At 35.1% G+C, this 285,451-nt stretch overlaps 3 protein-coding genes across 4 annotated transcripts in view; all 3 read left to right on the forward strand.

Moving 5' to 3' along the window:
- Nucleotides 1-17,512, forward strand: part of LOC138712077 (sodium-coupled monocarboxylate transporter 2-like) — a 42,007-nt gene extending 24,495 nt beyond the window's left edge. Inside the window, exons 8-14 of one of the 2 annotated variants that reach the window (XM_069843469.1) lie at nucleotides 1,677-1,785; nucleotides 7,214-7,323; nucleotides 8,356-8,539; nucleotides 9,953-10,039; nucleotides 14,850-15,004; nucleotides 16,117-16,383; nucleotides 16,858-17,512. In XM_069843469.1, the coding sequence (XP_069699570.1) occupies nucleotides 1,677-1,785; nucleotides 7,214-7,323; nucleotides 8,356-8,539; nucleotides 9,953-10,039; nucleotides 14,850-15,004; nucleotides 16,117-16,366 (895 nt within the window). In that variant the 3' untranslated portion in view covers nucleotides 16,367-16,383; nucleotides 16,858-17,512. Of the gene's footprint in view, nucleotides 1-1,676; nucleotides 1,786-7,213; nucleotides 7,324-8,355; nucleotides 8,540-9,952; nucleotides 10,040-14,849; nucleotides 15,005-16,116; nucleotides 16,396-16,857 lie in introns of those variants that run through there. The other variant, XM_069843468.1, reaches the window with a different exon arrangement.
- Nucleotides 17,513-35,344: 17,832 nt separating this feature from the next.
- Nucleotides 35,345-181,962, forward strand: LOC138711640 (uncharacterized). The gene is made up of 38 exons (XM_069842771.1): nucleotides 35,345-35,493; nucleotides 37,269-37,484; nucleotides 52,896-53,055; nucleotides 54,770-54,887; nucleotides 57,967-58,034; nucleotides 68,169-68,323; nucleotides 71,277-71,417; nucleotides 76,124-76,232; nucleotides 81,399-81,508; nucleotides 84,043-84,226; nucleotides 85,770-85,856; nucleotides 89,677-89,831; nucleotides 90,309-90,552; nucleotides 100,597-100,805; nucleotides 102,293-102,452; nucleotides 105,258-105,375; nucleotides 105,453-105,520; nucleotides 121,005-121,159; nucleotides 124,734-124,874; nucleotides 127,673-127,781; nucleotides 130,749-130,858; nucleotides 132,272-132,455; nucleotides 137,743-137,829; nucleotides 141,917-142,071; nucleotides 144,075-144,324; nucleotides 151,073-151,287; nucleotides 162,276-162,491; nucleotides 164,919-165,078; nucleotides 166,757-166,874; nucleotides 168,475-168,542; nucleotides 170,557-170,711; nucleotides 171,696-171,836; nucleotides 172,907-173,015; nucleotides 175,023-175,132; nucleotides 175,287-175,470; nucleotides 177,667-177,753; nucleotides 177,847-178,001; nucleotides 181,621-181,962. Exons 2-38 carry the CDS (start codon nucleotides 37,276-37,278, stop codon nucleotides 181,892-181,894), a joined length of 5,478 nt encoding a protein of 1,825 aa, XP_069698872.1. The 5' UTR covers nucleotides 35,345-35,493; nucleotides 37,269-37,275; the 3' UTR covers nucleotides 181,895-181,962.
- Nucleotides 181,963-188,940: 6,978 nt separating this feature from the next.
- LOC138712078 (sodium-coupled monocarboxylate transporter 2-like) lies at nucleotides 188,941-236,436 on the forward strand. The gene is made up of 13 exons (XM_069843470.1): nucleotides 188,941-189,068; nucleotides 196,800-197,015; nucleotides 200,825-200,984; nucleotides 203,422-203,539; nucleotides 203,810-203,877; nucleotides 208,891-209,045; nucleotides 210,961-211,101; nucleotides 214,602-214,710; nucleotides 217,955-218,064; nucleotides 223,851-224,034; nucleotides 227,027-227,113; nucleotides 230,342-230,496; nucleotides 233,477-236,436. Exons 2-13 carry the CDS (start codon nucleotides 196,801-196,803, stop codon nucleotides 233,736-233,738), a joined length of 1,764 nt encoding a protein of 587 aa, XP_069699571.1. The 5' UTR covers nucleotides 188,941-189,068; nucleotide 196,800; the 3' UTR covers nucleotides 233,739-236,436.
- The last annotated feature ends 49,015 nt before the right edge of the window (nucleotides 236,437-285,451 follow it).

Raw genomic sequence — 285,451 nt, forward strand, 5'->3', positions numbered from 1 at the left:
ACTATGAATGAATGTTGATGTCATAAGGTCACACACGTGGGTACACGCATCTCCATTGGCTAAATCTAAAAGCACAAAAGATAACACTGATACACACATATTTATACTACCCCAGTTACAAAATTAGATTACGGTAAATTTCCTGGTCTTTTAATCCCTCCATACAGGAAATAACATATCCAGGAGACCGCATGTTTTTTAAACCGACGTTGTAACTTAATGTTATCTATCTACTTCGCTCCAATAGATGACGCAATAGTAAACACATTCCTTTCACGGTTAATCCCCTGGTTGTAGAACAGTAGTATTGTGTTAAGTTTTGATAGTATAATATTATTATTAATGTTGAATGTTTGCAATAATTTTGTGGAAATCCAATAATTTTTTAAGAAGGCCTACAATTCCATAATTTTGTGCCTCAAGGTTGGCAACGCAGCTTCGTATTCACATCTGAGTCAGTAATTCATATCCATAGCAAGTGCGAAGTTCAACGTTGTATTGAATGTGGTCTATGATACAGAAAATGCTCTACGTAGTTAATGTCCAGATAACATTTACTTTTAAACACTGACCCGTTTTCATTCAAGCGTGTACAGCTTCCGTGTAAGTGTGTAATACAATAAATGTGCTGTGTAAATAGTAGTTATTTGAGCAGCAATTACTTTATCTTCCAATAAAGATAGGAGGTGAGTAATACTTATATTAGTAATTTACAACTTTTAGAATTTAATGTAATCAATGTAGGCTACTAAAAATCAACTTGCTTAATAAAGAGAAATTTGTCAGCAAAATGTATAATTCATGTCCGTACAATTATAAAACTTACAAAATCAATAGGTCTATGCTAAAAAAATACTTAATGGGGAGAGGTGGAATTTTTCCGATTAATTTTTTTTTTTTCAAAAATAATTCCAGGGGATAGGGTCATATCATGTGTACGTTTTGCGTTTAGTTCAAGTACTACCAATGAGCTTACTACTGGGTGTTCAGTTCAAAGTGTGTCATAGCTCGCTATATGCTGTCATGTGGCTAGTCGATGAGCCTAGAGAATTCAATCTTCCTACACTTCCGCAGAGGTGTATTACCCATGTGCCAGAGAAGTTGCCTAGAAAGTACGGCGTTCATTCTGAAGAGTACTTACCGATACGTACGGTAACGCCGGTAGTGGCAGGAATGTGAACTGTTTCGAAACATGTACTAAGGTGAGTTTTTTTCTTACTGTCGAGATATGGGGAGAGGGTTAAGACGATTACTTACGTATTTGTTGACATTAATTTCGACTGTCAACATGGACATGGAGCATTTGATTTGTGTTGTGGAATGTTGCCGTACGTAAACGATGATAATAAATACACTGCGTACGACTTGGTCGCGCAAAACACAGTTCGAAAGAGGTTATGGTAGCACACAGACCGTACAGAACGTCATCTGTTGCTACGACGTTCAAGTTATACCGTACACGTTCTCAAGTTCAGATTCAACGCCTTGATTAATAGGCAACTTCTCTGACATAAAAGTTGAAACTCGCTTCAAATCGCTGACTCGTCAACAGTGACGTCATGACACACTTTGAAATGAACACCCAGTATTTGCACTTTGCCACGACAAAACACTTGATATAATAGCTTATGTATATGGAATTAATTAGTTATAAGTCTCTCGCTTTATTGTTACAGATCACTCATATTCCTCGCAGTGGGCACCATCTTCATAAAATGTATCACTTGTTTCATGGGACTAGTCATTTTCGCCACTTACTTTGGCTGTGATCCGCTGAAAACTAAGGTAATAATGTTAAGGTCAGGCTGCGATATTTTTGACATCCCGCTGTTTTCGATACCCTCGATACTTTCGATATCTCGACATCCTCGACACTTTCGATATTTCGACACCCTCGATATTTTCGATGTCTCGATAACCTCGATACTTTCCATGTCTCGATAATCTCGATACTTTTGTGAAATGGACTCGATACACTTTAGAAATTGAGGACCGTTTTAACAAACTCAACAAACGCCATTTTTTTCGAAATGCGGGTTTCGACGGATTCTGGTCAATTGCAATGAGAGGAAAATGATGCAGTGCTCATAATATCACAAAACTCAATATTTTCCGTTGAAAAGAGTGCCTCACTGTAGAGAGTTTTCACAAAACTCAACATCTCCAGTTCTTGAATTTTCACAAAACTCATCATATCCTCTAACTAAACATTTCACACTTTTATCCTCTTTCACAAGCTACAATATTTTACAACAATGTAATACATTTGCATTTTGACAACAGTGACACATTTCGGATCTCAAATATTATATAATATTTTGTTGTTTCCTGTGTTAATTCAATATAAATCTGGCCGCTGTTGTACGTGCACGTATTCTGAGTAGTGTTGAAAATTGGATAAGAACCCTGAGTATTCAAAATCCGTTCAAGCTACTGAAAGGGGCAGAAAGGGTAGAAACAGTCTACGTTAATCTAAGAGTAAGAAATATACAGTTGCGCCTAAAAATAATGACATTCATCCAAACTAGAATGTAATCATTGAGAACAGGGAAAGAAGAAAACGTGCTGCAGGTTCGTTCTGCTTAAATGATCTAGTTAATTTTAGAGACAATTTATACAAAAATAGCACAAAAGTTGAACAGGATAATTTTTTGCTAAGACATATGAAAGTTGATCTACCTAAACGGCGTAGAAGGATTTCAAGAAGCTAGAAAAATTTGTGTCTATTTCATATTTCGTAAGAGGTGAAAATAGAGAAGATTTCCCAGTAGGCCTATGTGTTGCTACGTTTAGAAAAGTGGCAGGTATGTTATTACGACATTTAAGGATTACATAAGTAATTTAGAAAAATCCTGAAATTTAACTCTTAGATTGTTTTAGATTGTTGTGCGTCTCAGAATAAAAACTGCATAATGATTGCTATGCTTGTTGGTTATCTGGAAAGCTCTGAAGTTTTTAAAGAAATTAAACATTTCTTTCCTATCCTTGGAAAGGTATATGCCTCCGGACCATGTGTTTCGATTGATAGAGAAAGAGCTGAGAATACATGAATACATCAAATTGTCATGAGAGTATTTGGAATTATGGCAATGTTTGGGGACGTAAAAGTTTTGGTTAATGATTTCAAATCGATGACAAAAATATTGTAAAAGCCAAATTGCCATTTAAAATGTCAGAAATGAAGGTACCTACGTATCAAAAAACTTGTAAGAATCATGTAAAGTGTTATTTACAAAATATATTTTTCTACACCAACAGAAGTTCAAGTGTTTAAACCAAAAATGACAAGTGCTTCTGTAATGTCTAAAGCACCTGACCTTCCACTGGTGAACGATCACAGCAAAAGCAAAGTTAATGATGTGTGGAAGTTAGTGAGTTACTTCCATAATGATAATTCGGAAGGGAGCAAGGTATTTTATGACAAAGTTTTAAAGGGATGTGCCAAATATTCTGACAATAGAATGGATTATAATGAACGATTGTACTGAGATTATTCTGCACGATTTTGATTTTCAGTCATTTGTGTACTGGATTGCACAATTAAAAATATTCAACTCATGAAAATAAAGAGTTCCTGTAAATCAAAAACAAATTTTGAAAAAAGAAAAAAAAATGGCTTGAAATTAGGTTTCAGTGTGTTCAATTAACTGTTTTTTTTTTAATTTAGCAGTACTCAAGCATTATTTTAAAATACGTATTAATGATTTTGATGAGGATTTTACCACCAGGGAATGAAAAATAATTAAACATTTTAAGGTACGTGCATTTAAAAAAGTGGATATGCTGAGTTTTGTGAAATTATTAACTTTTGTCATATTTTTTTTATAAATAAATAAGATAAAAATAATAGTTGCATTTTATATCAATTAATGCATCTCTGAAAGAGGAACAATGTCGATTTTTTTTCAGAATTACAATACCACAAGTCTGAGAATAAACTAAAAAAAAAAACGTTTCCTGTAAAATTTTTGAAGTGGCGTGTGTTCAGTTTTGTGAAAACGGTCCTTAATTTTTAGTACTTGTAGCGTTATCTTCTTTTCTTTTAGTTTCTTCTCTTTCTTTTCGTTTATACGATGGATTAAACTTCCACTAAGTTACATAAACATTTTTTGGCTATGTGGTATATTAATATGCCTCGCGTTATATAGATGTATACTGTCTTTTTCAGTGTTAAAATATTTTATAACAGTAAATTGTAAAAAAAAAAAAAAAAAAAAAAAAAACTCGTTCCTGGTAGACTAAAAAATTCATTTGCCTAAGTGATACAGTCGGAAAATCCCCCAGTAGCGCTGCGTAAGAGGAATTCGTAAGGAAACAGACATTGCTACCATCCTCCCAAAATGGTTCCGGACATATATATATACCTAGGTAAGACGCGTGATTTAACTCCAGAAGTAGTCTAACTAAAATTGACATATGAGATAGCGCCTAGAAAAATGATTTATTTAACGAACGATTTTGTCATTCAAAATATTATTTTAGTATTCCTGAGCCACCGAGCCCCCGAAACTACATGGAATATGGTTCCTCTATAATAGGAATATTATGCAGCATTACAATAAAATCAGAATTTGGGAATGAAATTGGATCAGCAGAGCAAGAGTTAAATTTATATCCACAGGAGGGCTTGCTGCCTTCTGATAATGAAAGTAACTTTGTCCAATTTGCTAAAAACCACTTTTCAATATTTGAATCTAACACAAATTACGGATACATATTCCTCATGTAGAAAAAAATTCCGTGCTGTATTAGAATTCACCGGCAAGTAGAATATGTCGTCTAGTCTCGAGAATGAAACTTAACAGACCATTTTGTCCGTGGAACGGCAGTTGCTTGTACTAATACACAGCGCGCCGCTCTTACGTTATCTATGCTGTTCGATCTCTCTCTCTCTCTCTCTCTGTTTTTCTCTTTCCCACAGAGTAATAACATATGATCGCAGCGCCAATGTTTATGTTCTACATACAAAATTGTCATCTAGTACAGTTAAATTGATTTGAATGTTTTTTTTTTTTGTTTCCGTTTAAAAATGGATACTATAGCTTTATGATAAGTAGTAATTAATGAAGGGAATGCAACATAATAACTTATTTTTCTCTTCATAATATGAAGAGCCAGATTCCTAAATTAGTCCCAACTTGTAAAGAATGTTTCATTGTGGTTGACTCAAAGTATATCGTAGGCCTACGTGTCTAAGATTACTTTAATATTGCATAACTCGCAATTACAAATTAAACGAGTGGTAGCACATGTCTTTAGTTACTCTCGATGCCGAGATATTACTCGAAAACATAGCGAGGCAAGGATAATCAAGGAAATCCTTGAGGATAACATTACTGTACTCAATTTCGGCGCCCTCCTGCCCATAGCGAGGGGAGGTTGCGTTATTGGACATGGTCAGACAAGTGACATTGGAAATTGCGTGTTTAGAGTGGTCATATATGTTACATTGGTTCATAGCCTATTATTAATATTAGCATTCAGTTCTCAATCACATTGTTGTTTACAGTAAGCATTTAAAAACCTGTCACTTCCTTTGTTTCACCATGGATCACGAACCGGATGCCCACACTGATAGCCGGGAAAGAACGTGCTCTAGTTAAAAATAAACAGAAATTGTGATAATGCTTGTTTGCCTGTTCCCCAAAACTAGTGTAGGCGTAATAAAACAGTTAATTGTGTTAAATATTTACGAATATAATGTTTAGAATATTGAATTAGAATGACTGAATTCCCTTCGCAATGCAACTAATAACATGAACAATTATTCAAATGTTGTTTGAGTTACTCGTATTTCAATTTCCTGTTGTGTTTTATCTTCAGGTTTAACTTACAGCAGAGATGGGCATCGTGCCTCACTTGAGAATTTGTGCCCTTCACAGAGCTTATCGCTCTGAGTGACATCATCTTCACAGTCCCCGTTCCTCCCTCACGTAGCTTCTAGGCGTGGGCTGGTTCTATATCAGTTTCATAAGCAATATCAGTGGTGGCATAATGGCATTATCAAAGCAGTGTGTACGCGTTGGAAAACGATTATTTCATGAGAAATGGGAGGAAGAGTTTGTTTGCTATTTAGAAGGGGAGAACATACGATATATGTTATGGTCGAAAATCCTATTAGGCATTTATAAATTTAATATACAACGACATTACTCCTTATGTCATAAAGAACATGCTGAATTAGAAGGCAAGACAAATTAAATGTTATTTTTCTTACTATTACGAAGAAAATTTATAATCTTAACATTTGCATAGTATACAAAATATGACATTATACCTTAAACACGCTGCATTAAAAGGTACGAGGAATTAAATGTTGTTTGTACGTATTATTTCCAAAAGAAATTTATAAAAAATTATATCAAATGTGCGTAGTATGATTTTCTGAAATTATTTCAGGTCGAGAACGTGCAAATCTATTAAGTAATCTTGATAAACGCCAGAATATTCAAGAAATTAAACGTAGACAACGTGATGGAATGTTATTGGCTAGTTACGCAATTTCTCGCTTGTGCTTTAAATCAATTCAGCTACGGAGAAACAGTAATGAGGTTTATGATTAAAGCTGCCGAATTAATTTGCCAAATTGAATAAAAGTTTTCCAGAGTCTCACGTTAACCAAGCTCTTTCCTAATAATTCGCCACTTACCGCCTTAGCGATTACGATAAGGTGACGCAGGTCACAGCAGTTTATATTTTTTATTTTTTATTGGGTTATTTTACGACGCTGTATCAACATCTAGGTTATTTAGCGTCTGAATGATATGAAGGTGATAATGCCGGTGAAATGAGTCCGGGGTCCAACACCGAAAGTTATCCAGCATTCAGTTTATATTTCCCATCCTACGCTGCAGTCTCCTCTCCTAGTAAACAAACTATTTTAAATCGAGTGCCTCACGTAACCGAAAATTGTGCCCATGTATGACTTACAGTATAGGCTATAGTTGCATCGAATGTCGAAGCTGTTAAATTGGTATCAGTATTGAGTGTCAAGGAATTATTATGTCGATTCATATATAATAATAATAATATTAGTATTATTATTATTATTATTATTATTATTATTATTATTATTATTATTCCCTCTGACAGCAATCCGCTGCACGATCCAAGTTATAAGTGGTGGAGGAATGACATAAATGTTATCGTAAAACGAAATCACTAACCAATTACTTATAGAGAGGTCTTTCAATCAACGGAATGTTTCTTCCAGGCGATCACTCGCTCAGATCAGCTGATTGCCTATTATGTGGTGGACATCGCGTCTTCAATTCCAGGTCTTCCTGGACTCTTCTTGGCCGGCATCTTCAGCGCTGCTCTCAGGTAATCAGACCACAAGTCAAAACCATTTCTTATGCTATACTTTCCACTTGCAAATACTTTCAACGTATGAATCGAAAATTATTTACATTTCTTAAGCATGCTAATAGCTCTGCTATATTCATCCCTCCTCAATATATCTCCCCTCCTGAACTTCACACGTGACAAGCGCATGAAGATAGGCTATCGCCATTTAAGGAGAGAGGATGGTATTTTTTTAACTTTTTTCCTATTTGGTGTAAAATATTAATTTTTTGTATGTAGAGAGCTCATAGCTGTGTTAACTCAACCAAATAAAAATGTTTTGAAAAATAAATTATTTGGGGGCTCAAATTTGAAAAAATATATACCCAATGCAAGATTGTACTAAAACCGATATATCTAAACCGTTTTTAAAGATAGATTCAAACAGTTTTTTGAAATGTATTTGCAAAAGAATGTTCTACAAACTGTCTGTAACAGAATTTTGATATTAATCCCTACGTTTGTAAAATAAACAATTAAAATATAATAACAATTTTCTGATTTCCTTTCTTGCAAAAAAACAGACGTATTTTTTAAATTAAATCAATTAATAAAATTCTGTTACAGAGCACGTTTTCTAATAGTCTAAAGAATGTGTGTTCTAAATTTCATGCATGTATCTTTAATAGTTCAGAAATTATATCCATTTTTGTCTGGCAATGTAGAAATAAATATGAAGTTACTGGAAACCGATAAAAGCGGGCGTGTGATTTAAAAATCAATAGCGCAGGAAGTTTAAAAATGGCGACTCAACATCCGATAAGGGCACAAATACCCACAAAATGTTATGCTATGCATTCCACACATATCACAGAGTATTTTAAAGATTTTTTTTTAATTCACTCATTTTTCACCAAAAAATATCATCCTCTCCCCTTAAATCCTACACAAGATTCCATAATCCACTTTTCCGAGGGATCCAAAGGGAATTACAGTAGACTCGAAAAATATTAATCTACTCTTCAATATTAATCTAATAGTTAACCGCCATTTATTTCACTTCTTATACAGCACCATGTCTACGGCTCTGAATTCTTTGGGAGCGACTCTGTTTGAGGACTTCGTTCGGCCATGTTTGAAAGTTAAAATATCCGACAAGACTTCCAACAATATAATAAAATTTCTAGTGGTAATAATAGGCGCCATTTGCGTCGTAATGGTCTTCCTTGTGGACCAGGTCGGAGGAGTCGTACAGGTAAGAAAATGACTACAGCCTATTTTTCGTTACAACTACGTATTATAGGAGCTCATGATAAATATTTTGTTTTCATATTTAAAGCTTCTTTACACAATGAAAATTTAACAAAAGTGAATAATTTATTATGGTATATTATAATTAAATTGAAGTCACGAGACGAACAGAAACTTTGTTTCTCACAGTGCGGTTGTCGAAAGCGTCGAAGATCAAGGGATTTTGTCGGATGTTGCATGCGTGCAGTTTTCCTTAACCTGTTGTGAGCTACTGAAGAGATTACTCATTCGTGCTTAATGCAGTGTAAGCTACTGTGCTTTTTTTCTAATTATTTGAGAATGGTGTAGTGTATCGCTATATGATATTGCAGCGAGATTTCGCAGATTTAAGTTATGCAAAAAGTGAAAGAAGCGACATTCCTACATAAACACAAACTTTCAACAAATTTTACATTATAGTTCATTCAAAATATATTATAAGTGTCTATCATCGCTTAAATATTGCAGAAATCATGATTACAAACCAAACGAGTGATAACACAGATATTTAGATGCTCTTGATTCCGATTTATTACTGAGAGAGGTCATGTGGCACGGCTAATTTTATACCCAACTTCGACACCTTGATGTCCTTATCGAAGAGAAGTGGCGTCATTGGACGTGGTTAAACAAATTACATTAGTTCATGACGTAACTAATAACATTAATTCGGCTATGAGTCATACTTGTACCCCATAGTTTTTTTTTATTGGGTTATTTTACGACGCTGCATCTAGGTTATTTAGCGTCTGAATGATATGAAGGTGATGATGCCGGTGAAATGAGTCCGGGGCCTAGCACCGAAAGTTACCCAGCATTTGCTCGTATTGGGTTGAGGGAAAACCCCGGAAAAAACCTCAACCAGGTAACTTGCCCCGACCGGGATTCGAACCCGGGCCACCTGGTTTCGCAGCCAGACGCGCTGACCGTTACTCCACAGGTGTGGACTGTACCCCATAGTAAGGAATTTAAATTCTGACTTTTTTTATTCCACCACGGATTACTAAACGATGTTAAAACTCGGTGCGAAGAAATATTTATTCGACATGAAAATTTGTTGAACAGAAATGAAGAGACTTCGGACATCTCTTGTGATACAGTTAAGATGCACTTGAATTCATTTTTAATTGTTTAAAAACATTTTTTCTGCTAAAGGGGTTTTAGCAATTAAAGTTAGCCTACTACTGTAGAAACGGAGGCCTATTTCGTAGGTAACTACTGTATGTGAGTTGTGTAACAGAAAATGCTGCTCAGCGAGCGGATTGAGAAAGGCTTTATAATATGGATGACTGTACATGAATGCAATCACTTTAACGATTGAATTCAATTAAGATAAATTTAAGGGAAGAATATAATATTTTGTGTCACTATTTTTCAGTTATCCATGAGCATGCATGGAGTGGCCAATGGTGGTACATTTGGTTTATTCACATTCGGAATGTTTTATCCAAGAGGAAATTCAAAAGTAAGTTCTAATTTCGAAAATTACAATTTCCACGGTTTATAAAAGAGAAGCACAATCTGCATGACTATCTCCATTTCATAACAGTAGCAATACATAATTTATACTTCGATATGTTTTATGAGCAGGGCCTATATTAATCGAAATGTGAGACGGAAAGGGAAAAGGGACGTCTTTTCGGAAATTTAAGATTTAAAGTTTACGTTATTTTCAAATTCAGTATTAAATTATGAAAAATTTGATACCAAATTTAGATTTATAACTAATAAATTGAGTGAGTTATGGCAGTTTGAATATTTGTTACGGAAATGAGGTGTTTTGAGGAAACAAGCTTTTAAATTTTACATCGTCACCATCAATATAATTTTACATATTTAATAAACTTTTAAATCGATATGAGCTTGAGAAGCACAAACTAAGCTATAATAATCGACAAAATACCGAATTCGATATTTTCGACCCTAACCATCCATTTTGCGTGTACTAAAAATGTTACTTCTCCGACCAAAAGGTCTCTTTTCTCTTTCCGTCTCACAAATGTAAAATTTTTAATATTTTTGGAATTAAAACGAACGACGTTAATTTAAATGGAACAGTAAAACCTGCTCTTTATTTCAACATTCATTCTCTGCATTTTTAATTAAGCAGTCTTAAGTTCTTACTAAAAAATCCATTCCAACTGTTTATATTCTTTCGATTAGATTGCTTAATTGTCAAATTTTAAAACTATACAGGATAATACAGCCTATCTCAATAATAAAGAAAATTTGACAAAACAATGATCGTGTGTAGATTTCTGTATGGTACTGAGAGGTGTCACACAAACACTGAAGCTAGAATTCAGAGACCAGAAACAAAATCATTGAGAAGAACAAAAGGATGCATCAAACAAGATCAAATTACTAGTAAGAATTAAATTATGAGACAAGAGTTAAATGCGGAACGAATAGAAGGCCTAAATAAGAATATAAAATTATTGTAACTGCTTTCAACATATAAACTTAAAGACCCAATGAGTAACACAAGACCCCACAAGACACATATATCAGTAATATATGGAAGGAATGACAGATGTAAGAACAGTAACGAAATGGAAAGGTAAACTGTGAACACGGAACAGACACATGCCTAGACCGATGTGTAGACGAAGAAAAATAAGAAAAAAAAAAACAGCGTAGTCAGTTTCCAGATATCACCGCAGGAGTAAGGCGTTTAATATTTATACAATAATTAACTCATACAAAGATCAGTTACCGGATATCACCACAGAAAACAGATGGTTAATGTTTATACACGAATTAACTCATCCAAAGATCAGTTACCAAATATCACCGCAGAAAACAGGCGGTTAATGTAAATACAATAATAAACTCATTCAAATGACAGTTAGCAGATATCACACCGAAAGTAAAGCGGTTATTGTTTATACAATAATTAACACATCAAAATATCAGTTACCAGATATCACCGCAGAAAACAAGCGGTTAATGTAAATACAATAATAAACTCATTCAAATGCCAGTTACCGGATATCACCGCAGAAGTAAGGCGGTTAATGTTTATACAAGAATTAATTCATCCAAATATCAATTACCAGATATCACCGCAGAAAACAGGCGGTTAATGTAAATACAATAATAAACTCATTCAAAGGCCAGTTACCGGATATAATCGCAAAAGTAAGGCGGTTAATGTTTATACAAGAATTAACTCATTCACAGATCAGTTATCAGATATCACCGCAGAAACCAGGCGGTTAATGTAAGTACAATACTAGACTCATCCAAATGTCAGTTACCGGAAATCACCGCAGAAGTAAAGCGGTTAATATTTATACAAGAATTAACTCATCCAGAGATCAGTTATCAGATATCACCGCAGAAAACAGGCGGTCAATGTAAATACAATAATAAACTCATTCAAATGCCAGTTACCGGATACCACCGCAGAAGTAAAGCGGTTAATGTTTATAAAAGAATTAACTCATCCAGAGATCAGTTACCATATTTCACCACAGAAACCTGGCGGTTAATGTAAATACAAAAGAAACTCATTCAAATGCCAGTTGCCAGATATCACCGCAGAAGTAAAGCGGTTAATGTTTATACAAGAATTAACTCATCCAGAGATCAGTTATCAGATATCACCGCAGAAAACAGGCGGTTAATGTAAATACAATAATAAACTCATCCAAATGCCACTTACCGGATATCACCGCAGAAGTAAGGCGGTTAATGTTTATACAAGAATTAACTCATCCAAATATCAGTTACCAGATATCACTGCAAAAACCAGGCGGTTAATGTTTATACAAGAATTAACCCATCCTAAGATCTGTTACCAGATATCACCGCAGAAAACAGACGATTAATGTAAATACAATAATAAACTCATTCAAATGCCAGTTGCCGGATATCACCGCAGAAGTAAAGCGCTTAATGTTTATACAAGAATTAACTCATCCAGAGATCAGTTATCAGATATCACCGCAGAAAACAGGCGATTAATGTAAATACATTAATAAACTCATTCACATGCCAGTTACCGGATATCACCGCAGAAGTAAGGCGGTTAATGTTTATACAAGAATTAACTCATTCAAATATCAGTTACCAGATATCACCACAGAAAACAGGCGGTTAATGTAAATACAATAATAAACTCATTGAAATGTCATTTACCGGATATCACCGCAGAAGTAAGCCGGTTAATGTTTATACAAGAATTAATTCATCCAAAGAACAGTTACCAGATATCACCGCAGAAAACAGGAGGTTAATGTAAATACAATAATAAACTCAGCCAAATGCCAGTTACCGAATATCACCGCAGAAGTAAGGCGGTTAGGGTGCTATTCATAGACATTTCGCAGCACGCGCTACGAGCATATTAAACTAGTCCCGGCTATCCACTGGTTACTAGTACAGAATTCAAATCATATCCTATCGCTAACACTGGTATATGAATACGAAAAACGCTGATCATCCACCGGAAGCCCGCGCTAAATATATCTATGAATACGGCCCTTAATGTTTATATAAGAATTAACTCATCCAAAGAACGGTTACCAGATATAACCGCAGAAAACAGGCGGTTAATGTAAATACAATAATAAACTCATCCAAATGTCAGTTACCGGATATCAATGCAGAAGTAAGCCGGTTAATGTTTATACAAGAATTAACTCATCCAAAGAACAGTTACCAAATATCACCGCAGAAAACAGGAGGTTAATGTAAATACAATAACAAACTCATCCAAATGCCAGTTACCGGATATCACCGCAGAAGTAAGACGGTTAATGTTTATACAAGAATTAAGTCATCCAAAGAACGGTTACCAGATATCACCGCAGAAAACAGGCGGTTAATGTAAATACAATAATAAACTCATCCAAATGTCAGTTACCGGACATCACCGCAGAAGCAAGGCGGTTAATGTTGATGCAAGAATTAACTCATCGAAAGAACAGATACCGGATATCACCGCAGAAAACAGATCACTAATGCTTATACCAAACTAACATATCCAAAGATGTTTCAAGCCAAAGCGGAAGATTAAAGAAGAATGTGATACAAAAGAATCTAACTGATTGGCAGATAAAAATGTAATATGTGCTCAGCATTAATTTGCAAGTGTAAATTTGAAAATAACGAGTTTACACCATTTGTATCAAGTCGGTCATAAATCTCGAAATATTGATATTGTATCCAGCACTAATATCCATTCAAATTATCAACCATCATTCTTTTTATAATGTAATGATTTAATAATTCACGTCTTTAAACTTTATTTATTCAAAATAATAGGGCTCTTATTCTTTCGTCTCTTTACCCAATCTAATAAAATTAAATACATTTTAAGCAACATCCATTTTAAGTCCTATGACCATGGCCGATTATCACTGTCTCTTGGAAGAGAGAAGTTTTGTCACTGGAGTAATGTTTCGCAACTCTTCTAGAACAGATACTCACATGGAACTATGTAGGCATGTGAATTTAATGCATGGAAACTTGCTTACATAAGCGCAATAAAATGGTTTCCATTTATTCCTTTTGTTGAAGAGGACTCTATTTTAGAATGTTCATTGCATTTTATAAATGCAATACCTATTCATGAATTGAAACGCTCAGATTTTTATCTTTTTTGTAACATTATACCAGTTGTTTGTGATATTTCTTGAGAAAGATGTCCATGTTTTATTTGTATATTCATATCTAAATACTATCTAGGTTTCCGTATGAGGATCTGGTTATGTTTCAAACATTTTCCGATATTAAGTATATTGAAAGATTATTTATCGATATCATTCCAAATATTGAAACAAAATATCGAATTAAAACATCGAACGTTGAAATAAAATTATGAGTAACACTAGGTGTACAGTATAGAGCAAAAAAGTTTTCACGGCCTCGCGCGGCCTTGAGTCTCCCACCGCCGCGCGCATAGTCGGCCGACCGTGAAACCTGTTCTGCTTTATACTGTTCGCCCAGTAAAACAGCGTTCCTAACAAGTGAGAACGATTATTGCATAAATGAGCACAATGTTGTGTAATTTATAATGGAATGAGTATTATATTTTTAAAAACGTCACACCTTTTAAATAGGATACAAATCTTTACGACTCTCCTGCATTATTATTGGTAATTTTTGGCTAATATCAGGCCATCAAAAATGTTGGTGTGGTGACAATAAGTATAATGATTTTTTTTAACCCAACCCAATATTTATTTTGCTATAAATAACCACAGTTAAACTAAACTACGATAACGAATTAAATTATCTAACTATTGAATTATATAATTTCCTTACAGGGAGCTCTGATAGGAAGCATTGTCTCTCTCCTCACCATGGGTTGGCTTGTTTTCGGAACGCAAAAGGCACTTGCCGAACGAACTATGATCTACCAGAAGTTGCCTACGTCAATAGAAGCCTGTGGATTTAACACCACACTGACTGAAGTTCTGACGTAAGTACAGAAACACGTTCTCATCCTTTTTATATACAATCAACTCTCAATAACCAGGACCAAAACAGGCAGGATTCTGTCAGAATTAATAAATATCAGTAGTACTGAGAGGGAATGAAGATGTATCTAAGCAAAGAAAACTGATACGGAGTATTTTATCTACAGTATTATTATGCCCATCAATATGGCGTATAGAATAGGATGTCTTAAACATAAACGGGCAAAATTTTCTTGATTGTTCTTGAAAAGAAAAGTCACAAAACAATTTTTTTTAATCTTCCAAATCAAATAGTTTTGAAATAATAAACAAATATTATTTATGATTATGTATGTTCGTTTACATCATACGTATTGAACATTTGTTTACTATCTGGCATCGAACTGATCAACTTTTACTACATCATATCTTACCACGTAATCAGACAGTAGCACTTCACGCACCACCTAATCGCTGTGAGGTGGTTAAGTTTGCGTAATTTTAACTATTAAAAAATGATAAACATTTCAGCGTAAAGAAACAAGACTTTGGGAATTGCTTTCATACACAATAATAGAAACTTTGTCATTTATTTGGCATTTCAGACATTGTCTAACGTTCTTTAGTGAAATTGCATTTCAAAAAATTCACAGAATAATCACTAAAAACATATTTAAGATAGGGCTGTGAGATTTACACTGGTATAATATTACAATTGCACCTAATACTACAATTAAATAGTAGGTTAATGTTTCAAACTCCCTGTATAGTACATCAGTTAAGACACATACACATACAGGATGTAAGAAATATATGTTACAAGGCTCGATGGTAGGTATATGGGTACCATGTGATCATATTTTGTTAATAAATTCATATCCAGGAACACTGTTTACGTAATAGCGATATATACATTTTATTCTCCTCTGCTGCAAGCTTCCCTTTCGAAGGGAGGATCTCTCCTATTATGCCGCCTATTTGGAGGCTAGTTCATAATTTAAAAATGACACTGTATTGTATATTGTACGCGATGTTCATCTTTGGATACTTAATAATCACCTTGTCATGATTTTTATTTCTTGTTCTCTATTTCGTTTGTTATTTCAATTTACATTTACTGGTCTATTTATTTCAGAACTGAAGCCCCCAAAGGAGAGGCGTTTATATTATATCGCACTTCCTTCCTGTACTACACGGCTATCGGCTTTATTGTCATGTTCGTCGTTGGCATGATCGTCAGTCACTTCACAGAACCGCCCAATATCGAAGAAATGAATCCAAAAGTTTTCTCTCCAGTTATAAGAAAAAGAATCTTAGCGAAAAGAAGACAATTGGAAATGAGAATCATTGAAGAAAAGAGTGCATTGTTTACGCCACCAGCATGATAAAGCAGCAATAAAGTGTATGAAACATTTCAAGCCTAAATCAATCAATTTATGTTACTATTAAGTTATTATTATTATTATTATTAGGTCTATTATTATTATTATTATTATTATTATTATTATTATTATTATTATTATTATTATTATTATTATGTTTATCGCAAATGTCTAGCGATCCAGGAGACATGCTGTTATTAGATTGTGTGTCTCTGGGGCTGAGACGAAACCTATCGGAAGTATGTCACTGCTGCTGCAGATTTCTAGTCATGAGTTTGTGTTTAAATTACAGAGCTACTAACTTTCATTCATGATGAGCGAGCCACCCGCAATTAACTTACGACTCCCTCTCTCCCGCATTGACATGATCGTCTCTGGCATTTAGAAACGGTCGCATAATCTTCCTGTTTAATGTTATGTTTCTGTCCCATTGCTGTCATTATTTTCTCTACTAAGCTCCTATATCTCACATTTCATCTCTCATATGTTGGCAGGCCTGATGTTACATGCGCTGTTGGATTGTCAAGAATGACGTTAACAGTTTAGTTCCGTATTTCGACGAACGGTTGAGAGCTTGATCGTACTGTAAGTTTTGCTTCGTGTTAATTGAATGTTTTGCGAAAAGTTTAACGCACTACTAGAAGTTCTACCATTCATAAATAAAATGAGTAATAACGTTTATGTTGTTTATCCAAATGTGTGCCTCAATTTGAATGGCATGATCATTTTGATCCTATCGCACAATAATGTCTTATGACAAATCGGTCTTGATTGGAGGAATGTCATCCAAAAGTGTTGAATGAGCGATTCCGACTATTATTTATTGAAACACGAACGTGTTGACAAAGAAATCAGTGATTCTCCTTCTAGTACGACAAAAATTATGTGTTCATTTATAAAATTGGTAAAGAAATCTGCTCTTGACTTGATCCTATGAAAAACCATACCTTTAAAGCCGAATGTGTTATTTCTAACAAAAAGTCAACTTTTTTTTTTTCGAAACTTAAATTATTTCTCTCATTTTATTACGATGCTAGAAAGGAATTTACTACATTAAGTAGAAGAGCATAATTCACATATAAATAAATTGAGATATGGTGGATTTTATATAAATACCTTTGAATTTTATATTCTATTACATAAACCAAACAAAAAAAAATTAAGTTTACTTCGACTCCAATCACTTCATCATGACCTGTAAATGTGTACTAACTATTTCTTCTTTTTTCATTAAGGGGAGTCTGCACACCGAATTTTGGCAAAAAAATGAAATTTTGGATTTATTGTTTTTCGATAGTTTAATAGGCCTATGTGTAAAATGATAATCTGATTTTATTTCTTATAATTCTCAGCTTTTAGCCCTATCTTCAGCAAAAATATTGTAGTAAGCCTTAAGACAAAAAATGTTATTAATGAAAATTTTTTTCTTGTCAACCGCTTAGTGGAATTTTAAATTTATTTAGCTGGTTGTATACATAAAAGTACGTTACATATGCCGATTTGTTTCTACATTAAATTTGCATCTTTTGTCACTTCTCAGAAAAGTGCATTCAAAATTCAGGAATTTAACATTGCATGATATGGAAACTGAGACACTATTTTTCTGCACTTTCTTATTTTTGTGACATTGGTGCACTTTTCTCAGAAGGTATTGCACCCAGAAAGCTGAGATTTATGTACAATATCAATATGTTGCCATTTTACACAGGAGGTTAAAAAAATTAAGTTCATTTCTATCTTCAGCAAAAAAAATACTAATAATAAAAAATAATTTGTAGTAATTTTAATGAAAATATTGTTATCAATGATTTTTTTGCCAACCGTTCAGTGGAATTTTAAATTTATTTAACCGGTTTATACATAAAGTTATGATACGTCATATTTTTTTCTATCTTTTATAACTTCCCCTTAAGATTCCAGAGAAGACAAGGACATTAGTGGGTTTATTTCGTACCCTGTATATTTCATTATATTTCTATCAAATAGTCCTGAACACTGAACTATGCACAAGGGAAATGACTGACAAATAGGTCTCTCCAGTTCACGTGTGCGTTTTCAGAATGAAACATATAGGCCTACTGACATATAGTATGCATTGGTAGAGGTTATTTATATACGTTTGAGCTGCTAATTCGAAGTGTGAACTTCAAAGACGTCGGTATAAATCAATATATTTGCTGATTTTTCAGTCTCAATGGACAAAAATGTCATTTTTGTTCATTAAGACTGATAAATCAGTAAATACGTTCATATATATATATATATATATATATATATATATATATATACATATATATATATATATATACATATATATATATATATATATATATATATATATATATTGTCTTTGAAGTTCACACTTCGAATTTGTACCTCCATTTCCCATGGCCATTAGCAGCTAAAAGGTATATCAATAAACTCTACTAATGCATACTACGTGTCACTATATGTTTCATTCTGAAAACGCACAGGCGAACTGGAGAGGTCTACTTGTGAGGCAAAACAGATGACATCATGCGGGAATGCTAAATGAAAACACATTGTAGCAGACGAAACGGACTATACCGTGTACTATGTCTGTGACTCACGAGTAGAAGGGTGCGGGATGAAGCAGTAGAGGTAAGTATGTTTTTAGTAGGTTATGTAGCGACGCTGTTTCAGCCACTGGTTTACTTAACGTCGATGAAACTGGTGATAGCGAGATGGTATTTGGTGAGATGGGGCCGAGGACTCTCCATAGAATACCTAACATTCGCCTTACGATTTGGGAAAACCTCGGAAAAATCCAACCAGGAAATCAACCCAAGTAGGAATCGAACCCATGCCTTAGCGGATCAGAAAGCCGCCTCTACTGAGCTAAGTCGTTGGCTATGGTAAGTATGTTAGTGACTGAATGGTTGCATTATGTGACGCAGTAGTGAGAGTATTCATTAAAAAATATATAGACCTAGTTCATAATCAGTTGCTGGTGATTGCCCTTGTCCTTAGAAAGTGGGAAGTTAAGAAATTAATTACAGTTCGTACTAGATTAAGCAATTTTATTATTAGTATCATTCAATTTCTACGCGCTTAGAGTAACTAATGTTTTCAGCATGATTAATATCCTAGCTAGTGTAATACATCTGAGTCATGTTCATCACAATCAGCACCCACAGTCAAGAAAGTCACATTCTTTCGTTTCTCCTATGTTATAGCAGATATAATCAGTCTGAAATATTTTTGACATTCCCATCAATACAACTGCTAATTTTGTTCACAATTCTCTTGTCTAAATGGATAAACTATAATATATTTTAAATTTTACCTTTTAATTGTTACATTTTAATGCATTACTAGCCGTGCGCTTGGCTATACTTGATATAAATAAATATCATTGACTTAAATCTATTATATTTTCAAATATAGAAATATAGTGACCAGTTTGTGAGCATGTTACTAGTGCAGCTGAGAATGGTACCATTTCCTATACACATCACATCAGCCATTTGCCAAACACAGTTGTCAGATTGGCTATGGCAAATGTAAAACACTCGCACTTAACGTTCCCATTACTTATTTCACACGCCAAAAACGGTGACTCGTAAAGTACTTAGTGAACAATTATCTTATTACGAGTAGCCTTTAAGTTGTCAGTCGTTTTCACCTGAATTAATTTCACAGTTGTGTTTAGTAGGGTCTAACTTATTTTGCATACCAATTTTCATACACATCTGTTCAGCCACTATCGAGTGAAAAAGTAACAAACATACAGATACAGACAGACATATGGACAGACAGGCAGACAGACTGAGACAAACATACAAAGATTTAAACAATTTGATTTTCACCCTCAACACCATATATTTTTGCAAAAGCAAAAATTATCACAAACATTTAGGTTGCAGTTTGGACCTAAGTGCTTGCGTGAGATGAGTAGGTGAGTAAAAGCATACTTACACCAGTTTTATGTTTTAGATAAAATTTGTAGCTAAATGAATATTTATGTCCAAATTTGAGATTAAAAAGTGCATTTTGATTACATTTGAAACTTTAGGACTAAAAATGGCTAGCATAGCTACAAAGAATGAATCAAAATCGAATCACGCAGATTGACATTGAATATCAATCACTATAGAAGAGAAACCTAGGCTCACTACAGCAAATCACAGCTTCAAGAGACACAAGGAAACACCTTTCCTTCGGGGATGCTCAATCAAGGTATTGGATTCGGAATTTTGAACGGAAAATTAGATTTTTTTGACTGGCAATGTTTGAATTAGTCTACGTTACGAACAAGCCTTCTGTCGGAGGAAAACAATTTTGTCGGTGTTTTTACGTAACATAATAATAATAATAATATAATAATAATAATAATAATAATAATAATAATAATAATAATAATAATAATAATAATAATACGAAAGATGAATTTGGCAAAAAAAGTATCAAAATTACTAATGATGTACGGCACCATTCATGGAACAATGAAAAATAAAACACGGAAAGCTACTAGAATGAAATTCTAGAAAACGATGGCTACACCTGTCCTCTTAAATCAGCGGTCATCAAAATACAAGCTCGGGCTAGCGTCACTTACCCGCGGACAAGACACAGCCCTAGCGTGCAATCGTCGCTGCTGGCGGATATGCTGTCTCTCTATCCCTTGTGCACGACGGAACAGAGCTCCTTACCCTCCATGCACTCTACCAATTTCAGCGACTGCTGACGACCACTTGTCTTCTATGGTTCAGAAATTTTCTTCTCAACAGTCTTATTGTATCGTTTCTCTCTGTACGCAAGTTCACTGACAACACACTTCTAGGCATGTTTAACTCTTGGAATGGGTAAGAGCGCTGGATCTGATTTGATGTACTAAATTATAGAGCGGTCTGAGAGCCGTGGGAGCACTCAGTGGGCACAGATGCGCTGCCCTGCAGTCCTGTGTCACAGAGCAGAAGTTGAAGTGCGCAGTGCTTATCAAGTGTTCGGTTTCTCATTACACACCCGGTAGATACAGGCACGCCAGATAACATCAGTGTTTATGAAGCAAGAATAAACTCAACTGCGAGGGGTCAAAGGAACAACCTCACGGGTTAGTGACACCGTTGTGAGAGCAGCCTCATGGGTGTACAACGTCTTACTGATCAGATTTAAGTGTTTCTGGGGGCCGTTTCTTTCCACAGTCCCTGCAAAGGTATTTACTGAACTTAAAATATTATATCAATTATAATAGGTTACTGTTCAGTCAATACTTATCAATTACAACAATGAATTATATGATTATCAGGCATCATCTAGTCTCATCTGAACATGACAGAAACACATTGTAGAATATCAGGTTGACAACTTACAACATGCATGAATTGTGCCATTACGACGAAAATTAGAAACTAAGATGAGTTTTTTTTAGGAGCATGTTAGAGTAGATATGTGATTTTTAAAGTATTTGTACATCATTTTCTAATATGGAAAAACCAAAATTACAAAATATTATGTACAATGGATGTCTTAATTATAAAACAGTTAAAATGCAATTAAAACAGTTGAATGAATTAGTTGTACATATTTGTTAAACTTACGAGTACATCTGTAGTATGATGATAAATATCACTTATTAGATAAACATTTAGAAATATGTAATTAGATGTCCAGCAGTGATAATTACAGATGAGTAGTAATTTGGTCGTAATGTTTGTTGGTGGACGTTAGGATGACGTTATCATTATTGATCAAAATTTAAAATGGCCTCATCACATTACTTATCTTTGTAAGAGGTTTCGTAAAACAATTTATAAATTCGTTAATCTTCGATGATACTTACACATTAGTGTTCTACGAAATGTTTATTTGGCCATTTTTCAGTCTATCATTCAATATGGTATTATTGTTTGGGGTGGAAGCACAAAAATTAATCTTAGTCCGTTAAATTTACTACAATAGCAAATAATTAATTTTTTTTAAGAAACGTTTTGATTATTCAACTAAATTAATTTATTCTGAATTTAATGTAAATGTATTTAACATTGAACAAATTTATAAATATACTGTGTTAAAATGTTATCATAAAATTCGTAGTAAGTTTATATTACAGGCACATAATCATGACACAAGACGAAATAATAATTCAACATTAGTAGAACCTAAATATTTCACATCTGCTGATCTAAAGCATAGCATTAATTTTGGTCCTCGGTTGTATGTAATTCTTTAGCTAAATTACACTCAGAACTTCTAACATGTAACCAATTAACATATAAAAAGAAAATTAGAAATGTGTTATTGTCTTCAATTTGATTAAATAAATTTATAGCCTATGTGCATGAATTAATCAGCCTATATTATATTTTTTTGTATTCTGTAATTTTGGAATATATATATATATATATATATATATATATATCACAAATTGTCCTACTTTATTCACGTACGGTATTATTGCCCTCTATATTAATATTATATGATATAATTTCATTGCAGCTGTAATCTTAATTTTAGCTCCTATTTTATTTTATTTTCTATATCCCTCTTACATTAATATATTATATTATATAATTTCACTGTAGCTGTAATTTTAATTTATTTCCTATTTTATTTTCTATATTCTCTTATAGGCCTATTAATAATGTATATGAACTGCGACCGAACACGAGCGCTGCTCATTCGGTCCTCAAATTTTGTTAATATTATTGTACCTTCTTTTTTATATTGATTGTATTAGGTTATTTATATTTCTATTTGTTGTAATTATGTTCTGTATTCTATACATTTAAATTTAAGCAATAAATAAATAAATAAATAAATAATTGATGTAGAAATACTTTAAAAATCACAAATCTAATTACATATTTCTAAATCTTTGGTCTGGTAACGTATAGTATTAATTGTCAACATACCACAGATTTAATTTTAACAAATATGTACAACTAATTCATTCAACATAGGCCTATGTTGTTCAACTGTTTTTTTTATTTTATTTTAACTGTTTCATAATTAAGACATATTCATTGTACATAATATTTTGTAATTTCTTGTTTTTCCATATTAGACAATGATGTACAAATACTTTAAAAATCACGTACGCACTCTGACATGTTCCTTAAAAAACTCACTTGAGTTCATGCATGTTAATGCATATTCTAAGTTGTCAACTAGATATTCTATAATGTGTTTCTGTCATGTTCAGATTAGACCTGATAATACCGTAGTGCGAAAGCGCTCGTCGTAAAATAAAATAAATATATTTTTATACTCAAATATATAATTTATTGTTTTAGTGATCGGTATTGTCTGAACAGTAAACTAATATAATTGATTCATTGGTAACTTATCTGAAAACAACAATGTCTGTCAAATTAAAATATTGTACCTAATTGTAGAGCCTTGAGATGGCGCTAAAACTTCGTTACGCAACTTAAGGTAATCAGTTTCCAGTCTTATCAACCAGAGTCTAGAAATTTAGATTGTTGCTCTGTGTTTGCGTCAATCAGTTATTTCATATTTGAAGTCGGTTTGGAAAAAACTGGAACGTAGTTTTAATAGTTGATATGAAATATTGCAGAACATTGCATAGTAGTGGCAAAAAAAAACCGGACCGACCCTTGTAGCTGACTTCAGAGTCTTGTTCATTCCAGAGCACGATAGACTGGAAACTAAGACTTTCGTGGTTCGAATCCTGCCTGGGAAGAAAACTGTTTTTTGTTCCTTATTCAAATTTATTCCCAATACTTTCCGATTGCTGATAAAATTCATGTTCTGGGAATAATAAGTTAATTAAGTTGTAAAATATCGAGGATTCGAACCACGAAAGTGTTAGTTACCAGTCTATCGTGCTCTGAGTGAACAAAGCTCTGTAATCAGCTACAAGGATCGGTCCGGTTTTTTTTTTTGCCATTACTGTACAGTGGAAGCTCTTATGTTCGACAGAAAACAAGTTCGACATCCTATAGTCGAGGAGAATTAGACAGCCCTTATACGGACACTAAGAAATAGGTTTGCCATATGAATGGGAATTGGTTCTGTGTCTTGTAGTGATACTGTTGTTAAAGAAAAACAGAATATTTTATTGATTAAGACATCCATATTTAATCATTGGTTTTAAATTAATGAATTCTTCTTTTTCTATTTGAGACAGAGACTCTCCGCCTTCAACATGTTTTAGGATATTTAAGTTTTCCTTTAACGTACAATATTTATTCCTCCCACTACAGGAGGCAGACTGCATTGTGCCGTTTGTGAGACGGAACTGTCGAAATCCGCTGTGGTACGAGAAGCGCATACACAAGTCTCGGGGCGGGACGAAATGCAAGTACAGTACTCTATTCGTTGATGGATAACCAATAAGAATTTTTATTTATTTCACCTGCCACACCCACTATCCTTATTGGACAGAACTTTAAATTCTATTTAGTCGAACTTAAGAGAGAATGTCAAATCTTTGTATAAGGTTATTGAAATGTCAGGAAAAATTAGTTCGATTTCACGGAAACTTCGGTTCCAGTTGTTTCATTATAGATGCAATGGTTTCTAAAATAAATAACACCAATTGAAGCTATTCTAGAATAAGTTGTTTATTTTTATTCAATAAATAAATAAAGTTATTCATTCATTCATTCATTAATCCATTTATCCATCCATCCATAACAGTAAAAATGGTTTTGCCTCTACAAAACACGAAGTAGCCTTATCGAATACAGCTAATGTATTAGAGATTGCTCCAGCGCTGTAACATTGAGAACTTTAAATGAATTGAGGTATGGACTCTGGAATTTGGCAACATTGTGGGAGCTTGTAAAAATTTAAAATTATTGAGCAAGATTTTTTGAGCGCTGTTTATTGTCTGGAAAAGAAGCTATTAATCGTGGAGGAGAAAATGGCGGTCTTATCTGAATGCTTTGAAATTTGTTTTACTCTAATAAACCATCCTCACACTTTTTAATACAATATTGTGATATTGTTTTCGTACGAATTTCCATCGTAACAAAGTTACAGACAACTTACAAATATTTCAGGAAGAATTAGATATATTAGCGAGACGATCTATCTGATGAATGAAAAAATTAAAGTTTAAGTACAAGGTTATTTAATCTCAATTATCGAATTTTTGGCACCAGTGCTCGGTTTTGGAAATATTGTGATTTTTTCGACAAATTTAAAACCACACTTTAATTATTAAAGTTTCATTACTTTGTTGACAAACGAAGTTGACCTTTTAGAAGTGATCTGAACAACAAAGGAAATTTTGTAAGTTTATTAATATCCAATTTATACTCATACCTATTACAATTTTCTAATATTCAACTGATGGTTGATGAAGAGTATTTTATGTAAATCACTGGTAAGTACGAGTATTACAATGTCTACAAGAAAACTTAAAAAGCTAATCGGTTTGCTTTTTCAGATAATATCTGGGTATCCATTATCTTCCTTGTAACCCAATATTGTTCGTTTTTTCTCACTCTTTCTGGTTGCCGAAATTGCCATGAATTAATTGAGGATCTGAGGTAAGAGCAGTATATTATTTATTGATACTTGCTCTCTTAACAATCAGATAAGAATATCGCAAAATCATGCTTATCAGCAATATTCTGCACATAGACTAAAAGTCTGCAACACGATCATGTGCGAGTACATAATATTGTGAACTATTAGGTTAAATCAGAACTGAAGCCATTTTTATAACCGTTTAACAGCATGCATAACAATGTATCATTGAGACTATTATAACGAATCGTGATATTCAGACAGTGGTGAAAGAAGTTTGTGATGTGTATTACAGATATAATTTAAGTATGATTTTGTGGATACTTTTTTTATCTCTTCCTTATCATATGAGAATCGGCAGACCCCAACTCGTGCATCAGGCTCTTTCCATCTTAGGCTTATTCTGCCTCTGATCCTCATTGTAGGTCTCTGGTCGTTCAAAAAATATTGACAGATATACAAATGTTTGTTGATATTGAAAAAACGTTTTAATGAGTATTTGAAACGTTAGGATGTGCATCATAACTCAACAAGATTCAATTATTTTATATGTTGAAATAAAGACAGATTTGTTAAAACTAAAAAGTGGTATGACTCCATAACTGTGGGTATGTTGAACAAACTTCCTGTTGGGGCCCTAACCGTAGATATATCTACATTTAGAAATGCTTTACATAATTCGTTAGTCAATAACCTTTTTTTATAATTTAAATGAATTTCTTGATGCTCATATTGTAATATCTCTTTAATTTCATCAGTTTTTAAGTGTATCAGTTACCATCCACATTCAATTGTATTATATACCTGAAGAAAGCTTTAAATTAGAAAAAGTAGCACCTTCTGCGGACCTTTGGAAAAAGATCTAAGGAAGAGCTTAGTGAAGTGCTTTGTGTGGAGTGTGACATTGTATGAAACAAACCTGAACATTACGACAAAGTTACCTGGTTGAGGTACGAGCAAATGCTGGGTAACTTTCGGTGCTGGACCCCGGACTCATTTCACCGGCATCATCACCTTCATTTCATTCAGACGCTAAATAACATAGATGTTGATACAGCGTCGTAAAATAACCCAATAAAATAAAATGCTTATTTCTCACTCGGCAAGCAGCATTTACCAAGTGAAGTTGTGAATATTTCTATTTGTAATAAAGAAAATTTTACCATTATGTCGGTGGATATACAGTTAGTTCTTGAGGTAGAGAAATATCCATGTCTTTACAATTTCAAATTGGCGAAATATTCACGAAAAGAGATAACAGAAAAGGCGTGGGAAGAAGTTACTGAAAAACAGGAATCTTGGGTATCATTTCTATTAATACAATAATATTAATGAATCAGTCTTCAATAGTTTAACAGTGCATGATAAATAAAATAAACACACATAGCCAGTTCTAAAGACCAGTGCATAGTATAGCTAATGCATTTTTAAATCTCCATTGTTAAAAAGTGACGGGTTAAATCAGCTTCTTGTCTATGCGGGTGACGTGAATATGTTAGGAGAAAATCCACAAACGATTAGGGAAAACACGGAAATTTTACTTGAAGCAAGTAAAGCGATCGGTTTGGTACTAAATCCCGAAAAGACAAAGTATACGATTATGTCTCGTGACCCTATATTGTAGGAAAGGGAAATATAAAAATTGGAGATTTATTCTTCGAAGAGGTGGAAAAATTCTAATATCTTGGACCAACAGTAACAAATATAAATGACACTCGGGAGGAAATTAAACGCAGAATAAATATGGGAAATGTCAATTATTATTCGGTTGAGAAGCTTTTGTCATCTAGTCTGCTGTCAAAACATCTGAAAGTTAGAGTTTATAAAACAGTTATATTACCGGTTGTTCTGTATGGTTTGAAACTTGGACTCTCACTTTGAGAGAGGAAGAGCGATTGAGGGTTTTTGAGAATAAGGTTCTCAGGAAAATATTTGGGGCTAAAAGGGATGAAGTTACAGGAGAATGGAGAAAGTTACACAACGCAGAACTGCACGCATTGTATTCTTCACCTGACATAATTAGGAACATTAAATCCAGATGTTTGAGATGGGCAGGGCATGTAGCACACACTCACACTGAGAGAGGAACAGAGATTAAGGATGTTAGAGATTAAGGTTCTTAGGAAAATATTTGGGGCTAAGAGGGATGAAGTTTCAGGGGAATGGAGAAAATTACACAACGCAGAACTGCACGCATTGTATTCTTCACCTGACATAATTAGGAACATTAACTCCAGACGTTTGAGATGGGCAGGGCATGTAGCACGTATGGGCGAATCCAGAAATTCATATAGTGTTAGTTGGGAGGCCGGAGGGAAAGAGACCTTTGGGGAGGCCGAGACGTAGATGTGAGGATAATATTAAAATGAATTTGAGGGAGGTGGGATATGATTATGGAGACTGCATTAATCTTGCACAGGATAGGAACCGATGGCGGGCTTATGTGAGGGCGGCAATGAACCTTCAGGTTCCTTAGAAGCCATATGTAATAAGTAAGTACGTATTGTTAAAAGTGACTGTTCAAAAAGAATTATTCATTGTTCATAATTAAAACAACAGTGATTCTATACATATTTTTGCAGTATCTTGGGGAGTATCTATATGTTATTTTATACACAATGATATTGCCATGAAAGTGATGCACGGGGGTTTATGAAGTAATTAGCCAAATAATTACATATGGTGGCTGCAGATGATGATGGACGTAGAATAATATCTTCTTGTAAATCAAAGTTCTGTAAAGTGGTTACGTAAAATTTCGCCAAGAACCTGGAGATGTATTCAACAAGCACAGACAATGATGTAGCTCACAGATTAGTAGGTAGGTAAGGAACTTATGGCCCACCCTATACATGCAATTGTTATGCTGAATTTAGTGAACATTTTCGGATTTAAATAAATATTAAACATACTGAATATTGGTAGCATGTTTTTTATTCACATACCTTAATGTTATTTGTAACCTTTCTTCAGCACTGACACATTCCCTCATGTTCGTGTTCTGTCTACTAATGGCTGGACTGATAATTTGCCCAAAATCTTGAAATGTCCTCTTTATCATTCTGTACACTGACAGGAATTTTTCATCATCTAGTGTCAATTCTCGTGATGCTACAAACAACCTAGAGTTGATATTCCTTTCAATGTACGGATGTACCCAGTATCGTTTCCTTTTCCTTCGTAACCTTAAATACTCATAGAACGCAATCAATATCTTCTTCATCGCTAGACGACATGTTCTTTAGAAGTTTCAATAACTACTGAGAATTTAGAAAATGTTCAGTATAGTGATGCAGAGAAAAACACATGTATTCCGCAGAAATGCCGTACCGTGAGGGAGTCCAGTGCGGTACAAAACACCACAAGAATCAATTTTCTTCTAGAGCTTGTAATATTCTACATCAGGCATGTCAATTGATGCCCACAGGAGCAAGCGCGCGCTTTAGAGCCCAGGAGAGCCTGAGCGCTTTACAGCGGAAAGGAAAGAGACAGACGAAAGAGGTAGTATATGCCGCTTGGTCGACCTATATTCAGGGATGGCCAACACTGATTCAATAGATAAAAGGAAAAGAACTTATTAAAACTGTATCCATGTTAATTTTTAGATTTTCCTGAGAAGTATAAGTGCATTATAAGAATGTAAGTTTTAATTTTAATGCTCATTTTTCACAAGTTTGATTTTTTTATTCAAAAGAAATATTTTCTCAATTTTTCGTATAGAAAAGTGAAATTTTCAGGTATAGGCCTATTTATTTAGTAGCCGTAAAAAATGTTTTCGTAAATCTAATATACCGTATATACGTATTACTGAAGATAGTGTATTCAAAATTTTGAAAATATTCACATGGAAATTGGATGTAAGGAAATTAATTAACAAAGCAACTACTGTTACATCATAAGCAAAAGATACGTGCCCATGTGTTGTAAAAATGTCAGCTCTATAGCTTCAGCAGATTTCAAGAAAATCATTTAATATTCTGATGATAGGAAATTGCTCACAAATATCATCTTAAAAGCATAATGCGATAAGAGTTTTGTTATGTAATATTAGTTACACTCAAAACAGATACAGTACCTAGGTAATTTTGCTTTGTACTGTAATATTGTTTTGATTGGTTTATTGATTACTTTTGTAAGGCTAAAAATACCATCAATATAAATTCCAACTTATCATGTCATGCTCAATATCTTTCTTTGGAATATCACTTTCTTTATGAATGATGTATTTCATCCACTTAATACAGTATAATATTATACTACTATGGAATTTAAGTGAATATTCCTTCTTAACTTTCTATTATGTTATTAAGATTTAAAACACAAGTGCAATATTAAGAAATCAGTGTTAGTATTTTTTTTTAATGTTTAATATTGGTGGACCAGCAAACTTGCTATACAGACCACTGTTAAATGATGGAATATAACATGCAGAATATCATGTTGAGGTTGGCTCTAAAGGCTCCTCTAATTAATTTAAATTAATTAATGAAACATTTTTGTGAATTATGTGAATAAATATATGATGATTTTCTGTGTTAAATTTATGAAGAGTCGTCAGTATCGCTAAGAAGGATGTCTTGAGGGAGTTTCCTTTTAAGTCGAGATGGCTGACAAGATCTTGCTCCAATGTTATATGTCACAACTCCAGGAACACCAGGAAGTTTGTTGAAGAAAGATTTTGACATTGAATAGATGTACTGTTCTAGTGGAAGAATTCCCAATTCTTGATGTAGTTGTTGATTTCTTACAAACCAGGGGGCATTTGTTGCAGTACGCAGGCACTTGTTCTGGAGAACTTGTAGTCGATGCATGTGTGTCTTATTTGCTGTCCCGCACACTGGCGCTGCATAAGTTAAAAGAGGTCGTACAAGCGAGGTGTAGAGTAGCATTGAACAGTCAAATCCAATTTGTGAACGTCTATTAACCAAAGGGTATAATTTTCGAATTCTAGAAGAGGTTAGTGTGACAATGCGAGTTATATGGGCATTCTATGTGAGTTTCGTGTCTAATAATATTCCCAAATATTTGACAGCTTCTTGACTGGAGAGCCATGTAACTTGTTCATTTAGAAGAACCAAAGGAGGTGGATTATGAATAGGCCTTAAAGAGAAGATTTTAGCTTCTGTATTGGTAATGTTGAGTAGTAATCTCCAGTCAGAGAACCATTTAGACAACTCCTGAAGGATGTCTGAAGAGTGCTGATTGCAGTATTTAGGTTACTATGAGAATAAAAGAGAACTGTATCGTCAGCATACATAGCTATTTGTGACGGTTGTAAACATGGAATGTCATATGTGAAGATATTGAAGAGAAGTGGTGACAGTATAGATCCTTGTGGTACTCCGGCTAAAACTGGACGAAGCGTTGATTTAATGCCATCTATACGTACTGAGAACTGACGCTCAGATAAAAAACTTTTCACGATGTGTGTGAGATAGTCAGGAAAACCAATTCTATATAATTTTAGCATTAGACCATCATGCAAAAGAGTATCAAATGCTTGGGCAATATCCAGAAACACAGTGGCAGTATACTGTTTTTCTTCAAAGCCTTTTATAATGGATTCAGTGACTCTTTGCAGTTGGTGTGTTGTAGAATGTTTTGGACGAAAGCCAAACTGAAAATCTGGTATTATCTTGTTTTGGAATGTAAATTTACAAATGCGATGATGAATAACCTTCTCAAACAATTTCGATAGCGTGGGCAGTAAGCTAATAGGTCGATAACTTGATGGCAAGTGCTTAGGTTTGTTAGGCTTATGAAAAACAATGATTTCAGCAAGCTTCCAGCCTCGAGGAAAGTACTCAATTAAAAGGGCAGCATTGAAAATTATCGTCAAGTAAGTGAGAGCTTTGTTGGTGAGCTTCTTTAGTACAATGTTGGGTATAAGATCATGGCCTGGAGATTTTTTATTTGGAAGCCTTTGAATGAAGTGAGACAATTCTTGTGGAGTAGTGTAGGAACTTTTCTCTGGCACAGTCGGTTTATTAATATTTTCTATAAGTTATTTTTCTAATTCAGAGGTAGTCTGCTCATTTTTATTCTCGTTTGGGTGAATACATGTTGATAATGAGAAGCAAGCAAGTTACATTTCGACTCTGTCTGTGGCTATTTGAGAGTCTAACTGAAGTGTCGGGATGATTGTTGGCTCGCGTAGAATACGCTTTGTAGCGTACCAAAGAGTATTATCAGCTTCAGATAGAGATGATAAGTAAGACTGATATGACTGCAGGCGATATTGTTCAAGATTTGTCTCGACTAATCGTATGAGATAATTCAGCTTCTTCCGCTGCCATGGTTGCCTCTCTCGTGCCATTGTCTACGAATACGATGTTTTTCCTTAATTAATTGGAGTATGCAAGATGGTAAGTAGTAGCGCGTTAATGGCCACTTGGAGCACATTGTAGAATAATTTACACATGAGCATATTGTGTCCGTAAAATGTTGAACATCATTGTCAATATCTGTTGCTGTTAGTGGATGATATTCTGTGACTAACATTGAGTCTGCCGTTTGAAGTTTGTGCACCACTGTTTTCTTAATCCAACAGGTTGCTTATTCATACACACAACCCTTCCTCTTTCCATACTTAGCGCTTGCTGCCCGCGCACGACGTCAAGGTTAGAAAAATGCGCTTGCTTTGACAACACTGTTCTAGATTATAGCGATAGACTTAGATCGCATTTCTAGATCCTTGAATAACTTTATTTACATCCGTGCGTTGAGTGACGAAGGAATTGTCATATTTTGTACAACCCTTGACTTCGAGCTGTTAGAAGTTTGATCATAGGTCACACGGCCTCTCTGTGAGCCGCTGGCTTGTGTTCGGTTCACACGTGACTACGAGATAAAGCATAAAGCACCCACACACGGCACACTTCCCCAGCGGCGGGGGTGGCGACATTCAAACCAAGCCTCTCTTGGCGACGCGACGTGCTCCATATAGAACAAGGACACTGCATTCTACGAGCCATGTGCAAAAAACATTAATGACTTACAAGCACATAGCAACATTTTCAGTCTTGTTATCTTCCACAAAATGGGCGTCATCGTGTAACACTTGCCAGAACTTTATTATTATACTACATATGTTACCATGTTTCCGACTAAAAGTTTGTCAAATTATTGATCATCAAATTCTTTAAGACACTTTTCAGATTTTAAGTAACTACCTTTTCACTACACAGCAGAACCTGGGTTTCACGTAACCCAGCTTTAGTCTACGCAATTCTGGTTTGTACGTAATTATGCACTCGTCCTGGCAAAGATGCATTTAATTACATAGGTCTATAAGTTAATTCTGAATTATACGTAATTACCTTGTATATAATTTGCGTTTGTAAGTAATATATATTTTTTTTAATTCGAGTTTGAATTGCAGATATTTTTGTTCGCTTTGATACGTAATGAAATTTAATTTTAACATAATATGATTTGTCTTATGACTTTAAATATATTTTGTTAATTTCCTAGAATCCTCAAGATCAGCTGCGGAATACAGGGAACATTATAAACCATGTCACAGTGAAGACGCTGCTTCATTACATCTGTGATCTCAAGGTTACGGGACTAGCAGCTATAAGACAATACAGCCCAGGCGAACATAGAGTCAGCATGTTGCATATTAAATGCTACCTTATTTTCTTTCTCACGGGACTTTTTCGAAACATTTCGAAACAGTGTAGGTCGCTTAGTATACTTGTCTAGCAGTTATGGGTGACAGTAAAACCTAATTTCTACAAGAAAAAGTTAGATTTATATAGAAGTTGAAGTAAATCTTAAGAAAACCAAATATAATTGCAAGAGGTTTGTAATAAACATGTACAGAATAATAAAAAAATTAATAAGTAAGATATTTTAAAATCTGAGTTCGTGGTTGAAGAAACAAATTTTATAGTAAATGTAGTGAACTTACATAAACTAAATATTAAAATTTTGGTTACAATACATGTATTTTATTTTGTAGGTTTAATGACGTGACTAGAGTTTGTGGTTTCCGTCTCTGTAAATTATATGATGAAATGATAATTTCCGAAGACTTGTATCCGAAATTTTTATATTAATATAGTGATGAGTATATAAATATTACTATTCCAATGTTAATTATATATATTTACATAGCATATAATATATCATAGTAATTCTCGGCGTCATCTCTCTTGCAATTAATTAAGCTCTGGATTTCCACCTATCTTTGTAAAGAAATATCTTTCTTACATAACCTTAGTATGAAGAATAGGTAGGCTCCTACACATACTTCTTCAGAAGCTGTTGTGTGATTTTAACCCTGTTTAAGATGAAAAGTAGAAATACACAGAGTGCCAAAAAGTTCTTTTAGAACGTTTCAGGGAGGATAGATGTAGTAAAAGCAAATATCTTTTTTTATGTGACAACTTCTCAGACTTGTCATTGCGACGCTACGAGTTAATAAGTGGTGTGAAGCGATTATGTCCAGTCTCTGTTTCCTGAATACATTGATGTGAAAAAATGTTGTTCAGAGATGTGGTTCAAACTGCCTTCCGTTTGATCGAATGCACAATTGATACTAAGCGCTTCGGATTGTCTGATAGGCTACGCTAAATAATGTCAGGAGTTTGTCGAATAATCGCTGCAGCTTTAACAAAGTGAACAACTAGCACTTCTGCCGTATTTATCGGGGTCTCTTGAACCAGATATTTCATATCCCCACACAAAGAAATCCGTAAGGGATTACGTCGGATGAACGAGGTGACCATAATACTACTAGAAGAATGCAAATTTGCCTGTCTTAGCGATCCACTCATTGCGTTTGTAACACGATTTTCATTACAACGTGTTGCAGGCAAAAAAGGTCAAAACAGAATTGACTGGTAAGTGACCTGAGGGACGCCAAGCGATCTAATCGTTTAGAACATCTACACTGGGAAAATGGTGCATCTGAGATATTTTTGTCACATAAAAAAGGCGTTTGTTTTTGCTTTTACCTCCTCTATCATCCCTGAAACGTTGCACACAAACTTTTTTGACACCATATATAGAACCGGATCTGAAAATGATTCTCTGGGACAAAAACATGCATGATTTCTCAAGTCTCCTGCATGGCCGTTCAGAACGTTTTGGTAATAAAGAAGTCCTGCCATCAACGGGGGCTAGACCCGGGACCTCCCAGTACGTAGATATCCGGTCATTATTTAATAACAGAAAAGTGAATTCTGCAAAATTTCAATCAAGTATTACCTACAAAACATATAATTTTTCTAAGCAAAACATAATTTTTTATAACAATAACATATAGGCTAATGGTACAGAACTGGAAGTGAAATAGATTGCATTTCTAACTAGATCCTATAACTTTTATAACTGTAATGAAGAAACTGAAATTATAGAAACAAAATCTGACAAAATTTACAATCACTGCTTATCGGTATGTATTAAGGGGATTGTATATGTGTACTTTACACGCTGAGGTATTAACTATAGGTGATAGTAACACATATAGAAACAAATATGGTACTACATATCAACACACATAATGACACAGCATGACGAAGTAAGTAATAGAAAGAACTTATCTTCGAAAGCTATACCTATTTTAAAAACGCAGTGTCGCCGAAACATATAACAAGTGCATTTCTTCTCTTTGTCCATCCGTTTTCTTGATTTCAGTGCAACCTCTCGGATTCTGTCAGGTATAGTACAACTTTTTATTAATTATTATATACTTATCAATAGAGTTTCAGACGTTTATGCGGAAGGGTGAATCGATAAAAACTTCGTAAGGTTTAAATGAGAGAAAGATCTAGAGATATTAAGCGAATGAATGAATGAATGAATGAATGAATGAATGAATGAATGAATGAATGAATGAATGAATGAATGAATGAATGAATGAATGGAATCCGGAAGAACATTTCAAAAGTACAGAAAAATACGTCTTTGTAAGGAAAATTGTGGCTGAGAGGATGTATTTATGCGAGATCCAAATATGCTAGCCACTTCTCTCAATCCGATTTTCGCCATTCCAAATGAAGAAACAGAGAATGTTGAAGGCGATATCCAAAAATGGACATAACCTAGCCTAATAACTGCCACGTGAAAAGAGGATGAAACAAGACAGAATACCAAAAGGGCAGAAACGCCAAACATGTTAAATGCCTGAACATCGACTCGGATGAAGGGACATCACTGTCCTCGCAAGAGAAGGGATCCGAATCCTTGCGCTATGCATGTGAGTCTCGTGCGTCAAAATCAACTGCGAACTATCCAGTAGCTGAAACGTTTTAATGTAACGGATCTTACATAACACTATTTACTAAACTGTTGAATAATGTTAAATTAAAGAAAGGGTAATAAATAGGATGACCAGATTCACATCGACAAAAAGAGGACACAAAGCTTCAAAAAGAAGGACACTGTCCGAAAAAAGAGGACAGAAAATATTACGTACTTAGATTTACTTATTTATTATTTTTACTTGGTTATTTTACGACGCTGTATTAACTACTAGGTTATTTAACGTCGATTTGATTGGTGACAGGGAGATGAAGCCGAGGATTCGCAATAAAATACCTGACGTTTGCCTTACGGTTGGAGAAAACCTCGGAAAAGACTCAACCAGGCAATCAACCCTGAGCGCAGCTCCGAATCGGAGCCTTAACCGACGGTGGCTCCTTAGATTTATTTACTAAGGATTATTATTTTTTGGTTCTGCAGAATATATCTGTTTTGGTAACAATTAATATTATTAGAGGAGAAAAACTTTCTCCGCGCCGGGGATCGAACCCGGGTCCTTGGTTCTACGTACCAAGCGCTCTCGCCATTGAGCTACGCCGAAGTCTAATCCACAGCACCGAATCGAACTCCCCTCCTCCAATGTATTTCCCTTTGTGGCCTGACTCCAAGTTGGGCATGTATGTTGACATTTTATTAAGTTAACTGTTATCATAACATATATTCCGTAGAACCAAAAAATAATAATCTTTAGTAAATTCTTCTAGCAACAGTGTATATATAATACTTTTCGATTGCAGCGATATTTTACTACTTAATTAACTTATTATTCCCAGAACATGAATTTTACCAGGAATCAAAAAGTATTGGGAATAAATTTTAATAAGGAACAAAAAAAGTTTCATTCCCAGGCACGATTCGAACCACGAAAGTCTTAGTTACCAGTCTATCGTGCTCTTGAGTGAACAAGGCTCTGAAATCAGCTACAAGGGTCGGTCCGCTTTTCTGCCATTACTGTACAATAATGAAAATTGCTGTATGAAAAAAGTGTTGAATATTTCCAAAATTTTACTGCTGTAAGCTGTACCCAACCCCTTAAATATGATGAAAAAAATCAAGAAATGAAGGAAGAAGGGCAGAAAGAATAGGATGAATAAATAAATTAAAGAAAAGTGGTTATAAAGTGAAGAAAGAATTATATTAATTGAAAACGTCTCTCTTCGCTATGTTTCAGGACCGCGATGAACTCCACGGGCCATCCGTTCGAAGGAGCCACCGAGCTCTTTTTCGGCTGGTTTGACTACAGCTTGTTCGTGCTGATGTTGGTGCTGTCCACCTTGATCGGCATCTACTTCGGCTTCTGGGGGAAAAAGGAAGACACCCCAGAGGAGTACCTGCTGGGAGGAAAGTCCATGGCAACACTGCCCGTTGCTGTATCACTCGTCGCCAGGTAAGGGGTTTCTTCTCAATGATTCACGTGTTTAAACCCCAGAGGACATTGAATTTTTAATGTTGATAAAAATCTTTTGTCATGGCTTGCTTCACAAGACAAGTAAACGCGGTGACATATGTCGTAGAGAAAGTTCTGCGATGTATGAATGTCTGAGACATTCGCTAACGTTCATAATCATTAATACTGAGCATTATACAGGATATTTCCGGACTAAAGTTACAAACTTTCAGGGATGATGGGGAAGGGCACATGTATCAATTTGAGATAAGGAACCATGGTCCGGAAATGACCGAGTCGAAAGTTACAAGCAAAAATAGTTGTGTGGAAATGAAATAATTTTATTCCTCTGTACACCTTATTTATGTGTATTTATCTGTACATCTTACACATACTTTATTCATCTGACGTTGTTTTCGTTGTCTACTTACTATATTCCATTCAGTGCGCTGTCTGGGGGTTGGGGACAGGAAACTACACTAAAGCAATGCAGATAGCGTAATGTGTAAAGGACACATCTGGTTTTACAACCGCTAGCATGGTTTTAGGGAAGGCTTCTCATGTGATAGTCAAATTACGTCGCTGGTTCAGGATCTAGCTGAAGAGGTAGATAGAGGCGGAAGAATCGATGCAGTTGTGATTGATTTTTCGAAAGCATTTGATTTGGTGCCACATGACATATTAATAGATAAGTTAAGTAGGCTAGGAATAGATAAAAGAGTGGTGCTATGGATCCAAGAATTCTTAAAAGGTAGAACCCAGAGAGTTAGAGTAGGTCATGAAATATCGGAAATTGGAAATATAAGTTCAGGGGTGCCACAGGGCAGCGTTCTGGGTCCATTACTCTTTATAATATACGTAAATGACCTATGCCAGAATATTACATCAAATGTGAGGCTATTTGCAGACGACTGCATTATCTATAGAAAGATTAGAAATAATTCAGATGTAGATGCTATTCAAACAGACTTGAATAAAATTTATAAGTGGGCGTTAAAGCATAGGATGAAAATAAATGGTTCTAAAAGTAAATCTATAACATTTTGTAAAACCCGAGAGGAAACTAGTCTTAATTACGAATTCAGTGGTGTTGTAATTCCGCAAGAACAATGTTGTAAATACCTAGGAGTGTATTTAAACTCCAAACTTTCTTGGGGAGAGCATGTTGATAATGTTACGGGTAAAGCATGGAGGGCACTTCACTTTATTATGAGAATCTTGAGAAAGGCTAGCCCCAAATCGAGGGAAATAGCATATCTAACGTTAGTGCGACCGTTAATGGAATACGGAACTACATGTTGGGATCCCTATAGAATATATCAGATAAATTCCTTAGAAAGAATCCAGTATAGGGCAGCGAAATTTGTTAAAGGTAAAAGAGAAGATGGAAACGATACGATAAAAGAACTTAAATGGGAAACTTTGGAAAACAGACGTAGGAAAACTAGAATAACACCATTGTATAGAGCACATATAGGTCAGAAAGCATGGGTAGCCATAACGGCTCGGTTAGAAAAGCCAACGTACTATGGTAGGAACGATCATGATTTTAAAATCAAATGTAGGAAACAGAAAACGGATGTAGGTAAATTCTCATTTTTAAATAGAACTATAAATGATTGGAATGACCTACCTGCAGCCGTCTTTGAGGGCTGTCCTTCCTTAAGGAGATTCAAGAATAATTTAAAAAGTTGTGTATAAAGTGCAAATTAAAATTAAGTTGACATTCAACATTTAATTTTTTAAGGTGACATGTATTTATCTAGCCTGACGAGTTTACTTCCTTGGTTTGAATTGTAAATTATTTAAAAATAGCGTGTAAGAGGGCCTTAGACTAGAAATGTTTAGTTTAAATGTAGTTCTGTTTATAAATATGTATAAGGATGTAATTATTTGACTTATTTGAACTGTTGTATCAGTGAAGCGAGGTGAGTCAGTGAAGTTATGGTTTTACAGTGCAGTGAACAGTTCCGATCAGAGATAATTTATAGCGTCAATGAAATGTGTTCTATAGTGTCAGTGAAATGTGTTACAGAGTGTCAGTGAAATGTGTGCTAAAGTGTCTGTGAAATGCGTCATAGTGCCACTACAGGGAATGAGATAAGAGTAAAGTGAAAGACTATTGAAACTTATCTAGGACCTATACATAATTATGTAGGTTGTATTGTATAATTAGGTATTTTATTTATGTTTTATTATTATTGTGTTAAATTGTATTGTGTATTCTTATTGTATTGTGTATAAAATTGTATATGTGTTGTAAAATTGTATTGTGTATTGTAAATTTTATTGTGTATTGGTTATCATTTTATTGTGTATTGTTAATATTGCATATACCACTGCCACCGGGTGCTTGCCCACTTGCAGTGTAAATAAATACATACATACATGGTCGGTCCTGATATACACGTCTGTGGACAGCAGTGTATGTGTACAAGTTGCAGTGTCCATTCGATTAGGCCTAGTGAAATGGAGAAGTAGACGAGAGCGGAATATGCAGACATGATTTTCGAATACGGATGATCCAATGGGAACAGTAGACAAGCTCACAGATTGTATTGGGACAAGTACCCACGTAGGAGACATCCGGCCCATACCATCTTTCCACGACTGTTGCAAAGGATAAGGGAAGGAAGGCACGTGATGCTTATAACTTTCGATTCAGTCATTTCCGGACCAGGGTTCCTTATTTCAAATTCATACACGTGCCCTTCCCCATCATCCCTGAAAGTTTGTAACACTAGCCCGGAAACACCCTGTATATGTTATACTAGTCTCTAATCGCGATTACCGAAAATGTGTGGACACACTAGGTCACGCCTGGTCCCGTATAGTCAACAGCTGAATCATCATAGAGAAAACAATTTTCTCTATGTTCATAATTTTATGTTTGTTTTCCCTCTCGGTAACAACTGCTTGCTATCTCTCTTCCCCCTCGCCGTGAACTATGACTTTGCATAGAAGCAGAGTTAAATTCGAGATCTGTAATAGAATATAATTCTTCTAAAGCGCTACGACAATTTTATAGTCGGGATGAGCCCTACATTAAATGGATCGTAGACCTAATCTCCTTCCCAACAAAAGTTTCCGAATTTTACTAAATTAAAGTCTTCCAAATAGTAACCTTCGCTTTCGCATATAGCTTTGGTGCTTGGGGTTGGTTTACTCGATTTCATACTGTTCTGTCATGCTTCTCCCCCCTCATGTGATAGCCATGTTATGTCCATTTTCCGCTTTCGCCTTCAAAATCCTCTTAAAGTTTTTTCTTTGCAACGGGAAACTTTGAGTGAGATAAGTGGCCAACAGGTTTGGAGCTCACATATTCAGTTTTTCTTGGCCCCACATTCCCTCGCAAGGACGATTTTTCGCGTACTTTTTCATTGTTTCTCCTCTAATTTTCCCAATGACTATGCTGTTCTCTCATGGTTTGTCTTCCCCTACTGTAGCAGCTACCAGATTACGTCCATTTTCGGCTTTCTTCTTCAAAATCTTCTTAAATTCCTTCGGTAGAACGGTGAAACTCTGAATGAGACAAGTAGCCAGAGGGCTTGGAGCTCGCATATTTAGTTTTTCTCAGCCCCACATTTCCTTGCAAGGACGTGTTTTTGCGTACCTTTTCATTGTTTCTCCTCCAATTTCCTCAACTGCAATGACATGACGATACTGTTCTTTCGTGCCTCTCCCTACGTCATGTGGTAGATATTAGGTTACGTCTATTTCCTGCTTTCCCTTTGAAAATTCTTTAACGTTCCTCGGAGTGAGACAAGTAGCCAACACGCTTGGAGCTCACATATTTACTTTTACTAGGCTCCAAATTCCCTTAAAATGAAGCGTTTCCGCGTAATTGTTTTTCTTTCTGTTTCCCCAATGACTATTTAAAAGAAAATGAGATATAGTGGCATAGAAACTGGCGTTTTGCTTAGTAGAACTCAATTTCAGAATGTTATATATCAATATGTTAAGTCTTTCAATCTTATGGTTTAACGCAAAATATGAAAAAAATTAACTCAATGTTTTATATATTTACATTTCTTGTATTATTCCACAAACGGTTTCACCCTCCTAGGGGCATCATCAAGTACAATGGTATTTACAAGATCAAATATTTAAAATCAATTATAAAGGAATATGACCACATGTTCAAAGCAATGCATCATAGTAGAATAATAATATATGTAGATTATCAAGCATAGTGTGCAATCGAACAAAATGTTAGAATGAACATACAAATTATACATTAAGGCATAACCAGGTTAAAATATTAAAATCACAGGCCTAAATGTCTCTTACAGTAATGGTGTGTTATGTTCATAGTACAAAGAATGCAATATGACTAATTCGCATCTCCTTGACGTTACTTCGTTTAACATCATGTGTTTCAATATAATTCAAATTCTTTCTTTTTCACTCTAACAACAATTTATCGCTAAGCCTCAAGGCGTTTACTCTATTGTATCATGGTACTATTTGTCGACGGCAACCTGTAGTGGTTACAGGAAGAAATTAAAAATAAAAAATTATAATTTAGTGCTAAAACATGATCTATAAAAGTTGAGTCATAATATAACAGTTCACTACGATACTACATTAATGTTATATTATGACTCAACTTTTATAGATCATGTTTTAGCACTAAATTATAATTCAACATATTGCACTCTTTGTACTATGAATATAACACATAATTAAGAGCCATTTAGGCCTGTGATTTTAATATTTTGACATGGTTATGCCTTAATCTATAATTTGTATGTTCATTCTAACATTTTGTTCAATTGCACACTATGCCCGATAATCTACACCAGGCCTGCAGAACTCGCAAGTAGGGGAAATGTGACGTCAGCCTCACTCCACTTCTATTGGGGATGACCGACTTCCGCCGCGAGAATCAATGTTGATGCAGCTGAGCGTAACTAGAACGCCATGACCGCACAGGTAGAAAAGGTGGGTGGGGTAAGAAAGGGGAGGAAAGCAGTCCCTCTCAGGAGCTACAGCTTGCAGGTCTGATCTACACATATTATTACTGTACCATGATGCATTACCTTGAACATGTGGTCATATTCTTTTGTAATTGATTTCAGATATATGATGTTGTAAACACCATTATACCTGATGATGCACCTAGCAGGGTTAAAACGTTTGTGGAATAATATAACAAATGTAAATATATAAAACACTAAGTTAATTTGTTTTATACATTACGTTAAGCCATAAGACTGAAAGATTTAACATATTTATATGAAACATTAGTATTGGGCTTAGCTGACGATATCAAAAATGAATTATAAATCAATTTCCGAAGATTAGCTAATGTCTAAAAATACAGCCAATAGAATTAAACATCGATTACTCTTCTATCTCAGGACTGACGGCAGTAAGTTCAAAGCGGAGAAAGAGTGTAGCTACTTCGCAACATTCGTTTGCAGCAAGGTTCACATATCCGCAAGGCATACAGTTACTACGAAATAAAATTACCACTAGCCTCAAAGGCTGAATATGCTCGTATTAGCAATACAGGAGGTTACTTTTAATACGCATGAACGGAAGAAAAACAGCGACCAGCAATTCAACCATTTGCATGGCTGAAACTCAAGTCAAGCATATACCCCTTTCCCGCGGGCAATGTACAGGATAGTTCCCGGTATTGCATACACTCTATCTTTTGCACGGCTTCAATGTAGCATACCAAACAGATATTTCTTGGTTCGCAAGTTTACAGAGTTATTCGTTACTGAATCGAGTATTATGCTTAAAAGTTTCCAATATGTACAAATAAATCCAGGTGATATAATATTGAAAATATTTAAATTCAAACACCAAGGAAATAAATCTAAAAATTACTGTGAACTGATATAAAACAGGGATGGAAAATATGTATATAATTCAGAATATTATCAAACTTTAAAATGTAAAAAAGACTTCAAATCTTTATAGTGTTGAAATACAGCCTAAATAGTTAAAATATATTCTATATCCTAAATACGTCGTTATACCAAGGTTATATTCTAACACTACGAAGTTTTAAAGGTTCTTTATATTTTAAATTGTTAAAGGCTATTAATTGTTTAATATTGAAAGTCCTGTTTGTTTAGTCAACTGTCCGAAGAAAGGTCTGAACCTCAGAAGTGATACCAACAAGGCACCAGTTTTGAAACAACTAGGCCAGGAGATAATAGGGTAGGGTGGCCAGTTTCTTTCCCCCTCCATCGCCGATTAGCTACATATTACACTAATCAAACTTCAGATATATACAAATAATTATTCTTCCTCTGACACAATATATCGTCAAGTGAGATGTACTGCCTGATAACAGATGTACAGCTGTCAAAAGAAAAAGTGGCCGCTCTCCTGAAACAAAGTTCCCTTCGGGTATCTTCGCTACAATTCGGAGACAGGCGATGTTACATGTTGTTGCACCACGTTGCCTGATATCTACAGTTATAATTGAAGTATACTGTGTGTTATTCGATAGCATAATGGTAGCGTTCAGGCCTCTTATTCATGAGGTCCTGCGTTCGACTACAACCTCGTGCTTTTTATGTCCTCTTTTGTTCAGTTTTTGAGAGAGACAAACTAGACATAATGGCTCCATTCTCTTTTATGATTATTTTAGTAATTAACATCAGGTTCATTAATATATTATGCCATGACTTTATCATTATCTTTATGATATTGTGGCTGCAAATGGAAAGAAAAAATATTTTATTCTCAATAAAATATCTTTCGTGGCATAAACATAACAAATTTACTGGCGTCGGCCTTAAAACATTCAAACAATTAAGCTTTCAAAAAACAAAACAAAAAGCCACAATTGAATATTTAGTCTATCTTCCTCTTATCTCGATCATCTTGCAGTCGAGTGGGCATGGAATTGACTAGTCTTTGCAAATAGCGACGGTTCTTAGACACGATATTCCAGGCATTCTGAACATACATACATAAATGTTCTGTCCATGGGCAGGTCTTTCATTGCAAACCCAGCAATCTCCAATCTTTCCTATTTTCTGCCTTCCTCTTAGTTTCCGCATATGATCCACATATCCTAATGTCGTCTATTATTCTTTTCAACCAGAGACCCAACCAATTCCTTTTTCTCTTTCTAATCAGTTTCAGCATCATTCTTTCTTCACTCACTTTTTCAAACACAATTTTATTTCTTATTCTGTCTGTTCACTTCACACGCACCGTTCTTCTCCACATCCACATTTCAAATGCTTCAATTCGTTTCTCTTCATTTCGTCGTAATGTCCATGTTCTTTCCCCATACAATGCCACACTCCACACAAAGCACTTCACTAGTCTCTTCCTTAGTTCTTTTTCCAGAGGTCCGCAGAAGATCCTTCTTCTTCTATTAAAAGCTTCCTTTGTTCATGTTTGCAGTTTTCTTGGGAAGAATAGGCCTAAATGCGGTAATATCCCGTTGCTTTCCGCACACCACTATCTCTTTCGCATCTTATTAAATTCCAGGGGGCCCAAGCGTGGAGATGAGGAGAGTGGATTTGACTAATTGGGCCCTCCGGACTTCACCGAAAGTCACGGCAAGGGTTAAATATTAATTGTATCAGGATGTTTGACCCTATCAGAGATCGGGAAATCTCAATTAGCCTTTGCCCCCCGCATCCTGGACTAGCTTCTACGAATCATCAGAAAATCTTAGAGTGTGATTGGGCCAATTTTTCCGAAAATGTTTCCACACTTTTGCTCTCGTAGCTCAGCGTACGAACGTCGGAATTTAGATGTCAACGTCTCAGGTTCAATTCCTCGTTACTCCTTTTCATTTATTGTGGTTCAAGATAGTATAATGTAATAATACAAAAAGAAAAACTAATATCAGTATTATGCAACTGGATTTTTCCAAACCTAATATTAAATTTATGTTATTTATATCGCTAAAGAACGATTACAATATAAATAACTTGAATATTATTTATACAGTATCACTAAAGAACGATAACAGAATATAAATGATAAATATCGGTTTGTTTAATTAATATATTGCGAAAGAACAATAACAATTTAAATAACTTGAATATTGTTTTATAATGCTAATGAAGGAAAACAGAATATAAATGACAACTTGAATATTATTTAAATAGCTAAAGAACGATAACAATATAAAAAACGTCAATATTATTCATATCGGAATTTCACAGATTTATTACAGATGTATTTAAGAAATTGTAGAAGAATAGTAATTAGTAACAGTGTCCTATTTATTCTTCTTGGAGCCAAATTTGTAATTTTTAAAAGTGTGGTTACTATGTTGAAGTGTATGTGTTGTAACGGATGCTTGATTTGTTATGTATGTGAGTCAGTTATGGGATGCTTGATATCGTCGCAATGTCGTAATTATAGTTTGATTGTGTTTGTGTGACTATTGTGTATTAATTTATGATGTATGGTACGGAAAGCTGCATATTTGTGTTATAGAAGTGTTACGTATGTGTGTTGTTAATGTTTTTGTATGTTTCAAATTGATACCTGATATTTGTTTTGCAATCGCAATGCCTAATTTACGGATTGTTTATGTTTTGTTTACATCGCGTAAGCTAATTTAATTTTCTTTTCCATTTCTCTTTATGCTCATCTTTTTTTGTGTATAAAACTATAGCCCTAACATACATATGTAAAATAGGGCTAACCCCCATTGGAGATACAATAATAATTATTATTCATATCGTTATAATACGATAACAGAATACAAATGATGACCTGAATTTTATTCATATCTCTAAAGAACCATAACAAAATATAAATAACGTGATATCCATAAAGAACGATAACTGGATATAAATGATAATTTGAATATCATTTACATTGCTAAAGAACGATTAAAAATAAAATGAAAACTTGAAGAAGGCCCGAACCCACGACCTTTGAATCATTAAACAAGCACTCTACCGCTGGTCTACGAGGCGCAGATATGGAACACTTTCATAGTTCCGGAACTCCTTGTACAAGCACATGCATCGTGTAACATCGCCGCGACCCGAAGTGGACTTTGAAAATATTCGCTGTTCACGAGTGCGGCCATTTTTTTTGACAGCTGTACATATCAGTCAGAACCTCAATCAGAGGCATGAAAGTATTGTAGATTTAATTAGAATCAAAAAAATAATAGGCCTAGGCTATACAGATGAACAGTAACTAATGATATTATTTGAAACAAATAAGTTTAATAGAACTTTCCTCGTTTTTGCTTCCTTTTCGAGATAAAAATTGTTTTATATGAAACATTTCATGGACTGTTTTGGGAAATTCATTGATTTAATTCCCAATATACTGAATCAATTTAAGTGAGCATTATTAAAATAAATGATTGGAAAAATTTTAGTTTTGTTTTTTAAATGTGCAGAAATTTGATCCGAACAAACGTAACACTGTAAAATTCCTTCGCAGAACGAAAAGTTACATTATTCGGTCCAATTTCTGCATATCTAAATGACAAAAACTAAAATTATTTCAATCATTCATTGTCATAACAGGCTACACTGCTCTCTTAAGGGCAGAGAGTTACGAACGCACACAAAAATTATAGCAAAACATGCAGTAACATTTTTGACAGTATCTATCACAAGATTTATGGTAGTCACATATAAATTTTACCACTGAATGCTTAAAGAATGCTCAATTGAATGACTTATAGTTCACTTCATTTAGATTGTTAATTTGTCCTTTACAATTCGTTTAATTGTTGCAACAAATCGAAAATATACTTAAACTAAGCTTGCATAGGTACATTTTATTGGTAAACTAATGATGCCATTGATCCTAAATTTTTACCTCATCTTACATATTGCCTTGTGGTAGTGACACTCAGTTTTTATTTTTATAACTTGAAAATTAAGTTAGTTTAATAATTTTATACATGCTGTGAAATTTATATTTTTCAAACTCTGTTTTAAAATATCACAAAACCGGCAGATTTTTTCTCAAATTAAGTGAAAAGTGAGTTTCCTATAGCATTATAAGATAAAAATTTAGGATCAATGATATAATTAGTTTATCAGAAATTTGTACCTATGTGATTTCATGTTGCAGTGTATTTCCGATTTGTTGCAACAATCAAACAAATTATTTAGGACAGATGAATAATCTAAATTAAGTCACCTGTACGTCATACAATTCAGCTTTTGTTTCGAGATTCAGTGATAAAATTTATGTACGAGCATGGCTATCATAAATACTGTGGTAGATATTGTCAAAAGAGTCAGTGCATGTTTTGCCATAGGTCTAAGTTTTGTATGCGTTCATAGCTCGCTGCCCTTAACTGACTAATCATATTGAGAATTCTATCAATGGCTTTTCCAAAGCACACTATGAAATGTTTCGTATAAAACAATTTTCATCTCTAAATGGAAACAAAAACGAGAAAAATTGCATTAAAAGTTTCTGTTCGAAATATATAAACCAGGGATGTCGAACAGCGCTCTCGAGCTGTGAAATGAAGAGCCTTCACTTCTCCCTTACTGTGCAACGGTTGAACACAGAGAGCAGGCAGACCGGGCGAATGATCGTAAACAAAAGCGAAACTACTAAAGCGGCGGCTGGTACTTCGATAACTTTTATACATCTTACTAATTGATTAGGAGCTCATTTTAGATTTGCACTTGATGAACACTGATGAACAAAGAATGTAGGCCTACATGAGGATGAATGATGATCATGACGATGATGATAATGATAATAATAATAATAATAATAATAATAATAATAATAATAATAATAATAATAACAATAATAATAATAGTAATAATAATAATAATAATGTTTTATGTACTGGGTCATTCCATGAATGTTGTTTGTTGGTGACGGAAATAAATCATAATAATAATGTTGTTAATATCATGTTTAAAATATCAACTTAGTGTGTATGTGTTGTAGCAGTGCAACTTCAAGTTCAGAAACGCAAACTGTTTTGATGTACAAAATTAATTACTTTTAGCGTGACTTGAAATTTGTTCATAGCTTTTGTTATAGATTCAAAAATATCTCCTCCTCGAGATCGATCCTTTAGTGAAATGACATCTACAAGATCTCCATGAACATTGAAATCTGAATCGACACCCGTTAGCTGCATCGTATCTTTACGCTAGTGAGCTAGTCAGTAACAAGATTTTTTTTTTTTTCATTCGTGCAATCAGTTGTTCCTCCAAGATATCTCCCATTTCTGATATGCTCTCTGCAACAATATTACGAGACAAACTTATAGATTTAAAATCATTAACATATTCCGGACATATCTCTTTTGCAACAGGTATGAGACAGTCTTTTACAAATTCTCCGTCAGTAAATAGCTTTAAAGATGTTGCAATAATTTCACAAATTTTGTAGTTAGCACGAACCAAGCTTGTTCTACTAACACCCGATGGTGATGGAAGGTTTTATGAATTCAATCTTTACTTTAATTCGTCTACAGCATTTTCACGAGTGGAATCGGATAACTTTTCTGGTCCGAAAGTTTCTGCATGTGTTGGATTAAAATTCCTTTTAATATTATGATGCCTTAGGTATCCAAGTTCCTTTCTACATATTAAGCCATGTGCCTTTCCGTCCTGATAAATAAATATTTATCTGTCCACTCACTATTGAATTTTCGTTCCATATCCATACAAGCCGCCAGAGTTGATAAACACACTGCGTACAGAACACTGCTACAGCGAGCTCAGATTGATTGTTTCAGCTCAGCTACTGTAGGAAACCATATTAATCGTTTCACAGTTTGAGAGCGCTGTTCGACATCCCTGATATAAACGAATAACGCCCTGAAATTAATGATATTACTTACGGTTAAACCTGTAAATTATTCGTAAAAAAAAACTCTCAACCGAACAGTCTGAGGCGTCTGCTCAAGACCCAATTTATAATTTCGGCAAGTTTTAATGTAATTTCTGGCTTAATATAAAAATAATAATGGAGCGTTTTCCCTACACCACTTCGCCTTTTCTGCGTAATTCATTATCGTCCACATCTCCAAGGCAATGCAACGCGAACTAAAGCATCCTTCAGTAGGTCGAGAAAGAGCCGTTACATCGCTATGAGCATCATTTGTAGGTTGGTACTGTCGCAAGGGATAAACGCTGTTACTACTAAGACCACGGCAATAGTGTGTGCCATGCGAACGAAAAACAAGCGCTGTTTTTGGTGCTTCAGCTGTTGAAACCATTACACAGCGGTTCGAAACGAAAATCTAGGAGGACAAAATTAACTATGCTCATCCTCATAATATATTCGTTACTGGAAGTACGTTAACAGAAAGCCACAATTTAAGTCACACAGTATTTGTGTGCACTCAAAGTTTCGCTCTGGCGTCTTGTCAGCCCAATTGAGTTGTGTGGATATAAAGGGAAAATTGTGATAATGTCGTCTATAGTTCCTAGGGTAGCTCAGTCGGTAGAGCATTCGCGCGCTAAGCGAAGGTTACCGGGATCGGTACCCGGCCCCGGAACAATTTTTCCTTGAAATTATTGAAACCTCCTTTACAGGGAGCTACTACTTGAAAGCCAGATTTGCATAATACTATTACATTAATAATGAAAAATTACATGACAATATTTCATCTTTTTTTTTAAGATAGGCTAATTCATATTCTACACTTTAATATTTATTTTTCATGTACAAACTGCGCATTATCGTAAGATGTAAACAATATAACAAGATATTGTTCATTCAGTTGTTACAAAAATGTTTGGTCTGGAAAAAGGACATATGTTGCAAATTATTTTAATTTATACAAGGTTTCCAAATAATAATTTTTACAAGGTGATACTGTATTTCAGTTACATTTATTGTTAATTCAATGTAGTAATAATTTCAGTATCAAATTTTCAGTATTTTTCCTGTTCTTAAATTTTTCCTTGATTATCCAAAATTATAAATTTATAACATGTCTCCCTTTTGCAGAAGTGAATTCAAATAAATTATCGAGTGAACGAGTAAACTAGTGGGTGAGTGGGTAAATGGATTAAGTGGTATACAGTCAAACGAAGAAACAACTATATACGCAAATAAAATATATTAGTGGCTTGTGCAGCAAATGCTGCAAAGTAATTTCATTAGACGTTCAAATAAACATTTTTTCAGATTTATTTTCAATGAAAAATACCAGATATTTTGAAAATTATTTTCTTTCATAACAATGAAACATACTTCTTTTTATGCCAAATACTTTTTCTTGAACCGATCCACCTTCAGTTTTTGAGTTTCAACGCGAAAACGCAAGTAACAATGTCAGGACGAACAGAGGATTTTTCATGTGGGAGTAAAGCAATAGCTATTTCAGGTTAATGAGGATTGTAGGTGAAAGTTAAAAAAAAGTCAGGATTGCTAAGCTTTCGAACAATAGACATAGCATCATGGTACAGCTGCTACATGTAGAGCCTGAAATGTAGAGGGTAAAATCATTTTATCCTGCTAAGAGATCTTGCTGAAATGATCGAAAGACTACATAATTTTATAGGTCTCTTATTTTATCAGTAATACCGACTTTTCTTAGGAGCTGTAATTTTTGCGCTCTCTCGAGCCAATACTGAAGAGAATGACGCATATAAGTATCTACACCACACCGCCATTAAGTAGACCTATATGAAAATACCCAAACCCTTTGATTAATAACTACAAAAATATTTGATTTTTAATAACAATATTATTATCTCACGCAAGTTTTGTGTATATATATATGGCATTAAGTATAATAATAATAATAATAATAATAATAATAATAATAATAATAATAATAATAACAATAATAATAATAATAATCCATTTCTAATAGTAATAATGTCATCAAATCACTTCAAGTTTTATAGATTTTAATATCCAATACACAGATGTACTCAGAAAATTACACACCGCAGAATCAGACCAGTAAATAATTTTAGTAAGTCTTGAAGTTTATAATAGCCAATTGAATTTGAACTCTAAATATGTCAGCAATCCTACATGTCATGGCCTTCGTGTAATAGCGTATTGTTTATTGTAGTGTGTGTTTTATTTTTTCCTTAAATGCAATCAGTTCTCAAAACTGACGAAAAATGGATTTTTCAAAATAGAACAATTATGTAGGGAAAATAACTCTTCACTCAAAGTTACTATTTTTCTGAAAATTCTTGGATGCCAGGCTTCAAAATGACGGGTCATTCATATATATATATATATATATATATATATATATATATATATTATATGTAAGTAATAATAATAATAATAATAATAATAATAATAATAATAATAATAATAGCAATAATAATAACAATAACAATAAAAATAACAATAACAACAATAATAATAACAATAATAATAATAACAATAAAATGTTTAAATCTTTTATCTCTTATATCTCCATTTGTTCTTCCTTTAACGTCCTGGAACCTCACAAATTGACTCTTCCTACATTAATAAATAAGCAATTATGTTTGATACAGCTGTGACAGTGATGTGAGTGGAAAAAGCAAGCAAATCCACCCCCGTCACAAATCGCCGCACCCCACGAGATGATACAAATTAATCTCATTCGAGCTTTCTCGGAAATAACGAAACCAAGTTTTCTGCAGGCTCCTATGATTTTCACGTAACTGTACTTGGCATCGGAAAAGGTTGTTATGTACCCCTCCCAAAAAGGCTCGATTTTCTTGGGCATTGCTACTGTGATACGCCGTGCACTCTGATTATGAAATCACTCAATACCGGTCTGTCACGTCGCGCAGCAATTCAGCAGTCGGTGTGATTCCTGATGCACATGACGTCATTCAAATTCGTTATCAGAGATCGGAAACAACACTGTTATTTGGATGAACATAATCTTTATCACTGTCCAACTTTTATTCAATTTTCCAGTCTTCCTGCTTAATTTTTAGTATGTTATTTTACGACGCTTTATCAACATCTAAGGTTATTCAGCGTCTGAATGAGATGAAGGTGATAATGCCGGTGAAATGAGTTCGGGGTCCAACACCGAAAGTTACCCAGCATTTGCTCATATTGGGTTGAGGGAAACCCGGAAAAAACCTCAACCAGGTAAATTGTCCCGACCGGGAATCGAACCCGGGCCACCTGGTTTCGCGGCTAGACGCGCTAACCATTACTCCACAGGTGTGCACTCTTCCTGCTTAATAATGGACTGCAAGATAGTGCATGATATCATAATTAACTGCTCATCATTAGGTATACTAATCACCCATCCCATCTGCTAGTTATGTCGAATGCAAAATTGTGAGGCCTTAACTTCCCGGCCACTTTCAGTAGTAGCCTGCAGTAGAGATAACTGTAACTTTTCTACCACAAATGTTGCTATGTAACACTGTCAGTAAGTCAATAGAGTTATGGTGGAATACCACTGAGATATTGAATAGTTAATAAGCGATAATGTTTTGTGCATTGTTAATATCATTGACGTGATAAACTTTTTTCCAGCCTTATTTCCGGCATCACTGTGTTGGGGGACCCGGCAGAGATCTATACTTACGGAACCCTGTATTGGGTCGGCAGCTTCGCTGCCCCAATTGTGGGCATTATAAACAACTATCTGTATCTGCCCGTTTTCTATGAGCTCCAGGTCACTTCGGTGTATGAGGTAACGCAAATTCCTACTTTATTTATGACATATCCTGTATTAATATAATAAATACATGAATAAAATTATTGCATTGTACTCAATGGAAGATAATAATAATAATAATAATAATAATAATAATAATAATAATAATATAACAACAATATTATTAATAATAGTAAGTATAATAATAATAATAATAATAATAATAATAATAGGCCTAATAATAACGATAATGATAATAATGATGATGCTGATGATAATAATAATAATCATCATCATCATCACAGTGTCTTTATTACCGGCGGTATTTCTTCTGTAACTTTTTCTTTCTGGAAACCATCCATTTAAATTGTCTTGCTTTTATATTTGCTGTGAAATATAGATGCTTAATTTGTAAATTCCTCTTTTTGATTCTCCATTACATTACATTATATTACCTATCCATTTTTATTTTCTTGCTAGTATTAATTATTGCAATTACATTTGAATGCTTATGTAAAAATTAAATTTCTCTTTCTGTTTCTCCATTCTCAGACAATATTAACTTAAAGCTGTCCAAATATTTTCCTCAGCATCTACTAGTGGTAGTGGTAGTGGTAGTGGTAGTGGTAGTGGTAGTGGTAGTGGTAGTGGTAGTGGTAGTGGTAGTGGTAGTGGTAGTAGTAGTAGTAGTAGTAGTAGTAGTAGTAATTTTATGGAATGCCGTAATTCACTTCAGTGAAATGAGAGAAAGCTGTAAATGTTATGCACGTCAAACACGGATATTATCCTGGGTCTATGTTCATTTGTCGATTAATTATTAAATAATTAATAACATTAAGGGATTAGGTACAGGGTACAGCAGTAAAATGTTTGGAAATATTCAACATTTTTTCCTCCATTACTGTATCCTGTACAATAATGAAAATTGGTATGTTAAAACACTGTCCTTCTGGTACATGAAAAAAAAAAACATATTTTTTATGATTTACCTAAAAAATATATTTTTTTTTTTTCAAAATTGAGAATGGTGGCAGTTTACTGTGCAGTGATGAAGCGTTTCCCTCATAACTCATAAACTTGTTATCTTTTTCATGTTCTTTCTCTTTTATTTTATTGCTGAAACTCATGTTTACAATATCATGCTTTTTCAACTACATTCCTTAATAAATAATATTTTTCAATTTGTGCTAGAAGAAAATACTGATATTTCACAATTTTTAAACTAATTTATTTTTGCATCATATTGTAGATATTACATGCATAAATACACACAAAAAATTAATCACAGAATGTTGGACAGTTTTTTAGTTCTGTGGGAAACGCTTCATCACTGCACAGTAAACTGAATTTTGAACAAAAAATGTAAACATATATTTTTAAATCATAAAAATATTTTTTCTTATAGCAGAAAGACAATGTTTTACACATACTAATTTTCATTATTGTACAAGATAGAGTATTGGAGGGAATAAAATGTTGAATATTTTCCAAATTTTACTGCTGTAAGCTGTTAGGTACAGCATTAGTACCACTATTATTATTCTTCTTATTATTATTATTATATTTATTATTATTATTACTATTATTATTATTATTATTATTATTATTAAAAGTGGTTCTTAGTCTTTCTTTCCCTTACATTCACCACTCAAAAGGGATGCAATATGAAACTATATTTCTAAAAATCTTAAAGCACTAGACATTCATTTTATTTTAAGCGTCGGTAATGCAATTATGTAACATATTGCAGTACCTCCAGCTGCGCTTCAACAGAAGTGTGAGGGTAATGGCATCCGTGCTGTTCGCGGTGTCCATGCTGCTCTACATCCCCATCGTCATGTATGTGCCAGCCCTCGCCCTCAGCCAAGGCAAGTATTTTATTCAACAGATCAAATATCAGCCCCAACTTCTATCCAGGTTACACACTTAAAAATTTCTCAAATAACAAAAGCGCATGAATGAAAAAAGTAAGTATTTTAAGAAGTCTCATCCCTCATGATCAATGTTGATCAAAAATCTCATATAATCTGTCAGAAATCGAAGCTGGAACCTTTTGTGAAGGTGCTGAGAGACAGTCATAGTACATGATTATTTATACTATGATTATAATGATATTCCCGCCTATAATTAACTATTATTATTATTATTATTATTATATCATCATCATTATCATCATCATCATTAAATTCGAAACCATAAGTTTAATAAAAGACAAAAAAACATTTCCAAACGTGAACAGTATTAGGACCTTCTACTACCTTTCTTGAAATCTGTTCACAAAAGTACACAGGGTGTAAGGGGTATAAGTGCCGTCCTTTTCACAGTCGTCGGGAATGGTCTACAGGATCTAAAACATATGTAAGAAGTGCTTATTTTCCTTCTTCAATAGTATAATAACCTATGGCATTTATGTATGGGGAAATAGTTCTAGTGTATTTAATGTTCTCCTTCTAGAAAAAAAAAAAGCCTTACGTATTTTAACTGGTTCTGCTTATGATGCGCACTGTAAGCCATTATTCATAAATGAGGCTATTCTGACTGTTATTAATCTTTACATCTTCACCTCTTTGCTGAAGGTAAAGAAAAATTTAGCAAATTATTATCTCAGATCTGATCATCAAAATTATAATACAAGATGCAATTTTCACTTGACTGAATCTAATGTTAGACTGGAAACAACTAAAAAACAATTTATGTCCATGGCAGTATCTATGTTTAATAGATTATCTAAGTTACACTGTTAATTTTATAACACATTTAAGAATGTTTTAAAACGCTGGAAGATTAATGATTCCTTTTATAGTATCAATGAATACTTCGTGTCCTCTGTTAATAATAATTTATGTTTCTAATATAATATTATTCACTCTGTTTTGTTTTATTATGACTATATCCATAACTCATGACTTTAATAAAATCTAATCTAATCTAATCTAATCTAATCTAATCAAAAATGTCCATACAACATTGGGTCAAAACTCGATAGTTCTCCCAGAAAAAAAAAATTTCTTTCCTTATTTTATTTTCATTATATTGCTTATATCGTTACTAAAATTACGAAAACAATTACATCAGTAGATAATCTACCAAAGAGTTATTATGAGTTTAAAATACATATTTGTGTGTTCTATTACGTTTCAGTGAAATTAAGTAAAAATGCATGCTAAAAATTGTTAATATTCTTGCGTGAGAGACGTGGCAACAATCAGCAGGCAGTACTCTGCACAGACGTAAGTACGAGTCAGCTGAGTTCAAGCTCCCCGTCCATAGCTCTACTGCAGAGCGGGTGGCAGTTCAGTAGCTAAAGGGTATTCGATAAATAACTTACAATGTGATTCACAAGTTATGAATATCGTATGTCTTTAATTTATGGAGAAAATCGTCGTAATCAAGTGAGGCAAGAAAGATATACAGTCAACATTTTCCTCAAAGAAGGCGAACTTTTGTAGCAGTTTCTCAACGCGATTATTAGAAACTAGAAGTCTCTTACCCCGTTTAGAAAATCACACAACAGAAATTTGTTTAAAAATGATACTGCTTTACAGAAGCGGGAGAGATTGAAATGTTGCATTAGAAAAAAAGTTTGTGTGATTATGCGCAGAAAACCATTATTGTTTATTTTTGAGATCTACAATTAAAAATGGAGCAATATTGTTACGTAAATGTAAATTTCCCATAATGTTATATTTATGGGATTGACAGTTTGTATTTGGTGCTCGTTTTATGTAAACAAAAGTATTGTCATGATCGCTCCTGCATTGGAACAGATAATCTGTTTTGTACTGCTATGTCTGTACCGGCTTGAGCTGTAGGCCTACTGTGTACTTCTTAATCTCCTCCTTACCGCTTGAGCTGTACTTATAAATCCTCTCCTCCCTGCTTGAGCTGTACCATGTACTTCTAAACCCCCTCCTGCCCGCTTGAGCTGTACTGTGTACTTCTAAACCCCCTCCTCTCCGTTTGAACTGTACTGCGTACTTCTAAATCCCCTCCTCTCCATCCAGCAACGTTGCAAAACGTCTAATATTGTAAACGTTAGTAATTAGTTAAATATTGCAATTAGAAAAAAATTGTAAGGATTTTTTTTTCCTTATGACATGAATAATCATCAGTAAAAATATTGGCACTTATGTCCCTTACACCCAGTGTGAAAGCAATAAATTTCATGTCATTAAAATTTGTTCACAAAAGACTAAAATTATAATGAATTTTATATTTAACTAACTGCCCATATTTATCTCTCAAAAGGATCCTACTTAGTACCCTTTTCATTGTGAGCGTACTATATGTAGACATAGCATATTTATACATTCTAAATGTAAGATGTAAAAGGATCATAATCACTGCTATAGAAGTTGGCAAGTTCAACGCACCTGGATATAGGGAAAGAGATTTAGAAATTTTGTTGCAATAAATATTGACATCTGACTTCTTTACTAGAAACACTTAATCTAACATTGTCTATGAAAGATTCATAGATCATATTAGGTCAATAATCTTGGACAAAAAAGGGTGGTGTCAAAAAATGTCGATTGGGGGTATAAACTGAACAGTCTACCAAAAAAGTCACTACTTTCCTTATAACTATTTTTGAAGAAATTGCGTAGTCTCAAACCACATTTATTTTGTATAACCCATCTGTCCACAAAATAGGTTAGAATATTACCACAATCTAGTATATACAGTCACGAAGCTCAATACATTGTAAATATGCATCCATAGATAGTTGCTAACCACTATGATCACTACTATCGCCTCATCACAGACAAAGCGAAATAGTATCTGTACAGTTTATTGTTTCTAGTACCCTTAACAACTCAAGCTTCGTGACTGTATATACTAGACTGTGATATCACTTTTCTCACCAAATTTCCTGTCTCGAGATTCACGTCACAATGTTACGTAAGATCTCACATAATATATTAATATTTTTATTTAATTTTACAGTGACTGGCCTGAATATACACATCATTACCCCGCTTATATCCATTGTCTGCATTTTCTACACAATGTTGGTAAGTTGAGATTATTGTTAGATGCAAAGACGAACAAGACCTAAAGCTTTAATTAAGACTTCCGAGTATGTACTGTATGTGTTCGTTTGAAAAAACAACTCTATAAATGCAATGTCATGAGCAAAAACGAATACAGTAATATTGATCAATGTTTCAAACTCAAGGTGATTCCTTTATTAAGTACACTATAACAATACTACAACTTTATTTACAAAAGAACACTTTTATTTTATTATTATTATTATTATTATTATTATTATTATTATTTAATCCAATGCTACAGTGTCGAACAAATAAATGGCAAGATTGTGAAGAAAATATCAATATCTTGGTCCTATGCCTACTAAATTAACAAAACTTGTGTTTCAGGAAAGATTAATTTTTGGTCCTACAGAATGGTAACAATGATTATTAGAGGAGAAAAATTCCCTCCGACCGGCGCCGGAGATCGAACACTTGGTACGTAGAACCAAGGACCGGGGTTCGATCCCCGGCGCCGGAGCTAATTTCTCCTCTAATAAGCATTGTTAATAATCAAAATTTGTGTTGGAAAGTTATAAAAGGCATACTACCCAGTTACTTCGTCCCTTCCTGCCATTGTAATAGCCTAGATCATATATACCCAGATTGCTCGGCCTTATAAGGCTTTGACGGTAACAACTTTTGTCAGGTTTACTATGCTGCCATCTAATTGTTACATAAGGAGTCACTTCGTAACTCCCATTTGAATTGCATTAGCGACTGTACTGCCATCTCGTGTTCGTTTACGGCGGACGAGTGGCGATCCTGGCGGTTGTTCTCTTCAGAGTGCTACTGATTTTAACATAGGAATGAGCGATCTATATGTGATCTGGGGTAATAGGCTATGCGTGTGGAGTGCGGCGAATACGTATAGAGAGGAATAGACTTGGTCTGAAAGTGCTGCGTGGAACGAAATCACCCCATCATACTAACGTCAATTGCCCCGTCGCGTCAACGGGAAAGCTGTTTTACTCTGCGAAAATCTCTATAGAATCATTCAACATAAAACATTATGCACACTGAGGTTGTTACTCTCTTGCTTTAGCCTTGAATAGGGCCTATTTAGGCAAGACTGCGTTTAAGTAGAAGGTGCTTGAAGGCGTGGAGGTAGAGCTCCATTCTTTCTTAACCTCGGCACTAGAGCGCGTTGAGAGTTTATCAAATATCATTGGGTATATAGATGTCATCTTAGCGGGCATCCTCCCTGTTTGTAATAAGACTAAAAAAATTATTTACGAATTTTCTAACGTAGACTATATAAAATAACAGAAATAAATCTGTTCCTTGTATTCTGTCATTGAAAATAAAAATAAATTATTATTTAAGCATATTTATAAGCAATATAAAGTGTTTAAATTTGAAATAATGCTCAATTACAGCATGCAGATATACTTTTGTTATTTTATATACGTTATAAAATACGTAAATAGCTTATTTTAGCTTTATTACTACAAAGAGAGGGGATGTCTGCTAAGGAGACACTTATATATCCATTGCATTTTCTAAATTCCAAACACTCTATAGAATAGAGTGGCACCACGTTCCGACCGTCTTCTACCCTCGGGAAATACTCGGTACTCAGTTTGATAGGAAGCGAAGTTAACGTTGGAATCATTGCCAAAGACAAAGGAACCAGCGCTTAGTTCCTGTGATTTTGGAAGTGAAAACTATTGAATTTGTAAGAGTTTTTTTTTTTTTTTTCTGTGGAGATGGATTTGTAAACTTAAAGATTTTATAGGGATATATTGGAAGAAATGGAAATTGTTTCAAAATGTAGCAAAATGCGTCTGAAATGAGAGGTGCGTGGTAGGCTAATGGAAGTGCACACGTTGTTTTTTTAAGGATAGGAACATAGGGATATGAAACACACGATACGATGTAAAGTGAGAACGCAAAACTTGTATTAATTCAATAACTAGCCTACTGGGAAATAGTGAGGCGCAACAAATAATAATGAAATAAACACACAGTTTTCTTAATGTAACTTTTTTATACGTCAGCCATTACGCTAGCCACTGACAGAACAGTACTGATAACATCACTAAACAAAAATCACCAGGATTTGTCCAACGATTTAAAATTCTGCAGGCATTCGTTTACGCAAAGCATAAAAAAGCCTATCTAACCAAACCTAACCTAACATGTCATTGATTCGTATATCCAAGGCATAACAAAAGCCTAACTTAACCTAACCTGTCAGATTAATACGCAAGGTATAGCGTGAGTGTACACCAGCAACAAGCTTTTTTTAGTAGGGTATTTTACGACGCTTTATCAATATCTTAAGTTATTTAGCGTCTGAATGAGATGAAGGTGATAATGCTGGTAAAAGAAGTTCGGGGTCCAGCAACGACAGTTACCCAGAATTTGCTCATCGAACCAGGGGCACGTGCTTTCGCGGCGAGACGCGCTAACCGCCAAAATTCTTAATGTAAAGTAAGTTATGTTGGTATGACTGAGAAAAGAGCTGTAAGACTGTTGAAGGTGCATAAGCGATGTATAGTTGACCGAAAATCCGGTCATCACTTGCAATTTAACCCAGGGCTTTTCAGTTGCTCTACCAACTGAGATATTCGACCGCCTTTACTCTGGTGCTGTGCACAAAATGTACGAACTAGAAGCAGTCTCTTGCCTGGTTTAGCACTCAATTTTGGAGAGCGGACGTGTTTACATGAAATGTTTAAGTGTTATTATGAATACGGTTAAAAATTCTGGTCAAGGTAGAGTATCCACCGGCTATTCAACGAATATTGCACACTTTTATCACTGCTAATGTGACGCTATAAATCAATTTACAACACTTTTATCACAACCACAACACATTTCAACTTTTACTGCAAAAAAATATATATATCGCCATATTTTCTTTCTCGAATTACCATCCACTTCCAATAGATGGCTACAAACACGAGAAGCAGAGCCGGCAATACATGCAAACGAAATTATAATAAATGTGAGGAATGTTACTACAGATGTGTAGTATTATGTTAGGTTTGATTAGGTGTGTAGTATTATGAGAGAGGTTAGGTTACGTTTGATGAGGTGTGTAGTATTATTATTATGTTGGCGACACTGAAACCTGTTACATTAAAGAAATATGGCCGTATTCTTAATTCACTCGCGACGATTTTCGTATATACGTAAGGTACGTATTTAGGGAGGGTGGGCTTACAGTTCTCCCAGCGAGCTCGTCAATTTCTACTACTGGATACTATAAATCCAAGGCATTTTCAAGGTATTTTATGAAGATCCTATAGTGGCAGGGACATAAGTAATACTCACCAGTGGAAATTGGATGTGATCATTGGGAGAGCTATATATATATATATATATATATATATATATATATATATATATATATATATATATATATATACATATGCCCACCCAACCCGCCCCAAATAGGTACTTTACTTGTATACCAAATTCGTCGAGCGCGACTGAAAAAGATGGCCATATTGCCCGAAAAGAGCTTTTATAAATTTAACGATTTTCACTTCAGAAATCACCAGAACTACATCAGCTCTAGTCTCACACTGATCTGTTCCACATTTCTCATAATTTTCACATACACGCTAATAAAATAATTGAATCGCCCCGTGCAGAAAGGGCTTCAGTCACAAATTTTGAAAAAAAGAGATATCGATGGAAATCATATCTTTATGGGTGGCTCCATCGGCTGTGCAGAAAGGTATTCAGTCCAGTGCTTGGAAAGATAGAAACTGAAGCGTCAGGTTCAGAGTTCTATGCAGAGAAGAATATACTGTAGTGTACAGAATGTTTTTTTTTTCTCAAAACTACGTCTAATGGACTGCAGTCCTTTCTGCATGGGGCGATTCAATTACCATAATAGTCAAAACGATATGGATACTATTATAGTTGGTTTCTGAATACACATACCTTAGGTACTGTGTCCGAACATTATTTTATTTCTTTATCCGCCAGTCTTCTAAGCTATGCTCACTGTACACACGAGTTTAGTTCATAACGTAAACAGATCAGATGTTGCACAAGTCAAGTCTGTATTCTACACCACTCATCTGCGTGCATTACGAAATAGTTGTAACTAAGTTTATTTGTCACAAAACAGAGCTATTCGGTTGTAAAAACCGTTAAGCAACAGTAAAAACACACGAACAACACAAAAAACAAATAGCGTCACTACAGAAGTCGAAACCTGTCCATTCTCGCAAACTACGAATTTACTGCAAATGAAAACGAGACTTCGGTTGTGAAATACTACTACTCTAAACAATGTAAACTATGATAAGGAACATAAATGGGTTATAATACTTCTAAAAATTATAACTGGCGTAATATTTATTTAGCTGTTAAAATTAAAATTGCTTTTACCTCAGCCAAATGATGTGTTGAAACGTTATATTAGAATTCATAATTTGCTGAGTCCTTCAAATGGACTAAACATGGCGAATGTGACAAGTCAACCATTATGGAATAGTGGTCACGGATATTAATAATTGAAAATCTAAGATTCACAATCTAATTGGAACAAGTCTCCTGGTTAAGTTTCTTATCGGTGTTCTCCCTGAAGCTGTTAAGGTCAGGGGTGTATTTCAGGTCTGGCTGGGCCAGGGTACTATTTTTCGAGGCTGGGCGGCACCAGGTCACATTTATGATATTCATATTATCGTCAAACTTTTCATTTATAAAAACTCATTGTTTAAATATGAATAAAATATTTCATAGTGAGGCCTACTACACAGACACTCTCTATATCAAGATTCGAACCCATGTATTCAATAAGTATCCCTGTGGAAGTGGTGGTGGTAACGATGACGAAGAAAACTACTAAGTTAACGGTACTACCGAAATCCCAGAGGCAGGGCACGTTTTTGTTTAGAAATGCACCACTGTACACAACGGAACCTCTAAGCGGCATATGTACACACATTATGCAAAGCATTGCCAGTTTCTCCAACACTGAGAAATCATTCTTTTACTACTGACTTGTCGATTTCATAATTCTTTGTCGTATTTATTGAACATCGCAGCCACTAATTTATCGGTGTCAACTTACAAATGATTTGTTGATCAAGTTTCACAAATATCCGCTAGATGCCATGGCAGTGTAATTTGCATTTTATGCACTTATTAGAATAAAATAATTTACAAGGTTAAGATATAAAATTGACTAATAAACTAAAACATAAAAATCAATACGTCTAAGAGTTCCGTACTTTTTTAATTTGGCTATTTTACGACGCTGTATCAACATCTCAGGTTATTTACCATCTGAATGAAATGAAGGCCGGTGAAATTGGTCCGGGGTACAGCACCGAAAGTTACCCAGCATTGGATCGTATTGGGTTGAGGGAAAGCCCCGAAAAAAACCCCTTACTAAGTAACTTGTCCCGATCGGGATTCGAACCTGGGCCACCTGGTTTCGCGATCAGACGCGCTAACCTTACTCCAGATTATGTGCACGAGTTCCGTACTAATTTATTTTTTATAAAAGTAGATCGCAAGAACCATTTCAACTGAAACTTTTTGACGTAGTAATTCCAAATAAAAAAGAAACACCTTATTTGGGAATCATTTTGGACCCTTTTTTCTGTGATATTTCCGGAGATAGTCATTATAAATGTCAGAATCATTAAGAATAATAATGTAAGATAAATCACAAACAAATAAACTAAATATCGACATCGAAACAAAAATGATTAATAATACTTTTGATTGCTTTATACTAAGATGTTAAAAAAAGTTTATTCTTATATGAAGAAAAAGACAACAAACAAAGTATAATAATTATAAATTACAGAATATACCTGAAAGAAAGGTTATCAATCGGTAAATGAGCCTGAAGGCATAAACAATTTATATTTTGCTATGTTATTTCAAGGGTTCCCGGGCCTGGTCTAAGGTGTGTTCCCCTTAGTCGGAGCGATCCGACGTTTAGTGGGTTCGAATCCCTCCTAGGCATGGTGAATGTCTTTCGTTTATGTTCCATCCTGTGTTGTTTCTGTGCTGGCTCAGACTAGAGAAGGCTCGCATATGTGTCAGTATCTTGAGTGTGTATGTGTGTGTGGTCCATATAATCGTAGGGTGACCAGACGTCCTCTTTTGTCCGGAAATGTCCTCCTTTTTAGGCCTCTGTCCGGGGTCCGGGCAGATTTTTAAAAAATCATGAAATGTTCTCCTTTTCGTAACTTCTATGCCTGATATTTTGAAATTAACTGATTTGACTCTTTTTCAAGTAATTTGTCTGTAGGTGGCAGCAGAATCGATGGAATGTACTCTTTGTCAACGATCATAATTCTGTTTGCTTCTCCTTGTTATGGTCGTTCCTCACAGGCAGCTAGTAAATCGAAAGATCGAGGTCCGAATATAAATCTAAATAGATATTTTATGTCCTATTTAATAATATTATAGTTCCCTTGACTTTCGTATGTAGCGAACTGTAAAAACGTTTTTAAGTTTTTCGTAATTATTTTGGAATAAAATAGATATTAACATTCTTTTGAGCATTATATAGTCCTTAATCTGTACTGTAAACATGTAATAAAATAGATATTGATATAATTTAAAGTATAATATAGGGCTAAGCCTAAATCTAGGTACATAGTTTAGACCTATTTTTCTGAGCAATGTCCTTCTTTTTGAAGCTTTGTGTCCTCTTTTTTTTATCGATGTGAATCTGGTCACCCTATAAATCGTCATCTTCCGTATTGGCACTGGTGTGTAATTCATACAACAGGAGGAGGTTAAACCACAGTCTACTATATACAGTCACGAAGCTTGAGATGATTTTTTGCATTTCTCGCGATAATTGCCAGCCGCTTGGAGTGCTGTGAGTACTAGGAACAATAGACTGTTCCACAGCCATCGTGATCTATTTCAGGGCGTAAGGCAGACCATGTAACTCGCTTAACCCGATTAAGAAGGGCGGCTTTTCAACCATATAAATTAGTTGGAATGCATAAACAGTAGCATATGTTTATCTAAAGTGTAGTGTAATTCCATTAATAAAATTTGAAAAATCATTATGAGACACTTCAGACACAATTAACTTGCGAGTTAAGATGTAATATTATTTATGTTGTGAAAATTACGTTGTTTGTATGTGTAATACCTGCCTTTATTTCGATTAAATATTGCAAAATTCTGGTACATTTATTTATGCACGATTCAATAATTTTCAATTGCACCGCACGGATATTTAGATATGTTGAAATTATAGGTTATGTTTATTGTACCAGTTGCCCCTTTCTGTCTAAATTTAGTGACCTCCAATGCCTTGCCATTCATATGAAAATTATAGGTTATGTTTACTATATTTAACTTATATTCCTAAATTCGCAATCATACATTATAATTAAGCATAATGTCGTGTATGATACCCCGGACATTCAATTTGTCTGTATTGTAATACTACAATTGAGTACTGAATTACTGTATTTATCTACTACTTAAGAGACGAAGTAACACAATTGTACGTACATTAATTTCATAGGGGTGATGTTTTGTCTAAAATTAAGGAAGGTAGATGTGCTAAATTGAAATCACAATATAAATTCATTTTTATTAAACCTCAAAATAGCTTCCATTCTAAACTTAAAATGTTGACGCGAACAGATTACATTAACATGTAAAATTCTCTTCACATTAAAATAACACAGTTTTGTAAGTATTTCTGCAACATATTATGCAACAAGAAGTAAACGGAACTTATGGACACATTACACTAAATAAAGCTTAGCAATTATACACAATAAAGCTATAATATAATATTTCACTGAGCTCCATACACTGAAATAGAAAATCCGAACAAACATTAAGGCTGATCTAGATCGAAAAGGCATGGACTGTGCCGTATTTCGCATTTTTGTGAAAAGCTATGCAAACTGTGAAATCTTCGTTATCGGTTGTAATAACTGTAAATGGCTAAAATACAATAATTTGAATAATAATGTGGGACAAGGAGACGTTTGTAGTACTATAAATTGTAAGAAAAATAGATTAGAGTTATCCTCCTTTCGAAAGATCCAGGAAAGTGAGTTTATAGAATATATTATATATATTTAATGATAATAATATATAAACCTTATACAATATATTAAATAACGTTAAATTTTGTGACAGTGTGGGAAAATTTATGACAAAAGTTCGACAGTTGAGGTTGGAACTGGCCGAGGGGGAGGGAGCCGAGAAAATAAGGGAAAGAGTTAGTAATTAGTGTTGGAATGATGAAGTAATTAGTGGATAATATTATTTTTATATTTATTGTATTTTTTTCTATTTGTAGTTTATCGCGTGTGTATGTTTTTTTATGTATTACCTTTATATTTATTAGTTGGATTATTTCGTGCAGTCTAAATAAGGAATTGAATTTATATATATATATATATATATATATATATATATATGTTTCACGGTGTTTTTTTTCTCTCTCTTTTCATATCTTATATTTATTTTATTTTTATTATTTTTGTGAAATTTGGTTTGAAGTTAGATTAGTTGTAATTGTGATAATTAATGATAACGACAGTAATAATAATAACTGTTGTTTTACTATTTTATTATTAGTAGTATTATTTTTGTTTTCATTGAAGATTCAAACTGTGCATAGTTATAGCACGAATGGCCGTACGGGCTCGTGCGAAGGATTTTGTGTACATGAGTTTGTATAATTTATCATGCATCAATAAATGCATCTATCTGTCTGTCTGTTTATCTACCTATCTACCTATCCATCCATCCATCCATCCATCCATCCACCCACCCACCCACCCACCCACCCACCCACCCACCCACCCACCCACCCACCCACCCATCCATCCATCCATCCATCCATCCATCCATCCATCCATCCATCCATCCATCCATCCATCCATCCATCCATCCATCCATCCATCCATCCATCCATCTATCTATCTATCTATCTATCTATCTATCTATCTATCTATCTATCTATCTATCTATCTATCTATCTATCTATCTATCTATCTATCTATCTATCTATCTATCTATCTATCTACCTATCTATCTACCTATCTATCTATAAACCTTATATATTTCATATTTCAATAGTGGAAGGAAGGTGTTAATTTTTTCAAAAGAACACGATATCGAAAGTACAATACATTTTATCGTTTGCTAGGGAAAGAATCTGTGATGAGGCGATAGTAGCGATCCTGGTGGTGAGCAACTATCTATGTTTGCATATTTAGTAAGTATTGAGCTTCGTGACTGTATATACTAGACTGTGGTTAAACTAAGAAAGAAAGAAAGAACGAACTACCACTGTTTTGTTTCTTCTTAGCCGAGTTCCATAGGTAATTCAAAATTACTACGCGGAGGGCGCGGGAAGGAGCGGTTGAAGAATTAAACATAGATTCTATCATGTATTACTGGTTTGTTTGCAGAACTTGTTGTATACGAGTTGTAAATGTGCTGTTTAGATTTATATTAGTAGATTATTAATTCGTAGAAATAAAACTTCTTATTTAACCTCCTAAGTGAGTTTTCAAAAGTCGATACCTAGCTACATCGCTTTTCCCCACTCGAATGCGGTAGATTCACCCAAGTTCTTCAACATTCGTAGGCTTATTTTCAAGATAACATTTACAAAAAGACATGAATTGCCCACTCCTATTTGATAGTGACGAAAATATTGTTCACTTTAATTCAACAAATGCAACCCAAGATCAGTAATTCCGTAAGTAATGTCATTATTTTCATGGGGTTATTCTTTGAGATATTTAAAACGAAAAATTGTAATATAATTTTCCTCGTTTTTGTTTTTTTTTTTTTTTTTTGAGATAAAAATTGTTTTACATAAAAAATTTCATAGCGTGTTTTGATTTATTTCGCAATATGCTCAGTTAATTTAAGGGAACAGTGTACTATGATAATAAATGTTTGAAATAATTTTAGTTTTTTTTTAATGTGCAGAAATTTTATGCGAACTGATATAACGTTTCGTTCTGCAAAAGATTTTGCAATGTTATATTTGTTACAGAAACTAATTTCAATTCTACTATAATAGAGGAATCCAAAAAAGACCTGTTTGAACATAACGAGAGGAGATGCAAAATACCTGGAAACTGAGAGGGAAATAATTAATTTTATTGCTGTGCTTTCTATTTTCAGGGCGGTATAAAAGCAGTGGTATGGACGGACTTCCTGCAAGGGATGGTGATGGTAGTGGCTAGCTTCGCCGTCATCACCCTGGGACTTATCCACGTCGGAGGTTTTGGCATAGTCTGGCAGAGAAGTCTTGAGGGTGGTAGAATAAAGGTGTTCGAGTGAGTATTTTTTAGTTGCATTAACATAAATCAAATTCTTATTTACAGCATTTTCAAGGTACGGGTAGATCTTCGAATTAGCAAGGTTCCAGTATTTATATAGAAACAACTATGAGGTTGGGTCAAATTAGTTCATGCAGAGTTAATACGACAGCTGTGAAACTTCCAATGAAATACCGGTAATGAAAATATGAGGGAGACTATGAACTGTAGGCTTAAGTAAAAGGTGCACAAGTTTGTGTCCTTGTAAGGGCTCTTGGAATTTTTGTACAAATTTTTAATCATACTTATTGCTACTGTACGTACGTACATACAACATACGTGCATACGTACAACGTACGTAGTAGACAATACTAAAAGTCTGTACAAGTGGAAAGAAACATTTGTATGTTCTTTCCGTATAATCGAAGATGTGCTTATGACGTTTTTTTTTCACATTCTGTGAACAGTTAATTGAAAAAAGAAGGTGTAATGTGTGCTTTTGGCGAGCAGTAGAACCAGATACAGCAGCAGTAGCAATAGTAGTATTAGTAAACGTTTGAAAGTAGATAAAAGAGTAGCAGCTTTATGTTTATTTAGAAGCATACTATTGGCTCCAAACCATTCGGACGCTTTTGCCATTATTTTTTTACCCGCTTGTTTCAGAACGTCTAGATCATTGCCAAAACTAACAAAACTAGTATCGTCTGCAAACATTAATTTGTAGTGCGAGAAGGCACATAATCATGACACAAGACGAAATAATCATTCAACTTTAATAGAATCTAAATATTTCACATCTGCTGGTCTAAAGCATAATAGGCCCCTATTAATTTTGGCCAACAGTTGTATAATTCTTTAGCTAAATTATACCCAGAACTTCGAACATGTAACCCACTAACATATAAAAAGAAAACCAGAAACGTGTTAATGTCTTCAATTTGATTAAATAAATGTATAGTCTATGTGTATGAATTAATCAGCCTATATAATATATTTGTATTCTATAATTTTGGAATATATTTTCATAAGTTGTCCTCTTTATTCACGAACATATTATTCTTCTCCATGTTAACATTATATTATATACTCGTAATTTCATTACAGCTGTAATTTTAATTTTATTTCCTATTTTATTTTATTCTCGATATTCCTCTTATATTAATATATTATATTATACAATTTCCCTGCAGCTGTAATTTTAATTTTAGTTACTATTTTATTCTATTTTGTATATTTTCTTATAGGCCTATTAAAAATATAGGCTATCTGAACTGCGGCAGAACACAAGCGCTGCTCATTCTGTCCTCAAATTTTGTTAATATTAGACTACTGTATCTTCTTTTTTATATTGATTGTATTATTTTATTTATATTTTTTGTAGTAATTATATTCTGTATTCTGTATATTTAAATTTAAATAATGAATGAATGAATGAATGAATGAATGAATGAAGGAATTAACGAACGAACGAATAAATAAATAAATAAATAAATAAATAAATAAATAAATAAATAAATAAAGAGGAGTACTGCTTGATAAATCATATTACTCATTGGTGCCTACATGAACCACTTGTTTTTGATCCGTGGAATAAAATGTGAGAAATTTATTAAGTAAAAATAAAGTTAATCACTTCAAATATTATGATCAATGGAATGAAGGGCTTACTCAACATTAGGATTTGCTAGTTAAAAGAGGCTTATGATAAGTTTCTGAATAATGGCTTTGAGAGAGAGAGAGAGAGTGTGAGCAGGTCGTTGCATAGTGTAAATATTACACTTTTTATATTATAGACAGAGTGGGCGAAAAGTCTGTTTTCTCAAACACTTCCTTACATTTAATTACATTCAATTTACATTTGTTTACATATTCCTTTGCAGATATTGTTCAAAATAGAGACCCTGTTTCTCGATACATCATTCACAATGTTTAGGGACTGATTCGCACATGGCAGAAGATAAGTCACGACTTTAATCGATTTTCACAAATGCCTTGGATCATTTGTCGCAACCGATGCAGATACTGAGGTTTCTGAGAGAGAAAAAGAAACATTTTTCAAGATAACGTAGGGCCCACAGCGAAAAATGACATTGTATCAGGTCGCATGATCTGGGTGATGATTCTGTTGCTCCACGATGGACATTCCGTTCATGGAATTGCTGGTTCAAGAAGTTCCTCACTCCTACACCAAAATGAGGTGGTGTTCTATCGTGGTGCCATATCAATTGCGTATCGGAAAAGTGTGGGCTGTTTTGCAAGTTCAAGAATAATCATCTCTTCTAACTCCTGAAGATACCGGTAGCTAGTAACCGTTCCTTAAAAAAAAGAATGGCCCTATGACACCTTTACTCGATATGCCATCCCAAACAGTCACACAGGAGTGTTGAATTATTTTGAGATAATTTCATGTGCCTTTTCACTGGCTCGGTAAACACAATTGTGTTGGTTCACTTTGCCATTTAGCTTAAATGTGGTTTCATCAGTCCATAGAATTGTTTTCCAAAAGTCAGGATAGGCTTCACGTCGAATGCAAGAAATTAGCAGTTATTACGTACAGACGAAAACCCAGCGCAATAAACACAAACAATAACAAGACATGACATGGGAAAAACAGTTGACACACGAATATGTTGTCAACTCACCACTTAATACACCAACTGTCGTTTATTCAAGTTATGACATCTGTATATGTGTACAAGTTTGAAACCTAAGAATGAATATTGGGGAAAGTGACTTTTAACCCACATTGTACCAAACGATTTGATAATAGAACTGTTTGATGTCTTCATCTTTAAAAATCCATCTTTAGACGCTGAATTCGAATGTGATGATGTTTATGGTGATGATGACGGTGGTGGTGATAGTCTAAAATTGAATCATATCATAATAGCCTACGTGTCGCACGGATCAGGTCAAAATGCTCATAGACTGGCGTAACAGTAATACTCCACACTTAAATTATGCTCTGCAGGATGGATCCGTCGCCATTTGAACGAATGACGTTCTGGAGCATACTGATCGGGGGTACGAGTGGCTGGCTGGGGTCGTTGTCCGTCAACCAGGCCAGCATCCAGCGCTTCATGTCCCTGCCCTCCTACTCCAAGGTGCAGAAGTAAGTACAAGTCATCATTATTACTTGTTAGCGCTAAGTAGGCCTACTACGTAGAGTAAAAGTTGGTAATATTGTGATATGAGTAATATTGTGATAGTTCTTTTCGAGAATTTATTACAATTTTACTTAGCGAGAGGAAGATAGGTTTTTTGCGTCAACGTATTAAGGGAATGTTCGTGGACAAATATCTGCACAAAACCGGTCCTTCTCTCGCTCATTAAAATTGTAATAAATTCTCAAAAAGAATATCACAATATTACTCGTATCACAATATTACCAACCTTTATCCTCTATGGCGCCATCCACACTGGGAAGATTTCTTAAATATTTTTCGATGTACAGAATGAAAAATAAGTCACCGTAACCTAAGAATTGTCCATATAGGCCTATTATCATTAATATAATTTATAAATACTGTGAATGACATCCGATACATTTAGAGTGTTATGGCAACAACGAGCACAAGAAACGGTTTGTAGCATTGATTGGAGAGATAAACGCCGCGGCAATAGGCTATAATTAAATTTTTCAGTTGCGCACTTGCGTGGGAGCGTGGACGTGGTTGCTCGTAAGATGGCAGGAATGAATGCGGATATTCACAATTCTGCGCAGCGTTGCCAACTTTCAAAAACAAAATTATGGAATTCATTCATTTATAGTGTTCTGCCTAAGGGCAGGTCTTTCACTGCACATCCAACATTCTCCAGTCTTTCCTATTTTCTCCCTTCCTCTTTGTCTCCTCATATGATCCATATATCTTAATGTCGTCTATCACCTGGTATCTTCTTCTGTCCCGAACCGTTCACCATTCCTTCCAGTGCATCCTTCAGTAGGCAATTCCTTCTCAATCAGTAACCAAGCCAATTCCTTTTCCTCTTTCTGATTAGTTTCAGGATCATTCTTTTTTCATCCACTCTTTCCAACACAGCTTCATTTGTTATTCTGCTTGTCCACTTCACACCCTCTATCCTTCTCCACATCCACATTTCAAATTATTCTAGTCGCTTCTCTTCACTTCGTCGTAATGTTCATGTTTCTGCCCTACACAATGCCACAGTCCACTAGTCTCTTTATTGCTTCTTTCTTCAGAGGTCCGCAGAAAATGCTAATTTTTCTATTAAAAGCTTCCTTTGCCATTGCTATTTTCCTTTTGACTTCTTGGCAGCAGCTCATGTTACTCCGTATAGTACACCACAAGTATTTGAAGCTGTCCACTTGCTCTGTTGCCTCGTTTATTATGGAATTGTAGCCTAAAAATTATCAGATTTTCCGCGAAATTATCGCAAACATGTAATTTTAACAATAATGTCATACTATCAAAGCTTCACACAATACTAAAAAAAGTCTCCGTAGGCCCAACTTCACGCACAGAAGAAGCGCTAACGGCAATAATTGTGATTAACTGATTTGCAAACTATGATGCGAACTTACTAGCCTACTGACAGGGGAAGAATCCGGACCCAAGTACAGGCCTGTTGTCAGTATAGCTCGCACAAGAAACGATTACCAAAAATCAATTATGGCGTTGCTATCTGTTTTGACGTTTGTATGTAGGCTCGCCGAGGGGGGAGAGGTGCGAGCCGATGGAAGTATTGTCTCTTCCAAGAAGATGTACAAATGGGACATCACTGCGAAAATAAAGAACGTAGCAAGAGAAAAATTCGAAGCTATTTAAACGCGTAACATATGTTTACGAATGAAATAATAATACCTTGCAATACAAGACATGTATTCATTCACATGCAATGGAACAAACTAAAGTCGTAATGTAACTATCACAATGCAAGACTGACTCTATCTCTTCCGACTGTACTCTTGAATATCATTCAAGTTATCTCGTGACCTTTCCTGTCTCCCGCTCTTCCTTATCGCAGTGTTCGTTTCGCATTTCTTCCATCGGTATTCCTTGCTCGCGATACCTATACCATCACCCGCCGCTATACTAGCCCATAGCATAGCAACCTGCTATGACCGGGCTCTCCCCTTGAGAAGCTTGATAGAAAGCGAGACAGACAAACAAACCTTTATCCAGAGGATCAAAAGAATGGGATAAACTCATATATGTTTCATTAATGTGATAAAATCTTCCATTAGAACGCAAAGTTTAATGAATTCAGAGGAATGATATTATCGAAAAGTATCACATTATCCTAGAAGTATTATCGCATATCTCATCAGGGTTAAACATATCTCTTAACGCAATAATTTATCGCATGGTTCAAAACGCTGATTCTGCGAGGGGCGAGGAGTAAAGTCTATTTCAATTCTAGAGAACCTAAATATGATAGGCCTAAAGCACTTCACAAATAATTATTTAATGACGTTATACTCACAGATCAAAGCGGACGGGGAAGCTCTTTGTCACTTTCACTCACACTGGAATTGGAACAGAGTTCGTCTATATAATCATCCGATTATAGAAATCAATCGATTATCTCAAAATATCGGTAATTTAATATCTATTACCTGTTATCTTTCACTATTTCTCTTATGTAATCTACCACTTTTTATAGCAAACTTCGAAATGATATATCCGTAACGACGAATAACCTAGCAATTTCATGTTTCTGTATTATTTTAGCATTTATTTGCACAAGAATTTCCAAGTTTTCGAAATGGGATATCAGCACGAACCAACGAATGACATGCGTCTTAAAAAAAACTAAATTTTATTATTTGGAAATGAAGTTGAGGATGTTCCACCACTGATTTTTGGATTACAGGCGGTTCATCAATTGTATTGAATTATTTTGCCATCAATAGAAAAATATTGTCTATCAAACTCATGTACAAGCGATAAATTGTAGTTTGTAACTTACTGATTTCTTCACTTCTGGCATATTTATTAATTTATCATCACTATTCTGCCGTCCGACCACCACGTCACATTTGAAACATTACTGTGTAGTATTTAGCTTAACGCCCTTGGCCGGAGGGGAACATCACAGAGGAAGCTGGGAATGGGGATGTAATGGAACTGATAAGAGGCTAAAAGTCTGATCATTCAGCTACAGCAGGGGTTAATATACATATAGTGATTCCTTAACATTTTTATGAAGCTTATACCGTGGACGTTATCAGTTCACAAGCTGGCGAATAGGGGCGTGGTTTCAAGTAGTTTTTGAGTGAGTAACAGTTGATGCATTCCTTTTACATTTTTCATGGGGTCGTTGACGTGAGTCCTGTATAATAACACTGAACAACAAGAATTTTGCTCCGACTTAAAATAATGTGGCCCTTATGGTTTAATGTGCGCTGAAACCGAAAATGCATCGCTTTTCTTCGTATCACATAAGGTTTTTAAGATATACTATGATTTCACTTTTCTATAAGCCCTCTGCTGGAAACATTTGGCGCTGGTTGGGGGGTTGTAAACCAAAACAAAAGCTAATGCATTTTATGAGTTTATGACTTATTTCCGGTTTCTTATGGTATATATGGCATATTCTGTTGAACTTCTAATAAATAAACAGATATTGGTCCTTTCATTCAGTAAATTTCATAACACTTCAAAGTGAGGTCTACGCAATGAACAAACAAGGGTGTGGTTTTCAGTATTTAAAAGAAATGTTTACCATTTTGAGTGAAGGTAAATTAAAAGAGGACATTTTCATCGGTTCACATATTCATAAAGTTGTGGCTGAGTCTTCGTCTGAGGAAAAACTTTCCGTTAAAGAAAAAATGGCATGGCGTGCTTTCAAAGATATTTCCTGAAATTTCCTTCGAAATTCTAGGACAGACAACTACACAGAACTTGTTGTGGAAACCGTGTCAAGTGCATACGTGGAAAATGGGGTGTAATATGTCTCTCAAAATACAATTTTTATACTCTCATTTGGATTTCTTTTCTCCTATCCTCGGTGCGGTAAACGACGTGCATGAGAAAAGATTTCATAAAGAAATATCTGAAATGGAAAGGCAATATGAAGGAAGATCATCATCCAGCATGCTTGCAGACTATTGTTGGTTCCTTGTAAAAGACAGTCCCGGGTATAGTTATAAAAAGAAGTCATCCAGAAAATTATTTTAAATGTAAGTTCAAATTTCGAGATTTTTCTCATTTTATGCATGAAATATTTTATTGTTCTTGTATTTTAAACTATGTAACATCATTTTTATATCCAGTACACATTTTTAAAGTATTATGAGGCATTTTGAATCCCTAGTGTGTTGTAATTTTACCAGTAGCAGTGAAATATTAAAAAAAGAGAAGTTTTTTTCATAAAGTATTAAATTCGTTTTCCCCGAAAAATGGTACGTGATGGAGCAATTTGGATTTTAAATTCAGATTTAGGGCACATGCATTAGTAATATTCACCTATTTTTATTTCGGAGCAAGACAAAAAGTAAAAATTTATTGTTCAGTGTAATTTTACAGAACGACGTCATTGCTGCTGGAATATAGTAAGCGTTACATCACTTTGAGTCCGGTTAATTCATGGGTTAGTCTAGTGCCTAAAATGCCCATAGTCTAGTCATGAGTTTCTAGGCGAAGAAAATTAAGACGACTTAAGGAAATGAAAGGAGTTAGGTTTGCTCCTGGATCGAAAAGGAGCCCCAAAAATCAAATTACCATCGCGTGACATTGTCTTCTTGAACAATTTGCGTTCTCTGAAAGCAAAAAGGAATCACAGAGAAATCGTTACATTTTGAAAGAAAGAAATACTTTGTGTCAGTGTTTGATTTATGTATGTATTTGTTCACAGGTCTCTCGCGTTCCTGGTGTTGGGGACTCTGTTCATAAAGTGCATCACTTGTTTCATGGGCCTCGTAATGTATGCCACGTACTACGACTGCGACCCGCTGAAAACAAAGGTAATGGCAACTACACTGACAACAATTAACAGAATACACCATTATCTTCCAACAACAACAGATCAACATATTCACACCTAATTTAATTGAAGGATATTCAAGAAAAAATATATTTAATGCAATTAGCCTTCTCACTTCTATGCACGGTTGTGAAATTTCAACTCTCAAGCAAAAGGATGGAAAGAAAGATATAATAATAATAATAATAATAATAATAATAATAATAATAATAATAATAATAATAATAATATATTAGAAACAAACAGTCGTAGCCGGAAAACTTAATAATTGGTAGAGCAACTGGCTACGACGCACGCAATCCAGCAGTTTTCTTACTCATCATTACGTTGGTAAATAAGTAACTTTGTCCGTGCGCGTACAGACTGATTATTTAGTCCTGACAACTCAGCGACGCGAAAGAGGGGAAGTAATAGGAGGAGTGGGGAGAGTTCCGAAGTAGAGATAAGGGCGAGCGGTCGGTAAAGGAATGCAGTATAGCTTAATTTTACTCTATTGGACGCATGACATCCGATCGCTTCGAAGGTATGCGAGTGAATAATCCAAACATCCCTTGGCGTAACTAAATGGACTCGCCTGACCAAGGCGCACATCGCTTGTGACTGTCAGGACTAAATAATCGTACTGTACGTGTGTATGTACGGAATTAAAATTTAGAGCTAGTCTTGATGGGAGTCTGTAGACAACAATTTCGTACTACTGTCCTCAAGTAGCATATATACAGGGGCTCTTGTTTAATGCACATGCGCAGTGTGTTGTAAGCGAATCATAAAATAAGGAATCTTCAAATTCTATTTCTGTATCTGTACTCGTGTATGTACTTATGTATGTATGTATGTATGTATGTATGTATGTATGTATGTATGTATGTATGTATGTATGTACGTATTTCCGTACGTATGTATGTAGATAATTGGATTTATTGAGTAATATAATACATACAGATGTTATATTATCATAATTTTCTCTCAAATTCAATGCACGACTCTTCTGACCGTACGTGCTTTGTACCTAAAACAAGTCCTACTTTGTAGGTTTCACCCCCTCACCTATGTATGTATGTATGTATGCATGTATGTATGTATGTATGTATGTACAGTATGTATGTATGTATGTATGTATGTACGTACGTATGTATGTAGATAATTGGATTTATTGAGTAATATAATACATACAGATGTTATATTATCATAATTTTCTCTCAAATTCAATGCACGGGTCTTCTGACCGTACGTGCTTTGTACCTAAAACAAGTCCTACTTTCTAGGTTTCACCCCCCTCTCACTATGTATGTATGTATGTATGCATGTATGTATGTAGATAATTGGATTTATTGAGTAATATAATACATACAGATGTTATATTATCATAATTTTCTCTCAAATTCAATGCACGGGTCTTCTGACCGTACGTGCTTTGTACCTAAAACAAGTCCTACTTTCTAGGTTTCACCCTCCTGTCACTATGTATGTATGTATGTATGTATGCATGTATGTATGTAGATAATTGGATTTATTGAGTAATATAATACATACAGATGTTATATTATCATAATTTTCTCTCAAATTCAATGCACGGGTCTTCTGACCGTACGTGCTTTGTACCTAAAACAAGTCCTACTTTCTAGGTTTCACCCCCCTCTCACTATGTATGTATGTATGTATGTTGATAATTGGATTTATTGAGTAATATAATACATACAGATGTTATATTATCATAATTTTCTCTCAAATTCAATGCACGGGTCTTCTGACCGTACGTGCTTTGTACCTAAAACAAGTCCTACTTTCTAGGTTTCACCCTCCTCTCACTATGTATGTATGTATGTATGTATGTATGTATGTATGTATGTATGTATGTATGTATGTATGCATGTATGTATGTAGATAATTGGATTTATTGAGTAATATAATACATACAGATGTTATATTATCACAATTTTCTCTAAAATTCAATGCACGGGTCTTCTGACCGTACGTGTTTTGTACCTAAAACAAGTCCTACTTTGTAGGTTTCACCCCCCTCACGTATGTATGTATGTATGTATGTATGTATGTATGTATGTATGTAAAGACAATACGACCCGCACTACGATAGAGAAAATCTACGTATTACGCTTGACCTTTTAACTGAGCGCATTCAAACATTCTGGCTGCTACTGAGTATGCAGGTTTCTAGCAGGCTACCCTTCTTTTCCCCGTATCAGGTCCTTGTCCTTAGCTTTGTTTAGCTGACGAGGACTGGATTCGAGACGAGTCCGTACATTTTGACACGCTTCGGCCCTTTGTGCGCCCTCTATACGTGATGATTGTATGAGTCTAACAAGTGGCTTGAGTGACATTCGTGAATCCGACATTGGAATGTGGCCAATCGTGCCTGAGTCTTTGATAGAGTCAGATCCTTGTCTCAGGCGAGTAGCCTGATAAACCCGAGGAGCCCGGAGGTCCAATGCTTTCTATATCGGAGAGTGCTGTTTTAATGATAGAGAGAAACCCTATGTAATTTCTGTTTGTCCACGAATTCCATAAAGACCTAGCCGAGAATCGAACCCGACCCATGGAAGACCAGCATATTAGCACTTCTGCCACAAACTAGCTCCTTCCATGCGTCGCTGGCTATGAAAATATGATAGTTAAATGAAGATTTGTTGGAATTATGTTTATAATTAATATGGTGAAACGGAAGACCCTCGAGAAAAACCCCAACTGTGACGTTGTCTTCCTTCCTTGGGATATTCAAATGCCAGATCAGACCTGGACTTGAACCACCACCGCCTACATAATAGGCTGTAGATGTGACCACGTAGCCACCGTAGGTGTTATCATTGTAACATACTGGGTCTTCAAGGCGATTCTTGGTTAGTACAGGGAACAGTATGTACTGCGTTTTAAAAGCTACTGTAAACGGAATAATAAATCTTAAGCATTGCAGTGAATTGATAAATGTTACGATAAGTATTTTCTGAACCCACGGTGGATACACCGTTTACCATTTATCACGCGCTTTGCATGAACCAATGAACCAGAAGTTTTTCCCTCTCAATTGTAACTATTCCTTATGGTTTTGTACTAGGAAAGAAAATCCATAGCAGCTGTCAAACTAACGGGAAAAAGATGAAAGGTGAAACAGAGATTGCTTTGCAGATATGAATAGACGCTGTCACATATGAATCGATCAGTGTTGCCAATACATTTATTCACATCATGAATTGTAAATTCTCCCCTCAGCTTTCTTTCCTCATGCTATATCGTTTTTTTGGTCTTGAAAGACACTGTATCGTTTTTTTTTCGGTCTTGAAAGACCTAATGAATTTTAAGTATACATTAATTATGATGAAAACACAATAATGTAATGCTGTATTATGTTTAACCCTAGATCATAATACCCCAGATAGGTCGGCCTTATAGGCTTTGACGTTAACAACTTTTGTCAGGTTTACTACAATGCCATCTAGTTGTTACATAAGGAGTCACGTCATAATTCCCATTTGAATTGCATTAGCGACTGTACTGCTATTTCGTGTTCGTTTACAGCGGACGGGTGGCGATCCTGGCGGTTGTTCTCTTCAAAGTGGAAACGATTTTAACATAGCGATGACCTATCTGTTACATAATGATCTAGGGTTTAACCCTGTAACACATTCTGAATATGCTGTATAAAAAATTGTACAACAAAGTACCATTGAAATGGTGAAGAGATATTTCTTCTTGCAAAACTTTTTAACATATGCGGAAAAATCGCGTTTCCAACAGGTGATCACGCGAAACACTAAGAACGATTTTTCTTCTAAGATTAACAGTAAGTGCTAATTGGAGTAGAAATAGTAATAGTATTATTAGTACACTGCTCCGCCGATTTAGTAGAATGCGTTTGAGTCTAAAGAAAGCAGCAAAACAGTACAACGTGGTCTGTTGTTGTGACGAGATTTCAAGCCCGCGTATACCGTTAAGGCACAATGTTACAAACACGTTCACGTCTGAGTATTTCTCAAAAAGTAAATATTATGTAGGCCTAACATATCTATTATCAGGCAGTACATCACACTTGAAGATATGTATCTCAAATCTCATTAGTGTAATATGTAGTTAATCGGCGATGTATGCAATGGAGGGGGAAAAGAACTGACCAACCTACCTCATTATCTCTTGGCCTAGTTGCCTCATAAGTAGTGCCTTCTTAGTATCACACTTGTTAGGTTCATAAATAGACCTGTCTTTGGACAGTTGGCAAAACAACCACCACCTTGAAAACGGGGCAAATATTAGGATATTGCTGGAGAGATTAAGGTAATATTTATTTCTTTACTTTTATTTCTTATTTTATTTATTTTTTCTTCCTATATTTCTTTCTATATTTAATAGTTTATTTAATTATTTTTTATTCATTTATATTTTTTGTTTATTTATTTATTTCTTCCTTTACTTATTTATTTAGTAATTTCTTTCCTTCCTTATTTATTTCCTTATTTAACAGTTTATTTATTTTTATTTATCCATTTTCTCTTCCTCTCCTTCTTTATTTATTTCTTCCTTTACTTCTTCCTTCATTTACTTCTTTATTTAATTGTTTGTGTATTTATTTACTTATTTATCATTTATTTAGTTATTATTGAATTTTATAGAGATATTATATTCTAGGACATAAAATTAATTTATATTAGCGTTATATCAGATTCACTGTTTTTTATAAAGAATTAATAATTCTTTTAAGTATCTACCTATTCCCATATGATCGATTTTTTACTGCCCATAATATTCCTGGATTTTCCTGCTGTATCTAACCATGATGTTCGCGGATTGCTGGGGACTTGCTCCGCGTGTTATATAAGTAGGTAGACATTCGCTTTCACCTATAATCGACGGAGCAGTGTAGTATAATAGAAATCCTTGAATTCCTTTGGCAACAAAGGGCGTTAAAAGACAACCAATTAACTTCGTTTCCGAACTTGTATTTCTCTTCTTTGTATGTTTTGCCTATCTCTGGCTATCTTCTTAAATCATCCTTTTCTAAGCTGCTTAATTTCAATCTGATGCTTCTTTTTCTGGTGATGTAATCTTTCTTGGATTGTGTCTCATTCACTTCCATGTCTATCTCAAAATGTCTGCGTTTCGTTTATCATAATTTTCCATAATTTCTCGTTCATCACAGGTGATCACGCGCTCAGATCAGCTGATTGCCTACTATGTGGTGGATATCGCGTCTGCAATTCCAGGCCTGCCGGGACTCTTCGTAGCGGGAATTTTCAGCGCCGCTCTCAGGTAAACGGACTCAAATATCCGATCATTATTTACTGGTTATGTTCCTTACCAAATTGATATCTCTGGTTTACGTAAAATTTTCTTAGTTACTTATGGGTTCTTAGGTTATCACAATTTATACTGCGTTCCATAATGTCTGAGACGCAAAGTGAACATTGCGAGCTGAGGAAAGGAGAAAGATAATTGCTACTCAACCAATGGCAGAGGTCACAGCCCACCTTCAAGTTGAAACGTTCTACCTCCGCCCAACTTCAAGGTAAGTCTGGAATATTACCTCTGCCGTTGGTTGAGTAGCAATTGAGTGGTGTTTAGCAAAAACATCAGTTGTCCAAAATCTGGTAATTTTAGCTAGAGCGGCCATCTGATGCACCTCTAGAACATGCATGAAGACGTGTATTCAGTTCTTTAAAGACGTCAATAGTACAATGTCAAATGGCTTCTAAAAATTGTCACTACTTCACAATATTAAATGTAAGAATGTCAGTTGTCCAGATTTCTTTGATCTGCACAGTCTTGGCAGCACCATTGCACCAGAGTAACAGCTGCATGCGCTAATGTATTTTTTTTTTTTTTTTTTTTGCATTTTGCATTTGGAACTGTTCAAGTAAAAATGCCATTTGTCCAAAGGATTTTTTGCTCCAATTATTCAAATATGCGTTATGTGTAAACAACATACTAAGAAGTGTGTTCATACAAATTACCAACGTCAAATGCCAATAATTGTTGACGCTGTGAAGTTTTTTCAAGATTCCCACAAAAATATGATTTTGGACAAATGACGTTTTTTTTGCTAAAAACCCCTCAAGTATCTTTCTCCCTTCATCTGCCGGCAATGTTTACTTTGTCTGTCAGACATTATGGAACGCAATCGATAACGAAGTGAATAAGGATAAATGCCATTTTCAAACTTTGGAGATAAACGAGTCTTAACACACGCTGAAGCTATTGACATATACACGATGAAGGAAAGGATCTGGACTTTGGTTCTTTTATGTTGTAGAGCTGTGTACATAAATTGTTATTTCAGTAGAAATGTAATTTCCACGAAAATGGCACTTAGATCTTTATCTACTTCAAAGTTTGCAAGCATTTTCTTATTGGGCAGAGTAAAATAGAGTCAACTGAAAATTTTAAGTTCATTGGAAAACTTCGAAAACATTACTGTTTTATTTCTCTTGAAAACTTTTACAGACTGTTTCTTACTTTGCTTTAAAAGTTTAATTATTTAATTATTATATATCAGGAAATTAATGTAATCATACATTTTTTTGATTTGTACCTGTTGTAAATTGTCTCTATGATTTTAATTTTATACATATATTATGTTTTGTGTTTGCAATTTTATTTATTTCCTCTGCATTTATGTTTCTGATCATGGAATAGAGAACACCTGATGTTGTTCATTCCGCCAGATTAAATAAATAAATAAATAAATAAATAAATAAATAAATAAATAAATAAATAAATAAATAAATAAATAAATAAATAAATAAATAAATACATATACAAATAAACAAATAAACATAAAATAAATAAATACATAAATAAATAAATAAATAATAGGCCTAAATAGAAAAAGAATGAATGAATGAAGTAATGAATGAATGAATGAATGAATGAATGAATGAATGAATGAATGAATGAATGAAGTTATTGATGTTCTTTACGTGGTGTATCTAACACTGAAGCCATTAGCAGTCTTGCTCTCCAATACTTTGAGGGCTTAGAATATTCCTATTTGAGTAAATAAATAAATAAGTAAATAAATGAATGAATGATTGAATGAATGATTTAATCAATAAATGTTGAATTAATAGTAAATGGAAAAGCAATGATTGAAGTAATGAATCAATGAGTAAAGTGATTAATAAATTAATCAGTGAATGATGTACTGAATAAATCACTGAATGAACTAATGAATAAATGAATTAATGAAGTAATGAATAAATGAAGTTATTGATGTTGTCTGACGTGATGAATCTAACACTGAATTCATTAGCAGCCCTTTCGTCCAATACTTTGAGCTCTTAGAATCTTCCTATTTGAATGAAGTGTTGAGTAAATAAATAAAAATAAACAAATAAAAATTAATTAATTCAATAATAATATTAATAATTGTATTAGGATATTTCTACAATGAGGTAATTATCCTTCACGCAAATGAAAAGGAGAAATAGGTAGATGGAAACCTAAGAGAACAATGGATGGATGGCGTCAGGAGGAGTATGAATAGAAAAGACTTTACTGAAGAAGATGCTGAGGATAGAAAATTTGTAGAGGAGCAAAATTTCTTTGGGTGGAAGATAACTATTATATTGTAAAAACTGATAAACTATTATTATTATTATTATTATTATTATTATTATTATTTTGTGTATGTGAAAAAATTAAAGATTATCGAAAGAATTCTTTTATGGAAATATTAAGAAGAGAACATCAGGTAAATTGACTCATCACGTAGCTATATAAAAATTTAAATAGGCCTATAAGAATTAATAAAATCCAATATTAACACATTACAACTATGCTTGCAGCACAATGTCTACAACTCTGAATTCTTTGGGAGCGACTCTGTTCGAAGATTTTGTTCGACCATGCCTGAAAGTGAAGATATCCGACAAAACCTCCAACAACATAATCAAATTACTGATCATAATAATAGGCGGCGTCTGCGTCGTTATGGTCTTCCTCGTGGACAAGATTGGCGGAGTCGTACAGGTGGGTACACAGGAGTGTCAGATCAAATTAATAGCTTGTTTAATTCCGTCCTTAATTTCACTGGAGCTTTGGGATTAACTCTTGATTTACTGGTGATAATTTATTTGAAATGTAGGCATTTCAGCGAGTACATAGCTAATGTAGCCTATAGTGAGTTATCATTATAATATGGTTCTAAAATTGTAAGAAACAAGCCATTTATATTTCTGGTGAGCTCAAAAATACTCTCCATTTCTTAAATTTTAAAATAGGTATGACTCTTGGTTTTTATAATAAAATTTAATCACGTGTGACCTTTCTGTGATAGTACCGCATTATTTAGCGTTTTAAATTCTATAAGTTTTAATGCCTGAAAAGAAAAAAAAACATTTAAGTTGCGTAAAAATAAGTTGAACATAGTATTACATCTCTAAATATAAACCATATAATTATAATTTCCTAAGTTGTTTAAGTTGGGAAGGTTAATCATAACCTCAGTAAACGCTAACTTTCTTGTTCAAATTATTCCCTCTCCATACAAATTACGATACTTGTTAGTCTTTTAGCCTAAGTTTTTTCTTTCCAATACTACAGCACAGCTCTCCAGAATTTCGAAGTGCCTGGACCATCTCCCTTCTTTGTCTGTGCATTTGCATTTTATTTTTCAATTGGGAATCTGGGCCACTTTCAGACTACAAAATCGTTCATTCACGTAAAGTTAACATTTTCGTTGAAAACATAGTCCATGTCTAGTTGGAAAATATGAAATGTGTTTATTTCTGAGTTCAAAATATAATTCCACTAGTCTCAATAATGAAATATTTTGCATTAATTATTATTCTGGGGACTTTTCAAAATTGTCTCACAATAATCTCTTTATATTATCTAACATTATTTGAAATATATTAACATTCTACAGTATGTATTTTAGCTTCATTCTGCTACATAGTTTGTATTTCAGTGTTTAATTAATAGTTCATAGTATTTTGTTGTTTAATTCGTAAATAACTCTTGTATACATGTAGCTCTTATCTAAATCAAACTGTTGAATTCTTTGTAAGTTGATACATATGTATGTATACTTTTTGCTGGATGAGTGGAAGAGAAGGCCTTTCGGCCTTAACTCTGCCAGCTAAAATAAATCATTATTATCATTATCATTTAACCGAGTTCTAGGCGAAAACCTTCAGTTTCTTTTAGAGATTCTTCAAATACTGGCTTAATTGTCTTTTCCCTGTTGCTGCCATTACGTGGTCAATTGGACTGTTCATTATGTACACATACGAAATTAAAATTTGGAGCGAATCTTGACGGGAGCCTGTATTTAGGCAACAATTTTGCACGACTATCCACTAGTAGCATAGGCCTATACACAGGGGCTCTTGTTTACTGCATTATGCGTTGTGTTGTAAGCGAAACTTGTACAATAAAGCTCCAAATTTAATTCCTGTATCTGTACTCTGTTTCCATCAAACGAGGTTTTGAAGATGTATAATCTACGTCTTACAATTTTAATGTTATTTGTCTTATTATTTACAAAAAAGGAGGAATATTTTCATTTCAGTTATCTATGAGCACGCATGGAGTAACAGCAGGAGCAATTTTTGGATTGTTTACTTTCGGCATGTTCTACCCGAGAGGAAATTCCAAAGTAAGTGCAATTTGTTACTAATATAATTTGTTATATAAGCCCTATAGTGATGCAACCAAATTCCGTACAATAAATACGTCTAATATCACACCATTGCAATGAAACGGAATGCAATTTTGGAAGGGGGGAACTAAGAACCAACACTGCGAGATCTATTGCGCTAATGCTTACGCTAGGCTCATTCCCAAACTCACACCGGCTGACTACACTAAGGTTCGCTGCGTCGAGCAGGAAACCCCACTGGTCTATAGGCCAGGCCTCTCCATGCGTTGCCAGCCTGCGTTCGAGGAATATTATGGAATGATGAAGAAATGGAGAGATGTTAACGGAATTACGTAGTTGCCTACGGGAGAACCCCGAGAAAAACCCCAAATGTAACCTTGCCCACCACAAGTGTCACTATGAATTTTTCGATGAAAATCCCGGGTCTGATTGGGATTCGAACTCGGACCGCCTGCATGGGGGGCTGAAGGTCTGACCAATCAGCCACCGCAGGGGTCATCATAGCGTTACTATCAGTACAATGTTCTTGTAAGCATTTAAGCCTAGTCTTATTTGTTTGGTTATAGGTATAAAGATGTACGACCAGAAACAGGTTCGCTTAGTACGACACAGATCGGAAATTGCCTTGATGAAGTTAACAGCCCACTTAGCGGTGATTAAGCGCAACAGATTTCGGCATTAAAATCTCACGACTTACACATTACATTACATTACCGGTACCAGATGTACTGGCTTAACTTATACTAAGTGCTGAACCTATCTACTGATTGAATTACAGCACAGCACTTCTTGTATAACTTCTTCGTAATACAGGCTTACTTGTCGTAAATGAAGATTTTCTATTCAATATGCACTGCACTGCAAGAAAATAAACTGAACTCTACTGAATGGAAATCAGCTTATATTACAGTCTGATCGGTTTGTGCATGGATAGTATTAATTTATTATTATAAAGCTATTATGATAGTAGAAAAAAATTTAATTTACGATTAAAAGATGGGAGTTTCCATATATCCCAATCAACAATACATATAATCTGAAAGGACAAATGAAAATGATAGATGATAAAAATGGCTACTACAAATCAAAAGCGGGCACAGTGTGTTCTTTGGTATGCTACATTTGAGAGTGTTAAAAGAGTTCAAAGAGAATTTCGACGTGAGTATGGTGTCCGTAATGTACCTAAACACGATTCCATACTGTTGTGGTATTGTACATTTGAAGAGTTCAGAGCCGTAGTGGGCCAAGCGCCATTTATTAAAAACGGAGAAAGCAAGGGTTAAAATTAAGTAAATACCATAGTTTAATGAAGATTGACATATCATTTAGTTTTAATGTGTATACTTTATATTACTTGCTATATGTTTTCATTGAATTATGGTAATAACTTCATTTTAACCCTTGTTTGCTACGGTTGTAGTAAATGACACTTGGCCCACTATGGTTCTGAAACCTTCATTTGTAGAAACAAGTTCTGTGTTAAAAAAAATACGCAGAAGATCGCAGGCGAAACCCAGTACGAGAAGCAGCTATCTCTTGGCTTGGTCCCCAAACTCCCCAGATCTAACCCCTCCTAACTTCTTCGTGTAGAGTTTTGTTAAATGCATTGTCTATTCACAGTAACCCAGGAACATCGATCATCAGAGAGTAAAAATTACTCAAGCTTTTCAACGAATCACCTCTCTTATGTTACAATGGATTTATTTAGTAGGTTATTTTACGACACTTTATCAACAGCTTAGGTTATTTAGCGTCTGAATGAGATGAAGGTGATAATGTCAGTGAAATGAGTCCGGGGTCCAACACCGAAAGTTACCCAGTATTTGCTCACATTGGGTTGAGGGAAAACCCCGGAAAAACCTCAACCAGGTAGCTTGTCCCGACCGGGAATCGAACCCGGGCCACCTGGTTTCGCGGCTAGACTCGCTAACCGTTACTCCACAGGTGTGGACTGTTACAATGGACATGGGCTGAATTGCATCACCGTTATGAGTTGTATAGGGTGCGCAATGGGGGTCGTGTTGAGCTCTGAGAAATATCCCACCTTTCAGTGTTGTATGCACAGAGTTTCAACAAATAACTTAAAGTTCAGTAGTAAATGTTTTACGGTGTTTTTATTTTATCCATACCCAAACGGATCACCCTATAATACGTTGACGTTCCCATTATCCTCTGTTATTTTTCCACACTACACAACACGGAACTTTCCCACACTCGATCTAGGGAGAATTTACACCCTTTGACATGGAAAATGGTCGCTGTCCTATAGCGTGAATTTTTCTTCAATAATGAAATTGTCGCTCGGGTTATCACGCGATTCACACCGGGAAATATTAAGCATCGAGGTCCAAGAATGAATTTGAGTCGTAGCAGTGACGTACATGTACGTCACGAAACGACATATTCCCAACGAAGTATTTATGGCTAAGCAAGACTTTGAATCTACGCGTGTAAACACGGTGTCCACGAAGATTCCCGAACTATTCCAAGGTGACACTTTGTCTCCGAAAAGCGATCAATTTCCGTGTCAAAGGGTGTACAAATTAATTCCATGGCAATCGTGATCGGCAATTTCCTGTTGGTATGAAGGAACATAAGACGAAGACTCCTATGAATACATCAAGACTAGAGGGAAATCAATTTATTTAAAATTACAAAAATAATATCCTTATGAATACAACACTACACCAAAGGTATTGGACGGCGCATAAGAGTATCCATTTGCATTGCAACCTATAGAACCTTTTTGTGCACACGTCCATACGAAAGTTGTTGCGACTTCAATCGGAGGTCACCTTTTTTCTCCTTCTCAAGAAATGGCTTGATTCTCAATGGTTCAATGAGAATTGAAGATGATGGTGAAGGTGAAGGTGAAGGTGATGACGATGACGATGATGACGACGACGATAGTGATATGTGTTCCTAGTATTTTACCTACCACCATAACGAAATGGAAAATAATGGTTATTTTTTTGTCCATTCTGGGAATAGCTACTAGATGGTATTGTTTAGTCAACTATCCGAAGACAGGTCTGAACCTTACAAGTGATTAAGGCAATAATTTCAAATACAAATACAATGTATTATATTGAGAGTAACGAAGGCCAGTGAAAGAAATACAAAATTGTTATGCATTTCGGCATATTTCATAGTACTTCTCAAATTTATCTCATATTTGTTTTCTGATAAACTTAAACGTATCAACTGTAAACGAGTTCTCAGATGAGTACGACTATAACCAAGCAGTTACAAAACGTTTTGTATTGAGTTAGTGACCTTCAAGACGAATTTGAGAGCAGACTTGTCTTTCAACATATATGTAGGTATCCTACAAGCAAAACTCAGCACGGACTCCTCGTGGCGCGCTTAGTCATGCCCGCTAGTTTCTGCGCATTGAGTTTTTCTTGTTGGATGCCTATAGTGATACATGCTTTCTTACGAAATAAAACAATAAGAAATGCAAGTCTGATCTCGACAGTACCACACAAGCAACTTTTGAACGGCGTAATTCGAACACCATAAACTTCAGTACCGGAGGACACCATCTGTTGCACACAAAAGACTTGGATTCATATTGTAAGTTATAAGAGTCATAACCACACTGTAACAGGAATAGCCCTCAAAAGAAAAATGCTTTAACAGATAATGTGTGGAACAGTTGGAAAATGTTACTATGAATTGTAAGTATGACTGTTATATTCATATTTCACATATGGATATATAGTTTGCGATCAGTTAATCTGTTACGTGGTAAAATATCTTTACTTGCTTCCCTAGCATATAATTATATGTTTATAATTATTGTTTATAATTACAGGGTGCTATAGCAGGAAGTATAACATCATTATTCTTCATGGGATGGATGATGTTTGGTACCCAAAAATCACTCGCGGATGGGACTTTGAAATATCCCAAATTGCCCACTAATACTGATGGATGTGGCATCAATATCACAGAGCCAGTACTTTTACCGTGAGTTGTTAATTTATTTGAACTTTTCTGCAAACATAGTTGCCATTACTAACAAATTACTACTTTCCTAGATTACTCTGCCTACTTACACATGTGGACACGTTATAAACATCCAAATTTCATAGAATAAGTGAATTCCAACTAGTTCTTTCCCCCTGCGATATCTAAATAATTATGTTTCTTTAATGCGCCTGTAGAATATATCTCTCTCTTTCTATCTTCTGAGTCTAACCACAGTCTAGTATTTACACTCGCGAAGCTCAAGAAGTAGGGAATATGCATCCATAGGTAGTTGCTAACCACTAGGATCGCTACTATCGTCTCATAACAGACAATGCGAAGTAGTACCGGCACAGTATATTGTTTCTAGTACTCTAAACAACTCCAGCTTCGTGACTGTATATATTAGACTGTGGTCTAACCGTCTCCATCGACAGAGTTACAGCGAGCGAAGCTTAATAAGGATTTGTTTTCCAGGACCGATGCTCCGAAAGAAGAGGCATTTGTGCTGTTCAGGATAACCTTCTTGTACTACACTGTGATCGGATTCTTTGTCATGATCACTGTGGCCACGATTGTCAGCCACTTCACAGAGGCCCCCAACATGGCAGAGATGAACCTGAAGCTTTTCTCCCCAGTCATTAGGAAGAAAATATTGCGCAGAAGACGGAAGTGTGAGATGAAAGTACTTGAGGAGAAAGACGCTCTCTTCACATCTGCTGCAGATTGAACAACAGCCATGTGATGAGGTGTACACCAATCCTTCGGAACGCTGTTATTCCAGATTAATTCACTGAATCATCATCATCATCATCATCATCATCATCATCATCATCATCGTCATCATCAGCACTGGCAGCAGCATTAATAACCTTGCTTCCAAAAACTTCCAGTTTCTTCTGATATTGGTGAATAAAAATGGTTCTATCGCACGTTTCCTTAGAGTGATTTCCCAAGTGATCACGTCATTTCCTCATTAGTCAACTTCCTCCTCATCTCATACAACGTGGGTCCAACTGTAAATAAAATTTGTGGTAGAGAGAGTCAGTGTTATAGCAGTTTCAAGAAGAAGTTTCGCCTGGACTTTATATTAATAATTTACATCGTTATTTCCATTTTCTTTAGTACAAAGAAAGCCCACTTACATGGCAAATTTGTGAGTGAACTGTACCTGGTCTCCTTTTCGCCACTTTTTCATTAATAACAGGAGGTGAAGAAAGACTTTGTCGCGGCAGGTTCGCCTCAAGAACAATTTCCCGTACCAATGATCATCATCATCATCATCAACAACAACAATAGCCTTGTCCTTGCTACCGAAGAGTCCCACCTTGTTCTGATATGTTTTATGAATAAAAATGGCACTATCGCACGCTTACGAATAGGCTATGTTTTCTTTTAAGTAATACAGTGATTTCCTCACTAGACACCGTTTTCATCCTCCTCGTCCCCATGAATAGTTGATCTCTCTACAAATAAAGTTTGTGGTAGAGAGAGAGACGACGTTATGCCAGTTTCCGCAAGGACTTTAGCCTTTACATTATATTAATTATATAAATCGTTCTTATTATCTTTAATGAAAAGAAAAATTCACATACATAGGATATTTTTGGTTGAAAGAACTGCATTTGGACTTATTTCCGCCACTTCTGCATTAATAAGACGAAGGTTAAAGGAAGATGGTGTTGCGGCAAGAAGATTTTGCCTTAATTATTTCGACATGATTCTATTAATTATTCTTAACTTTGTTTTATCTTTACATTCTCATTCTCATCAACAGCAGCAGCAGTACCAGCATCCTTGCTGCAGAGTACAATATTTGTGGTAGACAATGACGTTATTCGGCTAGGTTTCAGTCATGATTTTTATTGCACAATTATCCATAAAGAACAGTATTAAATGTGCTTTGGTGAAAGTTTCATTTTTTATTTTGTTTTATTTATGACATATTATTATTTGTTTCTATTTAATTTGATACATTTTTCATCAATGTTTGTTGATTGTAAATACTCGTATTTTAAACATTTTATGTCATGTTATTGCAGCGAGCTAATTTTTGTTTCGTTTCAGTGAACACTTGTTCAGTTAAACTTGAATAACTAATCAGGAACTAATTATGATGAAAGTTACGTTTCCTACATTTATAGTATTTATTCCTATGACGTCGCCTCCCGTTCGGTATTCAAGGCAGTAACAAAAGGCGGTAACAAGGCGTCATGCAGTATGACGTTTGAAAACCAGCTTATTATTTTACTGTAATTTCTGAAGAAAAAAAAAAGGAAACTTGCACGAATTTCCCATTTTCTCAGAAACTGTTTGAGCTAGAACTCCGAATATGTTACTTTACTGTGGTAATGTGGATTTACTGTAGTAAAATTAGGACAAATAATGATACCGTAAGAAGACAAATTAAAATATAAATAAAATTTAAATATAAATTTATGTACATTATATGTTGCATTATAGTAATAGTATTTTGACGAGAAATGATAGGCCTAAGTATAAGTATATGACTCTATATTCTGTAGAATTTTCATTGTTATATCTTGAGCAGTTTCAGTGAAAATGGGAAATTACTCAGATAAATTTAACATTAGTGAGACAGACCTTTCATACTCTCCTTAAAAATAACAAAAATAATGAGAAAATCAGTCTTTGCATGGAAAATTTGTTGCGGAGTCATTTAAAGAACGTCCTTTACAAGAAATGTGTAAACAAGCCTATGTACTTTATGGTATCATGTATGTAGTTTAAAAAAAAATCTTGAGTCAATAACCAAATATTTATAATCGTTTCTCTGTCGCACTCTGTTAGGGGTTGTCTATAGTCTGTGCATTTCGAACTGGCGGGTCAAGGTCATTTCGTCTCCTCCACACTGCACCCTTTCTCCTAAGCTCTGGCTGGTCCCCTTCCTCTCTAAAATGCCGCGCCACTGGTTCAACTGACTTTTCTTGAGGAGAACGATCCAGGAGTGGGGGGAAGCACACATGGCAAATACAGTCCATTGCTTGACCTTGAGCCACCCTCACGAAATGCACAGACTATAGTCGACTAAAATGCTAGTGTTAAGGACCCTTTCTATCAGACAAAATGGGGAATCGTAATTTTTACTCTACTGTAGGGTGATTCCTTTTTTCTGCTATGTTGTCAACACATACTCTCTCACATAATCATGAGAACTGGTGTCCAAAAGATACTGGGATAGGGAGGAAAGGGGAAGAGACCAGAAGTTTGTATACTGTAAGGGTTTTCTTCACTTAATCAGGCTCAGTATCGAGATATTTTTCCCTTAGTAATTTAATCCTTCCCTCATAGTCATCACCACCACCATCATCATTATTATTATGCCGTGATGGACAACATGGAACTTTCTCAGTCGTACATTCGTTTTTCCAAATTTAATCATTTTTCTTTTATATCAGATAGTAAATTTTATATGAATGCTAAGTATGATGAAAAAGTGAAAAAAAAAACTCAATAAAATTAATCAGAATGTAGTACTATATGTAAAATAATACTCTTTCAAATAAACGAATTCATTTTCTTAGTAGCTTCATTACACAACTGTCAGTTACAATAAGTGAGAAGGCGACCCACGGTCATAAAATTCAAAGAAGTTCACATGACGTGCTTTACTGTGCACAATGCGGAGCAATTTTGTCATCATCTGCAATCACGTCCTGACCTTGGCAGATCCAGCTCTTGAGGAAGTACATAGTCTTGGTGCAGTGTGATGGGACATCTTGCCTTCTTCATACATCACACTTCTCACAATGAATATAACATCAATAGGCTTCAAACTTGCAGTAAAACAATGTTAATTTAATTTGTGATCTGGCGATATTGTGAAACATAAGTGATAAAGTCTGTTTGGAGCTTGCAGCTATCGTATTTGGTCAATTTTTCCACTATAACATTTCTGAAAGGTAAGTAGGTATACCATTCGTGTTATTCTTCGTTACCGTTTAAAGTTAAGACTATCTGCTCTGTTTCGTCTTCAAGAGTTTTCACTTTAATTATTTATATTGATGTGAGACGGACTCTGATCAATAATCTATTGGTTTGTAATTTAAATTAAATTTTATAAATGCATTTTTGGCATACATTGTAAAGGTCTAAAACAGCGGTGACCAAAGCGGGTGTCGTGATTTCATCGTGTAATCACAGACATTCAAACGGGTACGAGGAGTTTCCTGTACATTGTTGTGTGTTTCATTCACGTACTGAAGGCAAGCAATAGCGGTATCATATCGCTCTAAAAACTCTGTCTCTACAAGTAGTAAGAGGTGGTTTCGTAAAGAATGAGAAGGAGAACTTCATTGTTTTTCTGTCGGGCAAAATGTAATATGTTTACTTTGCTCAACGGTTCAATTAGCTGTATATAGAAACATTAATTGCCACGCTGAATAATGTGTTATTATTATTATTATTAGCATTATTATTATTATTATTATTATTATTATTATTATTATTATTATTGACCACTAAGTATATGTTTCTATAATTCTTTTGTACGTGTATGAATAATGATATTTTTAGATCTTCTCTCTAGAAAGATAAAATTATTAGGTTTTATCTCAATTTTAATCTTATTAATCTTTAGATGAGGGTAACTACTTATTAGTTATTCTTTTAATAATAATATTGTAAAAAACTGATTCAATATTATGTGCCAACGAACTGTGTCAGGAACTGACATAACTTAAGTCATAGCCAGAAAGAGAAAGATGAGATAGATAAATGTAAGGAAGTTAGCTTCCTGTTGGGGTTTGAAATATCTCATGCTCTAAAGACTTTTAATAGAACAGAATTTCTCAAAAGAGTAATCATTAAATAGCTTAAATAACTTGTCCATAAGAAGTTTTATAATTTTGAAAAACTACGAATTTTTCGACCAAGTATCTAGAGAAGAATTTAGAAAATACCTGATTATATTCAAATGAAGGTTAAGAAAAAAGGCAAGAAAAATCTATATTATTCACTGGCTCTTGATGACAGCAGTGACATTACTGATACAGCAAAGCTTGAGATTTTTATCCACGGGATTGATCAAGATGTTAGTACAGGAACCATCACTTGTTGAAGTTTTCATGCCAACTACCTTTACTCCATCTCCTTACTTCATAGGCTGTCTATAGCATGTAATCACTGCAGCTCTAGTTTTGGTCACCGCTGGTCTGAATCAATCTTTCCTTGTTTTATCATTTCGTTTTATGTGTTTCCCTTTCAAAATATTCATCACCTAGGCCTACATTAAATTTTGCATTTTATTATACAAGTAGAAAAATGACTTTATTTTAATGTACAGCATTTCATATATATGAAGAGCTAATGTCAGAAAGGGACCTGTATCACTTTTCTATACTTCTAGAAAAACACAAAGAACATAATAAAATGCTTAATTTTTAGTTATGCAAATTACGCTTTGGAAGCATTGTTTACATGTGCGTAATGCATATTTTGCAGTATTCAGAACAAAAATTGAGCCAGTTTACATCCAGAAAAATGTAGGCTATTTGAAAATCACCGACAGAAGTCCCTATCTGCAACAAAATAAAAAATTGAAGATATATTATAATATTTTTATTTTTATTTCAAGGTATTATATCAAGCATTGGAATATAGCATAGCCTATCACTTGTCAAAATACATGTGAAAACATACCGTTTAAAATGTAAAACATAGAAAGAAAAGATCAGGATTTCTACAGTTAATGCAAAATTTTGCACAAATGAAAGTTATTTTGTGTACAGTGGAAGCTCTTAAGTTCGACATTTATAGATAGTTAGACTGCTTATGTAGGAGAATTAGACACGCCCCTATACGGGCAGTAAGAAATGAGTTTACTATTTGAATGTAAATTGGTTCTGTGTCTTGTAGTGATAATTTTATTAAAGGAAAACAGCATATTTTATTGCGTAGGGCATTCATATTTAATCACTGATTTTAAATTAATTAACGCTTTTTTTCTATTTGAGAATTTTGCATTTTGTGAGACGGAATTGTTGAAACCCACTGTGGTACTAGAACAGCATATACAAGTATCGGGGCCGGCATGAAATGCAACTACAGTACTGTATTCGTTATGGATAACCAATAAGAATTTGTATTCATTTCACCTGCCACACCTACTACCCTTATTGGACTGAACTTTCAATTCTGTTCAGTCGAACTTAGAAGATTCCACTGTACTTGTTTGATACAGTTTTAATCACATACAGGCAGTAGAATTATGCCATCATAAAACTTTCTGAATTCATATGGTAGATATTTCAGTGCCTTCTTCATGTCTTTCATCTTGGTCTTCTTGATGGCTACATGTCCAGCTGGATATGGAGGCGTGTTGAGCAAGTAAACATCTTGATATTCTTAAATAAATTAAAATGATATAAATGTGGTTAGCTCATGCAAGGTCATCGTTAAATTTATATTAATAAATGAAAGATAAGGGAGATACACACGGGCTTTACGGAAGGGAAATATATTTTCGTTTCCTTCCTGGAGTCGAACCACAGTCTGCTGTAACTGTGTCTAGAAACGCTGCCGCTTCCATCTGGAAAGAAAACACATGCCTAAGATACGCGCCAATATTGTGTTTGAGTTATCCGTTACTCTTGATTCGAGAGGTATTAAATAAATTTGCACTGCAGGGTATTAGAATAAATTATCCCTGTTTTAACGCTGTGCAGACAGTCGGAAATGTGTTTCAGTGTCTCTTGAAGCGCATTTCAGCGGAAGCTCCTCTCTCACGCCACGCTGCTATAAATTTAATCCGAGATGAACTAGAAGCTGCAGACCTGTCGCGAGGCATGACGCAAAGATCCAATTCCATCTCTCCTCTTTGAAGTCTTTTACAACTCACAGCGCCTTTCAAGGGGATTGCTAAACGCTGGGATCCAATAAATTACACACAACAGCGACTGCGTGTTTTCAGTTCTTTGAAAATGAGCAAGATTCCAACTTCATCGCAATTGTAGATCAGATAATATAATTTCAATATAATTTGCATATGTAATAATACTAATAACACTGTTCTACATTTGTTTTTCTGGAGTTAACAGTTGTGATTGTTAAAGAAATGTGTGTGCTGATTTCGAATCTGTATTTAGATTTTCTCTGCCAGGAATAGTTTTCTAGTTATTGGGATTTTAAGTTTTTACTAATATTTTTCACATTGTAACAGTTGAAAGAAGAGCAGTTTGGCTTCAGGAAGGGAAAAGATACGAGAGATGCAATTGGACTGCTACGAACAATCGGCGAAAGATACTTAGAGAAGAATAAAGACGTGTATGTGGTATTTGTGGACATAGAAAAGGCGTTTGACAGAGTGGATTGGAATAACCTGATGGGGATCCTGAAGAAAATTGGCGTGGATTGGAAAGAGAGGATGCTGTTCAGTAGCCTTTAAATGAAACAACGAGTAAAAGTCAGGATAGGAGAAGAAATGTCAGAAGGAACTGAAATAAGGAGAGGAGTAGGCCTCCGACAAAGATGCCCTTTATCACCTACCCTGTTCAATATTTACTTGGAGGATTTAGTGAAGACCTGTTTTCAGAACATGGGAGGAGTGATAGTAGGAGGAAGAAGAATAAAGTGTATAAGATTTGCTGATGATATGGCGTTGTTACCAGAAGAGGAGATGATACTAAGGGATATGCTACTAGAGCTAAATGACAGTTGTGAGCAGTATGGAATGAAGATAAATGCCAATAAGACGAAGACCATGGTCATAGGAAGAAAAGTGAAGAAGATATACTTGCGAATTCGAAATGAGGCAGTAGAGCAAGTGGAAATCTTCAAATGCTTGGGGTGTACTGTAAGCAGTAACATGAGCTACTTCCAGAAAGTCAAAAGGAGCACAGCAATGGCGAAAGAAGCTTTTAATAGAAAAAGGAGCATCTTCTGTAGACCTCTGAAGAAAGAACTAAGGAAGAGACTAGTGAAGTAATTTGTGTGGAATGTAGCATTTTATGGGGGTCAGAAACATGGACATTACTACGAAGTAAAGTGAAACGACTAGAATCATTTGAAATGTGGATATGGAGAAGGATGGAGCGTGTGAAATGGACAGACAGAATAAGAAACGAAACTGTGTCGGAAAGAGTGGCTGAAGAAAGAATGATACTGAAACTGATCAGAAAGAGGAAAAGGAATTGGCTGGGTCACTGGTTGAGAAGAAACTGCCTTCTGAAGGATGCACTGGAAGGAATGGTGAACGGGAGAAGAGTTGGGGCAGAAGAAGATATCAGATGGTAGACGACATTAAGATATAAATGGCTCATATGAGGAGAAAAAGAGGAAGGCAGAAAATGGGAAAGACTGGAGAGAGAATGCTGTATTTGCACTGAAAGACTGCCCTTGGCCAGAATACAATGAATGAATGAATGAATATTGATGTTGACAAAAATGATAACATACTATTTTAGTATGCTTAAAATTATGTAAAGTGACATTTAATAAATTATTCAAGGGAAAAACTACCACATATATCATCTACTGTATAAAAAGCTTAATGGAATTTGGGAAATTTGAACAAAATTACGATTCTTTCCCCGAAATTTTTAGGGGATTTAATTTTTTTTCTTTTATGAGGGATGTCTTTCCTGTCTCGAATAATATTTCAACAGTAATCAGCAAGAATTGTAGGTATCCACTTTGCCTCGCACCGCTAGTATATAGTAAGCCTTTCAGTAGTAAGCCATAAAAACTCCACCGCTATGTACTTCCGTACGTTATAGTACCGGTAATATAAAATGACTAGTTTAGTCCTATGTTATGGAAACGAAGCATGGACTCTCCGGAAGAGAGACGAGAAAAGCATAGGCCTATTAACAGTTTTTGAGATGAGATTCATGTGTCGGACAGCAGCAACAACAAATGGAACCGGAAGAAACTGCAGGTACGCTACAGGTCCTAAACTACGCAGATATCTATAGAATTGAAAAGAGCACGTCATGACAATCGATTCGTTCATGCTCTCTAAGGCAATGATAAAGTATCATCCAAACGAAAAATATTTACTGGGTCGTCCCATAAAATCGTGGCATGAAAATCCCTTTCTTATGTTGTAACAGTTCAATTAGAACTAACTTAAGTGGTCTATACTTTCCAGCATCAGTGATATCTATAAATAGGGATCTATTTTTTGATAATAGTGATAGGCGAGAAATTTTTCACATTTATTATCTTCATTATTCTTACTCTTATATGGAACGTGTGAAGTGGAGAGACAGAATAAGGAATGAAGCTGTGTTGAAAAGAGTAAGAGAAGAAAGGATGATGCTGAAACTGATCAGAAAGAGAAAAAAGGGATTGGTTGGGTCATTCTCTGAGAAGAAACTGCCTACTGAAGGATGCACTGGAAAGAATGGTGAACGAGAGAAGAGTTCGGGTTAGAAAAAGATATCCGATGATAGACGACATTAAAATATATAGATCATATGAGAAAAGAGAAAGGAAGGCAGAAAATAGGAAAGATTGGAGAAATGCGGGTTTGCAGTGAAAGACCTGCCCTTAAGCAGAAAACTAAATGAAATGAATTACATACCTAAATACTACATTTAAACAAAATAGACTCGCGAAAGTTTTATCATTGTGCAAAATATATCAATAATCACAAGTATTACTAAATATGTACCAAATATTTTATTCCATATTGTCAAAAAGTATGTTTGTGACTTCTGTCTGTGTTATACAATTTGCCAATCGCTTGGAAATGCCAATATTTTTGTACTTTCTCTATGGACATTGGGTACACTCATTTTATCATGTGTATGGCTACTGAAAAAAAATCTATTTCTGTAGTCGACTGCAGCAAAGATAGTCTACATTATTCAATCCTTGCTGCAGTATGTTTTGCACCGAAGGTTATATTTTGATGCGAACAGACTTTGAGGAGTTTAGTGGTGGAATTTGGTATGAATTGTTTGCAGAGTGGCATCCTCCTTTTAATGTGGACAGTGTGAGAGACTTTTGCGTAGACAGAACTACTCGCTGACTGTTATACAAATCCTCGTGAAGAAAATGTGGAGATCATGCTTAATTTATTCTTTGTCGATATTCATGCGTGATAAATGGATGAATGGATGGATGGATGAATGAATGAATGAATGAATGATTAATTAATTAATAATTAAATAAATAATGACTGAATGAATAAATAAATAAATAATAATGAATAAATAAATAAATAAATAAAAGCTTAATACAAAATATAAATATAATACATTTCTTTAACAAGTTGTTTCACGAAAGACCCACTGGAATTTCGGTAGGATTTACACTTATAAATAAATAAATAATGGCTGACTAAATAAATAAATAAATACATAAATAAATAAATAAATAAATAAATAAATAAATAAATAAATAAATAAATAAATAAATAAATAAATAAATAAATAAGTAAGTAAGGTAGTAAGTAAGTAAGTAAATAAATAAATAAATGTTTCACATACAATATAAGCTTAATACATTTCTTTAACAAGTTGTTTCACAAAAGACCCACTGAAATTTCGGCAGGATTTACACTGATATCACCATAGGATTTCACCAAAAAATGCGGTCCCTATTTTCATTCGTATTTCGCGCTGTCGTGACAAATGCCAGCAAGTTAAGGGTCCTGCCATTCAAAAAATATAGCAAAATATTGTTTTTCCCGGTGATTTTAGAAATACTTAATCAAGTTGCAGTCAATCAATGCTTTCTCCCTCAATCGTAACGATAGTATTTTCTCGTCATGTCTTTCAAATGTAACAATGCGTTTCAGGAAGCAATGAACGTGACGGATGTGGGCGTGGAGGGGAAGCTACTCTTCGGGTGGCTGGACTGCGTGCTGTTCGGAATGCTGCTGGGGGTCTCCTCCCTCATCGGCGTTTACTTCGGCTTCTGTGGAAAGAAGAATGACACGCCAGAGGAGTACCTGATGGGGGGCAAAACCATGAGCACGCTTCCCGTGGCCGTGTCGCTCGTGGCCAGGTACTGGTTAACAACGCAGAATTTAGGGACCAATGGTAGAGAAGAACCCACAGTCAAGACCATCCCGATTACAGATCATGAAGGCCCATGAGTGGCACGGGTTTCAGGCTCCCACCTGTACAGTGTTCTGCCCAAGGACAGGTTTTTCACTGCAAACCCAGATTTCCACAATCTTTCCTATTTTTTGCCTTCCTCTTTGTCTCCTCATATGATTCATATTATCTCAATGTCGTCATCCGATATCTTCTTCTGCCTCAAACGCTTCTCCCGTTCATTATTCCTTTCAATGCTCCTTCAGTAGGCAGTTTCTTCTCAGCCAGTGACCCAGCCGATTCCTTTTCCTCTTCCTGATCAGTTTCAGCTTCATTCTTTCTTCACTCACTCTTTAAAACATAGCTTCTTTTCTTATTCTGTCTATTACACTCACACGCTCCATTCTTCTCCATATCCATATTTCAAATGTTTCTACTCGTTCCTCTTCACTTCGTCGTAATTTCCATGTTTCTGTCCTATACAATGCCACATTTCACACAAAGTACTTCACTAGTCTCTTCCTTAGTTCTTTCTCCAGAGGTCCCCGGAAGATGCTCCTTTTTCTATTAAAAGCTTTCTTTACCATTGCTATCCTCCTTTTGACTTCCTGGCACAAATCGATATTAATTCAGAGATACCTTACCTTTGAAGTGGGTTATCCGGAAAGCTGCCAAACCCTACCACATATAGTTATGTTTATAAAGAATGAGAAAAAAAAGTTCGTTTACAACGTTTCAGTGGTAATAGAGGAGGTAAAACAAACATTTTTTATTTGAAGAAACTTCTCAGAATTGTCATTTCGGCGATATGAGTTAATAAGTGGTGTGAAGACATTGTGTTTAGACTCTGTTGCCTGAATGCAGCGATGCGAAAAAATGTTGTTCAGAAATGTGGTTCAAATTGCCTTCCGTTTAACCAAATGCACAATTTAACATTTACGCACTACGAAATATCTAATAGGCTACGCTAAAAAATGTTAGGGGTTTGTCGAACAATCGCTGCAGTTTCAACGATGTAGTAAACCAGACATTTAACATCCTCACAAAAAAATCCACAGAGGTTAAGCCGGGCGATCGTGGTGGCCATGATACTGCTAACAACCTGCAGACTTAGCAATTCACCCACTGCGTTTGTAACACGACTTACCTTATAACTTATTGCAGGCAAAACAATCAAAACAGAAATGACTGGTAGGCCTAAGTGGTGTGACGGAAGCCAAACGACCTAAAGTTTTAGGACACCTACTGGAAAAATTGTTGCATATGCGAGATTTTTGTCACATAAAAATTACTTTTTTATCTCTTGTATCATTCCTGAATCGTTCTAAACAAACTTTACTGACATTCTGTATATTATGAAATGTTTCAATATTCTAATCTTGATTAGCCTATATTATAAGGGTTAGCAATCTAATAAAAATATTGTGCATGTAATGTGTAGTGATTTTTCTCCAGCTCAATATCTGGCATTACGGTGATGGGCGTCCCCGCAGAGATCTATAAGTATGGCACCCTCTATTGGTACATCTCATTCTGCGCACCATTTGTCGGTATGATCAACTACTACCTTTACCTGCCAGTCTTCTATGAACTGCAGCTTACGTCAGTCTACGAGGTGAGTGTACAATCTGCTCGAAATTCCTCGTCGGTCTGGTACGCATGCACCTAGAATTAGCTATACTAAAGTACAAGACACGATAATGAAGGGACAGGAAGTAGGTTCCTCGGCGAGGGAATTAAAATGATGGCAATGGGGACTGGCCTCGCTTTTGCTGATTTTAATTATCTCTAAATAATTATAGTTGGAAGATATATTTTTAATTTTTTCCATATTTACCTTTATATAACCCAAACATCAACATTAGAATTCCTTTTAGTTTAGAGATTTTATTGGTGCTATTATATGCCAATAATAATAATAATAATAATAATAATAATAATAATAATAATAATAATAATAATAACAAAATAATAATAATATAATAATAATCTGGGAAAAGATGTTTAAATTAATCAAAACACTTTTTTATAATGTTATGACTAGAGCCCGGATTGTATGTAATTACATATTCCGTTCCTACATATGTAGCTATAAGGAAAGCTAAAAGTCCGCGAATCATATTAAAGGAATCATTATTCCGAAGTTTTAAATGTTTTTACATATTTTGGTGCATAATAAATATTTTGGCATATATTATATTTTTTTACATATTTTGAAGGATATTGCATATTTTGAAAGAATATATAGGCCTACATTTTTTTCACCAATTTTCTCTCTACGTAATGCTTAAGTTATTTTTTAAAATTGTTTATAAAGCTTATCCCTTCGTCTCTAGTGCATAAATATAATTTAATAATTGAAAATAGTAACGTATTCTGTCAAAAAATGGACATCTCTTTGCAATGCTAATAGTTTGTAGGCTATATCCCTTGAGAAGTAACGGTAAAGTAGGTACAAATACCAATGCAAATGGTGGGTCATTGTACTGCTAACGTAGTGAAGGAAAGAATGAAAATTACCCTGTGGGTATGATCGTTTCGCACAAACACCCCCAATCAGTTGCTCTAAAAGAAAACAATAGTTTTTTCTGTTTTTTTTTTAAGAAACTTATTTTGACATCAGGTAATACAAGTAGCAAGCCTACTGCCATTCGCATCCAAGTTAAAAGACTGGATTTCAATTGACGATTCCTTTACTAAAATGGTAAAATCGTGCAGTCCAAAGTCTGTGACAAACGCATTGGGTGCTCCATGAAGTCACAATTAGAACAGCATTTAAAAATTGGACTTCATGTGAGAAATAAAAAACGTGCTCCGTCGAAAAGAAACAAGTTCTTCTTACACAAGTGGTGCTGAAACATTCGTCTTCTACAAGTGAATTTAATAAAAATTTGTGCATGCCAATGGTTGCTGCAAACGTACAGTGGTATAAACTTGGAGTTCCAAAGTTCCAAGCATTCCTACGCAAATACTGCAACTTCAATATTTCGCATGAATCAACACTCCGGAAAAAATATTTGAACTCCTGCTACACTGACACAATGGAAACGATTAGAGATGGACTTGATGATTCCTACGTATGGGTTGCCGTTGACGAGACGATCAATGACGGCAGAAAATATGGAAAAATATTTAATTATTAATTGCGCCTCCAAACGATAATTAAATGAGGTTCAATCACATGTGCACCTGTAATTTTTTATTAGTGTGCAAAAATACATCTAATAAAGCTTAGATTTTAAATTACCAACGTTTTTTTTTATTTATTACATATTTATCTACATACTTCGTCATTTTTAGCTTCATATTTATGTAGTCTACATAGTTCTCATTTTCACATTACATAAACTCCGGACTCTAGATATGGACCCATATTTTCTTTTTTCTTTTCTTTTTTTCTTCCTCATCAGCTAAAGACTCAGTAAAATAAAATAATCTTCGGAACTGCTATCCCACTCCATGTTTAAACCAGACTGCCTGTCGACTGTACCGGAATATTCCGAGCAGTGAGCGTCAGAGCTTCCGCGGAAGACGGACTGCTGTAGATTTCCGTTCCGGTCGGTTCGTGCCAGTGAGCGTCAACCTGGCGCTTGCCTGCCGGTCTGAAGTTGCGTTCAGGTGCGGGTTCGATCCCCGCTTGGACTGATTACCAGGTTGGTTTTTTTCCGAGGTTTTCCCTACCGTAATGTGAATCCAAGATAATATATGGCGAATCCTCGGGCTCATCTCGCCAAATATCATCTCGCTATCACCAATCCCATCGACGCTAAATAACCTAGTAGTTGATACAGCGTCGTTAAATAACCAACTAAAATAAAAAAAATAAATGGTCTAGATCAGGAGTCGTCAGCACAAAGCACCCAGGGGCTAGCGTCTCTTAGCCGCGGAAAACGCAGTGCACAATGGTGCACTCGTAGCTGCTAGCGGGGAATGCTCTCTATCTCTACCTGCTGCACGACGGTGCACACGGGACGGCACCGCTTACCCTTTGCACATTTCAGCGAGTGTTGACGACCACTGGTCTAGATATTAATGTAATAACTATGTAACCAATTATACTCAATTAAAATTAGAGTCTGGCTGAGAGAAAGAAAAGGAATATTGGCCTTAGCTCCGCCAGATTAAATAAATATATTATTATTATTATTATTATTATTATTATTATTATTATTATTATAACGATAAACTTCTCTGCACATAAATTTCATCTAAATACTCGTAGAATATTTGCTAAAATTTAAATTATTTTTGTTAATTTTATATAAACTAATTTTATAAAGTCCTAAATCTTTCCTTTTAACACCTAGAAATCCATTCCCTAGTTTTAAGCTGGATCTACTACACACAGTTACACATCATAGTCGTCAAGTGTGATGCTTGCTAGGCCGAGATTCTTTGTAATTGGTATCATTTGGTTTAGTACCTGGAGCTGAGGTTCAACCAGAGCGTGAGAGTGATGGCGTCTGTCCTGTGCACGATCTCCATGCTGCTCTATATGCCCATCGTCGTGTACGTGCCGGCCCTCGCCCTCAGTCAAGGTGAGTTCCAATTATTGTGATGTAATTAACGCCTGATATATGATTTCGAGGGTAACGTGGCACTCACATGTTTGCAGTCACTGGCATGAACCTGCACTACATCACACCGGCCATCTCCCTGATCTGCATCTTCTACACCATGCTGGTGAGTATGCGATACCGCAATTACAGACAGATCCATTTACAGTATAATAACTCTCCTGATGCTTTAAACTTTAGATGCACATAAAGTTTAACCCATAATTTAATGTAATTCTTACAGCGTTACACAGGGTGATTCACGAGGATCTACCGTCCCTTACGTAACTTATTTCCGAAGACATTCTAAGCAAAAAATGTCATATAAACATTCGTCCTAATCTCCATATTTGCAAAATTACACTAATATGAAGTTGTCTGTAAAATGCCGTTATTCTTGAGTTTTAAGGGTAAAACAATATTACAGATAAAAAAGAACTATTCAGGAGTATCTTTTCTTTAATTAGCTAGTATTCTGAAGCTAAATGTCTGTTGTGAATTCCATAGTTGCTTCGTATACATTTTTTCCCCATTTTTTACTACAAAATCACATTTTCTTACGCATTTATCAGAATTGTTACAAAACACTCCTCTCTTGTAAATTCTTTAAGGCTATACATTATGATGCATAATTAAACTGTAAAGAATCAAGTTCCTAAAGACGTGTGATTTGTAACAATTGTTGTGATAAGTACATAAGACTGATGTCATTTTTAGTTAAAAATTGAAAAATAAAATCTGTACCATACAATTAACAACACATTTTTAGCTTCAGAATACTAGAAAATTAAAGACATTACACTTATGAATAGTTCATTCTCTATTTGTAATATTTTTTACCGTTAAAACTAAAGAAAAAAAAACAATTTGAAATTAATGTCACTTTGAAAATATTAAGATTAGGACAAATGTTTATATGTCATTTTTTGCTTCGAAAATGCATATGTCTTCGGAAATAAGCTCCGTAAGTGACGGTGAATACTCGTGAATCACCCTGTATAATAGGTAATTTAGGAATATTTTAAGGGTTAAAACATAACTTTTATGTAAATAGATTTTTATCAGTAGGTGAAAAAATTAAATGTGCATATATGTGAATACACACATCTAAAAAAGAAAAGTCAGAGTCTGTATTGAAGCCTACAGTTACAGAAAAAAAATTGCCCGTCTGAATATCGTTACATATTTAGCGCATTGCGTATGATCCGTGCTCAGAAGCAGTGATATAAGCCATTCTTTTATCGTAATACATACATACATACATACATACATACATACATACATACATACATACATACATACATACATACATACATACATACATACATACATACATACATACGTACGTACGTACATACATACATAAGGCCAATGAACTAGGCCTATTTTGCTTGCAATAATCAACAAGCCTACAGTATGTTGAGAAATTCTTCCTGCAAGATCCCATTCGAAAAATTCAACTTCCTGTAAAATCGCAAACAATTATAATTTTACGTTAAAGCAGTAGTTACTACCCAAAGAACGATTTTAATCCACAACTTTTTGCGTATTTTCAGAAGGGACTCAAACAATACGGACAGTCACAGATGGATACTGAATCTGTTTTTAGGTAGTTGCGTTCAACTGGCCGGAATTCGAAAATATGTCTAGGAAAAACTCATTGAAATATGTACAGTAGTGGCAAAAAAACCGGACGACCCTTGTAGCTGATTTCAGAGCCTTGTTCACTCCAGAGCACGATAGAGTGGTAACTAAGACTTTTGTGGTTCGAATCCTGCCTGGGAAGGAGATTTTTTGTTCCTTATTCAAATTTATTCCTAATACTTTTCGATTGCTGGTAAAATTCATGTTCTGGGAATAATAAGTTAATGAAGTAGTAAAATAGCCTATCGCTGCAATCGAAAAATATTGGGAATAAATTTGAATCAGGAGCAAAAAAAAATTTCTTCCCAGGCAGGTTTCGAACCACGAAAGTCTTAGTTACCAGTCTATCGTGCTCTGGAGTGAACAAGGCTCTGAAATCAGCTACAAGGTCGGTCCTGTTTTTTTTTTGCCACTACTGTACTTGCTTATGGAATGTTGAAACTACACATATTTCGCAGAGCACAGACTAGTTTTGGATTTAAAGAATAAAAAATAACATCTCGAGCTCGCAGAAGAATTCTTACATTTTTCGTAACATTCGCAATGTCGTATTTGTACAAAATAAATTTCTTGTGTATGGTCTTCCTCTTTCTAGGCGCTACAGCTCATTGTGAACCTTGGTCTCTTCCATGATTTTCTCCAATTGTCTCGATCCTGCGAAATTACTTTCCAATTCCTATAACCCATCTTACACATATGTCTTCAACTCCATCCAACCATCTTATTCTTGGTCGTCCACGGCTTCTTTGGCCCCCAGGATTTCCATTTCACATCCTTTTAGGAAGTTCTACATCATTCATCCGTGCCACACGCCCTGCCCACCTTAATTTTGCTGCATTTACTATTCTTCTAATAGGCGGATCTTTATAGATGGAATAAAATTCATTATTATATCGCCTCCTCCATCTTCCTCTCACGAATACTGCCCAATTATTTTACGGAGTATCTTCCTCTCAAAGGCATCCAAATTTCCAGCGTCCTTTTTTGTTAGGGACCACGTCTCAGCAGTATATGCTAGTAGAGGTCTTATAAGTGTTTTATAGATAGTTATCTTTGTGGTACGAGATAAAATTCTTGAACAAAGTAATTTTCTCAAGGCGAAGTAAGCTCTATTGGCAGCCATTAACCTCTGCTTTATTTCATATGAAATATAATTAGAATGAGTAACTGTTGATCCCAGGTATTTAAATTAATCCTCTCTCTCGAAGTCATATCTTCCTATTGTTATTGAGGATGGTATATTCTTGAGGTTTGCCTTTCCACAAGCCATGTATTTAGTTTTCGATTCTTGTGTATGGTAGATAGTCACAAAACAAGGCGAGAAATTTCCATTCTTTTAATTTGATATCACACAACAGAATCACGATTTGAGAAGTTGCTTTCCGAAAAATAAGTAGGCCTACATGTAATGCATTAATTATTATTTTTACTTGATAATATTACTGAAATATTATTTTTTATTTTATGTTCAACGTTGTTTATTATGTTTCTTAATAAAAACTAAACGAATGGTAATAAGGCTTCTTCTTCTTTTATTTTGTATATCATCACGCGACCCCTCAGGTCTTTACACGACCCCCGATTGAATCGGAACTCACACTTTGGGAACCACTGTTTTACACGATAACGTTACGAAATTGTAAATTGACATAAAATTTAGTAGTAAATTATTTCATTTTAAGAAGCTCCTTTCGATACTTGTAGTAAAATACCTTATTTTATAAACGATAATAATACATATGTAGAACAGAGCACATGTAGGGTATAATTATATTAAACTGATACTTTTAAATTTGCAACAATAAAATATAAGTGTATTATAATATCTTTCTAACCTCAAACTATTTAATTTTTTTTTTAATTTTAATCAGTTATTTAACGACACTTTATCTACTACTGGGTTATTTAGCGTCGGAAAAAATTATCACAGAAATTCCTTGTATGGGTAAATTATCAGTTCCCACTTAGTGGAATAGGCCCTTGTTAACAGGAACTTCTATCTGAAAACCCTCTTATTCTAACATACTGTACTTGTATTAACGATGGATTTAAATGATATTATACGTATAATAACAAAGCGTGAATACATGTAATAGTTTTCATTTAGCGGTCAACACGAATAATAGACAAACAATGCAATTTTCAAGCGTGTCATAAAACATGTGAAAGCGCTTGTAATCTCAATCAACTCTGGTATTATATGTGTGATTATTAACAGTCCGGTTGTTCAATACAGGCTGTAACAGTAATGTGTCAACCATGAGTGACATCTGACACATTTAGTTTAGAAGTTTAAATGAGTTGCATATTGATAACAAATTCACAGTGTGAGTTTTATGAACCTAGTTCTTATTCTATCAGAATATTTTACATTAGCCTAAAGCCGCGGAAATAAAACTAATTTGTAATTAAGTATGTGGATGGTAAAATGAGATAATGTTTCTAAAATTAAGAGAATAGGTCTCTTTCTAGGCACGTAGTTTAAGGAATTAGGTACAGCTTACAGCAGTAAAATTTTTGGAAATATCCAACATTTTTTTCCTCCATTACTGTACCTCGTAAAATAATGAAAATTGGTATGTGTGAAACACTGTCCTTCTGCTATATGAAAAAAAAATATATATATATATATCTTTACGATTAAAAAAAAATTATTTATATATTTTTTCAAAATTCAAAATAGTGACAGTTTCTGTGCAGTGATGAAGCGTTTCCCTCATAACTCATAAACTTGTTAACTTTTTCATGTTCTCTCTCTTTTATTTTATTGCTGAAACTCATGTTTACAATATCATGCTCTTCCAACTACATTCCTTAATAAATAATATATATTTTTTTAATTTGTGTTAGAAGAAAATACTGATATTTGACCATTTTTAAAATAAATGTATTTTTTATGAGATCATCTATCAAAGGCAGAGAAGCGATCTTGCATCATATTGTAGATATGACATGCATAAATAAATAAAAAAAAAAACAAATTTCATCACAGAATGTTGTATAGTTTTTTAGCTATGTGGGAAACGCTTCATTACTGCACAGTAGAGACCTGCAAAACAGCCCTCACAACCGGTTTAGATTCGACCGGTCGTAGCTACAACCGGCTAGGACGAACATCGGACCGGTAACTCGGTTGTCGAGCGGTTACGCCTGATGTATTGCGAGTAGAGAGAACATCAGGCGCACCTACATGAAACACGTTTTTCGAGTACACAACCGAAGTAACAAGGAAATTTACGTTATCTTGTTGAAAAAAAAAAGTGTTTGCAAGTACTCTTACAGTTCATTCGACACTATAACACATATATTTTCTTTATTATTCTGAACTTGCAGTAACTTTATAAGTATCGTTTATATTTTAAACTTTTAGAGTTTTACTAATGAAAGTTTCTTATAGATATGTTTCACAGAACAAGACGTGCACAAGCCATGTATATTTTTCTTACCAATAAACGCTATATAGCTGGCGTTTTTCTGTACCAGTGTTAAATAGTATAGGCTACGTCATAACTTCATCATTTGATTACGTCGTAACTCTTTCTCGTCACATATTGACTGATTCTTGTTCGATTTATATAACCCAATGATCGATATTACATAAGTTCATGTAAGATCGCGAATTATTTAGAACACAAATCTCACACAGCAAGAAATGGTAAGGAGGAAGAAAATACGATCTCCAAATAACACCAGGTACATTTCATCATACAATAACTCTTTAACATTTTCTCAGTATACAAACAGAGTAATAATATTGAAGGATATTCATTTGTTTAATTACAAACATATGTTTGCTTCAAATAGGAATACAAATAATTTGACACTTTAATACATTTATTTTTGTATTTCGAACTTGCAGTAATTTGACTAGTAACAAATAAATGAACAATGGACACAGTGACAACGAAGGAAATAGACGTAATGTATAATGTGAAATATCATATTGTAAACATATTCAAAAAATAATTACAATTCATTATAAAACAAAATAGGAAATAAGTACATACAGTCCATTATGACGTTTGTACTTTAAACTTAAAAAAAATGTATAGGTCTACCTCTAAAACAATAGTTGCATGCTTTTTAATTATTCTAAGCAGTTTCAATATTATTTATTATGACGTTTGTACTTGAAACTAAAAAAATGTATAGGCCTACCTCTAAAACAATAGTTGCATGCTTTTTAATTATTCTAAGCAGTTGCAATATTATTTATTAAGAAATCAATTTAAAAAGATAAACAGTAATGTTATTTTCAACAATACGATTACTTTGACTCCCAATGGTGGTTGTTCTGTACAAAATAAGTATAATTTACACATCTCTAAACTACGAATAACAAAAGAATAGCAAGTTTTAGAAACAAATCATTCTGTATAGAAAAGATCTACTTCAGAGAGAAAAAGTGTCATTCAAAGAACTATTTTATTACACACGTGCTAATATCAACTATTTGATGTTCACAATTATTATTAGGGCCTATTATCATAACCTACATGATCAGAGTTGACTTCTTGTGTTTATGTATTAATAAATCTGTTTTACTAGTCTAAAGTTACGCTCGGTGGAAACACTTATTCATGGAATTGTCAATATTCGTTTCACAAGTGTTGCTAGAGAGGCTAGAGTTATTTGGTGATCTTTCCACCAATTTAGTATGTAGAAAATGAAATGAGTATAATGTATAATGTGAGATATAATAAGTAAATAAATCCAAAATAGAATTACAATTAATCACAAAACATAAAATTAAATAATTATTAACTCTAAATGCATTCCTCCAAAACAGTAGCTATTCATATACAAGGTACAAGTGAAATAACCCTGCAGATTGTACGGGGAGATAAGGTTCACTTAAATGAATGGCAAACCTATATTACGTTTTGTGATTAAATGCACGGTTATTAGAAAATTGAGTTGGAAGTTTCAGCAGTCTGGCAACATCGCCGCTAGTTGCACACTGCTTTTTATTCTTGTAGTACAGATTTAAGACGTCAACGAACTCAGGTCTGTCTCCCTAGGTCAAGCATGTCAAAGTGGGCCATAGATAGTATTTGTCATAGCTGTGGTTCGACTTTTCTACAGTGGCCAGATGATTGACAACTCAGCTGAGAGTTCGATTGCTCGAAAATTAGTTCCTAGACTCTAGTCATAGTAAACATACTAAAAGCATTGTTTGTAGTAGGTTTCAGAAGTTATAAAGTTATTTTTGTTTTAGTTTTACTACTGATCGAGTTTACTGTTTTTAAGTGTGTCATTATTGTAATATTATAATTCAGTTTTCTAGTGTAATAAAAAATTATAACCTTGGTAATTTGTGGATACCGAAAGTTTTTTTCTGCAATTTACGCATTACAACGTCTGTAGTTTCACGCTGCATGCTGTTTGTTCCTCTTGATGATCCGCAGCTATAATATCTGGATGGTTCACTGTGATCTTCATTTTATACGCCAGAGCCATCCACCCACAGAGAGATAGAATCAACGCGAATATTCGTTAAACCGAATACTGAGGCAGTACGCAAGCAGATGTACTTCGCATACTGCCTATAACGCCAGGCGTTCAGTAGCGCTATGTAAGTTACTTCGGTTTTCAACCGGTTTTGCAGGACTCTACTGCACAGTACACTTAATTTTGAAAAAAAAAAAAAAAATAATAATAATATTTTTTTTAAATCATAAAAATATTTTTTTCATGTAGCAGAAAGACAGTGTTTTACACCTACTAATTTTCGTTATTGTACAAGATACAGTGATGGAGGAAAAAAATGTTAAATACTTCCAAAAATAATTTTACTTGCTGTAAGCTGTAGGCATACCTAACCCCTTAAAACACTGTGTAAAATATGAACAAATATTCTTCGTTCTTGCTCTTGTCTATTGTATTTATTTGTATTTGTACACCGCTTTACGGCTAGAATATGGCACTTGCCAAAAAAAATAATCTTAGTACTACTACAAATAACGTCGTGGTCTAAGGCATCCTTCCTAGGACTCAAGTTATGAAATGCGCGCTAGTTCGAGTCCCCATGGGGGAAGAAATTTGTTAATTAAATTTCAGCTAGAGAATGGGATCGGTGCCCACCCAGCATCGTGATGCACTTGGGGAGCTATGATAGGTAGCGAAATCGGGTTGCGAAAGCCAGCTATAACGACGGGGTGGATCATATTGCTAACCACACGATACCTCCATTCTGGTTGTATGAACGTCCACCTCTGCTTCGGCTTCTGAACTTGAGGCCAGCTTGCAGCCGGCTGTCCGGTCTGGGCTTTTCAAGGGCTGTAACGCTACTGATTATTATTATTATTATTATTATTATTATTATTATTATTATTATTATAATTATTGTTGTTATTATTATTATTATTATTATTATTATTATTATTATTATTACTACTACTACTACAACAAGTCTTAATTCATAGTCAAAGTCTAGTTGAAATATATACAGAAGGGTTTCAAATATACTGAAGTGTTTTACAATATACTACTACAATACAAGGGTTGTTGTTAATACAAGACATATATTCATGCAGTGTTGTTGAATGTCATAATAATTTCATCTACAGAACAGAAAGCGTGAGGAATTAGCTATTTCTTTAATTTGACCCTAAATAACCTTATGTTTTGATTTTGATTTTCCATATCCATAGGAAGGCTATTAAAAATGTTTACTATTATATAAAGCAATTCTTTCTGATAGCATGATAGACTTACCGATGGAGTGTGAAAGTCATTTCTAAAGAGTATTTATAATATGAAATGTTGAATTAATTGCAAAGTGTTCACGATTAAATAAGAGGGAGTTTATTAATAAAAATATATATACTGACAAGCTCTGGACATTAATTGTTGTTTTTTGAAAATGGTCCTGGATTTGGCACCAACTATTATTCTAATTGTATTACTCTTTTTTGTATTAGGAATCTTCTGTTACTATTTGTAGAATTTCACCAGAATATTATTCCGAAATCCATTATCATGTGAAATATGCAATGTATATTTTTTTTAAATATTGAGAGTTACAATATTTTGCATAATCTAATAGCTACGATCAGTTCTTTCATGGAACATGTCTGTAAAGTTCTTTCAAAGAAAAAAAATATCCTTGTGTAATGAGAGAAATGCTAAGAAAATAATCTCCCAAGATAAGGCTCAGTTACATTATCAGTCCATTGATAAGCATATATTTTTCACCAAGAAGTATACAATATGAGTACTTATCATTGAAAACAATTTCGATCACAAAACACAGCAAACAACTTTTCATTTAACAAAGAAAATAAGATGGTGTATTCACTCACAAATTCAAAGCTATAGATCTCACAACTCTTCAAGTAATATCCAAAAAATCCGCTCACGTCATTGCAAGAGAGCAGTGAATAACATCTTAGCACGTCTTCTGTCATTTATACTATACCATCAAAATTACATTTGACACTTCTCGTGGGGGAAGGAGAAAAAAAAAACGAAATTCGTCACGTTAAGAAATTATCCGAGTTTTCCATATTGTTTCATTTCTGTTTGTGTTTCAAACTATAACAGCAAAGCTGTAGACAGTGATATTATTCACAACGTAAATAAAGAACAATTTTGTTGAAAAATGTTCCAAATATATGAGAAGTACGATAAGTTACGTTTCATTTTCGCGACTTTTATTATCTTAATTTGTTGCAGTGTTTGATATATTTATTCGCTCTATATAAACAACTTAATTTGGTACCATAGATTAGATTATGTTATTGATTACATTATATGAATCAATGTAACCTACATGTGTCCAAAAACGACTAAATATATAAGAGCTCAAAATAACAAATAACTTGGATTACTCTTTGGGTACTCCATTTACCTCTTTCATTGTAAATACACTCCAATTCTGCACCATTTCATCTATCATAGTTCAATATTGCCTGGGACGAAGAAAATTTAGGAAACAGTAATTAAACTGGTAGTAACGTATGTATCTCAAACATGGAGTTTATTAAATGAGAGCGAAAGAAAAACTGCAGCATGGGAAAGAAAAATTCAGCGAAGGATATATTGGACCGAAATTTGAAAATGGTGAAGTAAATCTCGCAATGGTGATATATGAATAATACGGAAACCCACACATTGTTGGTGAAATGAAATGCTCAAATGGGTTGGGAATATTGAAACAAATATATTCCTGGATAAACCACATGGATAAAGAAGTAACGGCAGATCTACGAAGAGATGATTGGAAGATGTGGAGGAGGAAGACAAACTCAGGCCAGGGAAGACTGGTCTTCAATAGTTAGGCAGACACTGGTTCTGGATGGCCTGCAACGCCAAAGAGAGAGATATATCTTGGACATGGTACGAGTTTTCGATACTGATATAGGATTCAAGGACTTGAGGCTTCGAGCTGTGGGGAATTTCAGGTGCTCGCACAGGAATGCAACCTACTCTGAGGCAGAATGACCCGTCTGTCAGCATCGGATTCATGAATTTCACTCAAATCACTTGTCAAACTAGAAAAATCATAGCATATATATATATATATATATATATATATATACAATGGGCCAATGTGTACCTAAATGAATGGATTCATCCAAGGTTCAACCTTCGAACACCACGCACCGAAATAGGGAATTTTCTCAATTTTTACGAAAAAATCTAATGTATCAGTGCATATCCGTCATTTTGTCATCATATCATGTATATATACACTCTATACACATATAGTCTTACTAATAAACCGTGTATAGTTTTTATACGAGACTTATGCATAGTGAGACAGAAAACGTTACTAATAAATCATGCATAAACGATGGATGCATAAACAGTATGTAACTATACAATGGGAATTATTCCTTTGCAGTAGTTATATACACGAAACTCCTCGTTTAAGCGTTGTACTGTATATAGAGACAAATGGCCGCCCCTCTAACAACTGTTCGTATCGAATGTAAATTTATGTTGATGGTTGGCTTGTAACCACAGAAGAACAAACCAAAGAGCACAGAATAATTAAAATAATATTGCTATACCTTGTACTCTTTGACCAAAATATAGTGTGGTAATCGATCAGTGCCAGTTGTACTATCGATACTTTACACGGCACACTAGAGTGCTCTACCGGATGCAATAGAGAACCTCAGATATTCTATTATCTTTCGTAATGAAGTAATGACGAAACTATGACTTAGCTGTGTAACAGTTATACTGTTATACACGACGTAAGTAGTGATTATTAGTAATAAGGAATTTACACACGACTTATAAACGAGCTATTCATTGTATGACAGTTAAATGTCTGCATATATAGAGTTTTTATTAGTAAGACCAATATTTTATATTTATATATATAATATATTCTGTCCGGGCTAAATATATTATAACTGTTTAAATGCGAGAATTGCATATTATAACTTTGTAACATAAAGAGCAATCGATACAAAATCTCTTAGAGGTTTAATCTATAATATTTACAAGGTCGTTTTTGCGTCACCTGCCGCTGAAGTGCAGAAACGGAATGAGTACAAGTTATGCCAAAGTGTAAAGTGCAGTGCGTGCTGATTTTTTTTATCAATATGGCAAATCATCTCAGCACCGAAATGAGTTCCTTTGTGGCAATCATCTGGTTTAAGATGAATGGATTGGAGTTTTTAAGCACACAAAAGGAGACGCTTGTGAGGGATATCGTGAACTGTTGAACAGGAACTTGCAATTCCCTACTAGCTTGCCTAATTGACTTAAGCGGGCTTCCAGCGAATGACTGAGACACCTGATCCACAGTGTCTTCAGTCACATAATTTTGGGATGTTTCCCTCTTTTCGGAATGAGGCTTCAAGTTTCTAGTAGATTTCTTTCCCACATGCAAATCCATTTACGAGTGGGATAATCTATATTCCATTCCCTTCGTGCATGTATAATTAATTACATTCTGCAAACCAAAGCACGCACTGCACTTTACGCTGTGGCGTCCACATCTCGACTGACTAGGAAACGACTGATGCATAACATGTCCTCTTTCCGTTGCTGCGCTTTCGTGGCAGGTAACTTAAGTGTTATTGTTAGCGAACAAATTTCGGAGAGATTTTCTATTGATTTCGCTTTATGTTACAATAATTATAAAGCACAATTTTCTCATTATACGCTGTTATTTATGTATATCTTTAGCCCAGAGAAAGTGTATATATTTATATCTAGACTTTTCCGTTTCTTTAGCACTGCCTCTCGATAAAGGGAGCGCGCACATTCAGCCAGTTGCGATACTCCTCGGACAGATGGCTAGCCTGTCGCAGAAGGTGAGAGAATGGAGAATGGCATATGAAAATGCTGGTATGAAGGATTATAGATGCAGTAGAAAGAAAGCCATGGCACTTATAATTGGTATTATCCCACTTTTACCTAGACTAACCTGGGAAACCACGAAATACCCAAGTCAGAATAGCCTCCTATTGCAATCAAATCCCTTAACTCCTGTATACAACATTGACCTGTTTACCAATACACCACCGTATAGGCTAATGTAAAGTTATCTTCTTCTGTTGGTCTCAAACACAAAGAGTGGAAACAACTGAGTAGAGAAACTTTATCGCACCTTATGTCTTACACAAAATGTTAATAATGTATTATTTTAATCTTTTCATTAGAATCTATGGATGCTAGTAAACCTATATAGCAATGAAATGTTATGAAACTTTGGCTTTTATTATTGTAGTACATCCAACTCGATCAAACGGAAACAATTTCGTTCGACAGATAACTCTGATGCCAAACGCTGTACCTCACTTGACAAGTCAGGTGGATTGATTTCCATTCTCTGAACAGAACAATTTTCGACGTCACTGGTATTAGCCACCAGACAAATTAATTCGCATGTCGTTTGTTTCACGTCGTCATATCAACGGTAGCATGCATCTCGCTCACTGTGTTCACGTTCACACTTCAGGAATTAATTTTGTTTTCCATGAACTATTGTACTCTTCATGAAATAATATTATGTCATGTTAAGTTCACACCTGTGGAGTAACAGTCAGCGCGTCTGGCCGCGAAACCAGGTGGCCCGGGTTCGATTCCTGGTCGGGACAAGTTACCTGGTTGAGGTTTTTTCCGGGGTTTTCCCTCAACCCAATACGAGCAAATGCTGGGTAACTTTCGGTGTTGGACCCCGGACTCATTTCACCGGCATTATCACCTTCATTTCATTCAGACGCTAAATAACCTTAGATGTTGATAGAGCGTCGTAAAATAATAAAATAAAAAAGTCATGTTAATGAATTATACTGAAAAAATACTTGGCGTAACAAGCACATTGGAACACATGCCATGGTTTTTACATTCTATGAAACTGATTTGTTAAAAAGCAGTTGGTATATTTATTTACCGAATTGTATAATAATTAAATTAACAGATCGAAAATATTTATGCAAAAAGTAATCAGTCATAAAACTGACATATTGTCTGACTATAGACTATACCCACAGTATGTGTTACGAGTTTCACGTTGTATTTAATATTCTATGTATAATATTCCTGTCTGCAGTTTTTCCTCATCTATCGTTCTAAAGAAACAAATAATTTATTTTATCTACCAACGTTGGAAAAGTAGGTAATTATTTGACACTTTTGTACTCAAAAAGTTTGCCATTATAGTTAAATAAATTGGAAAACACGTTGCTATGTTATTTTACTTAGCAAAGTGTTATGAAGCATTTTATAAGGAATTATTACCACAGCAACAATATAGCAGACATCATAAATCAAAAAGGATAAAATTATTCACTGATATATAACAGATTTAATAGGTATAATTGAATTTACAGATTTATTTTCTTCTAATGTTGGCCAAATAACGAACAACGTAGACAAAGCATTGTAAATTACAAAAGTAGATTCATTAACTCGTGGGTCTTAGATCACAGTTTCCAGTCGTGATATAACTTTACCCATTCGGTAATAAAACTCCACTTTTGTATGTCATTATATAATAAATATAACATGCTATAATACATGTAATATGCTAGAAATTCCACTCCACATCATCATCTCTGCATTCCTCATCTTTCATTGTTGCTGTCTCTCGTCACGTATGTTCTGCCATCTGTGGATTCAGTTTTTAGCTTTTTACGGCTCAAATGTGGTACTACAGCAGTGCCCTTCCGACCTTTTCGAAAACTCAATACTGTCAACTCATGCTGACGCCATCACAATACAGTATCATGTCGTCACACCTTTGGTTAATGCCACTGAATAATGATAATGGATATTGAAATAAAGAGTTTATTATCATCAAATGAGATGTTCGATGTGATTGCCATTCTTTCTAACTTATACTTCTGCCTACATGTTGGGGAATCACATCTAGTTATTCTTTTGTTTACTGCATATCAGATATGATATTGTATGCTCATTAAGAAACAAGCAAGAACTTAGATTAGAAGATATGCTCTTCTTATAATATCAGTCTCAAGGCCCTTGTTTCTTACAAAATTTAATTTTAAGACCCATGTTTATTAGACTTGTTTTCTTTTTTTTTTAAGTAGGTTATTTTACGACGCTTTATCAACAACTTAGATTATATAAAGGGCTCAGAGCCATAGTGGGACAAGCGGCGTCATTTATTAAAAACGAAGAAAGCAAGGGTTAAATTTAAGTGAATACCATAGTTCAATGAAGATTGACGTATCATTTAGTTTGAATGTGTATACTTTATATTACTTGCTGTATGTTTCCATTGACTTATGGTGATAACTTCATTTTAACCCTTGTTTTCTACGGTTTTAGTAAATGGCGCTTGGCCCACTATGGTTCTGAACCTTTCATTTAGCGTCTGAATGAAATGAAGGTGATAATGCCGCTGAAATGAGTTCGGGGTCCAGCACCTAAAATTACCCAGCATTCGCTCATATTAGGTTCAAGAAAAACCCAGGAAAAACCTCAACCAGGTAACTTGCCCCGACCTGGATTCGAACACGTGCCACCTGGTTTCGCGGCCAGACGGACTAACCGTTACTCCACGAGTGTGGACCTCTTTTTCTTCTTTTGACGAATAATACCACCTCTCAGAATAAAAAATGTTTTGTTTTAAATGAAAATAACAATGAGCATCTCCTATGATGTTTGTTGAACAAGTAGGCCTACTTTTATTTTAGAAGTTACTAATTTTATGACATCCCTATCTTCTTTTTGCAACTACTACCACATTTCAGAATATTGAATGATCTTTCATTGAATGAAAATGAGATTGAATATCTACGATTTTGATGAACAATTATCTACTCATTTCTCGCAAGATATTAATGCATTCTTATGTAAGAGTATAGAGCCCTTCCTATTGGTTCTTTTTTTACTTGTTTATTTAACGACGCTGCATCAAGTATTAGGTTATTTAGCGTCGATGGAAGTGGTGACAGCGAGATGGTATTTGGCGAGATGAGGCCGAGGATTCGCCATAGATTACCTGATATTAGCCTTACAGTTGGGGAAAACCTCGGAAAATACCCAACTTGGTAATCAGCTCAAGCGGGGATCGAACCCGCGTCCGAGCGCAACTCCGCATCAGCAGACAAATGCCTTAGCCCAGCGGTCATCAAAACACTGCACGCTCGGGCTAGCGTCCATTACCCGAGGACAAGACACAGCCTTAGCGTGCAATCGTCGCTGCTGGCGGCTATGATGTCTCTCTATCCCTTGTGCACGTCGGAGCAGAGTTCCTTACCATGCACTCTACCCATTTCAGCGAGTTCTGACGACCACCACCTTAGTCAACTGAGCTACGCCGGTAGCTCCTATTGGTTGTAAAACAATTATAATTGAATAATAAATAATTATATTGTGTTCAAATAACTAGATAAATAGAAACATTAACACTAACATGAAGCGAAGGTCTCCTTTCGATACTCGCTCCAAGCTTGACTTCGATAATAGGCCTATAGTCTTCACCAACAGGTCAAAGAACCCAAGATGATTGTGACGGCGACTGTGATTTCCAGGGTGGCATCAAGGCTGTGGTGTGGACGGACTTCCTGCAGGGCTTAGTGATGGTGGTGTCCAGCTTCATAGTCATCATCTTGGGGCTCATCCACGTCGGGGGATTCCGCTCCGTTCTGGAGAGGAACCTCGAGGGAGGCAGGATTCGGGAACTGGAGTAGGTAACCTCAGGCATCATATTCTGTACAAAATGGAAATCTTGGAGACAAACGTGTCCACACATATTAAGTTTTAACAGTGCGTGCCTGATGGTAAGTGCCTCTCCGTGTTTGCTGTCAGATCTCAAGTTTGTGATAACATTGCTGGGAATGACCGATCAATTTTTCAGTGAGAGAAAAGGGAAATCCATTCATTACCTAATTAAAATATTATGAAACACCAGCAGTTATAACATTTCTCTGAAACTGGTACGTCTAAACATGACATGCACAATACAATAATGTAGAAATGAAATTTCTACGTTCGTAAGGAGGAGATACCCCTTCTGGACGACCAAAATTCATTTCTCCTCAGGCAGTTCTAAATTTAAAAATTTCATATCGTGTGTCCATTATTTTATACACATTCTGGTCCACAATTTGATCTGATATCTATGCAAGAGAACAGTATATTTCTCCTCAGCTGTTAGCAGAACTCTATGACCATCACAATCAACATTAATTTAGACCCTTAATTTATTCATTTATAGTTGGAGATTTATACTTCGAGGAAGTGGAAAAATTCAATATCTTGGAGCAACAGTAACAAATACAGATGACACCTCGGGAGGAAATTAAACGCAGAATAAATATGGGAAATACCTGTTATTATTCGGTTGAGAAGCTTTTGTCATCCAGTCTGCTGTCAAAAAATCTGAAAGTTATCATTTATAAAAGAGTTATATTACCGGTTGTTCTGTATGGTTGAGAGAGGAACAAAGATTAAGGATGTTTGAGAATAAGCTTTTTAGGAAAATATTTGGGGCTAAGAGGGATGAAGTTACAGGCGAATGGAGAAAGTTACACAACGCAGAACTGCATGCATTGTATTCTTCACCTGACATAATTAGGAACATTAAATCCAGATGTTTGAGATAGGCGGGGTATATAGCAGGTATGGGCGAATTCAGAAATGCATATAGATTGTTACTTGGGAGACCGGAGGGAAAAATACCTTTGAGGAGGCCGAGACGCAGATGGGAGGATAATATTAAAATGTATTTGAGTGAGGTGGGATATGATAATAGAGTCTGGATTAATCTTGCATTGGATAAGGACCGATGGTGGGTGGGCTTATGTGAGGGCGGCAATGAACCTCCGGGTTCCTTAAAAACCGTTTGTAAGTAAGTATAATTTTCTGCCCAATTGCAGGTCTTTCACTGCAAAGTAAGCATTCTCCAATCTTTCCTATTTTTCGTCTTCCTCCTAGTCTCTGCATACGATCCATATAAAATGTGATCTATTATACATTTCTTCTTCAGCACCGAACTTTTCTCACGTTCATTTGCATAATTCCAACATAAACAATGAATGAGATTCAAGGTTTCTATAACAAATAATAGCGAAATAAAGTTAAACTTTAAATTAAGAGAGAATTAAAACAAATACCAAAATATAGGCTTGTATAAGAAAAAAAATCCCTTTATTCCGAAAGACTTGAAACACGTTCAACACACTTCAATTTCTATACGTTCCATAGATGTGCTGTACAGGAAAATAACACACGGCCCTGATATCACCTATAATAAAACCCATGGAGAGACAACCCATGAAGGGCAAAGGCCGACCAGAAGACTACTTATCTCATGTCCACATAACTCAGCAGAGGTGGTCACAGAACAAGTACGAGTAATGTGTGATCAGTTCTATAATCTCCATAGCCGTTATAACTGGTTTACGAAGTCAGATTGTCTACATGTTAAATTTAACAAAACTTTTATTACACTTTTATTTCGATGAAGCACCGTTAAGCAGAGAAAAAATATTCTTTGCCTAATGTTTGCAGCTCTCTATTGCTGTAACGGCCCGAAAAAAATGACTAATTGCTATACAAGCATGCCCGAAAAAAATGACTAATTGCTATACAAGCATATAGGGAAAAATAATATGAACAGTTAATATTTTGAATATATTTTTTTTCCATATCAAACCGTTTAGCCATTAATTTAAATCGAATAATTACGAAAATCTTTAAAATAAATCTTGCAACGCAGCGCACTGTCGCGTGTCCTGGACTGAGTATGCTTAGTAGAGGGAGAGGAGAATGTAAGGAGTGCAGGCGTGCTAGCTAGAGTTATTGCAGCATCCGTAATGTTGCCAAATGCTTCGTCTGAAAAGGAGAATGTTAGAGAAAAAAAAATTATTTACATTTTTCAAATTTCTTTCAGTTTTATCTTGGGGCAGAGGTTACCATACATTCTGTTTAGGAACAGACTCGTTCACATTGTTCTTTGTCAGATATGATGTGTTTCAACGACTGTAATTTTGATATCACAATTTTTTTTTCCATTAGTGTAGGTCGCATATAGACGTTCAAGTAAAATATTTGATAAGATTTTCTTTTGTTTTTGCTGTGCGATACTGGCACTATATGACTTCACGTAGCTTGAATATCATCACGTGTCCTTGTAGCGTGTCGGGTATAAGAAGAAGCCCAGACATGGACTAAAGTTAATCTCTTTCATGAGCTGCTAGCGTGATGAAGTAATAACATCTTAATGAATGTATTAAATTTCATAAAATATATAATATCATCATCATGATCAACTGTCCGCTTTTTCCAGAGTTTGCCAGCCTATTCAGAGATTCAAGGTCAAGCAGGTGGGCAGCTGAACTCAGCATCACGTGCCTCAATAAACAAGACTAACGACTCTTGATGCGGTAATGATCTGTGGGTTGCTACAGCTCCGTGGCGTTTAACAGAGTAACAAGCCATTACCATTCGGTCAATGCCAACTGTAATGAAGTTAATGCTTCTTAAGTCACAACGTCTCCTTTGTTAAGGAGGACTGACATTCAGAATCGTTTCCTTTTTAAGCTAAAAGTACACACTACTGTCTTCTACCTCCATCAACGTACACTCGAACATTATACAGTGTGTTAGATAAGTTTTTTTTTTTACAAATTTCTGGTACCAGTGCTACCAGTCTCAGTACCAGTCGTCCTTGATACACACAGCAGATCTATCCGCTAACGTGTACCACGCCATTGAAGATGGCCACCGGAGTGGTGGACGAAAAGTTTGATTGCATTACCAACAGACCACGGCCCTCTAGCCCAGGAAAAATTCCAATCCTAAGAATTGGTGGAGTTGCGTTTTCTGAATATTAAAATAAAATACTTTTGCTTTATCTCTACAATATCAAATAAAATATTAATCAAACTCGGTAGGTATAATGATAATTTTGGTTGCAGTCTCTAGAATTAGCTATAAGATTTTATAGAGAAACTAAACAATCGACTATCATGTTAAACTTTAGTAGGCTATACAGTATGTCGTGTGCTTTAAAGCAATATTCAAGAGATTTGGTTAAATATTTTAAGATCTGAGAAAAATTCATGATACTTTAATTGTTTTTTTTTAATTAATGCAAAATCACACTCTTTACTTTCAGTCACCAGTTGGCCATAATTAAAAAACAATACACAATTTTATTCGAATTACGTATGGGTTTTGACCTTCCTGTAGTTTAACTGTATAAAACTCTGTGAAAAATGTATAACTTGCTTTTTATAAATACTTCATTTCCATAGACTGAATACATCCCCTTACGAGAGAATGTCACTTTGGAGCATAATGCTTGGAGGAATTACAATTTGGCTGGGCGGCGTTTCGGTGAACCAGGCCATGGTACAAAGGTTCCTCTCACTAGCCACATTCAAGAAAGTAAAGCGGTAAGTTCATTATTAATTAATTAACTTGAATAATTTCAAGGGAAAAATTGTTCCGGGGCCGGGTATCGATACCGGGACCTCTGGTTGAACGTACCAGCGCTCTTACCAACTGAGCTACCCGGGAACTCCACCCGACACCGTCTCAACTTTTCCCTTTATATCCACACAAGTGGCGTGGGCTGACGAAACGCCAGAGATCCACATCGCTGGTACGTTCAACCAGAGGTCCCGGGATGGATACCCGGCCCCGGAACAATTTTTGCCTTGAAATTATTCAAATCTGCTTTGCAGGGAGCTTTACCTGAAAGACTAGATTTGCATAAGTAATTAACTTATTTATGATTTATTTATATAATCTGGTGAACTTGAGGCCAATAGACCTTCTCCATAATATCACTAAAATACAGTAGCCTATTATGTACAGAGAAGAAGTAAATAAGAAAAAGAAATAAAAGTACAAATACAAATACGAAAAACACAAATGCAAGAAGAGGAAAAAAAAATACAAGTAGACAACAAAGATAAAATCACAATAGGTAGAAAAAGTACTAAATATACTAATTAATTTATGTACAAATACAAATTATAAATATTTACAAAGTAACGTATATTTTTCGCATGGAGAGAATATGCTGCACATTTTATTCCATTCATGTTGACACCACCACCACCACCACCATAATCATTATTCAATTTTGAAACACATAAGACATGTTTACCTGTTCCGGCCTTAGAAGAATTCATGCCCCAGTTTCTTCCTTGATCGGCCCTGCCGTGTTTTTTAGGTAGAGTATATTTAATTATTTCTCCAAAATGGGCGTTACTTTCAGTTCTTGCAAAATTTCGTCATATGGTTTGAAGTCTGACCAATTGAAGAATATGATCTGAAAACATATTAAGTCCATTTTTATCAAAGGTTTGGGTTAGTATTTTTATTGACCGGTCTACGGACTGAGCGAGTTTTCAAATGACATGCACAGTAACACAAACTTTTAGGCAAGGATTAGTGTTGTTTTCGATGGAAACACGGTTAAAATATAATGATAGATGTCTAAAAAAATCACATATAGTTATGTATATATTATAAAATGGCCAAATGGACTGAACCAGTTTTGGGATCTCACTCTTGAATTAATTGTACCCTGCTGTTAATCGCATAGATGTTCCATGTCCAATTATAAGTAATAGACACACTACACTGTTGTATGTACTCTATATGGAGGTCCAATTGTATAGTCTGAAATTAAAAATATTGACGGAAATGAAAAAAAGTGATCCTCTCTATGGATGTTAGACTTGAAAGGAAACTGTAGACTTAACAACATCCAAACATTTACTAACCGCTGCCTTAGAAGACTCTCAACATTCATGGCCAAATACAATTAGCCTGGAAAATTCATTTCAAGGTGCGCAGAAACCAAATGCTCCTACTGGTCAAATTGGAGTGGGGATTGAATTATTTTTCCTGACAAGTGAGACTGTTAATGAGTACAGTTCTGCTCCTGTGAAGTACGATTTACTATATACAGTGTAATATAGCGTTGTTCTATATCTACTACCTTAGCGCATTTAAGGTCAATCTTAGTGTATACAATGGTCTACCTGTCACGCCTCTCGTTATCAGTTACTGTGTGTGGTGCAACAACGACGTCATGCGCTACACGAGAACGGAAGCGCTATGTTTTGAGTTTTGCCTGGCTATACAAACAAGTAGTTGTGAGAAACAGTAAAAAAGAACAACTGAACTACAAATTAGACGAATAAAATGGAGATGGATTAGGCGCACTCTAAGGTAAAATCCACTGAGAAATAAGCTCTAAAATTGAACTCTCAAGGCAGCAGCATAAGAGGAATACCAAAAACAACCTACAGAGGTGTAGAGGACAAAGTAAGTATGGAACTTCACGGAGCTAGATAGGCAAAATCATTCGCCACAGGAAATGATGTCGAGCCTTTGTTAAGAACCATTGCTCCAGTAGGAGATACAGGAATTAGGTGAAGTAGGCCTAAGTCTCATGAAAATATTCGTTTCATTAATATGTTAATTTTATAACATATAATAATATGTACTGTACTTTTTAATGCGTTCATAGATATCCCTTTGAGATAGGCTACATAACCAGTTTGAAATATTCATGAATTCGCCGCGGGTATATTATAAGCGAATTATAATTTCAGTATTAAGCCTAATGTGCATTAAAATAACGTAGCGTAATATAATACATTATTTATATTCATAATGCTGTATTCATTTATTATTCGGTTTTTAATGTCCAACTATTATTATATTAAATAACCATTCAAAAACTTTTGGACTAATTAGATAATTCGTCTATGCAGATATAAAAGCGTGGTAATGAATTCTTTGTTTAAACTGGAAAAAAAAGTACTTCACCTCATTAACCATGTACACTGTAAACATTTACTGATATACGAGTTTTAAGTAGTGCAGACACCACAACGATAAAAAAGAGATAGCATGAAGAATAAACCTAACACAACTTGACACCTTAGTAAACAGGTGTAATGTAAGAAGCATTATCTTACTAGTTATGTAGGCGAAATTAAACGTTGTGTGTTTTGGGTAATATGATCATCCCATCAGACTGTTTATATTAAAACCACAGGTTACAATAATTGAAAAGAAAGTCTGGATCAATTGACTGAAAGCATGCTTCAATATTCTTCAGGCTGCTTACTTGGGAGAGAAATAATATGTGTCAAAATGAAACTTATTAATGTTATTTTCTGTAGACTGGATATGTTTCATATGCACAGAACGTGCACTCCTGTTTCAGGGCAATGATATATTTCGTGCTTGGACTAGTTCTGATCAAGACTATCACTTGCTTCATCGGCCTGCTGATATTTGCTACGTACCATGACTGTGACCCTCTGCAGGCAAAGGTACGATTTCACTCTTAAGATAACGTAATGCACATACTGTACTCCAACCAGGAGAAAGTCTCACTGATACACACATATTTATACTACCCTAGATACAAAATTAGATCACGATTAATTTCCTGGCATTTCAATCCCTCCATACAGGAAATAACATATGCAGGAGAGCTTATGTTTTTTTTTTAAACTGACGTTATAACGATAATATTATCTATCTATTTCGCTGCAATAGATTATGCAATAGTAAGCACATTTCTTTACCGGTTAATCTCCTGGTTGGAGAACAGTATGTAGACAAAGTTTTGCGTTGCTTAATACCAAATTTTAGCTCGACATACATACATACATACATACATACATACATACATACATACATACATACATACATACATACATACATACTGTACTCCAACCACGAGAAAGTCTCCAGGAAATGAAACGAAGCGGGGTTATGCTGTGAATGAATGTTGATGTCATAAGATGTCATACGGTCATACATGTGGGTACTCGTATCTCTATTAGCTATCTCTCAAAGCACAAACCATAACACTGATATACACATTTTTATACTACCCTAGTTACAAAATTAGATCACTGTTAATCTCCTGGTCTTTTAATCCCTCCACACAGGAAACAACATATGCAGGAGAGCGCATGATTTTCAAATTGACGTTATAACTCTAATATTATTTATCTACTTCGCTCCAAATAGATTACGCAATAGTAAGCACATTCCTTTCACGGTTTATCTCCAGGTTGGAGAACAGTACATACATACATACATACATACATACATACATACATACATACATACATACATACATACATACATACATACAGTGCACACCTGTGGAGTAACGATCAGCGCGTCTGGCTGCGAAACCAGGTGGCCCGGGTTCGAATCCCGGTAGGGGCAAGTTACCTGGTTGAGGTTTTTTCCGGGGTTTTCCCTCAACCCAATACGAGCAAATGCTGGGTAACTTTCGGTGTTGGACCCCGGACTCATTTAATCGGCATTATCACCTTCATATAATTCAGACGCTAAATAACCTAGATGTTGATACAGCGTCGTAAAATAAGCCAATACAATAAAAAATACATACATACATACATACATACATACATACATACATACATACATACATACATACATACATACATACATACATACATTATGTTGTTTTCTACTGCCAGGCGTTTGACAATAAAGTCATTTGATCTCTAGCACTCCAATATTTTTAAAAGGTATTGTCATGGTCAGCTACTGAAGCACAGAGTTTGAGGTGTTCCGAATTCATTTCTTGGTTTAAGATCCATTATAAGATGTTTAGTTGATTGTGTACCATTAAAGTAGTCCCTGCCTAGAGATGCGAATACGAGCGTAATTAACTGAGAATTAACATAGCTTCGCGTTATTTACCAGGACTCGGCGACGGATCATACAGCCAATGTTTCATAGCATGCAATTCGACAAGTGTTTGATGATAGAGTGATCAACACTAACATATGGCCTTCAAGATCTCCTGATTTAACCGCCTGTAACTATTATCTCTGAGGATCATTAAAAGAAAAATGGTATAAAACGAATCCACATACTTTATACGAATTTATGGATAACATTGGCCAAGAGATCAATTCAATTTGTCAAAGAGAACTAAGAAAAGTAAAGGGTAATTTCATAAGAAGATGCCAGAAACGTGTTGAAAACGAACACAGAACAAACTGCATTGCGAGACCTTGAATAAAACAGTTATTTCCGCTGCGGTGCCACGATATATGAATGACCCAGTGTGTGTGTGTGTGTGTGTGTGTGTGTATAGTGTGTGTATATATATATATATATATATATATATATATATATATATATAGGGTTAGTTAAAATTCCCGCACCAACTAAATAACTTTTGAAGCATGTGATTCAGTGACATGAAACTTGGTATGTGGGGATGACCATATACTAAGAACTCAATAATGGTATTACCGAGTTTATTATACTTCCGGTTTAACCGGAAGTAACTTCAACTCTCTTATATTAAATGGAACACCCAATATATATTTTTATTTTTGAATAAAGCTCATTACGAGATTTTCACAAATTACCCACACTTGATACTTCTGTACAATTCAGTGTTGCTAAGTCAAGAAAACAGAAAAGTGTATCGAGTATTAAAATAATAAATGCATTACCTAAATAACTTTTGAAGCATACGGTTCAGTGATATGAAACTTGGTATGTGAGGATAACCGTATGCTAAGAACTCACAGTGTTTTTTTACTTCCGGTTTAATTTGTACAGAAGTATCGAGTGTGGGTACTTTTTGAAAAGCTATTAATGAGCACTATTCATAAATAAAAATATATATATTGGGTATTCCATTTAAAATAAGAGAATTGGAGTTACTTCCGGTTAAACCGGAAGTAGAAAAGCTCGGTCATACCATTATTGAGTTCTAAGCATATGGTTATCCTCACATACCAAGTTTCATATCACTGAACCGTATGCTTCAAAAGTTATTTAGTTGGTGCGTTTATTATTTTAATATTGAATACACTTTTCGGTTTCCTTGACTTAGTAACACTGAATTTGTACAGAAGTATCAAGTGTGGATAATTTTTGAAAAGCTCGTAATGAGTACTATTCAGAAATAAAGAATATAGGCCTACTGGGTGTTCCATTTAAACTAAGAGAATTGGAGTTACTTCCGATTTAACTGGAAGTAGAAAGAACTCGGTCATACCATTATTGAGTTCTTAGTATATGGTTATCCTCACATATCAAGTTTCATGTCTCTGAACCGTATGGTTCAAAAGTTATTTAGGTGGTGCGGGACTTTTAACTAACCCTGTATATATATATATATATATATATATATATATATATATATATATATATATATATATAGCTTACGTGTGTGTTCTTGGTGTTAGTTTCTAAATACATTTTCTTGTATTGAGCTGTTATTTTCGCAGATGATCTTGCGTACGGATCAGCTTCTCGCCTATTACGTGCTTGACATCGGTGCTGCTGTGCCGGGTCTTCCTGGTCTATTTGTAGCCGGTGTCTTCAGCGCTGCTCTCAGGTTTGTATTTCTATATTTTTAAACTTCAAAGAACACTAACAGAAAATAGTAAAGTTATTTAAATGTTCGTTCTTAATTTAACACCCTATATCTTATGTATAAGTTTGACAGTTACATTGTTTACATTCTGTATATGAAACTTGTCTCATTGTAAGATTTATTTAAATGTTTCTCCGTGGGTATAACAGAATTCGAAAGCCACAGTTCATCATTAGTTGTATTGTTGCATGGAAATATAACTCAAAATAATTGTAATTTTCAACCTGGGTAGCGTAGTCGGCATAGCGCTATACTTCTGTGCTCGAGGTTGTGGGTTCGATCCTGGCCCAGGTGACTGGCATTCAACTGTACTTAAATGCGACAAGCTCATGTTAATAGATTTACTGGCATGTAAAAGAACTCCTGCAGGACAAAATTCCGGCACACCGGCGATGCTGATTTAACCTCAGCAGTTGCGAGCGTCGTTAAATAAACTATAATTTTTAATAATTTCAACTATGAAATAATGATATATACACTATACTTTTATATTGATTTAATAATAATAATAATAATAATAATAATAATAATAATAATAATAATAATAATAATAGTCATTCATTTAGTGTTCTGCCCAAAGACAGCTTTATCCAATCTTTCCTATTTTCTGCCTTCCTCTTTGTTTCCTCATATGATCCATATACCTTAATGTCGTCCATCATCCGATATCTTCTTCTAGCCCAAACTCTTCTCCCGTTCACCATTCCTTCCAGTGCATCCTTCAGAAGGCAGTTTCTTCTCAGCCAGTGACTCAAACAAATATTTCTTTTCTTCTTCCTGATCAGTTTCAGCATCATTCTTTCCTCAGCCACTCTTTCCAACACAGCTTCATTTCTTATTCTGTCTGTACACTTCACACGTTCCATTCTTCTTTATATCCACATTTCAAATACTTCTACTATTCGCTTTTCTTCACTTCGTCGTAATGTCCGTGTTTCTGCCCCATACAATGCCACCCTCCATACAAAGCACTTCACTAGTTTCTTCCTTAGTTCTTTTCCCAGAGGTCAGCACAAGATGCTCCTTTTTCTCTTAAAAGTTTTCTTGGCCAATCCTATTCTCCTTTTGACTTCCTGGCAGCAGCTATGTTACTGCTTATAGTACAACCCAAGAATTTGAAACTGTCCACTAATAATAATAATAATAATAATAATAATAATAATAATAATAATAATAATAATAATAAACAGTATTATTGTTATTCTTATGATCAAATCAACATTATATATTATTATTATTATTATTATTATTATTATTATTATTATTATTATTATTATTATTATTACTTCACCAGGCAGAATTAAGATCTTGAGGCTGTCTCTCGCACTCAACCAAATACATATGCGTACATGTACTTCACTGTTTGATTTGCAGCACCATGTCAACCGGTCTTAACTCTCTGGGAGCCACTCTGTTTGAGGATTTCGTCCGACCTTGTTTAAAACTCAAACTCTCAGAAAAAGGAGCCAAAACCGTTATAAAGATAATCATCATTATCATCGGATCCATTTGCGTCGTTATGGTGTTCGTGGTTGACAAAATGGGTGGTATATGGGAGGTAAGTTTAAAAATATGACCATTAAAACTTGTCAAATATTTGTATGCATATTATCGTATGTAGTCTACTTGGAGATAACTTCTCTACACTTCGCAATCTTTTCAAATGTCAGAAAACAAAAGTAAAAGTTAATGTTCCTTCGCATTATTTATTATTACTATTTTTTTCTTATGTCGAAAACAGAATGAAGATTACGTCAGTTTGCTGTGGACATTGCAGTTTAGTTGCATCTCAGATAACTATCAGTATTATGTGTCTTTCACGTGTTAAATTTTATATTACCTTGTTAATATGTTTCGGCCTGCTATTGGCCATCATCAGAACTGGTTGTTGCTGATCTTCGTGCCTTTTATTTTGTTTCCTTTGGGGTATGTTTGTGTAGTGTAATGTGGAGTCAAAGAGTGTGTGTGTTCTGAAATTGAGCTGTGTGTTGAGAATTTCATTTGGATATAATTTTGTGTGTCTGTATAATATTTCATATTTTTCTAGTTTGTTTAGTTTCTGGTTTTTTGGTTGGATGAGTAGAATTTCCACATATGTGTTGATGTTTCTGTATGTATGGTTAGCTTTTGTGATGTGTTCTGCATATGTGGAAATGTTTTGTAATTTGGTATGGCTGTGATGTGTTCTTTGTAAAGTGTTTGAAATGATCTGCCTCTCTGTCCTACGTAGAAGTTGTTGCAGGTGTTATCATTTGAGTTTGTATACGCCTGTGTGGTTGTATGTGTTTGTTTCTTTGTGTTGTTTGTGTGTTGAGATGTTTTTGTAGGTAGCCTATTATTTGTTCTGTATGCGATGTTGTAATTTAATTTCTTGAATGAAGTTGAATTTTGTGTGTGTTTTTGTTTTCGTATGTTAGTGTGATGTATTTTTGTGTTCTTGTGTTTGTATTGTATTCTTATGTTTTTTGTGATTATGTTTTGTCTTTCGTATTATGTTGTCTATCATGTTGAGGTTGTATCCGTTTTCTTGCGCTATATATTTGATTGCGTTTAGCTCTTCTTTGTAATCATGTTGGTTCACGTTTTCCGAAGTGATACAGTGTTAAGAGTTGTGTAATCAAGATGTATAATTATCAGTATATTTCAGAGATATAATTATAGGCATATTTCAGGAGAAAACTGACGTACTTTCATCAATTAAATAACAACAGTAATAAAAAACATTTCATTTTAAACTTGAAGTAAAAGATCAGTACTTTGTGTCTTTGTTACTAACATAGTAAACTGCAGACAAAAATTACTTAGCGATTATATCGTAAAGAATAGGGGACTCTGTTTTATAACCATATTTGTATATTTCAAATTACGTTCGGTAGGTTTTACAGAAAAGAAAGATGGGTAGATAGCAGAGGCGGCTCCTCAGGGCAGGCAGGGTAGGCTAAGCCTACCTCAACACATTTAGGAAAACCTAAAAGTGGATATTTATTAACTACCCCAACACATTTGGAAAACCTTATATAATTATATACTCTTGTCTAGGTGCTTAGAAATTCTTCAATTAACTATGAATGGGATTTTTTGAGGGTTAGTTGGACGTTGCTTACTACTGGCAGTTCGATTTATGCGACAAGAATACACTGGACAGATCACGATGCGTCAGAAGGTAGGCACAAGCGAAGTTAGCCGACCTTCCACGTAACTTCAAAGCTGGCCCTGGAGTAAGGATTAAAAAAGATCGCTATTCTAAATGCTTTCTTAGCGCATGCGTTCTATGCTGAAGCCAGCGCGCTAGAATTCTGCCTGCCCTAACGAGAACCCACGAGCATTATCGAACACCTACGATTTGCGAAATTTCTGTTTGAAAGTTTCACGAGTTGGAACGTAGATTGTTACGAGTAGTATAACAGTTTTTAAACGGTGTGTTTTAAAAGATGTTTTTTAACAGTGTATTTTAGAAAATGTGATTTTTGCAAGTACGTACTGTATATTAATGTTACGTATATTTGGTGATTTATAGTTAATGTAAGTGATAACAATAATATTATATTATGACTGATATAATAAGTAAACTGTTACGTTGTCCGTTTTCGCGTCGTAATGACATTGAAAAGAGAAGTATTTTGGACAATGGACGACCCACTCCTGCATTAAGCTCTATTGTTCATAAAGTCAGTGCTAAAGGTGCAAGAAAATTTAATCCTTCATGGTATGAAACACTATGAAATGGAAATATAAAAATTGGAGGTTTATCTTTCGATAAGGTGGAACAATTCAAATATCTTGGAGCAACAGTAACAAATATAAATGATACTCGGGAGGAAATTAAACACAGAATAAATATGGGAAATGCCTGTTATTATTCGATTGAGAAGCTTTTGTCATCCAGTCGGCTGTCAAAAAATCTGAAAGTTAGAATTTATAAAACAGTTATATTACCGGTTGTTCTGTATGATAGTGAAACTTGGACTCTCACTTTGAGAGAGGAACATAGGTTAAGGGTGTTTGAGAATAAGGTTCTTAGGAAAATATTTGGGGCTAAGAGGGATGAAGTTACAGGAGAATGGAGAAAGTTACATAACGCAGAACTGCACGCATTGTATTCTTCACCTGACATAATTAGGAACATTAAATCCAGACGTTTGAAATGGGAAGGGCATGTAGCACGTATGGGCGAATCCAGAAATGCATATAGAGTGTTAGTTGGGAGGCCGGAGGAAAAAAGACATTTGGGGAGGTCGAGACGTAGATGGGAGGATAATATTAAAATGGATTTTAGGGAGGTGGGATATGATGATAGAGACTGGATTAATCTTGCACAGTGTAGGGACCGATGGCGGGCTTACGTGAGGGCGGCAATGAACCTGCGGATTCTTTAAAAGCCATTTGTAAGTAAGTAAGTATGGTATGAAACACATAAATGGCTAACAGGAAGTGAAGTTAAAGCTAAGCTGTAGGTGGTCACGTTTGTTATTGTAATCTAAAGAAGGTACTTGGAATCAGATCATATTTGTAACTCGGTAAGTCTAAAGAGACTTGAAAAGAATTTGAATCCAATTTCGGAAATGTTGTCTGAACAACAAGGGTTGCAAGACAGCAGTATTACAATAAACTAGAAAAAACCGACAAATTATGAGACGGCTCATTGATGTAACAGTATTGTTATGTAAGCAAGAGTTACATTTTCGGGGGGCATGATGAAAGCGAGCTGTCATTGAATCGCGGGAATTACATAAAAATGTTCTGTAAATTTTGCCTACCCTGGAGATTTGATTACGAGCCGCCACTGGTAGATAGAACACCACAAACTTTCATGATCAACAATTTTACAAAAACTTAACAAGACTTTACATGATTGTATAAACAATTTTACCTTCTTTTCATATAATTTAATGAACTATTTTCACTTTCTGCACTAAAATATACAGGAAAGGATATGACAATCCTCTTTGTGGCTTCATAAAATCATCACACAAGAAAAGAAAAATTAATTATTTTACCAGGAAAATTATATAATCTTCTGAACATCCACGATGTTTCAGTGGATTTCACGGCAAATAGAACAATAAACAATCCATAGGGAAGAGAAGAACAATAGACTTGGTTATACAACTCCAACACTTCAAGGGAAATAAAAAAGAACTTTATAGGAAACGGCCAAATTTACTAGATATTAAATTTCGACATATAAACTAAATCACTTACAAATTGAAGGCCAAGGCAGGAATGAAGATTAACTTCTTTTATTACTATTTAGTTTATGTAAATATTTTTTGGGGTAATTCTACTAGTTAGTTTTCAAGTTGTAAAAGAAGGCAATTAGAATAAGGAAGGGAATGTCAGTCAGAGAATTATGCAGAGCGGCTTTTAAAGAATACGGGATTTTGACTCTCTTCTATTTTCATATTCCGCACTCTAATGTACAGAATGATCCGTTTGGGTATGAATAAAATAAAGAGACCGTAAACAGTTACTACTGAACTTTATTTGTTGAAACTTTGTCCATACAACACTGAAATATGGGAGATTCCTCAGAGCTCAACTTGATCCCCATTGCGCACCCTGCACAACTCACAACGGTAATGCAATTCAGCCCATGTCCGTTGTAACATAAGAGGGGTGATTTGTTGAAAAGCTTGAGTAATTTTTACTCTCAGGTCATCAATGTTCCTGGGTTTCTGTGAATAGACAATGTCTTTAACAAAACCCTACACGAAGAAGTCAGGAAGGATTAGATCTGGGGAGTTTAGGGATCAAGTCAAGAAATAGCTGCTTCTCGTACTGGGTTTCGCCTGCTACCTCCTGCATATATATATATTTTGTTTTTAGCACAGAACCAGTTTCTACAAATGTTCGATACCACAACAATAGGGAATCGTATTTAAGTGCATTACGCACACTGTACTCACGTCGAAATTCCCTTTGAACTCTTTTAACACTCTCAAATTTAGCATATACCAAAGAACACATTGTGTCCGCTGTTGATTTGTAGTAGCCATTTTAATCATCTATGATTTTCATTTGTCCTTTCAGATGATGCATTGTTGATTGTCATATATGGAAAGTCCCATCTTTTAGTCATAATATAACCAGCAAGAAATTTTTTCTACTATCATAATAGCTTTATAATAATAAATTAATATTATCCGTACCCAAACGGATCAGACTATACATTAAAGACAACCTGGATAATTTCAATGCTCGTATTAACGTCCACTCCCATAACACACGACATAAAAATGATATAGTTGCGTCATATGTGTGATACAATAAAACTCAAAATTATTATAATAATGTTGGTATCAAATCATACAATTTTATTTACTTGCCGATATATTAAAAAATATGAGATGAAGAAATGTTGAGATTTATTGTAAATGTCGGTTAATTCGCAATTGTGTACACAGTGTCTCTGAATTTGAAGAGACATAATTTAATTTGTATTTTGATATAACTGTAGAAATATATACTCACAAATGGTAATGTATTCACACAAGTATGTACCTTACTTTGTGTAATACGGCTATGTGCTGTCCAAAGACAATATAATATTACAGTACATTCTAAAAAGTATTCTATTCTACAAGAAAACAATGGAGATGCGAATAAACAGCATCATCGATTTAATCCAGAAGTTCCAAATAAGTGGAGATGATGTTGAAACTGTGACAGAGTTTCATTATTTGGGCAGCGTCTTATCAACGAACCCAGGAGCCATCGCATAAGCCAAGCAAACGCTGCATTTGTTCAGCTGTATCCGTTATGGAGAGCACAAGATATTGACAAATATATTATTATTCAAGTACCGGATACATTGCATTACATAACGTATATGCGTTCTGTTTCAGTTAACTGTCAGTGTCTCTGGAATCACTTCTGGAGCCATGATGGGTCTCTTCACGTTTGGAATGTTTTACCCCAGAGCAAATTCAAAAGTAAGTTAACCTGAAGCACTGTATATCAAGAAATACCGCAGAATACAGATTATTTTCCTTTTCTATCAAAATAAGATATACACACATTCATGTCTCCTTGTCTTGGAGCGGACATGCCATCGGGCATTCATCTAAGACAGCGCTTTTCAACATTTTTCAATATGTGGCACACTGAAGTCGTAATTTAAATTCTCGTGGTACACGTTCAATTACTTCATATAATTTAATTCCATGCATTTCAAAGCCTTTTACCAAATTGTTCTTACTTTTCCACATAATATTGTGGGAAATCTTTATTTTAATAAGTAAATGTTGTTCCCGGCAGTATGACATATTAAACCCAAGGTATTTTAAACTTTATTTTTTTTTCAAATATTATATTATCGATAGTGCAAACATTTTATCTTTCCACGGTCGCTGATGTAGAGCTGAAGCGACAGTGCACACTCAGTCGCACACAAGAGAGTGTGGAAAGACAAAATGTATATACTTAATTAATTCAAATTATGTCTGTGATATTCCTTCCTTGCAATGACATTTCCAAAAATAATATTGTATAGCATTAAAAACTGGGGCTTTTATTAATTTTTATTTTCAAACTGTGTCGACGGTAATGGATTAGACCGCGCTGTTCTATATTATTTTATAGCAGTCGCTATTGATAAGAAGTATTAGGATCTTTTAAATGCTGACATTCATTAGATAAGTTGAGATATTAGTATAGTAATCGCGTCCAATTAATAACCAGCCGGCGTCAAATACAGCGCTTTCTTTTGAAGAGATAAGAGAATAGTTTGTTTATCGATTAGGCCTCTTAAGATACCGCTCCAATCACAGGACACGGTTAATGTATGTCTACAAATGTTGCGTAAGTAATTGTAATTTACATTCTCATATCTACACAACGTACAGTAAAAATTAATGTTGTATGTGGATTTTGTTAAACATTTTCAGAAACGGGGTTTTACAAATGTTCTATAATTAAATTCCGAATATGATCAATTTTTTATTCACATTATGACAAGAAATGTAAAGATATGGAAATAAATCAAATAACACCTTCTCTTGCGTCTAATTCACGAATTCAGGGACTTTGTACTAATTTTCGTATCATACACAAATTGATTTATAAGAAATTAAAAGGCTATACTATAACTGGGAATGTCAGACCTAATCAAGCACGCACAAAGGGAGAGGCACTTCACCCTTTTGCCAGTCGCTACAGAAGAGATGATGTCATCATGGTCTACTGCGCAAACCAGTATTTGGCTAGACCATACAGCGTATTCCGAATCTCACCGGACCGGTGGACAACAATGACGTCATGTTGCAGAAAAATAGGAACAAAACTGCTGGAAGGATCGATGGCTGTCATGGCGAGTGTGTAAGTTGTTGTCTGTGCTACGCTAGCAAGATTTTGCGAAATTTCCGTACTGCCATCACGTTCAAAGAAAAGAAAGCTTAAACAATTTATTTCTTGAACCAGTAGTAATAACTGGTCCGTTGACATGTTCGCTCATAAGCCATTAACATATTGTTTTTATGTTGTGCTCATTACAAACAATACAGCAGAATCAAAGCAGAACACACCGCCATGACACAACAGTGCACGATGTCATTCGTCTGCTAATTCCCGCCCTATACAAGAACCAATCAGATTCACTGATGGCGGCTGATGGAGACTGCCATCACTCTGCGAGCTTATGGCACCGGTGCGACACCGGTGGAGCATCTGTGAAATTCGGAACACCGTAGTGATGGGCGAAGTTGTTCTTTTCCCGGAACAGTTCCGACGGTTCCGGTTCCGAAAAAATACTATGTTCCAAATAACAGTTCCGAAATAACAGTCACCAGTGGTGATGAGTCGGAGTCGTTGAGTCGTTCAAACGAACGGTACAGTACCCTCCCTCTTCACCATAGACAAATAACACCATGCAGCTCACACTGGAGCACTCATAGGCATGACATAGTACACATTTTTATCTATGGATGGCACTGCAATGCACATTCGAATCGATTTTGGAAAATTGCTGTGCATGCGGACAGAACTCAAAAGCTTAATGTTAGTAATTACACAGCTGTTGACTACAAGGACAGAATACAACAATTTGTTTTCGTACATAAAGTTATAAAGACATGGTAGCCAACTAAAAAAAATAACATAACATTTAAAACATATGGTATGTAATTTCTGTTCTCTCTCTTACATAATAAAAAAAAAAACAAATCATTAATTTTTATTTTTACTTTTCTTAATGCACAGTTGTAATAATAATAATACTAATAATAATAATAATAATAATAATAATAATAATAATAAATATTACAATTTCATAAATAAAAAAGATATATATTGGCAGTACAGAAACCTGGAAACCCCGCAGTGAGTTAGTAAAATGTTGGAATCGCATCTTTACCAAAGTGTAATTTAAACTTCGCATTAAACATCGCTCTCCAAATCAGTACTTATATGGGTAGTTTCCAACAAATAATGCTACAACATTTTTGTCGTTCTTTGATAACAGAGAAGATAGCACAAAAACTTGTGCTTGTCAGACTTAACCTCAACAAACGACATACAGACATTGTAACTAAACCACTCATTACCATTTACGACTTTAACCTTTGTATAGAATCAGCTGATCAATGAATTAATAATAGTATGCGTACTTTATGACTTTGTAGAATGTTTATAAAACAGAATTAGTCAACTAATGGTGAAATAAACCATAAAGCGGGAATGAATATTACAGATTATTAAATACTTACTATAACATTACAGATGATTGGCCAGTCTTACAAATGTTGATATTAAAGTTCGCGCCACCGCAAGGATTTCAATTTCCATGCGCCCCCCTCCAACCACGTGAGAGTTTCAAATACCAACTTCATCCAACGAAGTTCCAAATACAACATAAAGAACAACGAGAACAGTGTAACTGCTGCTGTCGTTGGTTCATCGGAACAAGCTCCGACGTTCCGACTGTTATCTCCATTCCCTTGTCCGTTTCGGTGAAGTGCGGATGGGGAACAATACTACATTAGATTAAAGCAATACTACATTAGATTATTTTCAATTAATTATACTTTTAACAATACTGTTAGGAATTTTTAAGTATTTAAATATTTTCAATAGTATTAAGCACTACGATATTAAACTAGGAGCTATTTTATATTGAAATTATGACACAGTAGCCTTTTAAGTAGGCAGAAGTGTCGTTAACCCGGAAGTGAAGTGAAGTGACTGTTATCTCGGAGTCGGAACATACCTTGTGCAACGCGGTACTGCGAGCCCGCAACAGCTAGGCAAGTGAGCAGCTCGGAGTCGGAACACTGTTATTTCGGAACAGGAGGTTCCGACCTACTGTTCATTTTTGCAACAGTTCCGAGGGAGTCGGAACATACCTTGTGCAACGCGGTACTGCGAGCTCGCAACAGCTGGGCAAGTGAGGAGCTCGGAGTCGGAACACTGTTATTTCGGAACAGGAGGTTCCGACCTACTGTTCATTTTTGCAACAGTTCCGAGACCGGAACAGTTCCAAAATAACTGTTGTGTTATTTTTTACCCATCTCTAGAACACCGTGATGCCATCAGATTGCTCAGCGGTGAGATTCGGAATACGCACATAGCGAACACGTGTAAAGGGGAAGGCAATTCCTCCCTTCCACTGACCGTAACAGAGAAGATGATATCATCATCGTCTACTACTCAAAGCAATTTTTTACTCAAGTCTTTCGTTCCCACATGTACCAGTACTAAACAATTAGATTACCTTATGTCATAGTATTAAGCTGGTTATACGAGCAGAAAATTCCGCTAATGCCCATTGTTAATTAATAGCCCTCTCAACGATGAGATAGGAGAAATCCAAAGGACCCGTTTCGGACGCCAGATAACGTTGTGTGAAATTTACCAAAATTAAAATGTGTTCTTACATCTATTGTTTAAGATCTCACAGTGTAATTATTTTCATCGTGATAGAAGTAATTTCAATTACGTTCTGTAAAATTGAATTTAACAATAAAGTTTGTATTGTTTCACTACATAGCAAAGGATATTGTGTAACATCTTTCAATTTTGTTCCAGGGTGCAATTATCGGCAGTATTAGCTGTTTGCTGATAATGGGTTGGATAGTGTCTGGAAACCAGATGGCGATAGCTAGCGGCACCTTCAAGTATAAATCCTTATCAACCTCGGTTGAGGGCTGTCGTATTAACAACACGGTATCAGAGCCTCCTATGTAAGATTATCGCTGTTAACCATATATCAATGCAAATTAGTAAATATCAGATAGCCTATTTAGTTTTGATATGTGCCATAGTAAAGCTCTGTGAACTTTTCTAAGTAACATTTCCCTCGCATTGTGTTTATACATATGTTGACAAATCAATATTATAAAACAAATCAAGCAATATTTGATATGCCTGAGGCAGTAGAGCAAGTGGACAGCTTCATATATACACAAAGGGATGTACTATAAGCAGTAAAATGAGCTGCTGCCAAGAAGTAAAAAGAACATTAGCAATGGCAAAGGAAGCTTGTAATAGAAAAAGAAGCACCTTCTGCGGATATCTGGAGAAAGAACTAAGAAAGAGACTAGTGAATTGCTTTGTGTGGAATGTAGCATTGTATGGGGCAGAACAATGGACATTACAATGAAATGAAGAGAAGCGACTACAAGCATTTGAAATGTGGATATGGAGAAGGATGGAGCATGTGGAATGTACAGACAGAATAAGAAACGAAGCTGTGTTAGAAGGAGTGGATGAAGAAAGAATGATGCTGAAATTGACTAGAAAGAGGAAAAGGAATTGGCTGGGTCACTGGTTGAGAAGAAACTGCCTTCTGAAGGATCACTGGAAGGAATGGTGAACGGGAGAAGAGTTCGGGACAGAAGAAGCTATCAGATGATACACGACATTAAGATATATAGATAATGTGAAGAGACAAAGAGGACGGAAGAAAATAGAAAAGACTGGAGAATGTTGGGTTTGCAATGAAAGACCTGTCATTGGGCAGAACACTTTGAATTAATGAATCCAGCACGTATTGAAATATAATTTACTTGAATCACAGAATAAAAAATATATAACGTATATTTATTCCTTATTCATTTAAGAAAGCGAAATAGCAGCGCAAATTTTATTGCTGCATGATAAAAATAGCATATGAACGGGGTTCAGATAAAAGGCCTTATCCCACAAAAGACAAATTTTTCAAAAACAGCTACAATTAAATTTTAGTTCATTATTATTAGTTAATTTACACGTCAGAATATAAACATAATTGTAAAAAAACATATTATCTTCATTTTTGTAATTAAATTTTAACTAACTACACTAATTACAGCATAAAAGTCACATTTAAAAATGAGATTGAAGCCCTTTTACATAAACAGCATCAGTGTTTTAATGTCAGTAGTTGAATTTATTACTTTTGATGTCTAACACGGGTAAATTAAGATCAATACTTTTGATCTTACTTTTAAGTTCAAGGATTAATTATGGTAATTTATTACTGTCAGTGTAAACAATTTGTCGAAGATTTTGTGTAATTTTTAAGAATCTCTCATTTATGAATGCATATTTTCTGGTATAATTCATTACTTAGCTATAATATTTAAACTTTTCTGATCATTAATGCGATATTTTAGGACATTAAAAATGTTTGTTCAAGAATTGATTTTTTTGCATATTTCTGAGAGATTTCTCGAATAGGAATGAAGCATTTTGTTAAATAAAAATATTTTCTTTATTATAAATTAATAAATATTGTTTTGCATTTTATTTGGTTTTCATCATAAACGAAATTCGTGGATTTGTAAGAATACATCTATGTCTTTATTTTTAGGAAATTTAAGAATATTATTTTGGTCATTATTACAATACTTTAAGACATTGAGATAGGTTTTGCATTATTTTAGAATACCGGTAGAGTAAAATAATATTTGATCATGAATTTTTTACAGAATATTTCTAAAATCTTCTTTCATTACGCTCATAAGTGCATTTTTTTTGTATCTTCAATAAGAATTTAAGAATTTCTGGATTAATAATGCAGAAGTTGATAATTTCAGGACTTTTAAAATATAATTTTTAATATTAAAATTCAAATTTTTGGACAATTTTAATGATTATTTTATCACAAAATTGACTAATTATTTTAGGATGTTAAAGAAATTATTGTAAGATTTTTGGATGGTGAAGTTCCTTTGCCCTACTAATGTAAAGTTCTAATTCCCAGGTCGGAGGTACCGGAAGCTGAGGCTTTCGCCCTGTTTCGAGTTACTTTCATGTACTACACGCTGATGGGACTGATCATCGTTTTCGCAGTGGGGACTCCGGTTAGCTTACTGACGGAAGCGCCAAAATTAGAAGATTTAAACCCGGCGGTGTTTAGCCCTATTGTCAGGAAATATCTTTTAAAGGAAAAGACAAATCTAGAAATGAAAGAAAGGCGGCCTGCCGATGTACTGAAAATATCCTCTCCAGAGTAAATTTGAATTAAAGTATGAAAAGAATAGAAGACATTTATTTCAAATCGTGTCTTACAAATACCTGTTGAAGCCCCAAAAAATTGTGATTTCATATATTTGAATGAATAATGAATGATGAATGAATTATGAACGAATAAATAAATAATACAAGAATGAATGAATGAATGAATGAATGAATGCAGTGACAATTATTGTAATACATTCAACCATAAAAATATTGAATTTTACAAATGTTTGTAACAATTCATCACCCACTGCCGACATTAAAACTTGTTCCGAAAAAACAAAAATTAATTTAATTCGCGACTCCAATTCGTTTGCTATTTCCTCTTTGTTAATGCTTCATATCTGTAATATAATCCTTGTCACGGATTTATTTATAAAGATGAAGGGAAAAGATCATAGTAGTGACCTTCCTACTGGTACTTCGATGGGTCTTAGGTGTCGTTAGTAAAAAAATTGTGCTGTATTGGGATACAATTCTTTCAACTGTTCCTTATTTATAGCTATGTGAATAACGACTGAATATCCGTAATCTGTTGAGATTTGATTTTGTTTTAAGATTATGTATAGCTTAACACCATGCATATTACAAAAGTAACCAATCTTACCTTGCGTAGGCATGAGTATATCAGATTGTTGTCTACGATGCAATAGGCCCTATTATTCCACTTCTTTTCTGGCGTTGTTGCATTGACGTGCATTATTTATGCACAATTCAGCGAACTAACCTAGAAAAGAAAGAGAAAGAAATACTGTAATAGGATAGTATTTATATTTCTACATCAAAAAAATTTTATGAATACAAGATCAAGCTAATAAATGAAGAATCTAAAAATCTTAAACATCTTCAAAAAAGAACACAGCTAAAACTTTATTGTAGGTAGCCTATATTTGTGATTTTTGCTCTAAGTCCAATGTCCACATGGAAAAATGGGTGCAAGACAAGCTAAGCTAGCTAAAGAGGCTAGATATTATAACACTGGACAAAGAGAAGTGTGTGAAATATCCTTTTTCATATGTTTACTGATATTTCACACACGATCCATAATTATTATATAAATAAATATATAGATAAATAAATAAATAAACAAATAAATAAATAAACAAATAAATAAATGAATAATATATCGCTATTACCAATTCCATCGACGCTAAATAACTTAGTAGTTGATACAGCGTTGTTAAATACCTAAGTAAAATAAGTTTCTGGCCGAAATATCCCGGAACACGAGTCACTTCACAATCTTACGCTAATAAGCTTCTTCATATGTGGAGATTCTGGAGATCAGTGTGTAATAATAAGCCACTGTTGTAAAAAAAAACTTAAAGAAGAAAGGGTCAATGACATTCAAGTACACTTGGAACTGAGGCCCAAAAAATCTTTGGAAGTGGAGAGTGGCCACTTTGCGAAATATAGGCCTGTTAATAATTAATTTTGATAAGTATATATCATGTCATATTTCATAATATTCGCGTACTTATTATTTATTCCTGTCGTATATTTCTTTATTATTCATTAATTCATTTTATTATCCATTATTTCATATATTCCTTAATTTAATAAAGAGGCCTATTCTATAGCTATTGTATGGGACGACTGACGGCGGAATTCACTTTTCGTTGGGTCTCTCTATATTATTTACTAGGGAATTCGAAAAGTAATGGTAACATTGTTGCTGTTTCACACTAAATATATTTAGATTACTTTTTACATCACTAGGGACTGGATTCATAGGTTTTACCTATTTTTTTCTTTATTCCTAAACTCACAATTTCTTAAATAATTTTCCGAATCTTGGTAATAAGAGTCATGCATTAAAATTCTGTTGAATCTAAAAAAAAAACCTAAATTGGTCGTTAAGAACTAAAAAAAAAAAAACAAATCATAATTAATATGTATTCTTTCTGATTTCCTGCTTTTTACGTATATAAATACACATAGAAATGTCAATACATCTCATAATTTTTGTTATATTCTGCACTGGAGAAAGCGACCCAATATACGGTCTTTACCCTTTAGTCTTTTGTAGTTTTGGATAAAATGTTTAACAGGGAATTCCGTCTTTCTTTGCTTAGCAGTCTTCACCTCTCAAGGGCACTGATTAGGATTGTATGTAATTTGGAATTTCCACTGATCTCAGATATGACATGCCATTAGGAGGGTATTAAGTGACTAAACTCTCTCTTGAGGTGAATGAACTGTGAAAAAGACGCATTATTGAAATTCATGAAGTTTTCGGACATGTTTCCTGATAGAATACTGTGATTTTGATTGTGCGGGTACAAGCTGTGAACGTTTCTGAGGTCTCTGTGCAGTGTGTCTTATTCTGGTGTTAACAATGAAATTTTATATTTTGTTTTTTGTTAAGCTATGCCGAAACAAGTGAAATCGCATTTATTACGACAGTGGATTGGAAATGATTCCATCTTTAAAATTGACTGTCAGCGTACACTTTTAACAATCAGGCAATTTTTGTGATCCCTTTCACAGTTTGGATAAAAAACCTAAAATATACTTATTTCACCTATTCCGATAACCTAAAATGGATTTCTTAAAAACCTAAACATCCGGTCCCTAGACACCACATACTTAATATATAGTCTCTTGCCATGTCAACAATACGTTGCCAAATTCTTGGAAGACAGCAGACTCCATCTGCAGCAGCATTTCTAGGCATCACTCTCACTGATCAATCTAAAGCTCTTCGGATGTCAAGTTTCGATTGAAAGCGAATGCCTCGCTTCCACCCAAATTCCAGACTTGTCTACCTCAGTCTTCTTGAAATATCCTAAACTACTGAGTTGCATGTTTCTCTCTTGCAACTTGAATTTTTATGAGGCACCATTTTTCGTATCTTTAGGGCTGTAATGCTGTATTAAAAGTCAGAAACAGCCACTGTATTTACAAAACATGGCTACTTCGAGACTTTCATTAATTTAAATTTATGAAACAATCGCTGCTCTAATATTATGTTATGCAAGATATCAATTGTCACCGCTATTAGTACTGATTTACAGTATTGTTTCCATTACTTATCAAATACCCTAGTATTTAACATAGATTTTATTTACTGAGCAAGGTGGCTCAGTATTCAGAAGGTCCGAGGTTCAAATCCCTTGACCGACTAACCTGACTGTGGTTTTTCCGTTGTTTTCCACAGTTATTTAGGCAAGTGCCGGGTTGAAAATTTCATTGCCACGCTCAATTTTCGTTTCTCTTCCTGTAGAAAAAGAATTTAGATTTCATATCATTCATCTTCATCATCTTATTCCATAGGCATATTCAGGTGATGACGCATGTCTTCATCCGCTTGCAGGAGGGGCGTCCTCTCCGAAACGGTTTCTGGGTTCTGAGCCTTTCGCAATATCTCTGCCAGGATTCATTCCTTAAGAGCACTTCCGAGGATGCTTCGACACCTTAGAAGGACTGTCGAAATGGATACTGTTCTTCTTGGTCACCTCAGCGGTATGAACTTAAGGCGGGGGTGTAGGGGGTCCATTGGGTGAGGGGGTGAGGGTCTCATGCCGCCGGTGGGGTGGTACACCTCATTCTCATTCATCCCATAATTCGGGGTGGACACAATAGTCCACTGTAAAGCCGACATGCTGAAGAGTCGTCCCTAACCCCCCTAGCCACTCAATACTACTAAACTGCTAAATTATAGATTTTATTTTAAAGAAAGCAAAAAAAAAAAAAAAAAACAGCACAATATCAAATATGAAATCGGAATACAGGCCTATTATTTTACGTTGAGAGGTGTAGGTCTACTATAGAAGACGGCCAATCATGAGACATTACAACACCTGCATATATTGTTGACGTCAGACATTACTCTTGTGTCTGATGGATAGGTCTAATAATGTTGGTACATGATTTCTATAGCATTTTGGACGCAACCGATGAAATAGGTCAGTACTTTTATTTATTTGTATATGATACGTGACTAATCCAGTTTCTCCCGTATTGAATTAATTGTGTCTGTTCCTTACGCTACATGAATTGGCGACAATTTAATTTCGCTGGAACTCATATGCTCTAGTAAGCATTTTCTCCAAAAAAAAAAAAAAAAAAAAAAAAAAACGAAGAGCAAAGATAAATGTCCAAATGCAGTTCAACTTGTGCTATATCACGAAGATAAATCTAGCTGACTTACCTTTATCTTTTTCTCTCAATTTACAAACTCAACTTCTCTATCTTCGTCTGGACGGAAGTATGAAGAATCAAGATGCGGAGTAAGGCTGTGCAAACATATTTGCCACAGAGAGTAACTTAATTTATTTCACTGACATCCACAGAGGGAAAAAAACCACAATCCATAACTTCATAAGCACTTGAATATCAAGACTTTAAAAACTTCTTTAAGAGATTGAATAATATCCTTTTTTTTTAGTTTCAAAGTCAGGGGACAAAAGGTATGATTTTATAAGCGTCTTTGAGTATGAAAACTTTCAAGAGGAGACCTATTTCACTGAACAGACTAAGAAACTAACAGAATGACTCTGCGGGTTCAATTTTCAGACTTTGATGGTATTCTGAATTAAGAAGTAATTAAGTGGAAATAGAATACACGTATTTATCAAAAACAAAATGAATGGAAATATAAATAATTTTTGTTAGAAATGCACAAATATACAACTGGTGACATGTATAAAAGTGTATACAGATTGTTCGATAAAATTCTAGGGTTTTCAATGGAATTTATTTTACAACATTTTGAAGTAGAAGTGTATGCAGCATAATATATTATCATGTCACATGTTTAATTAATAGTTAATGGCAGTCCTACAGACTAACGGACATCACAACGGCATACTATCTCACACCACATTCAGGCAAGCAAACTCACAGGGATGATACCTTTTATACTCGCTGTTATTGTATGGCGCAGGATAACAGGGGTACTGGATTAATTATTTATACACAATGTCTTTTTCGAGACTCCACTCAATAGCGCTGCATGAATACTACTGTCTTGTATTAAGTATCAATACTAATATCAGTAAAACTCTTCTGTATATATTTCAACTAGACTGTGACTATTTGTTAAGACTTTATAGTACTATTTTTCTCATGAAATTTCAGCCAGTGTATGGGACCGGTGCCCACCCAGCATCGTGATGCACTTGGGGAGCTACGATAGGTAGCGAAATCCGGTTGCAAATACCAGCTATAACGGCTGGGGGGATCATCGTGCTAACCACACGATATCTCCATTCTGGTTGGATGATCGTCCACCTCTGCTTCGGCATGTGGGCGTGAGGCCAGCAGCCGGCTGGTCGGTCTAGGCCCTTCATGGGGTGTAGCGCCACGGATTATTTATTATAGTACTATTAATTTTTTTTTTTTTTTTTTTTTTTTACTTTTCATATTCTAGCTTTGAAGCGATGTATGAATACAATAGAATGTAAATATAAAATGCAAATACAATACAACACAATACCTCCCACAATAAAGCTGTGATCTAATCAAAGCCATTTACTGGCGATTTCCCAATACAACAGTGAATTGATCACAGCATCAACCGACGATCTCCCACAATACAACAGTGAAATGATTGCAGCCATCAAATAACAACCTCACAAAGTACAACAGTGATATAGCCATAACTATCAACTGATGATACAACTACCAGCTGACGACGTCCCACAATAGAACCGGGATATACAGCTGGAATGAATTGTTTTAATACCGGTTAAATATTTATTCTTGAGAGTTTCATTTACGCTGAAAAGTTTCCCGTACGATTATGTATATTCAGAATTATGATCTAGCCATTGTTATCAACTGTCGATTTCCACATCAGAACTGTGAATAGACAGCTGTAAACAGAAGAACTTCAATAACAGGGTCGTGATCCAACCAGATCTTCAACCGAAAATTTCTTGCAATACAAGTACCATCCAGTCGTAGCTTTCAAATGATCCCACTCAATAGAAATTGATTCAGTCATACGTAGCCATCAACTGAAGAATTCTAACAGAATAATCAGAATAATCGTGTTTATGTCGTAGCTGTCGACTGTCGAATTCTCGTTAATTAATTATTGTACCGGAAATTATGGTGAGATTTGAAAGTACGATGACAAAATCTATAGGCTACTGATATTGTATTCTTCTACCTTACACACTTACTTACACATGTATTTCAAGGAACCCGGAGGTTTATTGCCGGCCTCACATAAGTCCGTCATCGATCCCTATCCTGAGTAAGATTAATTCAATCCCAACCATCATCCCACTTCACTAAAATCCATTTTAATACTATCCTCCCATCTACGTCTTGGCCTCACAAAAAGGTCTTTTTCCCTCATATCCTCCAACTAACACTATGCATTTCTGGATTCATCCGTACGTCCTACATGCCCTGCCCATCTCAAAAGTCTAGATTTAATATTCCTAATTATGTTCGGAGAAGAATACAATACGTGCAGTTCTGCGTTGCGTAACTTTCTTCATTCTCCTGTAACTTCACCTTAGCTTCCAATATTTTCCTAAGCACCTTATTCTCTAGCACCCTTAACCTCTGTTCCTATCCAAAGTGAGAGTCGAAGTTTAACAATCGTACAGAACAACCTGTAACTTACGCATAATCGAAATTTTTTCTCACCAATATTTGAATCCTCATCTCGGGCGTTGAAAGACCTTTGAATAACCAAGTAAAGAAATGCAGCACAAAATATTGTTATGGAATTTTTCAATTCTACATATGACTATGAACAGACGCTGTGAATTGATGTTGCAGGCAGCAGACATACAGACAAACATAGCTGATGTCGCAATTTTGCGACTATCTGAAGGCCATGACCTCCACCCTGGCATTGACAGGTTGGCTGTGTTTCCTGGAAGCGATAATTCGGCTTGTCATACAGGTTGTCAGCCTATCAGCAAACGTGTGCGCCTCCAACCGGGCGCACTATCAATCACAGACCGCTCTCCCTGCTGGGGACAATACCACAGGCGAAAACAAACATAATTACAATTACAGCAACATGTTAAGATGCACTCCAATGATACTGGTCTCCACTTCAAATTCGTTCATATAAAAATACGGAAAAATAGTAATTTTCCTTTTTGACTCATTTTCGTAAAGGAAAACCTAGAATCTTATGATGTACTCATGTTTATCAAGAAACGACATATTTCCCATAATGGTGTTAAGTGTGAAATTTCTATTTCCTATCTTTATTAAGGTAGAGGCTTCATATTTTGTACACTTCATCACATTGTTATTAGTATTCTTGCATGTAGGCTTCATTACGATCTCACGGATGATTTTCGATTAGTTATTAAAATTAGAAATAAAAAATTCGCATATTTTCAAAATGTATCTCTTCTAAGTAATGTAAGTGTAATGTATGATTCTCTTCTCAGTTTATTAAAAATGCTATTATTGTGTTCGTTAACCATACAATATAGAACATACAGTAAAAATTGTATGTTTCTAGCAAACAAAATTGTAATCGAATTTATACATGACATGACGAAATGTTCTGAAAAAGAAAGTGTGAGGGAACAGCTTGCATAGTATGCTTGGAATTCAAATTCAAGGACACAGTCATTTAAACACGGCATAATTTTTATGCTTTCAATGAAATAATTTTTATGCTTCGAAACGCCGCAGAACACTGAAACTCGTTCACTAAAAAAAAAAAAAGACGAACAAATTAAGATTTTTGGCTAAAAATGACCAAAATTTCACCATTCTCGCTCCTTAATCGAACTCAAAAACTAATTATTGTTGACTAATGTGCGAAAATAATGTATTAATAGTAAATTATTGTTAATATTCTTTAATATATTTCAGTAAATGTATCTTTATCTTAGTTCGCATGTATGGACGAAATATGTGGTGGCTCCTGAAAATAAAACCGCTGGTTCCTGATTTTTTTAGTTCCACCTGTCCCTAGTAGAAAATATCTTTTATTGAATATAAGCTGCCTTTAAATATATACTTCGTTATTATTGTTATTAAATCCAAGTGGTAATCATGTTGTTCACCGACTTACACACACAGGTACACGAATAAACAGATGTAGATACACAGTACCGGTGTATGCGAGAAGATTGCTTGGTTCACTACAGCGTGAACTGTTGACTTGCAACTTGCTCTCCGTACGAAGCTAGTATGATCGGTGTACACCTAACTTGAATTCAGTAACCAAACCCAGAACTCTAATTATAAGTTAGTTTAGGGCTAGCAGGGAGGAAGTTACAGGAGAATGGAGAAAGTAATACAATGCAGAACTGCACGCCTTGTATTCTTCACCTAACATTTGGAATATTAAATACTGACGTCTATTAATAGGCAGTACATCTCACTTGACGATATGTGTCAAAGAAAGGACAATTATCTGTATGCAGCTGAAGTCTGACTAGTGAAATACGTAGCTAGACGGGAATGTATGCAATGGAGGAGGAAAGGAACTGGCCATCCTACTCCATTATCTCCTGGCCTAGTTGCCTCACAAGTGGTGCCTTCTTGGTATAACTTGCGAGGTTCAGGCCTGTGTTCGAACAGTTGACTAAACAACAAACAAGCCCTAAAAGCATATAGAGTGTTAGTTGGAAGATCTGAGAGAAAAATATCTTTGTAGAGGCAGAGATGTAGATGGGAGAATAATATTAACATGAATTTGAGGAAGATACACAGGATATGAAGCTAGAGTCTGGATTAATCTTTGTAGCCTAAGAATAGGGACCAATAGCGGGCTTATGTGAGGGCGGTAATGAATCTCCGTTTCCTTAAAAGCAATTTGTAAGTAAGTAAGTAAGTAAGTAAGTAAGTAAGTAAGTAAGTAAGTAAGTAAATTTAGGTGTATTTATTTTGTAAACAAAATGAATAATTTTTATTTAATATAAGAACCCTGCTAATTTGTGCTTCAAACGTATACGTTTTTGTATGGCATGCACAGAATGGCGTTCATATAAGGTTGTAAAGTGTAAGTTCACACATATTCCATTTTGTGCAATTCGCTTATAGTTTTTTGCCTTTCTTTCCTAGAAGTTCAATTGCGGATTATTTCATATTGTCAACGGTTTGATGATGTCAAAATGAAACGAATGTGTTTATACCTAAGCACTTCAAAGTGACAAATGAGAATGTCTATGTATGTGTATGTTTAATACATTTTCTGCTGTTTTGTGACAAGGTAATTTGTTTATCTGTCATCAAGGTGTGAGCAACAAGTAAAGATACGGTATATAAATTATTTACGAATGAAGTGTCGTGTTTTGTGTTGTAATGTTACGTTGTTTGTTTTTAGATCAGAGGTTTCTGGGTTCAAATTCAACCACTGAGGATATGATATGCTCAAATCAGATATAACGGGTTTTACAAAAGTGTCTAAAAAGTTTTGTGGTAGGCTAATTAAATTGCACAAACAGTATGTCTACAAAAACTTCCGTAACACATATAGTGTTAATTTGTTCATTGTCCTATAAATTTGTATTCGATATGTCTAAACAGTAGGTAGTCATTTCTGTGTCATATCATAAATGGAGCCTACACGTTGAATAATAATAGTAATAAATGACAGTCTTTTCGGATCCTTATCTGTAATAATTATATCCTGTGATACCGTATTTCTAATTTTAAATGTATTTTGATTTAAAATAAATTGAATATAACTAAAATCAAGCGACTGACATTTCAGAGAAAGAATATTTAAGGAGGTTTCACTTATATATATATATATATATATATATATATATATATCTTTATTTACTTATTTACGCATTCATTCGTTCGTTTATTTATTTTAACGCCTTTCAATTATAACACAATAGATAGAGGATACAAATCTTATTAATTGGAATATAGTAACCAACATATCACGATCACTTGTTATTGATATTAGTGAATCAAAACAGGCATATTTTCGAAACACATGATACATATCTAGTGTTCTGCCAAATGGCAGGTCTGTCACTGGAAATCTAGCATTCTCTAATCCTTCCTATTTTCTGTCTTCCTCATGGCCTAATTTCTTTTTTTTTTCTCGGGGAAAGGTAATTGCGGTAGTTTTCCGTTGCTTTCCGCGCACCACTCTCTCTTTCTATCTTAAAAGATCCCAAGGGATCTCAGCTTGGAGGTGAGGAGACTGGATTTAACTGATTAGGCCGTACGGACTTCATCCATATTTACATGATAAGTGTTAATAACGCATACTATTTCTTGGTTATTGTGTTGTGCGTTGAGTCTTGCAGCGATTCAGACTGAGGAGGAGATGAATCTCACAATATTAAGACTGCACGATGCTATGTCTTTTAATAAACTTTTTAGAACTGCACAGTGCAAATTGGTAGGGCAAAATTTTATTCTCCTATTATTACATTCAAATAGAAATTTAGAAATAATCGAGTGGATACATGTCGGGTGACATTACAGGGTACAGAATAGGTCCTACTCTACCAATCGAGCGACCAGGAAAAATGTATCATCCAGATGGTTGCGAATGCGTACACTAAAGTGAGGCGATGCTTCCTCATGCTGCAGCCACATTCTCACGTGGACAGCAAAGGGTACGTCCTCCAACAACTCAGGCAAAATACTTTACACGGACAGGAAGTACACGAGTACAATGTGGCCATTCAGACGGGCAGGTTGTAGACATGGCCCTATGAGATGGTCTTTTAGTCTACAATGCCGAGCCAGATACTTATAGCGAAACAGCCTTCAATTCCTTAATCTGGCTTCGTACCTCAAAATGTTCAGTAGAGCATTGTATATTTCCTGTTCAATTTTTAACGCTTTTCGTGAATCAACCGGTATAGAATTTAAAGGTACGCCGACGGGAAATTTCAATTTTATAAACAAATAAAGTTAGAAGTGTGATATTTAGTATAGTTACTGTACTCCTTATAAATGTGTATATCATATATCACTTAATTTGATATTAGATTGTGTGAATTATTGAGAAATCGCTATTATTCCTAAAATGTTAACACTTTTTAAAGATAAATATATTTTACATTGTTAACACTAAAAACAGATAAAAAATTAAAAACTACAAAAAATAAAAAAAAAAAAACTTACAACAATGTACACTTAAAGAAAATCCTAATTGTACCTTTTGTTACACAGCCATTAAAGACGTTTCACAAAAAAAAAAAAAAAAAAAAAAAAAAAAAAATTCATATGGTACAAATTTTGTAGGAGGAATAGTATATTTAACAAAGAAAAATGTGCCTAAAATAGAACCGGACAACAATGAGTTTAAAATTTTGAATGAATATAAACATATGCATATGCTCTTTAAAATGGCCGTCGGAACATGCAAATGGAGGAGCATAATTGCATGAACATTTTTCTAGAGCTTCTTTGCACCATAAACAATTTGTAATCATAAAAATTAAGAATTATAAAAAAAAAATAACAAATTTTCATCTAGATTTACCATTAAGCAAAATATTTTATTCAATTTTAATTTTAATCCCAAAACTTTATTAGATGTTAACTTAGGAAACTCTATTTCTATATAAAAATGTCTAATAGATTTCTATTGGAGGAAACTGACGCACTTGTCAATAAAATTATTGTAATTTAGTTGGAAAATATTTATTTTTAACTTAATCTGAGTATATTTAAAGAAATTAAGAGTTAATTTTTTTAATGTTTATTCACTATGTTGATCCTTTTTCCTCGTCAGGTTTAATTCTTTTATTACGGACTTACAATCCAATATGTTATCTATTGACAAAACCTTGTGTTTCAAATCGCTGGTCTCTTTGGTTATGTGGTCAGCACAACAGAAGACCACTGCTGACACAACAGGGTACAGCACATGGCAAGGGAAAAACACCCAGTTCCATGGGTGAAAGGTAAATCTTTTGCGTTGCCATGCCGAGAATGGATCCACGGTTCGTTTGGATGTGAAGCGTATAAGCTGCCTTCAGAGTCAAGGCGGAGACTATAATTTAGTGATGACTTTATAATATAAACGTCGGATTATTTTAATTTTTTTATAGAAGACACCTCACCTCTACTGACTAATCCAGCCACACTATTTCATCGAGCAGCGTTTTATTTAAGTATTCGTTAATTTTTTCTTCATTGGATATAAGAACTAGTATTGCATAAGATTTCGCAATCAAGATCAAAAGTTGTGTAAGTGCCGTCTTATGTAACTATTTCAATTGCATGTAGAAAAAATAAAGCAACACATATCCTGAATACAGAACTTTTATCTGAAAGTATATGAGACGTCAGGTATGTAATATATAACGTTATGAGTTGTATATCATCAACTGTGATTGTGAAGACGTTTGTAATACGAAGACCAACACTGACATAGATACTGCACGTGCATTCAAATTACGTGTAAGGAAATAAAAAAAGAAAAATGCAAATATTAAGTAGCATTACATGGTCGAGAATTTAATTATAATTTAGTCACCAGTTCACTCACGCTTATACCCCACTATGGTTGATCACTAAACGTACTGTCTGGCAATAGAATATCTAAAGTTTACATCGAGTTTATTTCAGGTAAATACCTTTTAGAGATATTATATATTTCATAACTGATACAGGTATTAAAGAAGGCAATAAAATTGCTACAATAAATCTTACACTAGATCAGTTAAGGCTGGTTCACAATAAACCGGGAACGGAAACGACAACGAGAACAGGAACAGAAGTAATTAAATGTGTGCATTCACAATAGCAAATTGTAGATTCTCACATTTAAATACATTTATTTTATCAATATTTACATTATTGTTCTCGTTGTCGTTTCCGTTCCGGGTTTATTGTGAACCAGCCTTTACCTTGGTAATACATAAGAACGGGAAGGATAAATTTAGAGATGAGTCAAAGAGTGACCTTCAATTGAGTGATATTTCATTTTCGTATTATTGAAAATCGAAAATGTACGTTATATTCTACAAATATACCTTCAATTTTGACTCAAAAGCCAGTTTTCAGAATCTCTAGTCTGGAAAAAATAGTATCCAGAATGTAGTCTGTCTATGGCCTTTACAAACTACAAATTTTCTCTGTCTCAATGTAGTCACTGTCTTTGTGCTACTAGGTACTCAGATCTCGTGCCTAATATTCAATAAACTCGGATTTGATTCCAGGTTCTTATTCCAAAAAATTATGGTCTAATGCATTATTAGTTATTAGTAAAAGTTCTTGAATATTATCGAATTGTAACTCTCTCTTCCACAAAATAATGTACTACAGTTGTGTAGTACTAATGAAAAGTTATGTGACGTCATAAAATTGTATGGCGGATTAACAGCTGTTTGCCACAAGACGTCATACCTTGAATTAGGTTATGTCCACCTCCTGGTAATGAACTCGTATTACAAGATACAATTAACAGATTATCATCACTCCTAGAATATTTGGCTTAATTATTTTATCAGGAATAATGATAATTTAAAATAAATCTCAATATTCAAACGCAATCTTCCACTTTGAGATAACCGTCGTAATTTTCCATGCGCCAAAGTACAAATATTTCAGCCAAGAAATAGTGTAAGTATCGAGCTTCTCATATGCACGCGATAATTGATTAATTGAGGAGATGGCCCTAATATGGTCGCTTATCGCTATAGGCCCAAAGTCCCTCTTCCAATTATTGCTGAATTTGAAAGTAGAGTGTCTGTAGTACATTGTATATTCGCGTCGATGTTATTTCCGGCGTGACTCCTCCTATTTACTTACGCCTTAGGAAGTGAAGGCTCTATAAAGTCTAGGTAGATAGTATCGTTGGCCATATTTGTTCTTTTGTTGCCGAGCTACCAGACGAGGAATCTATTTTCCGTACCGTTAAACATTATCATGTTGTAGTTCCTATGATTATAAATCAAACGCACTGTAATTGAGCAAATAATTGAGCGGAAAATAATGTCCTCGGGTGCTTTCTGCGAACGCCAACTGAAGAAGAAAAATAGCGGGCGATTATATTAAGTGGGCCTATTTATAGAGCTACAGGAAGTGCATAACGTCATCAGCAGCGAATGAGAAGACGCACAGGTTTAAATATAGCCGTCCTGCAATGTGGTTGGCTGCCGGAAATAAGACCGATGGGACTATGGTAAAGTGTTATATCTCTAGGTTCATTACACGCGAAAGGGTATACGTGTTTTGTCATATTGCTGCGCGTGCGTCAGTGGGGAACCTCATTTCGTTCAGTGAGTCAGTCCAAGCAGATTGTTCACGAGTGTCTCTCTTGTGCTACACGTAAACCATGTCTGACAACAAAGGAGAAAAGAAAGCTCTGAACAAAAACAAGTGGAAAACAGAAGAACGGAAAACTAATAAAAACAATGGTGACGACTTCTGAAGGAACTCAAATAGCAGGAAAATCATTTGTTTCGATAAGAAAGTGTTGTATTAAAACTTGTCATCACAACAGGTCTGAAGATGATCAACAATCCATTTTTAGATTATTCTAGAATATGGGTGCTAAAATTAAAAAATATTCTTTTCTTGCTTCTTGTCTGCAAAGGAATGACCTTCCTGATGCATAAATACCAACACCTTCTAAATAGTCAATCTGGCGTATTTTCTGATACATAAATACCAACAGCTTCTATATAGTCAATCTGGCGTAGTTTCAGCTTCAGCATCGTACCAAATACTCGTACTCATCATTTTTCATTCACTTGAACAACTGGAAGACTCCAGTGGAATTGCTAGAGATGAAGAGTTTGAATCCTCCACAAATGAAACCACTACCTATTAACCTCTCCAAGGAAAAGGAGGTAAGAACCCTCTATCAATTCTTGGATGAAGTAAAAATATGGTATGATACAGTGTTTGAAAAGCGTCAACAGCAGCAGAAGACACGTCTGATGACGCATGATAACAAAGAAAAGAAGAAATAAAAGTAAAAGGAAAAAACATATTTGTATTTATACATGTTTAAGTTATGAATTCTTTATTTCCATAAAAGTTTGCAATTATTGAAGTACAATAAATGCAAAGGGGAGATATGATTTAAGAAACTGTGATATAATTTAAAAGATGTAAAATTATTATGTCCTTCAATTAAGCAGTTTTGTAGAGGTTTACAAGTTTGTTAAGCATATTCATTACAAATAGCGTTGTTGTCTGAAAAGGGCGTATAAAAAGTTTCACAAAACTTGTCTATTACAAAAATGTGATGCTGTTCCTCAACAGTTGCCTTTATTACATGTATTTCAAAATGAATTTAAATAAGAATATGTTTCTGAAGCTAATAGGTAATTTATGCATTGGAGGGGGAAAGGAACTGGCCACCCTACCCCATTATCTCCTCGCCTAGTTGCCTCTTGAGCCGGAACTGTTGTTGTTAGCACTAGTTCATTGAAAACGTTGTCCAGCTATCCCACCACAAGTAAATTCCTGCTACCTGTATTTGGACAATAGCAATTAAGCTACTATTTCCGCAGCTGTTGTAATCCCATTTTACCAGATGCTGATGCATTAGTACATGAAAAAGTGTGAACAACAACAGCTCCGCTGAGATGTCAGTAGAGTTCCGACAAATTCCAAAAGGAACTCCCGATATGATTCAACCGTTGAATGTATTATTTTTCAGACAATACGGAACATATTGGAGGACTACTGGGTGTTCATTTCAAAGTGTGTCATGACGTCACTGTTGTTGAGTCACCGATTTGAAACGAGTTTCACCATATATGTCAGAGAAGTTGCCTATTATTCAAGGCGTTCAATCTGAACTTGAGAACGTGTACGGTATAACTTGAACGTCGCAGCAACAAATGGCGGTCTGTACGGTCTGTGTGCTACCATAACCTCTTTCGAACTGTGTTTTGCGCTGGCAAGTCGTACGGAGGGTATTTGTTATAATCTCTTGCGTACGGCAACATTCCACAACACAAATCAAATGCTCCGTGTCCATGTTGACCGTCGAAATTAATGTCAACAAATACCTAAGTAATCGTCTTAACCCTCTCCCCATATCCCGATAGTACGTGTTTCCAAACAGTTCACATTCCTGCCACTACTGGCGTTACCGTACGTATCGGTACGTACTCTTCAGAATGAACGCCGTACTTGCTAGGCAACTTCTCTCGCTCATAGGTGATACGCCTCTGCGGAAGTGTAGGAAGATTGGATTCTCTAGGCTCATCGGCTAGCCACATGACGGCATACAGCGAGCCATGACACAATTTGAACTGAACACCCAGCATATCGTATTATGCAATGAAGGACGACCATTTTCATTCAAAACCATTGTCACTCTGCATTCATTTCTCTACAATCAATTTCAGTCACCTCTATTCGAAGACATGATTAGATATAGGCTACATTTTATAAATCAGGATACATTAATGATATCATTGAATGATTTGAAGTACCCGAGCAGTACGCTTTTCACGTACCAGGAGTTATCTTTTGCGACATTTGTGGAGGTTCATTCTATAGCAGATGCTCATGGTGTACTGCAAAGTTCTGTTTTGATGACTTTATGAATGCTGGTGGCTTGCACTTTGCCCACTACCGCATTTTTGTCCATTGAGACTGATAAATCAATAAATATGTTCATCTATATTGATGTCTTTGAAATTCACACTTCGAATTTGTACCTCTATTTCCCATGACCATTAACAGCTAAAAGGTATATTAATAAAACTCTACCGTGTCAGTATATGTTTCATTCTGGAAACGCACAGGCGAACTGGAGAGGTTTACTTGTGAGTTAAAATATAAATTAATTTTTATTGCACACACGCATATTCTCATCATTATTATCGCTTTCACTACTACCAGATTATATATTTCAGTCAACTACAAAATGATCACTAGTTATCAGCATTCCTTCAGTTGTAGAGAAATCTGTATAAATTATAACTAGACCTGGATATTTATGGAGATCGCGAAAATCACGACATAAAAGATATATAATAGATAAGTCTATTTGCTAATATTTACGAATTAAGTGATTCTGAATAATAATATGCGGATAAAACAATCGCGACAAATCGCAAAATAGAGTTCTAATAGCGAAGTATGAATACGTTCACGAATTATTACTATTACGTCCTTTTATAGCGAATTTCATATTCTGAGTTTTTCTTTCGAATTTTTTTTTCACTTGAATTTGTTATATATCCAAGTAGCCTACATTACATGGTATTCCAGGTGTTCTGATTACGTTACTGAACTCAAAAGACGGAGAATTCAAGTTTTCGTTTTTAATGAATGTGTGTTAAATAAAGTCTCAATCCAACAAATATTGCCTGTTAGCCATAGAGCACTTTTACCAGAATCCAACGAACCTTTAATATTAGTTATTTGGAAAGTAATATTCATACTGAGTTAATACTCCAATTCCAAAATAATAATTTATTTTCCAAAATTTCCCTTAATCTCCGCCAAGAGTACAAAAAAATCTCCAACAATCTCAGCCGACACCAATATTAAAAAAAAAATGATAAAATTAATCTCCATAAATACCTGCCTCTGCCCATCGGATATTGAACCGGCGACTTTTTGGCTTTGCAGTGTTACGCCCTAACGCTAACTACCGGCTGTCCCATACAAATGAAATAAAGTTTTTTTTTGTTTTTTTTTTTAGTCCTATAAAAGTTTGTGCATCAATGCTACACAATACATGTACCTTAAGTTTGTAACTGAGGAACGTTTTTTTCAAAAACCGATATCTACCTGAACTATAATTTTGACATATTTAAATCCTTTCGTCCACGATTGAAAGTTGTTTTTTTTCACTATTTACCGTAAATGTTGAATACAGTATCTGCAAGACATTTTTCATTTGTAAAGAAAGAAAATATTGCAGCTGTCGAAAAATAGGAAAATATAGCAATGTCAATTTTCACAAAAATGTAATTCTTGGCTTTTAAAAAACCTTCCTCAACTATTATTATATTTTATATTTTTCCCCCATTGAGAGCTGTACCGACTCAAAAATTGTAATGCTACTACTTAAAATATTTTGTCCCATTACTTCCATTACTTTTGACAGGATGGATTATAACTCGACCCTCGGTGACACTGGGGACGAAAAAATGCTTATGTTTGGCTGGCTGGACTTCATCTTCTTCATCCTGATGCTGGGGTTATCGACGTTAATAGGAATATATTTTGGGATATGGGGTAAGAAAGAAGACACCCCCAAGGAGTATCTGCATGGCGGTAAAACGATGAGTACAGCACCAGTGGCTGTTTCTCTCATGTCCAGGTATACAAAATTTTGATGTAACTCTTATGTAACATGAATATTATAACCATGTCACTTTAATTAAGAATTCATTTACTTACTTTATGCCTGATATGAAAGAAAGAGGGAATTTGTTTTTATGAGCACATCAAGTGCAGTACTTCATTTTTGTATCACATGTGTAAGATGTTTCCAAAAACTAAACAAGAAAAAATATAAGGATGTGTTTGGACGAAGTATCAGAATATTTTCAAACGGCGAACTCAGGGGCTGTAAAACGTCCTTAATATATAATAAAAGAAGAATTGAATCCTGTAAAGGTCAATAAGAAAATGTATTTTGCCATGACGTAATTATACATATTTACACTACAGGTTTGTAAATAGGTATCACAATCAGTGCTACGAAATATCCAGTTCTAGAACTGTAGAAGTTGTGAGCCTAACTTCGCTGCTTTGAATATACGAGCTACAAGATACTTTTCAGTCTGAAATGAAGTGTCCTACATAAATTTTCAGTATTCCACAAACAAGAAAGACCAACGATTTAGGCCATGTTAGCTTGCTTGTCATGAGACAGAACTACCACGATCGATCAGTAGATGTCCAAATTTTCCATTCTTGTCATTTCTGATCATTGACGAAATGTGATGACTTTTGTCAAAGTGAAGTCACGTAATTATGTCTTCTGATCGCCAGAGGTACAAGTGTCCGTGCCTTCTTGTCCAAAGTTTATGCCAGTAGCAGGAACTACACACCTATGAGAGAGTGACCATAAAATGCACAATTTAAACAGCAAAAGAGTATCCCTTTTCACTCCTTGCTCATTCCCGCCGTCAGAGTGATAGTTACCACTCACGAACAAAACTTTCTTCAACAATCCATTTTTTCTTTACGATTTGTAATACAAATGACAAAATATGCTGGCGTCTGTCAAGCTCAAACTACATAGTTACGCCTTCTTATTACTAGTGGTGCAATATCTAGTAGCACGAGAAGAACTTCTCTGTAATGTTATTTGTATGTTAGCAACTAAAACAGCTTGGCGACAGCATGTAAAGTAGCGTATCACAGACATCTAAGAAATCTTTCAGACTCAACAGCAAATGCACACTGGCAGGAACGACAAACGACATAGAACTGTGTATGGGTGTTCCTAATTTCCGACGTAAATATTACTCCTGAATAATCCTCCGAAGTTTCTTCCTCTTCTCGATGTATTTAGAATCTTTCCAAGAACACCAGCTGAAGTTTTGCTGGTAGAGTTCGGGAACAGTGCCAAAGAGAACTGGGTGCAAATGATTTACAACCACAAGCTTGACATGAGTTAGAAATCAACTCTTGCTCACACAAATCTAGGAAATTCACTAAGACCTAAATTGTTTTTATAATTTTAAAATCCAAACTAATGACTGGCTGAATATTTGTCTTGACTGGTGGAAACAAGTTCGCTCTACCATTAACCCTGTAGATTCAACAATTGGACATCTGATTCAAGAAAGAAAATCGCTCATATTATCGAGAAACGTTAATTGTGAAAACGTAGAGCTCATACCAACCGAAAAACCAAACAAAGCAAAATCAATTAACCAACCAATCGCACCAAAACCATTAAACCAAACCAACTATACCAATAAAATCGGAGGAAATATAAGGAAACCACGAAAATATGACCTGTAACTGGGGTTCTGGCGGATATGTACACACTCAGAAACAAAATTGGGTCACCTGAATTATGTCTCCGGGTCTCTACACCTATTATCAGGCAGTACATATCACTTGAAGATTTGTGTCAAACAATTTGTTTGTATACATCTGAAGTCTGACAGTATAATATTATGAACTAGTCACTGGTGTATGCAGTGGAGGGGAAAAAGAACTGGCCACCCTACTCCGTTAAATCCTGGCATAGTTCTATCAGGAGTGATGCCTTATTGATGTCACTAACGAGTTTGAAACCTGCCTTCGGATAGTTGACTAAACAACAAAGAATATATATAAGGCCAATCATATCAACACAATTAACCAACTGTATCAACCAAACCGAACGGTAAACCAAACCAGCTAATTAAACCAACCAAATCAACCAATCCAAAGTAACGAACGAACCAAATGAGTCAACAATATAACTAAACGAACATTAGAAAAATGAAGTCAACTGTTCAAATAAATTAACTAAAAATCATCCACACAAATGAAACCACCAGTACATGTAGAATTCTGTCATGAAGGACAGGTACTGTTACTTGGCATAGTCCTACAGATTAGAGTTGTCCAAAGGCCCAATTGGAATTAGGCTTCTGTTTGGGTTTCAGATTTCTTTATTGTGATAAATTTTAAATGCTTTAAAACCGCATTAAAATACACCCACAATATTTTGTGGACTTCTTCGTTTCTGTTGACCCATGTATTCTTCTGTGATGTGCTAAAAATGTACTATCTTCCTCAGTTTCCTGTCTGGAATTATGATGATGGGCTCTCCCACAGAGGTCTATCTCTACGGAACACTATACTGGCTGGTTTCTATTTCCATCGTGTTCGTAGGCCTCATGACTAACTTTTTATTCTTGCCCGTGTTCTACGAATTGCAGGTCACATCTACGTACGAGGTAGGTATATATTCATGCCCAAATTAAACAAATTAAGCATATTATTGTATTCGCGATCTTTTTCAAGTGGCAATTGGCCTATGAATCTGCAGAATTTTTTTTTCTTTTCCTTTCACACTTATTTGCATGTCCCCAGCAGTATTTCAATGTATACCCTTTGACACGGAAAATGGTCGCTCTCCTATATCATGAATTTAAATGTCGTTCAGGTTAACGCGAAATTCAGATGGGGAAACATTAAGCATCGAGGTCCTAGGATGAAATCAAGTCGTGGCAGAGAAGTATCTGTATGTCACAAAACGACATTTTCCCTACGAAGCCTTTATGGCTTAGCGATAGAACTCTTTCTTCTCGTTTCAAAGATCGGACTTCTAGTCCTCCTGCGTAAAATGCACGCGTGTAAAAGCAGCGCACACAATGATATATTCCGAGGTGGTATTTAGTCCCTGAACAATGACCAATTTCAGTGTCAAAGAGTGTATGTTCTAATTCTGTTTCTTTTTCTGTGTTATATAACATATTATAGTATTTTTATTTTACTTCTTTTATGTCTTATTTAATTTCGTCTTTCTATTGCTTTTATTTAATCCTTTCCTGCTCTTCTCCCCTTTCTAATCATTCTTCTCACTTTTATACAGCCCTCCTTCCCTAATAACAATTCTTTCTTTTTCTTCCTTTCTATCTTGTCTAATTTTCTTCGAAGGTTCTTAAATTATCCATTCCTCTAATTTTGCCTTCTATTCCTCATTCCACACTTTCATTATTCCCTTCTCGCATTCTTCCTTTCTCCTTCTTCTTCACCGTTTCACTTCAAAATGTCTTCTTTTATGATCCTTCTTTGTCTCTTCCATTCTTTCTCCATAATTCAACATATTTCGTTCCGTCCGAAAGGCTTCAAGATTCTGATTCTTCCTTTTCTCTCTCTTATTTTATTTCGCTGGTACTTAGCTACATATTTATTTACTTTTTATACCTCATTAATAACCAATTTATTAAGTAGTGAGAGAAGAAGCTACGTCACTTGCCTCTACAGAGACAGAAGTCATGTTACATGTAACAGTTACAGTAACTTATATCTTCAATAAGAGAAACATCTGCTGGAATACACGTCTCAATTCGATGTTCCCAGTTGCGTAAAACATGTGTGAGTTTGGTGGGTATGATATTATGTGACGTGGCTTTTGTGATCCTTTATTTTAGGTCTCCATGCTGTTAATTTTCTCAGTGTGCATGATGGTCTTTAAGTGTCAGCACAAGTAAAAAATCTAAGTGTGTTATGACTGGCGACCGTCATGGTCATTCAATAGGACTTCAACGACCTATCCACCTGCCTGGAAATTGTTCGTGTAACAACAAATGAACTTGGTGGTCGTAATGGGTTGGGGCATCGTCTAGATGAAACACGTCGGGAAATAACTGTCTTCAAACATTCCGTGTATCTTTCAGCAGTGAGATTACCTGTCATGAAGGAAAACTGTAATTTACCATATGTCGCACCAAACTACTAACTTTCGCGCATTTTATACAGATCTATTCAATTGGTAGTATCATCCCAATACTGCCAATTTCGCTTTTTCAATTTGCCATTAATCTGAAAGAAAAAACAATATTCCTATAACCACGACTACTGCCTCACTCTATACCTCTGTATATGTATGCCTTGTTTCACTTGTTTCAGTACCTGCAACTTCGTTTCAACCGCCATGTTCGTATCATGGCTTCTCTAATCTGGACTATCAGTCTTCTTCTTTACATCCCCATTGTTGTATATGTACCGGCTTTGGCGTTGGGACAAGGTAAGTGCAAGATGTAATTTGCATTTTTACAGGAATAGTATGAGTTAAATAAGAGACTTTTCATTTTTCATGGAATAAAATCTTTTTTTCGTTGAAAACTGATAAAAGATACCCACTCTGGAGACGTGTGGGTACAAGAATGTGCTCCAATCTTCCAAGCCTTTATTATCATCTACCTTTACTCTAATCAGAATCAAAAACTAACACTGTCAATACAATATCTGGTGTCCGAGAAGAACCTAAAAGTCATATCTCAGAAACTACTGCGTTTGTTGTGTCGATGTTTACAGCTTTAAAAAGAGGAACTGAAAAGATTTTATTGAATGTAGTCGAAGCGTGGTATGAGCATGTGGATTTCCTTCCGCGAGGGAAAGAATGTTGCGATTTATGACTCTGTTAGTGAGAGTCTTGCTTTTATTGAAATTTAATCCACATCTGGGGATGTAGATCGTACAGAAGAAGGGTCAGTGCATTTCATGGCTAGCTCATATGCAGTTGGTCAGACTGATGTAATGTCGTATTCAGATGGAACGAGGCAGAACTCCTCTGACACGGGACAACACCCTACACTGGGACGAGCAATTTCGAGAGAGAGGTAGTGTTCTATGTCAAAGTGAAAAAAAAAAAAAGAAAAATCGTATCACCCAGGATGATATCGATATGGTGCATGCTTTCTTTACTCGAAGCAAACGGAACACAGACGAATATAGAGACAGATTATTTAGTCCTCACAACTCAGCGACGCGAAACAGGGGAATTAATAGGAGTAGTGGGGAGAGTTCCGGAGTAGAGATAAGGGCGAGCGGTTGGTAAAGGAATGAAGTACAGCTTAACTGTACTCTGTACTGGAAACACAACGCTAGAACGCATGCATAACATCCGATCGCTCTGACTGCATGCGACAGACTAACCTGAACATCCCCTGGCGTAACTTAATGGACTCCCTGAGTCAGGCGCACATTGCCGGCGACTGTCAGGACTAAATAATCGTACTGTACCGAAATCCCCCGTCTACAACCCTTGCATATACGCAGCTACAATTGTAACTTATCTACCATAAAGCCAGACAACAGCAGATTTAAGTCGCCGATAAAAATGGTGACACCAGAAATGTTCTCGAGCGTGTGACAGAAGATTTTTCTTTCGCGTGAATGTAGTCCGCACTACAAATGGCACTCATCTCGAATTGTACTAAATTGTAAACAAAATGTTTTGAGTTTTCTTTCTAAATGTGTAAATAACAATAACATGAATCCAACTTTATTGTATCTAAGGTATGATTGTATCTTCTTTTTACTAGGAATTTCTAGAATACCATGTGTATGTTACTCAACAGAAGTGACCCAAATTTGACAGAAAATAAATAATGAAATTATTTTATAATCTTATAATAATTAGTCTTACTGTAGACAGAATTACTGTATTGCCGAAGTAGGCCTATATAAAGTTATCATTGTGGCACTACAGAATGAAATGAGCTTGCTACATGCTGCTTATCTATGTTTACGTCCGCTGTAAAAGTGTTATGACAGATTATAATTGATATAAGTGTTATGGAATTTCATCTACTGATGTTTGTTTTAACATTTTTTTTTTTCAGTTACCGGTGTCAACATTCATGTCATCACCCTAACAATTTCAGTCATCTGTATATTCTACACAATGCTTGTGAGTGCACACATAAAATATTAAAATTTACAGTTGTGGTAGCGAAAGAAGCGATTTCTAATGGCTATAGTGAAGCACATGGACGGTACAGAAAGAGAGCGTTGCGTTGCAGTTAATAGTATTTCGTAGACAGTGGACAAGCATTATTTTTAAACGATTCAGTGTTTACAATGACAAATGGGAGAAGGACGTAAGTGGCAACGTGTTCACTTGTCTTTCGACAACGGCATGACGATTGACGAATGCAATTTCTAATGACTTTTCAAGTAGGCAGAGAGTAGAATGGCGTTAAACATATACGTTACAGAACTGTCAGAAGTCGGTTCTTTGTATGCGGTGGCTTTAGTCTTAGGTTTCCTATTTCATCACCTTCAGAAAACTTAGCTTGGTCTAACAAACCTATTATACTACTTGTAAGCCTACAATGCGTGGCAGTTTAAATATTCAGGAGTATTTCAGACTAAAATTAAAGCAGAACAAATCATATTTATTTCAATGCTTCATATTTTAGCACTTTATTTTTACTTCATAATGTATATTGTATATATAAATTTGTTGGTACACTAGATGAATACACGTCCATGTGCACTATATTTATTCATTAACTTCAATGAGATGTTTTGTCATGCTAAGAATTGAATAAAAATACCGTTAAGTAGTTTCTGCGATAGCTTTGAATGCAACGGCATTTTATTCCGTATTTATTTTTAGATATTCTTGCATATATTCTCATATTTCTTCTTTGCTGTTAGTAGTCACCTTGTAGCTTCCTTACGTCATCTACGACGTTACATTCAACGCCGTTTGAATATTAATACCAATTAACTGGCCAATAGTTACAAAACGATTAAAGGTAGGTAATATTTGTTTGCAGATTCTGGAAGCTTGTGCTATATTATGTATTTTACTCCCAATATGTATCGAACCATCTTTCATATCTTAAAACAATACGCTCCTAAAAGCATTGAAGGAGCAGAAAATTGTTGCATGTAATTGTTGAAAGAGTAATAAAATTGTAATCATTATGAGAGAATAAAACAAATTATATAGATAGGAAACTTTTTTATTTACTTTTTTACCTATCTATTAGGTTGGCTACCCATTAAGGGATAAGGGTAATTACTTTCGAAATTTTTAAGCCTAAACTTGTCACACGCTTTCAATTTATTCTATCCTCAGAAATAAACGTTATTTGATATTAAAATTTCTTCAGCTCTGTTATGGATAATGCATTAATGTCCGACTTAATTGCAGAAATCTGTTGTATTAATCAATCCTGCCTTACACTTGCCCTAATAATTCAGTCACCATCGTTACCCAAGCTCATCTTACCTGATTATTAAATTGATTTTTAAAGACGTCTATCGACAACCATATATTGGAAGCACAATAAATGAAGCATCGGATTCTATGCACAGATAAGGTAATACCTTCAATACTGTCAAGACAAAATTATTGTTCCTGGGCCGGATATCGGACCCAGCAACTTTGGCTGATCGCACCAACGCTCTACCGACTGAGCTACTCAGGAACTCTACGACAACCCGGCTCAATTATTCCCCTTAGGCTATATCCACTTACCTCAAGTTGACAGAATGTCAGAATCCTGCATTGAGTGCACACTTTCTGTGTGGCTGAAATGTTTGTTTATTTGTTAACGGATAACGGACAGTAACGTCTATTACACAAATCTGAAAACCAGATTTCAAATTATCCAAGTCCGCTTTACAGGGAGCTATACCTGTAAGCTTTGTATGCTATAAGGTAACATAGTATATAACAGTCACGAAGCTTGAGTTGTTGAGGGTACTAGGAATAAAAGACTGTGCCGGTACTATTTCGCATTGTCTGTGATGAGGCGATAGTAGCGATCCTAGTAGTTAGCAACTACATATGGATGCATATTTACTACGTATTGAGCTTCGTGACTGTATATACTAGACTGTGTAATACCTTCAGTTTGAATAGTATTTAAATGTTGAGGCTTCTGCTTTCTGTGTGATGTACTTCGCAGGGCGGCATTAAGGCAGTGGTATGGACTGACTTGCTGCAGGGAGTGGTCATGGTTGTGGCGAATATAGTAGTCATAATTCTCGGAGTCAATCAGCTCGGTGGATTCGGAGTTTTATGGGAAAGGAGTCAACTTGGAGGGAGAATAAGAATTTTCGAGTGAGTTAGAATGCAGCATTATTGTCGAAGTTATTCAATCAATGAAATTATCTGACTTGAATGTGTATACTTACGGGCATATATACAGTGTAACTTCCCAATAGGGGACACCGCCGGAGAAAAATTAAATGTCCGTTATTGAGAAGTGTCCGCTATTTAGAAAATCGTTAGTATGTATACAGTACATTAAAATTTCTCATACGTATTCAACACTATATTTTACAGTACAGTACAGTAGACAGTGAGATTGTTACAGTATTCATCCAGAGAGAAATCGTACCAGTAATTGTTTTGTAAATGAAATAAACATTAGTAACTCTACCACCTCACTTTGCACAAAGAAATCTAGAATTATTGACTGTTTATTGTGAATTTTGGATACCTATCTCAGTTTCTATATGTGGCCAGCTCACGAACACTTAATTTCTCCTTCTCACTATGCTTTACAATATCCACTTCCTCTTTTACTGACAAACGTTTACGTTTTTGTGACATTTTTAATGTGGCTGTACTTCCGAACACTCAACTTCACAAACTAAGAAAGTACGGACCGCTCACGTACAGTATCACAGCTAACAACTGTGCTGCTTACCTCCAATATAGTACAAGAACGTTCAAATGCACGATAATGATTGTTGCAAAGAATTCCGTTAGAATTCCGTTTAATTTACAAGCGTATTTTTCTATATTTTTTTTTCTTTCACGTTGTCCGTTATTTGAAACTTCTAATTGTTGTTGGGAGATACATTTCAGTGTCCGCGTCCGTTATTGAGAATGTCCGCTATTTGGAAGAATTTTATCATAAGGGCCAGTGTTATTTTGCAGGGGAATTTTAAAATGTCCGCAATTGAGAGGAGTCCACTATTGGGAAGTGTCCATTAAGGGAAGTTTCACTGTATATATGCATATTTAATTTCCTATTTCGTACATACGTACGAGTATATCCAGTGATTGTGGCAACCTTGCTTTTAATTTTGTTCGCAGGATGAGTGTGAGCCCGTTCAAGAGAATGACATTCTGGACCGTGGTGATAGGCAAATCCTTCGGCTGGCTTGGTGGAGTGGCGGTTAGCCAGTCCATGGTGCAAAAGTTTATGGCTCTGCCGACGTACTCCAAGGCGCGCACGTGAGTGCAGACATACTTCTGAGAATAATATGTCTTTTATATTTCATTTTTTGCTTGAGATGAAAAGTTGATGAAATTAGTAGAATTTGAAGAATTTAATAAAATTATTACGAATAGAATTTCTTATAATTTTCGTCGCAACATTTGTCTCAAGATGTAAAATTCCTCACCCCACACTAGACTTAGACAGGAATAGTTTTTATTTTCTTTATTTTATTGGATTGTTTTACGACGCTGTATCAACATCTAGGTTATTTAGCGTCTGAATGAAATGAAGGTGATAATGCCGGTGAAATGAGTCCGGGGTCCAGCACCGAAAGTTACCCAGCATTTGCTCGTGTAGGGTTGAGGGAAAACCCTGGAAAAACCTCAACCAGGTAACTTGCCCCGACCGGGAGACAGGAATAGTTACTACCCTTAGTGAAGGACGAGTCAATCTTACAGGATTAGATCAATTGTCTTAAGAGCATTTTCTCGCGATACTGAAGCTTTTTTAAATGCCTGGTTTAATGAACAGAAATATATGCAGAATGAGTGTATTATACGAAATGTTGTTCACAAAAAATTAACTATTTAAACTGTGCAATATATTTTTTGCTCACAACCTAGACGTGAAACGAAGATAAAAATAGATGGAAATTTTTTAGCAGATTTTAAATAGAAAATCATGAATTTTGTCTGTTTCAACGTAGCGATATTAAAGTAAAAAAAGTACGAAATTTTTCAACTTAAGCCTATAAGGTACACATTTTAGCTCTTAAATTTGTCTTAGAGCGGAATCTGTTTTTACAAGAAATTTTAAAATTCCCAGTCACGTTTACCAACTTTTCCAAGCCATATTTAATAGAAAGATAAGGATAACAATGGGAATACAAGAAGAGCAAGAAAAAGACAAGAGGAGTAAGAGAAAGACAAGGAGAGCAATTGTAATACAAGGAGTGAAAATTGGGGGGTTTCATTTTTATGTCACAGTCCATTCCCAAATTATCCCCCTTACAGAGTGAGATAGAAGATGTAGTTCTCGTTCAAAATTATTTGGTATTAATGTTGGTATAACTCTTTGATTGCAGGTCTCTCTTCATATTCTGTCTAGAAGTGATGTTCGTCACAACAATTAGCTGTCTCACAGGGCTTCTAATTTATGCACGTTACTACGACTGCGATCCGATATCTACTAAGGTAATATAACTATCTTTAGCGATCGTGGATTAGGCCTCTTGCACTGCTACATTTAATTAATTTTGAAGGGTGGCAAACACTTGACAGAGAGCTCCCTTACGATGACATCGAAGCTGTGTTCGAATTCATTCATTCAAATATCTTGGCAAACACTTGACAGAGAGCTCCCTTACGACGACATCGAAGCCGTGTTCGAATTCATTCATTCAAAGATCTTGGTAAACACTTGACAGAGAGCTCCCTTACGACGACATCGAAGCCGTGTTCGAATTTATTCATTCAAAGATCTTGGCAAACACTTGACAGAGAGCTCCCTTACGACGACATCGAAGGCGTGTTCGAATTTATTCATTCAAAGATCTTGGCAAACACTTGACAGAGAGCTCCCTTACGACGACATCGAAGCCGTGTTCGAATTTATTCATTCAAAGATCTTGGCAAACACTTGACAGAGAGCTCCCTTACGACGACATCGAAGCCGTGTTCGAATTTATTCATTCAAAGATCTTGGCAAACACTTGACAGAGAGCTCCCTTACGACGACATCGAAGCCGTGTTCGAATTTATTCATTCAAAGATCTTGGCAAACACTTGACAGAGAGCTCCCTTACGACGACATCGAAGCCGTGTTCGAATTTATTCATTCAAAGATCTTGGCAAACACTTGACAGAGAGCTCCCTTACGACGACATCGAAGCCGTGTTCGAATTTATTCATTCAAAGATCTTGTCAAACACTTGAAAGAGAGCTCCCTTACGATGACATCGAAGCCGTGTTTGATTTCATTCATTCAAAGATCTTGGCAAACACTTGACAGAGATGTGTACTTACATCAAGCTTCTATAATTATCAATCTTAATGACTTAACAATCAAAATATACAAAGAAAACAAGTTACATAGTATAACTGTTATAAATATATTTATATAACATTTGTTATGAATATATTACAAATACGAACGTTTTCGCCCTCTTGGAGCATCATCAGGCGGTACATAATAATATCAAATATTTTAAAATATCAAATGTAATATGTTGTGAAAAATGTGTGCAGAAATGCAATGAAGACTGAATATGACACTTTCAATCATGTTAAATTTACTATGCTATGTATAGCAAACATTGCATTCTAAAATTGTCGATAAACACAAAATGAATTAAAATAATTTAATATCCTTAATGTTCAATCAGTATGAACACAATGTTCTACATATACCACAAGTAATGGGTATTAATGTCCACACATGCGAAGCCAATCTATCATATTCCTGAATGTAAAGTCCAACTTTTGAACGAGGTCAAATATTGATTTTATTGTAAAAAGATTGGATGACGATGTATTATATAGATGACTTCGATTAGAGGCCTATTTCTTTGCCAAGTGATAAAAATAAAATGTTATAACTGAATATGAAGAGAATAATGAAATTGGAAAAAATGCGGAATGAACTCCTCAGATTAGGCATAATAATAACTTAATAATAATAATAATAATAATAATAATAATAATAATAATAATAATTAGAACATTATCTCCAGAAGTTTGAGAAGGACAGGGCATGTAGCACGTATGAGCGAATCCAGAAATGTATATAGAGTGTTAGTTGGGAAATCGGAAGGAAAAGGACCTTTGGGGAGGCGGAGACGCAAATGAGAGGATAATATTAAAATGTATTTGAGAGAGATGGGATATTATGATAGAGACTGGATTAATCTTGCACAGGATAGGGACCGATGGCGGACTTATGTGAGGGCGGCAATGAACCTGAGGGTTTCTTAAAATCCATTTGTAAGTAAGTAAATAATAATAATAATAATAATAATAATAATAATAATAATAATAATAATAATAATAATAATAATAATAGTACACTCACACACCGATACACACGAAAAAATAATACATGCATTGGTAGTAACACAAAACATAAGGAAACAGATGTATAGTCGCAATTTTTCTTTTCTTGTGTTGTTGAGTATTAAAATGATATTTACTTTTTCCTGGCAGGCTATATCCAGACCAGACCAGCTGTTACCATATTACGTCATGGATATATCCCAATCATTGCCTGGGTTGCCCGGACTTTTTGTAGCAGGAATATTCAGTGCATCCTTGAGGTAACTCTACAGTAGGCGTACTGCATTTTTATACACAGTATGCTGAAATGTTTGTATTCAGATTATGAAACTTTACAATATTGCGTAGGATACAGCTTCTATTCTCTAAATGGATCACATCTGTGCCGCAATAATACTATTTAATTCATTTTAGCACCATGTCCAGCAGTCTCAACTCCTTAAGCGCGACACTCTTTGAGGACTTCATCCGACCTTGTCTGAAGAATAAGATCTCCGACAAGACTGCTAACAACATTATCAAATGTCTGGTCATTATAGCTGGCGCTGTCTGCGTGCTAAATGTGCTCGTGGTCGACAAACTGGGCTCAGTTTTACAGGTACGCATTATAATACTGTCACTCTGTCAAATGGCAATGCACAGTAGTGTACAGACCGATTATTTCATCATGACAGCGAAAGAGGGGAAGTAATAGGAGTAGTGGGGAGAGCCCGGAGTAGAGATAAGAGCGAGTGGTCAGTAAATAAATGCAGTACAGCTAAACTGTACTGGAAACACAGCGCTCTATCGCACGCGTAATATCCGACCGCTCTGAATGCAAGCAACTGACTAACTCGAACACCCCCTTGGCGTAACTAAATGGACTCGCCTGACCCAGGTGCACAATGTCGGCGCATGTCAGGACTAAATAATCGTACGTACCAGCTACGATGAGCATCCAGAGAACACTATGAAATACATTTTATTCTTGGTTTCAACCTTTAAGCTTCTTTATTTGTTTTATGGTATACGTGTTTTCTCTGGAACCCTGATTTCTGAGTTCATTGGTGACGAATATTTCAAAACTGTTCAACATAGACTAACTGTTAGAGTAAAGCTTTGGATCCAAAATTACAGGTTTATATTAATTATATGAAAGAACATTGCAACTTTTAAAAATATTATCGTAAACATAATATAAAATGGGATACATTTTATAAAGTGCACTTACTTTCATATGTGCACGACTATAAGGATAAGTGCCGATGACACTCTTTGAATAAGCAAATGTAAGAAAATATTTCTTATAGTCTTCGTAGAAGCCCAGTAATATCAATTCTGGCTTGCATTTGCCAGGAATTGAATTGGAACAGAATTCAACAGTTCCAGAACAGCAGAACAGAATGTATAAGAAATTAATGATATCTTTGAAAAGAAAGAAAGCAGGTAAATCAATCTAGGTAGAATACGAAGTAAAGAATGTTAGTCACGCATGTGACATATAGGATATTGGAAAAAGGATGATGATAATAATAAGAAGAAAGGATTGTAGTCAAGACTAAACAAGAATGTCGACCGACAGGATTGTTCGTGATGAATCTCCTCAAAGACATACAGTAGATATCTATGAAGGCCACGGAAGAGATGAAAGAACTCTTAATTTCGATCCAAATGCCAGAGACCAATGAGGGGTACAGCCAGTGCCAATGTTTCTAGTGTGTGTTCCTGAGTAAAATGCCAGTCAGTGAGCAGTTGTTGCCAAAGCAACTGAGAACGGTACCACCCAACACGTCACGACAGCAATCTGCCAATCACAGCTGTCAGTCTTATTGGCCATTGACTTACACTTTGCGTTTCTGGGATGTGTCCTTGAGTACACTGTCCAGTCAGTGGCATGTGTTGCAACTTCGGCTGAGAGTGGTACCACTTCCTAAACAAATATGACGTCAGCAACCTTCCAATCACAGTTCTCAGCTGTCTTGCCTACAGACTGTGGTAGAGATAAGATGCTCGCTCTCAACGTTCCCATTACTTATTTCACGCGCCAGAAACGGTGGCTTTTGCTATAGTAACATGAGAAGGAGGAAAATATACACAGAGGGATTGAGACAAAAATAATGCAATTGAAATAGAAGGAACATAAGAGAAGTTATGAAGAAAGGACTGAAGAGAAGAGAAAATTACACAGAAAAATATAAGGAAGTGTAAGACAGACTGATACATTCGAAGCAACGGGAGAAAAGTGTAAATGACAGTAAAAGGAAGTGTAGGCACAAAGGGGTAAAGCAGAGAATTGAACAAACGGTTAATGCAAGAATGGAAAAAGAAACAACATGAACGGTTGAGAAATGAAGGTGAAAAAATAAACTAAAAAAAGCCTTAGAAAAAGTAGGGATGAAAGATTAACATTTAATATTTGGGAGTGGAGATAGAAATTGGTGGCAAAGTAGAACAGTATGTCGGTAAACAAGATGATAAAACAATAATCATAATTGGACATTCAATAAGTATTATATTGAAAAATAACTATTATCTAAAGACTATAGTCAAAACCAGAATTTATGAAATTGTATATGAGGTAGACCTGAGAAAGGCAATGAAAGAAAAAATAATAAAGACAAAACAAGAGAAAAAGAGAATGAAACAGATGAATATAACAACAAAGATTGCAAGCAAGTGAGGGTGAGGAAAGGAAAAAAACCGTTAAATCTTGTACAAAGAGTGACAATAATTATGTATTTTTGCTTATATAATTTTTATGTTTGTTCCTTTTCCAATTGTGAGTAAACACTGATTTATTGTTTTAATGCTGCAGCTGTCGATGAGTCTGTCTGGGTTCACTGGCGGAGCCATGATCGGGCTCTTCTCGTTTGGCATGTCCTACCCCAGAGGGAACGCCAAGGTAAGAACTTAACACATCATTTTATAGCAAAAGTGTTTTCATAAAGACACGTTTGATGACGAGATGACTATACAGTGTGTGCCTGTGACATAGGGCGCCCTAGCAGGCAGTATCAGCAGCCTACTAATCATGGGCTGGATCGTTTTCGGGGCGCAGAAGGAAATGGCGGAAGGAAGGATCAAGCAGCCATTACTGCCCACATCCGTCGAGGGCTGCGGCTACAACGTCACAGTTACCACCACGCCCAGGTAAAGAAACAGCTAACCCATATCACACAATATTTTTTATTTATTTTAGTAGATTATTTTATGACGCTTTATCAACATCTTAGGTTATTTAGCGTCTGAATGAGATAAAGGTGATAATGCCGGTGAAATGAGTCCGGGGCCCAGCACCGAAAGTTACCCAGCATTTGCTCATATTTGGTTGAGGGAAAACCCCGGAAAACCCTCAACCAAGTCACTTGCCCCGACCGGGAATCGAACCCGAGCCACCTAGTTTCGCGGCCAGACGCGCTAACCGTTACTCCACAGGTGAGGGCATCACACAATATGACACTAGCATTATTGACGTGTATCACATCATATCATTATATGTATTCTTACATATCACTTAGTATTAATTTTACATGTATTAATCCGAAGCAGGTATTCGTCATGAATATCCAAGGTCGACTAGCTGACAGCTGGCCTCACGTTCACCTGCACGAGCAGATGTGAACGATCGTCGAACCAAAACGGAGGTGTTCAGCAAAAATATCCTTCCAACTGTTATCGATCATTTTCGAAACCGAATTTTTCTACCTATCGCAGTTCCCAAAATTTATCAAGGCGCTGGGTAGGCACTGGTCCCATACACTGGTCGAAATTTCATGAGAAATTTCTTCCACGTGATAAATCGTACCAACGTGAATTCCGTAACGCGAGTCCTAGACATGATGTCTTAGGTCATGACACTATAGGCTATATGTGCAGTACATCATGTCAAATCATACAGAATTACATATTTGATTATAGGAAAAAAACTAAGGAAGGTAAATTTACGAATTCGAAATAACACAGTGGAACAAATGGACAGCTTCAATACTTGAGACATGTGATAAGCAGTAACATGAACTACTGTCATGAAACTAAAAGGAGGATAGAAAGGTAAAGAAAGAGTTGAATAGAAAAAGGAACATCTTCTACAAACTCTGGAAACATAACTAAGGAACAGACTAGTGAAGTACTTTGTGTGGAGTGTGACAATGTATTGGATAGAAACATGCACGCACATTACAAAGAGGTGAAGAGAAACGAATAAAAGCGTTTTAAATATGAATATACAGAAGAAGGAAGCGTGTGAAATCGACAGACAGAATAAAAAAAAATTATGTGTGCTAGAAATAGTTAATGAGGAAATAATAAATAAATAAATAAACAAATAAATAAATAAACAAACAAACGTAAGTTATTCTTTTATTCAGAATATTCATCGTCATGATTATTCATCATAGATTAGACACTTTCAACACTTGCGTGTCGCTGAAGATCTATTAATTTGTTAAATCAACAACTTTTTACCTTTGCTGTAATTGTTGTAACTGTTGTGATATTTTGCCTTAGCAAATGGCTAGTTTCGGTGGTTTTGTGCCACCTTCATATTCCTATTAAAATTTTGCGCTTCCAGCTTTTTCTAACTGGTGTCTGGCGGAGTTGTGTTTATTATAAGTAGTGTTACGTAAAAAAGGGTGTGTGTTCTGAAATTCAGTAGTATTTTCACGATGTCTTATGCATGTGTTTTTGTATATCTATAAATTTCGTATTAAAACCAAAAACACTAGAACAATGCAACATTTATAGACATACAAAAACACATGGAACACATCAAGAACAAAATTGAATTTCAAAACACACACTCTTCTTTACTAGAGTGGATACATCATAAAAACACCCCCTCCAAGACACGAGCAAGAAGAAACCTCAAGACCTCACTAGAAATCTGAAGACCGCGTGAACTCGTCAAAGCTACAAGTTTTATTAGATGTTATTTATTGCATGCCAAAATGACTCAGAACGACTCTACAGTAGTATTCACATAATTTTATAATGTTTTTACAAATAATCAATTTTATAATATGCACAAATGTTCTCTTACTGTATATCACCCGTGTTCAATGTGCCATTTATTGTGTTCTACACCTGAAGATGACTTTTAAATAAGTAGAAAATATATTGTGGAAATATAACTTTGTAATATAATGAAACAGACAATTAATTCTTTATTAACTTAATATAGATTGATAAGTTGTTTACTGAAACTACACAAATATAATTATATATATATATATATATATATATATCGTCAAAATTAGTTATTAATTATTAATGTACAATGCCACAATAGATTCACTATTCACACAGCAAAGTTGAAAAGTTTTTAATGAACAAATTTAAGAGTACAAATTTGGACAGACTACCTCGTAATATTTCAGGTTTTTCTGCTACAAACACCTTACTACTCGTCTTACTGTTACACAATCTTTTGATCTTAATGATGTGTCTGATGTAAGAGTACTTGCTTTCTGATTTGGGTCATGTGGAAAAACTAATTTAGTGATAAAGTTAAGAGAGTTATGGCCATCGTCATTTTTTTATCAATCTTTAAATACGGAGTCTGTACTCAAGCCTTTTTTTCGGTTATCCCACGACTATTTATTCTTTAATGTATAAATAAGTATTTGCTGGGAATGTTTTTCCACTCAAATACGCACTTCATCTGCCACTACGAGTATATAGACATTCTCATTAAATATGAGTATTTTCAATGGAATAGGTATATCATCAGTTATTACTTCTGATTCTTTATAAGAAAAATATAGAAGTATATTACAAGCCAAGACAGCAGTATTAGATCTGTACATATAGTTAATTTTTGTAGTTTTACATATTTTATATATATTTCGATCTTACAAGGCAGAAGTAAGTATTAGATTTTAAAATAATTTATCAGTTTTTGTTCAAATGAATCATGCATTTCATGTTCAATACAGTATGTTGTCTACTTTTCGTTCTTTATAACCTCATGTACAGATGTAAAACAATGCCGTTTTGGCTTGTGATACTTTATATTTTTCTGTCATTGCCAAAGTTGAACAATAAAGTGTACAGGGTTTTGCGTACTCGTTGTAAAAATTTAATTTTCTGACACATTGTAAGGAACTATGAATATTTATTACTGTATACGTAGGCTTCTATTTGTTTTTTTTATTTTTACATATTTTATATATTTTTATATCTTACAAAGTAGAAGTAAGTATTAGAATTTAAATAATTGGCCACTTTTTGTTTCAGTGAATCATGAATTTCATGGGCAATATTCGCGATATAGGTTGCTTTCTGATAATGAATATGAAAAAAATACGTCAAATAGTCGCTCTCCTTCGCTATATAAAGACTGACAGCGTCACAGGCAGAGAGCAAGTGTACTATAAATATCACCACATTTTCGATATCGTATTCCGTGAAAATTCACACATCGAATGTTTTGCAGCATGGCAATATTTTCTCTTTCAATTTCTTGCCCAAATTAATTTAAATGGAAAAAAACACAGCACGAACTCCATTATATCGAGTTCAGATGTATAAAGGGAAATTTTATATTTGATTGAAACACGCGCAGAGGAGATGGCACTTGCTATAGAGGATATGATACCATTGTGGTCTACTGAGCATACAATGTCAGACCTTACCAAACACGCGCAAAGGAAAAGACATTTACTTCCTTTCGACAGCCTCTACAGAGGTTACGGTCTACAGCGCATACAAATGTTTGTCTCAGGTTTTACTTTCCCGGCTGTAAGTCCAATAATGGCCCATTTTTTTCCAGCCCTGTGTTCTCCAGCGATGATGAGGTGTTTGTCCTGTACCACCTGTCCTTCATGTACTTCTGTCCTGTGGGGATACTCATCGTGTTCGTGGTTGGAGCGATCGTCAGTCATCTCACGGAAGAACCGGAGGCTGAGAAAGTGAAACCAGTCTTCTTCACCCCCATAGTGAGGAAGTACTACATGAAGAAGAGAGAAAGGAGTCTCTCCTATAGCAACAAGGCTACTGCAGAAAAGGAGCTAGTGACACTCTTTTCTCAAAATCAAATTACATGACAATATTGTTGTTTGATAGGCATGTACAACACAGTTATATTAATAAATAAATTTACATTTAACAAATGTGTGAAATTGTTATACCTTAGTATACGTATTTTGTTTGGTATCAAATTTTATATCTCTTCTTAAACTGCTGAAGTTTTATACCTTGTAGCCTCTCCTTCCACAAAGTGAGTTTTCAGTTCTTGTACAGAATACGCAAAGAAATAATAAATTATTGTAGAAACAAATAACACTGGTCAACAACCATTTTCCGCCAGATATAAAACTAACAAATTCTTACTAATCTCGACCTCCTGAATTAAAAAATAACAAGCACAGCATTCCATCAGTTCGAGTTTTCGAGATGCACAATATAATATATTTTCTATGCATTTTTATTTAAAAAATTCAACGTATTTCGTGTGTAACTATTTTGTTTTACAAATGTGACGTCCCATTATGTGAAAACAATATTAGTATAAGTAGGCCATCATGTTATAACCAATTGTAGAAACGGAAATTATTTTATTGTCCTTTTACGAGTCTAATTGGCAGAGGTGAAACAGGTTCACGGTATTAATTCGCTTGAGTTTACCTAATTTTACTTGAGATGTGTATTTCTTTCACTGTGAGCTTTAATGACATTTACTGTAGTTTATATTTTGCAATACACCACCCTGTCGGAACCACTTCCAGAAGCGGAAATTGTTTTATTGCCCTTTTCGTTTCCATTTGGAGAGGGAGAAACAGGCTCGCCGTATGAAATCGCTTCAATTAACCAGGAGATTTCCGTGGTGTTAGTATTCTGTGTAAGACGTGTATTTTTTTAAAGTGTGTTTTAATCATAATTAATAGTTTATGTTATACCGGACAAGTGCAAAAGTCTCGTAAGTGTGTTAACAAAATCGACAGTTTCTTCTATATTTGTGGTGAGTTCGTTCCAGTTAAACAAAAATGAAAATTAACACCATTAACCAAACACTCATAGGAATTACATTTCGGGTGCAAAGTAGACGATTTGGATAACATATGGGCCCCTAATATTTTTTGCAAAACTTGTACCTCAAATTTACAATATAGGTTAAAGGGGAAAATATCGAGCCATGATATTTGCCGTATTAATGATTTGGAGGGAACCAACAAATCATAATTCAGACTGTTACTTTTGTTTGATTCGACCAGTACAGTGTATGACATCTAAAAACAAACATACAATCTGCTATCCAAACATTCCATCAGCCATCTGACCAATCCTCCACATTCCCGAATTGCCTGTGCCAAAACCTCCAAATAACTTTTTACATGATTCTTCTTCATCACCCAAAGAAGAAGCTGTACCTTTTAAAGCCTTCGAATAAGAAATCAGTTCTTCAACATGTATCATTTAATGACACAAGTAGAAATAAATGGTTTAGTTAGAGATCTGGATCTCAGTAAATCTAAACCAGAACTATTAGCCTCCAGACTAAAGGATTACAATTATTTAGTAGAAGACGTCAAAGTGACAGAATTTCGCGTTCGGCAAAAACCTTATGTTCAATTCTATTAGAATGTGAACAACGTTCCCTATTGTAACGTCTTTTTCGCCGAGAATTGTGGCGATTTCAGTGATGAGCATGGTGAGCGCCTTCATCGAGTAATTACAATTATGGAAAAAAGTTAGCAAGGACAGTGGATTACAATATGCTAGCAGACTACTGTTGGACTTTACCTCGTGATGTACCTGACGCCCTTATAAAAGAAAATACAGGAAAAGAAAGATGTAATCTTTCGAAAAGTGAGTTTTTAACCTTATTTTCATTATATAAAGCAGTATTTTGAATAGATATAAATTCGAAAATTTCTCAAAAACCGTAACCAACAACTCTGTTTTATTGTCATATTCGTATCCACGAGGTTCAAATTATATAGAAAACATGTATCACATGCCCAGCGCAAAACGAAAGTTAAATTTGTTACGCAGTGTAATCATTATCAGCAGCGAAGCGTATGGGGAGACAAAATTGACAGCGTCTACAGTACGATTATTTAGTCCTGACAGTCGCCGGAGATGTGCGCCTGGGTCAGGCGAGTCCATTAAGTTACGCCAAGGGGTGTTTGGGTTATTTACTCGTTTGCCTTCGGAGCGATCGGATGTCAGGCATGCGGTAGAACGGTATGGTTCCAGTACAGTTAAGCTGTACTGCATTCCTTTACCGACCGCTCGCCCTTATCTCTACTTCGGAGCTCTCCCTACTACTCCTATTACTTCCCCTCTTTCGCGTCGCTGAGCTGTCAGAACTAAATAATCGTTCTGTACTTCGATGAAACTATATCTCTAACTATTACAGTCAGTAGGTGACCAAGACGAACTGCCGTATCTCTAAGTGGAAGATGATCCTTCCCCAAATCCTATTTAAAAAGAAGCAGGTCTGGAACGCAAAACTTCGCTGCCTCAATACTGCTGGCATGTGGTTTATGACACTCAAAAGACGTCTCTACTTAGATGTTACTGGCTTATTTTTTCACCTTTCCTTTTGTCAGTGATACCAAACTTTCTAAGTAACCCGTTAATTTTCAGACATTTTATATGAAATGGTTGGTTTTGCGATGGCGTGTGATTTTTAACAGTCCTGATTTCTATTCTGTGGCGTATTTATTCAATACCAGTTGTTCTACTCTAACACTCGAAGAAAAAAGTTCACGTTAAAAATAAAATAAGCAAACCAAGTTTAAATTTATACCAGATATATGGAAAATCTATTCGTAACTTTACAAATGAACCACAAAATTATTGAAGCCACTGTTGTCCGTCCGTCCGTGCCGATTACTTCTGCTTCCAGTGAACATGCAATTCGTGTTCCGGAAACAAGAAAACATAGGACAAAGGTTGGTAATATTGTGATACTAATAACATTATGATAGTTTATTTATGATAATTTTTTACAATTTTACTGGGCGAGACAAGGACAAGTTTTATGCAGAAACTTGTCCATGAATATTTCCTTAATATGTTGACGCACAAAGCGATCTTCCTCTCGCTCATTAAAATTGTAACAAATTTTCAAAAATAATTATCATAATATTATTAGTATCACAATATTATCAACCTTTACCCTACTTAAGGAAGTACAAGTATAATAATATCACAAACAAAAGATTGCCGAATCTAAGTATTCTCTCTCTACAGGAAAAGAACTATTTTGGAACTTTACCAGATTGTCAGAATTCAAAGGCAAAGTAATATATAATTACTTTTGCAGAAATGAAGGATAGGCGCATCAAACTTACTTACAAGACAGTTAATTAAGGTGATATGCCAAAATTAAGATATCACAATTTTATTACTGCGTTTCCTTTTGTTAAAGTACTGAACTTCCTTACAGGCACTAATTTGTCGGTTACACAATTATTCCCGCGTTCTCAGCGGAGAATGAACCACTATCATGTTTTGAAAGAAGCCACGACACAAACACACGTTTGGACTTTACCATGCACACAATCATGTCACATAATTATGTTTACCGTCGAAAATACCATGTGTGTATTATTACATTCATATTTAGTTGCAAGACAGACCAAAAGTCCGTTTCTTATCATTATTTCTTATCAGAGACTACCTTCCTCAAGTTAATCTTGATCTTCCAACACATCGTCGTCTGCATATTGTATATTGAAAAACTTATTTCGTCTAGACGGATCCATTCTTTGAGTGTGTGGAGACCATTATTGCTCACAGAGATCTACTTCACTTTGCTGACTGTAAAGGTTAAGTTTATCCCTTACGGACCAGGTCTTTCAAAGAGAATTCCATTATATACTCGTATAGGAATCACAACTCAGAGGATTCGATTTTCCTTTTAACGTGGAACGTTTTTCTGGGTACTTTTCGAAAAAAGATTTTAACAAAAATTACATTTCCCAGAATGAGAGTTTCGTTGATGCCACATGCATGTAATGTATTCTTTAGTTCAAGAGCTTATTTGTTAATTCATGGCCCAGGTTATGCGTATGCTACAATATTAAAGAAATGGCATTTCGAATTTATACTCATTATTTCAAAAGGATCCATTATAACTCCTTTTTATATTTTAAGAGATACGTACATCGCAGTATTCCCCAATGCATGCCCTACACGAGCTACACCGGTGGCCTACTGCATTATTAATAAAATTGTGAATCATTCGGCATTTCTTCAGTTTTTTTTCTGAACTGAAAGACGATGGTATTATTGTTGTTGTTTAGTCAACTGTCCAGGAGATAATGAAGTAGGATGGCCAGTTCCTTACCCTCTGATGGTATTATCACAGTGTAGTATATACAGTCACGAAACTTGAGTTGTTGAGGGTACTAGGAACAATAGATTGTGCCGGTACTATTTCGCATTATCTGTGCTGAAGCGATAGTAGCGATCCTAGTGGTTAGTAACTATCTATGGATGCATATTTTCTACGTATTGAGCTTCGTGACTGTATATACTAGACTGTGGTATTATAGCAAAATTTATTTTTTCAAAGCTCCTCTCAGTTACAAGATAACGCAATGGTACAACCAGTCTCACATCGCCTGATAGACAGGTTCTCTTGTTCTTATTCTGCCTTACATCTGATAGGGGATGTACCATTCTCAGTTATTAGCCTAAAGTAGACTGTCTCTCTTTCGGAAAATGTTTTGTAATTTTCTACATCAAAAGCTAAATTTCCCGCAACAAATCCATGTGAGAATGCATTTTTCGCTTTTGTAGCTAATCCTCAATCTATCATTTCTGTTTAACTCTTTGCTGTATGGCTAATATTATAGCTAAACATGTGTTCACCCTATTAGGATCCAGTGTACTTGTGCGTCCGTAGTGAACAAGAATCACATTAACAATGCTCAGAAACATTGACAGCATACTGCTCGGTCGATATAGGCTAGTAGAAATCCAATGTTCACCTACTTAGATATAACACGTGAAGCAAGTCCCCTGCAATCGGAAAGCATAATATTTTGGTAGAGCAGTGGTATTCAATCTATGCTAAGCCAACCCGTAAGTTACGCGGGGTTGTGTCAAACAGTACGCATACCACTGATCACAAACTGTAGGCTATAAGAAGCTGACATATTTATTTTATTATAATTGTTGATAATTATTGCATTATTTTATATTTCTTCTTCCATATCAATTCTTGTTTTCCCTTATTGAATAATATCTTATGTATGCATTACTATTATTATTAAATCAATAACCATTGTAATAATAATAATAATAATAATAATAATAATAATAATAATGATAATAATAATAATAATAATAATAATAATCAACTTTCGTGCAATTATAGATATTAGATTAAATTTCTCCCTGTTGAGGACTCGAACTATCGCTCACTAGCCCGTGGTATCATCATGAAGCTACGGCGAGAAACAAAATTCTATTTCATTATTTATTTCTCGTGATTGTTATAATCAAGTATTAATTTCTCACATTTTGGTCAGTTTTGATGAGTTAAATCATGTTTAAGTTTGATGAAAATTAAAATTTAGTGATTTGTTTCCAATCCTGATTTAAGATAAGCTAAGATAGTGTTACCACTTGTGTAGTAAGATTAAATTTGTTCGATAGGATAGTACTGCAGAAGCAATAAAATTAAACATCGAAAAAAAGAGAGAGAAATCATAATGGACTGCAGAGTTCGCAACAAAGCTATTAAGAACTACAGCGCATTTTTCCTACGCAGCTAAAGACGCTGAAATTTCGGCTTTTAGTTTATAACCACGAATAATACATAACATAATTATTGATATTTATCATTCTGTTTTCTATACTCATGTTCCTCAGTTTCTTCTTCAGGTTCTCTTCTTCATTCTTTTATTATTTCAATATTAAATTTCTTTATCGTTTAATTCTTGTAATTTCGAGTTTTAATGTGTCTTTCATTTTCTTACTTTCTATGTCTTCTTTCCCCCCCTGCTTTCTATTTGTAATAATCTAATACATACATACATACATACATACATACATACATACATACATACATACATACATATACACAAACACACACATACACAAACACACACACACACACACACACACATATATATATATATATATATTAGTGACGTGCTTTGTGTGGAGTGTAGCATTGTATGGACAGAAACATGGCCATTACGACGAAGTGAAGAATAGCGAACAGAAAAACTTGAAATATGAATATGAAGCTGTGTTGGAAGGAGTGAGTGAAGGAATAATAATGCTGAAACTGATCAGGGAGAGAAAAAGGAATTGGAGGGCCACTGGTTGAGAAGAAACTACGTACTGAAGGATGCACTGGAAGGAATTGTGAACGGGAGAAGAGTTCGGGGCAGAAGAAGATATCAGATGATAGACGAAATTAAGATATATGGATCATATGCGGAGACTAAAAGGAAGGCACAAAATAGGAGACTGGAGAATGCTGGATTTGCAGATAAAGACCTGCCCTTTGACAGAAAACTATGAATGAATACAAACATGCATACATACATACATACATACATACATACATACATACATACATACATACATGCATACATACATACATACATACATACATACATACATACATACATACATACATACATACATACATACATACATACATACATACATACCTGGTTACCTGGTTGAGGGTTTTATGGGGTTTTCCCTCAACCCAATATGAGCAAATGCTGTGTAACTTTCGGTGCTGGACCCCGGACTCATTTCACCGGCATTATCACCTTCACCTCATTCAGACGCTACATTAATTAAGATGCTGATAAAGCGTCGCAAAGTAACCTACATACATACATATATTGCATATTGATATAGTAGGTTAAAATGGAGCTTATATACGAAGTACAAAATCTAATTAAAATGTCTTGGAATGTTTGAGTTTTTAATTAAGGTGAACAATCTGCTTCAAGATACCTACATAACATCATTTTTGTTGACGAAGCTTCGCAAAATGTTCTGTAGTTTCTAGCTGCATCATCTTTGTAGCGTAAGAGACATAATCCGTGGGATTCAAAGCGCTAGCAAGGACAGTTACACTACTTATATCGTGTTTTGCGACCCATAAAAAAGAAGAAAGTCACCCAAAACACTTTAGTTACCTAGTTAGCGTCTTATGAAAGAGAACTCGTTTCGATTTACTTTCATATTATATTAGGCCTACTTGTAAAAGCTTTTAGTGCAAACCTCAATCAGGTAAGTCCATAATATTCGTCATTGTCCACTCATCTTCTCCTTCAGAGTTTTAAGAAATTATTCTATTGATTCACAGTCACTTTGTCTACAAAAATAATGTCTACAGACAGAATGTCTAGGTTTTTTAGTCCCATACAAAAATATCTAATAGCAAATGTTTACACAAATAATTTTTACTCTTTTATTTGTCTACATAATGATGTTTACATATTTTATGGTCCACAATTCAATTTTCATTTTCTATAACATTTTCAGTATACAGCGTCAATCTGTATGACAAAGCTCTAAGGTTCGTACGTATATTGTGGTTTTCCTTATATTATGTGTATTGTAGTTTATCCTCCTGTTGAAAGTTCATTGTATAAGATTTTTTGATAGGGTGTTTTATTATTCTATGTCCAGCTAATAACTGAGTAATTAACAAATCATTATCTCGTTGGTCTTGCTGTATCGTCTCGATGAATCTCTATACTGAAACATGGTGAGATATAATCATTCGCTGAAATTTACTGTGCTGGCCTTCAACTGTGTTGTAGTCCTATGCAAGCCTTCTTGAACGTGGTTATACACGTTTCATGTCGGTGGTGTAAATAAGGGTCGACTGCACATCGTCTTCCACGAGCTGGTCTACCTCTAAATAATTGTAATCTATACACCCTGCCACTTCAATTACTTCTTCTGAGATGATAGCGTAGATACCTTCGCAGACTTCAATGAGATCATTAAGGGGACAAACGGCAGTGCCATTAAGAGTCGCACTTCATTTCTTACAATATCATTGTTAAGATAAGAATCTCTTTAACCGACACTGACAACTTTGTGCCGGGTATTTTGAAGTGGAATAACAATCCCTTTACAGCTGCATGTGGAAAAACTGTAAATGCTACATTCACTGCTGCTCGTTCAAAATACATTAAGATTATTTATGCTCGACCAAGCCGAAATGTAGTAATTATGCACCTTGTAGCAGACCTTTAATGTATGTCATTAAAGTACACCTACTCATTAAAGGTCAGGTCTTTCAGCCAATGACGACTCAGGTTACAACTGTTCAGCCAATGAGGGTCAGCTTTCTACAGTTATAAAACCGCAAATATCGATTATTCTCGGATATGCAATCGAAAGAGAATTAGCGAAAAGTCACGGAGGCTGCAAATCCAATACTGTCGCAAAAGGTTATGTTCTGTTACTATAATAATTAGCGTTAATTGTAAATAATATTCAAATAAATTCAATTTGTCATCTCGTTTTTCAATGTCTTATTTAATTTTAATGTTATCTCTGTAGGTTCTTATGGCCTAGCAAGGTCAACGTGAACATCTGTTCCTCGGAAAAAATCAATACTTTCGCGTCTGCGCACATCTCACAATATACGGGACATTGGTCAAGGTCAGATACAAAGAAAATTAATAATATCAAGTTATAAATATGGTCGAGCATAAAAAGTCGTATGAAACTCACCTATAATGGTAATTAAGAAACTATATGAAAATTATGAAACGAGCTTGCGCTCGTTTCATAAATATCCATACTCGCTTCTTAATTATCTTCATTATAGGCTCGTTGCTAGTACTACTAAGGTTCTAAGTGAAGATTAGATGTAACACACAATGTTTCCACTTCCCTAAATATAGTCGTGTAAGTTTGTCCTGTTTTCCGTGAACATAAATATTAGACAAGAGGAAGTATGTATCAATTTACCTCCTCATGTAGGGTATATAACTGAAAAGACTATGCGTTGTACGGTTTTGTACGTCTCATCTGCTAAAACTAAGCGACTCCTACTTAAATGTCGGAGACTTGAATCTGCAATATTCTCTCTGGTCATTAATTCCAGAAGCATGACGCAGAAACAAAATAGCACCTAGGAGTTCGTGTAGAGACTATTTTAAATATTACAACATTTTGACAGTTTATTGTGTGTACACTTTAAGTTTGACTGGATGTGTATGTAGCAACATCACTGATTACAATTCCAGTGGGGAATGTCATGGTTATAATACAAGAAACTGTAGCATTTATGTAACAATTCCAGTGGGGAATGTCATGGTTATAATACAAGAAACTGTAGCATGTATGTAACACCAAAATATAATTTGCCTATGTACAATAAATCACGCATGGTCCTAGGTTTAAAATTGTTTAACAATCTATCTGAAAATAAGAAACAAATCAAAGAGAGATTATTTAGGAAAATGGTGAAAGAATATTTAGTTACTCTATGTCCGTATGATAATAATAGTGTTGGAAATGTTTTAGTATACGGTAATGTATATTTAATAATGTTTTTACTTGATTTTTAGTCAAATTTTATATTGTTAGTACTTTAAAACTGTGACTTGTCTTACAACGTTTGAATTTTAAGGACATCTGTCCATCCATCCATCCATCCATCCATCCGTCCGTCCGTCCGTCCGTCCGTTCATCCATTCATCCACCCACCCTCCCACCTACGCACCAACAAACGCAAAAAAAAAAAAATCGAGCTACTATCGACAAAAAATACAAAAGTTGGCAATTCTATGTTTTGCTTTGACCACGAAAAAACTCCGGTTTCATACAAAGTAGTAGCAAATAAAATGGTTGTGTTAACGACAACTGCTCGTGGTAATTAATTTATTTTAAATGCTTAATCAATATGATTTATCTATTTGCAAAGTAATATGCATAACAAAATTGATTGATTTTATCATGAGTTTTATGCAGTGGAAAACTTATTGGTAGAAATGTTCAATTTTGAATTTATATAATTTGTTTGCCGAAAATAAAGTATGAAAATTAAGTTTGTGGATGTGAATATATACATATAACTCATATTACGTTGTTTGTTAAATACCACTTATTGTAAAGATAAAATTTATAAAATATTAGCCTATACTTTGTGTCCAGACACTTTGTACAATTCAATGAATTAAGTTTAGATTTCGTCAATTTTTAAATATCTGATGATGTCGTACAGGCGAAAACGTTCATATCTATTTAAGATGTAATAGCAAATAATAAAATTTGCAAATAGATCAATCATATTGATTGAGCATTTAAAATAAATTTATCGTATTGAATAGATTTATCTGAAAACCATAATGAATTGCAAAATGCTCATGATCAGCATACTATCAGTAACTATAGTAAGAAACTAGATATAATAAAGGATTATAATGCTACCAAATATGGAGTGGACGTACACGACCAGATGTACAGCACCTATTCTTGTAGCCGGAAAACGAGGCGATGGCCATTATGTGTGTTTTATGGTATGGTCACTGTTGGATTTGTGAATTCGTAGGTTTCCATAGTCACAATAATCAGCGCCTAGAAGCAAACAAATTTTCAAGAAAAGATTTCCTCGTATACCTGTCAGAAGAACTCACCATGGCGTGGATGTCGAAGAGACTGCAGACGCCCAGTTTACAAACACACCTTCGGTTAAAGATACAGAATGTTCTCCCGAAACAATCACCCTCACAAAGGCAAGAACCGCATACCACTGGCAAGGGAACGGTTTGTTACATCTGCCCTTTTTAAAAAAAGAAAAATGACAACAATATAATGCAATGAATGTCGCCGTGAGTACTGCAAAGAACATCGAGACAATGTCTACACGAATTGTTGTGAGGCAAGATAGAATGTTGCAAGTCAGCAAGATAAACTGTTATGAAGCAAGATAGACTGTTGTAAGTTGGGCAAGATAAACTGTTATCCGTAAACATAAACTATTGTGAGGCAATTGTAATGTGTTTTAATGGACATAAACTGTCGTAAATTTTACGAGGCTTAGTGTTTTTGTATTGAAGGAATGGGGTTAATATTCCAGAGTTAATATCTGTTCCTCTCTCAAAGTGAGAGTCCAAGTTTGACAACCATGCAGAACAACAGGTAATATAACTGTTTTATAAATTCTAACTTTAAGGGCCCTATTCATAGACATTCTTAGAGTGGGTTAAATAGCTACTTCCGGTGGATGATCAGCGAACTAACGTTTTTCGTATTCATAATCTAGTGTTAGCGATAATACGTGTACTAAGAGGGGTTTGGCCTGCTAAATTTTAGCCCCCGTCGGTAGGGTAGTTTAGAGGCCGACTAGCTAAGCAAGATGGCTGATTATGATGCAATGAATGTGGGTTATGTACGTAAAATTCGTGATGTGAGACGTAGGAGGAAGACGTACCTACCGAGATTGGACATATTTAGAAAATATGACGACGTAAATTTTAGTATTATAATATTTCTACTTACATTTTGGACATTTTTTCTTGTGTAGTCGAATTCCCGCACGCTTCCATGTATATTTCTTGCTTTTTTTTACCACAGAAGAAAAAACAAATAGTTTATTGTAGTTTAATATCGCCAATAACCTCAGATATAAACAGAAACGATCCAGAATCGCTTGCATCTGAGCATGACAATTGCCAGTCTGCACATGAGCAGTAGCATTTTCAGCATCGTGTAACATTTTGCAAAGGTAATACGCCGACTAACGTAGCCACTGATTAATCGGTGTCTCTGAATCCTATAAAAGTAACCTGGCTATAACCGGGGCTAGTTTAGAACGCTCGTAGCATGGGCTAGCGTGATGTCTATGGATAGGGCCCTAAGATTTTTTGACAGCAGACTAGATGACAAATATCACATAATATATAGATATATTTATTGCTGCATATACACATTTTCCTGCATTATTACAGGTCGTAGAGCTCGTGTTTTGTGGGGAGATCCGACCGCTCTCTCACACAGGAGAAAAACAAATTGGCGTTGACCGGGGTGATTTAGGTCTAGAGTCCAGTACAGATAATGGGCCGATGTTACGTAATAAACAAATATATATATATATATATATATATATATATATATATATTCGTCTTAACTTGCTTGATAACGTGTGTTAAATATGAGTATTTAACGTTTAGTAGCTACACATTGAAAAGGGAACCTGCCTGCTGGACACGTTACGAAGAAAATCATTCTACTTTCGATCACTAAGTAATGAGTTCTCTCCACATTTTCATTTGTAATAACCAGGCTTCGAGACTTGGGACCCGATACAATAAGTTTACTGTGCATGCACTATAGGTTGTTGACTCGCTGCAGGTAGCGAAAGGTAGAGATGTGTTGAGGTAACAACGCTGCTGTTTAGAATAGAGTACGGTGGTATGGGGAAACACACACATATGTACATTCTGAAAGTAAATATACATTACACAATGACAATGTCAAAAGAATGTGAAAAGCATTTATTTTCCTGCCTTTTATAAGTATTTGTTTTTAATTATACACAGTGTTAATGGTGGAAATAAACATGTAGCAATTTTAATTTCTTCATTTATCCTATTGGTCGTCTTTAGGAAGTGCGGTTACAGTACTGAATTGCAATACAGTATACTACAAGATACATTTTCAGTGTCTCAAACGTAAATCTTTTTCAGTTATCTGCCAAACATAAATTGTACTGTGAAAAACTGCGCTCTACATCACATGACGAAAAAACCTAACATCATTGCAGTCTATAAGAGACAGTCCTTTATTCTGAGGTGACTCTATATCCACTAATTTGCTGTTTATAATACACAGTGATCCATATCCGTTATTTTTACATAAAATTGATTTCCACTTCCATTTTGCACGTTCAGTAACCGGTGTACTTGATGTCTCATTAATTCTCTGCAACATTTTCTAAATTAATTTGAGGGCTTCTGGCATCTCTTGCTCTGACTTTTCTAACCGTGTAATAGTTTCAGACACAGTTTGAAAATATATTTGTATGAAAACCAAATTACTCGTCAATACCTTCAAATCCAGAGCGTTTTCCTTTGTGTATTTCTAGGCATTCATTCTACAGTACCCCCACCCACTGTACGCTTTACCACTATACTCAGAACGCCGTTATGCGGATTTCCCACTGAACTGCTCTATCGGGTCCGAAGTCTCGAAGCCAGGTATTAACAATGAAGACAAGTCTGCAGGCAGAAAGCTCGTACTTTACGTTGTTTCTCCAACGTTCTAGTATTCGTATCATTTGAAAACCGCATATCTTTTCAGTGAATATTCTCATTATCATCATCATCATCTACTTCAAGGTGGACCGATTCCGATCCGTTCCGACTCAGAGGTCGTCTTCCCATCGTAGTCGTGGTCGGCCAATACTTCGTGTTCCTTTTGGTTTGTATTTGTAAAGGCATGTAGCTGGTCTTGATAGTGTCATTCTTTGTATACGTTGGAAGTATTTTTTATTTTATTTTCTCGAATCATACAAAGTCAGATATATGCAGCTTATCTCGTATGACATCATTCCGTACTTGGTCTCTTAGAGTATATCCAGCTAGCTAACGTAAGAATTTCTTTTCCGATATTTCATCCATTCTCTTATCTTTGGTATTCATGGTTCAATTTTCTGATCCATACATTAATACAGGTAAAGCCATTGTTTTGTAGAATTTAAGTAATGTTTCCTTTCTAACTTTATTTTTCAATGTTCTTTTGATCGTTCCGCACAAGTTCTGAAACTTGTGTACTTTATGTTCAATATCTCCTTGATGGATAGATGAAATTTCGCATCCTAGATAATTAAAACTTCGAACCTGTTCAATGGCTTTATTATTTATTAGCCTATTATTTTTCATCTTATGCTGTATTTACCTTGAAAAGCTATGCATTTTGTTTTATCAGTTGAAGTTTCTAAATTATATTGTGACATTATTTTGTTAAGCTGATAAGCTGATGTCTTCGGTTTCTTCAAAAATGACTTGGTCATCAGCAAATAAAACTGTATCTAAAATTGTTTTACCTACCTTAAAATGATGTCTTAGGTGAGCTTGCCAATCTACTACAGCCGCGTCTATGTATATATTAAATAGTGTGGGCAACAGTGGACAACCCTGTCTTACTCCTAAATTAACTGTTTCTATTTCAGAGCATTTGTGCATCCCTCTGTCAATGCTGATGACCGTGTCTTTAAATACCGCCTTTATCATTGATATGAAATGAAGGGAATATATTTTATTTCCCATAATGTACCATAAATTCTCACGGAGTACCTCATCGAAAGCCTTAACATACTCTATAAATAGCATATGGGCCTCTAAATTAAATTCTCTTCTCTTCTGTATAAGTTGTAGAACCGACAATCAGTAGAGGATCTTCCTTCCTAAGTCCGTGCTGTTCTTCTGCTAGCATGTGTTCAGAAATTACATTTAACCGCCTAGTCAAAATTTTAGCCAACATTTTATATCCTGTGTTTAATAAGCTAAAATTGCTCTATAGTTATTACAATCTTTCCTGTCGCCGTTTTTAAAAATTGGCATTATAATTCCTTGTCTCCATTCATTAGGTATTTGAACAGTGTACCATATTCTCATTAAGTCTAATTACTGAGAAGATGTATACCACTCATTTCCAACTGGCCAACCTGTGACGTCGAAGAGCGTTTTCCCTCTCGGAGCAAAGCCAATAGAACACTTGAAGGATATCGATGTTGTCTCCGTTATTCAAACATTTCCATCCCTTCTACTGCCACTTCGCCTACTTTGCTCTTATAGCTATGCTTTCCCTCTCAAGAAGCTCAAGAGTAGAGACGTGTGACGTCACGAGGCAGTAGCTGAAAACGCCTGATGTATACGATACAACGGAACTCGTACTGCACTTCTAGAACATCATATTCTACTTAGTATCAGTTCCCATTTTCCTGTCAGATTTGTATTTTCCATGAAATAATAACTTTTCAACCTTCCTTTTCAGGATGGACGTCAACTCCACTGTCTTCGAAACAGTAGCAAATAAAATGCTACAATTCGGATGGTTGGACTTCACCCTGTTCACACTTATGTTGACTTTGTCTATATTGATTGGAATATACTTCGGATTTTGGGGTAAGAAAGAAGACACCCCAAAGGAGTACCTCCATGGGGGGAAGAAGATGAGTACGGCGCCAGTGGCTGTCTCTCTTATGTCGAGGTAATTAAACAGGAAATGCTTCATGATTCAATAAAATTCCATAAGCGTTCGATAATTGAATTGTTTACAATTTAAATTTTCGTTATGCTATCCGTTGTATTTGAATTATTATTTGCATTCCCCATACCTCAGATCTGCATAAAGATATTAAAAATAATGTGGAGTTCGTAGAAGATGCAAAGTTAATTGTGTTAACGTGCGGTGGAAATGAACTCGAAAGTTATGACCCATCTTGTAATTATAAACAGTTAAGTTAAAGTATTCGATTATTAAACAGAATATAAATTTGGATAGCTTAAGGAAGTTCCTTTATAGCTTGCCAGTAACAAATTGCTGCCATCTCCAAATAGTAATCATGCTCTAATGAAATAATAATAATAATAATAATAATAATAATGATAATAATAATCTAATACAAGTGGCCTTAAATATAATAACAAGGATTAATTAAGCAGTTAACATTACAAAATATAATTAAGCTCCGTTTGAAATTGTCAGTTAAAATAATACACTTAATATGATAATTTTTGCATATGATGTGATATAAATTCAAAATAAAAACAATAAATTAAGGGGTTAGGTACAGCTTATAACAATACAATTTTTTGGAAATATTCAACATTTGTTTCATTCATAACTATATCCTGTGCAATAATGAAAATTGATATGTACAAACACTGTCCTGCTATATGAAAAATAAAAAGCTTTCTTTTACGATTAAAAAATATTATTTATATATATTATTTTAAAATGCAATAACTTATGGGGGCAGTTTACTGTGCGTGCAGTGATGAAGCGTTTCCCTCATAACTCATAAACTTGTTAACTTTTTCATGTTCTCTTCCTTTTATTTTATTGCTGAAACTCATGTTTACAATATCAGGCTCTTTCAACTACATTCCCTAATAAATGATTTTTTTTTATTTTGTGTTAAAAGAAAATAGTGATATTTGACAATTTTTAAGTGAATTTATTTTTTATCATACATTATACCAAAGGTAGAGAAGTGAAATTCAATCATATTGTAAATATGACATGCATAAATCCACACAAAAAATTGCAGCACCGAATGTTGGATAGTTTTTTAGTCATGAGTGAAACGCTTCATCACTGCACAGTGAATTTTATTTTGAAAAAAAATACATATAAATAATTTTTCTTTGAATCTTAAAAATAAATATATATTTTTTTCATATAGCAGAAGTACAGTGTTTTACACAAACTAATTTTCATTATTGTACAAGATACAGTAATGGAGGAAAAAAATGTGGAATATTTCCAAAATTTTACTGCTGTAAACTATAGTTCACCCCTTAAAAATAAGGATTTATAAATTACAAAATTTATCCCGAGATTATAATTTTAACATTGAATTAAGGAATCAAAGGAAGAAAAAACAGAATACGATCAAAAATACTTTTAAACAATAAGGTAACGTACTAGTAAAGAAGTTTCAACATTTTAATTATCTGAGATGAACTGTAACATACAAACGAAGAAAAAGAATAAGCATAAACCAAGTCAATTTCAACACATTGGTGCGGTGGCAGCAAATACATTAAAAGTAATAAAAACTGTAAGGGAAACAAATCTAAAACATCTATAAAACAATGGCTGTTCCGGTATTATTACATGGTTTTGAAACATGGTTCCTTAAGAAAGAGAGATTAGAATCCTATACAAGCAGCAAAAATATGATGCCTTTCAATAATAAAAGGGTGTATTGGACTGTACCAAATTCAAAATGAAGATATGTGAAAACATTCTAATATATGTCCCATGAATGAAACATTACAACGTACAAGAAAAGTGGAAAAATCATTTTTTAAGAATGGATAAAACCCGCATTTCACTACATACATACATACATACATACATACATACATATATACATACATACATACATACATACAGAGTGTTTCCGAGGTGGTGTTACAAACTTTCAGGGATGATGGCGAAGGGCACATGTATCAATTTGAGATAAGGAACCCTGGTCCGGAAATGACAGAGTCGAAAGTTACAAGCAAAAATATTTGTGTGGAAATTAAATAATTCTATTCCTTTGTACACCTTATTTATGTGTATTTATCTGTACATCTTACACATACTGTATTCGTCTGATGTTGTTTACGTTGTCTAGTTACAGTATTTCATTCAGTGCGCTGTCTGAGAGATGGGGACAGGAAACTACACTAAAGCAATGCAGATAGCGTAATGTGTAATAGACCTGGTGGTCCTGATATGCACGTCTGTAGACAGCAGTGTATGTGTACAAATTGCAGTGTCCAGTCGATCAGTCCTAGTGAAATGGAGGAGTAAACGAGAGCGGAATAAGCAGACCTGATTTTCGAATACGGATGAGCCAATGGGAACAGTAGACAAGCTCACAGATTGTATCTGGTCAAAGTACACACGTAGAAGACATCCGGCCCATACTATCTTTCCATGACTGTTCCAAAGGTTAAGGGAAGGAGGGCACGTGGTGGCAAATTACAATTCCATTTCCACACAACTATTTTTGCTTAAAACTTTCGACTCAGTCATTTCCGGACCATGGTTCCTTATCTAAAAATGATACATGTGCCCTTCGCCATCATCCCTGAAAGTTTGTAACACCATCTCGGAAACACTCTGTGTATGAACCTTCTGGCTAAAGAGATGTAGGAAGACATGCAAGAAGATGGCTCAAATCGTGAGGCTGGAACAGGAGAGCTCTCCTAATCCTTGAAGAGTTGTTGATGAAGATGATCGTGGTAATTTTTAAAAAATTAATTTATTTATATACTACACAAAAGTGACCAGTATCTCTCAATCTTTTTTACAGACAATGCAGTTTTCAAATGGTAAGCTAAGTTAAAGAGTCATTTCAAAAGTTAGACCTTGAAAATTAGAATTTATAAGCAGTTACATTCCGGGTTGTTCTGTGTGGTTGTGAAACTTGAACTCTCACTTTGAGAGAGGAACAGAGGCTAAAGATATTTGAGAATAAGGTGCCTAGGAAAGTAATTGTGGCTAAGAGGGATGAAGTTGCAGGAGAATGGAGAATTACACGCATTGTATTCATCACATAACATAATTATGAACATTAAATGCAGGCAATTGAGATGCGCAGGGCATGTAGCACGTAAGGGCAAACCCAAAAATGCATGTAGAGTGTTATTTAGAATACCGGAGGGAAAGAGACCTTTGGGGAGACCGAGACGTAGATGAGAGGATAGTATAAAAATATATTTGAGGAGTGTGGAATATGATAGTAGTGATTGCATTAATCTTGCTCATGATAGGGACCGATGGCAGGTTTATGTGAGGGCAGCAATGAACCTCCGGGTTCTCTAAAAGTTATTTGTAAGTCGGTAAGTCATAGATCTTTTGAAAGGAACATGAAACTTTTAAATCAGCATTGTATTATCTGAATAAGTGTGGGTATACATGATTTTTCATGAGTGGAAAAATTTGAATTGAACAAAATTCAGGACTTGGGCAGGATGTATTGTACACAAATATGAGGAGATATTCCTAGCTCAGTTTGGCGATTACTTGGTGTTACTTTTACCACCAAATTTTGTCGAAGATATAACGAGTCGTCATATCGTTACTCTCAATGGTATTAAAGTGCTCACAGATATTAAACCTGAGACAAAATTAAAAATAAATCCAAATATTAACTGTTTTACAAATTAATTATTTCCATTTTCAAAAATATTACTCACTACCCTGTGACTCTGCAAAGAACTGCACATTGCATATCTTCAAATTTTAAAATCTGATTGTTCACAAATTTAATCAATCAATTCTATTTTTCTTTTCAGCTTGCTCTCAGGTATTATGATGATGGGAATCCCAACAGAAATTTACCTTTACGGGACACTGTACTGGGTGGGACTCATCAGCATCTTTCCCTTGGGTGTGATCACAGACTTCTTTTACTTACCTGTGTTCTACGAGCTCCAGCTCACTTCTACATATGAGGTGAGCAAAATAAATATGTAGTGTCTTGTTGTTTTCCCATTACGGGCATTAGAAAGGACCTTATTGTGATTCTGAAGAAGTTCCAATTACAGATTTATACTGTAATATACGTTCTGTGCACAACTAATATTGTCTGCGATAAGTCATTTCTTCTAAAGTATTATATTGATTTAGTGCAAATGCCATGTATATGTGTATGTATATAGACGAATCAATATACTCAGGCCAGATGAAGAAGAAATTTAAAATTTAAATAAAAATATATATATTTGAAATATATATATTTGAAATATATGTTTAACTCGTGCTTATGGCAGTTATAGTTATTATGATATAATACTACAAGTGACAAGGGACCTAATTAAAATTTATGTAATAATTGAGTAAAAAACACTAACTAAATGTAAAAGAAAAATGTATATATGAAGTTGTTGTTTAGTCAACTGTCTGAACCTTACAAGTGATATCAAGAAGGTACTATTTATGAGACAACTAGGCCAGAAGATAATTGGGTAGAGTGGCCAGTTCCTTTCCTCCACCACTGCATACATCGCCCACTAGCTACATATTACACTAGTCAGACTTCAGATGCATTCAAACAAATTGTTCTTCCTCTGACACATATCGTCAAGCGAGATGTACTGCCTGGTAATAGATGTACATATCAGCTAGAACCTCAATCAGAGGATTATATATGAAGAAAGGTAAATAATAGACAATTCAAATTTAAAGATATGATATAATATTTCTTTCTCTTACTGAAAATATTTTTAAATTTACTTAATTCTGGATTTATTTAATGAGCTGATTTAATGGTCATAGCCCATAACATGACGAATAAATTTTCCCCTATTTTGAATTGTATTTTGATTCAAATAAGAGAGGTAAGATACTTCACCCAGAATTTGAAATGTTTCTATGCCATATTTATACTTACAGCGATTTTTATGAAAAGGTTTAACAAAGAACAATTGTGATTTTGTTCAATATTAATAGCACAAAAATGTGAAGAAGAAAAATAAGTAGTTAAAATATGCAGTTATCAACAGATTTCAGACAACTGACTAACTGGGATCCAGATTTTGAATTGTATTTTGATTCAAGTAAGAAAAGTAGTATACTTCACCCAGAATTTGAAATGTTTCTATGCCATATTTATACTTACAGCGATTTTTATGAAAAGGTTTAACAGAGTTAAATTGCGATTTTGTTCAATACTTTTAGCACAAAATCTGAAGAAGAAAAACAAGTAGTTAAAACATGCAGTTTTCAATAGAATTCAGACAACTGACTAACTGGGATCCAGAAGTGAGAAAGGTAGTATACTTCACCCAGAATTTGAAATGTTTCTATGCCATATTTATACTTACAGCGATTTTTATGTAAAGGTTTAACAGAGTTAAATTGCGATTTTGTTCAATACTTTTAGCACAAAATCTGAAGAAGAAAAACAAGTAGTTAAAACATGCAGTTTTCAATAGAATTCAGACAACTGACTAACTGGGATCCAGAAGTGAGAAAGGTAGTATACTTCACCCAGAATTTGAAATGTTTCTATGCCATATTTATACTTACAGCGATTTTTATGTAAAGGTTTAACAGAGTTAAATTGAGATTTTGTTCAATACTTTTAGCATAAAAATCTGAAGAAGGAAAACAAGTAGTTAAAATATGCAGTTTTCAATAGAATTCAGACAACTGACTAACTGGGATCCAGAAGTAAGAAAGGTAGTACACTTCACCCAGAATTTGAAATGTTTCTATGCCATATTTATGCTTAAAGCAATTTTTGTGAAAAGGTTTAACAGAGTTAAATTGTGATTTTGTTCAATACTAATAGCAAAAAAATCTGAAGAAAAAAAACAAGTAGTTAAAATATGCTGTTATCAATAGAGTTCAGACAACTGACTAACTGGGATCCAGAAGTAAGAAAGGTAGTATACGTCACCCAGAATTTGAAATGTTTCCGTGCCATATTTATACTTACAGCGATTTTTATGAAAAGGTTTAACAGAATTAAATTGCGATTTTGTTCAGTACTATTAGCACAAGAATCTGAAGAAGAAAAACAAGTAGTTAAAATATGCAGTTATCAATAGAGTTCAGACAACTGACTAACTGGGATTGACAATGTAGGCTTTGGCCTACTCGTGAAATGCCAGTTGAATTCTGTTGTCGGCTTAGTGCAACAACCGGTAATGGAAAGCCATGCAGTGTGTCCTTTGCCGGGTTTAAATCTAACTACAGGCCGAGAAAACCCACGCTCTGTCAGTTAAAAAAAAAAAAAAAAAAAAAACAGCCTCGTGGATCGGTAAGAATGCCGCTAACTTACGTTTGATTCACTCTATGTTTTAATTAACCCTCTAACCCAAAACAAACACAATCAAACTAGTTTCATTTTCGATGTATTATTGCACTATCTGCTTGCTTTTCACAGTATCTTCAGCTACGGTTCAGCCCTAAATTACGGGTGATGGCGTCCGTTCTATCGACAATCGGCCTGATACTCTACATCCCCATCGTTACGTATGTGCCGGCATTGGCATTTAGTCAAGGTAAGAACCACAATTGTATTGACTATACATCAATAGTTACAGTTTTACTGCTAATGCGCCACAATCACAACGACCACCATAACTATCTTCAACATTAATAAACATTAAACAATTTTAATATAAATTAATATCAGTATTAAAAATTAATAGAAAATCAATGTGAGAACAATAATAAGTATTCACGAAAATATCTTAAGAACAAGAATAAGTACCAAAATAATATATTATTCCACACTGTGCGATGTACACGTGTGTGACAATTTATTTCAGTGAGCGGTCTGAACATCCACATCATAAGTCCGGTCATCCTGATAATCTGCGTATTCTACACCATGCTGGTAAGTCTGTCTTGTCATTCTTAGGCTCCTAAATTGTGTCTCAATATAAGGCAATAATTCCAAATGATCACTTGATACAGGTTAGTTGCCACCAACATTACGAAGCTGATTTCATAAAATTGCATATGTCGCTTTAATTGTTTACCTTTATTGTATTCAATTGTACTTACTCGACCGAGGCCAGTGGAGTCCTGCATTTCGGAGCCGTGGCGCTACTGCTCCTGCATTCGTAATACCGCATTGGGGTAGTTCACATTGGTCGAGTAATAATCACATTATAAGGAGTCTTGTGTATGAACAAATATTTAAATCGAACTTACATAACTTACTGAAAATGACTCTCACAATCTTGGTAACTTGTATAATGACGGAGCAGATTTCGACTAATATGTCTATGTGTAGGACCTATACAAGGATAGGAAGGATATAAAATTATTACACAAGCAATAACGTATACTGAAATTAAATAAAAGTAAAACTAATATAATAATGCCGTTTACATGATTAAGGTGAAATACATATAAAGAATAAATTTAAAAATAAAAAAACTGAATGAAATTATGTAATTTCAATAACCTCGTATGAGTAAATATATAAAAAACAAGAGCATTAATTAATGAAAGGAGGATATAATAACTTAAAAATTTACATACAAGAAGAAAATGAAACAATCAGCCACTATACTATAGATGTGAGAATAAACTAATGGTAAAAATTTACGGAAGTACAATGAATAAAATAAATTAAAATTTAATAGGACAATAAATAAATAGATTTAACGGCAAGTAAAATTATTATTATTATTATTATTATTATTATTATTATTATTAGATCAGTAAATAAGCAAACCCAAAATAGAGGAAACACGCATCAAACTATTCATCTAAGCAACCACCAATTCATCAGATCAAACAACTAGCCATTCATACACGAACCGAACGAAAATTAATTCATCTATGCAACCAAACACCTACAGTAATATTACCCAACCAGATAATGAACTAAACTATCAACAAAGATTTATCTAATTTGAAACACACACGCAAACGAAGATGCAAATCAGCAAAGTCACAAACTAATCAATGAACAAATTTAACACTAAATAATAAACCAGGGAAACTATCAAAAAAGAAATAAAATAATCAAGTAAACTAAGTAAACAACAATGTATGTAGTTAAACAAACAACCCAATAATGAGCAATAAACCAGAGAAATTATCAATAAAGGACTTATCTAATCAATCAACAAAATAATCAGTCATCAAAACAACTAACCAATAAATCAAGCAAACAAAAATAAAGAATAAAGCAGAGATAATGTCATCAAAGAATACAGTTAATCAGAGAAATAAGTTAGACGAACGAAGGAACAACCGACTAATCATACAATTAAAAATAAATAATAACATAGGGAAACTATCGGCAAAGGATTTGCTCAATAGACGAACAAACGTACAAATCAATGAAATCACTCAGAAATAAACACAGCAATAAAAAGTCAGAATAATTATAAAAAATTAGCTTATCTAATAAATAAAACCTAACCAACCAAAGGAACAACTCACCCATTTAACAATAATCAAAATAGCAGAGAAATTATAAAGAAGAGATTAATTTATCCTGACAAACTAACTAATCAATTATTAATTTACAAACTAATAATGTCAATAACAATCAATCAACCCAACAATAAATAGAAAAATGAACAAACATTTAAATAATCAGAGAAATGAAGTAATCAACGAATAAATGAAGAAATTTAACAATTAGTAACCACATCAATAAACAGTAAACCAGATAAATAGATCAACAAAATATTAATGTAATCAGAAAAAGACTTACTAACCATTAAACAATCCAACATTAAAAATAAATCAGAGAAACTGTCAACATATGATTAATAATATGAGATAAATGAATAAATCAACGAAACAACTAATCAATCAAACAATAAAAGAAGAAACAGTGCGCAAGAGAAACTATTATAACAATAATGTAATTATGTCAAGTGTTACTAAACAACCCAACAATAAAAAATAAAACATACCAATTTATTATCAAATAAGGATTCATCTACTCAGACAAAGAAACAAAGTAACTAATCGAATAAGTAACTAACCAGTCAATAAAAATGACTACAAAGACATAAACCAATATTTCATAATTGTAATCAAATAAAAAACAGAAATTTAAATATTTCTCCCACTTCATGAATAACTCACTGAGTATAAAGACAGGAGGACGAAATTTTGGACGATCAAGGAAAATATGGAAGGGGTTCAATACAGCTATAGGCCAGAACAGGGGATATTTCTAGGCCATTAGTGTTGTAACATTTTTATTTAATTTCATTTTTTAAATATTTGAGGCGCTCGGCGCACAAATGGCCCAACACACAAAATTTTATTTTCACTTTATCTCTTTGCATTACTCGACCAAGGCCAGTGGAGTCCTGCAGCCCGGAGCCTTGGCGCTACTACTCCTGCGTTCGTATACGCACGAAAACATGACGACCTTCCCTCATACCCTTCACCAGTTAACTGCAGGCACGCGCAAGGGATAAACCCTTAGCCGAGTTGCCAATTCTTGAAGTCATTGTGATTTGCGAACGTTTTTCAAACTGTGTTACGTGAAACCGCGAATTTCAGCGAGACTATTAGGCCTATCTTATATCTTAATTTATAATTACTAAAGCAAAATTGGTATAAAAATGAGCAAACTTATTTTAAAAACACTTTATATTTATATTTTCACTAACATGTTTTGCCTAAATAAACAAACAAATGCAGCATTATATAATAAGTGTTAAATTCTCATGTTATTGAATTTCCAGAATTTTATACTTAATTAAGGATGTTGCGCTGGTAAAATTTTCGGAAACTGTGATAATTGAATAACAATAATTTTATAGTACAAGAGAGTAAAATTAGATTTTATCCGCTTCGCTTTGGGTGTTTACTCTAGTGTGCTATACAATATTTTATTAATTACTGGTATGTAAATTTAATTTTAAATTGTAGGTCTTTTCTTTGTAATGTGTTGTTGGCGAAGAAGTTCGTATATATACTTTTTAATTAATGCTAATATGTTGGTTGTCATGTAGAGAGTGATTTAAGTGCTGTAAGTAGACAACTTTTAAGCACTGCTGTGAATAATGTCATTATTTAGGTCGCTAAGGACGGTGAAATAAAGACCAGTTTAGATACCAGTCATGGATAAATGTATTCCTTTCACATCATTTTTTCATAACACGAAAATCATATTAAAGCACAAAAGAATATATTTGTTTCTCTGCCAGTTTAGTTGCTGATTCGATGCAAATTTTCTGTAGGCCTAAGGAACGTTATAAGATACGAAATATGATTTAATTAAGGGGGCATATACACTTCTTATACCTTAAAATTCTATTATGTAAAATATAGGCTTAATATAAAATTTAAATTTCTACACCAAGTTCATTCAGGTAAAACAACTTGTATTAATTTTTTTTTAGTTATTTAACGACACTGTATCAATTACTAGGTTATTTAGTGTCGATGGGATTGGTGATAGCAAAATGGTATTTGGAGAGATGAAGCCATAGATTACCTGACATTCGCCTTACTGTTGAGAAAAACCTCGGAAAAACCCCAATCAAATAAATCAGTCAAAGCGGGAACTGAACCCACGCCCGAGTGCAACTTCGGATCGGCAGTCAACTCAGCCAACTGAGCTACGCCAGTGCCTCTGTATTAGTTCTGAAGTTAAGATTTTTAATGTAAAGTGCGGCATTGGCTATAATAGCTATTAAGTGGAAAACGGCATGAGCTTTTTTTTCTTCTTCTTCGCAAACTATATTCCTTAAAAACCCTTTTCCTGGTAATTCCGAAAGTGCTGGATAGAATCGAATGAAATTGTTTCTGCATTCTTAAACATAATGTACAAATCAGGTCATAATATTTCCGCAAGTTTATTTGCTGTTGGCAATATCTCTTTCGCGTACTGTTCACATACTGTTCGACGAAGTAAATCACGCATAAAATCGTCTATCTTACCGAATTCTGTTTTAGTTTATTTTCTCTTTAGTTGGTAAACCGTAATTCTTAATTTATATGCCCCATATAGATTTTTTTACCAACTCCGCCGGTTGCGTCCGATGATAAGTGATTAAGATTTGTACTTATCAAACTGCCTTAACTTTCAATTACTCCATGGATAGAATTTCTAACGGTAGACACAATTTTAACACTTTGTTTTCTTAGCTACGCTCCTCTGCAATTAAGATATTCTGCTTTCTTCGACGGTGTTATTTGTTCTTGTCGTGATCTTCAGGTGAATCAGGAGGCCTGACTGCGGATCATCTGCTCCAACACTCATTAATCATGGCCGGAATAATTTCGACATATTGAAGCGCACAACGGAATAAAACAACACGTCGACAAATGTCTAAAAAGACACTGCGAACGGGTGAAACCCAACAGGTAGAGGCAATGATTTAAATTTGGCAATGCTGGGATCCATTGTATTTCTGCCACGCGGCTAGGGGTTGAGTAGAGGATGGGGGTTTATGAGGGATTACCAATTCCAAGAAGAGAGGCCGTCATGTTTCCGAGTCAAGTATAATACTGCATCGCGTTAGTTCACATAACGCCCGCGGTTCCACTCGCCTCGGTCGAGTAATAATAGTGCGCGAAATGCGATACACAAACGAAACTTGTGCTAAAATCTTATGGAAAAACTGGGAATGATGACTAGGCCGATTTACACTTCGAAGAATACAATATGAGAGATCTTTAAAGCAATAAACTCAGTATGCAAATTTTGTGAGTTGGGCCATTTGTGCGCTTAGCGCCTTATTTATAGGATTTGTATTACTTATTTCTTCTTTAGTTATTTTATATATAGTGTTAATTACATAGGGGGATATAAATATAATTGTTTTATTTTTTCAGTTCCTATATTTGGTGATGATTATGATTATATTTTTAATTTATAGTACACATGAATATTTAGACATGTCTTGTTATGGCACAGGGCGGAATCAAAGCCGTAGTGTGGACGGACTTTCTACAAGGCCTTGTAATGATGGTGTCCATGGTAACCACCGTCACTCTAGGGGTCATTAACGTGGGCGGCTTTGGAGTTATATGGGAGAGAAGCCAACTTGGAGGTCGGATTAAAATCTTTGAGTAAGCAGCAAATGATTATCATCAGATGTCTTCTATCGTATATAGAGCTAAGACCACAATTTTGAAATTAGTTATTTGGTTGCAAGTTTTAAATTAAGTGACCCGATAAAAATCACAACACTAATATCTGTCGTTGCGATGACAAAACTTCAGACTTAACTTTTAAAGACAACGACTCTATTCACGTAAGTAATTATTGATATCACTAGTTTTAGTTAAGCAAACTTTTAGGCGTTCAGATTTAATGCATTGAAATCTTATTCACGGATTAATTACACCTTCAATGCCACACCCAGCTTCAAAAACATTATTAGTTGCTCCAGAAGTAGCAGTGACTCTAGTGCCAACAGTAAAAATTAGTTTTCGTGATACAAGAAGTAATGCGCATAGGAAAATGGTATCAGTGTAACAGAAGTAGTAGTGACTAATGACAATACGAGAAATAGTACTTGAAGTAGCAGTGACATTAGTGTCAATAGGAAAAATAGTAGTACTTGGGTAGCAACATAAAAAATAGTAGTAGTGATTGTAGTGACAATAGGGGTGAAGTGCTAGTGATTCAAGTAATGTTAGTGATTGTAGCCTCTATAGGGAAATACTACTTGCAGTAGAAGTTTTTTTATTGGGTTATTTTACGACGCTGTATCAACATCTAGGTTATTTAGCGTCTGAATGAAATGAAGGTGATAATGCCGGTGAAATGAGTCCGGGGTCCAGCACCGAAAGTTACCCAGCATTTGCTCGTACTGGGTTGAGGGGAAACCCCGGAAAAACCTCAACCAGGTAACTTGCCCCGATCGGGATTCGAACCCGGGCCACCTGGTTTCGCGGCCAGACGCGCTGAACGTTACTCCGCAGGTGTGGACGCGGTAGAAGTAGTAGTGACTGTAATAAAGGAAAATTCTAACGGTACAAGTAGTAGTAATGCCTGTAACAACAACATAGGAAATGGCAGTAGTGGTAAAAAAGTAGTAGTGCCTGTAGTGGCAATAGAGAATATATACTAGTGCCATCAGAAGTAGTAGTGACTGTAGTGATAAAAGGAGAAATACTACTTAGTGGTACAAGAAGTAGCAGTGACTTTAGTGCCAATACGAAAATAGAAGTAGTAACACAAAAAGTAGTAATACATAGATAAATATAATAATAGTATAAACAGTAGTGATTGTAGTTACAATAGGGGAAAATACTAGTGATACAAGAAGTGTTAATTATTGTAGTACCAATTAGAAAAATAATACTAGCGGTACAGGCAGTAATACTGTAGTGACTGTAGTGACAACAGGTGAAATTATATTAGTGGAGCAAGTAGTAGTGACTGTATTGACAATAGGGGAAATATACTAATAGTACAAGACGTAGTAGTAACTGGAGTAACAATAAGAGAAAGTACCAGCTGTACGAGAAGTAATAATGCCTGTAGTGACAGCAGGGGAATAGTAATAGTGGTACAAAAACTAGTAGTGCCTGTAGTGACAGTAGAAAAATATACTAGTGTCATCAGAAGTAGTAGTGACTGCAGTGACAATAGGAGAAATAGTACTTAGCGCTAAAAGAAGTAGCAGTGACTTTATTGTCAATAGAAAAAATAGTAGTAACACAAGAAGCAGTATTAACTGTACTGACATTAGGGATATGTACTACTGGAAAAAGCAGTAGTGATTATAGTGACAATAGGGGAAAACACTAGTGGCACAAGAAGTAATAGTGACTGTAGTGTCAACAGGAGAAATGGTAGGCCTACTAGTGGTACAACTAGTAATGACTGGAGTGACAATAGGAGAAATATACTAATGGTACAAGTAGTAGTGACAGTGACAATATTAGTATCGAAAATGGAAATAATAGTAGTAACTTTATTATGAAGTACTCCTATGATCCTATGAAATAATAATAATATATTATCTGCTTCCAGATTGAACCCTTCGCCTTTTGTAAGAATGAATTTCTGGAGTTCCATCATTGGTCATGGAGTCATGTTTATCGCCTTGGTATCTGTAAGCCAGTCCATGGTTCAGAAGTTTATGTCACTTCCGACATTAAGGAAAGCCCGAACGTAAGAATACTTTAAATTCTTTATTTGATTTTCTATTTTACGGAAATGCTTACAATTAAAATTTACAGAATTTTAATAATGAAATTTGAGGAACTTAGAGATGTTGCTGAAGAAGGTTTGTAAATATTTTATTATCGCTTCCACCTTCTCTTCAAAGAAGACGTACACAGCACTTGCTTCAAATAAGGGAGAAATTTGCAGTGTTTGACCAAAATCTGTCTTTATTACAGAAAATGATACATTTTAATTTTTCTTTTTTTGTGTACTATCGGAAACGGAATTGACGCCAAAGCACAAGATTTCCCTATATTTTTCAGGCAGTCATAGTCATTTATGGTCTGTCCCAGGAATCTATGGAGTGGAAAGACGAAATAAGACTTGTGCGCAAGTGGTAGTCTATGTGGGAGGCTAGGGCAAATGACCGCTCTCGGGTAGGTATTGGTTGTACGAAACTACCAATCGCTTGCAGAGAGGGGATCATTTCTGAACACACTGCAACGAGCATCTTACCCTTAGCGCCCTCGAGCTGATGCTGCCCGCAATACACTCCAGCACAGATAGACTCAGTCCGCACATGCGCCAAGTCACTCTACAGATACCTGGGAAGGACCATAGTTGGTCATTGCTTGGATTGTGCACACTGCATGGCGTTTGGTCACTTTTCTCATGTCCGACTCTAAAGTTATGGCTCTTGAAGGATTTAGGATGGGGAATTGAGTAACCTATCATATATAAACTTATAAATTGTAACTATTTTCCCAAACTGAGTGATTGCTGTATATCAGTCAAAATTCGAGGTGCCAAGGCTACAGGGTACGCAACATTGTAATGCTTTCTTCTTTAAGCGTTAATTTGTATTATGGTATGGCATGAGTTTCATTTTAGGATTTATTCTAATATAAAATTAAGTAGATTTGATAGGGGATATTACAGAAATCATTCTGTTACATACATCAAGTAAAGCTTGAAAGAGCGCATACATTGTGAAGTGAGCAATATATCCCAATCAGATAAGACGATAATGATAAGTGATTGCACACTGACATTACACACCGCATACCCAGTGATTCAAAAGATTATTCTCACACTGAAGAAAATTAGAGGGGGACAAAATATATCATTTTTCGGTCTCAAGACACGTCGTCCACAAACACAACGTCCAATCATATTCATGTTCACACATTCTTTTGATCATTGTATTTAAAGTCCACTTTTTCTAAAATCCATTTTGGTTTGGTCCACAGTTTTCATGTCCACTAATGTGATATCCATATTCTACAATATCCTGTAGTGTTCCTTTCCGCACCAATTAAAGAATGTATCTTCCGTTTGCATTAGTCCATCTGGTAACAAGTTATTTCTTTGGTCTGAAAACAGCTTATGACAATCGGGAAGATACACAAATTAGAAATAATCTTCGAAATCGTTTTACTTTTTATTTTGTGTCAGCGATTGATGTATTCAACATATTAGATAATCATGTAGGCTATATACTATTAAACCCGATGCGAACGAATAAGCGTTGTACATGCACAGAGCCTATGTAAGGGTGACAAAAGCTAGAGGAAGAAGGGCGAGGCCACATACGTTTGGATGCAAAATAAGGAATGTTTAAAAAAAGGTTCTGACATGTCAACAACACAGTAGAAAATTTCGTTAAGGTTGAAGTAACAGATTTGTCCCAAATTTTCACACATATCGCTTCAATTTGGAGGTGGTTAGAGGCCACCAGATTGGTAGAAGTAGGCCTAAGTAATTCAGACGGATCTTTTTACTTACAAAATATTGAATTTTTTATGTGTACATTAATATTTTAATGTTTTTTTAATGGCCTTATTTAAGAATGGACATATCTATTAGGCATTCTACAATTAAAAATTTCTTCTGTGGACTTCAGAAATTATGGACATCTCGTGGCCATTCAAGTAATGGGTATTCAAGAGTGGACGTAAAATATATGGACATTACTAAGTGGACAACGTGTTTGTGTTTCCATTTGTATAGTAGAAACCTGATGAAGCCCGTAATGTCAGTATATACATTGCGGTTGTAATCATACTTTGCATCTTACCTCCTACCACCACGATTGAATGAGAACATCCACAATTTTTTCCTCACATCAACTTTCTGAAAGAAGTTGTTTCGGTGTTATTACAAAATTTGCACTTATCGTACGTCAGCAGATGTGAGTGAAACGGGAGGAAATACCATCACATTTAACTCTTGCTCTAGAAGATTTTCTAAATCTCGCATATCCTGGGAGTTGGATCGGAAAAAGAAATCCCATTGAATGGCCAGCGCGCTCCCCTGATTTTATGCCTCTTGATTACATCTGTTGGAGACACGTCTTAAGCTCCACGTTGGTGCAAGACCCAGATACACTACTAGTCAGTATACTTGTAGCAAATAATGTGATTCGAGAGGTGTCTGAGATATTTTGGAAAATACGCCATAAATCCTTCTACCATGCAATATCTGCACTGAACAACATTAATTTGGTGTTATGCAAAATTAATTGTTAATGCCATGTAAACCTTTATATAATTAAATTTTAGCACAAATTACTATTAGTTAATTGATATATTGTCTATCATAAGTTCATGACTCAAAGGCTTATACTAAGGATTATTTCAAACATCATGAATTCCTAATGGAAAATGGTTACATTCCAACCCCTCTAAACTCTTTTATCTAGTTTGAGCACAAACTTCTGAATTACACTGAAGAAAGTATCTTCGTGTGCAGTGTTTAAGCAAGAATAAATGTAATAACTTTCTACAACGCATGACGAGCAATCATATAATAGGAATGACAACACTAAGCTAAGGAGAGATTGATTCAGTGCTTCTTGGTCGGAAACAGCTATTGTATTGTGTTATGACCAGGCTTTGACCTAGGGACACAGAGTAACCAGTATGAGGTTTAGAGTACACGGACTATAATGACGTCATGATCCGTGTGCAGTCACCCGACTACAACAGCACAGGTGGGTCCGTAATGTGCAGTACCGTTGTGTGTAGGCCTATTGCTGCTTGGCTGCGGTACGTGTAACAGGTTTCGGCGTAGGGACATCTAATTGAAGGTTACAAATCACGTTAATACTTTAATGGTAGACATTTATTGTCTACACTAGGATTGTACTGTATATACAGTATCTGTACAGGGTGAAATATATTTTGTGCCGTACTGTGACGGACTGTTTACGTGTTGAGACACGAAGTATCGGCGCTCTTCATCTCCCACTCCACTCGACCAACAGAACACTATCGTCCGTGCGTTCTGAACTACATGCGTTTTTATTTTTTCCCAAGACCGAAGCCTGGTTATGACTTCACATCAATGACATATTATTTTTTAGAGAAAATCCTCTATCATAGGAACATTTCTCAACTATAGACACACAGAAATCTTGACTTAGTATCCACATGTAAATAGTCATGTTTATCTTCTCTAGGAAAAAAGAAATAGGGGGGTTGATAAGTATCACATATCTGTTTCAGATCGCTTTACTTGTTTCTTTTCGAAACGGCTGCCGTCATGTCAATCAGTTGCTTTACGGGTCTTCTAATCTACTCCAAGTATTATGAGTGCGACCCTATAAAATCAAAGGTAAAGTAGACTGCTGTTAATTTTTAAACACATTACAATTTCTACCTTTCACAGATATCCGCTTATTAAAATTATTACAAATATCACTTAGAGTAGCTCGAAAGCCGATGTAAGGGACTTAGAATTAAGGATTATAAGAACTAGAAACAGACTAACGGATATTCCAAAGTGAGATCTACTTAACATCTCCATTGTTTTGGAACTATAATATAGGCTCATGTGATACGAAATTTCAACATTGTTACTTACGTATGACACTGAAATGTTTGCAATATCGACCCATTAATGATAAAAATTGCACATTTTTTCTGAATGCCTTTCAAATTTCAGTGATATGATTCTTGGGAGTAAGCAAAGTAATTTATATCACTTAAACAAGAACATAAACTTTTGAAAAGAAATGTACAGAATATTAAACACGCTTAACTGCATTCAGAACTGACAGAGAGCGAAATTTCCTTGTCCAGAATGGCCCCTACATATTTATGCAGAACATCGCATAGTAAAAGTATTTATATACGGGTATATTGGACTCTTTATTAACTATGGTTACATTATATGATTACGTTAGAAAACAATAGAATAATTATTTGTTGTATTTTTTTGCATCAACTACTTCTAATTGATATAAAATAATACTTTTACCACATAATGTAGTTACGATAATATTTAAACTTTAACTTGGAATCTGAATGAAGTCTTTTACGTAGTTTTATTATAACTCTACTTTTTATTGTCGAAAGTAAGAAATTTCGAAATAGGAGAAAACAGCCTTTAAGGATGGCATACTGTATGTTGTAGAAAGTATAGCACGCACAATATACTATAATCTACTATAAAAACTCAAATAATGATTAGGAAATTATTAGGTATTGGGTACAAATTATATAGCTATTTTTAAAACTAGAGGAGAAGAGCTTACAGAAGAGGCAAAAATCTTGTTTAGCAATATTTTGAAGATAATTCACATTTCAAAGTCGAAATTAGATATAAAAATATGATATAACGCAAACATAATGTAAATTTTTTGAAGTCACAATTCAACATTATTTTGTAGGTGGTAGGGTAAATATAAGAAGAAATTAAAATAAATATTTGCACAAAGATTCTCGTACATAGGGTCATTCCATGCCAACTGCATTTATTCACACTGAAAATGGGTAAATACTAGGTGGCATTGGTAACTAATTACACTCAATAATTACAATTAATAATAAATTACAATTCATAATATTAATAATAAAATAATAATAGTAATATATAATAATATTAACAAGGAACATCCTAAATTAAATGAATCACTTAATATAACATAATTAATTAAAGTAAATATAATTTGTATCTTAAACCTAAGTTAAACCCACGAGTATAGCTATATGATATATGTTCATACTTGCACAAGTACCTTTCAGCACTACACTCATTTCGCTATCAATTCACTCACTGCAATGTAACTATGAAACATTTCACTGGGACTATCCTGATTTCACTAACACTTCAAAAACATTTCACTGTTCAAATACTTTGCACTACCACTATAAAATATAAAACTTCACTGACACAAACACACTTCACTGACACAACACACTTCACAGACACAACAAACTTCTTCCCTGTTGCAACACTTCAAATAACAAAACATCAATTACACCCTTATTATTCCGTAGAATTGTACTTACTATATTAACCTCAAATTCACTATAATTCACAATCTTTCACTATGAATCTATCTCATTTCTCTGCCACTATAACTCTCAGAACTTACTTTAACCTCACTGCGCTTTCACTACAACATACTGCACACCCAATATAATCACTGGAGATTCACTATGTTTCTCTGCTTACTCAGTATACTTGTAAAACCACAAAATTGTGTACATAATAAATTACCATCTATTAGTAAAGTCCTTAAGCCTTTTTTTATTGTGTCAACGCTACGAAATTAGCTCATTTTTGTTCAAAGAGCTAGTTTACATTCAATAACTTACAAACCCGGCAAGAAAAGCAATACTTGCAACTAGTTTAGGAACCAGGGCTGTCCAAAACTTCTAACATCTATACTGTTTCGACTAATAAATAATATAAGTTTAACATCAACTATGTCATCAATAATGTAATTTATTTTTATGCAATTTATCACTGTGATTGGTTACAGAAAACTAACTTGTTCTTAACACTGCTTATTACGTATATTGCAATAGAGAAGTTATTTTCGAAAATTTTCGAAAATGTTTAATTTTAGGAATTTATTTTTCTTATATGAATATGAAATCCAATTTTACTTTCCAGTACAATGAAATCGACACACATACGCACGCACGCACATACGCACACGTGTTACATGGAAAAAAGCTATCCTAATACAGATAAGCAAACATGGAGATAAATACATACAATTGGGAAAAAAGAAATATATAAAAATGATATTTTCAGTTGTTTGAGGACCGAATAAACAATGTCATATATCACTTTGTTTGCAGTATAATTTAAGATTTGCCAACTATTGTGTTTTCATTTTTGTAAGAAACGCCATTAATTTTTATCTCTAGGCAGTTAAGTAGCGTACCTACTTCCCGTTGTCAATAGCAAACAATATTTCATAGATAAAATCAACTTAATTCCTTAATAACATCATAAGAACGTACATACTTACTATAGTAGAGTCCACACCTGTGGAGTAACGGTCAGCGCGTCTGGCTGTGAAACCAGGTGGCCCGGGTTCGAATCCCGGTTGGGGCAAGTTACCTGGTTGAGATTTTTTCCGGGGTTTTCCCTCAACCCAATACGAGCAAATGCTGGGTAACTTTCGGTGCTGGACCCCGGACTCATTTCACCGGCATTATCACCTTCATATCATTCAGATGCTAAATAACCTCGATGTTGATACAGCGTCGTAAAATAACCCAATAAAATAAAAAAAATACTATAGTAGAAAAATATAGTAGGGTTAAGTTGCCTAATTCCGTGATACTTCTAATTCCTTCATACGTTTTTTTTCACTGAATGTCACGGAATTGAGTATCTTGCAAGGAAGTTCACCGATGTCTCAAAAGTAGGTGAAATATGCACTCTTTCGAGAAAGGTGTCTGGCGCTATGGTCGAACGGCAAAGCTTTGACTGACATTGAATTTTAGAAAAGTATCACGGAATTAGGGGTATCACGGAAATAGGCAAATTTACTCTACATATTCTCATATTCGACAAGATTTCTACTTGAGAATTTATAATAATTTCTTATTACCAGATGATATCACGACCAGACCAGATACTTCCATACTACGTGATGGACATAGCGTCCTCTGTGCCAGGCTTACCGGGACTTTTTGTAGCGGGAATATTCAGCGCTTCCCTCAGGTAAGTGGTTCAAAACGAATACTATAATTGCATACTTTTATCAGGGAATATGATACCGAAGTTTGACAGGTAATCGGGATCGATTCTTATCACCGACTACAGCAGAGCTGCTCAAATGGTGCACTCTGCCAATGTGCCAATGTACACTGCACAGTGCTCTCACGGAACCTCCATTGAAACACGGTGGATGTAAAGTTGTTACTGTGGCAGCGTGTAGCCTTATTTTGAAACTATCTTTTGAATTGGGTTATCCTATTCCAAAAATTTTGAAAATGAAAAATGCCCGCAACCACTGTTACAGAACCCTAATTAGGTTACAAATTTTCCTCTTTTTGGTTGGCGTAACTAGTGACATCAATAGCTAAACGTGAGCTGCAGGGTAAAAACTATCTCATAACAGACATCGCAGACAAAATCAACGCCTTCGAAATGAAGATTCTTCTGTGGAAAAGCCACCTTTCAAAAATCCTGCATACTGCTCGTATTTAGATAAGTAAACAGAATTAAATTTATTCACATCCATTGCATACCAATTCTGCGCACTAGGAAAAGGAATAGTTGCTTCACTTAAAAGAGAATTCTCATTTTTCTCCTCAATTCTCTTCTATCACAGTAAAAGCACTTAAGAAAACATTTGGAGAATTTACACATTTACGAAACTTGGTGGCTAATACTTATCTATGCTTGCAGTATGATGCTATCTCCCTAAAGGTCAAAAGTTCTTCTCCGTATGTCGGAAAGTGCCGCCGCTGTTCCTGATGAATAAATTCTTACATATCAGAGTCTTGCCCACAGTCAAACGTCGAGCTTCACCCTTTCTACGCAGTGATTGCGTAAAAGGAGATATTGTACTACATGTTTTTAAAAACTATTTAATGATCATGAGGAAAGAAATTAATCTAATCTTCAGACAAAAAAACCATGACATTTTATGGTGAGCTACTTTGCAGAGAGGTTTGTTATCTCTCGACGGTGCCAGTTTCTGGTTTTTGATGCGAAGAATGCGCTGAGACCCATTTCAACGGCTTCCAAGTAATAAAAATTTCTTCCGCGCAGGAAATGTGCCATGGGTCCAAACGGATGGCAATCTCAAAGCGCATGAACAGAGCTATATGCCAAGTGCTGTAGCAGTTCGACTCCTCCCAATTTCTAAATTTTTTCCATGGTTTTTCGAGAGTTGCCATGATGTAGGCCTACCCATTTTTCATCACATCAATTAATTCCCGTGATAAATGTAACATCTGCGGGATTATCGATAAGTAGATATTAGATATTCATCCTGGGCTGAGTATGTTCAGATTTGAAATCACAAGTCACAGATCTATAACTTGTGTATGATTTTCTAAGCATCTTAAATGTGGCGATGTACTGTAACTTTTGAAACATCAAGTTCTTCTGACAACCTATGAATACCACAGCATCTTGCAAATTTCATTTCCCAACTAAAGAAAATCATTAAAATCGTACAAAACACCGAACTTAAAAAAATCGACATTACTTATTAGCAGGGAAAGGATTTATATGTAAATACATATTTACTTATAAAGCTAATATAATTTATATTTTGCATTATCTTTATGTTTCACAATGTGTAGGGTTGAAAAATCCTACTTTTATTTTCCATATTTTTCCATATTTTAGAGTTTAGTACATATTTTCGTTAATTTCCATATATTTTCCATATTTCATATAAAACAGTCCATATTATATTAGGTTTAACAATAAAACAAAACAAAATTCCATTAACTTTTAAAAATACATTTCAACAATAGAGATTTAAACACATGTTCAGTAATCCCTTTAACATCAGAGTTATTTGAAAATTAGCAGTCCTATCAACAATGGGAAAGTAAGTTACAAAACTGTATTAATTTAATTTAAAATTTTTAACAGACTTCAGTTGTGCAGCTCAACAGTTAAATGCCAGTCAGAGTACACATAGGTTCAGTTTTGTAAATCATACTATAAAGACGGTAAATATGCCAAAAGTACGTCATTCAGTCAATTTAAAATCAAAACTAACAAGTTACATTTCAGAATTTAAAGAAGATGGTTTATCAACTGACAATAAAATATTATTTTGTAATTTGTGTCAGTGTGCAGTATCATCTACACAAAAGTTCCTGGTGCAACAACACATTACAACTAGTAAACATCAGGCCAACAAACAACTAAATTCCAAGCAGAGACAATTGTTTTTAACACAACCAACAACATCGAATGTAAGATCTGAGTTTAACATCGACCTGTGCCGTTCTCTCATCTCTGCTGATATTCCTCTCTACAAACTAAAGAATAAGGTCTTCAGGGAATTCCTTGAAAAAAATACTCAACATACAATCCCGGATGAGTCAACACTTAGGAAGACGTATGCTCCATCCATCTACGATGAGACAATACAGAAGATAAGAGATGAAATTAAAGATAGTTCAATTTGGGTTTCCATTGATGAGACTCCCGACAAAGAAGGTAGACTTGTTGGTAATGTAGTTATCGGTTTGTTAAGTGAACAATATTCTGAACGAATTCTTTTACATTATGATGTTCTAGAAAAGTGCAATAACAAAACTATAGTTAAACTGTTCAAGGAAGCTATGGGTATCCTCTGGCCAAAGGGTATTATGTACGATAATGTGTTATTCTTTATTAGCGATGCTGCCCCTTATATGGTCAAAGCTGGACAAGCATTATCTGTTGTATATCCTAAATTGACTCATTTTACTTGTGTGGCGCATGCATTTCATCGTGTGGCAGAAGTGGTCAGAGACAATTTCCCTAAAGTAGATTTGTTGATTTCATCAGTGAAAAAAGTATTTCTCAAAGCTCCCAGTAGAGTTAACGTGTTGAAAGAAATGTACCCTGAAATTCCATTGCCACCAAAGCCAATTTTAATTAGATGGGGTACATGGCTAGAAGCAGTTGAATATTATGCCGAACATATAGACTCTATTAACAATGTTCTCCTTGCATTGGTGCGAAAACAGTTACCTGTGACATAAGTGTGAAGAATGACTTAGCTCACATTCAGCATACATTTTCATGCATCATAAAAACGCTCAAAAGTCTCCAAAATAGGCACCTTTCACTATCTGAAAGTTTTGAAATTATAAATAGTACTGTGGAACAACTGAATCGTGGTAGAGGTAAAGTTGCAGATGCAGTAAGAGCTAAGGTGGACACTGTACTTTCAAAAAACCCTGGATATGAAGAACTACAAAAGGTTGTTGCTGTGATGAGTGGTGAATCAACAGTGAAGATTAACTTGGACTTATCCCCAGCAGACATTGTGAAATTGAATTATGTACCAGTTACTTCTTGTGACGTCGAACGCTCTTTTAGTCAGTATAAATCTATCCTCAGAGACAATAGAAGAAGATTCACTTTTCAGCACTTGAAAGAAATGTTTGTAACCTATTGTTATGGTAACAGACAATAAAAATTGTGTTTTGTTGAAACTACATTGGAAGATAAGGTACGTCCATTATATTTTTTGTTTAGTTTGATTAAAATGTACCAATATTTAACGTACATAGTCATTTTTTTATAATTTTAAGTCCATATTTAATTCCATATTTTGGTAAAAATCCATATTTAATTCCATATTTTGGTAAAAATAACTACATATATATTTACATATTTCATATATTTTTAGTCCATATAAATCCGTTCCCTGCTTATTAGTATAGGCCAGCATTTAGTAACCGAGTGAAGAAAACAGGTTAGCTATGCTATGGGGTATAGATGATGGGACATTGATACAGCACGCCCAGTACAGTCAGCGCAGGTGACAATAGAAAATGAGTGCCGATGGTAACAGGATTAGGTGTCGATATAGTCTGATTGAAAGTGTTTGTTGCTGGTCTGTATAAGAAATTGATTGACTATAAAAATTAGTAAAGGCATGCATTTTCTATTAGTGGAAGAGAGTTATGCCGATACACATATAAATGTATGACATTTTATGTATGCATCAGTAATTGTGAAACTGAAAGAAAGTTCTCTGAGTACAAGCATTGCACATCCGAAAGAAGGAGATGAAATTTTAAAATGTCATATTCATTGTGGGCTTAATGGATTTAAAGCGGGTTGCTCCATATCACAGTCGTAAAGTTTATTGCTGTTAATGTTTGAAAAGGTGTTATAGTTTTTTATTGTTGCGAAAGTGCTGCAATGTTTTTTTTTTTCATCAAAAGTTATAATTTACTATATTGTCCTATTTATTTTTTTAATTATAAATTATATATTTTCCTGTCCACACCTGTGGAGTAACGGTCAGCGCGCCTGGCCGCGGAACCAGGTGGCCCGGATTCGAATCCCGGTCGGGGCAAGTTACCTGGTTGAGGTTTTTTCCGGGGTTTTCCCTCAACCCAACACGAGCAAATGCTGGGTAACTTTCGGTGCTGGACCCCGGACTCATTTTACCGGCATTATCACCTTCATTTCATTCAGACGCTAAATAACCTGGATGTTGATACAGCGTCGTAAAATAACCCAAGAAAATAAACAATATATATATTTTCCTTGTAATATAAACAATCATGATTTGCATATATGAATACACCAACTTTTTCGTGAGTTGATGTAGCCTATAAGTTTATGCATGCCCGGTAGCAGAAGTTGGATCCTGCCACGTCGTTCGTAACTCAAAACAGTGGAGAACGTATGTGTTCACTGAACTTGCAATCCATTATGACCACACACTGGGCCCTACTTATCAGACGACGTAATATAATTCAAAGTTATTACGTTGTATATTGACAGAATATAATTTAATATACAGTAGAGTATCGAATATCTGAAACAATTGTGGACGGGATTTGTTCGGATAACTGATCATTTACAAAAACAAAAAAATTGTACCCTTGTCATAGGAGCAGTATGAAACAAAGAAACACAGATATTAAACACAAAACTGTACATACAGTATATATTTTGTATCAGACGTCTTACAAATAACACAGGACACTAATTAGTTTGACAAGTTCTGAACGGCCATTAAAGTAGATCTACAGTTCAGGAAAAGAAGTCCAAACTTTCTTTTTTTTTTTTTTGCTTCAGAGCTGAGACACTTTTTTTTTTTTTTTTGACCGCTAAATCTCGCAAACAGCGCTAGCGGAACTTCTACATGTCGCGCGCGCAAATTCAAATTTGCCGACTGGAACGCTTTCTGTTAACCGATGTTTCGGTTGGTCGGTATTCGGATAATCCATGCTCTACTGTATTGAGAAATAGGAATACGAATAATACGAACATATTATATGACCACAATTATCCCATTGGAATAATATTTAATGCGTTTTATGTAAATTACAGTTTTACAACCTTACAAAAATAAAATCAAAACAAATTATAGTGGGCAGCTACTTTAAATGATTATACAATCAGTTCTCTGGGCATCCTGAATCAGCACCGATTTATAGTGTCCTTATCTGGTGTCACAGAAAACTATTTTCCACTAACTGTCATATTTATTCATGATAAGCACTAATTGAATAGCCGCCCAGAACAAGGTTGTAACTCTAACTTCTCATATGTTCACTTTTTCCTGAACAGGTCTAATGGTTGTTAATAATTCGCTATGTGTAATGCTTTTACTCGTATTAAAATCAACACATACGTCTGATTGTCAACCTTGCTGTAAAAAATTAAAAGTGTATACAGTACAATGTTTTTTTTTTCTTTTCATTTTTAAGAACTTCGTATTTCATGGTTACAACCTTGTTCTGAGCGACTATTCAATTATTAAACTAAATTATGCGATCTTACATGAAAGATCATTCCAACAGCACGATATCCAGTAATCTGAACTCTCTGGGCGCCACGCTGTTCGAGGACTTCGTAAGGCCATGCTTTAAGCAGAAGATCAGCGACCACAGAGCCAACGTTATGATCAAGTGCGTGGTCATCGTAATAGGAGGAATTTGCCTGGCATTTGTAATGGTGGTTGACAAGCTAGGAGCCGTGTTGCAGGTAAGTACGGAAAAGAACCCTCTCATACTGCCACATATTTTACACACAGACTAATTTCAACGTCTTTATCGTCGTTATTTCATGGCAATCAAGACAATGAACATTGCAATATTCGACTTTGTCACAAGTGTACTATTGGCGGTTTCTGGTATCGTTGGAGATTTGCGCAAAAACAGTGGTGCCATCACCTATATTTTTATACCTACTTTAGCCTAACGGTCTTACTAATAAAAACTGTATATACAGACGTTTAACTGTTTTATACTTATACAATGAGTAGCTCGTTTATACGTCGTGTGTAAATCCCTTACTGATAATCACTACATATGTCGTGTATAACAGTATAACTGTTACACAACTACGTCATAGTTTCGTCATTACTTCGTTACGAAAGGTAATAGAATATCTGAGGTTCTCTATTGCATCCAGTAGAGCGCTCTAGTGTGGCGTGTTAAGTATCGATAGTACAACTGGCTCTAATCGATGACCATACTATATTTTGGTCAAAGAGTACAAGCTACAGTAATATTATTTTGTTCTCTTTGGTATGTTCTTCTGTGGTTACAAGGCAACCATCACCATAAAATGGCAGTCGATACGAACAGCTGTTAGAGGGGCGAACATTTTTTCTCTATATACTACGCTTAAACAAGGGGTTTCCTGTATATAACTACTGCAAAGCAATTCTCATTGTATAGTTACAGCCTGTTTATACATCCATTGCTTATGCATGCTTTATTAGTAAAGTTTTCTGTCTCAACTCTGCATAAGTCTCGTATAAAACTGTACACGGTTTATTAGTAAGTGAATAGAGATTAAGAGTGCTATTCATATACATTTCGCAGCACGCGCTACGAGCGTACTAAGCTAGCCCCGGCTATCCACTGGTTACTAGTACAGAATTCAAATCATATCCTATCGCTAACACTGGTTAATGAATACGAAAAACGCTGATAATCCACCGGAAGACCGCGCTAAAAATGTCTATGAATACGGCCCTTAAATTTTACTTCTCCCAATAGAATTTCAACTAATTTTTTCTGAGCGAATTTTCGTTTAAATCTCCACACGAGAGCGATGTAAGAGTTTTCATTTAGTACAGCGAGATGTCAAAATTTCTCTCCCACCCAAAAGACGATCTTGATTTTCACAAGTGTCTCGTGCGCGCGCATCTAGCGTAGATATTTCGTTAGCTGAAGCGTTAAGTTTTGTATTCCAATAGCTGGCTGAAACAGATCTGTGAAAATTTGCGACGACAAGTGAGTACAGTTATTGCTATCTGCACTCTGTATATAAAGTCGACAATGACTCTGCTAATGGATTTTCAACATTATTTCACTATTAAATTTTCTGTTAAAATCGTTCAGTTTCCATTCAGCAGAAGAAAAGTTGGAAATTAAAAATTTAGGACAACCCACTCCAAATCTAAACATAGAGCAAATTACAAAAATGAACATGGCAAAAGAGAGTTTAGACAATAGCAATGAATTTAGTGGAAAAATACTTTCTTATAAATATTTCCAATTTCTAGCAAAAAACTATATATATATATATATATATATATATATATATATATATATCACTAGTTCCTCATAACAAACAATATAAAATGGACTTCCTTTCCAATAAGTCTAAGTATTTCAAGGAAAAGGTTTAATATGAATACTAGGGTGGTCCATTTTATAATGGTAAAAATTCAAGTTTAAGATAGAACTAATGCACCTCCTTATTCTTTTCCATTTGATAAAAGAAGTAATTTGTCAAAATTTCATGCCCGTATTTTACTTAGAAGGCAGTGCTCAAAGCTACTAAAATTAGAGATAAGCAAATATCTTTTGCAGGTTTTTAAGAAAAGAAGAAAAATTACTTTTGGTACATGTATTTATATTTAAACAATTTACCATGCATACAAACCTAAAGATTTTGAGAAAGAGGCAATCTAAATCTAATCAGGTAACCCGCCACTGATAGAGTTGTAGGGGAGCTGGACGGCAGAGAGGTGGTGAAGCAAAGACAGTTTACTGCGCTACCCCTGCGACGTCACTATTGCTAGTGATCTCGATGACATTTTTGCCGATCTCTGCCTTTGAGAATGAAAGTTATTCTGTATTCAAAAACGTTAAAGGAGGTAAGAGCTTAATATTTTATTCCGTGTATTTCAAAACAAACAATTCTCTATCAGAATTAAAATTTTTAATAATTTTTATATATATTTTACAATCACAATTCTGCAAGCAATTACTATAAATCTGTTAATAATATATTCCATTGTTACGACAATAACAATTCTGTAACCAGAATTGTTAAGTAAAGTTATTGTTAAAAACATTTCCATATTTTCGATAGTGACAATCCTGCATTCAAGAATGATAAAACTGCTAATAATTTGTCCATCATTTGACAGTGAAAATTCTATAATCAAAGGTTTCGAGACTCACAATAACCTACTCCATATTTTTGACACTGAGAATTCTGTACTCAAAGACGTTAAAATTTTCAATAACTTATTCCAGATCTCTGACAACGAAAATTCTGTAATCTAAAGACGTTGAAACTGTTAATTATCTATTTCATACTTTTTGCAATGCCAATTCTGCGGCCTAAGACATTACAACTGTAAATGACTCATGCAAAGATGTTAAAACTGTAAAAGATGTATTCCAAATGTTTGACAATGACAATTACGTTTCCAGTGATGTTAAATTCTTTCTATATTTTTAACGACTATTCTTAATGCAAAGGAATTTGAATTAACAAATTCACTCTGTGTATATGATGTCTAATATTCATTAAGACATATTAAGTATTGAAGAATTCCTTCAGCACATTCCAAAATGGATGAGAACATCCAATGAACAACACCACAAACTGCACCACATACAGTACGTACTCCTCTATTCAGGCTTCATAAAACGATGTCATTTTAAAAGATCCCTCCACAGTTATCTGAATTTACCTACCAAACATTTTCTTATTTGTTCCAATGTTTCAGTTGTGCTTGAGGATGCAGGGAATAACTTATGGTGCCGTGATTGGGATATTCTCAATGGGGATGTTCTATCCACGAGCAAACGCGAAAGTAAGTCTTGTGTATTATTACACTCTAGACTGATAACATCGTATAATATGTCTACGTAAAATAAATAACATGTTTGGAAAATGATTTGCATATTCATTTTAGTATGTACAATACATTGTACAGAATTCTGAAAAACTATTACCTGTCCTAATGCGGAGATATTTATCGACCTCTTCTTATTTTTCTTCTTCCGTCACGTTCTGTTCTTTTTTTTTCATTTAGAACATTTCCATTTTCCTTCATTCTATTTGTCTTTTGTTGTCTGCCATTGTCTTCTCTCCCCAATTCATACTCACGTATAACTGAATGTCTGCCAGCCTATATTCAATTATTAGAACTCTTGCTTCTTCTCGCTATCTTTCTTTCTTTCCTTCCCTCTATGTATATATCTCTTTACCGGTTTGTGTCTTATTTTGTTTCTCTATCTTTCCTTCTTATTTCTTATACAGAATGTTTAAAAAATACGGGGCATAATTTCAGGTATGTATTTCCCACATGTAGACAATCAAAATAGTTCATTACAACATGTGTCCGGAAATGCTTTATTTCCGAGTTATGGCCTTCACAACATTGAAATTCACTGGAACGTTTTTCTTTCCGCAGGTCGTTGCCGTCAAAGGAGACATTAAGAGGGCACTCTGACAGTTCATTCCGAGGCGAAGGTTACATTCAGTGTTGTGTAGGCGTTAGACTGTGCGACATGTATTCAAATCAAGAGCTGGCAGAGATACACTTCATGTACGGTAAGGCGGACGGCAATGCTGCGCTGGCTCGTCGTTTGTACCAGGAGAGGTACCCACAGCGACAATGTCCAGATCGGAAGACATTTGTACGTCTCCATTACCGTCTGTGCGAGTATGGAAAATTTAACTCTCCTGGTTTGGGAAGGGGACGACCAAGATCTACAACTCCAGAAGTACAGGAGGAGATTCTGGAGGCTGTGAACATGACTCCTTCTATCAGCACACGAAGGGTAGCGTTGCAAGTCAATGTTCCTCATACGACTGTCTGGAGACTGTTGAAAGAGTATCAATTGTATCCTTATCATTTGCAACGTGTACAGGCCCTGTCACCAGGAGATTACCCTACACGAGTTAGGTTCTGCCAGTGGTTCTTGCAGCAGTGTGGTGTAAATCCGAACTTTCCTGCCTTAATATTATTTACAGATGAAGCATAGTTCACACGAGATGGCATAACAAATTTCCACAATCAGCATGTATGGGCGTATGAAAACCCACGTGCAACTGTTCCATCTCATCACCAGGTGCGGTTCTCCCTCAACATGTGGGCCGGTATCACTGGTGATCGATTAGTTGGACCCCATGTACTTGTAAACAGACTTACGGGGCAGGCGTACACAAACTTCCTGGAAAACACCATACCTCATGTTTTAGAAGACACTCCACTGATCAATCGTCAACACATTCACTTCTTGCATGAAGGCGCTCCTGCACACTTCAGTCGTACGGCTCGCCGGTACTTGGATCGAAGGTCTCCTGATCGATGGATAGGTAGAGGTGGCCCAATTGCTTGGCCTCCACGCTCACCTGATCTGAACCCTCTCGATTTCTACTTGTGGGGCCAGTTAAAATCATTGGTTTATTCGTCTCCGGTGCCTGATTTGGAATCCCTTCGGAATCGAATTGTGGCATGTTCTGAGGACATACGCAATTCTCCTGGAGTTGGGATCGTGTTCGCAGGTCAATGAGACATCGATGTGAGGTCTGTATTCAAGCAGGAGGTGGACATTTTGAACATCTTCTGTAATGACAACGACCTGAGGAAAGAAAAACGTTCCGATGAATTTCAATGTTGTGAAGGCCATAACTCGGAAATGAAGCATTTCCGGACACATGTTGTGATGAACTATTTTGATTGTCTACATGTGGGAAATACATACCTGAAATTATGCCCCGTACTTTTTAAAAACCCTGTATATTTTCATATGTGTTTAGTTTATCTCCATCCATTCATTTTTATTCTATCATTCTTTCCTATTTTTTTCTTTCTTTTGCTCCTTTCCTACTTTCTTTCTTTCTTTCTTTCTTTCTTTCTTTCTTTCTTTCTTTCTTTCTTTCTTTCCTTCCTTCCTTCTTTCTTTCTTTCTTTCTAGATAATTATCAATGTTTCAATATAACCCGTATCGATTAATGTTGTGATAGTATTAATTATGTATTCCATTTTTTTTCTTATGTTAATATTTCTATATGTATTTCCTAGAGATAAACAAAACTAACTGCCGCTCTCGCTCGCTGTGTTCGTTGCAATTGTCTTTCGAGTCTCGTCTCGCCATTCTCGTGCGCTTCAAGTCTCGCTCATCATTCTCGAAAAAGTATTTGTTCGGCGTGGAAAGATTTCATAACTTTGAATAACATAGGTTTACAGCATTGAAATAAATAACATTATAAATGTTTAAATGAGACAAAAAGATAAAACAGAACAGTATCTTTGTTATTAAAATGATGTGGTTCTATTATATGATATTACCTATGTTTATTGGCAAATATATAAAAAAATTCTCAAATAAATTTGCATTTCTAATAAAAATAGAACATAACATTAACATCTTTTTACTTGAGATTGGACACGTGATCTCAAACATATGAAAAGAAAATTCCTAGCCTTTTAATAAGGGCCTAGTAATTAAATAAAGACTGGGGAACGGATTATTATACAATGAAAGGTAGAGATGTTACAAATAGGCTACTTGATTGTTTATATATATATAAGTTATATATATATAAACAAACAGTTACCAAATAGATACAAAGTTCAGTCAGTTATAAAGGCGAGTCACGGCTGTTTGACGTTCGGGACTTCTGGAGTGATCAATCTCGACGTCTCGAAACACTCATAAGCTGTCTTTACGTCAACGACGCGATGTATTCAACACTGTCGTGCGGGTTTTGGGCTTTGCGGGCGCTGTTAGTCTTGCTTTCTCGATCGTTGTTCATCTCTAGTATTTTCCTGTAACTGCTTTCAAATTGGTTGAGTGGAAGGAAAGGTCTGATGACTTTAACTCTGGGATGGAAAATATTTATTATTATTATTATTATTATTATTATTATTATTATTATTATTATTATTATTATTACTTTGTCACTTATATTATGAAACATTTTTAAACCTCAAATATTGTATAACAAAATGATAACTTTCAACTATTTTAATTGAAGACAATGCAAGTGATCGTCAAATGTCTGCTCAAATTGAACTATATTCGTGCAGGGCGCTCTAACAGGAAGCATCTGCAGTCTGCTGGTGATGGGTTGGCTCGTGATCGGCAGTCAGAAGGAGATAGCCGAGGGCAGAATAAAGGATGTAACCCTGCCGACATCTGTGGACGGATGTGGCTTTAACGTCACGATGCCGGAACAACCGCCGTAAGTGCAGTGAGGTCACTATAGTGATTTACGAGAATATGACAAATTTCGCAACAGAGTTCCTGGTCACAATGTTTCCTTATTAGGCTGCATTATTCTAGAAAGGAAAATGAAAATAGATCGATAACATAATCACATTTCCATAAGAATAGGCATATTTCCTATAAGTGTAAACCTAAGGTTCGACATTTTTAAAAGTTCATGACAGATCAGGATATGATAGGATGAATACTATATTGAATCCAAGAAAGAGGTACTGTGATAGTTCTTGACCAACTGAGGCTCCAATATTCGCGACTGTTCCTTGTAAACTATGATAATTTCCTTACGTGGTGCAGATTTACAGGAATGTTTCCTACACGTACTCTGTATTATATTGTATTTATTTACATTCCATGGTATCTGTACATAGCTTCACTGCTAGAATATGGAACATGTGAAACGAAAAAAAATCTTAATATTACTATAAAGTCTTAATTAAAGTCACAGTCTAATTGAAATAAATACAAAAAAGTTTTACAATATAATCTACCAGTACAACATAACGTTTTAGTACCGGTATCAATATTTCAATATTTCATACAATACAGAAATATTCATGAAGCGTTGTTGAATGTCAAGAATTCACATACAGAATAGAGGACGCAAGAAATTAGGCACTTCTTTAATTTGGCCCTAAATAATTTTACGTTTTGAGTTTCATTTTACTTCCATATAAGGCACTCCTTTTTGATAGCAGGGTAGACTTGACGATGATGGAGAATGAAAGTCATTTTTGTCGCGTATTTATGATATGAACTGTTGCATTAGTTACATTGGACAGAGAAGCGTTGGGTTGATCTCAATATTGCAGAACTCAGACTTCTGAATACGATGTGCTATTTTTCTTGTAGATCGGAGGCTTCACAATACGGGCGTGTTCTTTATATACAATGCTATTTTTCTTGCACATCGGAGGCTTCAGAATACGGGCGTGTTCTTTATATACTGTGCTATTATTTTTCTTGCACATCGGAGACTTCAGAATACGGGCGTGTTCTTTATATACTGTGCTATTTTTCTTGCACATCGGAGGCTTCAGAATACGGGCGTGTTCTTTATATACTGTGCTATTTTTCTTGCACATCGGAGACTTCACAATACGGGCGTGTTCTTTATATACTGTGCTATTTTTCTTGCACATCGGAGGCTTCAGAATACGGGCGTGTTCTTTATATACTGTGCTATTTTTCTTGCACATCGGAGACTTCAGAATACGGGCGTGTTCTTTATATACTGTGCTATTTTTCTTGCACATCGGAGGCTTCAGAATACGGGCGTGTTCTTTATATACTGTGCTATTTTTCTTGCACATCGGAGGCTTCACAATACGGGCGTGTTCTTTATATACTGTGCTATTTTTCTTGCAGATCGGAAGCTACAGAATACGGGAGTATTGTTTATATACTGTGCTATTTTTCTTGCAGATCGGTGGCTTCAGAATATGGGACTGTTCTTTATAAACTGTGCTATTTTTCTTGCAGATCGGTGGCTTCAGAATATGGGACTGTTCTTTATATACTGTGCTATTTTTCTTGCAGATCGGTGGCTTCAGAATATGGGACTGTTCTTTATATACTGTGCTATTTTTCTTGCAGATCGGTGGCTTCAGAATGCGTGAGTGGTTTTTCTATAGAGTGGCCTTTCTTGCAAAACAAAGGCTTTAGAATACGGGAGTGAGTTCTTATGGCGACTGTGATATTTTCCTTGCAGAAAAAATGCTTACGAATAAGAGAGTGTTCCTTCTATACTACGATTATTTCTTACAGAATAGAGACAACGGGATAAGGGAGTGTTTTTATCTACAGCTACTCTGAATTTTCTCTAGCAGCACACAGGTTTCAGACTACGGGATTGTTCTATCTATATTGTGAAAATTTTCTTTTCAGAACACAGAATCCATGATGCAGAATAAGGGAGTGTCATTTCTATACTGCGATATTTCTCTTACATAACGCAAGATTCAGAATAGCGGTGTGTTCTTTCCATGTTGTAATTTTACCTCTCAAAAATGAGAGTTCAGAATCCGATGACATATGTCTATACACAGTTAATTTGCTTGACGAAAGTAGGCTCCAACATATGGAGGTTTTCTTTTTCTACTCTGATCTCTCTTTTTCTTCCAATACCAAGACAGAGTCCAGTAAAAGGAAAAATATTTTTTCTTTACTGTGAATTTTTTCTTACAGTCTTCAGCATAGGGATTGTTTTTCTAACTTATAATTTTTTTTTGCAGAGCACAAGCTTCAGAATTATGATAGAATAGTATCTATAGGCCTACTGTGATCTCTTTCTTTCAGAACTGAGCCTTCAAAATACGATAAAGTCTTTCTATACGCTATTATTTTTCTGGACGAACTGAATAAGGAGTCTTTTTCTTATAAAGTGATATTTTTCTTGGGAACTAAGACTTTAGAATGAAGGGTGTTTTACTCTTAATTGCACACTGATCCTACCCTTGACGAACGGAGAGAATACGAAACATTCTTTCCATTCATTGATCTTACAACTGAGATTTCGTGATATTAATGTTCTATGCAGTGAACTTATCATTGAAAACTGACTTCTCTGACTATGAGAGACATGATTCCTTCACTAATGCGAATATAATTATTTTGGACAATAGACTGATGGGGACGTAGTACTGGTATACGAATCATTTAAAGTTCAGAAGGGTAAAAATAATTGTGGGGGTGGGGAGACGAAAGTGAGAATCATTTTCTTATACCTGCTTTCTAATATAGAATGTTCTATAAAAAGACATTTTTCTTCCAGAACAGTGGCTTCCGAATAAGACATTTCTTCCTTATTCACGGTCTTTTCCTGGCTCAACTGCGTCTTCACAAAACGGAGTTTTCTTTCTATACACACTCTAATTTAAGCAGAACAGCTCATATCGTATAATGGAAACTGTTTCTACAATACAATGCTATTTTTTCAGATCTATATCTTCACTTGAAGAAGACGACGTCTTTATCCTGTATCGCCTCAGCATGTTGTATTACGCGTTGACTGGCACAGTAATAGTGTTTGTGGTGGGGATCATTGTGAGCCACTTCACAGAGGAACCAAGTCCTGAGCAATCGAAGCCAGTCCTCTTTACCCCACTAGTGAGGAAGTACATCTTGGAGAAGAACAGACGCAAGACTGCGTACAACAACCATATTCCAGAGATGGAACTCCTCAAAAAACCCTGGGAGTGAACCTCATGACTATATATAGGATTTGTGTGCACTAATAGCTAAGAATGAAACCAAGTGTACTGAAGCGGATGAGGTGTCCGTTGAGAGGATATGTAAATATGATTTATAAGACTTCCAAATCGAACAATAGAGATCTGAGTGAAGTGGATCAGAGAATGTTTCGAGTAAACCGCGTGTTGACGTATAAGTGGGAGTTAAAGACATTTAACAAAATACTGTTAGTATGTTTTGATACTGCTAACGATATTACCCGCCACTTACACATCAGCGGGTGGTTTACTAGATGCATTCTCCAGTCCATGACTCAGTTCTATATTATTAGATTTCGAATTCTTGTGAACTAGGCTTAAAATTATTCTCAACAGACATCACGATCCACGGTCATTATTCCGAATGAAATTTTCGAAAAGGTTCCGAACGGCTTTATTCCGATATCGAAATATTCGAAATACAAATTCCGAATGAACGTAATTCCAGAAACTAAATTTCCAAAAGGGATATTTCCTGAATGCTAATTTATCGAATGAAGTGCTGTCACAAACCATTTTCCGAATTGTTCTCGGGGGCGTGAGTAATTTCATATTCAGTTTTTATTTGACCTTTAATATGTTTTAAATTTTAATATTTCACCTTTTACTGGTATTTTGTAAATCTCTTTGCAATATCCTAAGTCAATGAGTAGCCGTAACCCATGAGATGATGAAGTTGTGATCAACAATTCGCAAGTATTGTAGCCGTCTATTACCTTATTTTTATGACCTACAGTGTTGCACAATAATCATAATAATAATAATAATAATAATAATAATAATAATAATAATAATAATAATAATAATAATTTCAACCCACTACAGTTCGGATTGTATTACGTAATGTTCTCTCTCCTTCAGGTGCAAAGAGATTCTATGGAAAGGTTTCATTATTGCTCTTTGTTTTATTATATTATGTAGAAATTGTAATTTCGGAAATCGGAAAATCATATTTCGAAAAAATATGCTTTTGGAAAATTATTTTCCGAAAAACTTATTTAGGGAAAAGATAATTCGGAATAAAGCCCATTCGGAATTTTTATTTGGAAAAATGGGCGGGAAGGAGACACGACTTAGTACACTGGTTATAATTTTTACTTTTAATGCATATGTTACTGTAACAACCCGAAATCCGTCAAAACCGGTTTCAATTAGTAAAAACTAGTTTAAACAAACAAAAATATGAAAAGAAAGCGTATATGCAAGGCCTACCAAGAGCCTAAACAAACCAAACCTAACCTGTTACTGATTCCAGACCTTACGAAAAGTTACTTTCTATCTGTTTACATTTGTATAAGCTAGTTTTTAGTAGTTGAAAGTAGCTTTGGCAAATTTCGGGTTTTAACGGTAACACACATAAATCTGATGTCTACAGTTTCTACCGAACGTTTAAGGACACCCCTTCAAAAGAGATGTTTCACTCCTGTCCTTATACGTTTGTGAAACCCCCTGATGTTTACACAGGGACCAAATGCCTATGAAAGATAAAGTTTTTTTTTTTTTGCTCCAAACCCAGTCTCTCTATCTTTAAAATGTGGACTATATAACAGTATTTCTGTTAAGAAAAATACATTTTTTTGTAGGAAAAAATTAATTACTCCAGAGTCTCTGTACTTAGAGCAATTAATTTTGGGACAAATTTAGATTATTATCTCAAGTCATTCTTCCACATCCCAATAATCTGCCACTTCACGTTCACACTCATTTAATTTCGACCCGTTTTCACTTGCTTTTCAAGGAAGAAATCTAACCTTTCCACACTTGTAATAAACTCCTCAACTGTTTACTAAAAGTGGAGGAAATAAGCCGAATGACAGTGTTACCAACTCTCAATGTTATGATGTAAGGGGCAGTGGCGGTCTAGGATCAATTTTCCGCGAATTTAAAACTGTAGAGAATTTTATAGAATGGAAATTTCCTAAAATAAAGAAAGACTCTGAATCACAATGCGTGAATGAGATGTCACACATTTTTTAAAATGAAAGGTAATTATTGCAGAAGAAGCCTTTGAGATATGTCTAAATCTATCCCAAAATTCATTGATCTAAAATATACTTATTCTGGAATAATTAATTTTTTCTCGTACAAATTATTAATTTTTCAATAAGTTTTCATACGAGAAAAATTGTTACATATTTCACAGCTTGAAAGATAGATTGAATTCGCAGTAAAAAAACTTCATTTTAACAGGAATTTGGTCCGAGTATAAATAAAAGTCCGTTTCATATAAATTTAAGGACATGAGTGAAACATCACTTTTGAAGGGGTGTCCTTAAACATTTGCTAGATACTGTGCCTATGACGTACTTAAAGTTAAAGTGATCGAGATAATGTATTTATTCTACACAGAACACACCTTCGGGTGAAAAGATAGCAATTTTGAAGAATATTTCACACGATATAACTGCAATTAACTCAGGGTAAGAATTATGTTTTAATTGTAAAAGAAAGTTGTGGTATCGTGGAACTGAATGTACGATTGTTTTATTATGTAGACTCATTTATACAGTTCTAATATTGTTCAGTTGCTTGATATTTCTGTAATAAAATATTGCATTAAAATATTTTATTCCATCACTTGTTTCGATAGAAGATAGAAGACAGAATATGGTCAATCGGTACAGTAACATTCTACGGAATTAGTGTAATGTAAATATGAGCACCCACTCATAGATCATCGATGATCCATATTGTCATTCAACCTAACATCTTGCGATTTAATGTGCTTTGTTGATTCGATATAAATTAAAAAGTGGCGAGGGTTTTACGGACATCCATATGATTGCGTGTAAAGTATATGCAGAAATTGGAGTAATTGAATTAGAATGAATGAATGAATGAATGAATGAATGAATGAATGAATGAATGAATGAATGAATCAATGAATAAAGGAATAAATAAATAATATAAATAAATAATAAATAAATCAATAAATAAAACAAGTTGTAACATTTTGTGTTAGATGAAAGATGTGTATAATAATTATCCAATAATAATGGTAGTAATAATAGCAATAATAATAATAATAATAATAATAATAATAATAATAATAATAATAATAATAATAATAATGACAACAGTGGTTATAAATTCCTTTTACTTCTAGCTCCCAGTATCTGCTAGTTTTTCTACTTCTGTTTTTTTTTAATATATTATATGGATTATACTATTGTTTCAATTAAGTTATAAATATACATATGCAAATTCCTTTGTGTATGTATATCGGATATAACATAAGCATCATATTCTTTATATTTTCTATTAGGTCTAATTAGAAGTTTTCTTTTATGGAGATACTATGTGTATATTTTGACTACTAAAGGGACTTTGATACCCATGGATCTTGCTGGATAATTTCCTGGTCCATTTCTTGTGGAGATCATTTCCTTATCTGTATTTATGTCTGATAATACGCAAGGACGGTGACTGGTTATTTAAAAAAGACAAAGTGTCTATTGTGACTCAACTAAGGAGTCTTCAAAAGTCATGGATGTTGTGAAATAAATTCCTGGCTCATTTCTTCCAGAGATCATTCCTTTACCTGTCTTTGTGCCTTAAGAAAATCACTGGAGAGCCACAATCGAGATGTGTGGTCGTTTAAAAGTAGAAAATTGTCTGCTCTTGTGATTCCAATAAGAATATTTATTTTAAATGCATAGTTCTTGCTGAAATTCCTCTCCATTTCTACTCGACATCACTCCCTTATGTCTTTGCGCCTTAGGAAAATCACTGAAAAGCCTCAAGGACGATGAGTGGTTTATTAAAATTAGCGAATTGTCTCTATTTGTGTCTCCACAAAAGAAAATTTAAAATTTACACTTCTTGCAAAATAAATTCGTACCCTATTTCCCCTGAAGGTTAAGCCTTTATTTGTCTTTGTACCTTAGGAAAATCACTGAAAACCCACAATCAAGATTAGTGGTTTATTAAAATTGACGAATCCTTGGCCTCTTACAGTCAATTATCATCTTGCTATCATCAATCTCATAGACGCTAAATAATCTTGTTGTTGTGACTGCGTCGTTAAATAACCAAATAAAAATACTCTCTATGTTATGACTCTATTAAGGGTACTTTAAAAACTCTTAGTTCTTGTTAATTTAAAAGTTTCTAGCCAAACTCTTCTGAAGATCATTGTCTTACCTGTCTGTGTCTTAAGAAAATCACTAAAAACTACTGGCAGCATTAAGGTTAGTTCTCTGTTGTATCTGGCAAATAGACCTTACTTGTTACTATATTAAAATCGTATTTACACGTGTTATCATTCTAATGGAGCTTTAAAATTCCTAATTCTTGCTTAGTAAACTCTTGGTCCATTTTTCCTAAGTTCATTTCAATATTTGTTTTAAATCTTAAGAAATTCACTGAAAATCCTCAAGCAGGATCAGTGGTCTCTTGAAACTAGCGATTTTTTAAAATCTTGTTACTTTGCCAAAAATACCAAAAGTCAGTCTAAAGATAGTGAACTATTAGGCCTACTTATGTGGAAGATGAAATGTGATGCATTCCTGACTATTAAGGTAGGGTGATGGAAGCATGATTTATATTCTTAGTCTACGTTAATCGCTAATAACATAACATTTCTATGTTCATTTAAATAATTTATCTATGCATCAGATTACGGCTACAACTATAAAATACTTCAATACCATTGTTCCGTAACTAAATGTATTAAAATGAAAACAGTGAATGAAACGAAAAAAAAAAATATTACACAAAAATGAAAGTATTTGCAATACATTAAGAGAAATCAATATACTGTTACTTTCTTATGTTTCAAGTTATCTGGTACATTGATGGTTATCTCGGAAGAATAAGAAACTCTATAAAAATAATACGAAAAAGTTCGTCTCAGAATCAAACCCTGAACTCGCAAATGCCGAAACTGAACACTATCCGCGTATAATTCGGTCGGACGAAAATATATACAATAGAGAACAGAGAGTATCGCGTGGAACACACACAATCATATCTGTAACGTCATATTATTTGAATTTGGATTAAAACGTAGGAAAGGGATTGCGAGGAATTACAGTTCTTAAAGAGGAAATTTCCTATGACTTGTGAGTTATGAATACTACAAACACAGTGTCAGGCAGAAACAAAATCTCATAACTTCTTTACGTCATTATGTTTGTTCACCCGATATTCATATAGTATAGCACTATTTTCACTGTTTATAAACCTGGACTATGCTTTATTGTACAGCATATGTGAAGTGATGCAAATATACGGAAGGAAAATACGCAACTTTCCTTTTTACTATGAACACAACACGAATTTGGCGATGGGAGTAGGACTCCGGCAAGCTTTACCACATCCCGAAAATGTAAGATACACGTCTGATGAAAACACTGAGTGACATCGGACGAGTTCTCTAATTTAAGGCAAAGGCAAACATTATCACCACCGAGGAGTGGTAAGATCAGTATAGTAAGCCTCAGGCTCCGGTGCAAGCATTTGGACCCTTTCTTCGGGGAGGGGGGGAACTGTCTCATTTAATAATGATCACTATGCTTAGTATTCCTGCTACCAAAAGACTCAAGTTGCGGGTAAATAGTCTATATAGTAGATGGAACCCAGGTGATGCAGCAGAGAAAGAGACAGACAAACATGTTCTTACTGCATGTTCGTAGAGTATATCCAACCTGAAATAAAAGTAGGGCCTACCTGCGTGACAAACATTTTTCCTTCACAAAGTTTGGGTACAAAGTGCTCACGGAGTTGGTGCTCACTTGAAATATGTTCCATCGTGTACTTTTCTAGAAATTCTCTAAAGTGTTTATTATTCAATTCATTAAGCAGTATATTGGCATTGAACATCATGGCATATAGATCCCTGCAAAACATGAATTTCTTATCGTACTCTCTCTGAGTTTGATGGTACTGCTTGTTTTGAGTTACGTTCAACCATAGTTCTCTGCCCTTTTGTATTGCAGTGTCTTTCAATGCACTGTTTTCTTGTAACTTTTATATCTACTTTGCACAATTTACATGTATAGATCGAGCCAGGGATTTTGGCACATGGATTTTCTTAATTTGAACTGGAGAGCGAGTTCCTCACCGCTGCAAGATCGGCTGTTATCTCTGCCGCAGTGGAATGGGTAGGACATAAGAGTAAACATGCAAGCCAGATATTTGTGCACTCTGGACAGTCACCTCCAAAAACTAAACAAATATTACAGTAGTCTGTCTATATGTGTCTTTGGTATTCCCAAGAAACTTGTTCGATTAATTAAAATGTGTCCCAGTGAAACTTACAGCAGAGTCCGTATAGGCCAGTTTCTATCTTATGCTTTTCCAATTCACTGCGGGGTAAAGCAGGGAGATGCACTATCACCTTTACTTTTTAACTTTGCTCTAGAGTATGCCATTAGGTAAGTTCAGGATAACAGAGAGAGTTTGGAATTGAACGGGTTACATCAGCTTTTTGTCTATGCGGATGACGTGAATATGTTAGGTAAAATTCCACAAACGATTAGGGAAAACACGGAAATTTTACTTGAAGCAAATAAAGCGATAGGTTTCGTAGTAAATCCCGAAAAGACAAAGTATATGATTATGTCTCGTGACCAGAATATTGTACGAAATGGAAATATAATCTGTTATATATATATATATATATATATATATACATATATATATGTATATGGAAATATATTAATCCTTAGTCAACAGATAAGACTGAGTTTTACGAAATACGAACATTAAGGGATGGAAAATGGGAGGCAGTAATGATCAAAATAATTATACCGATTTATTTTTTTTTAAACCAGCAGACGTGCAGCCTTTAAATTTAGAACAAAGATTCACTCATAAAATTGGGTTAGACTATTCATCTCATCTCTCAGAATTGTCTCTAAAATGTATAAGGAAAGTAAAAAAAATCAATTTCATGTAGGCTACTCCCTTGAAATAACTTCAGTTTTTTTTTTTTTTTTTTTTTTTTTTTTTTTTTTTTTTTTTTTTTTTTTTAACTTCCGAGCAGAGAGGAGAGAGAAAGAAGTCGACGATTTAAAAAATTCACTAAACTATATTTAACTAGAGACGTAAAATTTAAAATGAAGGTTACTCTCTACAATATTGGTTGAACATTCTTAGATTTTTTAAATACCATATCCTAAGGTACTGATGAAAAGGCAGAAGGGAGTGAGAAATCTCATGTCATCCGATCTCGACGAAAGTCGATATCAGAGAATACGAATAAGTTATTATTTAGTCCGACTTTGTCCCTAAAGTGGTGGAGTGGGACAAAAATGGGTAAAAAATTAAATTAAATATCTTAGGAGTTTTCGAGACGAAAATTACGAATAATACAATTTGTGCGAATTCAATATGGCAGTTTCAGTATTATGAATTATATTTAAAAAAAAAGTTAAACATCGGATATCGCACAAGTAACACATACCGTATACAGTATTTAAGGGGGTTTGTAACACCTTTTGATAGTAGGCCTATACATTTAGTAAAATCTAAATTGTAATTTCTACATATTCTGAATGAATGTTGTGCTGGAATTTAGTAAGTCATCAGCCAATACCTCTAGATTAATAAACAACTTTTTAGAATCCATAAAATACATTATTTATTGTGAATGGTAATTATATTTTTCAATTGGTGCAATTTGTGCAGAGAAAATTGGTTTCTCCGATATTTTGTACGATTTCGAATATTTTAAAATACTTTCTTCTCTGTTCTATTCACAATGTGCGTGTGAAGAAATTATTGCCCTTGTAATATCCATTACAATCCTATTTATTATACACTCTTATATAAATCTAACTTCCGCAGCATGCAATTTTACCCAATTAACCAAATTATATTTTGATTATTAAGAAGAATCGTAATTTTATTAACTTGAATTGTCGCACCACCAGTAGACGATCCCTACATTATTACTGGACAAATCTTGTATATTGATCTGGTAAAGGTAGGATTATACACACACACACACACACACACACACACAGATTTATATATATATATATATATATATATATATATATATATATATATATATATATATATATATATATATGCGCAATGCAATGCCTTTTCCTTTTAATTAAGAATTAATTTAATTTAGAAAATGTAGGAGACGTATCGTAAAATCATTGCGAACGGAAGTCATTTACATTTTTTAAAGGTATTCTTTGAGTAGGACTGTACCGTGGTGTGTTTCATAATAAGGATAATTGATATGAGCTGCTGTTATGAAAATATGAACGACTCAGAATGTTATCGCATCTCATTCTCGCAGCTTACACAAACAATATTGGCTCGCCTACTGGAAATGTCATCGAGGTTATCTGCCAAAATCGGTGCCTCCGACTTATAATGTAAATTATTATTGACTCCGAACTCCAATTGCCGGCCCGGATGGCTGAAGCGGTAGGAGCACGGCATGTCCCTATCGCTTGGTCCGAAGGGTTGTGGGTTCGAGTCCCGCCTCGGGCATGGGTGTTGTGATTGTAGTAGTATAAGTAAAACAAAGGAAACAAAAACAAAGGTAAACAAACAGAAAACAAAAATAGATAACTTTGGAAAACGGCCTCTGGCCGGTCGAAAAAAAAAACACCTGAATTAAGTCCTCCAGCCTTTCATTCTTCGAACTTTTTGTCTTCGGAATTTTACCTCGTCACAAATACAAATGTTACGTTAAGTAAATAATATGACTTTCACATTTCACTGGTTTAAAGCACTCACTATGACCGTGTTGCGGTTCAACACAAACTAGAGTGAGCGTAAGTAAGATGCGGATCTATTTTGTATCAGACGGGACGTATCCCTGGGCTGTGATGTCAGGTACAGTGCGAGAGTAGGCAACTGTATTCCAGCTTAGACGTAGCTGAAATGCTAAGCTTAATGATCACGCTACTGTAACTCGAAAGACGCGTTCTCCTACTTATTTGAAGGTCTGGCCGAGTATGAGTTTTATTTCCGCTTGGATTAATTACCAAGTTGTGTTTCTCTCCGATGTTCCTCTTATCGTAAGCCAAATGCCAGCTAGTTTATAGATAATTCTCCGCCTTGTCACCCATAAAAATAGTCTTGCTATCACAAATTCCACTGATGCAAGTTTAATAACCTAGTAGTCGATACAGCGACGTTAAATAACCAAGTAATGTCGTCTTCCGTAGTATCAAGAAAAGTTGAATCCCTGATTTGCAGGTTCAAAGGTGAGATGGGATAATTAAATATCAAGCATGACTTTGTCCGTGACAGAAGCGAGCTTGCAGACCCATGTGACAGAAATACTGCACGAAGAAGAACACCATCCCAACAGAGGTTTAAAGTTAATATTTCTTAACCATTTCCTGCTCGAGTTTTTGAACTTCAACCTGAATAACCACTGCAGTTAAAATCGTCGTTAAAGGAACCACTATTACTAATAGTACTTTTAACACAATAAAGATTATTATTAGCCTACTATTACTCGTATTATTATTATTATTATTATTATTATTATTATTATTATTATTATTATTATTATTGCAGACGTTTGAGATGGGTAGGGCATGTAGCACGTATGGGCGAATCCAGTGTCGCAAATAGAGTGTTAGTTAGGAGGTCGAAGGAAAAAAAAAATTTTGGTAGGTTATTTTACGACGCTTTATCAACATCTTAGGTTATTTAGCGTCTGAATGAGATGAAGGTGATAATGCCGGTGAAGTGAGTCCAGGGTCCAACACCGAAAGTTACCCAGCATTTGCTCATATTGGGTTGAGGAAAAACCCCGGAAAAAACCTCAACCAGGTAACTTGCCCCGACCGGGAATCGAACCCAGGCCACCTGGTTTCGCGGCTAGACGCGCTAACCGTTACTCCACAGGTGTGGACTCGAAGGAAAAAAGACCTTTGGAGAGGCCGAGACGTAGATTGAAGGATAATATTAAAATAGATTTTACGGACGTGGAATGTGATGTAGGAACTGGATTAATCTTGCTCAGTATAGGGGCCGATGCCGGGCTTATGTGAGGGCGCCAATGAACCTCCTGGTTCTCTAAAAGCCATTTGTAAGTATTATTATTATTATTATTATTATTATTATTATTATTATTATTATTATTATTGTGACCTTCGCTTTCTTTGCGCACTCTGCTCTAGGCCTAACGTTTGGTTTCCGGAATGCTATGGTGAATCCAGGTTTCATCGCCGGTTACGATTCTCGAAAACAAGGCATCCCCTTCTCTTTTGAACAGTTCCAAGAACACACGAGCAACTACCAAGCGATTTCAAAATGTCGTGGAGGGTCAAACGGCGGTCCTCCTCGATGACCGTGGAGGTAATCCCAAGTTAACGGCCCGGAAGCTAGGAAACAACTGCTCGACCGGCCTAGAGAAACATTCTGGGCAGCCACTACATCCGTACGAAAGGTCCTCCGTTGCTGAAGGCTTGACGCTTGTCCCTAATCAGAAGGGTAAAATAAGGAAACTTACTTTTTGGACCCCCTAGTATATAGTGGTGAACACTCTGTTAGTAATGTCCAGATGTATGAAGACTTGAACCTCCCATGTGTAATGCATATAGTCCAAAAATTGGCAAGAGTGATCTACATTAGTGCACTATTAAGTGAAAATGCACTCATACGTGACAGTATTCTTCCACCACACATACTTCATGCTAAGTCTCTTTCCATAAACATATAATTTTTCTATGTAGCAATTAAAATATATACAGTGGTCACTTACCACTTTGTAGAAAAATTGTACCTGAACAATGAAGTTAAGGAGTAGTATAATCAGCAGCAACTCCAGACAAAACAACGATCTGACTCCAACTGTTTAATTATGGAGGAAAAATGCAACATATGCAAACAATGAAACATTTTTTCCCCAATTTAGCTTATTAATAGCGAATATTCTCTGAAGTGCCAACAACTATCTCATTGACAGTAATTGCATACCACGCTATCACATCTTATATCACGCAGCTAAGGCGTGATACAAATTCTATAACATCCTTTCTCGCAACTGTTATAATACAGTAAATAATGCTACATCACATTTTGATCAGTTTTGAATGTGGAATAAAACCAATATTAAAATTTAGAGACTGGTTTTCAATACCGGATTAAGATAACGTAAGATAGTGTCACCACTAGTGTAGAAAGATTAGAGTTGTTCGATAGGATAGTAGTACAAAGGGAAATAAATAAATGCCAGAAAAATAATTGGAGAGAAATTGGATTGTAGAGTTTGTTGCACAGCTATGAAGAACTACAGCACATCTGCCTATGCAGCTGAACAGTCTGTTAAGAACCCCATTCTGGGCTTAACGGGATGAAATGGAATTACTGCAGATCTCCGAACAATACCTCTAAAAGAATTCCGTAGACAGAAGATAAGCGAAGGACATGTTTACATTCAATAGCTCAACAAAAATAAAGTAGTGAAAAGTAAGTTAATGTTTTACAGTTCCTAATAGGCTACATAAAATAATTAATTATATTCCTTGTCTTTAGTCATGTTCTATCATTTCTTCTTCAGCTTTTCCTCTTCCTACTTTATTAATTTTAAAATTAAATTTCTGTATCATTAATTTCTGGTAATTTCGGGTCTTTGTATTAGTGGTAAAACATACATACATACATACATACATACATACATACATACATACGTCGGCCAGGGCAGCGTAGTCGGTATGGCGCTGGCCTTCTGTGCTCGAAGTTGCGGGTTCATCCCCACCCAGGTCGATGGCATTTAGGTGTGCTTAAATTCGACAGGCTCATGTGAGTAGATTTAATTACACACCTACAGTAACATTAAACACTATTGGACACCAATGATATTGAAGATATGAATATTCAGACTTCGCAAAAGTAGAATTTATGTAAAAAAACTCCCGCGGGACAAAATTCCGCACACCGGCGACGCTGATATAACCTCAGCAGTTGCAAGCATCTTTAAATATACCATACACTAACTTAATTTACACACACATATACACACATACATGCATAATATTTGAACTGGTTACAATGCAGTTTACGTAAGTGGTACAACATAAAATTATATCGTCTTAGAATGTTTGCGTTTAATTAAAATTACAAATCTCTTTAAGTTTCACCACATTATTTCTTGTGACAAAGCTTCGTAGAATGTAATTTATAAGCTAGTTGCAATATCTTGATGCATAAGAGACGTAATCCGAAGGATTAAATGCACAGTCAATGCTTCCACAAACATTAAATGACAAGTAGAAAGAACACTTGCACCAGATACTGTATGTCGTCCTTTGCGACCATATAAGTGAGAACGCCATCCCAAACATTTCACTTAGTTGGTGTCTTACCACAAGAAAATTCTTTTTGGTTTACTTTTACATATTACTTGGAAACGTTTTAGGTAAAAAAACTTCCATCAGGTAAGTCATAACGTTTACCACGATCCTCCTCATCTTCCCATCAGAGATTTGAATAATTACATAGTTTATTCCGATTTCAAAACTAACCTTTTTTATGACATAAAAGTTTATTTGCGTGATTATTAATATTAGTTTAATAAAGTCATGAATGCAGGAATATGTAATGTTTTGCAACAAGATATTTGTTTCTTGATGAGGGACGTTAGGGAAAAGAGAACATACTAATGGATGTGTTGAAAACACGTAACATGAGTAAAAAAAGCACAACAATACAAAAATTATAATTAATTACTTTATTCAATAGTAATGTTAGAGTACCGCGCCATCGCGTCGTGGTGTAGGGCGTCCTGTCTAGAATTCGCTTTACGGAATACGTGCTAGTTTGAGTCCTCACGAGAAAAGAAAGTTTCTCATGAAATTTTGGCCAGTGTATGGGACCGGTGTCCATCCAGCATCACGATGCACTTGGGCAGCTATGATAGCGAAATCCGGTTGCGAAAGCCAGCTATAACGGCTGGGGGATCATCGTGCTAACCACAAGACACCTACATTCTGGTTGGATGATCGTCCACCTCTGCTTCGGCATGTGAACGTGAGGACAGCAACTGACTGGTAGGTCTGAGCCCTGTAAGAGTTGTAGAGCCACGGATTATTATTTTCTATTTCTAATAGTGAGCAACTGTCAACTTAACCTAGCATTTCCTGAATAAAGTTATGAAATATTATGTCACTATAGTGTCAATATTACGCTATTGAAATTTGTGTCTTATTTGGAAGAAGCTGTTGCGGAATTTTTCGTACAAGTAATCAGTCTTACGGCGAAAATTCATTGAAAAATGCACGGTTGTCGATATATCGTAACGCTATAGCGTTGGTAAAACAATGTAAGGATGAGTCCTTCATCTGCAAGCTAGTCTTAACAGTAGTTACAGACCGATTATTTAGTCCTGACAGCTCAGCGACGCGAAAGAAGGGAAGTAATAGGAGTAGTGTGGAGAGCTGCGGAGTAGAGAGAAGCGGTCGGTAAATGAATGCAGTACAGCTTAATTGTATTAGAAACATACCGCTCTACCGCACGCATGACATCCGATCGCTCCTACGGCAAGCGAGAGACTAACCCAAACACCCCTTGGCGAAACTAAATGGACTCACCTGACCCAGGCGCACATCGCCGGGGACTGTCAGGACTAAATAATCATACTGTACAAACGGAAATTTGGAAGAGTTAAAAAGCTTTTGATCGAAAGTAGAATAATTTTTGTTCTAACGGATGTAACCAACAGGCTCCCATGTCATAGATTTTCCAAAATTTATAACAGATCGAACATATAAGTTCCCTTTCTCTTGCCTAAAAATGAAAATTAAACATTCCTTCGGATATGTAGCAGTGGAACTGATTTGATCATTTAGCACCAACAATTATCCGTTTCCTATTATTTTTATATTTTCCATGAAATAATGACATTTCTCCCTTCATTTTCAGGATGGATGTCAACTCTACTGCCTTGGAAGCAGTAGCGAATAACATACATCATTTCGGATGGTTGGACTTCACCCTCTTCACACTTATGTTGGCTTTGTCCATATTGATTGGAATATACTTCGGATTCTGGGGTAAGGAAGAAGACACCCCAAAGGAGTATCTCCATGGGGGGAAGAAGATGAATACGGCGCCAGTGGCTATCTCTCTTATGTCGAGGTAATTGAACAGAAAATATGATAGAAACAGATAAAATAAAGTTTTTTTGAGATACATTGCTATATGTGTCTAGTATGATCAGTTATCAGTCACATACGAGACGATATTATGAGATAGCATCTGAAGTCTTTTACCTTACATTAAAGAAAAATTACAACTGGAATGAACACATTTTATGAATGACATTTGATATAATTTATAATAAACAAACCCGAACATGACTAAACGTTTGTAAACCACAACACAGATGAAAAAAGACTTCTGATTCGGAATGGGCTAATGCATTTACGATGGAAAAGGATGATTTACAAAACTACCGTTTTTTTTATGAAAGCATTGCGAGGTTTACAGATTTTCGTGGAAAACAATTTTTGAGCACCAATGATACGGAAGAAGTAGTCTATCCATGTGTGTAAAGGAATTTTTTCATATAAACTGGACAGATTCTGTTCATATTCTCTGTCCATAAACCAATTTATCTGAAAGTAATGAATGTCATGTTTTTCGAGGGTAAAACTGGTCGCGCCATCGTATACGGGTGTTAAAGTGCTGTATTCATTTCATTCACGAAATTGCCTTACCCCTATCACGAAATTACCTACCAAACCCGCACATTTTCAATCCTATTTTCTATCAATAATTAAAATTAAAAATTAGAAAATACACCTCTCTGTCATATATTTTGTTACAGTAATGCCATAGAAATATAGTATCATTTCCAAAATGGGGAAAAATAGCCATAATATTAAAAATAGCCTATCACGAAAATACCTTTTCTTACCCTACGTACCTGTTTTATAAATTAATAAGGTCCATCTTCTTTTACGTCGTTTTCTCCCTTCAATATTTTCAAAGTTCCTTCAGAACAACAGGCCTTTCCAGAACGAGATATGTGGTAACCGGAGTGGAACCCATAATTTATCTTACATCTTACTCAATCCCCGTGATCCTATCAAGGACTGGATCGCTATATCTTTAATTTTATCAAACTGATTGTCTACAAATTCAATTAAGCTTTTCTTTTTTTTAAGCATGCTGTCAGGTATTACGATGATGGGAATCCCAACAGAAATGTACCTTCACGGGACGTTATACTGGGTGGGCATCTTATCCATCTTGCCCGTGGGTGTGATTACAGATTTCTTCTACCTGCCAGTGTTCTACGAGCTGCAGCTCACATCTACGTATGAGGTGAGCATAATAAATACCGTATTTTCTCGGATTCGCCGTGCACTTTTTTTTTCAGAAATATACAAGTAAACTGCTTAATTTCATTAATTAATTAATTCTTTCATTCAATGTTCTACCAAAGAGCAGGTATTTCACTGCAAAACCAGCTTTCGCCAATCTTTCCTATTTTTTGCCTTCCTCTTTGTCTCCTCATATGATTCATATGTCTTAATGTCGTCTATCATATTATATAAACGCTAATCCCTTATTCATCTGTCGTAAAAAATCTTGGCTTCTTTTTTGATAATAATCTAAGTTGGAATTTTCAAGTCAAAGAAACGATAAAAAAATCTATTCCTCCATTCACTGTTTAAGTCGCTTGAGAAACTTCTTGCCCCAGCAACTAAAACTTACCCTAGTAATGCCGCACTTCGATTATTGTGACGTTTTGTTAAGTGACCTAAGTTCTGAACTGTCAGTCAAGTTACAGCGAGCTCAGAATATGTGCGTCAGATACGTGTGCAACATCCGACGATATGATCACGTATCACCGTCCGTCGCAAGTCTTTCGTGGCTCCGACTTAAAGAACGCAGAACTTTACACTCTTTGTCTTTACTCTTTCGAATTCTGCACACCTCAACACAAAATTACCTTTCGTCTCGTTTCTCTTATCTATACTCTAACCAAAACGTAAATACCAGATCACTTATCTGTGGCACGCTAAGTATACCTCTTTATAGAACATCTCGTTATTCATCATCTTTTACAGTATCCACCTCGCGTCAATGGAATTCCTTGTCACAAAGTATTAGGGGCTGCAAGACAATAAACACCTTTAAAAACAGCTTAAGAGATAACCTTATTAGCATTTCACTCCAATCATACTGATTTAAACTATCACTGACTACATTGTTACTTCTTTCTTTAGACATCATCCTGATAGTGCTGTATTTTCAAAATTGTCTCATAATAATCTCTTTCTATTATCTAATATTATTTTAAATATATTAACATTCTATGTATTTTACCTTAATTCTGCTACACAGTTTATTTCAGTGTTTAATTAATAGTTCATAGTATTTTGTTGTTTAATTCGTAAATAACTCTTGTATACATGTAACTCTCATCTAAATCAAATTATTGAATTCTTTGTAAGTTCATGCACATGAATATATACTTTTTGCTGGTTGAATGGAAGAGAAGGCCTTACGGCCTTAACCCTGCCAGCTAAAATAAATCATTATTATTATTATTATTATTATTATTATTATATTCTTCTGCCCCGAACTCTTCACTCGTTCACCATTCCTTGCAGTGTATCCTTCAGTAGGCAGTTTATTCTCATTCAGTGACCCAACCAATTCCTTTTCCTCCTTCTGATCAATATCAGCATCATTCTTTCTTCACCCACTCTTTCCAAAACAGCTAAATTACTTAACAATACATTATTTTGAAGATAGTGAATATTATAAAAAAAATCCGCCGAAATTTATGTAAATCTACTCCTACGACTTCACCTTCATCAGATGAGATTTAATATAGGAAATACGTTCCTGTTCTATGTACCTATGATTAAAAATATATAATTCTCAATTGAGTTCAGACGACTGACATACTGACAATGTAATCATGAAATACCAATTTAATACTGCTGCCGGATCAATATAACTGGCAAGAAAATAATCAGGCACTGTGTCGTTTTCCGGCCTTAAAACAAACAAAAGGCCGGAAAAACCCAACGCGCCGCCCGCCAGATAGTAATCTCGTTGCTCAGTAAGATTGCCAGTAACTTAAGTTTGACTCACTCTGTTTTAGTTAACCCTCGAACACGAAAGTATTACAATGAGATTACTTTCGTTTTCACGTAGCTATATATAATTTTTAAGTTAATCTTTATTTTCTGGTGTACTATTCCACTGTCTGCTTGCTTCTCACAGTATCTCCAGCTACGGTTCAACTCCAGAGTACGAGTGATGGCATCTGTTCTGTCGACAATCGGTCTATTACTTTACATCCCAATTGTTACATATGTGCCGGCACTGGCCTTCAGTCAGGGTAAGAACCACAAATATATTCACTATAGATAGATGCTTATTGCCTTACTGCTTATACGCCACCACCACCACCACCACCACCACCACCACCACCACCACCACCACTTACCGAAAGATTTTTTTCTTATCCTGAGGGAAATTCCCTCTCTCGTTTAGCCGACAAGAACGCTGTGATTCTCCATTTGGTATGCATGATTTCACAGTTTAAAAATATCTACAGCTTTATTATACTCCATAATTTCACGTAGAACTACGTGTAGTTGCGATGCGCGACTCCAAGACCGTCTTAGTCGATTTTGCAGACTCCCTTGTCGAATTTTACCGGTCTCGCTGCTCATGCCTTCGCTCAAGCGGTGTCTTGGCTGATGTCTTTGGAATCCCAGAGCCCTATAAGTGCAGTTAGTCTGTCGTTAGTGGCGAAGCGTGAGCTAGGTAAGGAGGTAGACATATTTATTTTTTATTTAACCTATTTCAATCATACTATTATGTATGGAATATTGTTTTCGACGCATACAGATTGTGTTCAATATTATATTAATGAATGCTGTTTAAAACTAGGACAAACCCTATAACAACCTATAACCCTACGTGCACTTGTTTTATTTTTAAATATAGACTAAAAAGGCAGCGGGGAACTGCCATACTTTTACATGCCGACCTTTAGAATACAAATAGTAATATAATTCACTGTTACGTGGATTTAAAAAGAGAAATAAGAAATAAATAGATTTTCTTAGAACTCACCTTAAATAATATTCTTGTAAATGAGTTCAATCCGCCTGCTCTCACGTCCTACATCACACTCGTAAATTTCACTGTTGCCAACATATCGCCCTACAATCTCGCTAAAATTTCAACAAAAAGTAGCTAAATCTCTCCTAAGTTTGTTAAAAAATCCCCAGAAATGTCGCTAAAAGTTAATAATAAATATCACTAAATAAAAATAAGAAAAACATACATATGCCAAGAAAAAAATAATTTCCTCGTCGTCACTCTCTTCTGCGGAGTCTGGTTGTATTGTTGACGGCTGTGATGTTGAGGTAGAAGATGTGCGAACAGCTGATTGTGAATACACTGCACTTCATCCAATCATAGACATTACACTTTCTGGCAAATTGTAAATGTGGAAATTTTCACTCAAGTGTTTGACCACAATTTTTTTTTTTTGTGAAATCTAAACCTTTTAAATCTTATATGTTAAAATATATTAAAACCAGCTAAAACTACAGTCTCATTTGCTTCACACAAACTGTCTGCACAAAATTGCAAAACTCAATTGCCTCGGGTCGGTTCGGAGTGGAAAATCTCCGCGTTGCGGGAAAGAACCAAGAATTAGCTGTCGCTCGCGACCCGTCACGTGCCAATCAAAGTTGCCACCATTTATCGGTGTTGGAGCAGTAGCATTGAGAGAGACCTAACCGTGAGAATCATTGAATCATCATCTTTCACTCCTGATAACTAATCACAATTAATATACAAGATCAAGGCCTTCACGTATGAATCATTAGACTACTCAGTCTTGCACCCATGCCTCTTCTAAAACTAAGAATTGCATGACTTCAATTGAATGTTTTAACCTAAAAGAAAGGAAAAAGTGGAAGAATATTAAAATCAGCAGAAAAGTAGCTAATTGTATTTTACAAAATTTGTCGCCGAGACCGATTCAAAATTCCCTAGATATAGGGACTTATCGCTAAATATGGCAACATTGGTAACTTTGAAACTCTCTAAATAAGAAACTGTTCGTTTCCGTTATAATACCGTAACTAATATTGGCGGGCAACAAAGGGCATGCACTTGAAGGGTTTGATGCTATCATTTATTAGTTGTAAGTTTGCTATACTTCGTATTTAAATATTATTATATCATTATTTTATTTTAGATGTGTCTCATAATAAAGTAAATTCAAATTAATTACATTAAAATCATGCCTGAGATAGTAGCCAATAAGAGCACATTTATTACTGAGATTCGAATACTAGCCAATGAGAGCAAGAAGGAACGCTAGTGCGACTATCTACTAGGCGGAGAAATCTCGCTATAGGAAAGTCATAGTTTCACAGCCAGCACCTACAGAAAGCGTTAGTGTTGCTCTATCTGAAAGCTTTGAAATTCAAAGGAAAAATAGCGTCTACTTTCGTCTACTATAGCAACGTGCTTAGTGTAACATATGCGAGCGAGAGTATTGCCGAAGAGAGTCGAAAATAGGCAAAGCGGAGAATACATTAATGTCATATATCTGGAAGTAATTAATATCCTAAAAGAATAATTGAATTAACTAGAAAATTTTTCGTTCACAAAATGTTAGGGTACACGCTGTCTACACTGTATCCCCTGCGATAGTACTTTGCATCTTGTTTCTTGTGCACCTTTGACATTTTTAAGTCGATTATTCACTTCAGTTCCCTATCTCGGTCTAAATTTAGTTTTTGCTGCGGGCGCAATACGCGTTCGACAGCGCGGATCCCTATACGAACCATTGCAAAGCCATAGGGTGCTTCCAAATTATCGTACTTCTCATTGGAGGATCGTACAATACACACAAAACTAGGCCTGTTTGGATTATTTTGCCTAAACTGCCTTGACAATATTTTATTTAAACGATTTTAAAGTTCTTATAAGGAAATAACAGCTAAAAATAAAATATGGGCGCTAAAATGAATTTTAAACACTCTTTTTTTCTGCTTATCTTGTGACAATGCTGATAAATGTAAGGCATAACCTTCTCCCTCAGGAGGAACAGCAACAGAAGAACCAGAACCTACATCTAGCCCTTTCATAGTTCGTTTCATCCCCGCACAACCTATCTTTACGTAAATTTAAGAGTAGTTTACCATAATTTTCTATACAATATTCCGTTGTTATATTCAAGTACACCGAATGTAGATATTTTGAAGTAGGACCTACTAGGATCACTATTACCATCCTGATTCCATTTCCACTATTTCACGTCAGAACTTGTCACAATTACACCTGATTTCTTACTACCCGTGCACTACCACAAAACACGGATGCACGAGGGAGTAATGTTACAGACTGTTCCGTGTTCCTTTGTATGTATACAGATTACGTTTATTTCTTTTTCTGTTCCGGGGTTCCCATAACATTAACGCCAACTTATTACATGCTTACGTGACAACAGTAATTATGTTGAGACCATAGAGAGGCTTGGAGAGATCATATCTCTGAGAAGTTTGCAATTAAACGAAGGAAGAATCTTTGTACGCATCATTCTTCAATAGCCACAAGTAATACAGGGTTGTTTCCGATCTCTGATAACGAATTTGAATGACATCATGTGCGTCAGGAGTCACACGACAGCTGAACTGTGGCGCGAGGTGACAGACCAGTAGTGAGTGATCTCATAGAGTGCACGGCGACTCTCAGCAGAAATTCCCAAGAAAATAGAGCCTTTTTGGGAAGGGCACATAACAACCCTTTTCGATGCCAAGTACAGTTAAGTGAAAATGAAAGAAGCCTGCAATAAATGTGGTTTCGTTATTTCGAAGAAAGGCATCTTCTATGTACTTAATAAGATTGATGAAGGTCGAATGGAATTAATTTGTGCCATCTCGTGGGGTGCGGCGACTTGTGACTGGGGGTGGATTTGCTTGCTTTTTCCACTTTGGAATTAATCCCATCCGATCTTTGCCAGTCTTATTAGGTACACACAAGATGCCTTTCTTGGAAATAACGAAACCACGTTTTATTGCAGGCTCCTATGATTTTCACGTAACTGTACTTGGCATCGGAAAGGGTTGTTATGTACCTCTCCCAGAAAAGCTCGATTTTTGGGCATTGCTACTGTGATACACCGTGCACTCTGATTATGAAATCACTCACTACTGGTCTGTCTCTCTCGTCACAATTCAGCTGTCGGTGTGATTCCTGACGCACATGACGTCATTCAAATTCGTCATAAAAGATCGGAAACAACCCTGCACTTGATTTCTTAACGCATCATTATAACAATGTTTAGTCTACGAAAATCAAGTTGTCGCCTAGATCTGGAGACATAAGTAAGCATTGTTTATAGAAATCAATGTTGCGTCAATGAACTGTACAGCACTTGTAGCGCAGAAACTTTGAATGCGTAAGTGAAATACAATACTGCAGAAATGTATACGCGTCTAAAATTCCAAAGTCATATATTGTAATGCATTTTTAAAATCCCCTCTTTTTGACAAGTTTTTTTTCCTTCATATTTGCCGATAGGATTGTACTTTTTGCGTACTATCCGTGGGCTGGATCCTATGATCGTACATGATACCAAATGATCGTATATATACGATCAGCTCCTACGGTTGGCAACACTGCATCAACGCTATAATATATGGTTCAGACGTGGTGACATCTAACTCAACGCGCGGTACTCGATAACGGGCCAAATATTGAACATTTTCGCGATGTTGCCAGCTAGTTCAGGTTGAAACGGCAGCGGCCGGTCCTATCTCGTTTAATGGGGTATTCCTTCCTCTAGTCAACGGTATATACAATTATCTCTCTGTCTTTTTGCATTTGCCAGCAATAGCGGCGAGGGTTATTTCATTTTTATATGAAGGTCAATTCCCAGGTTATCTTTCCGCATGCCTACTGAGGACAAAGAAGTATTTCTACGTCAAAATGGCGCTGTATGATATGCCGTAAAAGACGTGATATTCTGTTTCAGTGAGCGGTCTGAACATCCACATCATAACTACGGTCATTTTGATAATCTGCGTATTCTACACCATGCTGGTAAGTCTATTTAATTTTATGAACGAAGCAATAATCATACTGTCGTTCCTAACCTTTGTGTTAATGTTTCTACACAATCCTAATCTTTCGAAATAACCTCTTCGTATACTTTCCACCAATATTGCGCAGCGTACCTAATGAAAATACAAATAGTACTTTAATTTCTTGTCTTTTGGTTATATTGAATGACATTTTTATTTTTAATAAATTGACAAACGAACGATTATTAAAATAAATTCACTCACATTATATTGGCAACTTGCGTATGAAACAATAAGTTATGTCTACATGAGGACAAGAAGAATATGGAATTAGCATAGCTAAATTAAAATATATGTAATTAAATAGAAGGAAAAATAAATAAGAGCCAGTTACACTAATAATTAAAATATAATCAGGCAAAATAAGTTATATCTATGACGCAGTGCATGAGGGTAGGCCACTAATGGGAACCCAAGAGGTAGAACTTAAACTTATGTCAATAATAGTAATAATATAAGAATGCAGATATAAGTAACACAATTAACAAATAAAGCAATATATAAGTGAATGTATGAATATTTAACAGTATCAATTTAAGGATAAATAATAAATATAAATAAATAGCAAATGGAGAAGTGAATAAATAGATAAATATGTAGATAGATAAATAAATAAATTAAATAAATAAATAAATAAACACGTTTATGATTGAAATCGTTCTATACAGGTACACACACGCACACATTCATTCTAATACCAAACAGAGAATGTTTAATACAGTATAACTAACTAATTAAATATTTATTTAGCGAACCAGATAATATAGCAAATAATCAACAATCAATATAGTATTATTCTAATCACAAAAACTTACAAAGTAACCAATGAACGAAGCAATTAACAGATCAGGTGACCTAGATTAAACAACTAAGCAGAGAAAATATGAATAATGGATTCATCTAACCCTGCAAACAAACTAACCAATCAACGAAGCAATTAAACAATGAAACAAAGGAACAATAACCACTCATGTTATCAAAGAAAAAACTCTTCCAAAAAGCTAATAATAAACAGTAAACTATAAAGCTATTAACAAGGATTAATCGACTCAAACAAATACACCAACCATTTAATTAAATTTATAGCCATTCAATCGAACGACTCAGTAACAAAATATAAACCAGAAAATCTATGAACGAAGGATTAATTTTATCGCAGAAAGAAACTTATCGATCAACGTTGCAACTAATCAATGGAACTACGCAACATTAAACAATAATCTAGAGAAACTGACAAAGGAGGAATCATGTTATTAGACAAAAGCTAACTAATCAATGAAGCCACTAACCAATCAAACAAAAAGTAACCAACTACAAAGATTCTTCAGAAAGGATTCACTTAATCAAACTAACAAAATGATCAATGAAACAACTAAGCAGTCAACCAACACGACAACCGATATTTCATGTATTACTCGACCAAGGCCAGAGGAGTCCTGCAACCGGGAGCCGTGGCGCTACCGCTCCTGTGTTCGTAATACCGCATCGCGATAGTTCATATTACGCCCGCGGCTCCACTCGCCTTGGTCGAGTAATACCTAATAATGTAATTCTATGAATATTTAAATGTTAGTAGCTCTTAATACATAAAAAAAAATATAACACAATTTCATTTATGGTATGTACAAAATTTAAACATTTATTTCTATGGTGCAGGGTGGAATCAAAGCCGTGGTGTGGACACACTTCCTACAGGGCCTTGTGATGATTGTGTCCATGCTAACCACCACCACGTTGAGGGTTATTAATGTGGGCGGCTTCGTAGTTGTTTGGGAGAGATGTCGACTTGGGGGTCGGATTAGAATTTCTGAGTAAGCAACGAATGTCGATTATCTTCAGATGTGACTGCAGTGCTAATTGTAAAAGTAGTAGTAGTGATAGCAGGAGTAGTAGTGACTGTACTGTCAAAAGAGAAAATAGTGGTACCAACAGTAGTAACAATTGTTGCGTGAGTAGGAAAATTGTACTAGTAGTAGGAAAAGTAGTAGTCACTGTAGTGCCAATAGAAGAAGTTTTACTAGTGGTAGCAGAAATAGGAGTGACTAAAGTTAATAGAAGAAAATAGTACTAGTGGTATCAAATGTAGTATAAAGTATGTCAATAACAAATTGTATTGTAATAGTGGCACTAAAAGTAGTAGATACTGTACTAGCAGTAGTAATAGGCCTAATGATGGTATCAGTATTAGTATCGATAATGGTAATAATTGCTGCAATCATTAGTAATAATTACTGCAATCATATGAAATACAACAATTAAAAATAATATATTATCTGCTTACAGATTAGATCCTTCGCCTTTTGTAAGAATGACTTTCTGGAGTTCTACCATTGGCCAAACTTTCATTTTCATCGCCGTGTTATCTATCAGCCAGTCTATGGTTCAGAAATTCATGTCACTTCCAACCTTAAGGAGTGCCCGAACGTAAGGATGTTTTAACATAAATATTTGTCTTTCTTACTTGCGCAAAATTTTAGAAATAAATTTATACAATTAGCCTCATACAGCTTTCAGAATAATACATTTTAATGTCGTAACTTCTTGAGTTTCGGAAATAGATGATAGCCTGGGGAGGTAAGTCTGGCGAATTTGGTGGACGTCAATTAATTAAAATCTAAAGTAATGAATTATCCCTAACGTAATCAGAAGCTTCTGAGGAGAAGCTTAGTTAATAATACAAAATAATTACATGCTCCTGCCATAGATTCACTTTTTCTAGGAGATCTGTCATAATTGTCTCGAAAAAACAGCCTTTATGGTTAAAAGTTTTCTTTGTGTTCATAAGGCTGTAGTTCACAACAGTTATACAGAGAGAGGCAGCGAAAAGTTACCGCACTATGCAGGGGACGTCGGGGAACAGATTGCCCGCAATTCATTGCTCGACTCACCGGTAAGCTATAGCAGCTCAGGCGGCCGTTCAGTTTCATAATTACGGTAGGCCTAAAATTCCCGAGTGGTGGGGATGGATTGCGCGGACAGCGGAAAGCGTACGGAGTGTTAAGTTGACGAGTGGAGTCACAAATAACAAAAATAATGTTCAATAAGAAGTGTAGTATTGCAACACCATGTAATAACACGTCCTCTGCATAGTGCGGTTGCTTTTCGCTGTCTGCCTCTGTACTAAGTTATTGGAACAGCCATTGACAAATTATGTAGTGTGAGGGTGGATGCGTCGTGATTGTGGTGGTCCTCAATCGATGACGATGCAACGCATGATGCCCCTTCACTCGCACCAGCCAGCAGGTCCACGGCTGTCAGCACTCGTTCTTCGAGAAGCGCGAATAGGGTAGGCAAATTTACTATTGCTTTAAGTAGTGGGCGCCAGCCCACCCAAATTCGACGCTCGGTGTAGCATGAGATCCACTCGGGGTAGCCGAGGTACAGTTGTGGTGTAGGATGATGTCGAGAATAATACCAAGCCGACTACTTAGAGAAAAGGCAGTGTTGATTTCGAAACTATAAGTTTATTGGCGTATTCAACTAGTAACCCTTGAGGATGTATTTCCGGCTGAACTTGTAATTTAATAGTTTGTCGTACTTCTATATTAACTCTATGACAGCGCTGAATATGTTCTATTCAATACTATAAACTCGATCCTCTGTTCTATACTCTATACTCTAAGCTCCTATTCGGTCACTCCGCTCTCTCTCTATCCGAACGGCTCCCGATGGTAATGTTGATGTGTAGCCTCGTCGATGATAAAGTTCTGTCTGTCGTGTCTTCGCCGAAAGAAAAGACTAGTATGTAGGGCCGTCGACACGAAAAAGCTCCTCTCCGCGCCTCGTCACCCTTATTTATTAAAACCTATCCTACGATAAAACTAATTATCCTATTGGCTAACAACTACGTCATTTAACCGACCTAAAATATATTTTCTATTGGTCCAAAGTGACCCCATATGCTGAACCGAGATCTCTTCTCATTGGTCACGAAATACGTCATCTGTAAATTTAGACTTGGACTTCCCACAACATCAAATTAATTAGTAGACTTTTCGACAATACCCGTTCTTTTGGAAAACTCCGAGCTTTGCAATTGCTTTCCCACGAGTCTTGTCCAACTTCCGGATTCTACGCCTGAATGCGCCTCTATAAAAACCCCGCACAAGGTGGCCTTAAATCTGTCCGATGCTGCTAAGTGACTCAGTTAGACGAAACACCTGCGTGGGAAACCCATTCTGACAAAGTCGCTAGAACATCCCCGCGAATTCATGTAACTAAAACACGGTGATATCAACCTCGCTATGAAATCTGTCTCTCCGTCTCCTATTCAAGTGACTTCAGAGTGAATATTATTAAGTTATTTCAGTCATTTACAGCATCGTGATGAAAAGTTTTTGTCAAAGATGGATATCAGAAGAGGTCAGAAAATGGTGAATATTGGTTTAAAACTAGCCGAATTATAATACGACAGTGATTTCAAAACTTTTAAGTATTAGACATTGAGTATATTACTTTTAATATTATTGTAGCATGGGTGTTCAACTTTCTCCAATGCACTGTCCTGGTTTGTGAAGAGGCAAGTACAGCCCAATGATGAGATGAACTGAACGTTATTCAAGACAGTGAAATGAAACTAAAGAAATAAAGTTTTACAGATCAAGACTAACAATTTCTTTATACGCTTAGAATTGATATATGACTATTGAGCTAAATGCACAGACTTAAAATGTGATTATATTGAATTAGAACGAATGCAATTTTATATGCAGTAACTGTTTCCACTTTAGGCTAAGGACTTATGAATACCTCCCTTTATATAGACCTGTATGTGGGCATAGCTCATCCAGTAGAGCATAGAAAAAAATAATGGGAAGTTTAAATGTATGCACACTTAAATGCCATCGACCTCGCCCGGGATCGAACCCGTAACCTTGGGCATAGAAGGCCAGCGGTATACCAACTCGCCAACTTGGTCGACTCCCCATTTCCAATTTTCATTACACCAACACCGTCTTTTCGAAACTGTAAATTTGTCCACGATATTTCCTTTCCCAATAGACCAACTTAAGTGCTCCCAATTGAGAAACATTTCTGAATGCATATCTAGACTACACAGAAATCCTAACTTTAGAATCGAGATGTGAATATTCAGGCACTACATCTCCAGTAAAATAAAAACAGGGATTTGATAAGCATCTCATTTCTCTTTCAGATCCCTGTATTTGTTTCTAGTCCAAGCGGTTTCCATCATGTCAATGAGTTGCTTCACGGGCCTGCTGATCTACTCCAGATATTATTACTGCGACCCTATAAAATCAAAGGTAACGTAGACTGCTGTTAGATTTTAAAATAAAATTAATTTATAATCTTCAGATATATTAGCCAGCTTATTCAAATTGTTACTAAAATTATTTCAAATAAATTCGAAGAATTTTAGAATTATAAGATAAGATATAGATACGGATTACTGAGTATTCTACCTTGTGCTGTAAGCTAATATTTCTAAAGTTTTGGAACTGTATACAAGTCAAGATGATACTACAGTAGGAGTGAAAAATATATAGCACATGTTATCCATTGTTAACAATTCATAATCTTCAAGATGTCTAGTTAAAATATTACAGATTTTACAAATCCTTATTATTATCAGATGATATCACGACCAGACCAGATACTTCCATACTACGTGATGGACATAGCATCCTCTGTGCCTGGCTTACCGGGACTTTTTGTAGCGGGAATATTCAGCGCCTCCCTCAGGTAAGTAGGTAGCTCAATGGAACTTCAGAATTACATGTTTGTTTGAGGAAATGAATGGCTGAATAATGACAGGTAATTTTGATTAAGGACGTCGATGAAAGTGACACCAGTAATTTAAAAATCGATTTTATACTTCCCTGAATTGTTACATAAATTAAAAAGGAAAATTTAGACAATTTTGGAATAGCTGAAATTCCTAAAATAAGATTTAAACACAAATCAAATGAAAAAAGGAGTTGAACAAAAAAAAAATTCAATTCCCAAGTTTCTCTTTTATAATTAATACGATGAAAGCTGTAGCGTTATGAGTAAGGAAGGCTTCGTTTGCTAGCTGAAAAATCACAGCATCGATTCCCGATGGGAGTATGGATTTTATCCATTGATCTAATACATTAATGCGCACTGTGACCCAGGGATTCAGCTGAAATCTAATGGCAAACAGTGCCAGGGGATTTGAGGAAATCCGTATGTTTGGGTTTACGTCAATACAGGAGTTAATATAATTAAATTATGACAAGGTACAATTTCTGTAAGATTTAAGTGTGCCGAGTGAGCGGAATTATATAAACTATAAATATCAATAATAATAATAATAATAATAATAATAATAATAATAATAACAATAATAATAATAATTATTATTTATTATTTATTAATATTTATTATTTATTAATATTTGTGTGCTGAACAACAGCCAGAGGCCAATTATAGTTCAGCACAATTCACAAACAGAAGATACAAAGGTGCAAAAACAAAATAAATAATATCTTAAATAAACAAAAACATACATAAATAAAATTGAGAACAAGAACAGTAAATACTAATATTCAAAACGAAACTATACCTCAAAAGGATCTAAATTGTGCCCATGCAAATTGGCATATTTTATGCATCTACAGACTGGAGAAAGTGATTTTGAAATCTTAAACCTTTTGTAGGAATACGAAGGCTGATATTGTTTATGATAGACTCACAATAAATATCACCCTTGATAACTTTGCAAAAAAAATAATAATAATAATAATAATAATAATAATAATAATAATAATAAAGAATTGCTCTTGAGCCGGAGACAATAATTAAAAATTAACTGGTACACTCTAAAGAAGATGTCATAAAGCCTAAATAAGCGGCATAACTCGGGAATGTGTTTCTAAGACTTAAATAATGAAAATAGTTCTTATTTATAAAGGCCCGGAAATGCTTGGTTTCCGCGTTGTAGACGACTTTGGCAGGCTAACGGGGATTCAGACAGTGTTTCGAGGTAGGTGTCAGGAGATAATATACCCATTTTTATCACATATGTCAATTCTCCTGATAAGGCTATCGCCCAACTACAGGTATGCACTCTGCTTTAAGTCTGTTCAGCTATCAATCACGAGGTACAGTTCTATAACTTCTGTATGAACTTCTAATTGTCTTAATGTGGCGATGTAGCCTATTGCATTTTTGAAGCAATAAGTCCTTTTGAGAAACTACAATGCAATGGTGTTCTATAAATAGCTATTCCCAATCAAGGAAATTATTAAAATCTTACAAAACACGAGACATAAAGAATCGACATTACATTTGAGACGACCCAATACTATATAGCTTAAGAATAACACGTTGTATATTGAGAGAATATAAATATAAATTGATATATGTGTGATTACAATTTTGTAACTTAAATTATATTTAATACGTCTTATATGAGTTAAAGTTTTCTGCCCTTGCAAAAATCAAATCAAATCAAACTACAGTACGTTCGCTCGGAGAAAAAGCTGCGGGTGGGGGCTGAAAGCAGAAGGCCATTCAAGTTACTGTTGTTTCCTTCGTCCCGCGCAGAGGTATATACCACATAGTTGCCAATTCTATAACGACTTGGACTGCATGTAGTTTGCATTATATGTTTAGTTTTCTTAGTGTAGCAATGAAATTGGTGTGAAATATTTGGCGAGCATGGGAGTCTGCTGAATAGAGTTAACAACATAGGGATGGCGACAATAATTGTAATGTTCGCACTTCTCCTATTAGAAGATGCCATTCATTAGAGAGACAAGCTGCAAATCTTATAAACAAATGCATACCTATTTTTCAGTGAAGGAGAAGGCAAATGTGATTCACCACTTGCTAAAACTGCTCGCGCTACGTGTGTTTGAAGATCATTAGTGAAGAAAATAATTTCTATCATTATAACCGAGTATAACATTCCTAAAAAGAAAACTCAGACTGTATTACAAACAGTTAAGAAATTCAAGAAACTGGATGGTTTCGGCCGTGATATAATACGACACATAATTTATTAATGTTACAACCACATATCCCCTACTTTGGGAATCATTTTAAGTGCAGTGCAAGAAAAGACACAGGCATAAATTACGAATTGCTGTAGAAAAAGAATATGACTCCATTGTTGTAGGTTATACTGCTCTGAAAATTGTGAAATTCAAAAATTTATGGTTTAATTGTATAGAGGAATAAAAGTATTATTACATTGTGTATTCATCTGGTTTTTCTGATGATTGTTCGCCAAACATTGTACATACAGGCATACATACACACATACATACACACACATACATACATACATACATACATACATACATACATACATACATACATACATACATACATACATACATACATACATACATACATACATACATAAATAAATACATACATACGTACGTATGTACGTAAATATGTACGTACATACATACATACATACATACATACATACATACATACATACAAGTTCTGTCCTCGGGAAGGTCTTTCACTGCAAACGCATCATTCTCCAATCTTTCCGCATATGATCCACATATCTTAATGTCGTCTATCATCTGATATATTCTTCTGCACGAACTATTTTCCCGTTCACCATTCCTTCCAGTGCATCCTTCAGTAGGCAGTTTCTTCTCAGCCAGTGATCAAACCAATTCATTTTCCTCTATCTGATCACTTTCAGCATCATTCTTTCTTCACCCATCTTTCCAACAGAACTTCATTTCTCATTCTATCTGTCCAATTCACACGCACCATTCTTCTCCATACATACATTTCAAATGCTTCTATTCGTTTCACTTCATTTCGTCTTAATGTCCATATTTCTGCCCTATGCAATGCCACACTCCACACAAAACACTTCACTACGCCCTTCCTTATTTCTTTTTCCAAAGTTCCGCAGAAAATGCTCCTTTTTTCATTAAAAGCTTCCTTTGCCATTACTGTTCTTTTTCTGACTTCCTGGCAGCAGCTCATGTTACTGGTTACAGCACACCCCAAGTATCTGAAGCTGTTCACTTGCTCTACTGCTCATTTAGAATTCACAAGTTTACCTTCTTTATTTTTATTGTGACACCCATGTTTTTCGTCCTGTTTGCATTTATCTTCATCCCATACTGCTCACAGCTGTCATTTAGCTCCAGTAGCATATGCCTTAGTTTTATTTTAATTAGCACAATAATTATTATTAAATTACATAGTACGATCTTAAATGAGAAATCGTTTCAGCAGTAGTATATCCAGTAATCTGAACTCTCTGGGCGCCAAGCTGTTCGAGGACTTCGTAAGGCCATGCATTAAGCAGAAGATCAGCGACCACAGAGCCAACGTCATGATCAAGAGCGTGGTCATCATAATCGGCGGACTTTGCCTGGCATTTGTCCTGGTTGTCGACAAACTTGGGGCCGTGCTGCAGGTAAGTAGCGACAGCAAATAAATATGCGAGACTGACACAAAATTATTTATAAATAACTTCAACATTACATAATAATCATTAAAATTATGATTGAAATATTCAATCTTTTCACATGTAGATCACCAATCAGGGGTAATTTCTGGTCAGGTTGAATTTTTGTTCAGACACCATTTTTACCATCACCTTTATTACAAACACTTTAATTGAATCGAAATTTTATTTCTCCCAATAACATTTCAATTAGGCCTAATTCATTTCAATGAGTGGACATTTGTTTAAAGCTGTACGCAAGAAGGATATAAGCATTTCCAGTGATGTGGGGCAATATTCCGGAAGTTTCACTGTTTCTTGTGCGCGCACATGTGAAGAAGATATTCCACAAGCCGAGGCGTTAAGTTATGCACTACGATCGCTGGCTAAAGCAGATCTAGAAATCTTTGTGGCGATAACAAGTGAATATCGTTTTTCCTATTAGTTCTTTGCATTTAAACTCTCCAGTGACTAACCTAATGAATTTTCAACATGAATTCAATGCTCAGTTTTCTATAAAATCCTTTCTTTTACGTTCAGTGAAGTTGAGAGCTAAATTTTAGAACGACGCACTTTGAATCGGCGAATCTAGAATCGCAACGGTTAATATGGATGATATTTGTTATGAGTCTATTATCACATCAACTTATTATTCCAACCTCGACTACCGTCACCTTCACATATTTGATAATGTTTATTCGCTTTAAAAATGATTAGCCTAATGCTGTTAATAACTTATTCCATATTTTTAACAATGACAATGGGATATTCAAAGATGTGAAAATTGTTAATATCTTACCTATATCTATGAAAATGGCATACAGATTAAAAGTGTTAATTACTCGTATATATTTCATATTTGTAATAGTGAGAATTCTGTATCCAAAGATATTAATGATGTTAATAACATATTCAAACTTTTTGATATCTACAATATTCTGTACATAATCTAAAGAACTTAAAACTTCTAATATTTTATTCCATATCTTTGATGATGACAATTCTATGTCCAAAGGCGTTAAGACAGTCAATACTTTAATTCGTACATTTAATAATAGCAATTCTGCATCCAAATCCTGTAAACTCTTATGGTCGGTTTCACCACGCTTCTTTAAATCAGCACAAACGACTTGTCGACAAACGGGTCGTTTACTTTTAACGTGATGTTTAAAAGTTGACTGTTTCACCAGGCCTCGTTTCTTTAAAATTAACATGTGTTTAATAACGTAGGGATTTCGTATTTGTATTTTGGGTCTTTTATTTCTAAATCGCGAATTTCATTGGTTACATATGATGAAGGCCGACTTTGTTTTGTTTGGCGTGAGGAAACAATCATAGACAAACGGGTAAGTGGCAGTAATTTTAAGAACATGTAAAAGTTCCTAGTTCTTGATATTCTTCCTAAATAGAGTATGTTGTCATACTGTAAGTAAAAAAAAATATGGAATACGTAACGTAAAAAATAGGAAGATAATTGGGTAACATATAAAAAGAATGGAATAGTTTTCAAAATACAAATAGCAGTTAAATTGTAACTTCAAAAGAAAATCTAAGAAAAATTTTGCTGAAAATATGGTAGATAGCGTCAGAATTGATGCCACAATTATATGCAAAGCATTCTCAGTAGTTGTTCTTAGGCCTAACTTTAGGTCGGGAAATCGCCTCTTGTAAATATCTCGTGTTTCTCTTACATTAAAACAAAGAATAACAAGTTAAACTTTGTACTGGTTTTATTCCTTCTGTACTATTTGCTGTGTTTATTACTTTGTTAGTGTTAAACCTTTCAAGTCGTAAGAAAAAAACAAGAATGATTTTAAAACTTTAAAATGTATCTCTCTTCCCCGACTATGTGTATTCTAAACCTAAATTTAGAAGTGTTAACTTTGTAATCTATACAGTACATTTTAATATCTCTATTCTGTATTCAAAGTTGTTAGAATTATTAATTTATTCAATGTGGTACGATTTGCGACACTGTTTCAGTTGTGCTTGAGAATGCAGGGAGTAACTTACGGTGCCATGATTGGGTTGTTCTCAATGGGAATGTTCTACCCACGAGCAAACGCGAAAGTAAGTCTTGTATACTATACACTGGAAATGGATGACATCGTAAAATATGTAGGTATGTGGGCCTATTTACTTACATTGCAAGTGGGCAAACACCAGATGGCAATGGTAACTTAATTACACACAATAATCACAAGTAAAATAAACAACATGATTAAAAATGATTTGTATATTAATCGTATTACCTACACTACATTGTATTTTAAAGAAGTATTCCTTATTGGAAACATTCTTATCAGAATAACGTAATTTCTAAATGCACTAAACTTTCATGTTATTCGCATTATCTTCTCATGGTATAATGACGTTCAACGCTATATCACCCCAACTAATGGATACATATGGGTACATACATACATACATACATACATACATACATACATACATACATACATACATGTTATGTTCATGGACAGCTCTTTCACTGTAAACTCAGCATTCTCCAATCTTTCTTATTTCCTGCATTCCTCTTAGTCTCCGCATATGATCCACATATCTTAATGCCGTCTATCATTTGATATCTTCTTCTTCAAAGTTGTTGTGACATTATTATTAGAAGAGGTAAAATGTGTTGGGAAAGATGATGATGTAAATTAAGTAAAAATTATTCTCATAACTGACAGTATCAGCGGTTTTCCGTTAAACATAGTGCTTTTTTAAAATCATTACATGGAGATGAAGTTTTGAAGTTTGTAATGCGGGCATATTTATGGACTATTAACGATACTGACTATTATCTTCGCCATATAGTCACAGACATAATAACTAAAGAAGCCACAATTACACGAATAAATTATCGATCACTATCAATTAGTAGGTGTCAGGTATATTTGAATGCCAGTGCACTAACACGATCCGTGGTGAACAGGGCAGGCATTCATTTGTCATAACTAAGCTTGTAATGTTGGGGACCGATAGGATGCGCTACTATCTGTTCACCAATCAGTATTCTAGCATACGTAAACACTATACCTGCTGAATGCTCCGTTCGCCGGTCACTACCGTAGCATGCGTGTATGGTGTATCTGCTGAATAATAATGCCGAAGGTTGAAGGTTCTTAGGCGCATAATTTTGCAGCGGAATTTGGTGAGTGTTTTGAAATGAATGAGGGGAACATTACATTTTAATTATGTAATACGTACATAAGAGATGACAAGCGATATTATATATAGAGACATTGTAGCATAAGAAAATAAAGGAGGAAACTCAAAAATCCACGAATAATTATATGATAATTCTTCTGCACATAACGAAAAGTATGTAAAAATATATCTTTGTAATGCTATATAGCGTATATTTACTTTCAGAGCTGTTCAGATGTTTATGGTCACATTGTTTTCGCGTAATTGATCACAGAACGAATCAATGTCCTCGTACTAGCTCACGTCCCCGGCCTATGTACCATGCTGCAGTCAACTTGTGTATTCGGTCCCCAACATTACAATCCTAGTAAGATAATGTAAGTTATGGTCAATTGTGTGTTGAAATTGGACTATATTTGTGCAGGGCGCTCTAACAGGAAGTATCTGCAGTTTGCTGGTGATGGGTTGGCTCGTGTTCGGCAGTCAGAAGGAGATGGCCGAGGGCAGAATAAAGAATGAAGCCCTGCCGACATCTGTGGACGGATGTGGCTTTAATGTAACGATGCCGGAACAACCACCGTAAGTGCAGTGACGTCACTATAAAGATTTATGAGAGTAATATGGCCAATTTCGTCACAGATTTCCTGGTTACAATGTTTCCTTATTAGACTGAATTACTTTCGAAAGGAAAATGAAAACAGATCGATAACATCATCACATCGTCCATGAGTATACGCCTATTTCCTGTAATAAGTGTAAACCAAAGGTCCAACTATTCTGAAAATTCATGATGCATCAGGATGTGCTAGAATGTTTTGACTTCTAAATTTTATATTCAACCCAAGAAAGAGATACTGTTATAGTTCTTAAAAACTGAGCCTTCAGAATGCGGAGTGTTATAAACCGATCCTTTTCTTGGCGAACTGAGAGAATACAAACATTCTATCTTAACTGAGATTTCGTGATACTAATGTTCTATGCACTGAATTTATCATTGAAAACTTACTTCTCTGAATTTGTGAGACGTGATTCCGTCACTAATGCGAACATAATTATTTTGGACAATAGACTGATGAGGACAAAGTACAGGTATATGAATCAATTAAAAGCTCAGATGGTTTAAAAAATTGTGGAAGGGAGAGAGCAAATGGAGAATCATTTCCCTATACGTGCTCTCGAATATAGAATGTTCTGTAAACTGACATTTTTCTTCCAGAACAGTGGCTTCCGAATAGGAAATTCCTTCCTTATTCACGGTCTTTTTCTTGCTGAACTACGTCTTCACAATACGGAGTTTTCGTTCTATACAAACATTATTTTAAGTAGAATAGCTCAAATCGTATAATGGAAACTGCTTCTACTATACAATGCTGTTTTTTCAGAACTGTATCTTCAGATGAAAAAGACGACATCTTTATCCTATATCGCCTCAGCATGCTGTATTATGCGATGACTGGCACATTAATAGTGTTTGTGGTGGGGATCATTGTGAGCCACTTCACAGAGGAACCAAGTCCTGAGCAATCGAAGCCAGACCTCTTTACCCCACTAGTGAGGAAGTACATCGTGGAGAAGAACAGACGCAAGTCTAACCACAACAACCATAATCCAGAGATGGAACTTCTCAACAAACCATGAGAGTAAACTTCATGACTAGATATCGGATTTATATGCGCTAATGGCAAGGAATGCAACCAAGTGTACTAAACTAGACGTGCTATCCGTTGGGAGGAATTTTAAATATAGTCCTTAAGACTACCAAATCGAAAAATAGAGAACTGAGTCAAGTGGACCAGAGAATGCGTTGAGTAAACCGAGTGTTGATGTATTAGTGGAAGTTGAAGACAGTTAACAAAATACTGTTGGTATTTTTTTATACTGCTAACGGTGTTGCCCGCCACTTATACATCAGCGGAAGGCGAAAGTTTTATTACATGTATTCCCGCTCTATGTGACTAAGTTCCATATTTTTAGATTTCAGATTCGTCTGAACCGGGCTTAAAAATTATTCTCAACGGACATCACCATTCTCGATAATTCTTCTGAATGCGATTTTCGGAACGAATAATAAATTTTCCAAATGAAATTATTCCATAATAGAAATACCAGAAACACAAATTTCGAAGGAATGTAACCTGGACGCTAACTTTCCGAAAAGGACATTCATGAATGCTAATTTATCCGAATGAAGTGTTTTCCGAAACCATTTTCCGATTTGTTCTTGGAGGCGTAACTAATTTAATATACACCTTTCATTTGACATTTAATTTCAAATATTTTACAGCATAAACATTTGAAATTTTACTGGATTTTTTGCAAATTTGTTTCCATTATTTAAATTTCACTTTTTTCTCGCATTTAGCAATTCTGTTTACGATTTCCTCACATAATGAGTGTCGTAACCTATGAGATGATGAAGTTGTTGGAAAGTACTATATCCGTATTTCTTCTTCGTATGGACCCACATGGTTGACGAATAGTATAGTAATAATAATAATAATAATAATAATCGACTACTGTGCGGATTGTATCACGTGATGTTCTCTCCCTCTCCATCTTCAATTCGACGCACATATCGTTTAAAGTCTTGGTTTTTCTGAACCGATGCATGCGAGATGCGAAGTGCTAGGCCCGCGTCGCACAAATCCGGACTACACGAGAGATAGTGATTGGTTTTTATAACTGTGAGGTACTCAGTTCTCGCACCTCACAGTTATAGAAACCACTCACTATCTCTCGTGTAGTCCGGATTTGTGCGAGGCCGGCCTCGCACGTCGCATGCGTCGGTTCACTAACTAATTTCAGACCATCCGTTGCGGTCTTCGTTACCTACACATTTTTGGAAGTCAGAAAATTATATTTCGGAAAAATATGCTTTAGGAAAAATGACTTCGGAAATATTCATTTGGAAAAACGATCATTCGGAATAAAGTCCATTTGGAATTTTGGACTCAAAAAAATGTGAGGGAAGGGAACACCACATTTATCATTAGTACATTGATTATAATTTTGACTTTGAATGCATATAAATCTGACGTCTACTTATGACTTACTTAAAATTAAAGTGATCAAGATGAATTATTTATTTTATGCAGAGCCCACCTCCGGGTGAAAATGTGGCAATGTGTGAAAATATTTCACATGATATAACTGAAATTAACTGAGGGTAATAATTATTTTTATTGTACAAGAATGTTGTGGTATCGTGGAAGTGAATGAACGATTGTTTTATTTGTAAAAACATTTATACAGTTCTAATATTGTTCAAATGCTTGTTATTTCTGTAATCAATCATTATATTAAAATATTCTTGTGTCTTCAGAAAATCGATAAAAGCCACTGGCAAGATTAAGGTAAGTGGTCTCCTGAATCTGGAAAATGGTCCATATTTGTGACCATATTAAAATGGTACACTTGTTATCAGTCTAAGGGAACTTTAAAATTCTTATTTATGACCCAGTTTTCCTAATATCATTCCCCTATTTGCCTTTGGATCTTAAGAAAATCACTGAAAAACCTCAAGCAGGATAAGGGTCTCTCGCAATTAGCGAATTTTTATTTTTGTAACTTTGTCAAAAATACCAAAAAGTCAGTCCACCATTACTTATGAGTAGAGTCCTGCATTTGGTTACCTAAAGCATCCTAGAAGCCCGCAACAGTGTAGGTACGTATGAAATATAGCTTGACGTCATCCAATACTGCTTAGTTCTGGTTTGCAGCTCAGCGAACGTACGAAAACAGACAACTAGGCAGTTCGAAATGAGAGCTACAGTAGAGTAATTTGGTAGCGAGCACGTCATTAGGAAAGAAAGAAATTTTCAAACACTTATATTGTTTACAGTCATTCACTGCAATGTGTAGAGACTCGTAAATCACGTACTCATAATATGTTTTATTTTAGGTTTATGGTGATATTTATATTTTTTTTATTTGTCAATTCCAAACTTTAATAAAATATAAAGTAAATAGATGCGTTTTACTTATTGTAAAAATCAGGTGCAGGGAAATTCCAGGCGCCAGGTAGCCATGGCGACTAAAAATGATTCTATGTGGCGCCTGTATTGTTTATTGAGTTCAAAATTTTGTAAGACTTCGATTTCTTTTATATCACTACGACTAATACATAATGTTAACAAAATCGGTTGTAGGAACAAATTCGAATGTGCTTTTTAATATTGTCATATTTGTTACGCATCTCAAGATATTGTCCTACATTGCTATAAAGCGTCTATGAGAGCGTATATTTGCAATGCTTATATATTTAGTTTTGTTTAATTTAAGTAAATGTATTTTTATCTTAGCTCGAATGCTTTCCTCATTGTAGGCCTATGTCTGGATGAAATATCATGTTTTTTTTTTTTAAGTTTCGTCCATCCCTAGTACTAGTAAAATGATCCTTATTGTATATAAGTACTACCTCTTTTGATCTCATTATGTATCAGTATGTAATTACTTAATTCTGATCCAGTTTTATGCTCAACTGTGTAAGCAAGTTTTAATCCTGGTTGAGTGTAAGAGAAGGCCTTACGGTCTTAACTCTGCCAGGTTAAATAAAGCCATTATTATTATTATTATTATTATTATTATTATTATTATTATTATTATTATTATTATAAGTTGCCTTTAAATATACACTTCGTTATTGTTATTAGGCTAAATATACGATTAAACAGATATAGACACACAGTAAAGGTGGACGAGAGACAACTTTCTGGTTCATTCGGGCGCAGGATCGAATCCTCCCGCGGTCATAAAAACACCTTGAATCCTCCCGAACACTATGGATTCTTAAGGGCATAGCCCTGAATCCTCCAGGACAATGCAGATAGTAGATATAAATTTTCAGTAGTGTTTCTTCTCCCCGTTCGTTCAGCGCTATCCAGGGTACATTGTGAAGGGACGAAGTGGCTCGCACTTCATAAGTTTCCACATTCGTATGCTTCGTCATTATTTTCTTTACATGTCCGCCTTTAGTATCGTCATTTTTCATGAAATTGTCTTCTCTTTCACTAACTTACACATTTAACTTTATATGAAACGAGTTTTACATATTCCATTCTTGAAATTTTTCCGACTTTGAAGTTTTTACTTGCTGTAATATGAAATTGTAGTGTGGACATACTTTTTTTTTTTAAATTCATTCGTAGTTTTGGTATCCAGATGAATAATTGCTTCATCATTTCAAGAAATCTGTGTATCTGGAATGTATGTAAAAAATTGGCTATTGTACTTACTGTGGAAACTTTAGCAAGCGTTGATAGTTCTCTGCATACTGCAACTCAATTCTGCCCACATCGAAGGAGGAAAAAGTGCGTTTTCGCCGATGTACGTTTAAATTAAATAGTCACAAAACTTTTGTGGTTTTGTAGTTTATATGAATTTCTCGACGCCTAATACAGAAATATTTAATTTGTTGTAAATTTCATCATTAACAATTTTGATGAATTAAGGCTTCAACGTACAATCTCAACATTGTATTGTCTATATACATCTTTCTGACTCACAAAAGGCGTATAATAACTGAATTTCTTCATATTATGGATTTATTAATTTGTCCTACAGAATAATCTCTGTAATACTGACAATTAATATTTAAGGAAAAAAATTCGCTCCTGCGCCGGCGATCGAACCCGGGTTCTTGGTTTCTCCTTAAATATTAATTGTCAATATTACAGAGCTTATTCTGTAGGACAAATTAATAAATCCATAATATTCTCATAGCTAGCAGTGCATCATAACTGCGGAATCCCGGCCAAATAAGTCGCTCAACTGAGTGCGCTCCTACTGTAGTATAATGGCAGTTGACACTAGACATATACGCCAACATACATGCCTAACTTGGAGTCAGCCACAAAGGGAAACACTGAAGGAGAAAGATTCGATCCGGTGCTGTGGATTGAATTCGGCGTATCTCAGTGGTCAGAGCGCTTGGTACGTAGAACCAAGGACACGGGTTCGATCCCCGGCGCCGGAGCGAATTTTTCTCCTTAAATATTAATTGAATTTCTTCAGTTTTAGATTTTTGTATAGTGAAGACCTGCAAATTTTCTATATATAGCTCTCTCTCTCTCTCTCTCTCTCTATATATATATATATATATATATATATATATATATATATATATATATATATATATATATATAGTAATTACACATTTGTGTTTTTAACTAATTGACAATAAGGGCACATTTAGGCTACATGAGAAAAGAAATATTGATGTTCCCAAATCATGTTGATTTTAATATTTTTATTTTATCAATGTATGTTGTAATTTTGATCACAGAGGCACAGGTATTTATTTAAGGGATGATATTGCAGTACAAAAAGTTGTATCTGATGATGTCGACATGACCGACGAAAACTTTAATACAGTACCGGTATTAAATTATGTAATATAAGTACTTGTACCTCACACATATATAAAGTAAAGTCATTGACTGAAAATAAATCTTTGTATTGTGTATCATAGACTTTTCTGAAAAATTATTCAAAATGAATTGCAAGAATGTTATTTAGTTTCAGCGAAGGTTCAGTGTGTAACGAAACATGAACGAAGATAAGTACAAAAACAACATGAGTGACACCGGAGGATCGTTAGAAATTACCGAACCCCCGTCTGAAATTGAGGTTAGGGGAGGGTACCGAGAAGGAGGGATCCAGGAGTATTCAGGGCTGTTACCTGATCGCTACTCAACCGGTGTGGAGAATTCGGGGTTGCCATCTCCTTGGGCACCTGGAGTACGGGAGGATTCGGTCCCACGCCAGTTCACTGAAGCGTGAACTGTTGAATTGCAAGGACCTCTCCATACGAATCTATATGATTGATGTACAGTAGTGGCAAAAAAAAAAACCGGACAGACCCCTGCAGCTGATTTCAGAGCCTTGTTCACTCCAGAGCACGATAGACTGGTAACTAAGACTTTCGTGGTTCGAATCCTGCCTGGGAAAGAAACTTTTCTGTTCCTTATTCAAATTTATTCCGAATACCTTTCGATTGCAGCGATATTTTACTACTTACAAAATGACAAAGATTGCAAAGATTTTATTGCAAGCAAAAATTACATACAATAACAAATATTTTGCAATATTATTGTAATACTCGTAAATGAATATTCTTCATAATTCGAAATTGATTACCAATCTCATAGTAAAATAGCCTACATATTACAATATATTGTATAAATACAATCTAACTGGTTCGCACCCGAAAAAGCAAGATGTTTGAGGTCGGGTGTGACCAAGAATGAAAACTGGATTAGAAGAAAAAAATAAATGAAATAATAATAATAATAATAATAATAATAATAATAATAATAATAATAATAATTATTATTATTATTATTATTATTATAAAACAGTTATATTACCGGTTCTTCTGTATGGTATGGTTGTGAAACTTGGACTCTCACTCTGAGAGAGGAACATAGGTTAAGGGTGTTTGAGAATAAGGTGCTTAGGAATATATTTGGGGCTAAGCGGGATGAAGTTACAGGAGAATGGAGAAAGTTACACAACGCAAAACTGCACGCATTGTGTTCTTCACCTGACATAATTAGGAACATTAAATCCAGACGTTTGAGATGGGCAGGGCATGTAGCACGTGTGGGCGAATCCAGAAATGCATATAGAGTGTTAGTTGGGAGACCGGAGGGAAAAATACCTTTAGGGAGGCCGAGACGTAGATAGGAGGATAATATTAAAATGGATTTGAGGGAGGTGGGATATGATGATAGAGACTGGATTAATCTTGCACAGGATAGGGACCGATCGCGGGCTTATGTGAAACTTCGGGTTCCTTAAAAGCTATTTGTAAGTAAGTAAGTAAGTAATAATAATAATAATAATCATAACTGTGATTAAACTGTTAAATGCAATTGCACATAAAGTTTAAAAAGAATAAGAGTAAAACAAAAACAAACAAACAAACTATCGTTACCATAGCCTACAGTATACATAAACATACCAAGTTAGGAATACAACATTGTTAAAGTGACAGAAAAAAGTAAATGAAGAGTAAGAATTTAATGATTATAATTTTAAAAACAGTTCAAGGACTTGTTTTTTTAATAATGTATTGTTTAATAATTTTAGTTTAGGATTCCTCTTTATAAAATCATTATATAATCTTGGACCGTAATTATAACTGTGCCTTAGACCTGCTTCAGTCTTACATTTTGGTTCAATGAGGAGGAACGAAATATTTTACCTATTTTCTTGTGTTGTGGTCATGATCGAATGATCTGAATTTAGTTTGATATTTATGGTAGTGATTCAAAATAGTACACATATAAATTTCGTTGATATTTAAAACATTAAAAACATTAAATTCTTTATATATGAGATGAGTTCGATGATCAAGTTTTCTTTTTAGACATATTTTAATAATTCTTTTATGTAGTAATATTAATGGGCGAATGGTACTCTGTGATAATCCACCCCATCCTATAAATCTTATAAACTGAAGTAGGGCTAAAAATATTATTCTCAATAGTTTTACTGGCATAAAGAGACGCACTTGAACAAATTTGTATAGAGTTTTACGTAATATAAGACATAAGTAGTTAATATGAAAATTCCATTTTAAGTTTTGATCGATGAAGATACCTAAATATTTCACGTGGGTTGATGGGCGTAGTTTAGGACAATTGCATATTATTATAGATATTTGTGTAGTTATTGCTATGAATTTTTAAATTATAATTGTTTTTCACTGTAGGGAGACATTAATTAACTTATTATTCCCAGAACATGAATTTTACCAGCAATCGAAAAGTATTCGGAATAAATTTGAATAAGGAACAAAAAAAAGTTTCCTTCCCACGCAGGATTCGAACCACGAAATTCTTATTTACCAGTCTATCGTGCTCTGGAGTGAGCAAGGCTCTGAAATCAGCTGCAAGGGTCAGTCCGGTTTTTTTTTTGCCACTGCTGTACACCTAACTTGCATTCAAAGTAAATAAACGCAAGACTCTACTTATGAGGAAGATGAAATGTGATGCATTTCTGATTATCGAGGAGGGTAGGAGAGGCATGATTTCCATTCTTGATCTAAAAATTATACATCAGTCGTTAATAACATAAGATTTCTAAGCTAATTTGAAAAAAATATATTTATACACCGAATTACAGTTGTAACTATATAGCCTCCCTCAATACCACTGTCTCGTAGCTAAGTATGTGACTAGTCGCAGGAAATGGGACATAAAATCGTATTTCTAATTTTTTTTTTTTTTTTGCGGTTTCAAAATGAGGTTGAAATACTGAGAATTAAATAAAATAATTGTTCTAGGTGCCGTAGTTTTTAATATATTACTTATTGAATATTTATATTACATTGTGTACTTTTCGAGAAAAATGTCATTAAAATTTTCACTTATTGTCTTAGCAACTATAAGAAAGATTTAGGTATTTAAGAAGCACTGTGTAAAACTACGTCCTAGTTTAGTATTATGTAAAATAAGCCTACAAGTAGCGCAAGACGTCAAAACATACAAATGCAGTTTATACGCCGCAAATTCTCCTGTAAAATTTCCTTTCACGACTTTAGGTCTCTTTTGGCGCAACGGGTCACATATATTAAATGAAAATAGTAAAGGAAACGATGTTTATAACACAAAAATCAAAGTATTTGCAATAATTTTAGAAAATCAATAGACTGTTACTTTCTTATGCTTCAAGTTATCTGCTACACCGTTCATTATCTGGGAATGATAAGATACTCTATAAAAATAATACGAGAAAAATTCGTCTCAGAATCAAATCCTGAACTTCCAAGTGCCGAAACTAAACACTATCTCGCGTCTAATTTGTTCGAACAAAAATACATACAGTAGAGAACAGAAAGTATCGCTTGCAACATACAAACATATCTGTGACATCATATTATTTGAATTTGGATTAAAATGTAGTAAAGGGATTGCGAGGTATTACAGTTCTTAATGAGGATATTTCCTATGACTTGTGAGTCATGAATACTACAAACACAAGGTCAGACAGAAAAAAACCCATAAGCCTATATTGCTTACGTCATTACGTAGTATAACCCAATATTACTATTCTCATTGCTCCTAAACCCAGATTATTCTTTACTGTGTATGTGAAATGGTATAAATTTACGAAAGAGAAAATACACAACTTTCCTTCTTAATTTGAACACTAAACGAATTTGCCGATGACAGTAGGGCTCCAGCAAACTTTACCCCACCGAAAAAAATTTGAGACACATTATATGGGAAATCTGAGCGACATCGGACGAGTTCTGTAATTTATGGCAGAAGCAATCTTCATCACCACCGAGGTTGCTGTGCTAGTCTTTGGACCCATTCTTCCGGAGAGTGGGGAACCTAATCATTTAATAATGATCACAGCTATCTCGGAAGGCGTGTTTTCCTGGTTATTTGAAGGTCTGACCGAGTATGAGTTTTATTTCCGCTTGGATTAATTACCAAGTTGTGCCTTTCGACGATCTTCCTCTTTTCGTAAGTCGAATGCCAGCTAATCTATAGGAAATTCTCGGCCTTTTCACCCATGAAAATTGTCTCATCATATGTAACGAAGAATTGCTGCACGAAAATATCATATGCACTTCGGTACATCATAATAATACGATATGCGTAAGTAATTATTTAGTGATTCAAGACGGCGCTCATACCAACGGATCCCGGCCACTTAGTCAATCGTAATGAGTGCATCTCTGTACATAGTGCCTTGGACACTGTGCCACTGTCACACATCTGTGACACAGTACATGAGGATAGACCACCAAAGGGAAAACTGAGAGGTAGAACTTAAACTGAGGGAATTCGATCTGGCATCGGAACTGGAGGCGGTGTGGCTTAGTGGATAAAGCGTCAGTACGTAGAGGTGAAAATCCGAGTTCGAGTCCCGGTGCCTGAGAGAATTTTTCTCTGTTCTATCCATGCTTCATTAAATGTCATATAAGGCAAGAGGAGGCAGAAGAGACCAAGAAGGCCACTCAAATTTAGATGGACGACTGACAATGTGAAAAGATATCTACAGTATCATGCCTACAGTTAGAAGAGAAATAATGTTATATATTATACCGTAATTTATTTCTTAAGACTCAATTATACGAACGCGGCGTAAAGATCTGTCAGATCTTAGACTATGTTTAGGCAGGAAACGTGTAATATGAAGTCTAAATAGTTTAGGTTAGGTTAGGTCAAGGTGGCTACGGTTGGGTTAGGACGACCCTTTACAAGTCGGCCATACTGAGGTCTATTGTGCACCCCTGCTTTAAGTTCATACCGCCAAGGTGACAAAGCAGCACAGGATCCATTCCAACGGTCCTTGCTAGGTGTCGAAACGCCTTGGAAGTGATCTTAAGGAATTAATCCTGGCAGAGATATTGTGAGTCCACACCTGTGGAGTAACGGTTAGCGCGTCTGGCCACGAAACCAGGTGGCCCGGGTTCGATTCTCGGTCGGGGCAAGTTACTTGGTTGAGCTATATTCCGGGGTTTTTACTCAACCCAATATGAGCAAATGCTGGGTAACTTTCGGTGCTGGACCCCGGACTCATTTCACCGGCATTATCACCTTCATCTCATTCAGACGCTAAATAACATAAGCTGTTGATAAAGTGTCCTAATAATAACCTACTAAAAAAATTATATTGCGGAAGGCTTGGAACTCAGGCACGGTTATAGAGAGGATGCTCCCTTCTGTAAGTGGATGAAGACATGCGTCTTGACCTGAATATGGCTATTAAATGAGATGAGAATGATGAACAATATGAAAATTTAAATTCTCTTTCTACATGGGAGAGGAAGGGAATATGGACCGTGGCAATGAAACTTCCAACCCGGCATTTGCCTAGGTAACTGTGGTAAATCTCGGAAAAACCACAGTCAGGTTGGTCGGTCTGGAAATTGAACAACGGATCTCCCGAATGCGAGTCCCATGAGGTACGCATGAGCCAACTCGTTCGATTAAGACTAAATAAAACGGTGAACATTAAGCTTACAACCACGGGATGAACTATTACGTGCTTTCATTCTTCAATTATGTATGTATTTTATCCCTGAACACATATTATATATCAGGTTGGCCATTCCCATGCTATGAAATGGCAACATAAAATGAGAACAACCACCAGAGCCTCCACCGCCGAAATGGCATTTTTGGTAACGACTGCTAGATGGAAGTACATTTGCTCAATTCAATTCCATAAGATTTATAACATGACATCTTTTGCAGTCGCTAGATGGCAGTCTTTAGGCTAATCAATCAGTTATATGTGACCGGGGATTTAACCCATCATTCTGATGCTGGAACATGGCTACATGGCTTTATTACCTACGGGGAATTTAGTTACACTAATTTGCCGACAGAGGCAGAGAGACAAGTTGGAATCTCATCGCCTCAAGCGCCACCTAGTACACAACTAAACTGTTACGAGGTCTCGAACCAGTATTTACTAGTCCACATGAGAAAACTCCAGACAAAATAAAGTTATTCGTATTATATAAAGTGGTGACTAAGCCGTTAGTATTGTCCAGATACCTTCCATCTGTAATGTATGTAGTTCAAAAATTGACTAGAGCGAACTACAGTACATTAATGCGCGATTAAGTGAAAATGCAGTTATGCGTAACAGTATTCTTCCACCACACATACTTCACACTAAGTTTTCTTTTCAATTAACACATAATTTTTATACGTATTAATGTTCATCTAAAATTTTGCTATTTTAGTACCTACTCTCTTCTGGTTTTAAAGAAGTAAGCAAAGCCTAAAAATAGAACCATATTACACTATTTACTAAACATAGGCGAGAGGTCATGAAACTGTTATCTCGGTACGAGGTGCTACAATGAATTGAAAAACAAAAACAAAACTTGCTAGTCCATGGCAGGGGAAAGAAGACAGTTGTTGGCAGTATTAAGGACAAGTATAGGAAAAAAACGTATCTTGGCAAATAAATGAAAGTAATTTTGCATTTCTGTGTATTTAAACATATTCACGAATATTACCATAATGTACCGAATTACATTGATATTTCAATGCAGGAATTCTGCATTACCATATGGTGAAGAATGGACGGAACGGAATGTTTGTAAGAAAATTGTATATGTTTTCATTTACAGAAATATGCAATAATAATGTATGCTTGTTACAAATTTAATAACAAAACTTAGGAATTCAAAACTGATACTTGTTGGCATTCATTATTGTAGTTATGGCAATAGTGTATACGGCAATTGACAATTATGTCTGTATACAATTATGTGCAAATTTCAAGTAAAACATTGTTTCTTTAGGAACAATCACCACCCGAATCGGAAGTTAGGAACATTCATCACCAGAATCGGAGGTTAGGAACATTCATCACCGGAATCGGAGGCTAGGAAGATTCATTACCGGAATTGGAGACTAGGAACATTCATCACTGAATTGGAGACCAAAAACATTCATCACTGGAATTGGAGACTAGGAACATTCATCACCGGAATTGGAGGCCAGGAACATTCATCACCGGAATTGCAGGCCAGGAACATTCATCATGGGAATTGGATTCTAGGAACATTCATCACCGGAATTGGAGACTAGGAACATTCATCACCGGAATCGGAGGCTAGGGACATTCATCACCAGAATTGAAGAATGGGAACATTCATCACCAGAATCGCTCTAACTTGAAGTGTTTGATGACTCTTATGTCCATCAACAAACAGAATGACTGGGATCTGAATGCCACTGTTCTTCAAGTGAGGTGCAAAAATATGTCCAATATGTTCGTAAAATAATTCGACTTTCATCCAGCCTGCACAATTTCGGGTGTGGAACAAGAGCTTGGACCTGATCTTATAGGCTATCTCCCGGTAGCATCTTGTATGGGAAGACTAACATTGGGGGAACCATAGCTCCTGCAGCAGAAAAAGTGAACACTGCTCTTATTGAAGTATTGCAACTTCCCTTTTACACTTCGTAAATATTGTTTTAAACTCACTGGGTTCAGTACAAAACAAGTTTCATCTGCATTCAGTATTTTGGATGTATCGTCAAGGATATTAAACAAACCTTCATTTTTCAAGAATGATTCCATCTTCTCCAAACAATTTATAATATTACATTCTTTTACGCAACTAGTAGCACAAGTCACTGCTTCACTAGTTGTGATTGGGAGCTCATGATGCCTTCACAGGAATACTCGATACCACCCAATTCCCAAAGTATTATCTTTGAAGGTAATCAGCCTATCATTACAGGCGAGGAAATCTTTAACGCATAATACTATCACGTCAGCTTTACGCCGTAGGAAGTATTTTCTGCAGAAATTCATGATACAAGTGACAAATGTTTCTCCTCATCCGTTATTGGAATGGGGGAAGGTCCATGTTTTAATTTTTTGGAGCGTTTACACAGACAAAATGGGATCGTAAACAGCGAAACGCCATATTTCTTTGCAGCAGCATTTTTTGACATCCCTCTTTTAACATCTTCCACTGCAGCTTCCAGAATTTTGCGGATGTAACATGTTATGCAAGAACATGATTACATTTTAGGGTCTACTCCGCAGTAATCAAACGAGAAAAGGAGCAGCAAAACTATTTGGCATATCAACAAGCCGATATCTGGCATGCCAATGTGCAATACTTAGCATATTAAACATATTATTGACAGCCCACAACTGTATAGATATAAAATATACGTATTTTTAATGTATACAAAGTTTGCTTTCGACACGCCAAATCTAACAGAGTTCATACTGTTTATATTCATGTATTTATAGCTGTTGGCAGCTCCTACCAATAACTGATATATCATTTACTTGTGTTACAGGAATTGGCATCCAATAATTTCGGCACAGATTAGGTAAGTTTACATTTCCCTGTTGTGTATCCATTGTAAAAGTAGCAGAGAAAAATGTTAAATTGAAATTATAGCAATTAAAATACATACACTTAAGGAATAGTATAATCAGCAGCAACTCCAGACAAAACAATGAATGCAACAAATACAATATTGCCAATAGAATACAGAAAGGGTTCTCTCAAACAATGAAACATATTTTCCCCAATTTAGCTTATTAATAGCCAATATTCTCTGAAGTGCCAACAACTATCTCATTGACAGTAACTGCATATCAGTGGCGGTTTCTCGGGGGAGGGAAGGGAGGAACGTCCTCCTCACATTTTTCTTCTTTTGAAAGTAAATACCAAATAAAATATTTGCCTTGAAATTCGAGGAAGATTCGATAATTTTTAAGTTCTCAGCTACAAGAAAACTCGGTTGAACGAGTTTTAAACGACGCGCGCTCATGTGCTGCTAGAAAACTGTGAGAAAGATGCGAGATTGTTTGTGTGGAGGAAAGCCAATACATTCCTCCTTTACTGCAGTTAACACACATAGACAACAGCGCACTAGCGGCCAGAGAAAGAAGCAGAGCTTTAAAGCAAGTAAATGAACGGAGAGGGAGGAGATCCTCCTCTGAATCAGCGCATGGGCGGGAAATAGAAACCGACTGGTCGTGCAGAAAGCTCTCTACCGCTGCTATCCAACGATGTTGCATTCAACGAGACTATAACACATCTAGGAGGAGGCACAATAAAAAGTTTTAACGCAAAGCTATGAAAGACATCATATAAACTTTTTTTTTTTGAAATTATAAATCAAAAATATTATTCATTGCATTTTATATAGGCTACTATTCATGGTTTGAAACTTTCAAGGATATTTGAAAGTTAAAGTTGGGTTTATATAAAACTAAGAGAAAGTAGTTAGTTCTACGTTACTATCGCAGATCTTTTTGGCCGCTTAAATTCACTTCCATTCATTGTCTACTAGACAGGGTAACAGCTAAGTTGTCAGTTTTGTACAAATATATTTGAAATTGAAAGTAGGTACTCCAAACTGGATTATTTTTTGGCTAACATAAAAAATTAATCGGCCACCGGCAGCTTTGAACAATAATCATAATATCACTTTACAAGAACTGACATTCTTCAAAAGCATGTGATACGGAACTTGTAAAATGTATATGTGGCAACACAGACCACGTGGGTGGGTGCAGTGTTCTCGCTTTCCTCAGATTATTTCCCATTCCCATTTCCGTAAAACGGTTCCGATTACGTGTTAGTAGCTATCATCTCTTCCAATACGTGTGATGCTGTAGTGTGCGCGAAAAATGCTGCGAGGTTGTGAATTTCCTTGTAATTGTTAATTACAATGAATGGAAGTGAAAACATAATATATTTTGGAAAATTTAGGAAACTCAGTTTACAAAAACAGATTATTGCTATACAGAAGGGAAGGCCAACCCCAACACTACCTGGTCTTACATGTGTGCATGTTGGCTAATTTGTAGCATGTTTCATTCAAGAAGGTGTCATTTCGTGCTGTTAACTTCTTTCCTCCTCTTAAGAAATACGCAGAAACCGCCACTGCTGCATATCACCCTATCACATCTTATGTCACGCAGTTACGGCGTGAAACAAATTCTATATCATCCTTTCTCGCAACTGTTATAATAAAATACTGCTACATCACATTTTGAACAGTTTTAAACTTGGATTAAAAGCAATATTAAATTTTAGAGGTTGGTTTCCTATCCCGAATTAAGATAACCTAAGATAATGTCACTACTTGCGTAGAAAGATTAGAATTGTTCGATAGGATAGTAGTTCTAAAGGAAAAAAAAAATATAAATGTCGGAAAAAGAATTGGAGAGAAATTGGGTTGCTCAGCTATGAAGAACTACAGCGCATTTGCGTACGCAGGTGAACATAGTTAGTTGTGAACCTCTTTCTGGGCTTAACGGGATGAAATGGAATTACTGCAGAGCTCCAAACAATACCTCTAATGGAATACCGTAGACAGAAGATAAGGGAAGGGAATGTTTCCATTCCACAGTTCGACATAAATAAAGTAGTGAAAAGTAAGTTAATATTTTACAGTTATTAATACATAAAATAATTAATTATATTCTTTCTCTGTACTCATTTTCCATAATTTCTTCAGCTTATTCTCTTGCTTCTTTATTAATTTTAAAATTAAATTTCGGTATCATTAATTTCTGTAATTTCGGCTC

Source organism: Periplaneta americana, chromosome 13 (assembly GCF_040183065.1).
Source record: "Periplaneta americana isolate PAMFEO1 chromosome 13, P.americana_PAMFEO1_priV1, whole genome shotgun sequence".
Lineage (NCBI taxonomy): Eukaryota > Metazoa > Arthropoda > Insecta > Blattodea > Blattidae > Periplaneta > Periplaneta americana.

Bases quoted from the DNA above. Each gene is read 5' to 3' on its own strand.
- LOC138711640 (XM_069842771.1), top strand. From the start codon at position 37,276: ATGAACTCCACGGGCCATCCGTTCGAAGGAGCCACCGAGCTCTTTTTC. The intron at 100,806-102,292 runs GTACTGGTTAAC...ATTTTTCTCCAG, and splicing joins GCCGTGTCGCTCGTGGCCAG to CTCAATATCTGGCATTACGG. The intron at 177,754-177,846 runs GTAAGAACTTAA...CCTGTGACATAG, and splicing joins ACCCCAGAGGGAACGCCAAG to GGCGCCCTAGCAGGCAGTAT.
- LOC138712078 (XM_069843470.1), top strand. From the start codon at position 196,801: ATGGACGTCAACTCCACTGTCTTCGAAACAGTAGCAAATAAAATGCTA. The intron at 200,985-203,421 runs GTGAGCAAAATA...TGCTTTTCACAG, and splicing joins AGCTCACTTCTACATATGAG to TATCTTCAGCTACGGTTCAG. The intron at 224,035-227,026 runs GTAAGTACGGAA...CCAATGTTTCAG, and splicing joins AGCTAGGAGCCGTGTTGCAG to TTGTGCTTGAGGATGCAGGG.